At 44.7% G+C, this 286,499-nt stretch overlaps 1 protein-coding gene across 1 annotated transcript; it reads right to left on the bottom strand.

Annotated features, from left to right (window-relative positions):
• Positions 1-43,146: 43,146 nt before the first annotated feature.
• On the bottom strand, positions 43,147-165,629 carry LOC142599143 (microtubule-associated protein 1B-like). The gene is made up of 7 exons (XM_075738840.1): positions 165,320-165,629; positions 160,427-160,528; positions 82,542-82,624; positions 65,273-65,413; positions 48,105-54,339; positions 45,624-45,862; positions 43,147-44,903 (listed from the first exon to the last, which is right to left on the bottom strand). The coding sequence occupies exons 1-7, from the start codon at positions 165,498-165,500 to the stop codon at positions 44,748-44,750; spliced, it is 7,137 nt and encodes a 2,378-aa protein (XP_075594955.1). The 5' UTR covers positions 165,501-165,629; the 3' UTR covers positions 43,147-44,747.
• Between the last annotated feature and the right edge of the window lie 120,870 nt (positions 165,630-286,499).

Genomic DNA, 286,499 nt, shown 5'->3' with positions numbered 1-286,499 from the left:
GTGACAAAGCTTATAAAGTACTCCCACCACGCTGGGGAGGAATTTGCACTCTAGGACTGGTAACTGTGGATTTACACATTCTCCCTAAAACTATAAATGTTCCAATCTGGCATTGCACCTTTTTAACTCGTGTTAAAAGGACCAATAACCCACTAATAGAAAAACCCTCAGGATTTCACTCTTTTCTCCGATGGTTCATACCATCTTTAGGGGTGAGTGAACTGGAAAAAGCGATTTTAAACATATCAGGAGAAATTGAAAAATTGGCAAATTATACCGCTCATGGGTTAACAACCTTGCAAATTGAAATTGCAGAACTCTCAAAAATTACCCTACAAAATCGTATGGCCTTAGATATGATGTTAGCATCACAAGGCGGAGTTTGTACAATGCTAAATGTGAGTTCTTGCATGTATGTAGATCATTCCGGGGAATTACTGACTGACGTACAGAAAATCTGGGAGATTAGTTCTCAAATGCGACAAGTACAAAAAGACGATACATCTTGGGGTTTTACTGATACTGTGTCGTGGTTGACTTCCTGGGCTCCTGATTTATCTGTGTGGCTCAAAAAGGCGCTTGCTGTAGCAGCCTTAGTGATCATAGGGATTGTAAGTATAATAGTGATTTTTCAATGTTGCATAACCTGTTTTTCTAGTATAGTAGCAAAATTACAAGGAGCTTGGAGATATAAATAATTGCAGGGATGCAATGAAAACAAAAGGAGGGAATTGTAAAAATATAGAAGCTTAGCTATAAGAAAACTTATATTAACTAGAAAGCTGCTTAAGGCCTAGAACTGTTTTAAAGCCTATAATCGTGGGAAAGGGGTTTGTAATCAAGGTAATAGGTAATGAAGCTAACTGACCATGGCAAGGTACAATGCTGCTATGTTCCATGTACAGTCCCTACCCAACCGGACAATAGGTTCAGAGATATTAATCTTATGAAGTAAGTTGTTATGGATAGGTGCATCCACAGCGAGGATACTCCGCATGCCTGCAAGAAGAGGGTCATCCAGCGAACACAGGTGTGAGACCACTGACGACCACCAGAGACCCCTGAGGGCCACCGACTCAAATCACTGAGCATGTGTGACGGGGAGGAGAATATGGAAATGGATTCTAAGAAATGATTATCATAGGACTGCCTTTTCTCGGAAAGATGATGAATATGTATATTTTGATCCTACATAACCTGTGTGTTGGTAATCACCTGGGATGCACATTGGGTGGAGCTGTTTCCCCCATGCATCCAGCGCTGCAATAAAGCAAACCTAGGGTAACTCACGTCTGGTAGGTTTTCTTTAACATTCAGCCTTGAGAAGAGAAATCTCCAGAGAGATTGTAGCCTTATTGTAGCCTTTCAATACTTAAAGGGGACTTATAAGAAAGATGAGGACAGACTTTTTAGTAGGGTCTGTAGGGATAGGACAAGGGGTAATGGTTTTAAACTAAAAGAAGGTAGATTCAGACTAGATGTAAGGAAGAAATTTTTTACGATGAGAGTGGTGAAACACTGGAACAGGTTGCCCAGAGAGGTAGTAGATGCGCCATCCCTGGAAACATTCAAGGTCAGGTTGGATGGGTCTCTGAGCAACCTGACCCTAGTCAAAGATGTCCCTGCTCATTGCAGGGGGGATTTGGACTAGATGACCTTTAGAGGTCCCTACCAACCCAAACCATTCTATGATTCTATGGTTTACAAATAGTTCTAGATCGGGATCTAGAAACGGCACATCAGTTAAATCTCCTCAAGTCTCTAAATGGCACAGATGCAGGCAATGGATCCTTGAGCTACCAGATCTGGCTGCTCTGAATAATGTGCAATTGGACATTTTCATCCCCCAAGGCTTTGAGTTAACATCCCCGAGGCTACTCCTTTCTCTTCATGTACAAACAAGGCAAATGGCTTACCGTAGTCTGACAATCCCAGAGCAGGTGCAGCTTGCTTCAAAAGCTTGAATGTCTTTACCTTGTCTGTTGTCCAGTGAATGGGTTCTCCAGCATCTTGAGCAGCAATCTGCACCAGTGGTTTTGCCATTTCCTCAAAAATAGCTATCCAGGGTTGGCAGAATCCTACAGCTCCTAAAAAGACTCACATTTGGTTTTTAGTAATTGGTCGGGGAAGATTTTGAATGGCTTTAGTATGCTTCTCAGATAAATGCCACTCCTCTTGCTGGAGAATGTAACCCAGATATTTTACACTTCTCTTTTATAAAAAAATTGTAATTTACGTGGAGAAGCCCGATGTCCCTTCTCAGCTAAGGCAAACAGTAAGGTACAGGTGTCAACTATACAAGATTCCTTGGCTACTAATAAATCATCAACATATTGTATCAGAACCAGATCCATTTTTTTAAACACATCATCCTGCAAATCTTTTACTAAAATTTTAGTAAAAATAGTGGAGGACCCAGCGGGGGGAGGATTGCACCATAAGATTGAGAGGTCCTTTTGGATGGACATTCCCATTTTCAATGATCTAGTTGTCCACAATAATTCCAACAGCTTCCTGTTCCTCGAGGCGCATTGCTCCTAAAATTTTCTCCTCTGCTTCTGACTTGAAGACCTCCATATCCTCATCCCCTCATCCTAGGATTGCTATTCAATGTTGCTGTCAATAGACTAGCTTTCTGTTCCCGTTCTTTTCTTTTTTCTTTTTCTTTTTCTTTTTTTTTCTTTTTCTTTTTTTCTTTTTCTTTTTTTCTTTTTCTTTTTTTTCTTCTTCTTTTTTTTCTTCAGCTGTCTTTCATCTCTTCCATTAAACACAAACGTAGCAATGCTGACTATTTCATCTAAGGCTTTGCCCTGCCATCCAGGCATATCTTTAGAAAAATATTTTTTTAATATCAGGGGCTGACTGATCTACAAAGAAAGATACCATTAGAGTCCAATTTTCTTCATTTTCAGAGTTGACCTTTCCAATTAGTCTCACTTGTTTAACCAATTGGACATAATATTCAGAAGGATGTTCAGCATTTCCTTGCTGGCATTTTCAGACCTTAGCCCAGTTTACAGTCTTCCTTCCTGCCAGTTCCAAGTATTTTAATAATTGCCCTCTCATTCTTTGCAGCATATCTCTATTGACTGGTAAATTTAGGGAACCAACCGGAGTCATTGACTGGCCATGGGATTCTGCCCTGTGCTTCCCCAGGCCATCTGTGATTTGTTTCCCAGATTTTAATTTTTTTCATCAGGAGTAGAGACAGTCTCAAATAGTTGCTGCACATAGGGTTATAAATGTGAAAGATGCCATATATAATTTACATCACTTTCTCTGGATCATTCCACAGTCTGGGGACTTGTTCTTGCCCCAAAACCAAATCAGTGGGTGTCAATGGTATGTGGATTGTTCCCAAAGAAAGCTGGCTAGGTTCCAGTCCTGGCCCTATATTTTTTGTTGGAGAGTTGCTTACAAATCAGAAGCAGTAGCAATAACTGAAGTAGAAACAACAGTAAAAGCAGAAAGAAAAAGATAAGTAGGAAAAGCAAGTAGAGCTGAATGTGGAAGGTCCCTGATTTTCTCATTCAGCCAGAGATTTTACTCAGTTTCCAACTCAAAGGGGAAACTTGTCTCTGATATCTATAAAATCCAGAACGTAAAGAGATCTTATTTTTCCCATTCATTCAGAGATCCTTACTTATTCTCTGCTGTGGAGGGGAATTTTTGTATTTTATTTTTTAAACCTGATATACCAATAGTCTAGTAATTATCTCAGATATACCAATAGTCCATTTGTGATGGGAACCAATCTTCCAATTGCTGGCATAAATAGATCAACTTAATATCATTAAAAGAACCAGACTGTGGCCACGCTCAGTCACTTCTGGCCAAATTTCCTGATACAGGGCTCGGGCTTTTGATGACCCAGCCATCCCATCAATAAATTTCCAGTGTTGCAATAATTCATCTACTGGTGACTTCTTCACTATACTTTGTCCAACTCTCATTATTACAAAAAAAAAAATCACCTCCTTACTGCCAAATAAGATCCATGGTTCACTCTCCCTGTGCCCGAGTATCTCAAGGTGAACTCATCCACAAGCTGGCAGTGCACATTGTCAGGGTCCAGGTGGTAGTGAGGCATTGGATCAGGTAAGTCAGCTATGTCCCTTTGTGATCGCCAAACTGTTACGAAACTTTCACAACTGGCCTGTGCCATCCAGGAGAGAGACTAGGATGCTGTGTTGGTTTTGCGTGGCAAGGTTTTGGTAGCGGGGGGGGGCTACAGGGGTGGCTTCTGTGAGAAGCTGCTAGAAGCTACCCCTGTGTCTGATAGAGCCAATGCCAGCCGGCTCCAAGACGGACCCGCCGCTGGCCAAGGCCAAGCCAATCAGCGCCTCTGTGATAACATATTTAAGAATGAGAAAAAGCAGTTAGAGAGCGCTTTTTGCAGCCAGAGGAGTGAGAAGATGTAAGAACATCTGCAGACACCAAGGTCAGTGCAGAAGGAGGGGGAGGAGGGGCTCCAGGCACCGGAGCAAGATCCCCCTGCAGCCCGTGGTGAAGACCATGGTGAGGCAGGCTGTCCCCCTGTAGTCCATGGAGGAAGGATGAGGGGGTGTAGAGATTCCACCTGCAGCCCGTGGAGGACCCCACGCCGGAGCAGGTGGAGGCACCTGAAGGAGGCTGTGACCCCGTGGGAAGCCCATGCTGGAGCAAGCTCCTGGCCTGACCTGTGGCCCCGTGGAGAGAGGAGCCCACGCTGGAGCAGGTTTGCTGACAAAACTTGTGACCCCATGGGGGACCCATGCTGGAGCAGTCTGCTCCTGAAGGTCTGCACCCGGTGGGAGAGACCCACGCTGGAGCAGTTCATGAAGGACTGTAGCCCATGGGAAGGACTCACGTTGGAGAAGTTCATGAAGGACTGTCTCCCGTGAGAGGGACCCCACGCTGGAGGAGGGGAACGATGAGAGGAGTCCTCCCCCTGAGGATGAAGAAGTGGCAGAAACAATGTGTGATGAAATGACCGTAACCCCCATTCCCCGTCCCCCTGTGCCGCTGAGGAGGGGGCAGAGGTTTGAAGCCGGGAGTGAAGTTGAGCCCGGGAAGATGGGAGGGGTGGGGGGAGGTGTTTTAAGATTTGGTTTTATTTCTCATTCCTCTACTCTGTTTTGCTTGGTAATAAATAAGATGAATTCCCTCTCTAAGTTCGGTCTGTTTTGCTCGTGATGATAATTAGAGAATGATCTCTCCCTGTCCTTATCTCGACCCGTAAGTTTTTTTTCGTTGTACCTTTTCTCCCCTGTCTAATGAAAGAGGGGAGTGATAGAGTGGCTCTGGTGGGCACCTGGCCCTCAGCCAGGGTCAACCCACCACAGATGCAAAGTATAGAATTACAGGAGTAGTTCTTTATTCATGCACATGAGGTGTCCCATTCAAATCGGGGCACCCTGCATGCAGTTTTACACATGGTTCTTATACCTTTCAGGTACAACATGATTTGACCAACCACTACTTAACACACGCTACTGTTTTGCAAAGCAACTGTAATTCTATGGTGTCATCGTCCATCTGTTGACATTTCTTGATCTAGATGTCCCTGGAGTTGGTATTGCTACAGTTCCTTATCTCCGATGCCATATAAGTGGAGGGTTTCACAAAGGTGTTGGAGGGGCTGGGATGCTGGTGTGATCTGGGTAGTCCTGGGGTATCCTTTCCTCTTCAGGGTGGAGGCTGTCAGCTGTTGTCTTCCTCCTTGCATTGAGCTGGGGTCCTTTAGTCATGCTTAGTTAACCATGACTGTGCAGTATATAATGTAAACTAAATATATCTTAAGAAAGTTCATACAATTTCATACTATAAAAATTAATTGGTACGATGGTTAGGGAATGAGATTTTTCCTAACAGTCTTCTGTCTATTTATGTGTAAACAAAGCATTTCTTTTGTGCTTCTGTAAACTGCTTCTCCATTCATATAATGTTTTGAAATTTATAACATTTATCTAGGATTTTGCAACTATTTGATGATACTGTTTTTCTTTTTAACATAATAAAGTTGTTCCTTGTATCTTACTTGCAAAGGTACCTTAAATCCATCAAAAGGAAGAAGAGCATTTAGTGATATAGTGCTGGAGATGATTGAGAGCAATGGGCAGAAATGCTTGTTGTATCAGAAATTCAGCTTGTCATTTGTTATAATAACTGGCTGTCAAAAAAAAAAAAAAAGTAGGTAGGTCAGTAAAGGATAAACTAGATCCTAGCTGCCATATGGTTGATTGCTGTATATGATAGTCATTGTTAGAGACTTTGCAAAGCTGAGCTTTCTGTGCAGAAGAGTGGTTTTGAGCAATGCACTAGCTACTTTGAGACTACTGAATGGTGAATTCTGTCCCTTTGGTTGTTAGCAGAGGGTGGTTACCAGGGTCATATCCTGAGACTTCCTAAATGACTGTGTAGTATGTACTTCTACCAAAAATATCTCCTCTCCCAGATCTGGTCCTTTTACCAAGCATAAGGGTTAAGAAACAAATAAAACTGTAACATTGGGGTAGACAGAAATAAAAGTTGAATGTGGTGTAATCAGAAATCAAGATAGATATGAAAAACATTCTTTAAGTCTCCTGTTCAGCCTTGATGTTTGACTGCTTCTGTACTGTAGTTTCACCATATCTAAAAACTGATCATTTAGGTCTGTTTTGAGGCTGCATTCATCAGTGGTGTTAGAGCTCTGTGCAACTCCTGAACAAAAGATGCTGTGCAAGAAATATGCATTCATATGGAGGTATAATGAGCTTAATTTAGAAGAATAAATTTTAAAGCCAAAGCAATCAAGAGTTAAATTAGTTTCAACTCAAAGATTGGAGAAAGTCAATAAAAATTGAAGCAGAAGGACTGAACGTGGGCTTTTTTCAGGGATTCTGCAAACTGCTTCTTTTTTTGTGTAAGAGTATAGTTCTGCGTTAGACTATCCTCCATTATAGTTGACTCATCTAATTTTTTTAACCTGTCCTGTTGCTACTTTTGATAATTGATTTCTTATACTATATATGCTAGTTGAGTATTTTATTTTACCACAAAAGGAAAGTATTCCCTCTGGTTTTGCTTGAGTATAGGCAGTTAATGCATGAGGTATTTCCTATAGGACAGATATGATTATATGTGAAATTTTTAAAAGGATGCATACAAAGAAAGGTGTAGGCCCAGATGCAGGTAAAGAAGAGATAGAAAAATAAAGTTTCTTTCATGTTTAAAAGGAAATTACAATCAACAAAGATTTTTTTCAGAGCTGTTGACTTTGACACTGACACATGATCAATGCCTCTGGGTCCATTTAAAATGCAGAGGAATTTTCCCAAGGGCTGTGAAGAAGAAATTCATTGCAGTGACTACCACTAGGTAGGTTCCTTCCTTTCCTAGACTAGATCCTACAAATGGAATAATAGTATATGAAACCTTATTGATTTTAACTCTGAGGAAAGCAGAGTAACATATCTAAATGATCTATATTAGAAATAATGAAAGAATGGAGGCTGCTCAGTGTCCTGTTGTTAATTTCTCCACTTCCTTGCAATATGGCAGAAGACAGTATATGAATCTCTAACACATAAGAACAGAGAATAACATTATTGTACAAGAAGTTTTATTTAAGGAAATGGTTTTATATATGGAAATGCAAAATTAGTGAAGCAAAATGCAGGTGAAATTTAGAAAGTCTTGAAGAAATCTGGAGGCCTAAGAGATCATACAGTTCTGTGCACTGGATGTGTAGATCATAACAAAATACTTTCTCATTAGGTCAGACAATGTTGGAGAAAGAAAGGGACTCTTCCTCCTGTTTTACAGATGAGGGGGAAAGAAAAATAGTATATCGCACAAGGATAGCCTCTGGCAGTACCAGGAATTAAAAGCTAAGAATACAAGGTATGTGAAAGCAGCAATAGAGTGTATCACAACTTGATGACATCAAACAAATTTGAAAAGCCATGTAAAATAAATAAATAAAGAAGGGAAGCAATTGAGCTTTTCTGCAGTGTGGGAGGGCACCAATAGAAGTCAGTCAAGCTTGCTGTGATAGTAGAGCACTCCATAAAACACTCTCAGCATCTGATAAACTTTTCCATTCCTCAGTTTCTTTAACACAGCATGAGTACTTGATCACTGCTGCAAATAATCAGCAGTAGGGCCTTGTGCAGAAAATTAGTAAAGTAAAAATGTATTCTTAGCCCAATACGCTGACCAGTTTGTGAGCAAGAGAGAGTGTGCACTTGCTTGGCTAAAAATATTCTAACTGTTTTGTACTGAGTCTGTACACTCAATGTATCTCTTCCAAGTTATAATCAGAGAATCACAGAATGGTAGGGATTGGAAGGGACCTCAGGAGATCATCTAGTCCAACCCCCCCCCCGCTAAAGCAGGATCACCTAGAGCAGGTTGCACAGGATCACATCCAGGTGAGTTTTGAATATCTCCAGAGAAGGAGACTCCACCACCTCTCTGGGCAGCCTCTTCCAGTGCTCAGTCACCCTCAGAGTAAAGAAGTTTTTCCTCATATTCAGGTGGAACTTCCTGTGTCAGGACCAACACAGCTGATACAGGGAGTCAGGGGAGGGGGTCTTCAGCGGAGTTTCCCAGTGTATGAGGCATGCCTCACTGATGAGGCATTTCTAAATGCCAATGAAGCATGCAGCACTCCAGGGATGGCCTGTGCTGAGGCGCAATAAATTCTTAAGTGGTTGAAGTGAGGCATGAGTTAGAGAGGTTGGGAGACACCAGCTCACACAAGCTCCAAAGATTCAGACCCAGCTGTATTTTGATGTAATTCTGATACTTGTTGATGTCGTTGCTCATGGAGCAATATTGCTCTTTGAAGAGACAATACAATGTTATACAATCAGAAAGACAAAGTTAAAAAGTACTACAGTGTTTATAGCAATCTCAGTTGGCCTTCATAAATGTACAAAGCTATTATTTTATGGTATTCATCTTCTCAGGGGAAAAGCAGTAAGCTTTCTGGAAAGTGAGAAGTTTAAGATATGCATTTGTGAAAAGGTCAGATTTTCCCTTTTTACATGCTTAAGGTGTATCAAAGTTTTGTTTCTCTTTCTTACTTGAAAGGGCTAGCTAGAGCTCTTTGGAGAGCAATGATTGACTGCAAAGTCAAATACAGATATATTTATATTTGAGATCATGAAAGGCAGGGCTTCTGAAACGCAGTTTATTGATTATTGAATTGGTTTCTATGATAACAGAAAGTCATATTGTCACCTGGACCATTTATCATCCTTTAGGTTTCAGCATAGTCCAAATTGCTGGTACTTGAGAGACTGGACCATCCACAACTGGATCAGAGAGAGATTAAAATACGGTGCACAAGACAAAGCCTTATACACATTAAAAAAAAAGGTAAGTTTTTACAAGGAAAAGCCATGACTACATTTGATTAGCTTTTTGAGACAAGTGTGGCTTACCTGGAATTCCTATTGCAGCTAAGTCTGTAGACTGTGGTTTTAAGTTCAGATATTTCTTTGTCAAAACAAAAAATAAAGTTGGACTTAAATTTCAGCTAAAACTCTTTACAACTTTTACTTCCTCTTCTTTCCCAGGAAGCTTTTTGTTTCTAAACAGTGCTGGTGTCCAAAACATGCTAGATGCAGAAGAGACATAAAAACCTGATAGGCAGTGCCTCTCCTGGTCCCAAAAGCTCAGATAAAACATCAAAACAAATCCAGTACATCAAAAGTTATAAGGCATACATCACAGGAGCAGTGCTAATAAGCTCCTTGTGATGCACCAGTGTGCAATGCCACGGTTCTGATCTTTCTGATATCTGCAGCACTATGCTTGGGAAGATTTGAACACCAGATTTTCAGAGTGATTCTTTTCTTCTTCTCTTCAGGTTCAATATGGAATTTTCCAAGATAATTTTATGTTCAGTATTTTGTTGGATTTTTTTTATAAAGTAGAAGAAATATGAAGGTAAGAAACTGTACACCAATTTTGCATCCTCAGTTGTATGCTCTTAAATCTACAGAGCATTTTGTTGAATGAAAATCTTTTAGTCATATTTTCTTTGAAATCACTGTAAAAACACACCTTCTCCTTCCTTCTTTAAACCACTTTTCTGCATGTTTGTCATAGAATCATAGAATAGTTTGGGTTGGAAGTGACCTTTAAAGGTCATCTAGTCCACCCCCCCTGCAATGAGCAGGGACATCTTCAGCTAGATCAGGTTGCTCAGAAACCCATCCATCCTAACCTTGAATGTTTCCAGGGATGGGGAATCCACAACTTCTCTGGGCAACATGTTCCAGTGTTTCACCACAGTAATCGTAAAAAAAATTTCTTCCTTATGTCCAATCTAAATTTACCCTCTTTTAACTTTAAAAGCAATGTGTCCTATCACAGAATACCCTACTAAAAAGTCTGTCTGTTTATCAGAGAATAGTAGGGTTGGAAGGCACCTCTGGAGATCATCTAGTCCAACCCCCCTGCTAAAGCAGGATCACCTAGAGCAGGTTGCACAGATGGGATTAGAACATCTTCAGAGAAAGAGACTCCACAACCTCTCTGGGCAGCTTGTCCCAGTGCTCTGTCACTCTCAGAGTGAAGAAGTTTTTCCTCATATTGAGGTGGAACTTCCTATGTACCAGTGATCTGGAACTGCCTGTGATCCAATATGTGTCCGTTGCCCCTTGTCCTGTCACTGGGCACCATAGAGAAGAGTCTGGTCCCATCCTCTAGACATCCACCCTTTAGATATTTATAAGCATTAATAAGATCCCCTCTCAGTCTTCTCTAGGCTAAACAGACCCAGCTTTCTCAGCCTTTCCTCATAGGAGAGATGCTCCAGTCCCCTAATCATCCTTGTAGCCCTCCGCTGGACTCTCTCCAGTAGTCCCCTGTCTGTCTTGTACTGGGGAGCCCAGAACTGGACAAAGTACTGCAGATGTGGCCTCACCAGGGCAGAGTAGAGGGGGAGGATAACCTCCCTCGACCTGCTGGCCACACTCTTCTTAATGCACCCCAGGATACCATTGGCCTTCTTGGCCACAAGGGCACATTGCTGGCTCATGGAGAGCTTGTTGTCCACCAGGACTCCCAGGTCCTTCTCTGCAGAGCTGCTTCCCAGCAGGTCAACCCCTAACCTGTACTGGTGTTTCAGGTTATTCCTCCCTAGGTGGAGGACCCTACACTTGCCTTTGTTGAATTTCATTAGGTTCCTCTCCACCCAACTCTCTAGCCTGTCCACATCTTGCTGAATGGCAACGCAGCCTTCTGGTGTGTCAACCCACCTCACTGTCCACTCGTCCAACCCACACTTCCTAAGCTTGCCTGTGAGGATGTTATAGGAGATAGTGTCAAAAGCCTTGCTGAAGTCAAGGTAGACAACATCCACTGCTCTCCCTTCATCCAGCCAGTCATGCCATCATAGAAGGCTATCAGATTGGTCAGGCATCATTTCCCTATTGGTGAATCCATGTTGACCACTCCCAATAACCTTCTTCTCCTCCACATGCTTAGAGATGACCCCCAGAACGAGCTGTTCCATCACCTTTCCAGGGATGGAGGCGAGGCTGACTGGCCTGTAGTTTCCCAGGTCCTCCTTCTTGCCCTTTCTGAAGACCAGAGTGACACTGGCTTTCCTCCAGTCCTCAGGCACCTCTCCTGTTCTCCATGACCTTTCAAAGATGATGGAGAGTGGCATAGCAATAACATCTGCCAGCTCCCTCAGCACTTGTGGGTACATCCCATCAGGGCCCATGGATTTATGGGTGTCGAGTTTGCCTAAATGTTCTCCAACCCGATCCTCCTCAACCAAGGGAAGGTCTTTCTTTTGCAAGATTTTCTCTCCCCTACCTCCAGGGTCTGGGATTCGTGAGGGCCAGCCTTAGCAGTCAAGACTGAAGCAAAGGCGGCATTCAGTAACTCTGCCTTCTCTGTATCCTCCGTCACCAAGGCACCCACCTCATTCAGCAGCAGGCCCACATTTTCTCTGGTCTTCCTTTTGCTGCTGATGTACTTGAAAAAGCCCTTCTTGTTGTCCTTGACATCCCTTGCCAGATTTAATTCCAAGTGGGCCTTAGCCTTCCTTGTTGCATCCCTACACACTCTAACTACATTCCTATATTCCTCCCAAGTGGCCAGTCCCTTTTTCCACATTCCATAAACTTCCTTCCTCCCTTTGAGTTTCTCCAGGAGCTCCTTGCTCATCCATGCAGGTCTCCTGCCTCCTTTGCTTGATTTCTTACTCTTCGGGATGCACCAATCTTGAGCTCAGAGGAAGTGGTGCTTGAATATTGAACAGCTCTCTTGGGCCCCCCTACCTTCTGGAGCCCTAACCCATGGGATTCTCCCAAGCAGGTCTTTGAAGAGGCCAAAGTTAGCTCTCCTGAAGTCCAGGGTTGTAATCCTACTTATTGCTCTGCTCCTTCCATGCAGGATCCCGAACTCCACCATCTCATGGTCACTGCAGCCAAGGCTGCCCCCAACCTTCACATCCCCAACTAGTCCTTCTTTGTTTGTACAAGGTCCAGCAGCATCCCTCTCCTCGTGGGCTCCTCCACCACCTGTGTCAAAAAGTTTTCATCAGTGGTCTGCAGGAACCTCCTGGACTGTGCATGCCTGGCTGTGTTGCTTTTCCAGCAAATATCAGGGTGGTTCAAGTCCCCCATGAGAATCAGGGCCTGTGATTGTGAGGCTACTTCCATCTGTCTGCAGAAGGCCTCATTGACTTCCTCATCCTGATCAGGTGGCCTGTAGTAAACACCCACAACAGTGTCACCCATATTAGCCTGCCTCTTAATTCTTACACATCAGCTCTCAACTAGTTCTTCATCCACCCCTAGGTGGAGCTTGATACATTCCAGCTTTTTACTATTTTTTATACCAGTACCTGCCAACCAAGTCTGAACATACAGTAAGCTGACCACACTCAAGATGATACTCAGAGCATCCATTTTGAAGTGTTGTGGTGCAGCAAATGGGCATTTGGTCTTGAATATATTTTATTTCCCCTAATTTTACATAGAAAAATGAAATACTCCAGCTTTTTTCATTATTTTTACAACTGCATAAGAAAGGAGGAAAAAAGGCAACAAATTATGAAAGCCAACAAATAATTTATCACCCCTTTTAGTTGCTCCTTTCTCTGAAAGGGAAAGTGTGTCAGGATTTTCAGATGTGATGTATGGAAGGTTATAAAATGACATTTCACTTCAAAGAGAGCTCCATCAGTTAACACAAAATCTGTGTCACCTATTATATAGAATACTGTTAAGGTGAGCATTGCTCACTATTAGAGTTTGGTAATGGTAATGTTGCAGAACTATAAAGCATTTTCACTAGGAAAATCCCCATTACTTTTTCCGAAGGTGTGAGACAGGTTAGCTAGTGTCTTCTTGCAGACAGGCCCTTGGCCGTAGTTTAGGGTCCAGCAGCCTGATTAAATGTTTTTTAACTTTGAAAGCTGAATCTTGGGCAATCTGACTATGTTAGTCCTTAGTGTATATAGCACTGGTGATAGAGAATTTCCATTTTTCTGTTGCCGTAAACACTGTTGAAAGCCTGACTGGTTTTGGCTCTCCCCAGAAAGTTTCCTCCTTGACTGCCGCAAACAGTCAGTATGATTGCCACCTTCCACTGCAAAGGTGCTAACATTAATTCCTTGAAGTTCCTCCACCTCTTAGAGCCAAATGGGCTAGCTCCCAAAAGAATCTAGACCGTTAAAAGCCCTGTTTTTCCAGTTGCATCTAATTTTCCCATAATGTTCAACTGGAGTGTTGAATTTGGCAGGAAACAGCTTATCTCCTTGTATCCCTTTCCTGGGTCAGGCACATACCTTGCCTGGCTGTCAGGTGATGGCATTTTGTGTTGGATGATAATATGCAAATTCATGTAGCACCTAAATGGAGACACAAAAAAATGCCACACCTTGAAAAGACATCTTTAAATAATGCATTAAACCAGAAGGTCAAATCCTTGTGTTTTTTAAGACTCAGTGTACATCAGGGAAATTTTCAGAAGGCTTCTTCCTTTCACCAGGGGTATTTGTTCCAGGTCATAAGGTAATAAACAAGACACTTAAGTACCCTGCAACAAACCCCTTGTATTGGAGAGTCAAACTTCCTCCAATTTATTACCTTCTATATCTTCCTTTTCCCTATTTTCTTAGCAATGGGAATTGTTCAGCTCCTTTCACTTGCTGAGAAGAGACATTTATCCTTGATGTCTGTGCTTTCCTGGTCTTCAAAAATGTATTGTACTATCCCATACCAAAGCAAAATTCATACTACCCCTGTGGACTAATTGGGTCCCCTTCTTTAGCCATCACTGGTGGTTTGGCTCAGACAACTGCTACTTCTCTCTAGCTGGAGACACAGCTGTACTCTTAATCCTAGATCATTGCTAAATGAACATATAGTGGTCTTGGTGAGTTGCTGTTGTGGTTTAACCCTGACCGGCAACTAAGCACCACACAGTCGCTCGCTCACTCCCCCAGTGGGATGGGAGAGAGAATCGGAAGAGTCAAAGTGAGAAAACTCATGGCTTGAGATAAAGACAGTTTAATAAAGAAAGCAAAAGCCACACATGCAAGCAAAGCAAAACAAGGAATTCATTCACCACTTCCCATCAGCAGGCAGGTGTTCAGCCATCTCCAGGAATGCAGGGCTCCATCACATGTAACAGTTACTTGGGAAGACAAACGCCATCACTCCAAGTGCCCCCCCCACCCCCAGCCCCTTATATGCTGAGCATGACGTCATATGGTCTGGGATACCCCTTTTGTCAGTTGGGGTCAGCTGTCCTGTCTGTGTCCCCTCCCAACTTCTTGTGCACCCCCAGCCTACTCACTGGCAGGGCAGTGTGAGAAGCAGAAAAGGTCCTGACTCTGTGGAAGCACTGCTCAGCAATAACGAAAACATCTCTATGTTATCAACACTGTTTTCAGCACAAATCCAAAACATAGCCCCATACTAGCTTCTATGAAAAAAATTAACTCCATCATGGCCAAAACCAGCACAGTTGCATATGTTCTTTTCACAGTGCAGGTTTTGGACTCAGAGCAGCCACTAACAGCATATTCTTCTCTCAGCATTTTCCTATTCTAGTGAGGGATAGCAGAGCATGTATCTTAACACATACTTAAAAGAAAGGGCTGCTCTGGTACAGAAGCCACATAATTTTGTCTTCAGCAGTGTTAGCCTGAAGCAAGTATTAAGACACAGAGGACAGTGGTAGAGCTTGGCCAATGTAAATCAATGTAACCCTTTATTCTGAAAGAAACATGCTGATTGACTTTCTGCAAAAAATCTCAGCCACTGACATTTTATTGTCTTCTGGAAAGACAGGTGTTCTTCAGTGTAAGTATACTAGTCTTCAGGATATATATAGTGTAACTCTGAATACTATACATGTTTAATGATTCTTTATTAATAAGACATCATATGAAGACCACGTGCTGTCTTTGGCTGCTGATGTTTTATGTTTGTCAAGAATAACTTTGTTTACATTATTTGCAGTGGGAAGAGGAGAGAAATCTTGGAGCATCACTAGTGCTTAAAGGTCTAAAGCAAACAAGCACTGTGGGTTTTAGCTCTTAGATATATGGCTCTTAGCTCCTAGCTGTATGGCTATGCATTCCTTGGTAAGTTTTCATAGAATCATAGCATCATAGAATCATAGAATGGTTTGGGTTGGAAGGGACCTCAAAGATCATCTAGTTCCAACTCCCTTGCCATGGGCAGGGACACCCTCCACTAGACCACGTTGCCCAAAGCCCCATCCAACCTGGCCTTAAACACTTCCAGGGAGGGGACATCCACAACCTCTCTGGGAAACCTGTTCCAGTGCCTCACCACTCTCACAGTGAAGAATTTCTTCCTAACATCTAATCTAAATCGACCCTCCTTCAGCTTAAACCCATTACCCCTTGTCCTGTCACTACACTCCCTGATAAACAGTCCCTCTCCATCTTTCCTGGAGGCCCCCTTCAGGTACTGGAAGGCTGCAATTAGATCTCCCCGGAGCCTTCTCTTCTCCAGGCTGAACAAGCCCAACTCTCTCAGCCTGTCCTCATAGGAGAGGTGCTCCAGCCCTTTGATCATCTTCGTGGGCCTCCTCTGGACTCGCTCCAACAGCTCCATGTCTTTCTTCTACTGGGGACCCCAGAGCTGGATCTCACAAGAGCAGAGTAGAGGGGCAGAATCGCCTCCCTCGACCTGCTGGCCATGCTGGTTTTGATGCAGCCCAGGATACAGTTGGCTTTCTGGGCTGCAAGCACACATTGCCAGCTCATGTTGAGCTTTTCATCAATCAATACCCTCAAGTCCTTCTCCTCGGGGCTGCTGTCAATCCATTCCTCTCCCAGCCTGTAGTTGTGCTTGGGATTGCCCTGACCCACATGCAGGATCTTGCACTTGGCCTTAAACTTCATGCAGTTTGCATGGGCCCACCTCTCCAGCCTGTCAAGGTCCCTCTGGATGGCAACCCTTCCCTCCAGCGTGTCAACCGCACCACACAGTTTGGTGGTGTTTTACCTCCCTCACAGTCATCTTTTCCCTCTTGTCTTCAGTGGCTGAATTAAATTGGTGTATTTGCTTTATTAAAATATAAAAGCTAAGAAAAGTCTAAGGAAAAAAAGGCAGAAGTAGTAGAAGGAACAATTTCAGCATTGACTGAATGTGTTTTGAAAGGCTGGAGGGTTTGTACTGATTTGAACGGTATGCCCTCTATCACACAGCTTCAGAATCTCCTTTAGGGCTTCCTGCAGGTTTGGATTTGCAGCTGAAAGAAAGATGACATTATTACAGAAGAGTAGGGTGGGTTTGTTTGTGGACCAACAAATTTTCCTAAAACCAAAAGTACAGAGATCCATAAAACAAGTTTAAGGTTATGGACAATAGATTCCTTTTCTGTTTAAAATTTGTGAGCTTCTTAAAATAATCCTTAAACTCCAAGAAGTTCAGAGTCTAAAGCCTGAAAAACACTGCTTAGAACATTTACTACTCACTGTAAAATTAACGTTTCTGTTGTGAACAGCAGATAGTTCACATAGTATAGCATATCATAGAACTGCTAATGATATGCTGTATTATTTAAAGAGTAGTTAGACAAAGTACATCCAGAATTGCAGGGAAGAGGAATGGGGGATGGGGAAGAAGGGATAAGTAATTCTTGAATTTCCTCTAACCTTTAGAGGAATATAGTGCAGAGTTTTTGTCCTTCTCTGCAAAATTATTATTTACTTGAAAGTAATTTATTAATTTAGAATTTATCATTATGCAGTTGTTCCATTACTTCATTATATTTTATTCTAAAATTTATTCAGGGTAATAAAAAGTGGTCTTGTTCTTAAAATGTGGCCTAAAAATACAACATGTAGTGGCAGAGTTAGGATGCTGATTATGATTTATCATGACTGTAAGACAAAAATCTCATTTCCAGTCAAAAAGGGGGATAAATGTGAAAATTAATTTGAAAGCAGGATTTTCCATAGAGCTGTAGTTTGTTATCCAGTAGAGATACTGATACAAATAGGGACTTTGCTGTCCAGTTGGCATTCAGTTCGGGGTGGTTTTTTTTCATATAGATTGGTTGAGTAGTGGCTCTATTTCAGAAATGAACTTCACTGTTGTGTGTGAGCAGTAATACTTGTTCCATGACATTAACGTTCAGTAGATCAAAAGCTATTTACCATTATGTCTTGTATTCCACAGTCTTGCCAACACTAATGGAACTGACCTCTGAAAGAATAAAAGATGTCTACGGGCAGAGGGTGGCCTCGAGCACCTTAGCTATTTTAATTTAGCCATAGTCCATAAGCTTTGTCTGTGCACTTATATACCTTGCTTTTCCTAAGCTGTTCTCTTCCATATAAAGAAGAATAAGGTATGTTTCATAGTTTTGTGTTATTATAGCCAGAGGAGTGCAAATTAGATTGAGAACTTGGATATAACTCTTCAGCTAAACTGAAGTGGTATTATTTGTTACATTGACAATGACAAAATCAAGAGCTTAGAGTGACAATCATTGTAAATTATTACTCACCAACTGGAACGTGATGTACATTTCCTCTATAATGTAGAACAAGAGTTTCACGTTCTCTAGTATCACCCTCAAAAGAAAAGCCACATTGTCAATGGTGCTGCACATCACAGGTTCTGCTAAAGTCAGTGAAGACTTTGGTGCACAGAATGTCCTAAACTGAGAACCAAAATTTCATTTTGGCAGATCTCCAATATTTCCTCTCAGGAAGCTCCAGTAGAAATAGGAATACTGAGCTGTACAGTTAGCCAAAGCATGTGCTGTAAGTCCTGTACAGTCTGGCCATGACACATGTGTGAGTAGACCCTAAAGGCCGCAGAGGTGAGTCCAGACCCTGAAAGCTAAGGAGTCATTTGTCTGAGATCTTCAGACATCCTGTTCAGAGCTGCTGTTGCAACTGCCAGAAAACTAGAAAACCTGGCCACCTTTCCTCTTTAGAAAATAAGGTAATAACAATTCTGTCAGAGCAGCTTTGTAGAAGAGTATTTTGTTTTTACCACAGCAGCCAAGACATTTGCTGCCACTTCTAAAACAACAGAGCCAACCCATATGGATTCCACTAAGACTCAAGTGTTGAAGTACTAATCCTAAAGTATTGTTTTATTACAGGGAAAGTGGACTTGAATAAATGGCTGAGATCTGTATACAATTTAATGCCACTGATGTGGACACCTGGATACTTGAATAGAGCCTTGAAAGTGATGGAGAATGTGGCTTCATTGTCAGGAGACAGCAAAATCTGCAAACAAACTGTAAGTATTAAGGCTATAACCCACTCAACAGAGGGAATTTCATACAAGCCAAACTCCAGTAAAACCCATGAATTCTGTACTTTGCTAATCAGAAGATCACAGACCTTTACAGGCCCAGCAATACTTCAAAGGTCTTTGGAGGACAGTACAGGAAGTAATGTTTAGAACAGAACCACTGTTTCAGTTGATGAGCCAGTGATGATGTTTACTGGCACATCCTTGGGAATGATTGTCTACTATTGCCACAAATCATTTAAGTATGTTCCTAAGCCTCCTAGCTCTGTGTCATAGCAAGCACATGGCTATGGAGATGGGAAGACACCTTTATTTCCCAAGCCTTTGAAGTCACTCGGAGACATACTACTTAGCAGTGAGGATGAAACATCACATCCTGTTCTTCTCCCAGCTAATTCTGTGTATTCTGTGCCCTCTGAGGTGATATCATGTCCTGAGTGATACTGGTCCAAAGATGGTGCAGAGTGATTTCTAGAAGTGTTTAGTGCCCTCAGTTGGGGAGGATGGATGGATTTGGTCCATTTGCAAGGTCAGCACTGACTAAGGGACTTAGGGCTTAGGAGTGCTGTGAGGCTTCAGGCTGATCCTGGAACCAGCCAGCTTAGGTGAAGTAACTTAGGAAACCACCACCACGTGGGCTGGTGCATAGAAACAGCACTGAGGTCTCACCTCCCGTTCTTGGTACTCTTTCCTGAAGGGCTGTCTTGTGATGGGAGTCTCCCATTTGCTAGCATCACTACTAGGTTTGCAGTCTCTGCATTTTCCTTGACATACAAAGGCCAGGGCACTGCTCAGCAGGTTCTTCTATTGCTCCATGCTCAGAAACAGCTCTGTGTAATATTGGATATTGCAAGGAAGGAAGTGTCACATCTGAAACTCCCATCATTTTGAGTTATCTCTTCAGGTGTGTGGTTTCGGGGATTTCTTCCTTACTCCAAGTCTGAAGAACTCAGCCTAATACATTTGTGATTTTTTTTCTGCTTACAAACCCTAGACAAATTAAGGAACTCCTTAGCTTGCTCTGGGTTACAGATAAACATCCTAGTGCTGAAACAAGGTTATATCTGTCTATGGTACATCAAGTCTAAGGAAGGTCCTGTCAACAACCCAGAAGGTTGTTGCTGATTATTCATTATTGCTGCAATTGTCTCTAGAAATTCAGTAGTAGAGTCCAAAAAGCAATGACTGGTAGACCCACACAGATACTTCCCTGAAGAGATTTTTGGCCTGATTTGGATTTAGGTAGCAGTACATAAACAATACTGCAAGTCACATAAGTTTCACCAAACTGAGGACCAAGATCGGGCCTGGATGGTTTGTTATTATCAAAATAATTTTTCTCTAATGCATTTTTGTGACCCCAATGCAGAAAGGAAAACAAGGAAAATATGTTGGTCTATATCCTTATCTGGTATAAAGTAATTGCAGTGTATTAATTTGCAACATCTGACCTTTTCTACCTAAATGATCATTAAGATCTTACTATTAAAAATCCATACAAGATATTTTTAATTATTTTCTCAAACCAAAAGGCAATATTCCCAAGGGTGAAGGACTAAGAGCACTGACCAGGTCAATTCAGGCATTCCCTGGTGTGGTAGTGAGTTCCCTGACATTGAGCCAACAAGCCAGACTCCATCCTTAGCTCTAAGGTCTCACAAGAAAAGTCTGAAGATAAGGAAGGACATAGCCCTTGTGTGAAGTCTAGGCATCCAACAGTAATTTAGATATAAACAAGCCACGATTTTTGATTGTCTGGATGAGAAAAGGCGTTCTTAAGTCAGAATGCTATTTCAGCTAAGCCTGGAATAGCTCTCAGGCTCTTCTCTCAAATCCATTAGGCCAGCAGCAGCTAGTCTTCCCAGTTGAACCCCTGGACACCTACAGGTGTAGTTCACAGGGCAAAGATAGATGTTCACTAGAAATCCATGTAAGTCTGAGGGAAGGTGGCAGCTCTGAAGCAACCTGGTGATGTTGGCATTCACAGCCATTGTCCCAGCACATTATCTGTCCCTCGTGTGATGTAGCCCCAACACAGAATTTGCAGTTTGTTGCATTTCTTCTAGTTCAATTTCATACTGCTTAGGTTCAGTGCATAAACCCCCTTTTCAGCACATCCTTGGTAGTGGGTAGTAGGGAGAGTCTGAATGATCTATCCCAGTTATATTTAAACTGAACATCTAATCTGTAAGCATGAGAATAGTTGTCAGGTATTACGTTCCTTCCCCAGACCCCAACTGTATGGTCTCTTCATATTTCTCACTGATGCACTGTATACTTACTGACATCTCAAACAAAATAGAGATTAATACACATAAATATTGACAAGTTTGGGTTTAGTCCAGTAGCTTCAACACCATTGTTTTTGTTTTCATTCTTTATCATAAAATCAAAAAGTCGACAACACCAAATACCCAAGCCCCTCAGACCTGCATGCCTAGCATTTTAAAGAGCCTTTAATCTGCTATCTGTCCAGTTCAAACCTTCAAGGATCTGGCAAAACACAGCAAAGCCTTTGCAGTTGTGTTGGCTAAGGCAGGGAGAAGTGGAAAGGCCTCAGAGGGGACATCACAGTTTCCTGTGTGAGAACAAGAGCCTCAAGGCATGACCTGAGGGGCAGTGCCTTTGCAGATTATTGCAAGCGTGGGCTGGGGTAAGAGGAACACTATGGGCCAGCAGCACAGTGTGTAAGCTTCCAGTGATAACTGAGAGTGGAAGTCCAGATATCTGCGTGGCCCCAAAATTGCCATTTTGTTTGGAGGTGAATGATACCCACATCTTCTTTCCATCATCCTGCAATGCAAAACAATAGGCTTTATTCAAAGGCTCCATGAAATAAGCATGGGTATACCTTTCTTTAGGACACCTACTTTAAACATTTCTGCAAGTGCTTGGCTCAGTAAAACATTTTATTTAAAAGAAAAAATCAGGAAAATGTGTTGCTATCTGATGAATGAGCAAGGGTTAAAGAATCTGCCAGTGCTATGTCATCTTCCTCCCTCAGGAAACTCCTCCCTGGTTGTCTGTGTATCTGCACGTTTAAGACAGTTAATCAGCTTGTTAGTGAATCATGAAGCTAAAGAGTCCAGAAAGCCAGAAATAGTATGATTCATCTTAAGTGAATTAATATTTTTATGCTGCATGAAATCTAGATAAGTAAAATTCAAGAAAGAAATATTGCACAGTTTCTTAGTGAAACTCTACTTTTAGTTACATATTAGAATATCCCTGAAAAAGTATTACTTGCTTTAGTGCTATTGTACAGTCTGTGTAAGCATAGTCAAGCCTCAGATCACAGTAATTAACTGTTGGAGAAAAAAAAACCCCATGGGAGTTACTTAATATGCCATTAGTAAGAGAGCATTTAAAGTGATTTACATCTGTTGAGAGGGATGCTAATGCAGGCAGTGTGGAGCAAATTGTTCAATCATTTTGAGTTAAGACACAAACCCAAGGTGTTTAGATTATATTTCTTGTAGTTGACTGGTCAGCTGATCTTTTTTTATACCAGATAACTGAACTTGGAAAAATAAAGAAAATTTCAGTGCTTAATGAAAATGAAATTTCATTGTTTCAGTTTTATTGCTCAAAAAAAATTAGCATTTTAAGAAATGGTACCAGCTACCACAGTCAAAACACTTTGCTAGGATAAAATAATTGCCTAGCCTGTATAGCCCAGTTAATAGATTCAAACAACTATGTATTGATTGTTATTGGGAAGTATTTTGTGGATGATGATTGATTATTTTGTGACTGACTGGCTCTCTCCTTGCTTCCCACCAAATCTCTTTTTATGACAGGAGCTGTACTCTAAGCTGCATTCACTTGGCAAGGTTGAATCTGAAAGCCTGTTAACCCTGATCACCCAACTTGTCAAGGAAAAGCTGCCAGCATGTGAAGTGGAAGACGCTGCAAAACATGAGCAGAAGCTAAAGGAGTGGGAGCAAGAACAAGCACTTCTCACTGAGAGAGAAAGAGAGATAAGAGAAAAGGCTAAGCAGGAACTGGAAGCTAGGAAGCTAGCTAAAGCATCTGTTTAATACTGGAACTCAAAGATTACCATAATGGTATGCATTCTTCTGTCAGTGAACTGGAGTGCTCACCATTATTAATATTTCACTTAATCCTGCTGCAAGTGTGACTATATGTGACTATTTACTATATTCAAATTAAACTATTTCTATTTGTGGTGGTTTAACCTTGGCTAGATGCCAGGTGTCCACCAAGCCACTCTATCACTTCCCCTCTCAGCAGGACAGGGAGGGGAGAAAAATAAGATGGAAAAAACAACCCCAAAGATAAAGGTAGTTTAATACAGCAAAAGCAAAAGGCCGCACGCAGAAGCAAAGCAAAAGCAAAAGATTATTCTCTACTTCCCATCAGCAGGTGATTTCTGGCCACTTCCCAGGAAGCAGGGCTTCAGTACACGTAGCGGTTGCTCTGGAAGACAAACATCGCAATAACAAATGCCCCCACTTCCCCTCTCCTTTCTCTCAGCTTCTTATTGCTGAGCAGACATCATATGGTATGGAATATCCCTTTGGTCAGTTTGGGTCAGCTGTCCTGGCTATGTCCCCTCCTAATCTCTTGCCCACTCCCAGCCTACTGGTGAGGGGGGGAGAAATATTTGAGAGACAGCCTTGATGTGTGCTGGCACTGCTCAGTAGTAGCCAAAACACTGGTGTGTTATGACCACCTTGCTAGCTACCAATACACAGCACAGCACTATGAGGGCTGCTATGGGGAAAATTAACTCCATCTCAGCCAGACCCAATACACTATTTTACCTGTTTCCTTAAGGACATGTGGTTTAGAAATCATCATCCTGTATATGATATATTTTCCTCCTTCCGTCAACCAGGCAGGGGGTGGAATGGAGACAACACAAAGAAACAAAGGCATAAGAAGTAGCTTGCCTGCAATGAAAGGTGTAGAGGGTAGAAGAAACAAAAGAGGAGGGAAGAATGTCAAACAAAAGTTGTTTCAGTAGGAGTTTCTCACAGGAAAGAATGCCTTGGCTACTCTGAACTTCAGACACTCAGAAGATTTTTTTTTTTCCAACCCATTTGGAAAATTCAGGGTACTATACATGGAACTGGAAGCCTAACTTTTTTCTTTTAAAGAGTTTTAGCCTAGCACATTAGCATTTGCATAGGCACTCAGATATGCCTTCCCTATAAGGAAGTTAGGAATTTCTGACTTCGCTAGCGCTACTCTGCTCCAATTTTAAGGTCAATAGAGAAACATGCACAGTCACCTCGGCAAACACCAAGGAGCCTCATACTACAGTGTAGTTTCCTTTTATATTCTGGGCACAGTTTCATGGGGTTTTTGACCTAATTCCCTTCTTGCCTCAGCTGCGTACATGGTCCCATGCCTCATTCTTCAGGTTGGTAAAACAATATAGCTATGCACAGAGAGCACAAGAAAATGGCAAGGGAGGAAGGGATCATAGCATATTGGTTGTGAGATGAATCAGCATCCATCCCTGCTTACATTCCCTGTCACCACAGAATTCCATCAGATGCAGCCAACAACTTTCTACAGTTTCTGGCAGGGCAAGTTCCTTAAAAATAGGGAGATCCTAGCAACAGCCCTGCTGTATTGCAGCTTGTTATGGCAATGACAGTGTTGTCTCGTGCTTTACCACAGGGTCTGATAAGTGTTTCCAGTTTTATCATGCACCTGTCTAGTCTTACAGCTATAAAACTCACATCATAAACTCACTGTAAATGCAGTGAGAAGACACTGCAAATCTGTGAAGTGAACTTGTTTTAAGTGTAGGAAAGCATCTTATCCACATCCACCAAATACCTCTCTTATTCCCAGTGAATGCACTAACTGCCTGATTGCTCTGTCACATCCAAGAACATAGCAGTAAGGTCCTTCACTCCATCTTGTCAGCAAGTCCCATAGTTTCTCCCATATTGCAGTAAGAGAATAGTGTCTCTGGGTAAGTGGATGATTTTGTGGCTTGGTCTAACTAAACCAACAGTGGACTTTCCCAAGTAACTTTTTTCTCTCAAGTCTCCTGAAGTTTTTTCCTCTTTCTTAGTCTAAATGCCTTCTGATTGCTAGGAGAAGTCAGGGAGCCTTAAGGGAGAGTGGGAGGCCAAACAAACTCTTAACAATTTCCTTAAAACTGGTGGCTTCAAAGAGGTGATCACTCATAGTCCAGCCACAGGAGACTGAAGTGTCCCTCCCCTGCCCAGACATTTCAGGTTTTCTGTATCAGGACATGGGTTGTTCCTCCAAAGGTTCACAATTACTCCTGCATCCTCCTATTTCTTTCTCAGCTTCTTGCTACGGGCACCACCTCTTCTTCCTGGGATCTTGTCTACATCACCACAGTTTTAAGACCCTCCTTGCTGACACATGGCCTCTAGCCACTACAGCTGTTGATCCTGTCGCTTATGAGACACTGTTTGGCTAGGCCACAATGGGCACTGCCACATTTCTCTTTGTTAGCATCTATTTCTTGGCAGCACAAGAAGCCTGGTTCTGGCCCTACCTCCACTCTCCCTCACCTTTCTCAGTAGATATGCCAGACTGCTAATGCTAATTGAGCTCCAGCAAGCTACTGGCTAATGTACCCCCCACTCTCTCACAGAGCATGCTTCACTTCCCTCGCAACTAACCCCCCTTTCCATTTATTTAGGTGTAACTATTATAGAAATAGAAAAGAAATATAATCCTCCTCTAAACTCTGAGTAACCTGTTAATTACTATTACAGGTTGCCACCTTGTTTTATTCCAGGCATTGTGGGTTTGAATGCTCCAAGCCCAGCCTGAAGCTGAAACTCAAACACTGTAGATACAACCTTTCACCCAGGCGTAGGCTTTAAATGAACTGTGGAGAACATGTTTTGTGTAGTTTTGTCCTTCAGGAAAGATTTTCCTGCACCACAGGTAAACCAGATGATACTCTGCGTTCAGCTCGAATCTCCTCCCATCTGTCCCCCCTGCCCTTGGGGGAGGGGGGTTTCCCTGCCAAATGCTTTGCAGGCAGAAAAGCAGATTCCTGGGGCCAGATGAAGGACATCAAACCCAAGACCTGGAGCAGTGAATCTGGAACATTTGTAGCTTAAGGAGCCAAAAGTTTTTCCAAGCCCTCTCATATATCTGTCCTCTCAGTATCACCCTGAGCAAGAAAGCACTTCTGACACTTCAACCAGCTGGGCCAGCCCCACACCAGGGCCCCTCTTCCCTCTCCCTCATGCTCCAGCCAAGTATTTCTCCGTGGTCCAGCAGCCTCCATCTTGCCTGCTTCTCCCCACTCCAGGTCTCACCACCGTCTCACTCAATAGCAACCAGCTTCTGCCAAAACAGTGTTTTCTCACCTAGTAAATTCTCACATTTCCCACAAGCCTATCTGCACCTTCTTGAGCTCGCCAGCAATCCTCTTCACCAGTTTTCCCTGCTTCCCCTTTGACCTCCTCCTTGATCCTCTTCATGTTCCTCCCGTACATCATCTCACATTTATTTCTTCCCTCTCTCCAAGGAGGCCAATCATATCTTTTTGCCCCTCCGTCTCAGACAGCAACACACCCCCAGCTCTGCAGATTCAAGTACCCTGAGGTTTCAGGTCCCTGGACACAGCTCACTCTCGAGAGGTTGGAAACATGAATTAGCAACTGAAACTTGAGGGAGGGGGGGAAGGTACTCTTCTCCTACCTGCTACCTTTGAGCCAGGTCAATGGTGAGACAGACAAATTGTGAGACGGGGGAATTCAGAGACCAGTGCTGTTCAGGCATGTGCTCAGCTTCCCAAGGGAGACACAGATGGTAATGCACCACAAATGCAGCAGCATGAAAAATCAACAATCAACTAACTCAGTTCAATTTATCTTCTTTTCTCCTTCCCAGTCCAGGAAAAGTAAGATAGACTTGACTGTTCACCCCTTTGCATGAATAATGTTGTACACACAATGTGTTTTTCAGCTGCTTGCTGGAGTACTCTTAAAAAGGAGTTTGAACAACACTCATAGCAACACCTAGGAGTGAAACTGGGCCCCAGATAGTCAAAAGCCCTTCTGTCTGGATGTCTGTGGCTTTGCATGCACTCCTGTGATAACCATCACCTGATGTGAAGCAGCTGGCTGCATTTAGAAGGGGGACACAGAAGCCATACAGCAGCTTTTGATCTGCTGCTGCTTAAATGTTAGCTCTGATGCTAAGGGAAGAATGTGGATGTGTATATACATGCATATATATAAAAAAAAAAAAGACTTGTATGCACTACAAACACAAAAAGCTTCTGAGTTCATCCAGTCCTGTGCCCTGGTACTCATTCGATGCAAGCTAGAAGCAATGCATTTGCATGCACAGTCACTGAGTTGTGCATGCAAACAAGGTGACTACCAGTCTAAATAATACCTGCCTGCACTAACATTCATGGTACAAGCATTGCCAGACTTGCACATGCTTGGTGGTGTTAAGTTTCCCCAGGTGTGGGAGAGATCCTTCTTTCGACAATACTAGCCAAAAGAAACAGAAAGCAGTACAAATGCAAAGCCTGTTTGGTATGTTGGCATGAATTCAGCTGCTGTTAGGAGAAATATGAGCACTTTAAGGGTTAAAGCTCTTCTTTTTAATTCAAAAAGCAGCTTCCCAATTCAAATCCATGGCAGACTCCAAATACATTGCTGATTAGGTAAGCAAATGTGTAACTATTCCTCCCACAAGTGTCACTGGCAGAACACTTCCAGCAAAGCACTGAAGATCACTATCCATTATTCACAAGAAGAAAATTACACATTTATTGCCTTGCAGCTCAAATAAACATTGCCCAAAGCCTTGGGCAGATGGGCTGTATTTATGGTAACACCCAACCTTGTCACAATAAGGTTACTAGATGCACCTGGGCCTGGTCAGACACTGTGTTCTACACACAATGCTGGTATTGAGTCCCTTCCCACAGCTTTGAGCACCTGCTCCCTGCCCCTGTGGCCTGTCCCAGCTGCCTCCCTGCCTGTCCAGGCATCCTAAAACTGTCATCCTAAAACTGTGGGAACATGCCCATGACCTACCCCAGCTGCAGATGAAGGTTGACTGGTGTGAGGAGGTTTCTGACCTGAGCAGCCATTGCTGTGCCACAGAGACTGACAGAAGACAGCCCGGGGCACAGGTTAGCAAGTGTCCTCTCTTCCCCCACCTCCTCAGAAAGGTGGAGTCGTACTGACAAAACAGAGTTGCACCACTGACTTCAAGGGATGTAAGAACTGGTCCACTGAACAGCATCTGGTTCTGCATGTACTCTTGCTGGTTTTACAGGGGCTGTTTATGTAGAAACTACAACTGAACCTTGAAAAATGTATTCCTAGTAAATATTTGAGCACATTTTTGGAAAGTAAAGTTATATTTAACTTCCCAGATATATAATTATAGGAAATGATAATATGAGGACAAAGCTCTTCCACTATAGAAACTACTGACATAACTGCCAACCTGAACCTGGGATAGTGACTCTTTCAAAGTAAACCTTTTGAGAATAAAGTACAGGCCAAGAATTAGTCACAAAACATTAATTTAGGAGTAACTTAAGATAGTAAACGTGATAGAAAACTGTACAATCTACTCTGGGTCAATCTCCCATGGAAATATATACACCTTTCAGTAATTACAAAGTTATTACCTAACTCAGCTAGCAATTGCATAGTTGTGCTGGTTTTGGCTGAGATGGAGTTAATTTTCTTCATAGTAGCTAGTATGGGGCTATGTTTTGGATTTGTGCTGAAAACAGTGTTGATAACATAGAGATGTTTTCGTTATTGCTGAGCAGTGCTTCCACAGAGTCAGGACCTTTTCTACTTCTCACACTGCCCTGCCAGTGAGTAGGCTGGGGGTGCACAAGAAGTTGGGAGGGGACACAGACAGGACAGCTGACCCCAACTGACAAAAGGGGTATCCCAGACCATATGACATCATGCTCAGCATATAAGGGGCTGGGGGAAGAAGAAGGAAGGGGGGGAACATGTGGACTGATGGCGTTTGTCTTCCCAAGTAACTGTTACACGTGATGGAGCCCTGCATTCCTGGAGATGGCTGAACACCTGCCTGCTGATGGGAAGTGGTGAATGAATTCCTTGTTTTGCTTTGCTTGCGTGTGTGGCTTTTGCTTTCTTTATTAAACCGTCTTTATCTCAAGCCATGAGTTTTCTCACTTTCACTCTTCCGATTCTCTCCCCCATCCTGCTGGGGGAGAGTGAGCAAGCGGCTGCGTGATGCTTAGCTGCCGGCTGAGGTTAAACCATGACAATAGTACTAACTCTGTTGGTGCTTGTCCTGGTTCTGGCAAGGATAGAGTTAATTTCCCAAGGAGCCAGGACAGGTGAGCCAAGCTGGCCGGGGGCTATTCCATACCATGTGACATCATGCTCACCATAAAAGGGGGCCAGTCGGGCAGGGGCGGGTTCGGCGTGGCTCCGGGACGGGTCGAGCGTCCGGTCGGTCGTCGGATCGGTAAAATCGTTCTCTGTTATCACCCATTGTTACTATCTGTTATCAGCACTGTTGTTGATTGTTTTCCCTCTCCCTTGCTGTCCCAGGAAACTGCCCTTATCCCAACCCTCGAGGCTTTGCCGTTGTTTTTCCGTTCTCCTCCGCATCCCGCCGCGGGAGGGGTGAGCAAGCGGCGCGTGGCACTTAGTTACCGGCTGGGGCTAAACCACTTCAGTGCTCTTAAACCTTTCTGATAAACTCAAGTCCACCCAACCCAGTCTAAATGGCAGATGCCCCAGGCACAGAAATAGCATTAAAGCCCCATTGACAAGCACATTATATTATCAGGACAAAATTCAGCTTTCAATATATCTTGTTTATTGCAAATCATGATAATTCCTCCCTTAAATGAATTGGGAAAGAAATTTTCAAGCCTATTCTGCTCTGATACACATGGTAACTGCTGCTATAATTGCATCTTTGGAAATTGTAAACTCTTGCTGGAAATAGTGACTTGCACTTGGGGGGGGTGGGTGTCATATTAAGTATTTAAGTGGGTCAGTGGTTCAGTTTACCTTCAATGCTTTAAGCTATGAAAGCAACACAGCTGGGCTGAGATAATATGAGGTTTGTAAAAGCTCAGTTAAAATGAGTTTCTGGACCTTAATAGGTATACAGGACATAACCTCAGTATATATAGAAATCATTATGTATATTTAGCTTTTTTATATTAAGACATAAGTTCTGTCTATTTCACTTATCTTCTCTCTGTAATTCACAAGCACAGGTGATGGAATGAGCTGTAGTGTGATGTGTAAATCATGGCATATACAATCCTTTTGGCAGTGAAGCTGACAGCAGATACAGTCACACTCTGCCCCTGCCTTGCCAGGTATTCACATTGGGGCCAGTAACACTGGAGTTGTTGAACTGCAGAGAAGCAGCTACATCAAGTGGTAAGGATCCATGAGAACCAGCAAACAGAGCTCATGCAGACTACAGTGCCTGCTGATTTAGTTCTTTATTTTTATTCCCTTAAATATTCAGGAGGACTAATTTCATTTCTAGTGGAAGTAATGCTGAGCATGCAGCAAATCCTCCAGTAAGTTGAGGGCATTCAACTTTGCTCATGAGACGCTCAGCCTCTGGTGGGTGTAGGCTGAATCTGAGGGAAATCTGGGGGCTTCATGCTATCCTGAACTGGTCATGTCTGTGGGAGGTGGAGGTAGGGATCACAGCAGTAGGTGGTTGTCAAAAACTGTTCACTGAACAAGGGGCACAGGCAATGCTCATATAGCAGAAGCACCATGTGCCCAGAGACATCCTCTAGAAGTCAAGCTTTGATGTAACACAAGGAACGAGCTGGATCTATGAGGTATCACCATGACTATTATTCAAGAGATCCCTGGATATCTCTTTTCATCCCATCCTAAGAAACTATGAAAAGCTACAATTTCCTCCCAACCATAAAACACTAGAAATCAGTATTAAACAGCCTCTAGGTCTGGGATGCCACAAATTTGATCCCTCATTTTAGATAGACTCAAGAGGGTAATTTTTCTATACCATCTGAAATACTTTAAAAGCTGATTGAAATTGTTCATTAACAACACTAGTGGAAATAAAATTTCTCCTCCTCAGCAGCTGCATTGAGGAAAGGAGCTTTCATTTGGCCTCTGGAAGCAGCAAGCCAAATGCTACAAAGTTGGTCTACCCCTATTCACAGGTACCACGGGTGGTCCCACTAGTGCAAATCCAGAGCTTCACTCTGCAATTACAGATGAATAATTGAGGCTGAAACCTGACCTGGTCTGTTTTGCACAATCGTTTTAATATATTTTAAGTAGCATTGGTCTACTCTACCACAACATCTCAAAAAAACTTGAAGCAAACATATGCAGAATTATACTTGAGATATAAGATGTGCAGCAGTTGATTCCCCTCATCTAGTCTTCATTTCTCTGTACTTTGCCGCACTCAGCTCAATTCAAGCCAAGCATAGTATTTCTTATTAATGTCATTGGAAGTTGCAAATGAAACCTTAGAAGATGGAGATGGATAAGGGCCCACAGGACTGCTATCTGAGGACAAAGGAAATCCCACAGGGCCATTGCTTCTCCTGGGAGTGAGAACCTCTTGCTCCATGCTGCCCCAGTCTTTACCTGCTTTCACATAATTACCATCTCCTACTGGCTCACTGTTCGCCGAGGAGAAAAATGTAAGCCTTGACTGCTGCACCTCGCTACAGCAGGCATTGCAGTGTCAAGCAAAACTACAAAGACAGAAATTCTGCTCTTACAGCATCTCTTTAACAGGAGTAGAGGACAAGTCTGCTGTTTATAAAGTAAAAAACTGAACTGAGCCCAGCTTCTCCCAAATACTCCATCCCCTCTCACCAGGATTACTGGGCAATGGCGGTTGTGAAGGGTCCATGTCCACTGGAGACAAGTCAAGCAGTCTTGTTAAACTGTAACAACTCTGGAAAAGACCTCTTTTCCAAACCAAGGTGGGCTCAGTTTCATAGAATCATAGAGTCATTTAGGTTGGAAAAGACTCTTAAGATCATCAAGACCAACCCCAAACCTAACACTGCCAAGTCCACCACTAACTGATGTCCCTAAGCATCACCTCTACATGTCTTTTAAATACCTCCAGGGATGGTGACTCAACCACTTCCCTGGGCAGCCTGTTCCAGGGATTGACAACCCTTTCAGTGAAGAAATTTTTCCTAATATCCAATCTAAACCTCCCCTGGCACAACTTGAGGCTGTTTCCTCTTGTCCTATTGCTTGTTACTTGGGAGAAGAGACCAACACCCACCTCACTACAACCTCCTTTCAGGTAGTTGTAGACAGCAATAAGGTCTCCCCTCAGACTCCTTTTCTCTAAACAACCCCAGTTCCCTCAGTCACTCCTCATAAGACTTGCTCTCTAGACCCTTCACCAGCTTCATTGCCCTTCTTTGGACACACTCCAGCACCTCAATGTCTTTCTTGTAGTGAGGGGCCCAAAACTGAACACAGTACTCAAGGTGTGACCTCACCAGTGCCAAGTTCAGGGGGAAAATCACTTCCCTAGTCCTGCTGGCCACACACTATTTCTGACACAAGCCAGGATGCTGTTGGCCTTCTTGGCCACCTGGGCACACTGCTGGCTCATATTCAGCCATCTATGGACCAACACTCCCAGGTCCTTTTCCACCAGGCAGCTTTCCAGCCTGTCCTGGTTTTGACTAGGATAGAGTTAATTTTCACCAGAAGCTAGGAAGGGGAGACAGCCAGGACAGGTGACCCAAACTAGCCAAAGGAGTATTCCATACCATATGATGTCATGCTCAGCATAAAAATGGGCTAGTTGGGGAGGGGAGGCGTGGCTCTGGGACCAGCTCCAGGATGGTCTGAGTGTGTGGTCATGTCATATATGGTTGTTGGGTGAGAAATTGCATTGCGTATCATGCATTTTGTATATTCTAAGTACTGTTGTTATTTTCCTCTTCCTTTGCTGTCCCAGTAAACTGTCCTTATCCCAACCCATGAGTTTTTACCTTTGTCTTCTGATTCTCCTCCCCATACCACCAGCGGGGGGAGAGGAGTGAACGAGCGGCTGTGTGATGCTTAGCTGCTGGCTGGGGCTAAACCATGACACAGTCACTCTTCCTCAAGCCTGTAGAGTTGCATGGGGTTGTTGTGACCCAAGTGAAGGACCTGGCACTTACCCTTGATGAACCTCATACAATTACCCTCGGCCCATCAATCCACCCTGTCCAGATCCCTCTGTAGAGCCTTTCTACCCTCAAGCGGATCGACACTCCCACCCAACTTGGTGTCATCTACAAACTTACCATGGGTGCACTTGATCCCCTTGTCCAGATCATTGATAAAGATATTAAAGAGAACTGGCCCCAGTACTGAGCCCTGGGGAACACCACTTGTGACCAGATGCCAACTGGATGCAACGCCATTCACCACCACTCTTTGGGCCTGGCCATCCAGACAGCTTTTTTACCCAGCGAAGAGTACACCCGTCCAAGCCATAAGTAGCCAGTTTCTCCAGGAGAATGCTGTGGGAAGCAGTGTCAAGGGCTTTACTAAAGTCCAGGTAGACAACATCCACAGCCTTTCCCTCAATCACTAAGTGGGTCACCTTGTCATAGGAGGAGATCAGGTTAGCCAAGCAGGACCTGCCTTTCATGAATCCATGCTGACTGGGCCTGATCACCTGGGTGTCCTGTATGTGCCACGTGATGGCACTCAAGATGATCTGCTCCATAACCTTCCCCAGCACTGAGGTCAGACTGACAGGCCTGTAGTTCCCCGGTCAACTGGTACCTCCCCGGTTAGCCAGGACTGCTGATAAATGATAGAAAGTGGCTTGGTGAGCACTTCCACCAGCTCCCTCAGTCCTCTTGGGTGGATCCTATCTGGCCCCATAGATTTGTGTGTGTCTAAGTGGTGTAGCAGGTTGTTATCCATTTCCCCTTGCGTTATGGGGGCTTCATTCTGCTCCCTGTCCCTGTCTTCCAGCTCAGGGGGCTGGGTACCCAGAAAACAACTGGTCTTACTGCTAAAAACTGAGGCAAGAGAGGCATTAAGTACCTTGGCCTTTTCCTCACCCTTTGTCACTATGTTTCCCCCCACATCCAATAAAGGATGGAGATTCTCCTTAGTTCTCCTTTTGTAATGAATTTATTTATAGAAAAAAATTTTATTTTCTTCAGTTGCAGTAGCCATATTAAGTTCTAGCTGGGCTTTGGCCCTTCTAATTTTCCCCCTGCATAACCTCATGACATTCTTTACAGAGTTAGTTACCTGCCTCTTCTTCCAAAAGTGGTAAACTCTCCTTTTTTTCCTGAGTGCCAGCCAAAGCTGTCTGTTCAGCCAGGCTGGTCTTCTTCCCCACCAGCTCATATTTTGGCACATGGGGATGGCCTGCTCCTGCGCCTTTAAGATTTCCTTCTTGAACAATGTCCAGCCCTCCTGAACTCCTTTGACCTTCAGGACTGCCTCCCAAGGGAGTCTGCCAACCAGGCCCCTAAACAGGCCAAAGTCTGCCCTCCAGAAGTCCAAGGTAGCGGTTTTGCTAATCACATTCCTTAATTTGCCGATGTTGTGGTTTAACCCAGCAGGCAGCTAAAACAACCACACAGCTGTTCGCTCACTCCCCCCCTCCCAGTGGAATGGGGGAGAGAATTGAAAATGGAAAAGAAAGAAAAAATTAAAAACTCATGGGTTGAGATAAAGACAGTTTAATAAGACAGAAAAGGAAGAAAATAATAATAATAATACGTCTACACAAAACAAGTGATGAACAGCACAACTTCTCACCATCCAAAGCCAATGCTCTGCAAGACCCCGACCTGACCTGCCTCCCATCCCATCCCCCAGCTATATATGGAGCATGAGATTATATGGTATAGAATATCCCTTTGGTCAATTTGGGTCAGCTGTCCTGGCTGTGCCCCCTCCCAGCTTCTTGGGCACCCCCCACCTTTGCATTGGCAGGCCAGTATGAGAAGCTGAAAAGTCCTTGACTGCTTGTCATCATCTAAAAACATCATTGTGTTATTAACATTATTCTCATCCTAAATCCAAAACACAGCACTATACTAGCTGCTAGGAAGAAAATTAACTCTATCCCTGCCAAAACCAGGACAGCCAAGAATCAAAAAGTCTATAATTTCATGATCACTACGCCCAAGATGGCCTCCAACCATCACATCACCCACAAGTCCTTCTCTGTTTGCAAACAACAGGTCCAGCGGGGCACCTTCCCTAGTTGGCTCACTCACCAACTGTGTCAGGAAGTTATCATCTCCCACACACTCCAGGAACCTCCTGCACTGTTTCCTCTCCATTGTATTGTATTTCCAGCAGACATCTGTTAAGTTGAAGTCCCCCACGAGAACAAGGGCTAGCGATTGTGAGACTTCTCCCAGCTGCTTATAGAATATTTCGTCTGCCTCTTCATCCTGGTTGGATGGTCTATAACAGACTCCCACCATGACATCTGCCTTGTTGGCCTTTCCCCTGATTCTTACCCATCAACACTCAACCCTATTGTCACCATCATTAAGCTCTAAATAATCAAAACACTCCTTAACATACAGGGCCACCCCACTGCCTCTCCTTCCTTGCCTATCCCTTTTTGAAGTGTTTATAGCCATCCATTGCAGCACTCCAGTTGTGCAAGTCATCCCACCATGTTTCCATGATTGCAATTATATCATAGTTTTCCAGCTGCACAATGGCTTCCAGCTCCTCCTTCCAGCCCATCCTGTGTGAATTGGTGTTCAGTTGGGCTATTGATCCCGTCATCTTTTTGGGGGGGAAGCCCTAATTCCTGTATGACTGTTCTCAGGTGCTTCTTTGGTTTCTAAAACATCAATTACCCTTTCATCTTTGCTGCTGCATGGATCTCCATCCCCTAGCTCCACTGAGATGGCAGACCAAAGGACCTCACTAGCACACCACCCCTCAAACATTGACATGCCGCCCCCAGACTTATCTCTAGCGATCCTGGTTTGCTCCCTTTCCCCCTTCAAATCTGTTTTAAAGTTCCTTCAATGAGCCCTGCTAACTCCTGCCCAAAGATCCTTTTCCCCCTTTCAGACAGGTGCACCCTGTCTGTCACCAGCAGACCTGGTGTCATGTAGACTGACCCATGATCAAAAAAGCCAAAATTATTCTGGTGACACCAGGCTCAGAGCCAGGTATTGATCAGCTGAGTCTGCCTCTTTCTTCCCTCATCGTTCCCTGCAACTGGAAGGATAGAGGAAAACACTATTTGTGCTCTTGATCCCTTAACCGGTTGTCCCAAGGCCCTGAAGTCTCTCTTGATCGCCCTCAGACTTCTTATTGCAACTTCATCGCTGCCTACCTGAAAAATCAATAACGGATAATAATCTGAGGGCCATACCAGGGTAGGAAGTTTCCTCTTCACATGTTTAACCCAGGCCCCAGGGAGGCAGCAGACTTACTTCCCTAAGAAGTGGGTCCAATATGCATATTGGGCCTTCTCTTCCTCTCAAAAGAGAGTCTCATGACAATAACCCATCTTATTTTCTTTATGGTAGTGGTTTTGATGCAGAGCGTAGGCTCACTTAACCTTGGGTCCTCCAACCTAGACGAACTATCGTCCTTGTCATTGTTCAGTTCCACTTGCAGAGCCTCATACCTATTATGCAAGGGCACCTGGGAAGGTGGAATAGTCACAGAGGAGACGTGCTTGCTGCGCCAGGCAGTAACTTGTTGACATCGCCCCCTATCCCTTAAGTCACTGTGTTCAGCCAGGTGCAGAGAGGATAGGGAATCCTCCATATCATGTGTCCTGCCTGCCTGTTGGGCCTGTCCCAGGGAAGGTAGGGTACAGTTCCAGTAGTCTATCTCTCTCTCCCACTCCCTGATACTCCTCAAGCTACTCACCTCCTCCTGGAGCTCTGTCATTAAGTGGAGTAGTTCCTCTACCTGAGCACACCTCCCACAGGTGTGCTCACTGCTGCCACTGGCGTAAGAGTAGGGCACACCCTGCAGCCTGACACCTAAGTGGCAGTATGTTGCTGTTAGAGCTCTGTCTGGGAAGCTGCATCAGTCATGTCAGGTGCAGAGTTTAAAGTGGACATAGCCTTCTGCTGGGGGGATACCATTGCTCCCTAGTCAAGCTGGCAGAGCTACAGCACCCTTCCTGTGCGCTCTGCTGCGCAAACTGCCACGTCACACCATGCCACATCCTGTTTGTGGTGCTCCTAATTGCTAGGCTCCCTAGGGGCTTCTTTTATACATGTGGGAGGAGCTTGGCAAGCGTTTCTCCTGGCCCCGCCCAGGTCTCGTCAACCGTTGTAGCTGGAGCTGTGGGCTCCTGGTGGCTCGCTCTGCTTGCCCTGAGGTTTCCCTGGTTCAGGAAATCCCCCTGTGCACCTCACTAGAGCGGTCTGCCTTGGATCTGGCTGGCACTGGAGCTGCTCGCCTGGGTGACGTAGCTTTATTGGGTATCATCTCTGACACAGCCCCCTGAACGTGTACTTACTGAAAATGAGATGTTTTCTCATGCTGCTAAGGGATACAAAAATGAGAACAACAAAAAGAAGCCACATCATGGTACATCATGGTAATGTTTTACACCACAAGAGATAAAAGTAATCTTCACCATTGTGGTGGGTTGACCCTGGCTGGAGGCCAGGTGCCCACCAGAGCCACTCCATCACTCCCCCTCCTTAACTAGACAGGGGAGAAAAAGTATAACGAAAAGCTTATGGGTCAAGATAAGGACAGGGAGAGATCACTCACTAATTATTGTCATGGGCAAAACAGACTGAACTTAGAGAGGGAATTCATCTAATTTATTATCAAGCAAAACAGAGTAGAAAAATGAGAAATAAAATCAAATCTTAAAACACCTCCCCCCACCCCTCCCATCTTCCCGGGCTCAACTTCACTCCCAGTTTCAACCTACTCTCCCCTCAGCAGCACAGGGGGACGGGGAATGGGGTTACGGTCAGTTCATCACACATTGTTTCTGCTGCTTCTTCCTCCTCAGCGGGAGGACTCCTCTCATTGTTCCCCTGCTCCAGCATGGAGTCCCTCTCATGGGAGACAGTCCTTCACGAACTTCTCCAACGTGAGTCTCCTCCACGGGGTGCAGACCTTCAGGAGCAGACTGCTCCAGCGTGGGTCCCCCATAGGGTCACAAGTCCTGCCAGCAAACCTGCTCTGGCATGGGCTCCTCTCTCCACGGGGCCACAGGTCAGGCCAGGAGCTTGCTCCAGCGTGGGCTTCCCACAGGCCACAGCCTCCTTCAGGTGCCTCCACCTGCTACAGCATGGGGTCCTCCATGGGCTGCAGGTGGAATCTCTACACCCCCTCATCCTTCCTCCATGGGCTGCAGGGGGACAGCCTGCTTCATCATGGTCTTCACCATGGGCTGCAGGGGGATCTCTGCTCCGGTGCCTGGAGCACCTCCTCCCCCTCCTTCTGCACTGACCTTGGTGTCTGCAGAGTTTCTTACATCTTCTCACTCCTCTCTCTGGCTGCAAAAGCTCTCCCTAAGTTGTTTTTTCCCTTCTTAAATATGTTATCACAGAGGCACTGATTGGCTTGGCCTTGGCGAGCGGTGGGTCCGTCTTGGAGCCAGTTGGCATTGGCTCTGTCAGACACAGGGGAAGCTTCTAGCAGCTTCTCGCAGAAGCCACCCCTGTAGCCCCCCCCGCTACCAAAACCTTGCCATGCAAATCCAACACAAGCATTTATTTTTCAATTTCTAAATAAAGATTGGTTCTTATCTAGTATTTAATTAGTCATTGATCTTTTGAGAAAAAGTCCATATAATAGGTAATCATGACTGAAGGAAAGGGAAAACTTAGAAATACGTACATACACAAAGACAAGAAATGTCAACACCACTTTACCACTTTTGTATTTTATTGTGGAACTGAGTTTATTTCCTTTACATGAAATATCCTTGATGGAAGAGGGGACATTGCACACAAATATCATAAAAGCACTACATATTACTTTCACTGGAAGCTAATTTTCTACATTAGATATGACCGGATAGAAGTGATGCAGGATTATAAAAGACATAATACCATACACAGCTGCAAACTGACACAAACACCATTCAGAACAAGAGAGAGGAGGTGCTTCTCAGCCAGCAACAAGACTGTTTCTTTCCATAGTTTGGAAGATGATGGCTGCATGCAAATGCGTAAAAGCATCTTTCAGATTTCCTCTTTTACAATTGTGATTACAGCCCAGTCTTGAAGAGGTAGGTCTGCCATCTGGAGCTCCTAGCTAGTCTAGTGCAGAGAAGCTTTTTTTCCTTCTTTTTTATTTTCTTTTAATATTTTTATGCCATTGTTTTATTTAGTTACTTAATTTTTTAGATTTTTATTTGTAAAGTCACAACAAACTTTTTTTCTTTTTTGAATTTTAGATAGCAAACATTTTTAAACCAGGTGAATAATCTAATTGCATTCTAAGAAATGCTTACCCCTAGTTGCTTTTAGTGTTTTGTTCAATTAAGTGAAAAGATGAAAGCTTACAGTTTATAACAAGTGTAAACATTATACTTTTTCTTTTCTAATAAATCCAGATCAAGAAAATTACTATTTCTCTCAAAACATCATTACTGAGCAAGAACCCCTTGTGACAGATGAACAAAGAGAAGCATATGACAGAAATGTCCTAAACGCATAGTAAGTGCTCTTTGGAGCTGACTTGCTTGTGGTGGGAGGGATTGAAAATTCAATTGACAAATTGATTAAATCTTAGTAAATGAGGACCAGAACTCTCCTAAAATGCATAAGCTATTGTAGACAATTAAAAAACCCCATTTGTTTACACAGTTAGCTCCATTCACCACAATATGCAAGATAATAATAAAATAATCAAAAGTGAATTCTATGAAAGATGGGGTGAATAGCAGAGGTCAATGGAGTTAGGCCCACCACAGGCATGCAAGAGAGGCCCTGTCCAAGTTCAGGAGTTGAGTGTGATCTCAAGTTAATTCTTCATTGAATTTTATGAAGCAGTATAGTAATATCATCAAGATCATGACTGGGGATGCTGTTATGGGTAATACCATCATTTAAATGGAGTGTCCTTTACACTCAGATATTGAATCTTTATAATTAATCAATAACAAACCATGCTCCTAGAAATCTATGCTGATCAACACTACTCATCCTTAATGTACACAGTACATTTCGATGACTGCTACTAAACTAATTGTGTAGTATTATGATTAGCACAGTTAGATTAATTCCACAGGCAAGAAAGACATTAAGGGCAAGAGGAGCTAATGAAGGAGTTCATTGCTGTGTTACACCCAGGCATGTTTACCATTTAAAAGGGAATGGATGAAACAGGCATTACAATACCTCAGAATAGCCAGACTGGGGTTTTAATATTCTTGTAGCAGCAAAAAAATGAATGAACATTTTAAGATTGGCTGTAACTGCCTAATTATTATTATTTATAAAAAACCTCAAAAACAAATGCTTGAGTCATCACAAACTTACTTGGGGAGATTTAAGGTTTGATTCTAATTTCATCTACAGTAGGACCAAATGACTGTAACTTCCCTGATTGATTGTAGTGAAATTGCTCCTGATTCACAAGAGTAAGTGGCATAAGTGAGATTAGTCTCAGGACCACTGCTGTACTTAGATTTTCTACCAAAGCAGTAGTACAAACCATTTCAGATATTGTCAGAAAATCAGAAAATCTGTTCCTACCCACTCAAAAAGTTTGAAATCTGACCTACGTAAGAAAGTAGACAAAGCAGAATTGTAGAAATAGTACAACTATTCTGCCAAACATTTTGCCTAAACTTTGAAGACTATGTATTATTACAAAAGCAATTTTTAAATGAATGATTATGAGTCCAGCAAACATGCTTGTTTTCACAATACTTTTCCATCTGCCTTTTCTGCCATAGTCGTTCTGAGTTATTCTTAACGACTTAAAAGACATAGTCATAAATAAAACATCATTGCTAGAGATACGTAAAAGACATTAAAAATAAATCAAAAACCACAACAACTGACAATCAGGAATTCACAGCATTAAATAGGAGCCCACATTTAAAAGGCCCTAAAGCAGTATTAGAAAAAACCCTCATAAAAATTAGAAGTGCAAACATATACCTATTAAAAATATCATAACAATGTAAAATTGAAATAAATTATAACTAAAGAAAATAAAACAAGATCATAGTTCACTACATTTGTGAAACTTAATACCAGCCATAGTGTGAGTCATACAGACCAGCACATATCTTCTTTTTGGAGGCCTTTATACCTTCTTTAAATTCAGATTTGCAAACCTTCTACAATGTAACAAGATTTTTTTATTGGGATAAAAATTCTCAGACTAAAAAATCCAAACTGTCTTAAATGGAGGTGACAGAGGATACAGAGAAGGCGGAATTACTGAATGCCTTCTTTGCTTCAGTCTGCTAAGGCCAGCCCTCAGGAACTCAGACCCTGGAGGTAGGGGAGAGAAAGTCTGGAGAAAGGAAGACTTTCCCTTGATTGAGGAGGATCGGGTTAGAGAACACCTAGGCAAACTCAACACCCATAAATCTATGGGTCCTGATGGGATGTACCCACGAGTGCTGAGGGAGCTGGCAGATGTTATTGCTATGCCACTCTCCATCATCTTTGAAAGGTCATGGAGAACAGGAGAGGTGCCTGAGGACTGGAGGAAAGCCAATGTCACTCCGGTCTTCAGAAAGGGCAAGAAGGAGGACCCGGGAAACTACAGGCCAGTCAGCCTCGCCTCCATCCCTGGAAAGGTGATGGAACAGCTCGTTCTGGATGTCATCTCTAAGCATGTGGAGGAGAAGAAGGTTATTGGGAGTGGTCAACATGGATTCACCAATAGGGAAATGATGCCTGACCAATCTGATAGCCTTCTATGATGGCATGACTGGCTGGGTGGATGCAGGGAGAGCAGTGGATGTTGTCTACCTTGACTTCAGCAAGGCTTTTGACACTATCTCCTATAACATCCTCACAGGCAAGCTTAGGAAGTGTGGGTTAGATGAGTGGACAGTGAGGTGGGTTGAGAATTGGCTGAATGGCAGGGCCCAGAGGGTTGTGATAAGCAGAGTCTAGTTGGAGGAGCCTAATGAAATTCAACAAGGGCAAGTGTAGGGTCCTGCACCTAGGAAAGAATAACCCCAGGCACCAGTACAGGTCAGGGGTTGACCTGCTGGGAAGCAGCTCTGCAGAGAAGGACCTGGGAGTCCTGGTGGACGACAAGCTCTCCATGAGCCAGCAGTGTGCCCTTGTGGCCAAGAAGGCCAATGGTATCCTGGGGTGCATTAAGAAGGGCATGGCCAGCAGGTGGAGGGACATTATCCTCCCCCTCTACTCTGCCCTGGTGAGGCCACATCTGCAGTACTGTGTCCAGTTCTGGGCTCCCCAGTACAAGAAAGACAGGGAACTACTGGAGAGAGTCCAGCGGAGAGCTACAAGGATGATTAGGGGACTGGAGCATCTCTCTTAATGAGGAAAGGCTGAGAGAGCTGGTCCTGCTTAGCCTGGAGAAGAGAAGGCTGAGAGGGGATCTTATTAATGCTTATAAATATCTAAAGGGTGGGTGTCAAGAGGATGGGGCCAGACTCTTCTCTATGGTGCCCAGTGACAGGACAAGGGGCAATGGGCACAAAATGGAACACAGGAAGTTCCACCTGAACATGAGGAAAAACCTCTTTACTTTGAGGGTGACCGAGTACTGGAACCGATTGCTCGGAGAGGTTGTGGAGTCTCCTTCTCTGGAGATATTCAAAGCCTGCCTGGAAGCGATCCTGTGCAACCTGCTCTAGGTGATCCTGCTTGAGCAGGGGGGTTGGACTAGATGATCTCTAGAGGTGCCTTCCAATCCCTACTAATCTGTGAATCTGTGTAAATGACAGAACTGTTCTACATGCTTTTCTACTGCAAGTGGTCTAGAGAAAGGGAGGGGGAAAGGAATAGAGAGAGGAAGCACGAAATGAAGAGGAAAGGAGAAAGGAGAAAGGAGAAAGGGGAAAGGGGAAAGGGGAAAGGAAAGGGGAAAGGAAAGGGGAAAGGAAAGGGGAAAGGAAAGGGGAAAGGAAAGGGGAAAGGAAAGGGGAAAGGAAAGGGGAAAGGAAAGGGGAAAGGAAAAAGGAAAGGAAAAAGGAAAGGAAAGGGGAAAGGAAAAAGGAAAGGAAAAAGGAAAGGAAAAGGGAAGGGGAAAGGGAAGGGGAAAGGGAAGGGGAAAGGGAAGGGGAAAGGGAAGGGGAAAGGAAAGGAAAGAGGAAAGGAAAGAGGAAAGGAAAGAGGAAAGGAAAGAGGAAAGGAAAGAGGAAAAGGAAAGGGAAAAGGAAAGGAAAGGAAAGGGAAAAGGAAAGGAAAGGAAAGGAAAGGAAAGGGGCAAGGCAAGGGGGGGGACACTTATTTTAGCTTATTGTTTATTCTATCTTTTTTCAAGATCCTTTGTGAGGATTGATAATGTAGGTTACACCCTTGTGAATGTTAAGCAATCAACATTTCAAATCCCATTTTCTGTCATCATCAATAAGTTAATTTTACCACCAGGGTGCCCCTCCTCCCCTGCTCCCAAAAAGGTATTGGCAGTTAACTATTTTCAATAAATCTTATCTCGATATCCATTCTCACTAGAATCTTAAACATTATTAATTTATCTTACAGAACTACTAAAAAAATTGCCTTCACTTGAAAAATTTTTCTTTGCATTTTCCTGTAAATGAAAACTTTTGTTAAATATCTATTAAAAGTTCACACAGCAATAAAAAAAAAAAAGGTTTCTGTACATTTGTTCCCATATTTACTCTTAATTTAAACAAATAAAATAAGGTAAGATAAAGGAAGGTTGAATACTGTAGAGACTCGCAGGTAACCTTTTTCATCATCCTGACTGTTTCACTAAGTTTTGCAACTCTGATACCGGACACCACTTCAATCTTGCTTCCACAGTACAAAAGAAGCTTTCAGAAAAATGCTCATCTTGCCTTGTTGAGCTGTCTTGGTGCATCAACGAATTGTTCACAGAACTAACATACGTAATTCATAGCACCAAGATGTTTGACCAGTCAGATAGGTTTCTAGTACCACACATGCACACTCACACTTCTTTACTGGTATAACTATGATCCTACACAGATGTTTTATAAATTTGCTGTCTCAACATTAAAAAATAAATGCATCAAGTTTCTTTATACATTCAAGTCACTTTCTAAGGCAAATTGTCTACTGTATGTACTCCCAACTGCTTTGGTATTTTGCTTCAGTTAATTGACAGTGGACATGGGTGTTTAAGCATGTGGACTGGTCAGTTCTGACTGGAGTGAGTGGATTTTTACTGGGAGCATGCCTTAGACCAACAATTCTGCATGTTGAAAGAAAGGTTTTAGAATTCTGAATGGGGTTCAGACTACATGCATATTTGGCCTACGATTGTTATGGTATGTCAGTATGCAGAGTTCAAATTTAAGTGGAAAACTGCTAATGAGCATTTAGGTTGTACGTCCCTTCCTAGCCACATTCTGCTGCTTATTTTCCAACTAACTTAATTCTGTAAAGTAAGGACCTGTTTTGTGATAGCTCAGATGATTGATATAAATTTAAAACCTCCTTTTCATGTGAGTGCATAAACAGACTTCAGTAAGCGATACAGCTATTGCCATGAGACTACTGGAGATCTAATTAGTTATTACTTTCTCCTCCTACCCCTCTTTCTATTTCTCTCTCCTTGTGTTTCTTTAGAGGGCAAATGGCAGAAGTCAGTTGGGGTTGCTAGTACATGGTTTCCAAATGTTCAGCAGAGATGAAACTGGATCTGTATTTTCGCAGTAATTTGAACCCTACTATGGGAATACTGCTATTTCCCTTAGCAATCATTAAAGACTGAAAAATATTAGTGACTTGCATCACCGTGATATGGTATAGCATTTTGCAGGTATACGGTTCAGCAGTTGAAATAGATGGATTGAATTTTTAAAAAAGGTGTTTTCAAACTGAAGAATTTCTGGAAACAAAGTTAAATCTTGTGGTGCATGATCTCGTTCTTACAGTTCAATCTTGCATGCAGGAAAAGATTCATCTTGCATAACAACAGTGCTGCTGCTTGCCAAAACCATGATGTTGAGGTCCTGCTGTTTCTCATGGGTCTCTTGGTACCATTCCCTCATCACTTCTGAGTCATGGGTTGGGATTAAGGTCACCTGCAACACAAAACAGGAGAACTCCTGAGGAATGGACAACAGAAACAACTGATAAGAAGTGTTTGTAAGAAGTCCTGGCCAACAAGTATGATTCCCTTTTGGCAAGAGTGGATCTTTATGCAATAAATACTTAAATGGGTGGATAAAAGAAAATAAATAAACATGTACATAAAATAAAATGACTGTAAAGAAGCAGTTTATCAAAATGAAACCTTGGTTCTCTAAGCTGTTGAGATGCGACTTTCCAGAGAAGTAGCAGTCTGTACTCTGCACCAATAGCTCTTCAGATTATGGCCAAATATTTTGTTCACTTATTTATCATGTTGGAAAGGCACATGAAGTTTCCAAGTGTACATGATTACCATATAAACCATGAAACATTCACTTTTCTTTCCTACTTACAAACTGCAAGGTTTCCAAACTTGGATCATATATGGTATAGCAACAAGATGAAATAGCCAAATGGCCCTGTAAATCACTTCCCAACTGTTTTATTCTCTAGAGTTAGGTCAGAAGGGCCAGAAATGGGGGAGCAGATGGGTATGGTGCAGCTCTGTGCTTTACTTGGGTGTCCTCTCACATCACTGGTGAAACAAGGTGCCCAGGCTGGGAAGTCCTGTCCTGAGCAGCTGCCACCCACTCCAGAGGTGCTCTGGCTTCCTGCAGTTGCTTCCCAGAGAAGATTAAATTTCCAGGTAAAAATACTAGTGAAGAGCCTACCTGCATGTTAGTCTCCCACTGGGCCTTGCCCTCCAGCAGGGAGTCCAGAACAGCCCTGCTTGGCTCCTCAGCTGCAGAATCGTTCCCGCTCACCACGTAGTAGGATGATCGCACCCTCTTGAAAAAATCAACATTAACATTCTTGCTATTGCTGTGGTTGGGAATGTATACCAGATCCAAATACACCGGAGGTCCTGGAGGCACCACTGTAGATTTTGCTGACTTACTATTCCCAGGTCCTTTGGAAATCAAACAACAAAAGAATATATCACAGGCTGGTTAAAAACATGCATTTATTAATTACCATTATAACTGCTGAGATGATAGTCTTAAAATTGCTAGTGTTAGTTAAGCATTACATAGCTACAATTGTACTTCTGTGTCCTCTGAAACAATTATGGCATTACCCTCCTATATCAACACATTCCAGCTTTGTTGTATGCCAATTACAATTGTACTGGGAGGAAAAAAAATTGGAATAAAAGTAACTAACTATATAATACAATAAAAACTCACTACCACATAACCAACATTTGACTGAACCTTTCCCAATAATATACTACTATTATCCAACAATTACTACGCAGGGCTGTGATTACTGAATTACAATTCAATAAATGGCAGTATTATTTTGCAAGTTAAGAAGTATAGCTTTTTGAAAGTCTCAGGTATGCATGATTATAAAAGCTAGGGTCACACAGGAAGCCATGCAGAAGTGGTCTTACGATTTGGAGTATCAGCACATACCAAGTCATAGTAGCTGTTGATATGCTCAGACTGTCTTACAGGTGCATCAGGAAGCTACTACATGTGAGCATAAAGAGGGACAAAGAGGAACTTGGGAGAACAGGGAAACTTCCTAAAGCAATTACTTCAGGAAACTGAGAACAAGTGTGTGTTTACCTGCTGGATCCTTATTTGCATACACGAACTAGCCACTTATCAGAAAAAGTAGAGGGAAGCATGTTTTTGCTACTATACATAGTGTAGTATCTATTCTAAGAAGAGGTTCAGTCAAAAGGAAGTTCAAAGTTTAAACACTCACATTAAAAATACTACCAAAAAAAGCTGCTTTTGCTACATACTGGATCAGAGTGTGAACTGACAATCAGAATTCAATCAGTAATTGTATCCAGATGACCACCATTTATGTTTTATTGGCCTTCTCATGATGTTACAGAGCATGAAGTTTGGTAAACTAAATTATCTGAGCAATACACTCTATTTAGGAATCACATATTGTAAAGCCAGGAAAGTCCAATACAATTGTCTAGTGTGACCTGCCATTCATCATAGGGCAATATGCCAAATAAGCATCATAATATAAGATTTCCTGAATTAGAGAGTTTTAAACTATTTGGTATGTTACAAAATCTTTTATCATCTTTCATTATAAAAAATTGGTGATACATCTTTCTGAATTGTGGATACCAACATTGGATAAAATATTAGACATAACATTTTACACTTAAATGTCATTATCAAATAGAGCCTTGTCTTCAGCTCTAGCATATATCTGAGAAGTATGCTTCAAGGAAGAAGAATCTAATATAAAGCTAAAGTGCTGGAGAAATGTACAGCATGAGGAATTGTACTGCTGCTTTGAAAAGCATCTACTAACAGAGATGCAAACAATGGTCTAAGAAAGCAACAGTGGACCACTTAAAACGGGGAAGCTACAGATAGCTGAATGCTGGTTTGCTTGTACTGAATCCTAGACCTGCTCCTTGTAAAAAGCTTTCAATAGAACATCAGTCCTGACAACAGCAAAATCAAAGTATCCCCAAAACACTCTCTAACAAGATCTGCCAGAAACAACATATTAACACAACGCCTAATTCATATTTTATTACTACTTAGAATACACAACAGTCATTCAAAATAACATTAATTTTCTTTATGCTTATTCATCATTGATGGCATAAGACTTTAACTGAATTATGTGATATACATGCTTAGCTCACTGAAAGTGCTCTTACTACTGTTACAATTTTTAAATAAGTTTTTTAAAATTAATCCAGCAAAGTAATAAAAGCATCCAATGTCTGATAGTACTTTTGCTTCTCACAATATTAAATTGCATTATTTTATGTTAAGAGCATTGTGCCTACATGATTCTTACAATGAATAAAGTGGTTCACTTTACTACTGATTTCACTTCACCTACAAAAGTGGTACTTTTAATTCTATTAGTTGGTTAACAATTCAGACAGCTAGTATTAAGTTCTTTATATTTGATGTACTCTCTCTAATTCTTTACATCTGAGCAAACTGACACATCAAGTTACTCAGATTGCAAAAGTTAATTCAGTGAATTTCATTCATTTAAATGTGGCCTTAACACGCTAGATTTATATTTAAAACATGGACTTTCTTTTGGGGTTTGCTACAAACCACTTTCTCAGCTGATATAAAGGCAACCTAACTTCACTGCAACAACTAAGAAAATCTTAACATTAGGGAACTCCTATCTGTCTTTACCTGTGGTTGCAGTCTTTGCTGACTTGGATGTTGTTGTATTTGTTGCATTCTTGGTGTCCTTATCTTTCTCTTCCACTCGAGAGTTTATTTCTGGATTAGAGATACTTTTGGTTGCCTTCTCCACAGACTCCTTCTTTTTTGGAGAAGCTGTTTTGGAAATTTTGTCTAAAGATTCTTTTACAGCTGGTTTTGGTGAAGCCATTTGTTTTGATTTACCATCACTTTTTTTAACAGGAGAAGATGACTTGGTCTTAATGCCCTGCTTTTTTGTCTTTGTCTTTTCTTTGAGGTCCTTCTTCAAAGGTTTACCCAAATTCTGATCAATAGGCAAAGTCTCTGGATCAACCATGGAGACATCAGGGTGTCTAGGGGAAGGGTTGTGATCCTGCATCGGGACAGGTGGCGGGTCAATTTGTTTGTACATAATTGTCTTGTCTGTTGGAATGGTCTCTGACTCATCTTCTGAGTCAATGTTAGCATCTGCAGTGATGGAAGGGCATTCCTCAGTCTCGGGGGGAACATCTGAATCAGTCTGAGATGGAGCAGACTCGCTCACGGATGTGGGAGGGGTTTCATCACACTGCCGCCCTTGCTGCTTTCCCCCAGAAGGTGGCTGGGCTCCCCCAGATTGAGTTAATGGCTTCTCTTGATCTTGAGACTGTTCTTCACTTGCAAACCACTCAAGGGGATTTGGGTTGATAAATGAGGGTGAAAGTTCAGTTTTAGGATGTTTATATTCACAGGAGGACACAAGGCATAAGTCAACATCTTGACAGGATTCTGCTAACAATTTTTCTGCAGTAAAATGTACACTTGCTTCATAGGAATAGCTAGTAGCTTCAGATGACCTGGTGGTTTTCCCAGTTGTCTCAAATGAATAATCTGTGGCTTCAGGTGAGCTAGTGGCTTTCCCTGTTGTCTCATAGGAATAATCTGTGACTCCTGGTGACCTTGTGGTTTTCCCTTTCATCTTATAAGAATCATCTGTGGCCTCAGGTGACCTGGTAGCTTTCCCTGTTATCTCATAGGAATAATCTGTGGCCTGAGGTGATCTAGATTTTGCAGCTGCCTCATAGGAGTAGCTAATATCCTCTGGTGACCTAGTAGTTTTCTCTATGGCCTTGTAAGAATAACTAAGCTCTTCTGGTGATCTGCTACTTTTCTCTGCATCTTCTTTTTCTGGGCTGATTAAAGGTCCTGGACTGTGCTTTGTTAGAGGTTCCTGGTAACCAAATGCTTTGACAGAGGACATTTGCAGTGACAACAAAGATGTGTGACTAACTGACATTGCTTCTGTGATTGCAGGAGGTGAATCTGGAAAACTAGGAGAGTACAGAGGAGAAGATTCCTTTGGAGTTAATGGAGATAGGTCAGACTTTGGTGACAGCTTTTCTCCTAGGCTCTGCACCTTTTCTGAGGTAAAAGAAGAATGTACTGACATATCTCTGGGTGGAACAGCACATGAAAAAGTTTCTTCTGGCAGTGGCGAAGTTAACTGGGAAGGTGTATGAGCTGATGAAGTTGAGGATGAAGCTTCTATTTGAGAAACTGAAATAAGTTCTGAAATATTCTTCTCCTGAGAGTAAGATGACTGCTCCACAGGGGAAATCTTCCGTGCAAAAGTAGGCTCCTGTATATCTGAAGGGCTATAATCTATTTCTGTTGGTCCATTTTCAGATATATGGTGTATACTAGTGCCTACAGTAGGATAGTCTGGAGATTGCCTACTGAAGTCCATTGCTAAAGACTGCTCAGGGGACTCCTGACCAAATTCTACTGACATAGTTGACTGCTCAGGAGATCTGTGATCATGCACTGGGGTTCTTGATTTTGTGGTTTTAGGTGAGAAATCTGGTGGAGAAATTGACATGGGCCTTGGGCACTCTTCCTTAGATGGAGACATGTCTGCTTCCTGAAACATTGTTGGTGTTTGTACAACTGACACTGAAAGGGAATCATCAACTTCAGTAGAGTGGGGGGATCCAACCTCAGCATGCAAAGAAGGAGATACATCATCAGTAGTTGGTTCTGGAAATGAACTAGTAGCAACAGATGCTGTAGAGACAGAAGCTACTCCTTCTATATGGGAATAAGTGTCTTCTGCTACAACCTCATCAACTGGAGTTGCAGACTTGTCAGAAACAGTGCCTTCAGAAATTGACATTTTGGTGTCTTCTTTTAAGGAACCGAACTGACCGATATCTATTTGAGTAGGTGAGAGATCACCTGCTAACTTCCGCTCATCCAAGACCAGTGAAGACTGGGAGCTGCTGGGTTCTGTATCCTCCATTTTCCTTTCTAGGCTGAAGCTTTCCTTAATTACCATAAACTCCATGCTTTTTTCATCTTGTTTTTCTTGGAAAAGGCCCACAGAGCTGGCTTCAGAAGTTGGGCTCATCTGAACAGGTGATTTTTCTTTTTCAGGTTTCCCCTCAGAAAGACTTCCATAATCTCTGGTGGGAGACTTTACATCAGCACTCAAAAATGTATCATAAGTGGTCTCTGAACCTATCAGTGGTGGACTCCGTAGAGGAGAGAGAACCTTTTCAATAGGAGATTCTGAATCTGGCACAGGCTCATCCATAGGGCTTATTCTGGGTTTTGCATACTCATCTTTGACTTCACTGAGTTCAAAGCTAACAGGAGCTTCTGTTGACTTTTCACTGGTTTCAGAGGGAAGCTGACTGGATTTTTCATCAGTGGGAGACGGATAATAAGGTGTGTGGCCAGCACTACCAGCAGCAGGCTGTGAGGGAAATGCTACGTCTAATGTTTTATCTTCAGGGCTTGCACAGTGCTCTTCGGCAACTTCTTGATGTACATCAGACAATGTAGCAATGGGGACAGGCTCAGCTGAGACCTTGATCTCATTGGGAGTGAGCGAAAAGTTCACACTATGTTCACTCAGTGGTGTTTTGGCAATGGGTGATGGAGGGGACAAACTCTCAGCTGGACTCTTGACTGGACTATGTTTTCCACCATCTTCTGGATAGGGTTCTTTGATTTCTAATTTGGCAGTGCCTTGGATTTCACTTCCTTTTTGCCAATATACATTTTGGAATGCAGATATGCAGAATTTGTCTTCCTCTAATGAAGAAGGTGGTGAGATGGTGGAAGCTGAGGCATTATAGTCTTTACCTTCTGTGGCCTCTGTTTTGGATCCTTCTGATAATCCGTTAAAAGCATCTGGAAGTGGAGAAAGTTTAGGTCTAGCAAATTCTTGAGAGTACAGTGATGTCTCATACTTGGTAATGTTCATATACTCCTGAGAAGGTGACTTGCTTTCCTCATTGTTAGTTTCATCACTCATGACATCCCGGGGTGTAGACATTTCATCCATTGGAGTTGGTTCACTGGATATTTCGATGGTAGACTGTGTATAACCTGAAGTAGTAGTGAATTCCTCAGGTTGATCTTCTCTATCTTCTTCATCAGAAACAGTGGCTTCACTTTCTGAACCACCAGGTAATGTTTCATCATGGATAGAAGAGGCCGGTTCAACTGCTGGAGACTGAGGCCCTGAGCATTTTGTTGGTGTAATTATGAGTAAGCCATATTTATCTTCAACTTCACCAGCTTCTGCAGCTTTGTCTACCACAGCCATCACATAATCTTCTTCAGCTTCTATTTTTTCAGTCTCCTCTTCATCTCTGATGTCTTCTGCTTTGTCTTCCTCCTCTTCAGTCTCTTCAGTTTCTGCCTTTTCTACTGCTTCTTCCCTGTCTTCCTCAGCCTGTTCATCTGATACCTCATCATCTGCCTTTTCAATATATTTTTTGGCTTTAATGTTAGCATCTGCTTCAGCCATTATTTCTTCTGAACTCTCTTCCATTTGTCTTGTTTCTTCCATATATGGTTTTGTAGTGTCCAGTGGTGTCTTTTCTTCCTCATCTTCACCTTGTTCTTCAGCTTTTTCTGTCTCTGCCTTTTCCTCATAATCTCCTGCTTCATATGATTCTTCCAAGCCAGTTCCCTCATCTTCAAACTTTTCATTGTCATCAACCCTGTGCTTTTCTACAGGTTCCAATTCTTCGGGTGTTTGTTCACACTCACCCTCAGCCTCTGTGGTAGTTATGCCTTCATCAGAGGACTCAGCAGGTCCTTCACTATCTAATTTTTCTTTTTGGACTTCAAAGGCCTCTTTTTGTTCTGTGCCAGTGAGTTTCAGTTCATCCTCCATAAGTGCAACTTGAGGTTTTGTTTCTTTTATTTTTTCTATTTCTTCAGCTTTTAATTCCTCAAAATCCTTTGTTAAATCCTCTGGTGAAGACATAAGGGATCTCTCTGCTTCAAGTTCTTTTCCACTAGCTGTAATTTCTGCAGCTGCTACAATTGTGGCAGTGGCTCCAACTGCTACAAGGGCAGCTTGCCCTCCGCTGACTTTGATCTCCTTCAGAGTCTTCATTTTTCCTTTTTCCTTTGGCTTTCCAGCAGGTACTGCTTCTTTTCTAGCAGGTTCCTCCTTCTTTCGTGGTTTAGGCTTTGCTGCTGGCCCTTTGACTTCAGTCGAAGGAGCAGATGTCTTCTTTGTTTCCTTAGGAACCTTTTTGATGTCCTTTTTGGCTTCTTTTTCTTCCTTCTTAGTTTCCTTCTTCTCTTCTTTTTTACCTTCTTTTTTAGCTTCCTTTGGTGGAGCTTCTTTCTTTACTTCCTTCTTAGTTTCCTTCTCTTCCTTTTTAACCTCTTTTTTACGTTCTTGCTTGATCTCTTCTTTTTTGGGTTTTTCCTCTTTTTTGATGGGTGTTTTCTCCTCCTTTTTAGAAACCTCTTTCTTTGTTTTTTCTTTTTCCTCTTTCTTTTCTTCAGGTTTTACTTTGACTTCCCTTTTCACTGACTTCTCCTTTGCCACTTTTGGTTTTACATCTGTAGCTTGTTTTTCAGGAGTTTCAGATTTTATTAATTGCTCTTCTTTACTTGTTATGTCTTTTTCTGCCACGACAGGTTGGGTCTCCACTTTTGCTGGTTTCTCTTTTTTAACTGGAACTTTTTCTTTGGTTTCCAGTTTCTGAGGCTTTTCTGGTGCTGGACTAGGCTTTGCAGGCTCCAATGTTTCTTCTTTAGATTCCTTTCTGGCAGGCTTGCTTGGTGGTGTCTTTGCAGCAGGCTTCAGACTCTCCTTGCTATCTGTTCGTTGTTTCAACTTTGCTTGTTTCACAGCTGGACTAGCAATGTTCCCAGTTAGGTCTTTTTGTGTAACCATTGGTTGTTTAAGGAAGTCTAAGTGTTTGAGTTTTTCTAGTCCTTCTAGAATATTATATTCGGTGCTGTTTCCAGGAAACAGAACTCGGATTATTTTTTCTGCAGGATTAGCTGGATGCCACACAATCAGGGATGAGACAGAGGTGAAATAGGATAATGGAATGTCTAGTTCTTGGCCATTTGGTAGCAGGAATTCAGCTTTATCTTTGCTAGTACCACTCCACTGTTGCATAAAATATTGCATCTCTTTGCTATTTTTGACAGGATTAAGCACATACATCTCAAGTTTGCCAACTCCCATTTTCTGAAATAAAATGATGGGATCAATGGTATTTCCTACATTTCTGAAAAGAGGTTCTGGCTTCATAGACAATTTATTTAAATACTGGAGAGTAAAACAAGCTTCTTCTACACTCCTTCTTTTTACTCTAAAGTTAGGATCCAGCTTCTTCAGGTTCTCAGGTACATTAAGGAATACAACTCCTAAATCAGGTGAGATCAGATTTTTCATCCAGTCGCTGTTGGTAGTAGACCCTTGAGACTGTTCCTCTTCTAATTCAGCTATCTTTCGCTGAAGCATGCTATTGATTCCTGGCAGGTTATCATCTCCGATGTGAGTGAGTAGAATGGAATCTACCCTGTCCAAGTGCCGGATAAGTTTCCAAAAGCAAGATTTTCTTTCAGATCCTCCATTGATAAGCATGTTGAATCCGTTCACTGCAAACAATGCAGAGTCTCCTCTTCCACCCGGGAAAATATAACAGCAGGGTTTGGAGAGTTTCAAGAAGCCTCCTGAAGTTGGAGGTTCCAAAATGTCAAAGGGAGATGGCACTTCTACTGATTCTGACAGATACTCTGTGAATTCAGAGAGTCCTTCCATTTCGGGCAATATGGAAGCTGAGTTGAGTTTAATGTTAATAAAGTCTTGAAGGTTGTGTCTGTCAAGGTTGGAATTTTTCCAGTCTCCTTCCTCAGGGCAGAAAAGAGTTAAGTTGGCTTTGTTGGCAGGGTGCGTGGTGCTCAATAATTCACCAATCTAGGGTTGTAAAACAAAAACACAAGATGAATGTAAATTCATTTTTAATGACAATTAATGCCAGAACATAATATTTCATGATCAGATAGATAAAAACTTTTTCAATCACTTCTTCACTGTTGAGTACCTGTCTTAGAAGCTAAAGGAACCTGTTAGCACAGTTAGTTTACTACTGTATTTTTTTAAATACAAAGGAGCAGCTTATAAGGAAAGGTCCCTTCCTAACTGCCCAAAGGATGAAAGTACCCCAAGGTTCCCCCTTCCTTCCTCCCTCCTTTATAGGAGGACAGTACAAGCTTTTATATTTAGAGGGGATGAGGACTATGAGGCTAACACTGCCAGAACTGCCACTATATCTGCCATTGGCTCATGAGTCTCCCTGCTGCTCCTGCCCATCCAGTCTCCCTGCTGCCCCTGCCCATCCAGATGAGCCAGCCAAATATCTAAGGGAAACAGGACATCCTCATAACAGGCAGAAAATAACTGCAGCCTAGAGGAGGCCAGCAACCTCCCGGGGCAGCTGCCTTCCTCACCCTCTCCTCACACAGGATGTATTCCACAACACCATCATTACTACAGTTCTTTCTGCAGGCTGGCTCCTGACTCCCAGATTAGCATGACTGACTGCAGGACAGTTTTCCAGAACACTAAGAAATGATTTACTGCAGCAAAAATCCAAACAGTTGAGAATTATGTATTTGTGAGATTGTGAGGTACATATATTTATATATGTTATATTGTGCTGGTTTTGGCTGAGAGAGAGTTAAATTTCTTCATAGTAGCTAGCATGGGGCTATGTTTTGGATTTGTGCTGGAAACAGTGTTGATAACATAGAGATGTTTTGGTTATTGCTGAGCAGTGCTTTCACAGAGTCAAAGCCTTTTCTGCTTCTCATACTGCCCCACCAGCAAGTAGGCTGGAGGTGCACAAGAAGTTGGGAGGGGACACAGACAGGACAGCTGACCCCAACTGACAAAAGGGGTATCCCAGACCATATGACATCACACTCAGCAATAAAAGCTGGGGGAAGAAGGGAGGGGGAATGATTGGAGTGATGATGTTTGTCTTCCCAAGTAACTGTTACGCATGATGGAGCCCTGCTTTCCTGGAGATGGCTGAACACCTGCCTGCCAATGGGAAGTGGTGAATGAATTCCTTGTTTTGCTTTGCTTGTGTCTGCATTTTTGGCCCTATAGCATATCTCTTGATACTGCTCATCATAGCGTCTGATCCCATATGTGTTTCTTCATGCAACTTGTTAAGGAGGACTTCGATCATTTTAGCTGTAGTGAGAACTTGTTGGTTCGGGGTTATCCACCATCCTTCTGTATTCTTGGTACACTTCAGCTTTTCTGCCAGGTGATCTTTTTTCAAATATTGAGGAGGTTTAATGTCAATTCTTCTGCTAGGTATTAAGGCCCCGATAACCAGTTCATGTAAAAGGCAGCTCTTTTTGCAGCTAAGTCTGCCTTTCTGCTTCCTTGAACTACTTCTCCTTGTGCCTTTTGAAGAGCTCTGCAGTGGATTACTGCTACTTCCAGCCTGTCCAGATCCCTCTGTAGAGCCTTCCAATCCTCAAACAGATCGACACTCCCGCCCAATTTGGTGTCATCTGCAAAATTACTGAGGACACACTCAATCCCCTTGTCCAGATCATTGATAAAGATATTAAACAAGACTGGCCCCAAGACTGAGCCCTGGGGAACACCACTTGTGACCGGCCGCCAACTGGATTTAACTCCGTTCACAACTCTCTGGGCTCGGCCTTCCAGCCAGCTTTTTACCCAGTGAAGAATACATCTGTCTAAGCCATGAGCGTCCAGCTTCTCTAGGAGAATTCTGTGGGAGACAGTGTCAAAGGTTTTACTAAAGTCTGGGTAGACAACATCCACAGCCTTTCCCTCATCCACTAGGCAGGTCACCTGGTCATAGAAGGCGATCAGGTTGGTCAAGCAGGACCTGCCTTTCATGAACCCATGCTGGCTGGGCCCGATCCCCTGGTTGTCCTGCACCTGCCTGGTGAGCGCACTCAAGATGAACCGCTCCATAATCTTCCCTGGTACCAAGGTCAGGCTGACAGGCCTGTAGTTCCCCGGATCCTCCTTCTGGCCCTTCTTGTAGATGGGCATCACACTGACAAGCCTCCAGTCATCTGGGACCCCCCCTGTTAGCCAGGACTGTTGATAAATGATGGAGAGTGGCTTGGCAAGCTCCTCCGCCAGCTCCCTCAGTCCCTTTGGGTGGATCCCACCTGGCCCCTGTCCTGGTTTCAGCTGAGAGGGTTAATTTTCTTCATAGTAGCTAGTATGGGGCTATGTTTTGGATTTGTGCTGGAAGCAGTGTTGATAATGGAGAGATGTTTTTGTTCTATGGACCTGTTGTTGAGCAGTGTTTACGCGGGGCCAAGGCCTTTTCTGCTTCTCACACTGCCCTGCCAGCAGGATGGCTGGGGGTGCACAAGAAGTTGGGAGGAGACACAGACAGGACAGGTGACCCAAACTGACCAAAGGGATATTCCATACCATATGACGTCATGCTCAGTTTATAAGGAGCTTGGGGGAAGAGGGAGAGGGGGGGCGGTGGCGTTCGGAGTGATGGCGTTTGTCTTCCCAAGTAACCGTTACGCGTGACGGAGCCCTGCTTTCCTGGAGATGGCTGAACACCTGCCTGCCCATGGGAAGTGGTGAATGACTTCCTTGCTTTGCTTTGCTTGTGCACACGGCTTTTGCTTTACCTATTAAACTGTCTTTATCTCAACCCACAAGTTTTTTCACTTTTACCCTTCTGATTCTTTCTCCCATCCCACCAGGGGAGTGTGAGCAAGAGGCTGTGTGGTGCTTAGTTGCCAGCTGGGATTAAGCCTCAACAAATATATATAAAAATACATATTATATCATGTTATGCAATATATGATATATTTATAATGCTTTTTATATATATAGTTTTATAAATAAAAATATAAACTCAAGGCTAAAGAAAGAGCCAGAAAAAAGTGTTAAGGTTAAAAATGCTCTTGTCATTATTTGTATTTTAAACTCATGGATGACTGTGTTGGTTTTGTGTGGCAAGGTTTTGGTAGTGGGGGGGCTACAGGGGTGGCTTCTGTGAGAAGCTGCTAGAAGCTACCCCTGTGTCTGATAGAGCCAATGCCAGCCGGCTCCAAGACGGACCCGCTGCTGGCCAAGGCCAAGCCAATCAGTGCCTCTGTGATAACATATTTAAGAAAGAGAAAAAGAGTTAGAGAGCGCTTTTTGCAGCCAGAGGAGTGAGAAGATGTAAGAACATCTGCAGACACCAAGGTCAGTGCAGAAGGAGGGGGAGGAGGTGCTCCAGGCACCGGAGCAGAGATCCCCCTGCACCCTGTGGTGAAGACCATGGTGAGGCAGGCTGTCCCCCTGCAGCCCATGGAGGAAGGATGAGGGGGTGTAGAGGTTCCACCTGCAGCCCGTGGAGGACCCCACGCCAGAGCAGGTGGAGGCACCTGAAGGAGGCTGTGGCCCCGTGGGAAGCCCGTGCTGGAGCAAGCTCCTGGCCTGACCTGTTTGCTCCTGAAGGTCTGCACCCCATGGAAGAGACCCATGCTGGAGCAGTTCGTGAAGGACTGTAGCCCGTGAGAGGGACCCCACGCTGGAGCAGGGGAACGATGAGAGGAGTCCTCCCCCGAGGATGAAGAAGTGGCAGAAACAACATGTGATGAACTGACCGTAACCCCCATTCCCCGTCCCCCTGTGCCGCTGGGGGGGGCGGAGGTTTGAAGCCGGGAGTGAAGTTGAGCCCGGGAAGATGGGAGGGGTGGGGGGAGGTGTTTTTAAGATTTGATTTTATTTCTCATTCCTCTACTCTGTTTTGCTTAGTAATAAATTAGATGAATTTCCTCTCTAAGTTCAGTCTGTTTTGCTCGTGACGATAATTAGTGAATGGCCTCTCCCTGTCTTTATCTCGACCCATAAGTTTTTTCATTGTACTTTTTCTCCCCTGTCTAATGAATGAGGGGAGTGATAGAGTGGCTCTGGTGGGCACCTGGCCCTCAGTCAGGGTCAACCCACCACAACGACAAAATTGAAAATCTGGAATAATTTCATTAATTTTGACAGTGTTTGATAACACGCTAGTACCAAAAACAGCTACTGAAATAAAGGCACAGAAAAGAAAAAGTTCTATGCCATAGTATGAAGAGCTATTGTTCTGTTCCAATCTGAACGAAAAAGCAATATTTGGTGGATTGAGAACTGTCTGAATGGCAGGGCTCAGAGGATTGTGATAAGCAGTGCAGAGTCTAGTCGGAGGCCTGTATCTAGTGGTGTGCCCCAGGGGTCAGTACTGGGTCCAGTCTTATTCAACACATTCATCAATGACCTGGACAAGGGGACAGAGCGTACCCTCAGCAAATTCGCTGATGATACTAAGCTTGGAGGAGTGGCTAATACACGAGAAGGCTGTGCTGCCATTCAGCGAGATCTGGACAGGCTAGAGAACTGGGCGGAGAAGAACCTAATGAAATTCAACAAAGGCAAGTGTAGGGTCCTGCACCTAGGGAGGAATAACCCCAAGCACCAGTACAGGTTAGGGGTTGACCTGCTGGGAAGCAGCTCTGCAGAGAAGGACCTGGGAGTCCTGGTGGACAACAAGCTCTCCATGAGCCAGCAATGTGCCCTTGTGGCCAAGAAGGCCAATGGTATCCTGGGGTGCATTAAGAAGGGCGTGGCCAGCAGGTGGAGGGACGTTATCCTTCCCCTCTACTCTGCCCTGGTGAGGCCCCATCTGCAGTACTGTGTCCAGTTCTGGGCTCCCCAGTACAAGAAAGACAAGGAACTACTGGAGAGAGTCCAGCGGAGAGCTACAAGGATGATTAGGGGACTGAAGCATCTCTCTTAATGAGGAGAGGCTGAGAGAGCTGGGTCTGTTTAGCCTAGAGAAGACTGAGAGGGGATCTTATTAATGCTTATAAATATCTAAAGGGTGGATGTCAAGATGATGGGGCCAGGCTCTTCTCTATGGTGCCCAGTGACAGGACAAGGGGCAATGGGCACAAACTGGAATACAGGAAGTTCCACCTGAACATGAGGAAAAACTTCTTTACTCTGAGGGTGACAGAGCACTGGAACAGGTTGCCCAGAGAGGTTGTGGAGTCTCCTTCTCTGGAGATATTCAAAGCCTGCCGGAATGCCATCCTGTGCAACCTGCTCTAGGTGAACCTCCTTTAGCAGGGGGGTTGGATTAGATGATCTCCAGAGGTGTCTTCCAACCCCTACCATTCTGTGATTCTGTGATTTAGTGGTTCCTGCTTAGTACACAAACAAACATGAAAAATTATGATATATTTTATACCTTCTCCCAGTTCCACAGATACTTTCATTTGACTTTTTTTTTTTACAGGAAACTAGGTTCAATGTAGACCATTTCTGTTTTATTTGCTCTTAACAAAGAGACCATGAAATTATGTAAAATTTATAGAAGTAATTCAGACATAAAATGTCAGTGCAAAATATGCCCACACAGTATCATGCAAAATACTACAACCTTCTTTGCAGAGACTCAATTGTTAGTTCAAGCTATAGGAACAATTTTCATTAAGATGATATATATTAGGGTACAGCTGTATAATGTGAACATCTTGGACCACAAGCTGAATCAGCAGAAGAAATTGATATATAAAAAATTAATGATGTTTGATTGTAGTATATCTCTATGGGCCTCTGTGTGTGTATGTCTTGCTTGCTTTCTTTGTGTTACATAATTTATTTTCAGCATTTACCAAAAATAGAATGCAACAAAGATACAGTGGCTGTTATCTAAATGAAAATAATCCAACCAATATGTAAATAAAGCAGAAAATACATATTTTCTATCTTTCTTTGTTGACCTTTCTTTGTATTCAAACCATTTGATAGGAGTAGAAATAAATCTCACCCCTATGTCAGACATGGCTTTGTCTGAAAAAGAGCAAAGAAAAAAACCCAAAGCAAAACAAAATAAAAGGAGTAAAGGCAGAAAAGGATGAAAAGTAAGGAAAATATGAGAACCATTCCTGCTGTTTACTGTAGAAATGAGAAAAGAAGGGCAGCACAGACCTTAGGTCTGAAATATATTTAGGATCTCGAGCATACTTTTTTATGCAATGTCTCTGGTCAGGGTTGAAAACACATTATTAGGGAGACACAAGAGTAGTAAAAGATCACTTCTTCTGGAAGAATAAATCCAAGTCTGTTGCATACATAAGGAGGTAACTTGAGTACAGACCATTTCTCATGTAGGGCAAATTTTCTGGCTAGATAAAAAAATCATATGGTGATATACTGGGCTAAGAATATACTGGGCCAAGGTTTGGGGTTAGTCCTATCCAGTTTATATTATACCATATTTGGATTGCTGTTTCATACTTCTAAATTCTGACTTTCTTTGCTCCTAAAAGTTGGCACACATAATGCAAACAGTGTTAAGCCACTGGTAGCACAGGCCAATGAAATCTTGGAGAAAAATTATTCCAAACATAGATCATATCTGTTAGGAATAGTGAGTTCAGGAATGCCCTAGAAAAGGCTTTAATGGATTTGCATTTCAAATAGTGACACAAAGGATATTGACAGTTCCATTGCTTACGCTATTTGATAACACAGAGATGTAACTGCTCATTCTCTTCTCTGGATTCAAAATCACTCTGGGAGCAAATAAATGTATCTGTGAACCTGGGATACATCTGTTGAGGAATCCTCAAGTTTTAAAGGTGTTACAGCTGGTGAAGGCAAACAAGTTGGCTACTCAGAGAAAACATAAGATTGTTTCATACCCGGGACCACAAATGTAAAAAAGAAAGATTTTCCTCTGCTAGCTGTTGTTGCAGAGGCAGCGGAATGGGACACCTTCAATCTTCTGGCACAGGAGAAGTTGAAAACAGCACTTTTAGGCATTGCCTGCAAGGAGTTCAGCAAGCTAGAGATGGATTTCTGAATAGGACTTCATAAGCTTATCCATCAAAGAGTATTTACTTATTTGTAAACACATCCAATGACCATAGTTCAGGTTTGGTCCAGTGAAATAAAAACAGAGACCAGAAATACCAACTTTACCACAATACTTATCAAACCGTACATGCTTATGGGTCAGGACAGCACAGGAATACTTTATTCTAATCACTAGTTAACAAACCACTAACCACTTTTTTCTAGCCCTTTCTGAGAAAAGAAGAGAAGAGAAGAGAAGAGAAGAGAAAAGAGAAAAGAGTTGAATTGGAAGGGACCTACAAGGATCATCTGGTCCAACTACCTGACCAATTCAGGGCTCACCAAAAGTTAAAGCATGTTATTAAGGGCATTGTCCAAATGCCTCTTAAACACTGCCAGGCTTGGGGCATCGACCACCTCTCTAGGAAGCTTCTATTAGTGTTTGACCACCTTCTCAATAAAGAAATGCTTCCTAATGTCCAGTCTGAACCTCCCCTGATGCAGCTTTGAACCGTTCCCATGCATCCTGTAACTGGATCCCAGGGAGAGGAGAGCAGCATCTCCCTCTCCACTTCCCTCCACAGGAAGCTGTAGGGAGCAATGAGGTCACCCCTCAGCCTCCCTTTCTCCAAATTAGAGAAGCCCAGACTCCTTAGCTGCTCCTCATAGAACATGACTTCCAGCCCTTTTACGAGCTTTGTTGCTATGTCTCCACTGACTAGCAAAAAGGAAACACAAGCTTTCTTAGGTGTTGTGGGTTTCTGGAAAATGCACATTCCAAATTACAGTCTGATTCTAAGCCCTATCAGGTGATCTGGAGGAAGAACAATTTCAAATTGGGCCCTGAGCAACGACAAGCCTTTGAACAAATTAAACAAGACATTACTCATGCAGCAGATCTTTGGCCAGTCCAGGCAGGACCAGATGTAAAAAATGTGCTCTACACTGCAGACAGGGAGAATGGCCCTGCCTGGAGTCTCTGGCAGAAAGCACCAGGGGAGACTCGAGATCAACCCCTAGGGTTTTGGAGTCGGGGATACAGAGGATCCAAGATCTGCTATACTACAACTGAAAAAGAGATATTGGCACCATATGAAGGAGTTCGAGCTGTGGGCATGAATAGGAAACCCCAGTGGCCCAGGAATTCTGGAAGTGATCATGGACTGGCCAGAAGGGAAAGATTTTGGAATATCGTCAGAAGAGGAGGTGACATGCGCTGAAGAAGCCCCACTGTATAATAAACTGCCAAAAAATGAGAATCAATATGCCCTGTTCACTGATGGATCCTGTCGCATTGTGGGAAAGCATCGAAGGTGGAAGGCTGCTGTATGGAGTCCTACACAGCAAGTCACAGAAGCTGCGGAAGGAGAAGGTGAATTGAGCCAGTTTGCAGAGGTGAAAGCCATCCAGCTGGATTTAGACATTGCTGAAAGAGAAAAGTGGCCAACGCTGTACCTCTATACTGTCTCATGGATGGTGGCCAATACCCTGTGGGGGTGGTTACAGCAGTGGAAGCAGAGCAACTGGCAGCGCAAAGGCAAACCCATCTGGGCTGCCCCACTGTGGCAAGATATTGCTGCCCAGCTAGAGAAGCTAGTTGTGAAAGTACGTCATGTAGATGCCCACGTACCCAAGAGTCAGGCCACTGAGAAACATCAGAACAACCTGCAGGTGGATCAGGCCGCTAAGATTGAAGTGGCTCAGGTGGATCTGGACTGGCAGCATAAGGGAGCATTATTTATATCTCGCTGGACCCATGACACCTCAGGCCATCAAGGAAGAGATGCGACATATAGATGGGCCCGTGATCGAGGGGTGGACTTGAGCATGGAGGCCATCTCACAGATCATCCATGAATGTGAAACATGCGCATGAATTGAGCCCTGAGGAACACCGCTGGTGACTGGTCACCAGCCAGATGTAGCCCCATTCACTACAACCCTTTGAGCCCTGCCATTCAGCCAGTTCTTCAACCAGCACACTGTGAACCCACTTATCCCACAGTTGGACAAGTTGTCCAGAAGGATGCTGTGAGGGACAGTATCAAAAGTCTTACTAAAATCCAGAAAAACTACATCCACCGCCTTCCCTTCATCTACTAGGTGGATGACCTTATCGTAGAAGGATATCAAATTAGTTAGACTGGACTTTCCCTTTGTAAACTCATGTTGACTGTGCCTGATGATTGCATTGTTCTTTAAATGCCTTTCGATAGCATCCAGTATCATCTTCTCCATTTTTCCCGGAACTTGGGTTAGACTAACAGGTCTGTAGTTTCCTGGGTCTTCCCTCTCACCCTTCTTTTAAATAGGAATAACATTGGCTAGCTTCCAGTCAGTGGGGACCTCCCCAGACTCCCAAGACCCTTGGTAGATGATCGAGAGGGGTCCTACTGTAACATCCGCTAGCTCCTTCAGTACTCTGGGATGAATCCCATCAGGCCCCATGGACTTATGAACATTCAGTTGATACAGCCGATCCTTTACAATTTCAGTGTCTGCAAATGGAAAATCACTGTTCCTGCACTTATGGTTCTCTGACTCAGAGGACTGGGCGGCCCAAGGTCTATCAGTATTATTAAAGACTGAAATTTTTTCTAATCTTTTTTCCAATTTGTATACCACCTAAAAATTTCCCATTAATGAGACCCTTTAAAAAATGTCACATACAGAGACTGCAGTAGGGCAAATATGATATTTCTTTGCTTTTGTGAAATCTTTTAGAAGCAGTGGGACCCCAAGTTTTCGGAGACAATAAGCTGGAAACCAACACTTTAAAACAGCCATGCTGGCTGGCTGGTGAGCATGCTGCCAGTAGCAGAGACAAGCCAAGTGAGCTTTATTCAGAGACCATGGGAGTATGCCCTGCATGCCCACCACTGCAGCAATCCCTTGGCAGCTGTAACTCATAGCCAACCACCACTGCTCTGCTTTCCAGCCAATGGTTTGGCTTCCTAACTGTAATGGTAGGATTTTTCCCCTAGTTTTGCATGTAGTCAGTGTCACTAATTAGCCAGTGATGCAAGGAGCTCGGGTTTACAATTTCACAGAGAAGTAGCTGTGAACTGACAGTGACTTTGAGGTGTCATGCACATTTCAGAGAGCAGGAATCCAGTTCTTTCCCCAACTCTACAACCACATGTTGAACAAAGAGGCTTTGAGAAAAGGATCAAATGGATACAATGAGGTCACACTGGAGCTCATGCAAACTTTGCTTTTTCAGTGCTGAACTTTCAAATCTCACTCCACTGAAATGCTCTTAATTAATTTTGGAAACTAAATACCTAGGGATGCAGCCATATAGTTTATTTAAATATATATTTTATACAGCAGCCAAATTAAGTGTGACAGGTTGTTTACTATGGGTTCCTGCCCTATGGGAGCTTTCAGACACAGTACATTAAGCAAGACAGTAAAATAACAAGTCATGAAAGAAACAGCATTAAATATTGGTATACTTCATACTTATATTTTTGGTATGTAAAAATCACAAGATTTACAGATTTCACTAGCAAAATTTTAAACACTACAGTAAAGAAGCCAAGCAGGTAGGTGGTGCAAAAAGCTACAGCCATTCCAACAGATACCCTCTGTCTTATTTAATGTCACCTATTACTTAGCTGTCACCAGGCAAGAACCGGGTGTCAAATTCAATTTGACTGCTTTGTCTATGCACCTTAGATAAACAAGCTGTATATTTTAAACACAACACTATCTCCTTCCATTGTCAAAATGTTCCTCAGTTTTCTGTTTCTTGAAGTTACAATTTAATTCCCCAAATTAAAATGTAATTAATTCCTTTATTAAGCAATTTACATCAAAACTAAAGTAAATTAAACAAATGCCTTGAAAGAAAGCCTATAATGAAGAGTAAAGAGCATCAGCATTAACTAGCCAATGCTAACTCTAACAACACAAAGGGCCATTTTTAGTCTTCTAAAAACCTGTGCCATTACATGACAATAACATGGAAGACACTTTTATGAACACACCTCTTGATCCGTGAAGATCTCAATGAAGTTCTGGAAGGAGAAGGTCCCTGACTGAAGAATGAGTTCTCCTGTGTTTTCAAAGCACTGTCCAGTTAGTACAAGGAGCTTGTGTCTTGCAGCATCTGTGATCATTAAGCGCACCTAGAGTGAAGGAGAGAAAAACATCAGTAATGGGAGTTACCACATGTTTGTACCTTCCTCTGAGAACATACAGTTTACCTCATCTAATTTAAAACATATTTTGCACCAGAGTCTCCCAGGACTGTGGAAACATTTTCAAGTTATAGTGCTGTTTACAAAAGGCAAGAAGAAAAAAGCAAAAGGGAAAAAAGCAGGCACAAGAAGTGATTACAGAGAAAGTCTGATGAATAAATCAAACTAATGACATGGATGAAAAAAGAGCAAGGAGCAGAAGAGAACAAAATTTGAATGAAAAAAATAATATTTTCAATGTATATACATTTCTTGTATAACTCTTATTGAATTTTAATAGCACTGTGTCAGGACAGCCTTGAGCAACTGTGTGCCACATGCTAATGCAGGACAACTACATGTGTCAGACTGTTTTTGGAAGGCCGATCTTCTTTTCCCAGTGTACAGCGTTACTTGCCATTCAGTTGCAAAAATGTCACTAAAAAGTAACAGCCACAGATCACATGTGAAAGTGGCATTTTTAGACTGTCATTCTATTGTAACTTGGATCATCTACAAAGTTAAAGGATGTTTCTGTTTCACCATAATCATAATCAAGCACTCAGATACAGTCACATGTACCATTTACATCTCATGATGTCACTAACTATGGACATTATAACTTTTTTAAGTGTGCCAACCCAAGACCTTTTTCAAAACACAGTAATAAATTATGTAGCTGCCTGATGGGTCAAAGGAACTTGCTACTGAGAAATAAACTTCTACATTTTGAAATAACTGTTAACTATTTTAAACTAGATCCTCGTTAATTACTTGACTCTCACTATAGCTAGTAATAGTTCCAGTTTCCACCCCAGGAGAAGATTTACTTGCATGCTAAGAAAAATCCATATATTCAGTATACTTCTGTTGACTGAATTCAACTTAAATTGAAGAGCAAAACTAAACAAAACCTTTGAAAGATTCTGTACTGTCGAGTGAACTTTTTGCAAATGTGGTGGCCAGGTGTTCACCATGCCTCTCTCTCACTCCCCGCCCCCAGCAGGATAGGGGGGAGAAAGTAAGATAAAAAACTCATGGGTTGAGATACAAGCAGTTTTACAAAGAAAAGCAAAGGCCATGTGCGGAAGCAAAGGAAAGCAAAAAAAGATTGATTCTCTACTTCCTATCAGCAGGCAATGTCCAGCCACTTCCTGGGAAGCAGGGCCTCAGTAGGTGTAACGATTGCTTTGAAAGACAAGCACCTTAATAATGAATACCCTGCCTCCGCCTCCTTTCTCTTAGCTTTTATTGCTGAGCACAATGTCATATGGTATGGAATATGCCTTTGGTCAGTTTGGGTCAGCTGTCCTGGCTGTGTCCCCTCCCAGTCTCTTGACCATCCACATTCTACTGGCCTTTAGGGGGCCTTGATGCTGTGCCAGCTCTGCTCGGCAGTAGCCAAAACACTGGTTTGTTATTAACACCTTGCTAGCTGCCAATACAAAGCACAGCACTATGAGGGCTGCTATGGGGAAAGTTAACTCCATCTCAGCCAGACCCAATACAGCAAATATTTCAAAAGTCTTGTACAAAAGTGAAAAATCAATTCAAAGTAAGGTAAGGTATGAATTTCAAGTGCACTGATTCCTCTGTTCAGGAGGAATTAAGTTAAACCAGAATAGTGATTCCAGAAGAAGGCTATCCACATATTAAAGTAAATGAGCAGAGTCCATCTGGAACAACTGCACATGCAGATATTACATCCAATCTCCATCTCCACGCAGATAACATAATCACCTCAACTGTCCTAGCAAGCCATTCTTTCAAAACTATTGTCGTGGTTTATCTCCAGCCGCAGCTGAGCACCACGCGACCGCTCACTCACCCCTCCCTGGTGGGATGGGGAGGAGAATGTGAAGACAAAGGTAAATCTCGTGGGTTAGGATAAGGACAGTTTACTAGGAGAGCAAAGGGAGAGGGAAATAACAACAACAGTACTTATAAGAGATTATAAATAATGGGTGATAACACAAGGCAATTTACCAATCCAAGCCTACACTTAGACCACCTGGAGCCACGCCTAGCTGCCCCTCCCAGACTAGCTCCCTTTTATGATGAGCATGATGTCACATGGTATAGAATAGCCCTCTGGTCAGCTTTGCTCACCTATCCTAGAATAGAATCACGGAATGGTTTGGGTTAGAAGGGACCTTGAAAAGGGACCTTAAAGATCATCTAGTTCCAACCCCCTTGCTACGGGCAGGGACACCTTCCATTAGACCTGCAACCTGTTCCAGTACCTCACCACCCTCACAGTGAAGAATTTCTTTCTAACATCTAATCTAAATCGACCCTCCTTCAGCTTAAACCCATTACCCCTTGTCCTGTCACTACACTCCCTGATAAACAGTCCCTCTCCAGATTTCCTGTAGGCCCCCTTCAGGTACTGGTGAGCAGCAATTAGATCTCCCCAGAGCCGCCTTTTCTCCAGGCTGAATAATCCCAACTCTCTCAGCCTGTCCTCATAGGAGAGGTGCTCCAGCCCTCTGATCAGCTTTGTGGCCCTCCTCTGGACTCACTCCAACAGCTCAATGTCTCTCCTGTACTGGGGCCCCCAGAGCTGGACGCAGTACTCCAGGTGGGGTCTCACAAAAGAGGAGTAGAGGGGCAGGATCACCTCCCTCAACCTGCTGGCCATGCTGGTTTTGATGCAGCCCAGGACACGGTTGGCTTTCGGGGCTGCAAGCGCACACTGCCGGCTCATGTTGAGCTTTTCATCAATCAATACCCCCAAGTCCTTCTTCTCCTCAGGGCTGCTTTCAATCCATTCTCTGCCCAGCCTGTAGTTGTGCTTGGGATTGCGCCGACCCATGTGCAGGACCTTGCACTTGGCCTTGTTGAACTTCATGCGGTTTGCATGGGCCCACCTCTCCAGCCTCTCAAGGTCCCTCTGGATGGCATCCCTTCCCTCCAGCGTGTCGACCACACAGCTTGGTGTCATCAGCAAACTTGCTGAGGGTGCACTCGATCCCACTGTCCATGTCGCCAACAAAGATGCTGAACAGTGCCGGTCCCAGGACTGACCCCTGAGGAATGCCACTGGTCACTGGTCTCCACTTGGACATTGAGCCGTTGGCCACAACTCTTTGAGTGCGACCATCCAGCCAATTCCTTATCCACCGCGTGGTCCATCCATCGAATCCATGTCTCTCCAACTTAGAGGGAAGGATGCTGTGCGAGACAGTGTCAAATGCCTTGCACAAGTCCAGGTAGATGACGTCAGTTGCTCTTCCCTTATCCACCAACGCTGTAACGCCATCATAGAAGGCCACCAAGTTTGTCAGGCATGATTTGCCCCTAGTGAAGCCATGTTAGCTATCACCAGTCACGTCCTTATTTTCCATGTGCCTGAGCATAGTCCCCAGGAGGGTCTGCTCCATGATCTTGCCAGGCACGGAGGTGAGACTGACCGGCCTGTAGTTCCCTGGGTCTTCCTTTTTCCCCTTCTTAAAAATGGGGGTTATGTTCCCCCTCTTCCAGTCAGTGGGAACTTCGCCAGACTTCCAGGACTTCTCAAATATGATGGAGAGTGGCCTGGCCACTTCATCCGCCAGTTCCCTCAGGACCCACGGATGCATCTCATCAGGTCCCATGGACTTGTGCACCTTCAGGTTCATTCCTCCCAGTCCCTGCCTTTGCCTTCTGTGACCTGGCCAGTGTGGCTCAAGCATTTGCCAGTGAAGACTGAGGCAAAGAAGTCGTTGAGTACCTCAGCCTTCTCCATATCCTGGGTAACCAGGTCACCTGTTTCATTCCGGAGGGGACCCACATTTTCCCTCGTCCTCCTTTTATCACTAACATACCTATAGAAGCTTTTCTTGTTGTCCTTGACATCCCTGGCCAGACTAATTCCTATCGGGGCTTTGGCTTTCCTAACCTGATCCCCGGCTGCTCAGACAGTTTCTCTGTACTCCTCCCAGGCTACCTGCCCTTGCTTCCACCCTCTGAAGGCTTCCTTTTTTTGTTTGACTTTGCCCAGGAGCTCCTTCTTCATCCGTGGGGGCCTCTTGGTGGTTTTGCTTGACTTCCTCTTTGTTGGGATGCATCGCTCCTGAGCTTGGAGGAGGGGACCCTTGAATATTAGCCAGCTCTCTTGGGCCCCTCTTCCTTCCAGGGCTTTGTCCCATGGTATTCTACCAAGCAGGTCCCTGAAGAGGCCAAAGTCTGCTCTCCTGAAGCCCAGGGTAGTGAGCTTGCTGTGTGCCCTCCTTCACTGCCCTGAGGATCCTGAATTCCACCATTTCATGGTCACTGCAGCCAAGGCTGCCCTTGAGCTTGACATCCCCTACCAGGCCCTCCTTATTGGTGAGAAGAATGTCCAGCATGGCACCTCTCCTCGTGGGCTCCTCTATCACTTGGAGGAGAAAGTTGTCATCGACACATTCCAGGAACCTCCTGGATTGCTTGTTCCCTGCTGCGTTGTCCCTCCAACAGATGTTAGGGTGGTTGAAGTCCCCCATAAGGACCAGGGCTTGTGAGCGTGAGGCTGCTCCTATCTGCCTATAGAGGGCTTCATCTGCTCGGTCCCCCTGGTCAGGTGGCCTGTAGCAGACCCCCACTATGATGTCTCCTGCCCCAGCCCTCCCTTTAATCCTGACCCATAGGCTCTCAGTGGGCTCCTCATCCATCCCCAGGTGGAGCTCCATGCACTCCAGCTGGTCATTGACATAGAGGGCAACACCCCCTCCTCATCTGCCCTGCCTGTCCTTCCTAAAGAGCCTGTACTCTTCCATCCCAACACTCCAGTCATAGGAGCTATCCCACCACGTCTCTGTAATGCCAATAAGGTCATAGCCTTGCAGGCACACACACGTCTCCAGCTCCTCTTGTTTATTCCCCATGCTACGTGTGTTCGCGTAGAGGCATTTCAGTTGTGCCCCTGATGAGGCTGACTTACTGGCTGGGGTGTCTGGAATTCTTTTGATATATTCTCCCAGTGTTTCCCTGTTGGTTCCCATTGCGTCCGGAGCCCCTGGCTCGTCTCCTCTAGGCTTCGAGCGTGCTGCAGTGCATCCAGCACGTCTCTGAGCAGTAGGCCGAGGGCCCTCGCCAGCGCCCCGTCCCTCCAACCTGGGCACATCATCCCACAACATGTCACTGGGAAGCCTGATGTTATCCCCCTCCCCCTTCGAACCTTCCTGCCTCCTTGTGAAAATTAACTCTATCCTAGTCAAAACCAGGACATTAATAACCCCTTTTCTATACCATCTACGTCATGCCCAGATCATACACAGATATAATTCCCTTAGTCTATGGACTATCCCTCTAAAATGTCCGTTGAGTTCATTTAGTTCATGACTTTGAGCTCCATCTGTCATAACAGTCTCTCAGGGCAGGAGACATTGTGTGTGCTGTTAGATTGTTGCATGCTGCATCCAGAGCTTGCAGCTAGTGTATCTGGTGTGGTCCATGCTCATGGTCTGCGGGTTGAAGATGTGATTTTCAAGGAAGTTGCTGGGTGCCAGTTGCTGAAGTCAGTTCTAGTTCCATCATCACGGCACTTTTCTCAGTTTCATGAAAGTTCATCCTTCATTAATTTGGGTGATTCTTATGGTAATACCATTGATAGAGCATATAGCAATTGTATCAATAATGACATAAAATGGCAAGGTTATTTAGCAATTAACAACATAAAATTTCATTTATTGGCTATTCTCATCCAAACTCAAATGCCCTTGAGGTATACACTGGACTTCCCCATCCTTTCTCATTACCCACCAAGAGCACCCTGCTCCCTGAGCAAAAGGAATCCTGCCGATGGGCTTGCCTTTGTCTGAAGCAGGGATAACCCAAACTGTCTTCCCCAATATAGTCTTCATGCGCATTACGGGGACTTTATGCCCTTCTACAGTACGTGAAAGTTTTGACTGGGAAGGGCCAGCTTGATTGGTAGCCCCCCTAGAGTTAACAAACCAGGTGGCCTTTGCTAAATGTGTGTCCCAGTGTTTGAGGGTCCCACCACCCATTGCTCTCAGGGTAGTCTTTAGCAGTCCATTGTATCGTTCGATTTTCCCAGGGGCTGTTGCATGGTAGGGGATGTGATAGACCCACTCAATGCCATGTTCTTTGGCCCAGCTGTCTATGAGGTTGTTCCAAAAATGAGTCCCATTGTCTGACTCAATTCTTTCTGGGGTGCCATGTTGCCACAGGACTTGTTTTTCAAGACCCAGAATAGTGTTCTGGGCAGTGGCATGGGGCACAGGATATGTTTCCAGCCATCCAGTGGTTGCTTCCACCATTGTAAGAACATAACACTTGCCTTGGCGGGTTTGTGGGAGTGTGATGTAGTCGATTTGCCATGCTTCCCCATGTTTATATTTCAACCATCGTCCTCCATACCACAGAGGCTTTACCCGCTTGGCTTGCTTGATTGCAGCACATGTTTCACATTGATGGATGACCTGTGAGATGGCATCCATGCTCAAGTCCACCCCTCGATCATGGGCCCATCTATATGTCACATCTCTTCCTTGATGGCCTGAGGTGTCATGGGCCCAACGAGCTTTGCTGCCAGTCCAAATCCACCTGGGCCACTTCAATCTTGGCAGCCTGATCTACCTGCTGGTTGTTCTGATGTTCCTCAGTGGCCTGACTCTTGGGTACGTGGGCATCTACGTGACGTACCTTTACAACTAGCTTCTCTAGCCGGGCAGCAATATCTTGCCACAATGGGGCAGCCCAGATGGGTTTGCCTCTGTGTTGCCAGTTGCTCCGCTTCCACTGCTGTAACCACTCCCACAGGGCATTTCCCACCATCCATGAGTCAGTACAGAGGTACAGCGTTGGCCACTTTTCTCATTCAGCAATGTCTAAATACAGCTGGATGTCTTTCACCTCTGCAAACTGGCTCCATTCACCTTGTCCTTCAGCAGCTTCTGTGACTCGCTGTGTAGGACTCCATAGAGCAGCCTTCCACCTCCGATGCTTTCCTATGATGCGACAGGACCCATCAGTGAAGAGGGCATATGGCTTCTCATCTTCTGTCAGTTTATTATACGGTGGGGCCTCTTCACCACGTGTCACCTTGTCCTCTGGCAACATTCTGAAATCTTTGCCTTCTGGCCAGTCCATGATCACTTCCAGAATTCCTGGGCAATTGGGGTTTTCCTATTCGAGCCCGCTGTGTGATCAGCGCAACCCAATTACTCCACATAGCATCGGTCGCATGATGTGTAGAGGGGGCCCTCTCTTTGAACATCCAGCCCAGCACTGGTAGTCGGGGTGCCAAGAGGAGCTGTGCTTCAGTACCAATCCCTTCTGAAGCAGCTCGAACCCCTTCATAGGCTGCCAATATCTCTTTTTCTGTTGGGAGTGTAGCAGGCCTTGGATCCTCTATATCCCCGACTCCGAAACCCCAGGGGTCGAACTCGAGTCTCCCCTGGTGCTTTCTGCTAGAGACTCCAGGTAGGGCCATTCTCCCCAGCTGTGGTGTAGAGCACATGCATTACATCTGGTCCTGCCCGGACTGGCCCAAGAGCTACGGCATGAACAATTTCTTGTTTAATTTGTTCAAAGGCTTGTCATTGCTCAGGGTCCCATTTAAAATTGTTCTTTTTCTGGGTTACATGATAGAGAGGGCTTACTATCAGACTGTAATTCGGAATGTGCATTTGCCAGAAACCCACAACACCTAAGAAGGCCTGTGTCTCCTTTTTGTTGGTTGGTGGGGACATGGCTGCTCTTTTGTTGATAATATCCATAGGGATCTGACGCCGCCCATCATGCCACCTTATTCCTAAAAACTGGATTTCCTGCACAGGCCCCTTCACCTTACTTTGCTTTATGGTGAAGCCAGCCTGCAGCAGGATTTGGATTATTTTCTTCCCTTTCTCAGAAACTTCCTCTGCTGAGTTGCCCCATACAATGATGTCATCAATGTATTGCAGGTGCTCTGGGGCTTCACCCTTTTCCAGTGCAGTCTGGATCAGTCCATGGCAAATGGTGGGGCTGTGTTTCCACCCCTGGGGCAGTCGATTCCAGGTGTACTGGACGCCCCTCCAAGTGAAGGCAAACTGTGGCCTGCACTCCGCTGCCAAAGGGATCGAGAAAAATGCATTAGCTATATCAATTGTGGCGTACCACTTGGCTGCCTTTGACTCCAGTTCATATTGAAGTTCCAGCATGTCTGGCACGGCAGCACTCATCGGCGGTGTGACTTCATTCAGGCCACGACAGTCTACCGTCAGCCTCCACTCTCCATTGGACTTCCGCACTGGCCATATGGGACTGTTAAAGGGTGAGTGGGTTCTGCTGATCACTCCCTGACCCTCCAGTTCATGAATCAGCTAATGGATGGGAATCAGGGAGTCTCAGTTGCTGCAGTAATGCTGCCAGTGCACAGTTGTGGTAGCGATTGGCACCTGTTGCTCTTCGACCCTCAGCAATCCCACAACAGAAGGGTCCTCTGAGAGACCGGGCAGAGTAGACAACTGTTCAATTTCCTCCATCTCCAAGGCAGCTATACCAAAAGCCCAACAGTACCCTTTTGGGTCCTTGAAATACCCTCTCCGGAGGTAGTCTATGCCCAGGATGAATGGAGCCTCTGGCCCAGTCACAATGAGGTGCTTTTGCCACTCATTCCCAGTTAGACTCACTTCAGCCTCCAACAGAGTCAACTGTTGGGATCCCCCCGTCACTCCAGAAATATAGATGGGTTCTGCCTCTTCATAGCTTGATGGCATTAAAGTACACTGTGTACTGGTGTCATAGAATCATAGAATCATAGAATGGTTTGGGTTGGAAGGGACCTTAAAGATCATCTAGTTCCAACCACCCTGCTGCGGGCAGGGACACCCTCCACTAGACCTGCTGCTTGGCCTCCCTACCCTCTAATTCCAGGCTACTGGCCCCATTATGCCAGCATCAGAGCAGCCAGGTAATGATGTGCTCCCCTGGATGGCAGCTGAAATTTTTTCTCATATCTCACAGCTCACTCAGGGACAGGGATCAGGTTATTACCTCTGGTTCTGGCTCTTCTTCCTGTTCTTGTGATGGTCCTGGTTCATCATTATCCTTCACCAAACGAACTCATTTCTTTGTATATTTCTTCTTGTGTATAGGGGAAACTGATACCAGTATGGGTTGATCTTTTGGCTCATCTGCAGTGCCTGTCACTGCGGTTTGAGTAGCTGCAGTGTCTGTTGGGGGGGTTGGGGTAGCTGCAGTGCTGTTCGGTCTGTATTCCCTCTCTCCCTCTGGATGGCGCTGTCTACTATCAAGCAGTGTTTGGGAGATCACGGCCAGGGCCCAGCACAATGTAGTAAGTTGTGCCTCCTTGGAATAGGCACAGCATTTTCCTCTCAAATATTCTATCACTTTGTCAGGGTCCTGTAACTGTTCGGGAGTGAAGCTCCGAAACATTGCGGGTGAGAAGGTCTCTAGATACCTGCCCATACTCTCCCACATGCCATGCCAGCCCTGACTATTCAGCCTCGGGGAAGATCTCTGGGTGGTGTTCTTAAAACCCTTTTTTGTAACCCTGAACAGGACCTGAAACACATTCAGGAGACCTAGCAGTAGGAACATGCTAGCTTGAAAGTCTCAAGTGTATTCAAAATTCTCAGAAGCTGTTGTAACCAGCCAAAAGGGAAAAGGGAGACAAATTACCCCCTGCTGTCTCCCCCATCATTTGAGTTTGATTATTAAACAATTCTGAGAGATGTTGTCCAAGGTATGGGCATGACAGAAATGCCACATACAAATATCAGCTTAGGCTCATGACCACTGATGTTATCATAAGTCGATATCACACAGTAAAACAAAATGAGAATCTGAATCCCTCTCCCAGAGGTGATAAACAGCATGGCAGGGATTACATAGAGTAAGTATGGGTTTACATACCACAGCCACGTGACCAAACAAAACATCATTGTGACCAGCAACTGTTTAAATAACATTATAAATATTTATCACAACTTTGTTTTTAACATGCTCGGGTCAGATCTGTCATTATCACAACCCTTCGTGCGCCACATTGGGCGCCAAAAAGGACTGTCGTGGTTTAGCCCCAGTTGGCAGCTGAGCACCACGTGGCTGCTCGCTCACCCCTCCCCCAGCGGGATGGGGAGGAGAATGGGAAGACAAAGGCAAAGCCTCGAGGGTTGGGATAAGGACAGTTTACTGGGACAGCAAAGGGAGAGAGAAATTAGAACGGTACTTATAACAAAATATACACAATGGGTGATAACACAAGGCAATTTACTCACCTGACAACTGACTGACTGGACCCTCAGGACACACTCAGACCATTCGGGAGCCGCGCTGAGCCGCCCCTCCCTGACTAGTCCCCTTTTATGGTGAGCATGAGGTCACATGGTATGGTATAGCTCCCTGGCCAGCTTGGCTCACCTATCCTGTCTCCTTGTGAAAATTAACTCTATCCTAGCCAAAACGAGGACAATTGTTAAGCAATCAGTTCTTCTAAACAATTCCCGCTCATGCCAGGGAGACTGAGACAGGAAGGCTTCACCTAAATCTCTGCTGAACAACTCATGTTTTCAGTACAAGTGGAAAAGAGCCACTGAAGAGGATCTATGTGAAATAAGATCCCAACTCTACCACATCTTCATTCATTCCAGTGGCCTTGAATTTAGCAGCAGAAAGTTCCATTAATTAAATTGCACTAATAGATTATAAATTCAGCAATATCCTTGCTGGATCAAGTGTATTCATTTTTATTTCATACCATAAAGCCCTGGGGGTACAAGTAAAAAACATTGGTACCCAAATTATCTTTTCCTCCATTGTAACAGCTGGAGGAAAGGGGGCAGCCAGAAATAGATGTATAATGCATATCAACTCCTAGCTATGTGGCTGGTGGCGTCATGAGGGTTTTGGCTTTTACAACAACGGGACATACTTTGATGACTATAACCTGTTAGAGAGGGATGGGATTCACCTGTCTAGAAGAGGCAAGGGAATATTTGGAAGGAGGCCATCTGATCAGGAAAAGGAAGTTGACAAGGCCTTCTACAGATCACTAGAAGTAGCCTCATGATCACAGGCCCTGATTCTCATGGGGGACTTGAACCACCCTGATATTTGCTGGAAAAACAACACAGCCAGGCATGCACAGTCCAGGAGGTTCCTGCAGACCACTGATGAAAACTTTTTGACACAGGTGGTGGAGGACCCCACGAGGAGAGGGGTGCTGCTGGACCTTGTACAAACAAAGAAGGACTAGTTGGGGATGTGAAGGTTGGGGCAGCCTTGGCTGCAGTGACCATGAGATGGTGCAGTTTGGGATCCTGCATGGAAGGAGCAGGGCAATAACTAGGATTACAACCCTGGACTTTAGGAGAGCTAACTTTGGCCTCTTCAAAGACCTGCTTGGGAGAATCCCATGGGTTAGGGCTCCAGAAGGTAGGGGGGCCCAAGAGAGCTGGTCAATATTCAAGCACCACTTCCTCTGAGCTCAAGATCGATGCATCCCGAAGAGTAGGAAATCAAGCAAAGGAGGCAGGAGACCTGCATGGATGAGCAAGGAGCTCCTGGAAAAACTCAAAGGGAAGAAAGAACTTTACAGAATGTGAAAAAGGGACTGGCCACTTGGGAGGAATATAGGAATGTAGTCAGAGTGTGTAGGGATGCAACGAGGAAGGCTAAGGCCCACTTGCAATTAAATCTGGCAAGGGAAGTCAAGGACAACAAGGAGGGCTTTTTCAAATACATCAGCAGCCAAAGAAAGACTAGGGAAAATGTGGCCCCACTGCTAAATTAGGTGGGTGCCTTGGTGACAGAGGATACAGAGAAGGCAGAGTTACTGAATGCCGCCTTTGCTTCAGTCTTGACTGCTAAGGCTGGCCCTCAGGAATCCCAGACCCTGGAGGTAGGGGAAAGAAAATCTTGCAAAAGAAAGACCTTCCCTTGGTTGAGGAGGATCGGGTTGGAGAACATTTAGGCAAACTCGACACCCATAAATCCATGGGCCCTGATGGGATGTACCCACGAGTGCTGAGGGAGCTGGCAGATGTTATTGCTAGGCCACCCTCCATCATCTTTGAAAGGTCATGGAGAACAGGAGAGGTGCCTGAGGACTGGAGGAAAGCCAATGTCACTCCGGTCTTCAGAAAGGCCAAGAAGGAGGACCCAGGAAACTACAGGCCAGTCAGCCTCGCCTCCATCCCTGGAAAGGTGATGGAACAGCTCGTTCTGGGGGTCATCTCTAAGCATGTGGAGGAGAAGAAGGTTATTGGGAGTGGTCAACATGGATTCACCAATAGGGAAATGATGCCTGACCAATCTGATAGCCTTCTATGATGGCGTGACTGGCTGGCTGGATGCAGGGAGAGCAGTGGATGTTGTCTACCTTGACTTCAGCAGGGCTTTTTACACTGTCTCCCATAATAACCTCACAGGCAAGCTTAGGAAGTGTGGGTTGGATGAGTGGACAGTGAGAGGATTTGAGAACTGGCTGAATGGCAGGGCCCAGAGGGTTGTGATAAGTGATGCAGAGTCTAGTTGGAGGCCTGTAGCTAGTGGTGTGCCCCAGGGGTCAGTACTGGGTCCTGTCTTCTTCAACACATTCATCAATGACCTGGACGAGGGGACAGAGTGTATCCTCAGCAAGTTTGCTGATGATACAAAACTGGGAGGAGTGGCTAATACACGAGAAGGCTGTGCTGCCATTCAGCAAGATCTGGACAGCCTGGAGAGTTGGGCGGAGAGGAGCCTAATGAAATTCAACAAAGGCAAGTGTAGGGTCCTCCACCTAGGGAGGAATAACCCCATGCACCAGTACAGGTTAGGGGTTGACCTGCTGGGAAGCAGCTCTGCAGAGAAGGACCTGGGAGTCCTGGTGGACAACAAGCTCTCCATGAGCCAGCAATGTGGCCTTGTGGCCAAGAAGGCCAATGGTATCCTGGGGTGCATTAAGAAGGGCGTGGCCAGCAGGTCGAGGGACATTATCCTCCCCCTCTACTCTGCCCTGGTGAGGCCACATCTGCAGTACTGTGTCCAGTTCTGGGCTCCCCAGTTCAAGACAGACAGGGGACTACTGGAGAGAGTCCAGCGGAGGGCTACAAGGATGATTAGGGGACTGAAGCATCTCTCTTAATGAGGAAAGGCTGAGAGAGCTGGGTCTGTTTAGCCTAGAGAAGACTGAGAGGGGATCTTATTAATGCTTATAAATATCTAAAGGGTGGATGTCAAGATGATGGGGCCAGGCTCTTCTCTATGGTGCCCAGCGACAGGACAAGGGGCAATGGGCACAAACTGGAATACAGGAAGTTCCATCTGAATATGAGAAAAAAACTTCCTTACTGTGAGGGTGACCGAGCACTGGAACAGGTTGCCCAGAGAGACTGTGGAGTCTCCTTCTCTGGAGATATTCAAAACCTGCCTGGACGCAATCCTGTGCAACCTGCTCTAGGTGATCCTGCTTGAGCAGGGGGGTTGGACTAAATGATCTCCAGAGGTGCCTTCCAACCCCTATCGCTCTGTGAATCTGTAAAAAGTGCAGCTGCCTGGCTGATGTGTGGCTGAAATCTTGTCTGGTTTAGTTGTATTAAAACCATAAATGATCTGGCTTCCTCTCCTATTTTTTCTCACAGTGCTGGCAGCAGTTCTTGGCAGTCTGCCAACTTATGTATAAAGTTACTAAGTTTTCCAACAGCAGAGTTATTTCCTGACTTGTTAATCACTGATATCCAGTTGTCACATAATTCCCCTTCAATCTGTTTTTTTAATTGATGGTGAAATAGGTTCCGCAGAGCTAGAAAGCTATGACAGGAAATAAATAAATAAATGCTTGCAGATTACAGAACATAATGTATGATACATGTGAAAGAACTTCAAAAGACACATAAATTCTGTATCTGGGTATAATGAAGGCTTCCTGAGGGACTACAAGAATTTTGTCTGCTGATTTCAAGACCACTACATAAATACTGCAAGGTGATGATTCTGTTCAGCTTTACCCTTGGTTGAAGTCCCAAATTGTTTGAAGAAAGTGAACAGCAAGACTTGTTCTCAGTGAAAACAGAGTTAAAGCCAGAGTGTGAACTGAGACAAGAGTCCAAGCAGATCAGCAGTTACCAAGACTTATGGTACAGACACGGGAGTGTTAGAGCAATGGAGTGGGATCTTCTTAAGAAAGGAACTGCTCATGAGGTTTTCAGAAACTTGTTTTGTTTGGACTTCTCTCTTTTGGAACGTATTTGGGAATGTATCAAGCTCCACCTAGGGGTGGATGAAAAATGAGTCAAGAACTTATGGGTAAGAATTAAGGGGCAGGCTAATATGGGTGACACTGTTGTGGGTGTTTACTACAGGCCACCTGATCAGGATGAGGAAGTCAATGAGGCCTTCTACAGACAGATGGAAGTAGCCTCACAATCACAGGCCCTGGTCCTCATGGGGGACTTGAACCACCCTGATATTTGCTGGAAAAGCAACACAGCCAGGCACGCACAGTCCAGGAGGTTCCTGCAGAGCAGTGACGATAACATTTTGACACAGGTGGTGGAGGACCCCACGAGGAGAGGGGTGCTGCTGGACCTTGTACTAACAAACAAAGGACTGGTTGGGGATGTGAAGGTTGGGGGCAGCCTTGGCTGCAGTGACCATGAGATGGTGGAGTTCAGGATCCTGTGTGGAAGGAGCAGAGCAATAAGTAGGATTACAACCCTGGACTTCAGGAGAGCTAACTTTGGCCTCTTCAAAGACCTGCTTGGGAGAATCCCATGGGTTAGGGCTCCAGAAGGTAGGGGGGCCCAAGAGAGCTGGTCAATATTCAAGCACCACTTCCTCTGAGCTCAAGATCGGTGCATCCCGAAGAGTAAGAAATCAAGCAAAGGAGGCAGGAGACCTGCATGGATGAGCAAGGAGCTCCTGGAAAAACTCAAAGGGAAGAAGGAAGTTTACAGAATGTGGAAAAAGGGACTGGCCACTTGGGAGGAATATAAGAATGTAGTCAGAGTATGTAGGGATGTAAAGAGGAAGGCTAAGGCACACTTACGTTATCCTCCTCCTCTACTCTGCCCTGGTGAGGCCACATCTGGAGTACTGTGTCCAGTTCTGGGCTCCCCAGTTCAAGAAAGACAGGGAACTACTGGAGAGACTCCAGTGGCTACAAGGATGATGAGGGGACTGGAGCATCTCTCCTATGAGGAAAGGCTGAGAGAGCTGGGCCTGTTTAGCCTGGAGAAGAGAAAACTGAGAGGGGATCTGTTCAATAATTTTAAATATCTAAAGGGTGGATGTCAAGATGATGGGGCCAGATTCTTTTCAATGGTGCCCAGTGACAGGACAAGGGGCAATGGGCACAAACTGGAACACAGGAAGTTCCATTTCAGTATGAGGAAAAACTTCTTTACTCTGAGGGTGACAGAGCACTGGAACAGGTTGCCCAGAGAGGTTGTGGAGTCTCCTTCTCTGGAGATATTCAAAACCCACCTGGATGTGATCCTGTGCAACCTGCTGTAGGTGATCCTGCTTTAGCAGGGGGGTTGGACTAGATGATCTCCAGAGGTCCTTTCCAACCTCTACCGTTCTGTGATTCTGTGATTTGGCAGCTGACAGAACACAATAGGAGCTTTGGGCAGAACTATGCTCAGATCAGTATGACTATTAACAGCCAGATTAGCAGGAATTTATTTTAATATCTTTTGTCTTTGTTTTTCCTGAACTGATAGATTAGGGTTCCTCTTCTGGTGAAAGTCAGATCTCCATGGTATATCACTGTCTCCCCAGATGCAACCTGGAAATCTCTTGATATGTAGAACTAAGTTTTCTATTTGACATAATGGCAAAGTATCTCTATTCCAACCTCCAGTTTAATTCTTTTGCCTCTTTCTTATCATTTTGTTGGCTTTTGTCCAGTGAGAGTGTCACTTAGCCAGCCAAGGTAAATCTCAGTTTGTAACTTGGGGCTGTGATCAGTCTGGCAAGATGAAAGCGAAGAAAAGATTGCCTCTCACAGTCTAGCAAGGGGAAATTAACAGTAACCTAGTGAAACATCTTCCAGATCCACAGGAGTAAAGCCAGTGGTCAGAAGGCACTAATCAGCCTCAGGCTATGTCCTTCCATGTGATCATCCATCAAAGGAATGACAAGCAACAGTGACAGAAGCAATATTTCCCTACTTTTCGCAGTTTCTTCAACTCTTCCCCTCCCCCATCCTTTATAGCTTTTTACTATGAAAGCCTGAGCGTATTAAAGACAACCCTAAGAGCTGCTACTCAGCTGACACCCTTGTTCCTTAATAAGTACCTTTAATGCAATGTAAGAGATTTTTACACATAATTTTTAGTGCATGAGCTACCATTAACTAAGGTTACTTACTTTTTTAAACTTTTAAAACTTCAGAAATTTAAGTTATTTTGGTGTGTTTCCTCCTGTTTCTGTTTAATTTCACTTTAAGGTTGGTAACAAAATAGATTTTTCACAAAGTACTGCAAGCAGACCCACTTCATTTCCCAAAATAACTTGTACTATGTCAGTGCTTCCCAGCACTGGCTAGCAATGTAATTATCCCTATTTTTTAAAACCTTCAGTCTCACTTGCTAAATTTGTCGATTTTGTCTTTGAGCTACATGCTCAGTTCTTTGACTCTATTCTAGTGAGTTCATGAGGAATTGACAGTCCTCTTCTGGGGCATTCTCCAGAGTCCATTGATTATGTCACATGCTTTTTGAAGGATAGATCACATATAGATCAACCTAGAGTTACCACCACATAGATGGTAATTCTTCTTGAAGACCTAAATTTATCTCAGGGCACCTGGTTTCTTTTCAAGCACTTTTTCACATGTAAAATAGACATCCAGAGCTACCAAACAGTGGAGGAGCAGAAGAAAAGCAGATGCAGTTTTACCACAGCTACCTTCACTTCATCAAGAAGGGAAATTGGTGTGTAATGAGGAAATGAGTGCTGGGATAAGTGGTGTGTTTCTGTCCTATGCCTTTGACACTTTATCAGGAGTCCAGGAAAACAGGAAAAAAATCAAGGGATGTCTGATATTTTTGATGATATTTGCTCCTAATGTCCTTTCACCCACAGTCAGGAGCTGCTCTCAACCTGTCCACTTAATGGAGCTTTTCTGACACATCCAGTGAAGTATTTCTGACTGACTTACCTCAGTACTAACTGCTTCATCTGAGGCATTAATCAGGACTACAGTTTCTAAGACATCACTTCTGTGATGAAGAATCTTCTGACCTGTAAGCACAGAGAGAAAAAAACAGAAAAGTCATTAAATTCAACCAGCATGGTTTTAACCAGTGCTTTCCCTCAGCTAGTTATACATTCCACTTTGTGACAGCCCTCTGGTTACTCAGGGCAGCACACACCAGTCACAGAAACTACTGTGCTGGCTCATGTCTTCAGAAATACCCATGGCATGTGATCCTAAGGGGGAGAAACACCACTCCAGAAAATTTAAGGTAATGAAAACAAACCGGCAACAGCACTGGGGCCTGTTCCTTCCCCCTGGCAGGAGGAGTCCCTGTTACTCACCTTGGTCTTACTGAGCTGGTGCCTATCAGGGACTAGAGTAACCGTCACCAGCTGAGCATCTGGCCCTGGATTTTCATGGACATATCTATACCACAGATACAACTGAGGTTACACAGTCCTGTAACATGCCTAGATGGTTTTAAATGAGCTTTTCCAGGAAATATTGGTGGATTAGCCACAGCAGGAGGAAAGTCAGCATGGGCTGCAAATTTCCCCTGCAAGAAGCAAAGTGAATACTTGGACTGTATGCCAGCGCTGCCCATCATGGCTAATAAGTACAATTTGTGAAACAAACAAAGGAGCTGTCCTGGTTTTGGCTGGGATAGAGTCTATTTTCTTCCAAGTAGCTGGTATAGTGCTGTGTTTTGGATTTAGCATGAGAATAATGTTCATAACACACTGATATTTTAGTTATCACAGAATCACAGAATCACAGAATGGTAGGGGTTGGAAGGCATCTCTGGAGATCATCTAGTCCAACCCCCCCTGCTAAAGCAGGTTCACCTAGAGCGGGTTTGCACAGGATGGGTTTTGAATATCTCCAGAGAAGGAGACTCCACAACCTCTCTGGGCAACCTGTTCCAGTGCTCTGTCACCCTCACAGTAAAGAAGTTTTTCCTTATATTGAGACGGAACTTCCTCTGTTCCTCTCCGCGCAACTCCTTAGTCTGTCCAGGTCTCACTGAATGGCAGAACAGACTTCTGGTGTTATCAGCCACTCCTCCCAGTTTTGTATCGTCAGCAAACTTGCTGAGGGTACACTCTGTCCCCTCGTCCAGGTCATTGATTAATATGTTGAATAAGACATATAGCTATTGCTAAGCAGTGTTTACAATTAAATCAAGGACTTTTCAGCTTCCTATGTCCTGCCAGTGAGGAGGCATGAGCCTTCCACAGGAGGTGCACAAGAAGCTGGGAGGGGACACAGCCAGGAAAGCTGACCCAACCTGGCCAAAGGGATATCCCATACCATATGACATCATGCTCGGCATACAAACTGGGAGAAGTTGGCAGCAGAGGGCCAGGGGCTCGGGAACTAGCTGGGCATTGGTCAGCAGTTGGTGAGCAATTGCATTGTGCGTGACTTGTTTTGTATATTCTTTTATCACTACTATTATTCTCTTCCTTTTCTGTCCTATTAAATTGTTTTTATCTCAACCCAGGAGTTTTACTTTATTTCAATTCTCTCCCCCATCCAACTGGGCAGGGCGGAGTGAGTGAACGGCTGTGTGGTTGTTTTACCTGCCTGCCAGGTTAAACCACAGCAGGAGACCAGGGATGTCCCTGCTCCCCACCACCACCACCATCCTGCACAGCACACATGTGCTCCCTGTCACACACTGTGGGAGCGCTCTCAAGCCAGGCAGCACCCCACACAGACCACAGATCCATGGCCGTACCAAACGAACCAAGTGAAAGCTGGGACCCACCCTGCCAAAAGTCCCCCCTTCTACTAATATTGATCTGCTCAGCCTGGTGGCAGAATTACGTGAAGAAGTGGAAAGGTTAAGGAGCATCAGAGAGGCTAAGAGACTGGTGGAGCCAAGCTCTGCCCTCCCTGAGACAGAAACAGGGACAGCTAACAGACCAAAGCCAAAGTGAAGGGGACCCTGTATCCTCCCCTTTCCAGGCAGAAGGCAGCAGCCTCAAAGAGGGGAGTGAATGGAAACAAGTCCGCGCGCGGCACGGCAGACGGTGAACCTTCGCCTCCTCACCCACCTCGCCTTCCCATGTACCCCTGTGCAACAGGTACGAGGCTCTGGCTGTGGAAGGCCACTCAAAGGAGGATATGGATGACAGTCAAGCTACTCCAGAGGTAGCACCTAGGCCCAAAAGGCCCGCACCTTGTGTCGTGACCACCTCAACAAAGAAGAAAAGGAGAGTTATAGTTGTAGGGGACTCCCTTCTGAAGGGTACAGAGGGCCCGATATGCAGGGCAGGCCCTCCTCTCAGAGAAGTCTGCTGCCTCCCCGGGGCCTGTGTCAAGGACATCGCTAGGAAACTCCCCAGCCTGGTACAGCCCTCTGACTATTACCCGCTGCTGCTCCTCCATGTGGGTGGGGATGAAGCAGAGACACGCACCACAAAAGCGATCAAAAGGGACTTCAGGCTCTTGGGACAGTCACTGAAGGATTTGGCAGCACAGGTAATATTCTCCTCCCTCCTTCCAGTTAAGGGCAGCAATGGTGGGTGGAACAGGCGGACGCAGTCCATAAATGCATGGCTCCATGGCTGGTGTCAATGCCACAACTTTGGGTTCTTTGACAATGGGATGGCCTACACGGCACCGGGCCTGATGAACCCTGATGGGATTCACCTCTCTCAAAGGGGGAAGAGGATCTTTGCCCAGGAACTATCAGGGCTCATGGACAGAGCTTTAAACTAGGCTAGAATGGGGAGGGGGATAACATCGGGCTTGCCAGCGACATGTTGTGGGATGATGTGCCCAGGTTGGAGGGACGGGGCGCTGGCGAGGGCCCTCGGCCTACTGCTCAGAGATGTGCTGGATGCACTGCAGCACGCTCGAAGCCTAGAGGAGACGAGCCAGGGGCTCCGGACGCAATGGGAACCAACAGGGAAACACTGGGAGAATATATCAAAAGAATTCCAGACACCCCAGCCAGTAAGTCAGCCTCATCAGGGGCACAACTGAAATGCCTCTACGCGAACACACGTAGCATGGGGAATAAACAAGAGGAGCTGGAGACGTGTGTGTGCCTGCAAGGCTATGACCTTATTGGCATTACAGAGACGTGGTGGGATAGCTCCTATGACTGGAGTGTTGGGATGGAAGGGTACAGGGTCTTTAGGAAGGACAGGCAGGGCAGATGAGGAGGGGGTGTTGCCCTCTATGTCAATGACCAGCTGGAGTGCATGGAGCTCCACCTGGGGGTGGATGAGGAGCAAACTGAGAGCCTATGGGTCAGGATTAAAGGGAGTGCTGGGCAGGGGACATCATAGCAGGAGACTGCTGCAGGCCACCTGACCAGGGAGACCAATTGGATAAGACCCTCTATAGGCAGACAGGAGCAGCCTCATGCTCACAAGCCCTGGTCCTTATGAGGGACTTCGACTACCCTGATATCTGTTGGAGGGACAACGCAGCAGGGAACAAGCAATCCAGGAAGTTCCTGGAACGTGTCAATGACAACTTTCTCCTCCAAGTGATAGAGGAGCCCACGAGGAGAGGTGCCATGCTGGACCTTCTTCTCACCAACAAGGAGGGCCTGGTAGGGGATGTCAAGCTCAAGGGCAGCCTTGGCTGCAGTGACCACGAAATGGTGGAATTCAAGATCCTCAGGGCAGTGAAGGAGGGCACACAGCAAGCTCACTACCCTGGGCTTCAGGAGAGCAGACTTTGGCCTCTTCAGGGACCTGCTTGGTAGAATACCATGGGACAAAGCCCTGGAGGGAAGAGGGGCCCAAGACAGCTGGCTAATATTCAAGGGTCACCTCCTCCAAGCTCAGGAGCGATGCATCCCAACAAAGAGGAAGTCAAGCAAAACCACCAAGAGGCCCCCACGGATGAAGAAGGAGCTCCTGGGCAAAGTCAAACAAAAAAAAGAAGCCTACAGAGGGTGGAAGCAAGGGCAGGTAGCCTGGGAGGAATACAGAGAAACTGTCCAAGCAGCCAGGGATCAGGTTAGGAAAGCCAAAGCCCCGATAGGAATTAGTCTGGCCAGGGATGTCAAGGACAACAAGAAAAGCTTCTATAGGTATGTTAGTGATAAAAGGAGGACGAGGGAAAATGTGGGTCCCCTCCGGAATGAAACGGGTGACCTGGTTACCCAGGATATGGAGAAGGCTGAGGTACTCAATGACTTCTTTGCCTCAGTCTTCACTGGCAAATGCTTGAGCCACACTGGCCAGGTCACAGAAGGCAAAGGCAGGGACTGGGAGGAATGAACCTGAAGGTGCACAAGTCCATGGGACCTGATGAGATGCATCCGTGGGTCCTGAGGGAACTGGCGGATGAAGTGGCCAGGCCACTCTCCATCATATTTGAGAAGTCCTGGCAGTCTGGCGAAGTTCCCACTGACTGGAAGAGGGGGAACATAACCCCCATTTTTAAGAAGGGGAAAAAGGAAGACCCAGGGAACTACAGGCCGGTCAGTCTCACCTCTGTGCCTGGCAAGATCATGGAGCAGATCCTCCTGGAGACTATGCTCAGGCACATGGAAAATAAGGACGTGACTGGTGACAGCCAACGTGTCTTCGCTCAGGGCAAATCATGTCTGACAAACTTGGTGGCCTTCTATGATGGGGTTACAGCGTTGGTGGATAAGGGAAGAGCAACTGACGTCATCTACCTGGACTTGTGCAAGGCATTTGACACTGTCTCGCACAGCATCCTTCCCTCTAAGTTGGAGAGACATGGATTCGATGGATGGACCACGCGGTGGATAAGGAATTGGCTGGATGGTCGCACTCAAAGAGTTGTGGCCAACGGCTCAATGTCCAAGTGGAGACCAGTGACCAGTGGCATTCCTCAGGGGTCAGTCCTGGGACCGGCACTGTTCAGCATCTTTGTTGGCGACATGGACAGTGGGATCGAGTGCACCCTCAGCAAGTTTGCTGATGACACCAAGCTGTGTGGTCGACACGCTGGAGGGAAGGGATGCCATCCAGAGGGACCTTGAGAGGCTGGAGAGGTGGGCCCATGCAAACCGCATGAAGTTCAACAAGGCCAAGTGCAAGGTCCTGCACATGGGTCGGCGCAATCCCAAGCACAACTACAGGCTGGGCAGAGAATGGATTGAAAGCAGCCCTGAGGAGAAGAAGGACTTGGGGGTATTGATTGATGAAAAGCTCAACATGAGCCGGCAGTGTGCGCTTGCAGCCCAGAAAGCCAACCGTGTCCTGGGCTGCATCAAAACCAGCATGGCCAGCAGGTTGAGGGAGGTGATCCTGCCCCTCTACTCCTCTTTTGTGAGACCCCACCTGGAGTACTGCGTCCAGCTCTGGGGGCCCCAGTACAGGAGAGACATTGAGCTGTTGGAGTGAGTCCAGAGGAGGGCCACAAAGCTGATCAGAGGGCTGGAGCACCTTTCCTATGAGGACAGGCTGAGTTGGGGTTATTCAGCCTGGAGAAAAGGCGGCTCTGGGGAGATCTAATTGCGGCTCACCAGTACCTAAAGGGGGCCTCCAGGAAATCTGGAGAGGGACTGTTTATCAGGGAGTGTAGTGACAGCACAAGGGGTAATGGGTTTAAATTGAAGGAGGGTATATTTAGAATAGATGTTAGGAAGAAATTCTTTACTGTTAGAGTGGTGAGGCACTGGAACAGGTTGCCCAGGGAGGTTGTGGAGTCCCCCTCCCTGGAAGTGTTTAAGGCCAGGTTGGATGAGGCTTTGGGCAATGATGTGGTCTAGTGGAGGGTGTCCCTGCCCATGGCAGGGGGAATTGGAACTAGATGATCTTTAAGGTCCATTCCAACCCAAACCATTCTATGATTCTATGGTTCTATGATTGATTAACACCGAGACACTGTGAGAAATTCCCTGTCAGGATGGTCGAACAGTTGCTATGCTGCCCTGCTTCATCTTTCTCTTGCTTACAAGAACTATAGCAAGCAATGTTAGGAAAGAAGAGTGAACAAACATACAAAATACAGCTATCTCCTGAATGAATAACATGTGGTCAGTTTTGGAGCAGCCTCACAGTCCATTGGCTTTCATTCTTAGTAATTAGTCTGTTCTCTGTAGTTAATAGTGATCCGATTGGGAGTGAATGCCAGAAAAACACAATAGGACTCTTTTTTTTCCCCATGGTAATTAGCAAGTTCTTATCAGAGTCTCTTTCTGTAAGAAGTGCAGTGAGATTAATTAGCAGCTGTATTGTCATTCAAAAATCCAGGCTGGTAATTCATCCAAAAACCAGAAGAGCTGGCCCTTTTGAGCAATCTGTAACATTAATAAAATAGTTAATTACACTTAAAAGGAAGTACGATGGACACAGAACAAGTCACCTATTTGCCAACTTAGTGGTGAAAAGAGCTCTGCATTCCTGAAAACACAAGAGTGGTGTGGAGGCAGTCTGGGAGGCTGGATAGCCAGCCTTTCCCACACTGCCCTGGTCTCTGGGCCGGCTTGCTGCTGCCCCAAGCTCTTCCTCTGGCAGGCCCTCCCCCAGGCAAGGGGCCCCAGGAAGAATAAGAGCTTTTAATCAAATGATAGAAAGTGAAGGAGAAGGAAAAAAATAAGTTCTCAGGTAAAAATGAGACATGGCGTTGTAGTTTACTCTCTTGTGCATGAAAATGCCTAGAGACTTGTGGATAATAATATAATTCATTTGAAGAAACCTAGTTTTCTTAGAACATATTCTTTTTGCTGTACTTACTTGAAAGAAGGAGACAGGCTGTATATTACGAAAGGGAAGGAGGGCAAGTCTCCCTCTGCAGCATCCGTTTCTAGCATTACCCTTTGTAATTCAATTTAATAGCTCCACTTCCTTGCCTAACAGGAATGCATATATAAGACTACATTCAATAAAACATCCAGATGGTTCTGTTACCACAGACTCCTTCAGAAGATGCTCTGTGATCTGATATTTTAGTTATTCTGCAGGTTTCCTTCAAATGAAAACATTAGACAGTTTATTGAATCTAGTCTTTAGCATTGGAAAGGAAACAAAAGAAATTATCACCCTTCGGTTGCCAGAGAAATTTCACGCTTAATAGTTGATGACACAGAACACACAATTTGCTTCAGGCCAGATTAAGCCTTATATATGATTAGATATTAATACATTAAACATAGATAGAAAAGAAATGCAATTATCCACATGCAAAGTTAGACAAAGATGCATAGTGTCCACCTGACTCAAAGCATCGACTTTGAACTTTACTGAAGCTGCTCCAAGTCACATATCTGTGTAGCTGGGAGGGATTTGACCTGTGGAGTTGCAGCTCTCACTGACCAGCACTGATGGTGGTTACTTACATCCTATGTTCCCGTGGGTCAGATGAACCACCTCCAGTGGTTGCATGTTTTCACGCAACTTGAGATTGATTTCCAGAGGCAAGTATAGCAGTCTGCACCATGTACATGTGCCTGTTTAGAGCTGCATGTTTGACTGCCTCCCTCTTCGACTCCTTGGCATCAACAAGTGTTACTGCTTATCTTACAGGGTGGGGACCCAGCATTGGTGGGGTGTGAGTTACTACAAGGGTTCCAATCTCATGTAAAACTTCAGAAGGGTCTCTACTTGCTGGTATCAGTAACATGGTCCTATGTCAACTGCTTGAGAAACAAAAAACCCCAACTTATTTATTAAAACTGTTGACAATTTTTTAAGAGCAACACAGGCTTACTGCTCAGGTTGATACTCAGATGCTGAGCTGGAATGAAGGAAAGTCTTCCACGGGAAGGGTCTTATCAACCAGAAATGAAGTATCACAGCATGGGAGCAGAAAGCAGCAACAGCGTTTCACAAACTGACAAGAGACTGCGACTTATTAAACTACAGATGAAGTGGGAGAATCTGAGACTTGTGTAGAAGATCTGGGGTTGCTTTAAATTAACTCTACCAGATTTTTACAGCATATCTCTACACATTGGACAGAACATTTTTGTGACATGTCAGAGGAAGAAACTTCCAGGTTGCACAGAAGTGGTTGGATAGATGGATTTTTACCCACTTCTAGTTTCTGGAAAGTAGGTCAAAATCCTATCTCAAGACTTCTGGAAATAAATATTTATCCTGTTTGGAAGAAATCTAAGTATCTGCTCATCCTCAATTTTATTAAGTAAAGCTTCAAATTAAAAACAGATATGAATGCTGCTTGATTCAGAATCGGTCCAACAGAGAGAAAAATTAAACACCATGTGACAGTTGCTTAAAGGGTGATTTCCACATCATCCTAGTTCCCACGGCCATAGAATCCCATTGCTCATCTACTCAGCCAAATATTGATGACATTTATGGTAGAATTATTGGTGTCAGTAACATTTTCTAGAGAAGTGACTGAACAGGTTTCTAACTTACACAGTCGATCTTTTCAGGTCAATCCAGCAGCATGATCGTGGGACCCACTTTTTATGGTGATTATGTTGCAGTTAATTTTGTGCAAAACTGAAATGTAAATGAATAGCAAGGGAAAGCAAGCAAGCCCTGCTTCAAGTCTTGTTTAACCAAGGATCACTACTGACACACTTCTCCCTACTGGGTATGCCTGTGCAACACCAGCCCATGGGGATGTATGCTGTAGGCAACAAGCTACTCAACAGAGGGGTTCCCATCAGCACTTCCCACCACCCCGGATGGACACCAGCGCTCACTCGCCCCCCCATCAATGCCATTCCCACACAAATTAAATTCAGAATAACCTATCTGCAGATGAAGCAGATGATGTGGTGTGATGTGATGATTCTGGCAGAAAGGGTGAAGGGAGAATACCTTCTCACTGAAGATTGAAGGGGAAATTCAAACATCCTGCATGGTTTTCTAATGAAAGACTAGCATTGGCCCTAATAGCACAGCTGAGCTCTGAGGATGAATTTTCCACATAAACATGCAGTTTACACATTTCAGAAATCCCATCTGCTTTTGAGATCTCAATCCTTCTTTGCCAACGGGCCAATCTAGGTGTCTTGTCTAAGTCTCTACCAGATTGCCCTTCTTCCTCAAGGCTGCATGTCAGGATTTGGGAGGTAAGAATACATGTCCCTTTAAGGTAGATTAGATCATAATTGTCTATTATGGGGCTTTAGTGGGGATTTTTTTTTTTTTTTTGGTGGTGGTGGTGTTTGTTTTAGATCAGACCATTGTCAGAGATAACCTGCTGAGGCAAACGAGACCTCACATAAACAGCTAGGAGAGTCCTGAGGACTCCGTACATTTTTGAGTTCAATATTTTTGTTTCAACATGGTGCCACATTGAAGCTGTAACCGAATGGATAACCATGGTGATGGGAAGGGAACATTCTGAGCAGAACAGTATGGTGATGGTTGGGTGATTGTATTTCGTTTGATGTTGATAACCAATTTGTGGCTGCTAATTATGTCCATTGTATAGTCCTAACCTGACATGGACGATAGAATAGATAAAGCATATAGTTGGCAGTGGGTGCAAGTAATATTTTATTTTCTGTCAAAATCATGTCCTTTGACTGAACTTTGTTCATTATAATCTCATTATAATACCAAAACACACCTCCATTCTAAAAGCTACCCGCCTTTGAGGTATGACCACCCCTCACTGGGCATGCTCTTTGAATTTCTCTAAGTATATAGCTTTAAATCAAAGCGAGAAAACTCTTTACCAGTCACAATAAGGTAACTATGTGATGTAAATGTAATTTTGTAGTGATGTAAGTGTGATTTTGTAACCTAAGGGTATAAATGTATAAGGGATTAAAGGCTAGGTGTGCATGTTAGGAGGAGAGATCCCCCATGCACTCAGCGCTGAATAAACCAATGTTGGCTTTCTAAACTGCATTTCTGTTTGGAAAGTTTTTATTGCCGTTTGAGCGGTAAAAAAGCCATAAAAAGAAATGCACTGCAATGGGGGAATACTCCAGTATAGGAATCATGATTACATATGGTAGCCCTCCATGGTATCTCATACTAGATGGAGTTGCCTGAACAATGGTGTGTGATCAACAAATGGTTGAGCAGTGTTTTCTTTTAATTTTCAAATTTTTCCTCTTCCTTTCATAGCCCTAATGATGGGCATCCAAATTTTGTATATCTCTTATCAAGGACAACCCCCCCCTCGCTCCTCTCTCTCCCTACCCCAGCTTAACCTTGATGAATTGGTGTTGCTCCAAGCCTCCAATAAACTCTGGTAAGCATGAATTACACATTTTACTGGGATGTAACCTTAACTCTCAGTTGTATGGACCATACATAAATGCCACTGTCAACTTCTTCATTGTGGTTGTTGATTATTTTTTTTAATTATTTTTTATTTTTTCAGAAATATGTTCCAAACACACCTATCCCAGAATCTCAAAGCCCTCCAACTCCAAGCCTTCAGATTCAGTAAAGATGCTGTTGTTTTTCTGACTGGTGCCAAGGCCATTAGAACTTGTATGAATTGTCAATAGCTCACAGGAGAGCATAAGCACCAGCTCAGTAGTCAGGTAAATAAGTGAAGGCCTGTTCCACTGACCTCATTGCCCATTTTTCTTGTTTCAGCCTTTTGCCACTCTGAAGGCTGTGCCCATTTAGGGGAAGCTGCCACAGGGTTTCTGTTCTGCTGCACCCAGAGGAGCGAAGATATCCAGCTGTAGCCCCCGATGCAAGCAACTGCACATGGCCTTGCCGCTGCACACTTCCAGAGCATTACCAGTGGGATGGGGGACAGCAGGCAGAAGATTGGCTTTACCTGTGGTTGCCCTCCACAAATTACTTAATCCAGTGTTGGCTTCCACCTAAAACCCTGGGAAACTGCACAGTCTCCTAAACGGTGCTCTCAGGTAGGGCTTGCTTAGCTACAAGTCTGAGTGTGAAGAGACTTTTGTTAGGGGAATATCTGCAGCAATGACATATATACACAAGCAGTCTCATACCTATCCCATCCTCCTCCTGGCAAGCATGCTAAACCCTTCCCCTTGTCAGAGACACTGGTGCAGAGCTCACCCTGCTCCTCTCTGAACACAAGATGCATGCTGAATATGCATTTCTTAAACTGAGAGCACCCTTTAAGTTGCTAGGAAACAATGCAAACATCATAAGACCATGAGTGGTAAGGTTTTTCTGAATTGTTGAAATAAAAGCAAAATGGCTTTTTGCCTCTGTTTTGTAACGTATGATGTCCCGGCACTGCTGTTGGGTCCCCGCTGCCAAACACTGCTGAGTTCTAGAATTCACCCAGTCCCCTTTCGGCTTCTGGAACGCTTTGTACAAGCACCTAAGGATCCACTAAGGAGGACTGTGAGTTGCATGAGGAGTAAAGGTATGAAAAAAAGGACAGAAATGCTTTTAAAAGACTGAAAAATCAATAATGAAATGCATTAGGGGAGCATCAAAACGTCCATTCCCAACAGGCCTTTGTTTTTATTTTGGTGAGGGTTTGAAATGTGCTTGGCCTTCCAAAGGAAAGTTGGGGTCCTCCACAATAAACTTCTAATCTCAGGCAGTTTATAGTTTTCCATCACTGCTTTCCTGATACAGCTGCAGTGGCTTGCAAAGCATTTCACAGATGCCAAGCTGTGGTGGTGCAGCCCCCCCCCCCCCCAGACCACTTTGTGATCCCAACATTGTGTTCTTGTTTTGGTTACAAGTGCAGTGAGTTGGGATGATCAGGTGCTCCCTAACTGTACCTGAAACTCCTGCTGCCTGGACTGTAGCCTGATCTCATAGCCTGATCTGGAAGGTATCAGAATTATCTAACAAAAATTATGGCCCGAATGGAAAAAAAACACTAACCAAAGTCAATCATCACGTGATCCTATAAATAGTGATCCTACGTGAGACCCTTTGAGCTCTCTGGGATTGCAGTGGGCTGTGACCCAGTATCTCCCCCTGTGTTGGGACACCTCTCGGTAGATTTTTGCGAGGATTCAAAGATCGTCCATTGATAGATGCCGACGAAGGACTAGCATTCAAAGATCATCTGCTGACATATGCCAATGAAGGAAAAAGTGAGTAATTCACTGCAATTTGCGAAGAGAGAAAAATCTTGATCGTAGATTAACCTCTGTATCTCTGTGTGTGTTTATGTGTATGTGATTTGATTTAATTTAGAAAACTCTGTTGTCTCATGTGAACCTTGCCATTTTTGAATCTTTAACTAAGTCGCAAAATTTGATTATAACAAATTGTGTTGAATCACCTTTTTTAATTGGCTGATAATTGAGTGTCATTACATATCATACATGTTAATAAATCAATACATATCATACATGTTAATAAATCTTAAATTGCTGCTACCGCAAAATTGTGTAAAATCAATTTGCGATAAATTGATGTAATCGGCAGGATCCTAAATCACTATTTGTGACACAAGCCCCTGTGATTCGACCCTTTTGCCTGAAAGTCTGCAGACAAATGCCTTCATTTTCAATAAAGGTCATAAGTTAAAGGGAAGCAGGAGAGCACTAAAATGAAAACGTATGCTATATCTGAAACACTGGGACAGAAAGAATATAAAGCAGATACTGGTAATGCAATGTAAACATTGGATGGAACCCCGGTAACAAAGCTAGAAAAGCAACATTTCAGTTAGCACAACTCTGAAAGAAGAACTGGAACTATGGGAAAGAGTTTTAAGCTTGTCAGCCTCTGCTTTGCCCCACTGGTTTGAAATTGCAGCAGCAGAGGTTCTTGCTGAGAAAGGATGTTTCATCTCCACGCTGCCAGGGACAGTGAAAGGCATCACACACATATTTTTTTCTGTGGACATTTTGAACAGTGAGGCAAATCAGAAGGGAAGGTGTAGCAAGGACCTTTGTGAAAGTAAGGGTGAAATGATGTGGGGTAATAGGTAGTGAGCTGGAAATGGGCTTGCAGGCCATTCTGTGCAAAGCCAGGCCTGCTTTCATTTATTGGTGCTTTGTGCTGGAGGGACATTTCCCTGGGGAAATGTCACATGTGTGTGTGTGCACACGTGTGTGTGTGTGCACGCATGCGTGCGTGTGTCTGACTATGGCCTTGCTTTTCTTATTCAGCTTTCTCAGGAGTAGCCCACAGATGATTGATAGCTGAAAGCCCCTGGTGGAGATCCTGGTTAACAGCACCAATTTTGATTGGGGATGCTTACTTGCCAAGTTTAGAGTTTATTTAAAGTTTGTTCGAGAAGTTCTTTTCTGCTTATTAAGGGTTAGGCACTATGATGTGAGCATTTGGACTCAGTTGTAAAAGTTCAGTGTAGAATTATTAATTGTCCTTGGTTTGTAGAAAAATATTGGTAAATTTTCGATTTTACCTCTCCAAATGAATGGCAATTGTATCTGCTGTGTTTCAGTTGGGATTAGTGACACTTTGTGCTTTCATCCAAAATAAATCTGAAATAGCTTCACTCTCTGGGTGCTTAAATGATTGCACAATTTCAGTAGTGTCACTTATTGTTCATATTTTGGATGAAAACAGAGCCTCCCCCTTGAAGGAGAAATTGAAATTGTAACTGCTCAGCAGTGGTAGTTTGTGACTGAGGAATGATCTGGCACGGAGGACAAGAAGGCCCAACTGCAGAAGGTGTTAAACTGGCTGGAAGCAGGGATGCCAGAGACAGCAGGACTCCCGGCAAGGGAGTGAAGTTTCCCTTGGTGATGAGATAAGGAGAGCTGCAGCATTGTCTTGTAGCCATCCTGGAATGGGAGCGCTCAGGGGCTCAAGCTCAGGGGCCACCTTTGGGCAGCAGAGGTGCGCCAGGGGATGGACCCACTGGCCAGGCTGAGGTGCCCCATGCAACTGCTCATGGGATTGGTGCTGGTGCAAGTGGATATAAGGCATCAACTTGTGATGCATCTTTGGAGATTCTTTGTAGAACCAATTATGGTGGTAGTGTTGGAGATATGTGAGAAATAAAACAAAGGATGCTACTTAACCTCTGTAAATAGTTAATGAGGCCCATGCCTGAAAGAAGGAACAAGATGACACCATCAGACAAACAAAAGAAATACCAAGATAAGCACAAGAGGAATTCTACTACTGATAAAGTCAAAGAGCTATTTGAACCTGTGAGTGAACTATCCTAATTAGCATAGTAAAACCACACCTCAGGATGAGAAAAAGCCCCCTACTCACATAAACCCACCCCTCACTGAGCATACCTACCGTGTGATAACCGAGGTGTGCTAGCTTTGTGGAGTGACCACCTAGCACCCATCTCTGCACAGACATGAAATAAACAAATATCTCAGCTCTGTGTGTTATCAGCTCTTTGCACACTGGGTAAAAAACCCCATTTTGGGACAACATTTTGGTGACCCAGGTGGGACAGCCATAAGGCCTTGCCTGGATCAAGCAGGGAATTGGATCAGACAGGACTCCAGCACACACGGATCTGTTGATCAGGGACTCCTCCAGATTCTCTCCGAAGTTGGGATGACAAGCAACTCAAAGGTGCAACGTCAAACAGAGATATTTGTACAAGGGTGAATGGGGATTCCTGGACTGGTAAGTGTTCTATTTAATTACTTCCATGGAAAGTTATTGAGTCACACATAGATGCCGACAAGTGGTGCCTTAATTGACCGGTTGGGTCAGAGTTGAGTGCGCATTGACTACTGACCAGGGGGGTTGTAGTCATGGGTATTTAGGTATTTGGTTAAATGGCATCAAGCCAATCCACAATTCCTCCCTGTAGCCCTTTGGGGTGTATTTTGAAAAATTGGAATAAGTTTGGGGGAGAACAAATGACTCAAGAGAAAATGAAAAGATATTGTAATCAGTGGTGGCCAAATTATAAATTGGACAATGGTGAACAATGGCCACAAAATGGATCCCTAAGATATAGTACTATATTACATTTAATGTTATTTTGCCGCTGAATGGAAAAATGACATGAAGTCCTGTACGTTGATGAATTCATGTCTTTGTATGGAAAAACAGACTTTCAGAAAAATGTAAATTGGAGGGATATATGATTATGCCGTGTATGCCAGAAAAGGAGAGCATATGTGGTGATAATTGTTACAAGAGCAGATTTGTATGTTGGGGGGGGAGAATCAGAGGACGTACAATTACTGGTACCCACGGCCCCACCTCCATATGGTATAAAGGCAGAAAAGCCACCTGATGCTCCCAAAATGCAGTCGGGTAATGGAAATCTTAGTCCAGTTTCTAGTAGGACAAGGGGACATACTTAACCTATTATTCAAGCACCTCTGAGACAAGCAGTGAGGCCGGAGGGATTGCCAGTTTTTGTACATGTGCCGTTTACTACCTCTGATTTGTTGAACTGGGAACAATCTGTTGGTTCCTCTCAGGAAAACCCTGAAGGAATGTACCAGCTTCTGGAAACTATAATGTTGATGCATAATTCTAATAGAGGAGGAGGAAGGACTCAATTGAAACAATACCAACAGTTAATATTATATGGGGTTCAATATGGGATGACTAAACCAAAAATCTGTTTTAAGTTATATGAAGTGAGGCAGAGTCCAGATGAAAATCCATCAGCCTTCCATGAAAGGCTGTGCAAAGTAGCTAAGAGGTGGACAGATTTGAATTCGGATGAAGAGCAATACAGAGAATGTTTAACATGTTGTTTATTGGACAGTTGGCACAAGATATTAGAAAGAAACAACAGAAAGTTGATGGGGCAGGAGGAATGTCAGTTTCACGGTTGGTGGGGGTGGCGTGCAGGGTGTGTGGCAGTCGGGATGAGAAGGGGGAGCGGAGTGGTGTGGTGTTGCAGGCATCCCTATTGGCAGCTGCTATGGCACAGAATGCCATTGGGGGTAAAGGAAGAAGTAGAGGAAGAGGCAGAATGGGAAGGAGTAAGGGAAGAAGTGGAATGGGACAGGGAAAGAATCCACAGTGTAGACCACCTTTGGGACAATGTGTGACCTGTAGACAGGAGGGACACTGGAAGAACGAATGCCCAAACCGAAAGGGGACAGAGGAAAATGATCATATAGGAAATGCTAACATTATTATGCTAGAGGATTCAGACAATGAATGAAGGGGAGCGGGGCAAAACATTAAAGCCTCCTCAGCTGATCCCCTGGTTCCAGTTAAGCTGGGGAATGAGATCATAGATTTTTAATTGACAGTGGGGCCACTGATTCAGTAATCACCAGTTGTAAAGGACCTCTAAGTAATGTAACTATACCTATTGTTGGGGCAACGGGAAAGAAAACATTAAGGCCATTTTTGCAACCTATGAAATGTACAATTGGGGACACCAAATTAATTCATAAGTTTTCACATATGCCAGAATGCCCTCTTCCACTACTGGGACAGCATTTGCTATGCAAACTAAATGCACAAGTAACCTTTTCTGAGAATGCTGTACAGATCCATATCCCACCTGAAACAGCCTGGAGAGCCCAGATCTGCTTGCTGACAGATGAAACATTGAAAGAATCTGAAGAGAATATTCTAAATGCTGTACTAAACACAGTAATTCAATTGTATAGAGCTCAACAATTGTGATGATAAGGTCAAGAGCTTATGGGTAAGGATGAGGGGGAAGGCCAACAAGGCCTGCTGGGAGTCTGTTATAGACCACCCAACCAGGATGAAGAGGCAGATGAAGCATTCTACAAGCGGCTAGCAGAAGTCTCACAATTGCTAGCCCTTGTTCTCGTGGGGGACTTCAACTTACCAGACGTCTGCTGGAAATGCAACACAGCAGTCTAGGAGGTTCCTGGAGGGTGTGGAAGATAACTTCCTGACACAGCTGGCAAGTGAGCCTACCAGGGGAGGTGTCTTGCTTGACCTGCTGTTTACAAACAGAGAAGGACTGGTGGGAGATGTGGTGGTCGGAGGCCATCTTGGGCTTAGCGACCATGAAATGATAGAGTTTTTGATTCATGGCAAAGTAAGGAGGAGGGTCAGCAAAACCACTACCATGGACTTCTGGAGGGCAGACTTTGGCCTGCTCAGGACACTGGTTGAGAGGGTCCCTTGGGAGACAGTCCTGAAGGGCAAAGGGGTTCAGGAAGGCTGGGCATTCTTCAAGAAGGAAGTCTTAAAGGCACAGGAGCAGGCTGTCCCCGTGTGCCGTAAGATGAACCATTGGGGAAGACGACCGGCCTGGCTGAACAGGGAGCTTTTGCTGGGACTCAGGAAAAAAAGGAGAGTCTACCACTCTTGGAAGAAGGGGCAGGCAACTCAAGAAGAATACAGGGATCTCGATAGGTCATGCAGAGAAAAAATTAGAAAGACAAAAGCCCAGCTAGAACTCGATCTGGCCACTGTTGTAAGGGATAACAAAAAATGTTTTTACAAATACATGAACAACAAAAAGAGAGCTAAGGAGAATCTCCATCCTTTATTGGATGCAGAGGGGAACATGGCCACCAAGGATGAGGAAAAGGCTGAGGTACTTAACGCCTTCTTTACCTCAGTCTTTAGCAGTAAGACCAGTTGTCCCCAGGGCATTCAGCCCCCTGAGCTGGAAGACAGGGACCAAGAGCAGAATAAACCCCCCATAATCCAGGAGGAAGCAGTTAACAACCTGCTATGCCACCTGGACACTCACAAGTCTATGGGGCTGTCATAGTTTTACCCCAGCCGGCAGCTGAGCACCCCGCAGCCGCTCACTCACTCCCCCCCATCAGGATGGGGGAGAGAATTGGAAAAGTTAAAGTGAGAAAACTCCTGGGTTGAGATAAAGATAGTTTAATAGGTAAAGCAAAAGCCGCGCGCACAAGCAAAGCAAAGCAAGGAAGTCATTCACCACTTCCCATGGGCAGGCAGGTGTTCAGCCATCTCCAGGAAAGCAGGGCTCTGTCACGCGTAACGGTTACTTGGGAAGACAAACGCCATCACTCCGAACGCTGCTGCCCCCCCTCTCCCTCTTCCCCCAAGCTCCTTATAAACTGAGCATGACGTCATATGGTATGGAATATCCCTTTGGTCAGTTTGGGTCACCTGTCCTGTCTGTGTCTCCTCCCAACTTCTTGTGCACCCCCAGCCATCCTGCTGGCAGGGCAGTGTGAGAAGCAGAAAAGGCCTTGGCCCCGCGTAAACACTGCTCAACAATAGGTCCATAGAACAAAAACATCTCTCCATTATCAACACTGCTTCCAGCACAAATCCAAAACATAGCCCCATACTAGCTACTATGAAGAAAATTAACCCTCTCAGCTGAAACCAGGACAGGGGCCAGGTGGGATCCACCCAAAGGGACTGAGGGAGCTGGCGGAGGAGCTTGCCAAGCCACTCTCCATCATTTATCAACAGTCCTGGCTAACAGGGGGGGTCCCAGATGACTGGAGGCTTGTCAGTGTGATGCCCATCTACAAGAAGGGCCAGAAGGAGGATCCGGGGAACTACAGGCCTGTCAGCCTGACCTTGGTACCGGGGAAGATTATGGAGCGGTTCATCTTGAGTGCGCTCACCAGGCAGGTGCAGGACAACCAGGGGATCGGGCCCAGCCAGCATGGGTTCATGAAAGGCAGGTCCTGCTTGACCAACCTGATTGCCTTCTATGACCAGGTGACCTGCCTAGTGGATGAGGGAAAGGCTGTGGATGTTGTCTACCCAGACTTTAGTAAAACCTTTGACACTGTCTCCCACAGAATTCTCCTAGAGAAGCTGGATGCTCATGGCTTAGACAGATGTATTCTTCACTGGGTAAAAAGCTGGCTGGAAGGCCGAGCCCAGAGAGTTGTGAACGGAGTTAAATCCAGTTGGCGGCCGGTCACAAGTGGTGTTCCCCAGGGCTCAGTCTTGGGGCCAGTCTTGTTTAATATCTTTATCAATGATCTGGACAAGGGGATTGAGTGTGTCCTCAGTAATTTTGCAGATGACACCAAATTGGGCGGGAGTGTCGATCTGTTTGAGGATTGGAAGGCTCTACAGAGGGATCTGGACAGGCTGGAAGTAGCAGTAATACACTGCAGAGCTCTTCAAAAGGCACAAGGAGAAGTAGTTCAAGGAAGCAGAAAGGCAGACTTAGCTGCAAAAAGAGCTGCCTTTTACATGAACTGGTTATCGGGGCCTTAATACCTAGCAGAAGAATTGACATTAAACCTCCTCAATATTTGAAAAAAGATCACCTGGCAGAAAAGCTGAAGTGTACCAAGAATACAGAAGGATGGTGGATAACCCCGAACCAACAAGTTCTCACTACAGCTAAAATGATCGAAGTCCTCCTTAACAAGTTGCATGAAGAAACACATATGGGATCAGACGCTATGATGAGCAGTATCAAGAGATATGCTATAGGGCCAAAAATGCAGACGAATGCAGATATAATAGTAAAGAAATGTCAGACTTGCTGTGTGAACAACCCTAAAATTCAGAGGAAACCTCTGATGGGTGAAGTAAGAAGGGGAATAACCCCTGAGGAATACTGGCAGAGATTTCTCTGAATTACCAAAATGTGGACAATATAAGTATCTAGCTTGTTTTAGTGGATACATTTTCTGGATGGCCTGAGGCTTTCCCTTGTCGCAACAATAGAGCTAGGGAAGTAATTAGGATTTTACTGAAAGAAATAATCCCCAGGTTCAGAGTTCCTGAGAGTATATCATTGGACAATGGACCCCATTTTATTTCAGAGATAGTCCAAGGGGTATCTAAATTCCTCCGGACAAAGTGGGATCTGCATACCCCTTGGAGAACACAATCTAGTGGGAAGGTAGAAAAAATTAATTTCCAAATTATGCCAAGAAACTCAGCTTAAGTGGACAGATACCCTACCTATCGCCCTAATGAGAATCAGAACAACACCAAGGGTAAGGGATAGGGTTAGTCCCTTTGAGATTTTGTACGGAAAACCTTATCCTGTGAATGTCCTTGCAACACACGGTGATTAGATTCATGTAAAAGGAGAGGGGGAAACAGTGAGTTACCTGTTATCTCTTGCACGGGTTTTATCATCTGTACACAGATATCTTAACCAGCGAACCCCCATCCCTTGGATACACCAGTGCATGATTTCTGGCCTGGACATTTGGTTTACCTCCAGAATTGGAATGATGAACCATTAAAAGAAAAGTGGAAAGGACCATATATGATACTGCTAACCACATACACAGCTGTGAAGGTAAAAGGAATTGACTCGTGGATCCACTACACTCAAGTAAAGAAAGCCCCATCAGAAGGGCAGTGGGCTGCGGAACCGGCAGGAGACCTCAAATTGAGGCTTTCTAGGGTTTGATGAATTATACTTGGGGTTCAAAAGAAGCATATTTTGAGCTGGAGTGCTCTACTGGGTTTGCGTGGCAAGGTTTTGGTAGTGGCGGGGGGGGCTACAGGAGTGGCTTCTGTGAGAAGCTTCCCCTGTGTCTGATAGAGCCAATGCCAGCCAGCTCCAAGACGGACCCGCTGCTGGCCAAGGCCAAGCCAATCAGCACCTCTGTGATAACATATTTAAGAAGAAAAAAAAAAAACAGTTAGAGAGAGCTTTTGCAGCCAGAGAGAGGAGTGAGAAGATGTAAGAAACTCTGCAGACACCAAGGTCAGTGCAGAAGGAGGGGGAGGAGGGGCTCCAGGCGCCGGAGCAGAGATCCCCCTGCAGCCCTTGGTGAAGACCATGGTGAAGCAGGCTGTCCCCCTGCAGCCCATGGAGGGAGGATGAGGGGGTGTAGAGATTACACCTGCAGCCCGTGGAGGACCCCACGCCAGAGCAGGTGGAGGCACCTGAAGGAGGCTGTGGCCCCGTGGGAAGCCCATGCTGGAGGAAGCTCCTGGCAGGAACTGTGGAGAGGAGCCCACGCCAGAGCAGGTTTGCTAGCAGGACTTGTGACCCCGTGGGGGACCCATGGTGGAGCAGTCTGTTCCTGAAGGTCTGCACCCCATGGGAGAGACCCATGCTGGAGCAGTTTGTGAAGGACTGTAGCCCGTGGGAGAGACTCACATTGGAGAAGTTGGTGGAGGACTGTGTCCCGTGAGAGGGACCCCACGCTGGAGCAGGGGAACGATGAGAGGAGTCCTCCCCCTGAGGATGAAGAAGCGGCAGAAACAACGTGTGATGAACTGACCATAACCCCCACTCCCTGTCCCCCTGTGCCGCTGAGGGGAGAATAGGTTGAAACCGGGAGTGAAGTTGAGCCCAGGACGATGGGAGGGGTGGGGGGAGGTGGTTTAAGATTTGATTTTCTTTCTCATTGCTCTACTCTCTTTTGCTTGGTAATAAATTAGATGAATTTCCTCTCTCAGTTCAATCTTTTTTGCCCGTGACGATAATTAGTGAGTGATCTCTCCCTGTCCTTATCTCGACCCACAAGCATTTTGTTATACTTTTTCTCCCCTGTCTAGAGAAGGAGGGGAGTGACAGAGCGGCTCTGATGGGCACCTGGCCTCCAGAGAGGGTCAACCCACCACAAGTGCACACAGGGATTGATTTTACTTTATTGTGTAATACTACTGCTATTTCATAGAATCATAGAATGGTTTGGGTTGGAAGGGACCTCAAAGATCATCTAGCTCCAACAGACCCTGCCATGGGCAGGGACACCCTCCACTAGACCACGTTGCCCAAAGCCTCATCCAACCTGGCCTTGAACACTTCCAGGGATGGGGCATCCACAACCTCTCTGGGCAACCTGTTCCAGTGCCTCACTACCCTCACAGTAAAGAATTTCTTTCTAACATCTAATCTAAATCCACCCTCCTTCAGCTTAAACCCATTACCCCTTGTCCTGTCACTACACTCCCTGATAAATGGTCCCTCTCCAGCTTTCCTGGAGGCCCCCTTCAGGTACTGGAAAGCCGCAATTAGATCTCCCCGGAGCCTTCTCTTCTCCAGGCTGAACAATCCCAACTCTCTCAGCCTGTCCTCATAGGAGAGGTGCTCCAGCCCTCTGATCAGCTTCGTGGCCCTCCTCTGGACTCGCTCCAACATCTCAATGTCTTTCCTGTACAGGGGCCCCCAGAGCTGGATGCAGTACTCCAGGTGGGGGTCTCACAGGAGCAGAGTAGAGGGGCAGAATCACCTCCCTCGACCTGCTTGTCATGCTGTTTTTGATGCAGCCCAGGATATGGTTGGCTTTCTGGGCTGCAAGTGTGCATTACTGGCTCATGTTGAGCTTTTCATCAATCAACATTTCCTATCGTTTTAGGGTACATTTGTAAACATACCAGTCTTTTGAATGTTGAAAAGGCAATAGGAAAAACAATTATCCTTTGCTTAAAAATGAAGGTATATAATCAGGAATTCCGGGAACAGTTACTGAAGAATCCATGGGAAGGAAATACACATTTTGAAATACAAAAACCAATGAAAATCGCAAATAAAACTGATTGTTGGGTTTCTACGTGCTTCCCTGGGACCTTGAAGAAAGGGATACCTTTAATTGGAATCCCTATATCTGCTAATGTAACCTGTACAAATCTGTGGGTAAATACCTCTTTGAATATCAGCAAGGAAATGGAGGACCAAGAATGGGAAATGTATATTCCAAACACATGAGAAAATTATTTTATTTATGTACAAAGGTGTAATCCACCAAAAGGAACTGATGAACTTGATTGTAAACTAGGGAATACCTTCATAGGGAACTACATGCAGTTTAACCAAACCATAGATGTAATGGCCCCAATTATTAATAAAAAGCCCTCCTCATGGCCTGTCCCAGAAGGATGAGGATGGTATTGGATATGTGGGGAAAAGGCTAGGAAAGAATTACCCTCAGATTGGTCAAGAATTTGCACTTTAGGGGCCATTATTCCAAACATAACTATCATGGATAGGCTAAAGTCTGGACTATGGGTACGGTCATATATGAGGAGACATAAGAGAAATAACCCTCTGATTGAGAGACCCACAGCCTTTCATTTGTTTGCCTGCTGGTTTATACCCTGGTTAGGAGTAATTTAATTAGAAAAAGTCATAATAGATATATCGGCAGTAATAGAAAAGACTGTTGACGAGACTATGGGTGCAACATCAGCCATACAGGAAGTTGTTACTCAGCTGGCAGAGATTTCTTTGCAGGACAGGATGGCTCTGAATATGCTCCAAGCCTCAAAGGGGGGAGTGTGTTCAGTCCTAAACAGCAGTTGTTCTGTTTATGTAGAATAAAGTGGAAGAATATCAAATGATTTGAATGAGATTTGGAAGCAAACTAAAATTTTGCATGAAATACAGAAGGATGTCACTTCCCTTGGTTTCACAGAAACATGGAAATGGTTAACTTCCTGGATACCCGATTTGAGCCTATGGATAATGAAATTGATTAGTGTACTAATTATCAGACTGTTGATCTTTGTATGTATATATATAATAATACAATGTGTTTGGAGATGCTGTTCTGTCTTGGGAAAACAAAGTTATGAGACAGTGAGACGAATATAAGGAAAAGCTTAAAGCTCTCCCTTCTATAAGTCTCAAAGGGGGGAACTGATGACTAATTGTTTAAGGACGTAATTAACATATTGTTTATTTTAGGATGAAGTGTACTAAGATAAGGTATAGCAGAGGGACCTTTAACAGGGGAACATTTGTCAAAACAAGAGGATGTACATCCTTGTGAGTCCACAACATTGGCAAATGTTTTGAAATGTCACCAAATTCCTCAAACTGGTGTCCTTAAAGTAAACTGTCTCAATATAATGTGAAAACCACACCTCCGGTGATGAATATATACACCCACCCCCACATAAAGACCCTTACTCACCGAGTATGTGCAGTAAATTTAAGAAATACTGTATCTTTAAATCAAAGTGAGAAAAGAACTAACCAATTGTAGTTAGGAAGGTATGGCTGATAGGTGGAACTAACATTCTGAACTGTATAAATTTGCAATGTGATTATAACCAGATGTGCTAGCTTTGTGGAGTGACCACCTAGGACCCATCTCTGCACAGCAATGAAATAAATAGCTCTGTGTGTTATCAGCTCTTTGCACACTAGGTAAAGAACCCCGTTTTGGGACAACAGATCTGAGAAAACTTTACAGGTCTGGGCAGGAAATAGGAGTCGTCTTGTTACTGCATCCAGTGTGCAAGAGCTGCCTGGGCAGTATCTTCTCTGAAGCTCTACAATATGAATGCCCTTACCTTGGAAAAAGCTGCAGCACCAGGCTTAACATCTTCCCTTTTCAGTAATTAGTTTTCCCAGCTTGCCCTGAGAAGCTATTTATCTGTTGATTTTAATTCATGCAACTAGGGCCTCCATTTCCCTGATTAGTTGATTTTGTAGTGCTCAGGTGCTCCCCTCAGATGATGAGCTCGAATGGATGATAACGTTTCATTACAAATCCACCATGACTTGCAATTTCCTGTTTTCTTGTATTGCTTCTGAGGGTTGTGCTGATGATTGTTTAAATGCCCTCTTATTAGCAAATGTCCTCTTGTGTTGAGCAAGCAAACATCAGCTTTATTAAACAAAATTTCTTCAACAGATTTTGGCAATCAGAAAGTCAGTAGAAAGCATAGACAGCAAAAAAGCAAGTTAAAAAGCTCATTTAGCAGATTTGGAATATGAAAACTGAGGTGTAAATCGTTAAAAAAATGGGGAGGTTTGGTTAATTTTGAAAGTCCCTGATTAGTCACAATGGTTTTAGAATCATAGAATCATAGTATTGTTTTGGTTGGAAAAGATCTTTAAGATCATCAAATCCAACCGTTAATTTAGCACTGCCAAGTCCAACCACTAAACCATGTCCCTAAGCACCACAACTGCATGTCTTTTAAATACCTCCAGGGATGGTGACTCAACCACTTCCCTGGGCAGCCTGTTCCAGTGATTGACAACCCTTTCGGTAAAGAAATTTTTTCTAATATCCAATTTAAACCTCCCCTAGTGCAACTTAAGACCATTTCCTCTTGTCCTATCACTTGTTACTTGGGAGAAGAGACCAACACCCACCTCGCTACAACCTCCTTTCAGGTAGTTGTAGAGAGCAATAAGGTCTCCCCTCAGCCTCCTCTTCTCCCAGTTCCTTCAGCCACTCCTCATAAGACTTGTGCTCCAGTCCCTTTACTAGCTTCATTGCCTTTCTTTGGGCACGCTCCAGCAGCTCAATGCCCTTCTTGTACTGAGGGGCCCAAACCTGAACACAGTACTCAAGGTGTGGCCTCACCAGTGCTGAGTACAGGGGGACAATCACTTCCCTAGTCCTGCTGGCCACACACTATTTCTGACACAAGCCAGGATGCTGTTGGCCTTCTTGGCCACCTGGGCACACTGCTGGCTCACGTTCAACCAGCTATCAAGTAATACCCCCAGGTCCTTTTCCATTAGGCAGCTTTCCAGCTGCTCTTCCCCAAGCCTGTAGCGTTGCATGGGGTTGTTGTGACCCAAGTGCAGGACCCGGTTACTTAGAATTGTTGAATCTCATATAGTTGTCCTTGGCCCATCGATCCAGCATGTTCAGGTCCCTCTGCAGAGCCTTCCTACCTTCAAGGAGATCAACACTCCTGCGCAACTTGGTGTCATCTACAAACTTACCGAGGGTGCACTCGATCCCCTCGTCCAGATCATTGATAAAGATATTAAAGGGAACTGGCCCCAGTACTGAGCCCTGGGGAACACCGCTTGTGACCAGACACCAACTGGATGCAACTCCATTCGCCACCACTCTTTGGGCCCAGCCATCCAGCCAATTTTTTTACCCAGTGAAGCGTACGCCTGTCCAAGTCATGAGCAGCCAGTTTCTCCAGGAGAATGCTGTGGGAGACAGTGTCAAAGGCTTTACTAAAGTCCAGGTAGACAACATCCACAGCCTTTCCCTCAACCACTGAGTGGATCACCTTGTCATAGGAGGAGATCAGGTTAGTCAAGCAGGACCTGCCTTTCATGAACCCATGCTGACTGGGCCTGATCACCTGGGTGTCCTGTACGTGCCACGTGATGGCACTCAAGATGATCTGTTCCATAACCTTCCCCGGCACCGAGGTCAGACTGATAGCCCTGTAGTTTCCTGGATCTTCCTTCCAGCCCTTCTTGTGGATGGACGTCACATTTGGTAACCTCCAGTCAACTGGGACCTCCCCTGTTAACCAGGACTACTGCTGATAAATGGTGGACAGTGGCTTGGTGAGCACTTCCGCCATCTCCTTCAGTTCCCTTGGGTGGATCCCATCTGGCCCCATAGCCTTGTGTGTGTCTAAGTGGTGTAGCAGGTTGCTATCCATTATGGGGGCTTCATTCTGCTCCTCATCCCTGTCTTCCAGATCAGGGGGCTGGGTACCCAGAGAACAACTGGTCCTACCATTAAAGACTGAGGCAAAGAAGGCATTAAGTACCTCATCCTTTGTCACTGTGTTTCCCCCCATATCCATTAAGGATGGAGATTCTCCTTAGTCCTCCTTTTGTTGTTAATATATTTATAGAAACATTTTTTGTTGTCTTTTATGGCAGTAACCAGGTTAGGTTCTAGTTGGGCTTTGACTCTTCTAATTTTCTCCCTGCATAGCCTAACGACATCCTTGTAGTCCTCCTGCGTTTCTTGCCCCTTCTTCCAAAGCTCATAAACTCTCCTTTTTTTCCTGAGTTCCAGCCAAAGCTCTCTGTTAAGCCAGACCGGTCTTCTTCCCCACTGGCCCGTGCTCACATTTTGTGCTCGCATTGTCCCTACAGTAAGCATGCAAAGTAATAGATAGAGGTTGGAAAAGACAGTGTAAACATTATCTAAGGCTGTTAAAAAAATGCATCTTGGAAGTGTCTAGTTAGGTAAAAGAAAAGGGGGAAGAGAGGAAAACAGCACTGAGAGAAAGTGAAACATGTATTGATCAAAGTGAAAAGCAACCGTAGCAAGACAGAAGAAAGCAGCAGAGATGGGGAAGGTGACATTTACAAACCCAAAACGTGAGGTGCTTCTGCAGGCAGAGGACATCTAGGAGGCTGCTGGAGTAGGAGAGGGTATCCCTGCAGTCTATCACAAAGTTCACCTACATATTTATATGCAAGCAATGGACTCTGCTCATCTCCTGTTGTTAAGCCATGAGCAGGGGGCCTGGCTCCCACGGCTTATCCAAAAAACCATGTAGGTCTGTGCGGGATTGTGTCCTCTGTAGTCTTTCAGACCTTGGTATTTTTTCCCCACCCTGGCTTTTAAAGATTTTTTTTTGGCATGGAGGAATACCTTGGGGAAAGAATAGTGTCAGGGGAAGGACATCCTTAATTGCTTATAGCTAACACAAAAAAAAGGAGGCAACATGTTTCTGGCCTCATAACTTGTGGGACCCTTGTCAAGCCAAAAGGGTGCTATGGAGCATAAATTAGCAGTCAAAAATATAGATGGGGCCAATTCTGAAATGTAATAAGCATATGGGGCTTGAATTATTCAGCTGTATGTTTTGCCTTCAAAAATCATAGCAAAGCATCATGTTTGCTTACAAAAAACCTAAAACTATGAGAGAAGGAACAGAGAGCTGAGATATGATGTGCTCTTGAAGTCAATTCACTTTTGCTGCCAATCAGTCCATGTGATTGGAAGCAAGTCTGGGCTACCAAATTTGTCATTTGCAGGGCTGGGACACTCTAATATGTCTATGACTCTTCCTGCTCATAAAAATTCCCCAACAAGACGATGACTGTTTCAGACCTGAGCTAACATCAAACACGACCCTTTTGAAACTTTAAGCATCTTTTCTTTTTCATTGTAAAGAACTTTAAATTATTGTTTCTCAATGCTGTGTTATGCCAGTACCTGCTGGGTGGCATTAACAGATGGCACAGCTTGCAAGGCTTTATAAGGAAACTTCACACAAGACATGAATAGGCAGTGAAGTTTGCAGTTGGATAGGTTCATCGCTTGGCACTTGCAAATAGTTCCAATGCCTACAGCCCCCTAAGCTGTCTGTGTATTGTGGAAGAATTTCTGGACACTGAGGGGAGAAAAATCCTTCTAGATGAACCATAAATCATCCATTTCTAGAGTTCTTTCTTCAACTCTGAGAAGAAATTTTTAACAGACAAATACAGTCACCGAGGAAGACATTTTTCCCAGCTGGGCAACGTTGTGTTTGAGAAGCAGGAATGTGCAATCATTTTTCTCGAAGTTTCTGTCTGGGTGGATGAAGGGAGAGCAGTGGATGTTGTCTACCTTGACTTCAGCAAGGCTTTTGGCACTGTCTCCCATAATAACCTCATAGGCAAGCTTAGGAAGTGTGGGTTGGATGAGTAGACAGTGAGGTGGGTAGAGAACTGGCTGAATGGCAGGGCCCAGAGGGTTGTGATAAGTGATGCAGAGTCTAGTTGGAGGCCTGTAGCTAGTGGTGTGCCCCAGGGGTCAGTACTGGGTCCTGTCTTCTTCAACACATTCATCAATGACCTGGACGAGGGGACAGAGTGTATTCTCAGCAAGTTTGCTGATGATACAAAACTGGGAGGAGTGGCTGACACACCAGAAGGCTGTGCTGCCATTCAGCAACACCTGGACAGGCTAGAGAACTGGGTGGAAAGGAACCTAATGAAATTCAACAAGGGCAAGTGTAGGGTCCTGCACCTAGGGAGTAATAACCCCAAGCACCAGTACAGGTTAGGGGTTGACCTGGTGGGAAGTAGCTCTGCAGAGAAGGACCTGAGGAGTCCTGGTGAACAACAAGTTATCCATGAGCCAGCAATGTGCCCTTGTGGCCAAGAAGGCCAATGGTATCCTGGGGTGCATTAAGAAGGGCGTGGCCAGCAGGTGGAGGGACATTATCCTCCCCCTCTACTCTGCCCTGGTGAGGCCACATCTGGAGTTCTGTGTCCAGTTCTGGGCTCCCCAGTTCAAGAAAGACAGGGAACTACTGGAGAGAGTCCAGCGGAGAGCTACAAGGATGATTAGGGGACTGGAGCATCTCTCGTTTGAGGAAAGGCTGAGAGAGCTGGTCCTGTTTAGCCTGGAGAAGAGAAGACTGAGAGGGGATCTTCATTAAAGCTTATGAATATCTAAAGGATGGATGTTTAGAGGAAGGGGCCAGACTCTTCTCTGTGGTGCCCAGCGACAGGACAAGGGGCAATGGGCACAAACTGGAATACAGGAAGTTCCATCTGAATATGAGGAAAAACTTCTTTACTCTGAGGGTGACCGAGCACTGGAACAGGTTGCCGAGAGAGGCTGTGGAGTCTCCTTCTCTGGAGATATTCAAAACTTGCCTGGACGCATTCCTGTGCAACCTGCTCTAGGTGATCCTGCTTTAGCAGGGCTGTTGGACTAGATGATCTCTAGAGGTCCCTTCCAACCCCTACCATTCTGTGATTCTGTGATTCTGGGTATACATGGCAGGAAAGGCCTGGTGTATTTTAATTCCTACTCAGGAAAATACTCTATTGATATCCACAAATAGTCACACCTTAAAAGCTTTAGTTCCTGCTGCCTTTACATCCATGGTAAGCAAGAGCTGGATGACTGAAAAGTATTACCAGCTAAGGATTTCATATATGTGAGTATATGGGGGGCTTGGAGGAGAGGTGGGAGAAGACAGGTGGGATTTTACGTTCGATTTCTATGCATCCATGCACTAAAGCTCAAGGCATGGGCAAGTCAGGCACTCTTACATTTAATTAATTTGGTAGAAGAAAATATGCATTTAGTATGGAAGTAATAAATAGGCAGAGGCACACGACAAAGATCTTTACCACTGAACAAGATGTCAGATGGAGCACAGTCTTTGAGCTGCTAAGAATCTGAAAGACAGTACCAGGGTTTGTCAACCACTATGCTGGAAAGCAATAACTGATCAAGAATCGTCTCAACTACATCTGTTTCAGATATACCATGCCTGATGAAGGTTATTGGAAGGTTATCATATACCTTGCACATCATCCATTTAAAGCAAACAATAGTGAAATCACCCTGGATTGGGTCTGGCTGGGATGGAATTAACTTTCCCCATAGCAGCCCTCATAGTGCTGTGCTTTGTATTGGTAGCTAGCAAGGTGTTGATAACACACCAGTGTTTTGGCTACTACTGAGCAGTGCTCGCACAACATCAAGGCTGTCTCTCCAATCCCCCCCACCCCCAAATGCTAGCAGGCTGGGAGTGGGCAAGAGGGGAGAGAGCCAGGACAGCTGACTCAAACTGACCAAAGGGATATTCCATACCACATGATGTCATGCTCAGCAATAAAAGCTAAGAGAAAGGAGGAGGAGGGGAGGGCATTCGTTATTAAGGGGTTTGTCTTCTGGAGCAACCGCTACATGTACCAAGGCCCTACTTCCCAGGAAGTTGTTACACATCATCTGCTGATGGGAAGTAGAGAATAAATCCTTTGTTTTTGTTTCCTTTGATTCCACACGCAGCCTTGGCTTTTCTTTATTAAACTGCCTGTATCTTGACCCATGAGTTTTTTTCATCTTATTTTCTTCCCCCTGTCCTGCTGAGGAGGGGAATGATAGAGTGACTTGGTGGGCACCTGGCGGCCAGCCAAGGTTAACCCACCACAAACCCTTACATTTTAAATAACTTCAAACTGCTTGTTTTTTCACCTTATTTTTCTAGTGAGGATTTCAAATTTGACCTCCAAAAAAGACGTGTTAACCTTGTGTTCCGCATGGCTGTTCATAGGGGTATTTGGAGTTCTAGATGATTGGTCATCCAACGGTTGCTATTTCTTATTCTAACTGAATAAATCTATTTTTCTTTGTTTTCAACACAAAGATCAATGGACATAAATAATGTCAAATAATGCTGTAATCATGACCAGCCCCCAAACCTCCTCACTGTCAACCTGGAGGCACTACATTGCAACAATGATTCCAGAGCAAGGAGAAAGGATCAAGATCCCCCTTTACAGCAGATTATCAATTATCTGAAGAAATGTTGCATAAATTATATGGAGCGCTCCATCCCCTTCAGCTTCTCCATTGAGATGGGGCCACCAGAGCACTTTAAGTTTTCTGCTGACCTAAACTGCAAGCTGGAGAAATAGTTAAGTTTACAGCATTAAGCAAGGTAGTGGGTTTTACACAGTTGCAAAAGCAAATTCTGAAGTTGTAAAAATTTGGAGTTCTCTATCTGCAAATGAGAAGAAAATTATTTGCAGACTTGATGGAGAAATGGCTGCATAATGTCCAGACACTGGACTATGAGAGCAGAACTTCAGAAAGCCCCTTCCAGGCACGCTCTGAAAGCCCTGCAGATGATGCCAGAGTGTGCAAAGACTAATCAGTCAGTCTTATAACTAGCTAACATGATGGGGAGTGTATAACACAGGCATAACTCCATTTATGTCAGAGAAGATAGATTCACTGCCTCCAGGGCTCAATTCAACCCAATGACTTCTTAAATTCAAGCTGGGTACAAGGAAGGAAAAATATTTTTTTCCAGCAAGAACTCATATATATGTACAAATATCAGAGTACTTTACACATTTTTGGGTGAAAATTATATCCATACCTGCTAGGATGCTGAGTTGCTTTGACAGTTGTGAACAAAATGTCAGCTCTACTAACATTGCTGAGCCCTCTGATGGTGACAAAGATTTGGAAGAGTGACACTGACTGGAAAGTGCTAGTTTTCGTTGTAATTATTTAAACCTGTTTGCTCTGAACACAGTGTTCAGATTCATATCTAACGTAACATGCTTTTTATAGAGAATTATGTGTTGTCTCTGCAAAGTTAGGTTAATTTTTCTTGCATCTGATCTGCTGGAACACTGAACTGTGTTGTGACTCTGCAGGAAGTGTAAATCCCTCTCCCTACATAAATGGAATTCATATTCAAGTTTCATACAGTTCAGCTGCAGCCTGGTGATAGTTAAATGTTTTTCCTACTCACATCTGACTTGCAACAATTTATTAACTACAAGTCCTGAGAGGTAATGTTCTGCAGCATAGTGTATTTTAGGATTTTTAAGCTCACGCTTATTTAATGAAATAAGACTAGTTGTACATAATTTCATTTTAGTTCTTGGATAAGTCCTTATCTGTCACATCTCATTTGAGTTTATACTTCCAGGTAATACCAGAGCCCTGAAAACAGGTTAGACAGATGATGATTTAACTGCAAGATTCAGCCTCCAGTTACTGTACATGAACCCAGTCTACCAATCCTTGCTCAGGTCTCTTGAACAGCAGTGTGGGACAGCAAGCTGAACCATTTGCACTAATATTCATAGCTGGATTCATATCTTCTGCCTCAAACTTTAATACTTGCAGAACTGAGCTGTGCCAGGAGCTGCTGCAAGAACTACCTCCATCTCAGTCACAGGGGACTCCACAATTCTGTGACCCATTCTCATTGAAATCTCCTGAAGTAAATTCAAGGCATTAAATAATATTTTCGCACAGACTGTTGATCAACACACTAATTGTATCAAATTTTCACACTAAATATTGATTTCTTGCACCATTTGCCAACTTCATGTGACATCTAATTTGCTGTGAAACTACAGCCATTTATCAAGTGGAAGTAAACTGTTGGCCTTTCACTCCCATCTGTTAATGTCAGGGGCAAATTTCTACCCTCAACTTTCATTCCTCACCTTCAGAAACAGTATTTTTCACATATTTTTTCATGTTTTATAATTTCATGGCTCTATGAATGACTGCTAAAGCACTAAAAATCTCTTCTGAACAAAGTTGTACTACAAAAAGTACTCTTGAAAAAAAAGTTGAAGTAAATCAGTCTAAAGCACAACAATAAAAGTTCATATATTACATTTTTACTGCCTACGAAAATGGGTTTATCTGCCAAAAAGGGGATATGCCACTGAAATTAAAACAAGTCCCCTAGGGATTTCATTATTGATTTCACTGAGATTCTGGACAGCAGTGAAATTTAAAATTAAGATTGTTGAAGACCTCAATAAAATCAGAATCAAAGAGAACAAGAATATACCTCCTGTTTATATACTGTACTCGCAACAGTAGTGGAATCCAATGCTCCTGATAAATGGGTTCACCCTTGACTTTGCTTAAGGAAAAATATATCCAGTAGTCAGTTAACAGTACCAATCTGTTCAATGAGTTCAGCTGCAAGTTATTGCTATCCAGCATTAAAATTCGCTACTGACAGGCAAAAAGACAAGCTTCTTCTTGAAGAAAGCAGTTTTTCTTTGTAATTTTTTTAATCAATATTTTTGTCAAAGAACATTTAAGTATTTTAAGGAACAATTGAAGACAAAGAGGTTGCTCAGCGGGTGTGTGACTGTAATTATTGGAATACTACTTTGATTAGGAAACCAAACATTCCTTATCATCCTAGGATAACCAATTATTCCCAATACCTAAGTTTTCATATTTCTGGGGGAACTACCCAATATCCCAACCAGTTGCTGCAGAGATAGCGGGTTTCTGGCAGCAATCTTTGCTTTCTCATTTGATACCTAATTGTTGCTGTAGTCAGGCATGGCTGACTCTGAACTCTGACACTTCTATTCTTTCATTGACCTGAGTCATTCACAATCCACATGGTGGATAAAGCTCAAATCCCAGAAGCCTTGTCTACCACTATTTGGCAGCATTGTAAATTCAGTGAGAAGATGGCAAGCAAAGGATGTAAATCCGAACTGGCACAGCTAGAATTACACTTTTCAAACATATGAGTGCGGCTTTATGACCCTACTCCAAGAAATGAACTCCTGTAATTATAGGAAGGGAAAAAAAAGTGTTTAGAGAGCAGAGCAATTTCATATCTAGGCAGAGAGGGAAGAGTGATATCTGTTTACAAGAGGACCACGCAATGTCTCTAGTCACGAGAACTTCCTTGTTCAATAGCATGGCTGTAGTCAGTATGGCTTTGAGAAGCCAACACCCCATCCCATCCCAAGTGTCTGACATGGGCTTTCACTAATAATTCATTTACCTTAAGTCACCATCTCCCTGAAGAATCACCCTTCCAACCTTGAAATGAGAGGTTTCAGAGACAACTAGAAGACTATAGCACTCACCAACATGGAACTCTTCATATGCATCTTTATGTCTTATTCTTCAATTGTTTTACCCTTAAAGCCTTTTTATATACATTGCATAGTCTTTTCCATTATTTTCAAGACAATAGGTAGCACTTATTAATGCTCCATATAAACAAAACTTAGGATTTTCCTCCAAAATATTCACAGTTCAGAGTGGCTTCCTGAAATGTACATTTTAATCTTGTTTAGGAATATTTCCACACATTGGTTTTGTAGATTAGAATTCTAGAGACACTGAGATCTCTGAACAACTACTTTCATGATGAATTTTACCTTTAGAACACATCTGATAGGTGTGAAAGGATTTTAACTCCATAAAATAGAGATAAGTAAACAATTTCCAAGGTCATACAGAAACAGAACCCTGAATCTTTAGAAGCCAGAGTGCTTTAGCTATACAATCCTTTTGGTTCTGCTAGGTACATCGCTATGTTGTGCATTAGAAAATAATGAATACTTAAAAAGCTATGCATAATGGATTATTTTTTATGGAAGGACTGCCTAAGTCACCTTTAACTACTTTCCACACCTGAAATTCCATAAACCACTCTCCTGGCTATTAAAATATCTATATTATTTAAGAAATAATAATTTTATCACTCCAGACCTTGAAACTCTAGCTATAAATGGCAACAGAAAACAGAAACTAGCACCCACTGGAGTTAGTGAGATACTTGTCCAGGACTATCCAGCATAAACAAATCAATTTAATCTTTTCTTCCCTTAGTTTTTGTATTTCATAAATTTGAGGCAGACAAGTAGTCAAATGTGAGATTCTCTGTAAGTAGTTGTCTTGAGTTACACACCTCTATTACAGGTAATAATCTAAAAAAGCTGTTAACAGCAAGTTAATAAATTAATGGCACATATACTATGGTCAGCCCTATATTTTTAGGCTGTAATCCTTCCACTTGTAACCGTAGGATAGGGGCCGTGAAATAGAAACTATAGAATCAGGTTGAGATAATTAGTTTGTAACCAAGGTAATAGGTAATGAAGCTAGCTAACCATGGCAAGTGGCAAGGTGACCGTGGCAAGATACAATGCTGCTATGTTCCTTGTACAGTCCCTACCCAACTGGACAATAGGCCCGGGAATATCAATCTTATGAAGTAAGGACAGGTGCAGATGTACCTGCACAACAAGGGTACTGCGCATGCCTGCATGAAGGGGGTCACCCAGCGAACACGAGTGCAAGACCACTGACGACCACCAGAGACCCCTGAGGACCACCAACTCAAATCACTGAGCATGCGTGACGGGGAGGAGAATATGGAAATGAATTCTAAGAAATGATTATCATAGAATCACCTTTTCTCGAAAAGATAATGAATATGTATATTTTGATTCTATATAACCTGTATGTTGGCGATTACCTGGTATGCACGTTGGGTGGAGCTATCCCCCGTGCATCCAGCGCTGCAATAAAGAATGCCTGCCTTTTAACACTACATTGGTGTTACGAGGTTTATTCCCGGATTTCGGTGACACACTGTCTCACGTTAATCTCTCTCTTGCCCTTAAATCTTAAATGCATAGAAAATGGCAAGGGCAGCTCTACAATACACTGCAGAACTGATCTGGGGTTCTGGAGTTTTAGTTTTCAGCTGCACAGCACATTCCCCTAGTACTGCATAGATACTGGCAGCCAACATGCATCACAATAGGAGATAGCAGTTATGCAGACCTGACTCATCAGTCCTGAAGGTCACTGCAAATCCTCCTCTGAGCCTGCATTTGGGAGTATTACTAAGCAGGTAAAAGAAAGAGAACCACGCAATATCAAGGCTAAAGGCAGGGTCCTGCACTTGAGTCACAACAACCCCATGCAACACTACAGGCTTGGGGAAGAGTGACTGTAAAGCTGTGTGGGATGCCGGACTTGTCTGGGCTTGTTGGTGCCGAATGCAGGGTCACTGTGAGTCAGCAGAAAGTCCTCCAACTTGAGGAGAGCACAGATTGAGCAACTTGCTTATCTTGTACTGATAAGCACCAGACTTGAACAAAGGCAAGGGATGAGCAACTTGATCATCTTAACAGATGTGTCATCTGATGGTCTCCTGCTCAATCAACTGAGTGATGCCTGGGGTGAGGGGGAGCCTTCACAGCCCAACCTTACTTCAGTAAAGCTAAACAAACCACTGCACCTCTGTACTGAATGCCTTTGTTCTCCGCTACTCTCTCCTGATCAACAGCTCAACAAGCCTTGTTAAGGGCCAATCGACACACAATACCTGACTTAGTCCCACCTGGCCAAAAGTATAAATCTGGCATTTAGAATCCTCTTTTCTGAGGACGAGAACTCCAACTATCCGGATGGGTCGACGGGCCTGGACCTCTCTCCTCCCCAAGCAGGGACGCCTCTTTGGTAAGACTTGCGCCGCCGATTATGTCGGATGTTACCCCGGGAAAACTATCATTAACAAAAGCACTGAACTATTAACTTGAGCTCAACATTTTTGCAGTAAGTGTATTTATCAACGGCAATTCCGAACTTTTTATATCTGTCGCCTCAATAAATTACCTTTTTTTCTTTTCAACTTTGCGAAACTGTTTCAGTGAAAGTCCTTAGTGGGGCTCTGACAGGCAAACGTTGACTCTGATAAGTGGCTACACACATAATCCTTTAGACATAAACCATCGACCAAGTCTGGGACTAAGACTGGACCTAGCCGCACCTAGGCTCCTCTCTGAGAAGGAGTTTAGAAAGCAAGGGGATCCTTTCTGAACCTTGTGACTCAATGGGAGTGACATCTTGCATCGAATTTAAAAGTTAATCATGACTCTGTAGTTAAGAATGTTACAGATAGTTTTCCATAGTTAAGGATGTTACAGATAGTTTTGCAGATAGTTGCTAGGTACTGCTAAGGGTGACTATTGTGTGGTCCTGCCCCTGTTTTAGTTGATGCTTATACAAACAATGTATCAATTAAGAAGGGATTGTCAAGAGGTAGAAGCGTAACTGATTAATTGTTAGTTTGATCAGCAGACCCTGAAGAACCATTTGGAATTACCAAAAGTATTGGGAAACTAGGGGAAAGGTAATTCTGGCAAGGGGATCTGCGACTACCGACCCATGAGCCCCCTACCCAAATTATGCCACCTACTCAAAAGACAAAGGCGGAGAAAAGAATGCATTCTAGTTTGCATACTAGGCGAAGAAACATGAACCAATCGTAACTGGGAATGTACTCCCTTGTAACATTTGTGTATAAATATGACAAAAAAGCCGGCATTAGGTGTGCTTGATTTGATGGAAATCCACTGAGCACCCAGGCCTGAATAAAAAGCAATATCTCTATGTGTGAGAATTGGCTTATTGCACACTGGGCAACGAATTCGCTTTTTGGATAACAGGAGGGCCTCTCTCAGCCACCCATCAGACTTGTACCCTTTTACATGACAAGCTGCCCAGCAGAAAAGGACCTAGGGGGGTACTGGTTACAGCTGGCTGAATATGAGCCAGCAGTGTGCCCAGGTGGCCAAGAAGGCCAACAGCATCCTGGCTTGTGTCAGAAATAGTGTGTGGCCAGCAGGACTAGGGAAGTGATTGTCCCCCTGTACTCAGCACTGGTGAGGCTGCACCTCGAGTACTGCATTCAGTTTTGGGCCCCTCACTACAAGAAAGACATTGAGGTGCTGGAGTGTGTCCAAAGAAGGGCAATGAAGCTGGTGAAAGGTCTAGAGAACAGGACTTATGCTTATGAAGAGCAGCTGAGGGAACAGGGATTGTTTAGTCTGGAGAAAAGGAGGCTCAGGGGAGACCTTATTGCTCTCTACAGCTACCACAAAGGAGGTTGTAGCCAGGTGGGTGTCAGTCTCTTTTCCCAGGTAACAAGTGATAGGACAAGAGGAAACAGCCTCAAGTTGTGCCAGGGGAGGTTTAGATTGGATATTAGGAAAAACTTCTTCACTGAAAGGGTTATCAGTCACTGGAACAGGCTGCCCACGGAAGTGGTTGAGTCACCATTCCTGGAGGTATTAAAAAGAGGTGTAGATGTGGCACTTAGGGATGTGGTTTAGTGGTGGACTTGGCAGTGTTAGGTTTACAGTTGGACTTGATGATCTTAAGGGTCTTTTATAACCTAAATGATTCTATGATTCTATGATCAACCTCTTCCAGAAACAATCTTCAGTCTAGAAAGAAGGAAATTTCTTCTTTTACCACCAGAAAACATCTCAGACCCAGAAACTGAAATAATACCGAGCAGAACAGTCCATTTCCCAGTATAATTTCTTTGCAATAGTCCCAACAATGTGATATTTTAACTTTGCTCAGTTTTTCAGAAAAGGAATCTCTCTTTCAGATCCCAATTTGGTGTTAATTGTCAAATAGCCAAACACGATCTTATTTGGAAAAAATACTACTTCTTTCTCAATACCTCGGTGGCTCATTACCTCCCATTCCAGTGTTTACAGAACAGCACCATATACCATAATTCACAGGAATGGTTAGAAGTGTAAGTGTTCTTTTGTTATATCAAGTGCCTGGTATATTCACAACATTACAGGGAAAACAATTTACCAGGTTGTTAAAGATATTAAATAAATTTGTGTATCAAAGGAAAAGTGCTTGGGACTTTTTCCAAGGGCTGCTGTTTATGGAAAAGAAACATCAGGTTTATTTTAATGACTTCTTATAACAAGCATGAAAGTGCCAATCTGCATTAAATAACACAGTGTCTAACTCAAATCCAAGTGAACTCCATAGGAAAATTGCCACTGAGCTCAATGAGGACTGGAAAAGATTCTCAGATTATAAACATGTGCTGTTGAAAAACAAGACAGGAAATGTCAGCATTATTCTTTTCCTTAATGGAAATGTCCTATTCTAGTAGCAAAAGCTTTCCTGGTCTGAAAGAGCAGAGCAATTGTTCCACCCGAAGGCAAGAGATCTTGATTAGCGAGGAGAGAGACTCACTTGAAAGGCACAAAACACCATCTTCTGATTATTTAATGGATATGTGAAATTCTCCACCATGATAGTTTTATAAAAATTGCAAATGTAATATGAAATCAATTGCCTCTGCATACAATGCAGGCAAGTACTATTACTTCATTGCAGGTTTAAAAAATAAGAAAATGAGAAGGTGCATCTGCCAGCTAGATGTTTCGGCACAAATTGAACATTTCTGGAATTAAAACAAGCCATAAATTGGTTCCTCCAGTCTTTGTCCTTAAATTAAAAACCCATTTGCCAACCTGATGCACTCTCTAGAGAGAGAGGTGTGCTGCTTACCAGGGACTCAGATCAGGGATGTCACCGAGAGGCTACCAAGCCTCCTACAGTCCACTGACTATTATTCGCTGCTGTTGTTTCACGTGGGCTCCAGTGATACAGCCAGGAGCACTCTGAGGAGTATCAAGAAGGATTACGGAGTCCTAGGACTCTGGAGCGCAGGCAGTTTTCTCATCAATCCTCCCGGTCAAAGGGAAGGAGCATGAAAGGGCCAGTTGAAGCTGGCGAATCAACAAATGGTTTCAGGACTGGTGCCACAGCCAGGGGGTTGGCTACTTAGACCATGGGACTCACTTTGAGAAACCTGGTCTACTGGGGGCTGATGGGGTCCATCTGTCAGAGAAGGGGAAGAGCATCTTCAGTCATAGGCTTGCCAAGCTGGTGAAGAGGGCTTTAAACTAAAGTTGCCAGGGGACGGGAATGTCAATCCATCACACTCCTACCAGTTTGATGCCGGTGCCAGGAATAGATGCCCAGAGCCTGGAGAAGGATCACAGGTCAGGAGGAGAACACCTGAAGTGCAGCACAAAGGAATTCCAGCCAGTAATTCAGCTTCATCAGGAGTCCAACTTAAATGCCTCTGTGCAAACACACGTAGCATGGGGAATAAACAAGAGGACTTGGAGACGTGCACACGCCTGCAGGGCTGTGATCTTATTGGCATCACAGAAAGATGGTGGGATGGCTCCTATGACTGGAGTGTTGGGATGCAAGGATACAGGCTTTTCAGGAAGGACAGGCAGGGGAGACGAGGAGAGGGTGTTGCCCTCTATGTCAATGACCAGCTGGAGGGCATGGAGCTCCACCTGAGGATGGATGAGGAGCCCACCAAGAGCTTATGGGTCAGGATCAAAGGGAGGGCAGGGGACACTATAGTGGGGGTCTGCTACAGGCCACCTGACCAGGGAGACCAAGCGGATGAGGCCTTCTATAGACAGATAGGAGCAGCCTCATGTTCACAAGCCCTGGTCCTCATGGGAGACTTCGACCACCCCAATATCTGTTGGAGGGACAACACAGCAGTGCACAAGCAATCCAGGAGGTTCCTGGAATGCATTGATGATAACTTCCTTCTCCAAGTGATAGAGGAGCCCATGAGGAGAGGTGCCATGCAAGCTCACTACCCTGGACTTCAGGAGAGCAGACTTTGGCCTCTTCAGAGACTTGCTTGATAGAGTGCCATGGGACAAAGCCCTGGAGGGAAGAGAGGCCTAAGAGAGCTGGTTAGTATTCAAGGATCACCTCCTCCAAGCTCAGGAGAGATGCATCCCAACAAAGAGGAAGTCAGGCAAAAATTCCCGGAGTCCTGCATGGATGAACAAGGAGCTCCTGGGCAAACTCAAACATAAAAAGGAAGCCTAGGGAGGGTGGAAGCAAGGGCAGGTATCCTGGGAGGAATACAGAGAAACTGTCCGAGCAGCCAGGGATCAGGTTAGGAAAGCTAAAGCCTTGATAGAATTAAATCTGGCCAGGGATGTCAAAGACTACAGGAAAAGCTTCTATAGGTACATCAGTGATAAAAGGAGGATGAGGGAAAATGTGGGCACTCTCTGGAAGGAAACAGGACACCTGGTCACCCAGGATATGGAGGAGGCTGAGGTACTCAACGACTTCTTTGCCTCAGTCTTCACTGACAAGTGCTCAAGTCATACCGCCCAACTTGCCGAAGTCAAAGGCAGGGACTGGGAGAATGAAGAACTGCCCACTGTAGGAGAAGATCAGGTTCAAGACCATCTAAGGAACCTGAAGGTGCACAAGTCCATGGGACCTGATGAGATGCTCTGAGGGTCCTGAGGGATCTGGCAAATGAAGTTGCTAAGTCGTTATCCATCATATTTGAGAAGTCAACTCATCATATATCCAGTCGACTGGAAAAGGGGAAACATAACCCCCAATTTTAAAGAAGGAAAAACAGGAAGACCTTGAAAGATTAAACAAGAAGACTACAGGCCAGTCAGTCTCACCTCCGTGCCTGGCAAGATCATGGAGCAGATCCTCCTGGAGACTATGCTCAGGCACATGGAAAATGAGGACAACATGGCTTCACTAAGGGCAAATCATGCCTGACAAATATGATGGCCTTCTATGAGTGTTTGGTGGCCTTCTATGAGCATTACAGCGTTGGTGGATAAGGGAAGAGCAAGTGACATCAGCTACCTGGACTTGTGCAAGGCATTTGACACTGTCCCGCACAACATCCTTGTCTCTAAATTGGAGAGACATGGATTCGATGGATGGACCACTCGGTGGATAAGGAATTGGCTGGATGGTCACACTCAAAGAGTTGCGGTCAATGGCTCCATGTCCAAGTGGAGACCAGTGATGAATGGCATTCCTCAGGGGTCGGTACTGGGACCAGCACTGTTCAACATCTTTGTTGGCGACATGGACATTGGGATCGAGTGCACCCTCAGCAAGTTTGCCGACGACACCAAGCTGTGTGGTGTGGTCGACACGCTGGAGGGAAGGGATGCCATCCAGAGGGACCTTGACAAGCTGGAGAGGTAGGCCCATGCAAACCACATGAAGTTCAACAAGGCCAAGTGCAAGGTCCTGCACATGGGTCGGCGCAATCCCAAGCACAACTATAGGCTGGGCGAGGAATGGATTGAAAGCAGCCCTGAGGAGAAGGACTTGGGGGTATTGATTGATGAGAAGCTCAACATGAGCCGGCAGTGTGCGCTCGCAGCCCAGAAAGCCAACCGTGTCCTGGGCTGCATCACAAGAAGTGTGACCAGCAGGTCGAGGGAGGTGATCCTGCCCCTCTGCTCTGGTGAGACCCCACCTGGAGTACTGCATCCAGCTCTGGGGGCCCCAGTACAGGAGAGACATGGAGCTGTTGGAGCAAGTCCAGAGGAGGGCCACAAAGCTGATCAGAGGGCTGGAGCACCTCTCCTATGAGGACAGGCTGAGAGAGTTGGGCTTGTTCAGCCTGGAGAAGAGAAGGCTCCAGGGAGATCTAATTGCGGCTCACCAGTACCTGAAGGGGGCCTACAGGAAAGCTGGTGAGGGACTGTTTATCAGGGAGTGTAGTGACAGGACAAGGGGTAATGGGTTTAAGCTGAAGGAGGGTCGATTTAGATGAGATGTTGGGAAGAAATTCTTTACTGTGAGGGTGTTGAGGCACTGGAACAGGTTGCCCAGAGAGGTTATGGATGCCCCATCCCTGGAAGTGTTCAAGGCCAGGTTGGATGGGGCTTTGGGCAATGTGGTCTAGTGGAGGGTGTCCCTGCCCATGGCAGGGGGCTTGGAACTAGATGATCTTTGAGGTCCCTTCCAACCCAAACCATTCTATGATTCTATGATTCTAATTTTCACAAGGAGCCACGATAGGTGAGCCATGCTGGCCATTGGGCTATTCCATACCATGTGACGTCATGCTCACCATAAAAGGGGCTAGTTGGGCAGGGGCAGCTCGGAGTAGCTCTCAGACTGAGTGGGGACTGAGTGTCCGGTTGGTCATTGGATGGGTAAAAAGTGCCCTGTGTTATCATCCATTGTGTATATTCCGTTATAAGTGCTGATGTTGTTTTCCTCTCCCTTTGCTGTCCCAGTAAACTGTCCTTATCCCAACCCACGAGGTTTACCTTTGTCTTCCCATTCTCCTCCCCATCCCACCAGGGGGAGGGGTGAGCGAGCAGCCATGTGGTGGTCAGCTGCCAGCTGGGGCTAAACCATGTCAACTACTAATATCATTTGTGGCTGTGTTTGCTTCTTAAATCAACCATAGGTGAGCGCTTGGTGCCTTGTAACTGGAACCTTGCTTCCACAACACATGCATGGACCAGTCTCTGCTTAGAAGATTAAGCTATAAGCTGCTATTGTAACCGTAGGATAGGGGCCGTGAAATAGAAACTATAGAATCAGGTTGAGATAATTAGTTTGTAACCAAGGTAATAGGTAATGAAGCTAGCTAACCATGGCAAGTGGCAAGGTGACCGTGGCAAGATACAATGCTGCTATGTTCCTTGTACAGTCCCTACCCAACCGGACAATAGGCCCGGGAATATCAATCTTATGAAGTAAGGACAGGTGCAGATGTACCTGCACAACAAGGGTACTGCGCATGCCTGCATGAAGGGGGTCACCCAGCGAACACGAGTGCAAGACCACTGACGACCACCAGAGACCCCTGAGGACCACCAACTCAAATCACTGAGCATGCGTGACGGGGAGGAGAATATGGAAATGAATTCTAAGAAATGATTATCATAGAATCACCTTTTCTCGAAAAGATAATGAATATGTATATTTTGATTCTATATAACCTGTATGTTGGCGATTACCTGGTATGCACGTTGGGTGGAGCTATCCCCCGTGCATCCAGCGCTGCAATAAAGAATGCCTGCCTTTTAACACTACATTGGTGTTACGAGGTTTATTCCCGGATTTCGGTGACAGTTTCTGGCACCCCAGATGGGACACTGCTTCTGAACCTCGACGGATCCGTGGGATCGCAGGACCTCCAGCCGGCACCGGGGAATTCTCGGGGAGAACCTCCGATCCCCGGACCGAAGAGCTCTGAGCAAGACCCCTGGGAGAGGTAAAGGCATTCTTATTTGATTTGGATATTCAAGGAGCCCCGTGGACGGGAGGCCTGCTCGTAAGGCGCGGTGAAAGCTGCGCAAAGTTGGGCAAGGGAGACGTCTCAGGTAAAAGTCTCTGCTAGGCGAAAGCCTGTGGAGCAGGGCCCAGAGGGGAGGGGAAGCCTCCAAGGTTGAGATTTCTCTTACCACCGTGGTGGGACAGGCCCACACCAAGAGAAATCCCTGAGGGAGCTCTAACACGGGTTAGGGCCCCTCTGACTAGTGCTTGTGATAGTGCACAATCACAACCACTGAGTCCTTGGGAGATGGGTACTTTTCCGAGTAAAAAATCAATCCCACGAAAAACACCACTGGGATGCATTCTGGAACACTGGAAGGATTTAGGAAATATTGATCCTTTGACTCGGAAACAGTTAATTGAATATTGTAATCACTGGTGGCCACTGTATACTTTAGAAAATGGGGAAAAGTGGCCGAAAAATGGGACGTTGCAGTATAATACAATTTTGCAACTAATGTTATTTTGTAAAAGAGAAGGTAAATGGAATGACATGGCATATGTGGATTTGTTTTTCACACTGCGAAATCATCCGGAATGGCAAAAGCAATGTGAATTGGTTTCACCTAGTTCTGCGATAATGGCGTTAAAGGGGCAGGAACCTGATAGGAATTTGGAAAAGGTTGCTCAGCTTGTGATATTGGTAAACGGTGTTTTAAATGTGAATTTGAAGATGATGATGTTGAATGATTGGTTGCACCTCGCAGAAGGTTAGGAAATGATCGAGGGGATCAAAATCTGGGGGCCAATAATGCTTCCGTCCCTCCTGTGGAAGGGGAGGCGGAAGGATTCAGCCCAATTGCTGGGAGGACAAGGGGAAGAGGGGGAGGAGACGGATTAGCTCCCCTCCAGGCCCCTCTTCGACAGGCAGTTGGTAATGAGGGTCTGGTAATGGTAAAAGTTCCCTTCTCAATAACTGATTTAAGACCAGGGAAAGAAACTGCAGGCACTTATCGAGATGATCTTGAAAGAATTGCCAAAGTAGTTGAAACAATAATCAGAACCCAGAACCCCGATTGGGAGGATTTCAAAGTAGTATTGAATACTTTGTTGGAAGACACTGAAAAGAAAATGGTACTAAATACGGCCAGAAAACAAGTGGAAGGAGCTCATGCTAATGGGATTATACAAGGGACAGTGGATCAGAATTTTCCATCCACAAATCCTGAGTGGGACCCTAATCAACTGGGACCCAGAGGGATGTTTAGATATCAGAAGTGGATTTTATTTGGTGTTAGACATGCAATGCCAAAAGCAATTAATTGGTCTAAATTATATGAAGTAAGAAAGACAAGAACTAAACAAATCCCCTTCAGCCTTTATGGATAGACTGAAGGTGACTGCGAGAAAATATACTAATTTGGACCCAGAGAAAAAAAAAAAACAAACCAAACAAACAAAACCACAAGCAAGCAAACAAAAAAACACCACAGAAGAAGCTATACAATTGGCCTCTATATTTATGGGACAATCAGCCCTAGAAAAAACTCCAGAAACTGGAAGGGGCTGAGTCCAGAGACTTAGGTAAAATGCTTGAAGTAGCCTGGACTGTGTATAACAACAGAGAAAAAGAAAAAGAAGTCAGACAAATGTAAAGGGATGGAAAATTCTGGCAATCTTGACCGAGAATAATAAACATGTAAAGCAAAACTCAGCTATAAATCAGCAGAGGGTGTTGGTGCGACGGGGCAAAAAGAAAACTGGCCTTTCTTGAACCTGTTAAAATTTAAGCTGGGAAAACAGTAGGTAACACATCAATTTTTGTACATGCCCAAATGTCCGTTGCCTTTATTAGGACAAGATTTATTAAGCAAATTAGATGCACAAATAATTTTTAAAGATGGAGAAATCAGATTGCTAATACCAGAATCAAAGCCATAGAGGCGAGAGTGTTTATGTTACAGGATTCCTCCAAGGAGGAACAGATTTCAGAAGCGGTGGACAATGCAGTTACCCCCCTGGTATGGACAAGTTCCAGGACGATCCAAACTGGCAGAACCGGTAAAGGTGACTTTAAAACCTGGAGCCAAGCCGGTAAGACAAAAACAGTATCCTATTAAGTGGGAGGCTCAGAAGGGATTAGAGGAATTAATTACAAAATTTTTAGAATATGGGCTGTTAGTAGAATGTGAATCAGAATACAATACTCCCATATTACCAGTAAGGAAATCAGGAGGTAAGGAATACCGATTAGTTCAGGACTTAAGGGCCATAAATCAGATAGTTCAAGATATACACCCAGTAGTGGCCAATCCATATACCTTGTTGACATCTCTGAGGGAGGAACATAAATGGTTTACTGTGCTGGATTTAAAGGATGCCTTCTTTTGCATACCTCTGGATACGAAAAGTCAAGGCATATTTGCCTTTGAATGGGAAAGTCCTGCTACAGGACGAAAAACACAACTAACGTGGACTGTACTTCCACAAGGATTTAAAAATAGCCCTACAATATTTGGAAACCAATTGGCAAAAGAGTTGGAAATATGGAAGAAACAAAATCAAGGAGAAGGTGTATTATTACAGTATGTGGATGACATCCTGATAGCAGCAGAAAGTAAAGACACATGTTTTGAAATGACTATCAGTTTATTGAACTTCCTGGGCCAGGGAGGATATAGAGTCTCCAGAAACAAGGCCCAGATAGGAAAAGAAGCAGTGATTTATTTGGGATTCGAGATATCTCAAGGACAGAGACAATTGGGAAATGAAAGAAAAGAAGCCATTTGTCAGATCCCCGAACCTAACAGCCCAAAGGAACTGAGAACCTTTTTGGGAATGATTGGGTGGTGCCGACTCTGGATTCTAAATTATGGACTGTATGTGAAACCCCTATATGAGGCTCTGAAAGAATCTAAAGACCAATACCTGACTTGGACACCTGAATGCCATAAATCATTTAAAGAACTTAAAAAGGCATTAATGATGGCCCCTGCATTGGGTTTGCCTGATCTGACTAAACCTTTTGAGCTATTTGTACACGAAAGGCAACATCTGGCCCTTGGAGTGCTGGCGCAACAGCTGGGATCCTGGAAGTGACCGGTGGGGTACTTCTCCAAACAACTTGACACCGTGAGTAAAAGATGGCCGGGATGTTTGTGTGCCGTGGCAGCAATGGTGCTGCTGATTCAGGAAGCCTGAAAATTGACTATGGGCCAAAAGATAGTGGTATATGTACCGCATATGGTAATAACTGTCTTAGAACAAAAGGGGGGTCATTGGTTATCCCCTAGCAGAATGTTGAAATACCAGGTTGTCCTATTGGAGCAAGATGATGTGGAATTAAAAACCACAGCAATCGTGAATCCAGCAATGTTCCTGTCAACAGAAAATTCTACTGAGAAATTGGAACATGACTGTCTGTTAACTATTGAACAAGTTTATTCCAGCAGACCGGACCTGAGGGACGAACCCCTGAAGAATCCTGATCTGGAACTGTTTACGGATGGAAGCAGTTTTGTGCAAGCAGGAAAGCGAATGGCCGGGTATGCTGTTGTCACCATTGACAAGATATTGGAGTCGGGAACACTACCTGCAAATACATCAGCACAGAAAGCAGAATTGGTGGCGCTAAAGCAGGCCTTACGAATGGCTGAAGGGAAAAGAGTAAACATATGGACTGATTCCAAATATGCATTTGGTGTGATCCACGCCCATGGAGCCATATGGAAAGAAAGAGGACTGTTAACAGCCCAAGGATCACCTATAAGACATAAAGAGGAAATCCTTCAGCTCCTACAAGACGTGCAAAAACCGAAGGAAGTGGCCGTAATGCATTGCAGAGCTCATCAATTTGGTCAGACGGCTGTCAATATAGGTAATCGGTTGGCGGATAAAGCTGCAAAAGAGGCTGCAGAACAAGGTATCCTTGCACTAGTACCAGTAAAACAGGTAAAAATTCCAAACGTAAGAGTAAGATATAGCAAACTAGGTGAACAATTGGCAGAGCACTTAAAAGCATCTCAGAATATGGAAGGATGGTGGGTAACATGAGAAAATCGGGTAATAGTAACTCCACAAGTTATGTTGGAACTTGCAAAAGAGAAACATGAGCAGACACACTGGGGCATAGATGCTATGGTTACAAGTTTAAGAACATCTGTAATATGTCTAGAATAGGAAAATATGAGTGGAAGTATTGAAAAGTTATTATTTCAAAACTTCCAAAGGGGGGAAATGTAACCGTAGGATAGGGGCCGTGAAATAGAAACTATAGAATCAGGTTGAGATAATTAGTTTGTAACCAAGGTAATAGGTAATGAAGCTAGCTAACCATGGCAAGTGGCAAGGTGACCGTGGCAAGATACAATGCTGCTATGTTCCTTGTACAGTCCCTACCCAACTGGACAATAGGCCCGGGAATATCAATCTTATGAAGTAAGGACAGGTGCAGATGTACCTGCACAACAAGGGTACTGCGCATGCCTGCATGAAGGGGGTCACCCAGCGAACACGAGTGCAAGACCACTGACGACCACCAGAGACCCCTGAGGACCACCAACTCAAATCACTGAGCATGCGTGACGGGGAGGAGAATATGGAAATGAATTCTAAGAAATGATTATCATAGAATCACCTTTTCTCGAAAAGATAATGAATATGTATATTTTGATTCTATATAACCTGTATGTTGGCGATTACCTGGTATGCACGTTGGGTGGAGCTATCCCCCGTGCATCCAGCGCTGCAATAAAGAATGCCTGCCTTTTAACACTACATTGGTGTTACGAGGTTTATTCCCGGATTTCGGTGACACCATGAATCTGTTCTCCTAACACTTTCTTCCCCACTGAGAACAACATGTGTTTTTATTTTCAGTTTGAATATTTGTAACTAAACAATAGAGCATTTTTAATTCGTTTTTAACTACACAGATGCTTTAATTTTTTTTTTCAAGAATGATGGATCCAAATATGAAGGTGTTTAGTTATGAATGAATATATTGTGATGTTTTTCAGTGCAATCTTAACACAGGCTGGTCTTCTTGAGTTACCATATGATCAGCTTCACCTAGTACTTTCCAAAAGTAAAATTGCTGCAGGGCTGACTTTAAGTCCTCTTCAAGACAGCAATCTGAGAAAATAAAGACATCTGTAAAGGAGAAATGAGAACACTAAAAACCATATGAGATGTCTCTTTTGCCAGTCAGTATTGTCTTGTCTATAGAGGCTGTCCATACTATTCTTAAATATATATGGAGATATTTTAACTAGGTTAGCAGTAAAATCAAACGTAACCAAGACTATTGGTGCTAAGGATGACCATTGCATAGTCCTACTCTTGTGTTAATTAATGTTTATCTAAAAAATGTACTAATTAAGATGTGATTGTCAAGAATTAGAAGCATAAATGATAAATTGTTAGTTTGACCAACAAGCCTTGAAGAATCGTTGAATTGCCAAAGAAGGAAATTAGGGGAAAGGTAATTCCAACAGGGGGAGATTGCGACCACCGACCCATGGATCACCCACCCTAATTACACCACCGACTCAAAAGAAAGAACTACTAGGCATGTGCACTAATTTACATAGGAGGTGAAGGTTTATCAACCAATCATATAATGATAAATAATACCTATGTATTAGAAAGATGAATATGTTAATTTTTACGTATAAATAACCACAGATTTGGAGCTTTGAGGTGCTGTCTTGGGACAGACACCCATATCTGTGCAAATATGCAATAAAATACCTCTGCTCTGTGTGTGTATTGGCATGTTGCACACCGGGTAAACGCACCCCCAGTTTTGGGACAACAGGTTGACTTAGTGCATACCAATTAAATCAGCAGTCATGCTGACTTACACCACCTATTGACCTAGGCCACAAATCACAGTTTTACTTGAACAGAAAGGCCACCAATTACTAATCAACCATTTTCAGGCACCAACTGAGTAACTAAAGCAGATTTCATCACACAAAGTTCATCATGTTGTGGAAAAAAAAAATAAATAATTACCATTGACAACCCCTGTTTATCTTTCTGAAATCTAGAGATTTAGACAATTTAAACTTAAGAGACTGATTCACACTAGGCTAAGGACTAGAATTAATTCCTCTGTCTTGCATCCAGTTGTGACGCTTTAGAGTACAAGCAGGAAGAATGGTGATCACCAACTTTTAAAACAAATTTCATCTTTCTAATTACTTTTGGCAATTGACACCAAGTAGTCTCCAGCAATGGATTGCCAAGATAAAACTTTATAGCTAATTAAAGAGGAAGATGCATTTACAACTGTGTCAAAACTGAAATCTAGAGATGTGTTGGCAGATTATTAAAAGAGCTGATGTATTGATATGGACATAGAGAAAAGAGGGCTCCAATTAAAGTGGAAACATTGAAGAAATAAATGTACGGTATTTTTATTTTGCATGTTTTAAACATGTGTTGTATCCATATTCCATCTGGGGATTTCATAATGATTCACAATGATAATTTATCTAAAGTGGTAGCTCTTGAGCAATACTGGGTAGATCCTAGAGATGTAAAGGTTCTGTTTAAATCAGGGGATCTAGAACAGTTTGGATTCTTATAGAGAGTCAGCCCATGTTCTCATTTATAAAGGTGGTCCCTCCATGTCTCTGGCTCTTCTCCCCAAGGGGCTCCAGGTTTTGCCATTATCTCTGTGCACTGACTGTCCCTGGAAACATGCTCCAGGAATCCTCAAGTCTGGAGGCTCTTAGCTGTAGCCCCAAAGGTCACACTGTTGAGATTATCTTCATGCTGTGTTTCCCCAGATAAAGCAAATGGGGGATGAGAGTCAGAAAACTTGGGAGTTTTTTAAAAGAAGGTGATTGATATGCAGAAAATCCAAATAACAGGGGGGGGGAAAAAATCTCAGCTCTCACATTGATGAGAACAAGGGAGTGTGGTAAATACACTAGAGTAAGGACAGTTTTATTGAAATTTTGTAAGTATAAATCATTTATCAATAACAAACATCTGCATTTTGATCTAGCTAGTCTCAAAATATACTGTAGGGTTTCCCCAAAAAAGTTCTGCAGAATCTAGAGCTGTAAAAATGGGAATTTTATAGCATTTGGCAAAACTCCCTAAGGATATTCATAAGCTTTAATAGTGTTCCCTTGGACAGGCGCACACACAAAAGGAGACCCATTCCAAGATGACTTGAAGAAAACCACTAGAAAAATCAAGAGAAAAACATTTTCCCAATTCAGACATAATGGTATAGTGCTGTGTGTTGCCTAAGAACAGATATCTACAGAGTAAATGAAGAAAATCATGTCCAAAAGTTCAATAGCATTAAGACACTCAAGTGCTGTACAAATTCAGACTAAATGTGCATCTTAAGCCACATCTGCCTTACAGCAAACAGTATGTACTAGGTCCGGCACATGTGGCACAAAGCAAGGCAACATCACCTTTGCACAAAGGGAAAGATTTCACTTTGTTCTAATAAGAAAAAAAGAATTCTATATTACTTGCATTTCCTAACTAAAGGTAACTTCTGGAGACCTCCTCTTCAAAGAACAGCCAGTTTGCTGTTTGGTTTTTTGTTTTGTTTTGTGGGGTTTTTTTCACCAACTGATATGGCTCTCTCATTCCACTTGTAGCCCACACAGTGATGCAGGATGTGCGCCGTATACCACACTCCTCATTATCACACAGTCCAATCTAAACTGATGAAGACCTCACTCAATCCTTAGAAATGTGTACCTTCCTCATTTGAAACAGAACTGGCACAGCTCAACACTGAAATAGCCTTTGAGACTGTTTTATAAGCACCTGGAAAAAACAAATACCCAGTGATTATAAAAAGAGCTGTTGGTTCCCCACACAAGCCTAGTAGTGTGGTCTAAATCCCATATGCTGCTACTCAATTTTTAATAGGTCATTGGGCAAAATTTCATTAATTTTTAATGAATGCTTAAGAATTGTGGGATGCCGGACTTGTCCAGGCTTGTTGGTGCCGAATGCAGGGCCATTATGACCCAGCAGAAGGGGCCCTGGGGGAGTCCAGCTTGGGCGAGAGCAGGGATTGAGCAACTTGCTTATCTTGCACTGATAAGCACTGGACCTGAACAGGGGCAGGAGATGAGCAATTTGTTCATCTTAACAAGATGCAGTGCCTGATGGGTCTGCTCCTTAATCAACTAAGTGACGCCTGGGGTGAGGGGGAGCCTTCACAGCTTGACAGTTACTTTGGTAAAACTAAACAGACCAACGCTCCTCTGTACTGAACGCCTTTGTTCTCCGCCACTTCCCCCCCACCAGCCCCGATCAACTGCACAACAAGCCTTGTTAAGGGCCAATCAACACACAATACCTGACTTAGTCCCACCTGGCCAAAAGTATAAATCTGGCATTTAGAATCCTCTTTTCTGAGGACGAGAACTCCAACTATCCGGATGGGTCGACGGGCCTGGACCTCTCTCCTCCCCAAGCAGGGACGCCTCTTTGGTAAGACTTGCGCCTCCGATTATGTCGGATGTTACCCCGGGAAAACTATCATTAACAAAAGCACTGAACTATTAACTTGAGCTCAAAATTATCGCAGTTAGTGCATTTATCAACGGCAATTCCGAACTTTTATATCTGTCGCCTCAATAAATTACCTTTTTTTCTTTTCAACTTTGTGAAACTGTTTCAGTGAAAGTCCTTAGTGGGGCTCTGACAGGCAAACGTTGACTCTGATAAGTGGCTACACACATAATCCTTTAGACATAAACCATCGACCAAGTCTGGGACTAAGACTGGACCTAGCCGCACCTAGGCTCCTCTCTGAGAAGGAGTTTAGAAAGCAAGGGGGTCCTTTCTGAACCTCGTGACTCAACGGGAGGGCCTCCCTCAGCCACATATCAGACTTGTACCCTTTCACGTGACAGAATGAACTGGATATGACTGCTGATAGGCATGGGGTAACTGATTGTATCTTTACATACAGAGGTTATTTATTCTTTTCATATAGCTAAGAAAGATAAAAAGAAAAACATATATCTTTGTAGCTATCCCTACCGATGAGGAATGCACTGTTGGGAACATTCACCACTTATCCTAAAGCTGCTCATATGCATCCAGTTAAAGGAGAGAACCAGAAGACGACTCATTTACTGATCTGCTAGGCTTGAGGGTTTTAGAAACAAATCAAGGTCCTCACGGAGAGCAGATATCCAGACACAAGAGGGCCTTGTCACAACCTCTGGATAGTTCACACTGGGAATCCACAGGGAGATTAGATCCCAGTTTTAGGACCAATCCTCTCAGGGCTGTGATGATGGGCACTGGGCTTAGCTGTGTGCAAGCATCAGAGAGATTTGCTGAGGTCAGTAAACTTGCTTCCCCATCACTTCCAGGAAAATGCTGGTGGGTCAGAGCCATGCATTCCAGTGCTTTAAGTAATGACCAACAGCATAGGAATAAATTGGATTCAGATTTCAAAACAATGTCTCTGGCCCCCTCCCTAGCATCCCTTATTTCCCAACTTGAAGGCCTCAGCAAGATACTAGGATTTCCAAAAGGTCTTCCTTGCTCTGTTTTCCCCAGATATTGTGAGACAATACACAGGCTAGAGGCCAATCAAATTCTAAGCACAGATATTGTCTGGTATGAATATTAGACCCTGATAATAAAATATCATATGTTCAACAGTAAAACCATTATAATGATAGTTACAATTGATGGAAATATTTTCTCTTTCACATGCCAAAGAATAAAAATATAATCAAAGAATCCCAAGAAAATTGGCACATTTGTTTACAAACTGTTTTGGTTGCTATAAAATTAAAAACACAAGCTCTTTGGCACAGCTCTTGTATATAGATTTAAACTATTTGCTGTTTGTGAATATTAAATCTTGATATGCAACTGTAAACACATCTCTGCTGTTCCCTCACATCAGAGCATGTGGACTTATATTTTAGAGATGTATCATCAAACCACGACATGTTTGTTGTTATTTTAATATATTTATAAAATATCCCCTGCCACTCTCCCTTGAATGCTGTAAATTGCGTTCATTATCTCCTATGGGATACTGAGAATTCAGTTGGCATTACAATATTTCATTTAATGCATGAAACTCTCAGAAACACTTTATAACATTTAACTATGTCAGACCAGACAGTCCTTAAAAATATTAAGGGCTTGTTTATATCATAGAATGGTTTGGGTTGGAAGGAACCTCAAAGATCATCTAATTCCAACCCTCCCTGCCATGGGCAGGGACACCCTCCACTAGACCAGGTTGCCCAAAGCCTCATCCAACATGGCTCTGAACACTTCCAGGGATGGGGCCTCCACAACCTCTCTGGGCAACCTGTTCCAGTGCCTCACCACCCTCACAGTGAAGAATTTTTTCCTAATATCTAATCTAAATCGACCCTCCTTCAGCTTAAACCCATTACCCCTTGGCTTAACTGTGAGCTTTTGAGTCTGCTCAAAACCAAGAGAGAAGTGTACCAGAGATGGAAAAGTAGACGAATACCTGTTGAGAACTACAAGGACATTGCCAGGGTGCACAGAGATGCAGTTAGAAAAGCAAAAGGTCAGCTCAAATTGAAATTGGCCAGAGATGTCAAAAACTACAAGAAGGAGTTCTTCAGCTATGTAAACAACAAGCAGAAGCAGAAGGACAATATTGGCCTACTGTTAAACAGGAGAGGTGAATTAGTCACCAACAATGCTGAAAAGGCAGAGGTTCTCAACACTTTCTTCACCTCTGTCTTTACCAGCACTGTTGGGCCCCAGGCCTTGGGAACAAGAATCCAGGTTGATGCAAACACAGACCCACCATCAGTGAAGGAAGAGTTGGGATGTGAACTATTACAGGAGCTTGACCCCTACAAATCGATGAGGCCTGACAACATCCACCTAAGGGTGTTAAGAGAGCTGGCTGACATCGTTGCGAGGCTGCTCTCCGTAATCTTTGAGAAGTCGTGGAAATCGGGAGACATCCCAGAAGACTGGAAGAAGGCTAATGTCACTCCCATCTATAAGAAGGGCTTAAAGGAGGATCCAGGAAATTATAGGCCCATCAGCCTTACTTGAGTCCCTGGGAAAGTTATGGAATGAATCCTCCTGGGGGCTATCACAAGTCAAATGAAGCATGTGACTGGGAAAAGCCAGCATGGATTCACCAAGGGCAAATCGTGCTTGACAAACCTGATCACCTTCTACAACAAAGTAACCTGCTCGGTTGATGTGGGGCAAGCGGTGCACATTGTCTACCTGGATTTCTCCAAGGCTTTCGATACAGTTTCCCACAGCCTTCTCTTAGAGAAGCTGATGTGTTATGGTCTAGACAAGTTGTCTGTGCAGTGAGTGAGGAACTAGCTGACAGGCCACACCCAGAGGGTGGTGGTAAATAGCTCCTTTTCAAACTGGCAACCTGGCACAAGTGGGGTCCCACAGGGATCAATACTGGGCCCAATGTCATTTAATATATTCATAAGTGATCTGGATGATGAGATCAAGTGTACCCTGATGAATTTTGCCGACAATACCAAACTGAGTGGGGAAGTGGACACTTCGGAAGGGACATCCACCCTTCAGGAAGACCTGGATAGGCTGGAAGAGTGGGATAACAAAAACCTTGTGAAGTTCAACAAAGACAAATGTAAAGTCTTGCAAAATGGGAAAATATAATCCAGGAGTGCAGCACAGGCTGAGATATACCCAGCTGGGGAGCAGCTCTGTGGAAAGGGACCTGGGGGTCCCTTGAGCTTGTTGTCCTCCTGGAAACTATGCTCAGGCACATGGAAAATAAGGAGGTGATTGGTGACAGCCAACATGGCTTCACTAAGGGCAAATCATGCCTGACAAACTTGGTGGCCTTCTATGATGGGGTTACAGCATTGGTGGATAAGGGAAGGGCAACTGATGTCATCTACCTGGCCTTGTGCAAGGCATTTGACACTGTCCCGCACGACATCCTTCCCTCTAAATTGGAGAGACATGGATTCGATGGATGGACCACTCGGTGGATAAGGAATTGGCTGGATGGTCGCACTCAAAGAGTTGTGGTCAACGGCTCAATATCCAAGTGGAGATCAGTGATGAGTGGCATTCCTCTGGGGTCGATACTGGGACCAGCACTGTTCAACATCTTTGTTGGCGACATGGACAGTGGGATCGAGTGCACCCTCAGCAAGTTTGCCGACGACACCAAGCTGTGTGGTGTGGTCGACATGCTGGAGGGAAGGGATGCCATCCAGAGGGACCTTGACAGGCTGGAGAGGTAGGCCCATGCAAACCACATGAAGTTCAACAAGGCCAAGTGCAAGGTCCTGCATGTGGGTCGGCGCAATCCCAAGCACGACTATAGGCTGGGCGAGGAATGGATTGAAAGCAGCCCTGAGGAGAAGAAGGACTTGGGGGTATTGATTGATGAAAAGCTCAACATGAGCCGGCAGTGTGCGCTTGCAGCCCAGAAAGCCAACCGTGTCCTGGGCTGCATCAAAACCAGCATGACCAGCAGGTTGAGGGAGGTGATCCCGCCCCTCTACTCCTCTTTTGTGAGACCCCACCTGGAGTACTGCATCCAGCTCTGGGGGCCCCAGTACAGGAGAGACATGGAGCTGTTGGAGCGAGTCCAGAGGAGGGCCACGAAGCTGATCAGAGGGCTGGAGCACCTCTCCTATGAGGACAGGCTGAGAGAGTTGGGATTGTTCAGCCTGGAGAAAATGAGGCTCTGGGGAGATCTTATAGCAGCCTTCCAGTACCTGAAGGGGGCCTACAGGAAAGCTGGAGAGGGACTGTTTGTCAGGGAGTGTAGTGACAGGACAAGGGGTAATGGGTTTAAGCTGAAGGAGGGTCGATTTAGATTAGATGTTAGGAAGAAATTCTTTACTGTGAGGGTAGTGAGGCACTGGAACAGGTTGCCCAGAGAGGTTGTGGAGGCCCCACCCCTGGAAGTGTTCAAGGCCAGGTTGGATGGGGCTTTGGGCAACCTGGTCTAGTGGAAGGTGTCCCTGCCCGTAACAGGGGGTTTGGAACTAGATGATCTTTGAGGTCCCTTCCAACCCAAAACATTCTATGATTCTATGATCTTTGCAAAGCAGTGGCAGAATCGGGGTTACTATTCTGCCTTCCACTCTGGGAGGACGCACTTGCATCTGTGGTGACTCAGACAGAAACCCAAGGTCCTGTCCACAAAGCATCTCTTGGCATCTTGCAGAATAGTTTGTGTGTCACAACCAAATTCCTACCTAGAAGTAGTTTGTATTCCACCTACTAGTATCTCCTCGGCTAATATATTTATATATTTGCCAGTTTTTGTGATAATTTTCTGGGTGCTGTTAATAAAGTTGACACACATTTTGCTCCACAGCTGCGCTTCAAAAAAGGAAACATCTGTTTACTGTTTGTATTTCTGTTTGTAAAGTTAATGAAAATTTTGGAAATGTATTTTATAAATTACTGTGCACAGGGTCTTCATTCCAGTTCTGGCTATTATGCATGATTTGTAATAAAAATAACAAAAGTACTATGGAATATAAAATGTTGTTCTTATGTACAGACATAATTCAACCATCTATATTTCTCATGTACCATCTATCACAGATGCTGGAAACAGAAGAAACATCCTAAGTTACAGGGTAAGGGCTGATCCAACTGTTCATCAGACAACAGAACTTTTTCCACTGACTTCAGTGGGAGTTGGATAAGCTAATTAGAGAGATGGAGTCATTAAAAATAAGTCTAGAAAATATGTTTTACAAGATAAAAATAAAGTTTTTTTTCACACTGTCAAAAATATTTTAACTTGCTCATTGGCAATCCCAAGGAAACTTTGCGTTGACAGATTTTCAATGATTTAATACATTCACCATGCACTGCAACCTGAATTTTCCCATGGCTTCAAGAGTAAGTTTACTGTGGGTTGGTTCTTGGTTTAATATTGTGAACTCAGACATAAATTATTCATCCTCAATCATATAGAATCATACATTTATAGAGTATCTCAAGTTGGAAGGGACCCATAACGATCATCAAGTCCAACTGCCTGCCTCTCGCAGGACTACCTTCTTGAACTCTGACAGACTTGGTGCCATGACCACTTCCCTGAGGAGCCTGTTCCAGTGACTGACCACCCTCTCATTGAAGAATTGTTTCCTAATGTCCGATCTAAACTTCCCCTGACACAGCTTCATTCCATTTCCTAGTGTTCTGTTGCTGGTCACCAGAGAGAGGAGATCAGCACCCCCCCCTCTGTTGCCCCCTTTGAGGAAGTTGTAGATGGCGATGAGGTCACCCCTCAGCCTTCTCTTCTTCAAGCTGAACAAGCCAAGTGACCTCAGCTGCTCCTCATAAGTCTTGGCCTTGAGACCTTTCACCATCTTGGTCACCCTCCTCTGGACACACTCTAATGGTTTGATGTCCTTCTTATATTGAGGCACCCAAAACTGCACACAGTACTTGAGGTGGGGTTGCACCAGTGCAGTATACAGTGGGACCATCACCTCCCTTGACCAGCTAGCTATGCTGTACTTGATGCACCCCAGGACACAGTTGGCTCTTTTGGCTGCCAGGGCACACTGTTGACTCATATTCAACTTGCCATCAACCCAAACCCCCAGACCTCTTTCTGGGGGGCTGTTCTCCAAGGTCTCATCCCCCAATTTGTACGTATACCCAGGATTACCTCGCTCCAGGTGCAGAATCCAGCAATTGCTCTTGTTAAATTTCATACGGTTGGTGATTGCCCAGCTCTCTAGTCTATCCAAATCTCTCTGTAAGGCCTCTCTACCCTCGAGGGAATCCACAGCTCCTCCTAGTTTAGTATCATCGACAAACTTACTTAACATACATTCAATTCCTGTGTCCAGATCATTTATAAAAACATTAAAGAGCACTGGCCCTAAAATTGAGCCCTGGGGGACCCCACTGGTGACTGGCCGCCAGCCTGATGTAACCCCATTTACTCTTTGAGCCTGACCCGTCAGCCAATTGCTCACCCAAAGTATTATGGACTTGTCTAGCTGTGTGCTGGATGTTTTGCCCAGAAGGATACTGTGAGAGACAGTATCAAAAGCTTTGCTAAAATCCAAAAAATCCCCACATCTACTGGCTTCCCTTGGTCAACTAGATGGGTGACCTTGTCATAAAAGGAAATTAAGTTGGTTAAGCAGGACTTTCCCCTCATGAACCCATGCTGGCTATGATCAATGACTGCATTGTCTCTCGAGTGTTTTTCAATAACTCCCAGAATGATCTTCTCCATATTTTTACCAGGCACTGACGTGAGACTGACAGGCCTGTAATTACCAGGGTCTTCCTTCCTACCCTTCTTGAAAATTGAGACAACATTTGCCAGCTTCCAGTTGACTGGGACCTCTCCAGATTCCCAAGACCGTTGAAAACAATGGAGAGAGGTCCCGCAATGACATCGACCAGCTTTTTCAGTACCCTGGGATGAATCCCATTGGACCTCATAGATTTATGCACATCCAGCTGGAGAAGCAAGTCTCGAACAACTTCAGGGTCATCTGGGAGTTTATCATCCCCTCAGTCATGGTCTTCCAACACAGTGCTATGGGGTTCCCAGGGCCCATCATTGGTGTTAAAGAGAGAGGTGAAGAAGGCATTAAACATCTCTGCTTTTCTATTTCATTATTTGTGAGGTGACCAACCTCATTAAGCAATGGACCAATGTTATCTCTGATCCTCCTTTTGCTGTTAACATATTTTGAAAAGATCTTTTTGTTGTTCTTCAGTGTTGGCCAGCTTGAACTCTAATCAAGCTTTGGCTGCATGAATTTTCTCCCTACAGTGGTGAACAGCATCTCTATAGTCCTCCCGTATCGCCTGTCCTTGCTTGCAATGTCCATACACTTTCCTTTTCCACCTAAGCTCTAGAAGAAGATTCCTGATCAGCCAAGCCGGCCTTCTGACCTGCTTGCTTGACTTCCGACACTTTGGAATTGCCTGCTCCTGCACTCTTAAGAGATGGCTCTTAAAAAGTCACCAGCATTCATGGTCCCCAATACCTTCAAAAGCAGATTCCCAGAGAACCTTACTAACTAGCTCCTTCAGCTGCCCGAAGTCTGTTCTCCCCATATCCAGGGTCAACATTTTGCTGGCAGTTTTTCTCCTATCACCAACGATTTGAAACTCAACTACTTTGTGGTCACCGTGACCAAGGAAGCTACCAATCACCACTCCGCTCACGAGTCCCTCTCTGTTCACAAACAACAAATCTAGGAGGGCACCTTTCCTAGCCGGCTCCCTTAGTACCTGCACCAAGAAGTTATCTTCGACGTGCTTCAAGAATTTCCTGGACCTGTTTGTGTCTGCTGTATGATGTTCCCAGTTGATGTCTGGGAAGTTAAAATCACCCATAAGGACAAGGGCAGCTGATCTAGAGATATCTCTTAAATCCTTGTCAAATAATTCATCGGTGTCATCATCCTGACTGGGTGGTTGATAGTAGACTCACATAACAACATCCGCTTTATTTGCTTTCCCCTTCATCCTTACCCAGAGGCTCTCAACTGTGTCATCGCCAACTGTAAGCGCCATACAATCCAACCCCTCCCTTACATACAGCACCACTCCCCTACCTCGCCTGCCCTGCCTATTCCTCCTGAAGAGCCTATAACCATCTGTCACAACATATCAGTCACAAGACTCATCCCACCAGGTTTCACCTATGCCAATGATGTCATATCTCTGGGACTGAGCCAAAGCTTCTAGCTCCTCTTGTTTATTCCTCATGCTGCGCGCATTAGTATAAAGACATTTCAAATGTGCTTCAGTGTACTCAACACATTGTGGAGCAGACTAAAGGACCTCGCTAGCACACCATCTCTCAAACATTGGTGTGCTGCCCCCAGGCTTATCTCTAGCAAGCCTGGTTTTATCCCTTTCCCCCTTCAAAACCAGTTTAAAACTCTTTCAATGAGCCCTGCTAACTAACTCTTGTGCAAAGATCCTTTTCTGCCTTTGAGAAAGATGTACCCTGTCCGTTGCCCACAGGTCTGGTGTCATGTAGACCGACCTGTGATCAAAAACCCCAAAATTCTGCTGGTGACACCGGTCTTGGAGCCAGGTATTGATCTGCTGGGTCTTCCTGTATCTTCCCTCATCATTCCCTGCAACTGGAAGGACAGAGAAAAACACCACTTGTGCTCCTTATCCCTTAACCAGTCATCCCAAGGCCCTGAAGTCTCTTTTGATCCCATCTGCAAGTTACATGGAAATAGCCCCCATCTCAGATTCCACCTAATGTAGATTGGCATAGCAACAGTGAATTTACAGTTATTCTGTGTTTAGCATGCACTTAGCAATAGGCCTAAGAAATTCTACTCAAGAACGTCTTTAGTAACTGAGCAGCTCCTGTGGACTGTGTTTTGCAACATATGCGTGCAGCAGCAATCCCAGCATAAACTCTCTGGTTCATCTATCAGAGGACTAAGAGCTGTAGCAAATAATATAAAGAAAAATTAGTATTTCAGTATAATGCTTAAAAACAACACAAAAGATCTTATTTTTTTGTTTAATTAAAGCCATGTCTTGTTTTGTTTTTCCATCTGACCTTAACAAATGTGAAGAGAAGAGGCTCTCTTTTGTCTGGCTGTTACTAATAGGTGAAACCTGATTTAAAGAAACAGGCACATTTAACATATTTTGCACAGGGTTGAGATAGAACAGAATAGAATGGAATAGAAAAGTTCCGTTGGAAGGGACCTACAAGGATCATCTAGTCCAACTGCCTGACCACTTCAGGGATGACAAAAAGTTAAAGCATGTTATTAAGGGCATTGTCCAAATGCCTCTTAAACACTGACAGGCTTGGGGCACCGACCACCTCTCTAGGAAGCCTGTTCCAGTGTTTGACCACCCTCTCGGTAAAGAAATCTTTCCTAATGTCAAGCCTGAACCTCCCCTGATGCAGCTTTGAACTGTTCCCATGCGTCCTGTCACTGGATATCAGGGAGAAGAGCTCAGCACCTCCCTCTCCACTTGCTCTCCTCAGGAAGCTGTAGAGAGCAGTGAGGTCACCCCTCAGCCTCCTTTTCTCCACACTAGACAAACCCAGAGTCCTTTTAGCCACTCCTCATAGGATATGCCTTTCAGCCCTTCCATCAGCTGTGTTGCCCTCCTCTGGATGCATTTGAGTGCCTTAACATCCTTTATAAATTTTGGGGCCCAGAACTGCACACAGTACTCAAGGTGAGGCCACACCAACACTAAATACAGTGGGATAATCACCTCTCTTGACCGACTGGTTATACTGCGTTTGATGCACTCCAGGATGTGTTTTGCCCTCTTGGCTGCAAGAGCACACCACTGACTCATATTGAGCCTACCATCAAAATACAAAAATAGATAAGAAAAAGAGATCCAATATCCTTCTGACAGTTTAAGCTTTCCTTTCAGTTTATATACTTGCATCTTGCAATGGAGCACACAATGATTCAAATCCTTGGACAATGATATCTGTTATATTTCTAAACTGGGAACAGCCTGAAGGTAGCATTTTCCAAATAATTTGAAACTGAAACATACTTTCACCCATTAGCATGCATTTGGCTTGCGAGATCAAACATTGGCACGACTATTACTTCTAAAGTTAAACAAGTGAGATTTAGATTTCTCATAGAAATTATATCTTGGATTAAGAATATATTCATAAGTATAATTCTGAGGGACAATAAAACAAATGGATGAAATCACTGGAAATGTTAGTAATTTTTAAGGAAACAAAATGTCAGTTTTCATTCTGCTATTTTCCTACATTATGTATCTTTGCTATTACCATTACTATGAGAAAGTTATCTGCACTGTTGATTAGTTTTCCAAAAAAGGCACTTAAGAAAAGACCTTGGACAACATTTAAGACTGGAGATAGTTAAAAATACTTCTCAGTGTTTCTGTACTTTCCATGTGCTTTTGGACAATGAAAATGTATAATTTTGTCTAATTGTAGTTATTGTCAGTATCTGTTCTTTTATGTACTAAAGCAGGGCTACAAAGTCCAAGATACTAACACTGCAAGGGACTTCAGAAATGCAAACACATTTTATCTGTAGCATAAATAAAACATAATTTACCATCAGCAACATGGGCCTGATTGTCACCATGAGTTTAGCCAGAAGAAAAGACCCTCTGGGGCATGAAATATCTTCTTGTACAGAAGAGAGTACTGTTCAGCTATCTCTAGGATAACACATGCCACTATTTCAGGTCTAGCATAGTTCTGGATGTGTTCAGGGATGTGCGAGGACACATTGCTCCTGGTCCCAACCAGACCACAGGGACAATCTGTGAAGGAAGCAACAGAGCCTCCAGCTGGAGCGCACATTTTCCACGCAGTCAATGCTTCACATGGGCAGCTGTCAGCAGAAGATCAAGGATGACCACTCAAGGAGGAGCGGAGAGGACCTTACAGTTAGTAAGACACAACAAGGCCTCCAAAGACTTGAGTTTCTGATCATGGATCTTTCACTACCTCTGAAAAGGACTTTTAGGTTACAAGAGAATAACATTTTAGTACATCAGAGTGCAAGTACTTTGAAAAGGAATAGAAATCTGATCTTCCATCCTGTTTGAAGACATGTAAAAACAAATCCCCCAAAAATTAGGGACTGTGCAAACATTTTTGAATTGGAAGGTCTGAAATATATTACGATGTAAAAGTTTCCCTTTCCATTAATACAGTTTTTAATCACCTATTCAAAGTAGCATTCATTTAAGTGTTCTTTTAAAACAAGGCTTGAGTTTCTTGTACTGTTATCTTGTGTTCACTGTGCATCATATTATTGCATGATTCTTCTAAAAAAAACTGGCTACCTTTTATAAAATACATCAAATAATAGTTTTAGTAAGACTTGCATGTAGATCTATCACAAGCTGCAATCTCTACTTTCTGTGTGGAGTAGAGAATGAGTGTAAGACAATGTCTGAATCCATGGTAATATATGCAAAGTCATCTAATCTGGGAAAGGAAGTTCACAGAACCAGATATAACCATAATGTAATTTTCTGACAAAAAATTCTTTTCCTTCATTTCCTCCTGGGATCTGGGTATATTTCTACTCAGAAGACATCTGACAGTATAAGATCCTTTGTAGTATACCTGTCACAGGAATGGCCCAGCAGTATAGATACAAATAAGACATTTTCAGCATTTTTTTTCATAAGCTGCTGGTTTTGAGTGGTTTATAATTTGACTATTGTAATTTACTTCCCTTAGAAAAAAGCACGCAAAGAAAAAAGTCTATTGTACTATTTTTAAATGAGTAATGAAAGTTCACAAAAACATTGGGTGGTAGCTACATTTCTAGTGCCCAAATTGTTTTTGTTTCTTCTACAAATAAAGAAAAAAAACCCCTCTCATTTAAAATTATCTACAGCTTAAAAATTTCCTGTGAATCATCTAGTTCTGGCCTTTATAATAATATGGTGGTCTTTTCCTTTATGAAAACTATATATTTCCTATACTGACAGGCTTAGAGTCTAACTAGATGGGAAACTCGCAAAGGAAGTGGAGCAACATTAAGAAACATATGAGAAAGTTCAAGGAAGTGTTGAAAAAGGGTAACACAGACCACACTGCAGACTGGGGATCCTTCTCCATGGAAGAGGAAATTGGTTGGCAGCTGCCAGGAAAAGGATCTGACAGTCTGGAAGTATCAATGGTTTCCAAGAAGACAAGCACACACTGTGGGCCCCTGGGGTCCCAGACTCCTGCATCCAGAACAAGGTCATACCTGGATGCTCTGTAGGGGGAATCAACTCCCTTTTATGCCTTCATTTCTATTAGCATGCACTATGCTGTGGTCCATATGGGCCCTAAGATCAGCGCAGTTATCAATAGATATAATGGCTTGCAGCAGCACTTATTAGTCATATTTGATAATACATGGATTATACTGAGTTCCTCTGATATTAATGACAGCCTTTTCTCAGCCTTTTTTCTACAGAAATTCAGAATGGAAATCTATTGAAATGAGACACAAAGGGAAGGCTTGGCTTTCCATCTCTTATGTTTCATTAAAGAGGAAGGGAAAGAAAAATGAATACTAAAAAAATTTTTCAAAGCATCTTGTGTCAACTTTGGCATTTACATTGTTTATGCAAATTATATAAACAGCTATCTGTATTGGGTTTGCATGGCAAGGTTTTGGTAGCGGGGGTGCTACAGGGGTGGCTTCTGTGAGAAGCTGCTAGAAGCTTCCCCCATGTCAGATAGAGCCAATGCCAGCCTGCTCCAAGATGGACCCGCCACTGGCTAAGGCCGAGCCAATCAGTGACAGTGGTAGCACCTCTGAGATAACAGAGTTAAGAAGGAAAAAAAGAAAAAAACACTAGGAGCAATTACAGTCAGAGAGAAGTGAGAATATATGAGAGAAATAACTTTGCAGACACCAAGGTCATTGAAGAAGGAGGGGGAGGAGGTGCTCCGGGCACCGGAGCAGAGATTCCCCTGCAGCCCATGGAAAAGACCATGGTGAGGCAGGCTGTCCCCCTGCAGCCCATGGAGGTTGATGGGGGAGCAGATATCCACCCTGCAGCCCATGGAGGACCCCACGCCAGAGCAGGTGAATGCACCCAAAGGAGGCTGTGACCTCGTGGGAAGCCCACGCTGGAGCAAGCTCCTGGCAGGACCTGTGGACCCATGGAGAGAGAAACCTGTGCTGGAGCAGGTTTGCTGGCAGGACTTGTGACCCCGTGGGGGACCCACGCTGGAGCAGTCTGCTCCTGAAGGACTGCACCCCGTGGAAGGGACACACGATGGAGAAGTTCATTAAGAACTGTAGTGTGTGGGAAGGACTTAAGCTGGAGAAGTTCAGAAACAATTGTCTCCTGTGGGAGGGACCCCATGATGGAGCAGGGAAAGAGTGTGAGGAGTCCTCCCCCTGAGGAGGAAGGAGTGGCAGAGACAACATGGGATGAACTGACCGCAACCTCCATTTCCTTGTCCCCCTGCACTGCATGGGGAGAGGTGGTAGAGAAGTCTGGAATGAAGTTGAGCCTGGGAAGAAGGGAGGGGTGGGGGGAAGGTGTTTTAAGATTTGAGTTTATTTCTCATTACTCAACTCTGATTTGATTGGTAATAAATATAATTAATTTTCCTGATTTAAGTCTGTTTTGCCAGTGATGTTAATTGGTTAATGATCTCTCCCTGTCCTTATCTCAACACACAAGCCTTTTGTTATATTCTCTCTCCCCTGTGCAGCTGAGGAGGGGGAGTGATAGAGCACCTTTGGTGGGCACCTGGCGTCCAGTCAGGGTCAACCCACCAGACTAACTATTTATGTAGAGTAAGCATTCCTTCGCAAGATTAGTATCAGCATGTATGGTCTCCCACTTGGGGACTTATTACCTATTTCTGCATTTTATTAATTTGTTAACAAATGTATATTTCTTCGTAATTAAACTGACCATTTAAAGTTCTGGAATCCCATGGATTAGGGCTCTAGAAGGTAGGGGGGCCCAAGAGAGCTGGTCAATATTCAAGCACCACTTCCTCTGAGCTCAGGATTGGTGCATCCCAAAGAGTAGGAAATCAAGCAAAGGAGGCAGGAGACCTGCATGGATGAGCAAGGAGCTCCTGGAAAGGGAAGGAAGAAGTTTATGAAATGTGGAAAAAGGGACTGGCCACTTGGGAGGAATATAGGAATGTAGTCAGAGTGTGTAGGGATGCAACAAGGAAGGCTAAGGCCCACTTGGAATTAAATCTGGCAAGGGATGTTAAGGACAAGAAGGGCTTTTTCAAATACATCAGCAGCAAAAGGAAGACTAGGGAAAATGTGGGCCTGCTGCTGAATGAGGTGGGTGCCCTGGTGATGGAGGATACAGAGAAGGTGGAATTACTGAATGCCGCCTTTGCTTCAGTCTTTACTGCTAAGGCCAGTCATCAGGAATCCCAGACCATGGAGGTAGGAGGGAAAGTCTGGAGAAAGGAAGACCTTCCCTTGATTGAGGAGAATAGGGTTAGAGAACACCTAGGCAAACTCGACAACCACAAATCTATGGGCCCTGATGGGATGCACCCATGAGTGCTGAGGGAGCTGGCAGATGTTATTGCTAGGCTGCTCTCCATCATCTTTGAAAGGTCATGGAGAACAGGAGAGGTGCCTGAGGACTGGAAGAAAGCCAATATCACTCTGGTCTTCAGAAAGGGAAGAAGGAGGACCCAGGGAACTACAGGCCAGTCAGCCTCACCTCCATCCCTGGAAAAGTGATGGAACAGCTCATTCTGGAAGTCATCAATAAGTATGTGGAGGAAAAGTTTATCGGGATTCAAGTCAACATGGATTCACCAAGGGGAAATCCTGCCTGACCAGTCTGATAGCCTTCTACGATGGCACGACTGGCTGGGTGGATGAAGGGAGAGCAGTAGATGTTATCTACCTCGACTTCAGCAAGGCTTTTGACACCGTCTTTCATAACATCCTCACAGGCAAGCTTAGGAAGTGTGGGTTGGATGAGTAGACAGTGAGGTGGGATGAGAACTGGCTGAATGGCAGGGCTCAGAGGGTTGTGATAAGCAGCGCAGAGTCTAGTTGGAGGCCTGTAGCTAGTGGTGTGCCCCAAGGGTCAGTACTGGGTCCTGTCTTCTTCAACACATTCATCAATGACCTGGACGAGGGGACAGAGTGTATTCTCAGCAAGTTTGCTGATGATACAAAGCTGAGAGGAGTGGCCGATACATTAGAAGGCTGTGCTGCCATTCAGCGAGACCTGGACAGGCTGGAGAGTTGGGTGGAGAGGAACCTAATGAAATTCAACAAGGGCAAGTGTAGGGTCCTGCACCTAGGGAAGAACAACCCCAGGCACCAGTACAGGTTAGGGGTTGACCTGGTGGGAAGCAGCTCTGCAGAGAAGGACCTGAGGAGTCCTGGTGGACAACAAGCTCTCCATGAGCCAGCAATGTGCCCTTGTGGCCAAGAAGGCCAATGGTATCCTGGGGTGCATTAAGAAGGGCGTGGCCAGCAGGTCAAGGGAGGTTATCCTCCCCCTCTACTCTGCCCTGGTGAGGCCCCATCTGCAGTACTGTGTCCAGTTCTGGGCTCCCCAGTTCAAGACAGACAAGGAACTACTGGAGAGAGTCCAGCGGAGGGCTACAAGGATGATTAGGGGACTGAAGCATCTCTCTTAATGAGGAGAGGCTGAGAGAGCTGGTCCTGTTTAGCCTGGAGAAGAGAAGACTGAGAGGGGATCTTCATTAAAGCTTATGAATATCTAAAGGGTGGATGTTTAGATGATGGGGCCAGGCTCTTCTCTATGGTGCCCAGTGACAGGACAAGGGGCAATGGGCACAAACTGGAACACAGGAAGTTCCATCTGAATATGAGAAAAAACTTCTTTACTCTGAGGGTGACCGAGCACTGGAACAGGTTGCCGAGAGAGGTTGTGGAGTCTCCTTCTCTGGAGATATTCAAAACTCACCTGGATGTGATCCTGTGCAACCTGCTCTAGGTGATCCTGCTTTAGCAGGGGGGTTGGACTAGATGATCTCCAAAGGTCCTTTCCAACCCTTACCATTCCTTGATTCTGTGATTCTGTGACAATTAAATGAGCAATTTTCATGTGAATGCCTCCAGGCATTATTAAGATTCACAGTACTAAGTATCATGCTGTTTCATAATAAATTGATCTGAACAAGATATTAAATACCTACTGCCTTTATAGTGGAGAAAACATTTTGCATTGCCAATGTTTCTGAAACATGATGGCTGAACTTATTTTTTCCCTAAATACATAGGCACAGGTTAAATGCTCCAGCCGTTTTCCAGTAGTAGCATACATCCTCCTATACTTTGGCAACAGGCAAAATAACCCTCATTAAATTAATCAGTGTCTTCTGCTACTGCATGTGCTCATTATCAACCCTATAACATTGTATGTTCTGACGATATATCCTTAAAGGCAATAATTGTAGGCATTGGTTCATTAGCAAGTATGATCAATATGGGTTATCAAAAGCATTTTTCATGCATAACAAATAGAATAAATTACTAAAACAATAAAAGAAGTATCTAAGATCTACATGATGTAATATTTCATTAGCATAATTAGAAGCAGATTTATAATTATTTTTCCATCTTCTTTTGTCTAAAGGAGACCAGAGTTACTCTGCTGGTGCTTGCAGAAAGCTTGTGCCCTGGCTGGCAAAATGTCAGGTGAAATTAGAGTATGCAATGCAGAAAACGTTACTCTAGATGTGATATACTTCCTTTAGAAATCTTGCTGATTACACACAGACTGTGTAATTATAGTCACTCATGAATTATACTTGATTAGAATGACAAAGTGTCAGCATTGGAGAGAAATTTAACCCACCCAGTATTAAATGAATACAACTCAAGTACACTTTTAGGATCATCATCAGTTGAAAAAACCAACACGAGGGGATGCTTAAGGTACTGTATTGGGTTTGTGTGGCAAGGTTTTGGTTTTGATTTGATTTGATTTCTCATTTTTCTACTCTGTTTTGCTTGGTAATAAATTAGATGATTTCCTCTAAGTTGAGTCTGTTTTGCCCGTGATGATAATTGGCGAGTGATCTCTCCCTGTCCTTACCTCGACCCACAAGCCTTTCGTTATACCTTCTCACCCCTGTCTAGTTAAGGAGGGGGAGTGACAGAGTGGCTCTGGTGGGCACCTGGCCTCCAGCCAGGGTCAACCCACCACAGGTACATAATACATAATATAGTTTTATTTTTTCCTCACAGATTAACTCAGTATTTAAAGTATTTTCTCTTCTTTGGGAAGAGAAATTCTGTGAGTTTTAATATTTTCTGTTGACAGAGAAATGTAAAGGTTGCCATTAGATTTCCACTGGAAGCTTCCACTGTCTTACCTTACAGTTGCATTCTTTTTCTTTTTTTCACATGAACCACGAGACATTTTAAGTCTGGCACACTTAATTTTCTAAGGGAATTACACTAAAAGGAGAACTCTTATTAGATGTTAACCAACTGACCTATGCCTGATGATAGTTCTAACTAGTACAAATGCACAAGAAGATTCTTTCTTAACTTAAGAAAAAAGTACTTACCTACGGAGAACAGGATTAATAAATAATGTTGGGGCTGATCCTGCCTTCATTGGGATCAAGAACAAAATTCTGAATAATTTCCAACAGAAGCAATTTCAGATACAAGACTTTACTTGCTAGAAATTCATTTATATTTGAAGACTCCAGCAAAGAAAAGGCAGGTTCATGCATGCCAGACTAGTCAAATAAACCGTATTTGCCAGTTTGGGCATACTTTTTAACTTGGTGATTGTGGTCCTTACCGCATTTTTTCAGATGGCTACATTTCTAAAAAGTTACATTACTGTGTAGTTCATAAGACATGTAACCTGAAAAGTGCAAATTTTAAAATATGAATATATATAATATATAATATATAATACATAATATATAATATATAGTATTATAAATATATATGTAAAATAAAGTAATATATAAGGAATATACATAATATGAGCAGCAAACTCATCCAAACTGCACAAAACTTAGAAAGGAAAATGTTTGCTTTCTATACAAATTATATAATATCTTCTTATTAGTTGACATCAGAAAGTCTTTCACCTTGCCTTTCTCTGTTGAAAACTTTTTTATTTATGGCTTCTATTTTAGGTCCTTTGTGAATCCTCACAAATGAGCAGATTTTGCATACTGTTCCAACATGCTCCCTCACAGGAAAACCGCTTTCCTTGCACAGAACACTAAAATTAATTTGGGGAAAAAAAATCAGGAAAAAAAAAGATCAGTAATGACCTGATCATGCAAATTCTCCTCATATGACATTTACTGGACAGTCACTGTAAACCTGGCTACTCACATGAGTGTTTAGAAGACTGGACCGCTTCACACCCACCTTTCACTTCAAATTTGGATAACCAGGATAAATTTATGGAATTAAGCTATCGAAAGTTCTTCTCAGCATAACAGTTGTATATTCCTCTACAGCTGCATATTTCTGTTTGGGCTTGATCGTTTTTAGCCAATGTTTTGACCCATTTTACTTCCCCTCTTATGCTGCTGCAAGGAACAGGAAGCAGTCTCTGAACACAACTCCTTCCATCAAACCTACATATCAGATTAGAATAGCAAGGCATAGGAACATAGCAGAAAGCAGTGAGAATACATGGTCTGTCAGTGTTAATTCTTTTTAATTTTCTGCTTCACACCAGAGAGGATTTTTCCTAAATGGCTCTAGGGACTCTGAATGAGCAAACCTGTCTAACAGAACAGACATTTACTTGAAAGAATCTTTGTAATAAATATTGATCTATCATATCGGTAGATCATTCTGGAGACACAGCAATCACTCCTTGCCTAATTAAACTGTGCTAATATGAAAATGCAGGCCAAACCCATAAGGCACAACAGATCTGCCAGAGTGTGAAAATGCCTGGAAGTCACAGGCCTCTTGGAAAAGAGGCGTTCAAACTCTGTCTGCATGCTAATGAACTACACCAGATCATAATCCATACAGATGGAATTTAAATTCTCTTCCACAACTTCATCCTTAAAGTCTTCTAATTAACCCTCTGCCATGAGATAAGCAGCCGTGCAGAGGCAGGGATGGCATAGCAGAGGTGCCAAAGGGAAAGACTACTCCTTGCCATTTCTCTTCCCCCAGGATTTGAAGGTTGTGTCAGTCACAAAGCCAAGCTCTGAGGGGTAATCAAAATGTCATTTATTTCATCTCCCCATGGCATTTTAACTTTTACCCTGTAAGCATTTCTGGATTTAGGATTGGCAAAAAGGTTTTAGTAATCATAAAGCACACATTTCCACAGACACATGGCAGCACTTAAAACCATTTCAGTTCCACTTGACATGAAACTTTGTTAGAGATGGGAGAGAATATTTCACCAGCTTGGCTTATGCTGTGTACAAACACTCAGCTTCCTGCAGGGGTTTAGGTCTAATGGAAGTCAGCTGACTTATAACAGTCATGGTTTAGCCCCAGCCAGCAGCTAAGCACCACCCAGCCGCTTGCTCACTCCCCTCTGGGGAGATGGAGGAGAAAATCAGAAGAGTGAAAGTGAGAAAACTCATGGGTTGAGATAAAGACAGTTTAATAGGTAAAGCAAAAGCCACACGCAAAAGCAAAGCAAGACAAGGAATTCATTGACCACATCCCATCGACAGGCAGGTGTTCAGCCATCTCCAGGAAAGCAGGGCTCCATCATGCATAACGGTTACTTGGGAAGACAAACGCCACCACTCTGAACATCGCTGCGCAAGAGCCCCAGCTGCCGCGCTAGGCCTCCAGCTCCCCCGCCTCTCAGCCCACCTCCCAGTTATAAATGGAACACGACATCGTATGGTTTGGAATATCTCTTTGGTCAGTTTGGGTCAGCTGCCCTGGCTGTGTCCCCTCCCAGCTTCTTGGGTGCCCTCCGCCTTCATGATGGCAGGGCAATACGAGAAGCCAAAAAGTCCTTGACTACTTGGCAACAACTAAAAAAATCAGCGTGCTCTCAACATTATTCTCATTCTAAATCAAAAACACAGCACCACACCAGCTGCCAGAAAGAAAATTAACTCTCCCTGCTGAAACCAGGACACTCGCCACCAAAAACTAGGAAGAAAACCATCCGAGAGAATTGCTGGGATTTATTTCAAGTGGTGCCACAGCAATTCAGCAGAGCATGGTGTGTCAGCCAGGGCGTGGCATGGCAGTTTGCACAGCAGTTTGCACAGGAGGGCGTGCAGGGAGGGCACCTCGTCAAAGGAGGGGCATTCCACTGGCTGAGTGGGAGACTTGAAGAACACATAACCCAGCAGCCGGGCACCGTTCTGTGACAGGTCAAGGGCACCCATCCTACCTGACCCTCAAGGCAGAATGGTGGGCACTCATCTGAGAGCAAAGGTTGCAGCTCCAGCTGGGAGGTCTACACCATCTATCCCAGCAGTGGCTGATGCCTCCACCCAGATGGAGCTACTGAAGGGAGAGGCTGCAGTACAGACCTCCAACTGCAGGAAGTGCCTAGATCTTTCTCCCGGGGTAGGAATAGGGGGCAGATGTGCCCGCAAAAGGTGTGCCCAGGTGGAGGACCTCCTGCAGCAGGTGGCTGAGATGCAGGAGGCGGTGAGAAGGCTGAGTGACATCAGGGAGGCTGAGAAAGAGTTAGATAGCTGGTTCCAAGCGCAGTCTGAGGTGGACCCACAGCTCAGAGCCAAAAAGACAAAACCTCCCCCACCGACACGTGCAGAAGGGAGGGGGGGCCAATAATGCGGAAGAATGAAAGCTTGCGATGGCAAGGACTGGCAGGAGGAAGAGACTTCCCCTGAAGTCTGAGGTGCCCTTGCAGAACCACTTCACCACTCTGCAGACTGATGAGGAATGACCCACCGCATCAGGAGAGATGCTGGAGCTGAGTAAGGCAGCCTGATCTGCTCCCTGTATAACAACCAGTGCAACTAAGAAAAGGCGACAGGGGATAGTAGTAGTAGACTCTCTTCTGAGAGGTAGAGAGGGACCCATTTGCCAACCTGATGCACTCTCTAGAGAGAGAGGTGTGCTGCTTACCAGGGACTCAGATCAGGGATGTCACCGAGAGGCTACCAAGCCTCCTACAGTCCACTGACTATTATTCGCTGCTGTTGTTTCACGTGGGCTCCAGTGATACAGCCAGGAGCACTCTGAGGAGTATCAAGAAGGATTACGGAGTCCTAGGACTCTGGAGCGCAGGCAGTTTTCTCATCAATCCTCCCGGTCAAAGGGAAGGAGCATGAAAGGGCCAGTTGAAGCTGGCGAATCAACAAATGGTTTCAGGACTGGTGCCACAGCCAGGGGGTTGGCTACTTAGACCATGGGACTCACTTTGAGAAACCTGGTCTACTGGGGGCTGATGGGGTCCATCTGTCAGAGAAGGGGAAGAGCATCTTCAGTCATAGGCTTGCCAAGCTGGTGAAGAGGGCTTTAAACTAAAGTTGCCAGGGGACGGGAATGTCAATCCATCACACTCCTACCAGTTTGATGCCGGTGCCAGGAATAGATGCCCAGAGCCTGGAGAAGGATCACAGGTCAGGAGGAGAACACCTGAAGTGCAGCACAAAGGAATTCCAGCCAGTAATTCAGCTTCATCAGGAGTCCAACTTAAATGCCTCTGTGCAAACACACGTAGCATGGGGAATAAACAAGAGGACTTGGAGACGTGCACACGCCTGCAGGGCTGTGATCTTATTGGCATCACAGAAAGATGGTGGGATGGCTCCTATGACTGGAGTGTTGGGATGCAAGGATACAGGCTTTTCAGGAAGGACAGGCAGGGGAGACGAGGAGAGGGTGTTGCCCTCTATGTCAATGACCAGCTGGAGGGCATGGAGCTCCACCTGAGGATGGATGAGGAGCCCACCAAGAGCTTATGGGTCAGGATCAAAGGGAGGGCAGGGGACACTATAGTGGGGGTCTGCTACAGGCCACCTGACCAGGGAGACCAAGCGGATGAGGCCTTCTATAGACAGATAGGAGCAGCCTCATGTTCACAAGCCCTGGTCCTCATGGGAGACTTCGACCACCCCAATATCTGTTGGAGGGACAACACAGCAGTGCACAAGCAATCCAGGAGGTTCCTGGAATGCATTGATGATAACTTCCTTCTCCAAGTGATAGAGGAGCCCATGAGGAGAGGTGCCGTGCTGGACCTTCTTCTCACCAATAAGGAGGGCCTGGTAGGGGATGTGAAGCTCAAGGGCAGCCTTGGCTGCAGTGACCACGAAATGGTGGAATTCAAGATCCTCAGGGCAGCGAGGAGGGCGCACAGCAAGCTCACTACCTTGGACTTCAGGAGGGCAGACTTTGGTCTCTTCAGGGATCAGCTCGATACTGGAACAGGCTCCCCAGGGAAGTGGTCACAGCACCAAGCTTGACTGAGTTCAAGAAGCATCTGGATAACGCTCTCAGTCATGTGATCTGATTGGGCTGGTCCTGTGTGGGGCCAGGAGTTGGACTCGATAATCCTTATGGGTCCCTTCCAACTCAGGATATTCTATGATTCTATGATAGAGGACCATGGGACAAAGCCCTGGAGGGAAGAGGGGCCCAAGAGAGCTGGCTAGTATTCAAGGGTCACCTCCTCCAAGCTCAGGAGAGATGCATCCCAACAAAGAGGAAGTCAGGCAAAAATTCCCGGAGGCCTGCATGGATGAACAAGGAGATCCCGGAGAAAGTGAAACATAAAAAGGAAGCCTAGGGAGGGTGGAAGCAAGGGCAGGTATCCTGGGAGGAATACAGAGAAACTGTCCAAGCAGCCAGGGATCAGGTTAGGAAAGCTAAAGCCTTGATAGAATTAAATCTGGCCAGGGATGTCAAAGACTACAAGAAAAGTTTCTATAGGTATGTTAGTGATAAAAGGAGGACGAGGGAAAATGTGGGTCCCCTCCGGAATGAAACGGGTGACCTGGTTACCCAGGATATGGAGAAGGCTGAGGTACTCAACGACTTCTTTGCCTCAGTCTTCACCGGCAAATGCTTGAGCCACACTGCCCAGGTCACAGAAGGCAAAGGCAGGGACTGGGAGAATGCAGAACCACCCACTGTAGGAGATCAGGTTCAAGACCATCTAAGGAACCTGAAGGTGCACAAGTCCATGGGACCTGATGAGATGCATCCACAGGTCTTGAGGGAACTGGCGGATGAAGTGGCCAGGCCACTCGCCATCATATTTGAGAAGTCCTGGCAGTCTGGCAAAGTTCCCACTGACTGGAAAAGGGGAAACATAGCCCCCATTTTTAAGAAGGGTAAAAAGGAAGATGCGAGGAACTATAGACCGGTCAGTCTCACCTCTGTGCCTGGCAAGATCACGGAGCAGATCCTCCTGGAAACTGTGCTCAGGCACAGGGAAAATAAGGAGGTGATTGGTGACAGCCAACATGGCTTCACTAGGGGCAAATTGTGCCTGACAAACTTGGTGGCCTTCTATGATGGCGTTACAGCGTTGGTGGATAAGGGAAGAGTGACAGATGTCATCTACCGGGACTTGTGCAAAGCATTTGACACTGTCCTGCACAACATCCTTGTCCCCAAATTGGAGAGATGGATGGACCACTCGGTGGATAAGGAATTGGCTGGATGGTCGCACTCAAAGCGTTGTGATCAATGGCTCCATGTCCAGGTGGAGATCAGTGACGAGCAGCATTCCTCGGGAGTCGATATTAGGACAGGCACTGTTTAACATCTTTGTTGGGGACATGGACAGTGGGATTGAGTGCACCCTCAGCACCTTTGGTGACAACACCAAGCCGTGTGACACAGAAGAGGGACCTGGACAGGCTTGAGAGGTGGGCCTGTGCGAACCTCATGAAGTTCAACAAGGCCAAGTGCAAGGTACTGCACCTGGGTCAGGGCAATCCCAAGCACAAATACAGGCTGGGTGGAGAATGGATTGAGAGTAGCCCTGAGGAGAAGGACTTGGGGGTGTTGGTTAATGAAAAGCTCAACATCAGCCAGCAATGCATGCTTGCAGCCCAGAAAGCCAACCATGTCCTGGGCTGCGTCAAAAACAGCATGGCCAGCAGATTGAGGGAGGTGGTCCTGCCCCTCTACTTGGCTCTTGTGAGACCCCACCTGGAGTACTGCATCCAGCTCTGGGGGCCCCTGTACAGGAAAGACATTGAGATGTTGGAGAGAGTCCAGAGGAGGGCCATGAAGCTGATCAGAGGGCTGGAGCACCTCTCCTATGAGGACAGGCTGAGAGAGTTGGGGTTGTTCAGCCTGGAGAAGAGAAGGCTCCAGGGAGATCTTACAGCAGCCTTCCAGTACCTAAAGGGTGCCTCCAGGAAAGCTGGAGAGGGACTGTTTATGAGGGAGTGTAGTGACAGGACAAGGGGTAATGGGTTTAAGCTGAAAGAGGGTCGATTTATAATAATGTTAGGAAGAATTTTTTCTTCCTAACATTGTAGATGCCCCCTCCCTGGAAGTGTTTAAGGCCAGGTTGGATGAGGCTTTGGAGGTCTAGTGGAGGGTGTCCCTGCCCATGGCAGGGGGGGTTGGAACTAGATGATCTTTTAGGTCCCTTCCAACCGAAACCATTCTATGATTCTAGGCCTGAGTTTACTTCTATGTAATTCAGTAACTACATGCCTTGACTCTAAATCTTCACACTGAATATTCTTATATTGGTTCTGCTGTTTTACAGACTGGTAGAAGAATCATAGAGGTATATTTTTTTTCTGAAATCTGACAATGTTTTACTCTCTATAGATATGGGAAGATATGGCAAAATCTGCTATAAGCTATGCTGCAAGAGGAAGTATTTGTTTACACAAGACATTTTGGTACATTATTCAAGACCATCAGGTCAATGCTGTCATGCTAGGAAGATGTCAGGATCTCTTTGTCAACACTGTATAGCAACTGATCCTAGGAATGTGATGCAGTAGTATGATACATTATTTCATAGCCCTTTTCACCATACTTAAGAGATGTTCCTGAAGCCGGAATTTATAACATTCATCAATACTAGGTTGTACGAGTCAATGTGCACATGGCCACAATAATTTCACCAATGAAAACAACCTGTACTCCTTGGAGAAGGCTATATATTTTTATATGAAAACTAAGATTAATTTCACACATACTCACTCAGCATTTGTGTTAATGTAATGAGATGTTAGAAAATTTACCAAACACTTGATTCCCATATACTCAGAATAAAATCCAATTTTACACTTCACAAAATTGTTGGGATTTTTTATTTATTTTATGAATCCTCTAAAGGAAGGAGAGGCTTGAAGAAAAGGCAGCAGAAGAGAAGAGAAGTCTCATAAGTCCTGTAAAATTCTAATTTCTTCATACAAGCCACAGTAAGTTCCTGTGAGTCAAGGGACCCTCCACCCCTCAGCTTTTTCATACCAAGAAAGAGAAAAGTCCAAGCCCTTTGGGGATAAGCATGGGGCTTGAGCCACACTCTTACAACAGCTGTGACACCATTTCTGGCTTTATCAAACTGTAGAGTTAACCTTTCAGGTTATTTTCTGTATGTGCTCTACCTACCACAGTGAGGAACAGCTTCAGTCTCCAGGACTACTAGATTGGTGCTACATGAACAAACTGTTCAGTCAAAAAGTGAGTTTCACTTAACTTTAATGGGGCCCTAAAACTAACATTTACTGCCAAAGTAATCATGGTGAGATACATGAAGCTAACCTAAAAGGCTGATTATTTTAAAGTTTCAGACATTTCCTGTTGTCAGAAAGTTAAAACAAATTATAATTTTCAAGCCATATTTTAAAAGAAAGAAAAATGTATTCATTGTAAAGAATCACAAATCAAAGTGGGACATCCAGTACCTGAGTGTATTTATTAATTCTGCTCTTAAAACAACATACAAAACAAAACTTTGTCAAATACTTCCAAAAACTCACCTCGAATTTCAGGAGAGAATCGAGCTGAGTGGCGAGACACAAAAAGTTTCAGTTCTTGATCCAAGTTGCATTCAATCAAGTTTGTGTCCCATGATCGGATTCCTAAAATTCAAAATATAAAACACATCTAGCTTGATATATGAGCACTGGAAGTTTTGATTATTTCTCCATTTACATTCATGCTATTTGTATATTTCTAAATTCCAAAAAGAGCCTCTCTTCCTTTCAAGCCACACAGCTATCCTTTGCAAAGTACTAAGTGTTCAGAAGCAGCACTCAACAGGGATCACTCACAAGCAAGAGGAAATCTGCCTTTCCAAAAGGTAGCAATCCTTTAAGGCCCCTGCTTTAGGACTGCTGGTTCCCACATCCTAGTAGTCACATTACAAGAAGTTATCGATGTCCCGGAATTGACTTTAAAATATCAATACACTGATTTATAAAACTGAAAAGAGTGGAGTGAATCACTCAGGGAATACATTAGCCCATTGTATTTGTCCCTTTGAGAAAAAAGACAGCATCACCTAGCATGTTGTAAATTAATATTTGAATACAAAAGTATTCAATTGCTTACTTCTTCATTCAAAAGCTTTGAAACATCTCATATTTTAAATTAAAATTTAAGTGATCTTTTATTTATGAAATATCAAAATTCTAGTTTTGAGATTTTAAAATGCTATGCTTGATCTTTTTTCTTTTAAAAAAATAAATGTTACATCTCTATTCCCTACCAGTTTTCCCCCCAGCTACTTAGAAAGGGAGACACTTGACACATATATGATCATAAAATCTATTATTCCAAAATATATTTTTAGGGATTGAAATTTGACCAGGAAAAAAAAAAATCACTGCAGCCAAAAGACAAATTTATAGTTTTCTACCATAAGATTTTGATGACTAAATTTAAAAAAGAAAAGCACAAAATCACAACAAATTAACAGGACAACATGTTTTAATATTTTTCTATAGTTTTCTTGTTTTATTTTGAAAATAATGAGCAGGCAGTCGCACTACTGGTAAGTCCAGGCACTGCTGTGATTTTGAACACCAACATCAGAGTGATTTCTGGTTTTTTTCCTAAAGGAATATTGTTAGACTTACACAAATTAGCTGGCAAATGCAGAAGGGACTGCAGGTGCAGAAGTGTCTAATGGCCCCTCCCCACATGCCTGACCATATCTTTGCATGAAATTGTTGAGTTAAATCACTTTGGGATGGAGGAGATGCCTGAAGAGGTGTGTGGCCAACCCCTTACCATGAGACTAGCACTAACACTTCTGCTGGTAACTTTGTCAGGATTTCAGGTTGCAAACTTTACTGTCAGTGCTGCCTTTCATGCTTTATTCTTTTTCAAGGCAGCAGAAATGTCAAGCCTTGTGCTGGCAGAAGTCATGCTGTAGGGCTGAAGGATGAGGAGGAGAAAGAGGGGGAAAAGCAGAGAAATGAGATTTGTGCTGTTGGTCTCCCATTGCAGCTCTGGGTAGGTTCTCCATGCAAATATGAACATTTGCATTTCAAGAGCCTGAAGCCTCTTCAGGGAGAATTCATCCAGGGCTTTTCCTTGTCAGCATCCCAGTCAAGGTAGGAGCATGCTTCTTACTGGGATATGCTACCAGCTATTAAGTAGTTGCCATTTGAAACTAAATAAATTTGGAAATACAGTATTGCCTGTGTTTCATAACCACTCCAGAGAAAAATAACTGAAGTATAACCAGCCACCTCCACTTCCTGAATTATGCATCATTGTTCAGAGGCATAAGCAGTGAGTCTCTTCTGTAAGTCACCTTATTTTCATTTCTCAAAATTATCTTGGCCATATGGTGCATTTTTGGAGTGTAGTTTTGGCAAACAAATACAGCTCAACAGGCTTTAATGTTTTCCAGGTGTTGGAATATTTGAGAACAAGAAAGTAAAGATGATATAATATCATGCATGTACAGTGCATATGAAAACTATGACTAGTAAACTGACATTGATCACAAAGCTGAAGTACATTGAATGAATGCTGAACTTCAAAAAGCTAGAAGATAAACAGCTCGCTGGCCTCTGACAGCAAGGTTGTGTGGGGAGACTACAAAGCTTTCCGGAGGTCAATTAAGCAATATGGACTATGATTCAGCAATGCTGCTAATGATAGGGCATGTCCACCATCCATCCCTAGTTGCTTTTGTCATGAATCCAAATTTGCAGTAGGGATAAGATTCTGATTAGGCATAGTCAGACTGCTGAGCCAGGCAATGTCCAAAATACAGGACTCAATGTGAAATAAATAACAACAACAAAAAAAAAATGCCTAGGCATACCATGCACACAGTAGTCCTAGAAGCTGAAGTTGGGATTTCGATAGAATATCCCAAATTCAGCATTCTGGATGCAAAAATTATGCGTATACATTATAAAGTAGTATAATGTATTATATACATTATATAACCAAATCAGGTTTGGGTAGAACGGAGGTCATTCTAGAACTAAAATCCAAAGTCAATTCAATGATGTATATCATTAACAGCACGGAAGTAACTACTGGAAGTATGGCTGAACTGGAGCTATTTCTTTTTGCAGGCTTAGGAGTGCAATGCCACTAGACACAGGACTTGTCAAACAGCAGGCAGGGCACACCCAGTGGCATCTGCCAAATCAGTGGCAAAATCTTGAAGCTTTCTCTTCACTCCCTCCTTCTTTTTTGGTGGACAGTGGGTTGGAGGATTGCCCCTTAGCAAAGTGACATCCTAAATGTAATGAAAATGCAGCTTGCCACACCATTCCCTCTTCATGATATATTAAGAAATGATTCTGCATTCCACCAGGTTGCGTAGCATCACACCACTGATGTGTTATCAGCAGATGTTTTCTTTGACACATTGTGCTACGTTTCAGCACATGAATCCACACTTTTCAGTGATGATACTTAGGAGATGTACCAGAGAAGACAGTGAGGCAGACTTATCAAGAACCCTAAATGCATTTAAGGCTCTGTTGAGAATAAAGGTTGAAGGAAGTCATTTTTTTTTCAGACTACAGCATACTTTCTAATGAGAAAGAGATTAGCCAAGCCCATACTTGCCTCATACAGATAGAGCTTCAGACTCCCAGCATACTCATTCAGAACAATGCACCTCAAAATTTGATCAAGGTTTTTTCCTAGCAGGCAAAATCCCAATCAGATTGTCTGACACCAGGAGCAGTGAGGTGACTTCTAATCCAAAATGATGAATAAAAAGGCCAAAGCATTCCCTCTGAACATCTAAAACTGTAAGTGGGTGTTATGCTTAGTGGCAAGAGGTAGCAGCAACGGAGCTATGCAGCAGCAACTGTACAGTAGAAGCTTCAAGAAGAGACTGAAGAGCATTTCTTCAAAGTAAGGATGACATCAAATGTCTTGAGGGCATAAGTTTTATCCATTTGCTCTATAAATTTTAATAATTTAATTAATTGCAGCCAATTTATTTCTGATACAACCAAAAATTAGGTAGTATTAGGAAAGTACAATGCTGAAGAGGCTCTTAATGACAAAGCATCTGCCTCAGTAGTTCTCCCTAGGAGACAATGGTAGCAATAAAGATGAACAGGTCACAGTGAAGCTGGTTAGCTGTGATGAGGCAGCTCTTTACCACAGTCATGAAAAAAGAATCAAGAGAAATAGCCAACTAAAGCAACAATAGTTGAGAAAACAACAATAGAGACAAATGAAGTCCTAGCTAGACTGCTGAACCACACCTACATGGCAAGGCTGCTACCAATTCCCCTTTTCAAGGTCTCTTTCTCCCTTCTAACAATGGCAAGTTTCTGATATTTCTGCTTTCACCAGCCCAGAACAAAAGTGTTACAAAATCATGTATCAATTGAGTTTAACAAACTATAGGGTCCAGCAATCATTTTCTTTGTGCTTCATACCACTATTATGGCAACGGGGCTTTTTTCCTCTCTCCATGTACACTACAATCTATTGTATCAGAAACCACATTGAGAACTTATAAAACTGTCATTTCACTTGCGATACTTTCCTGTATTGCTGTCTTAAGAAAAGGACAAATAAACAGTGAGTCATAGCATCCCATAGCTGGACAATAATGAGGCTGATCACTCAGGTATTAGCCTTATTACCCATATCTTTTTCTTTATTGAAATATATATGTGCATATAAAGCTTAGGTCCTGAAAAATTCTCTAGCCAACAGAAAAGTCTCGTTGCCGAAAGTTAGACACAATAGGCACAGCTGCATTCCTGCTCAGGGAGTCTTTGCCACTGAGAAGGAAAACGCCCCGAATCCCGATGGTTTGGTTTCGCAGTGGGGGACAGGGGTTTGCTGGGGAATCGAGGGAACCGTCGAACAGCCGCTCGGCATCCCGGCCGCCCCAGCCCCAGCCGCGGGATTTTTTCGGCGGCGCGGTCGCCCTTTGTCCGCTCCAGGCTGCCATAGGGACTGCAGTGCGGACTGCGCCACGCCCACCCGCCGCTGTCTCCGGGCAGACGGGCTCGGCGGCGCTGCGGGCGCTCGGTTCCTGCCGCAGCCCCAGCCCCTCCGCCCCAACAATGGTGAGGAGGGGGCTTGCCCCCTTCCCCCGCTGCTAGCGGCTGGACAGACGCTCCTGGGGATGGACAGCGGGGCGCTGTACGCGCCGAGCCGACTGCGGATCTTTGTGAGGACGGCAGCAGTGTGTGTGTCGCCCCGAGCATGAGCAAGGGGCGGCCGGCCCCCCCGCCCCGCCGCCCGAGCCGAGGCAGCGCCCCTGCTCGCCCCGCGCGGAAGGGGAAGAAAACGGGGAGCGGCTGCCTGCCCTCCGCGGCGCCCCGCCGTGCCGGGGGGCCCCGCCGCGGCCGCTTCTGAGGGGAAGGCGTCGGTGGGGTGGGGGCTCCGGGGGGCTGCGGTGGCCCCGCTCCCCGCTGCCTCACCTCGCTCGATGTTGGCGATAGCCCGCCGCAGGTGCTCCTCGGTCACCAGCTCGCCGATGACCACCAGCAGGTAAAATTTGCTGTCCAGGAAGCGGTGCGAGAGGCTGGGCGAGAGGGAGGTGGTGTTGGGGATGCTACAGGAGGGCTCCGAGTCCACTTCCACCACCACAACGGTGGCCATCGCGGGCGCCCCGCTCCACCCCGCGGCTCTGGGGCGCTGGGGGGAGAAGGGCCGCACGGCGGCGGCTCCGCAGGAGGCAGGGAATGAGGCGGGCAGGGAGGCGGCGGCGCTTTTATACGGAGACAGTGCAGGGCAGGGACCTGGCGAGGAGGAGGAGGAGAAGGGGGAGGGGGAGCCGGCGCATCCCCGCACCGCCACTTTTCCAGCATCCACAGCTGATGTCATCTGCGGCAAATCCTCCCCGCGGCGGCCCCCGGAAGCAGGAGGACGCGGGGTGCGAACAATGCCCCGAGGGGCCGCCGCGAGGACGGCCTCGAGGTGCGCCCCGGCCCGCTTTGTGACCCCTCTGCCCGTCCTGCCCCGGCCGGCGCAGGTCCCGCGTCCCTCACACACACACCCATCCCCTGTGCCCTCCTGCTGTCTTCCCCTGCTGGTTTGGTCATCCCATGTCCCTTGTCCCTCAGGGCCTCTCTGCTGGCTTGGCCATCTCCTGCTCCCCTAGGCCCTCCCAGCGTCTTAGCCTTGAAGCATGGTGGCTATGCCATGAGGAGCTGCAGGTGATGCCTTGGCAGACCTGGGGAGCTCATCTGAGAAAGCCAGCATCAGGGCTCCAGCTGCACGCCTGATGCTGGATTAAAAAAGCAGCTCCACTGTCCAAGGCCAAGAGTCCAGTCTCCTGCATCTCACTGTAGAGCTGCAGCAAAATTTGAGCCATATTCCCCCCGCTCCCCTGCAACTGGCAATCTAAATATTCTTGTTACTGTTTTTTTTTTAATTTGAAAGTAGTTCACTTAATAAGATACTTCAAACATAGGTTTTCTGCACATATTCAAGGCCCATGGATATATGACTTACCCCAGAAAAGCACTGTTTCTGGACAAGCTGCTAAAACCCGTACTCTGAAGGCTCTAGAAGTTCAAAGGGCTTTGGGTAACTAATTTTGACTGGGCTCAAGCAACTCCAGGGAGCAATGGTATCAGAAAACATCTACAATTACTAAAACAAAGGCTTGATTCCTCTTGATCACCACGTAAAAGTTAGACATCTGCTCCCTGATACTCAGAGACCCACTCAAGAGATAGATTTAATCACCTCCTAAAAGTGTTTTATCCTCCCCTAAAATGGGAGATAAATCAGCCTCTCTAAGATGTTCCTCTCACTTTACAGACAGAAGCCAGGCGCTGGTTTACACTAAGCATCTTGTTTCTATGGCTAAAGTGATGTGGGAGATATCTCACTGTGACCTAGGAAAGGATATAAACTTTTATAGCCTTTTTTTTAAGATAACCTCTGGTCTCTGACTGAGAAGACACTTCTGTGTGCAAGCTCCTTCCAGTACTGACTGATCAAATTCCCTGCCTGCTCCTCAGAAACACAGAGTACTTGCCTGGATGAACCAATACATCAGTCCTGTTTTCTTAGAATATGTACTTTGTTTCAGGTCACGCTGGACTCATTCTAATTAACACATCTTATTTGCCTAGAGGAACCCACAAAGATTGAAACCTTGTTGTTGTAGGTACTGGTAAATATTATGTTATATAATGATATATCTGCTTATAGCACCTAATGTTTTTAATATGAATACTTCTGCATAAATACAGCAATGAGAGCCTTGACTAATATGGTGTGATGTGTTTTGATGTTGCATCCAAAGTAGACTATTTTTCTGAGCTGCCATTACACTGAAGATTGTAGACTGCGAACAAGCATTTTTACAGCCAGGTCAGGTGGCCGAGATGACACAGTGATAAAGAGTAGTGGTGCTCATTCTTCACTGGAGATGATGCTGCTAATAGAACAAATGCAATGGCATAGATGCAGAACTAGTAGCAGTTCTGAAGATGGTGAGGTATTCATGGGTACAATGTTGCTTTTCAGGTACCCCCATTTGTCTGAGCCCAGCTATGACTTTGGTGTTTCTTTGCTGAGCCTGGCAGTTTCCATGAGATAGTGTAGAAACCTAGAAGTAATTAGAAATAATGTCCACTCCTCTAGCCATGTCTTATATGACCCCTGCCATGATAGTCTGTATTCTAATTATAGATACGCTCAAGACTTGCCACATGGTGCCCACTGGAGGAAGCTAGCTTCTGGCTTCTCCCACTGCAATACATAGCTTTGGGATATGCCTTTCTTTCAATCACCAACAAGAGTATCTGGTGTCTGGAGTGTGGAAGGGGCTTTCCAAGGGGACTTACTAACTGGTTGCAGAATACACTGGTAGTGGTTCCCGGACATGAAGGTAAAACAATTACTTGCCTCACAAGCACAGCAGGTTAAATGCATTAATCTGAGAAATGCATGCCAGTATACAAAATGCATTATATATGCTTTTTAGCACTTCCTTATTTTAAGAATAAAAAATACATAACTGGAAAATTGCCTGTGGATTTGAAAAGTAAAAGGTGAAATGAATGTATTGTGTCAAAAAAGAAAACGCTTACATACAGGTAGGTAATACAGATATACTTGAAATAGACTACTGAGGTAGTCCTCTATTCTATATTACTCTGTAAAAGAATATGCAGCTAGAACATGATATGACAAAAGGTGAACTGTTACAATCAAACTGTATTGTGATGGGAAATGTTTCACACATTAAAACCCTAAGGACAAGAGGGTGCCTTTGGAAGAAAATTGTCTTGTTCTAAACTCTTTAAGGGACACAGACCTCTGCCCTCATGTATTCACAAGCATACGCTGCTTCATCGAACCATAAAATCATAGAATGGTTTAGGTGGGAAGGGACCTCAAAGATCATCTAGTTCCAACCCCCCTGCCATGGGCAGGGACACCCTCCACTAGACCACGTTGCCCAAAGCCTCATCCAACCTGGCCTTGAGCACTTCCAGGGATATGGCTGCCACAGCCTCTCTAGGCAACCTGTGCCAGTGCCTCACCACTCTCACAGTAAAGAATTTCTTCCTAATATCTAATCTAAATCGACCCTCCTTCAGCTTAAACCCATTACCCCTTGTCCTGTCACTACACTCCCTGATAAACAGTCCCTCACCAGCTTTCCTGGAGGCCCCCTTCAGGTACTGGAAGGCTGCTACAAGGTCTCCCTGGAGCCTTCTCTTCTCCAGGCTGAACAACCCCAACTCTCTCAGCCTGTCCTCATAGGAGAGGTGCTCCAGCCCTCTGATCAGCTTCGTGGCCCTCCTCTGGACTCTCTCCAACAGCTCCATTGTCTTTCCTGTACAGGGGCCCCCAGAGCTGGATGCAGTACTCCAGGTGGGGGTCTCACCAGAGCGGAGTAGAGGGGCAGAATCACCTCCCTCGACCTGCTGGTTGAACTTCTGGTTTTGATGCAGCCCAGGACACGGTTGGCTTTCTGGGCTGCAAGCATGCATTGCTGGCTCATTGCTGTGGTTTATCCCCAGCTGGCAGCTGAGCGCCACGTGCTGCTTGCTCACCCCTCCCCCAGCGGGATGGGGAGGAGAATGGGAAAAACAATGGCAAAGCCTCGAGGGTTGGGATAAGGGCAGTTTACTGGGACAGCAAGGGAGAGGGAAAACAATCAACAACAGTGCTGATAACAGATATTCACAATGGGTGATAACAGAGAGCAATTTACTGATCTGAGGACAGAGGACCGACTGACCGACCAGACACTCAACCTGTCCAGGAGCCACAGCGAACACGCTCCTGCCTGACTAACCCCCTTTTATGGTGAGCATGACGTCACATGGTATGGAATAGCCCCCTGGCCAGCTTGGCTCACCTGTCCTGGCTCTGCTTCCACTGCTGTAACCACCCCCACAGGGCATTGGCCACCATCCATGACTCAGTATAGAGGTATAGCATTGGCCACTTTCCTCTTTCAGCAATATCTAAAGCCAGCTGGATGGCTTTCACCTCTGCAAACTGGCTCGATTCACCTTCTCCTTCAGCAGCTTCTGCAACTTGCCGTGTAGGACTCCATAGAGCAGCCTTCCACCTCCGATGCTTTCCTATGATGCGACAGGACCCATCAGTGAAGAGGGCATATGGCTTCTCATCTTCTGTCAGTTTATTATACGGTGGGGCCTCTTCACCACGTGTCACCTTGTCCTCTGGCAACATTCTGAAATCTTTCCCTTCTGGCCAGTCTGTGATCACTTCCAGAATTCCTCGATGATTGGGGCTTCCTATTCTAGCCCACTGTGTAATCAGTGCGACCCACTTACTCAACATAGCATCGGTTGCATGATGTGTAGAAGGAGCCCTCTCTTTGAACATCCAGCCCAGTACTGGTAGTCGGGGTGCCAGGAGGAGCTCTGCTTCAGTGCCAATCAACTCTGAAGCAGCTCAAACCCCTTCATAGGCTGCCAATATCTCCTTTTCCATTGGAGTGTAGTGGGCCTCGGATCCTCTGTATCCCCGACTCCAAAACCCCAGGGGTCGGCCTCGAGTCTCCCCTGGTGCTTTCTGCCAGAGACTCCAGGTAGGGCCATTCTCCCCGGCTGCGGTGCAGAGCACATTTTTCACATCTGGTCCTGCCCAGACTGGCCCAAGAGCTACGGCATGCACTGTTTCTTCTTTGATTTGTTCAAAAGCTTGTCATTGCTCAGGGCCCCATTTGAAATCATTCTTCTTCCGGGTTACGTGGTAGAGAGGGCTTACTATCAGACTATAATTTGGAATGTGCATTCTCCAGAAACCCACCACACCTAAGAAGGCCTGTGTCTCCTTTTTGTTGGTTGGTGGGGACATGGCTGCTATTTTGTTGATAATATCCATTGGGATCTGTGGGCAGCTGTGCGTTGTCCAGATCATAATAAACCATCTCCCGCTCAGCTAATTCCCTCAGATATTGGATACCTCTCTCCATGGTGCTCCACTTGCCTGGCCGACATATGACATCTTTGCTGAAAGGATACCTTTCCCTCACACTTGACAGGAGTCGCCTCCAGAGGCTGAGGGCCTGTGCCTTCTTCCCAATTGCCTTGTCAATGCCCCCTTCCCTAGACAAGGATCCTAGCTGCTTGGCCTCCCTGCCCTCCAGTTCCAGGCTACTGGCCCCATTATCCCAGCAGCGGAGCAGCCAGGTAGTGATGTGCTCCCCTGGAAGGCGGCTGAAATCTTTCCGCATATTTCGCAGCTCACTCAGGGACAGGGATCCAGTTATTACCTCTGGTTCTGGCTCTTTTTGTTCTCATGATGGTCCCAGTTCATCATCATCTTTCACTAAGCGAACCGATTTCCTTGTGTATTTCTTTTTGTGTATAGGGGTGACTGATACTGGTATGGGTTGATCTTTTGGCTCGGCTACAGTGCCTGTTGCAGAGGCTTGGGTAGCTGCAGTGCCTGAGGGTGCGCTCTCTATCTCTGGATGGTGCTGTCTACTATCAAGCAGTGTTTGATAGATTGTGGCCAGGGCCCAGCACATCGCAGGAAGTTGTGTCTCCTTAGAATCCCCACAGCATTTTCCTTTCAAATATTCCACCTTTTTATGAGGGTCTTGCAGTTGTTCGGGAGTGAAGCTCCAAACCATTGGGGGTGAAAGGGTCTCTAGATACCCACCCATATTCTCCCACATGCCATGCCAGCCCTGACCATTCAGCCTTGGGGAAGATCCCTGGGTGGTATTCTTAAAACAATTTTTGCTAACCCTGAACAGGACTTGGAAATCATGCAGGAGACCTAGCAATAGGAACATACTGGCCTGAACATTCCAAGGGTATTCAAAATTCTCAAAAATTGTTGTAACCAACCAAAAGGGAAAAGGGGAGGTGAAAGAGTGGGAGAAGGTATCCCCCCTGTCTTCCCCATAGATTGGGTCCAATTATTAATCAGTTCTGAAAGATATTGACCAAGGTATGGGCATGACCGAAATGCTACATACACATACCAGCTCAGACTCATGACTGTCAATGATATCTTATCATAAGTCATTATCACACAATACAACAACATGAGAACACGAACCCCTCTCCCAGAGGTGATAAACAGCGTCGCAGGGATTGCATAGAGTAAACACGGGTTTACAAACCAGAGCCATGTGACCAAACAGAACATCATTATGACCAGTGACTGTTTCAATAACATTATAAATGTTTATAACAACTTTGTTTTAACACACTTGGGTCAGACTTGTTGTTATCACAACCCCTTGATCCCCACGTTGGGTGCCAAAAGGACTGACGTGGTTTAGCCCCATCTGGCAGCTGAGCACCACGCACCGCTGGCTCACCCCTCCCCCAGCGGGATGGGGAGGAGAATGGGAAAAACAAGGGCAAAGCCTTGAGGATTGGGATGAGGGCAGTTTACTGGGACAGCAAGGGAGAGGGAAAACAATCAACAACAGTACTGATAACAAATATTCACAATGGGTGATAACAGAGACCAATTTACCGATCCCAGGACCAACCGCATGACATCACATAGTATGGAATAGACCCCAGCCAGCTTGGCTCACCTGTCCTGGCTCCTTGTGAAATTAACTGTGTCCTTGCCAGAACCAGGACACTCATGTTGAGCTTTTCATTAACCAACACCCCCAAGTCCTTCTCCTCAGGGCTACTCTCCATCCATTCTCCACCCAGCCTGTATTTGCGCTTGGGATTGCCCTGACCCAGGTGCAGTACCTTGCACTTGGCCTTGTTGAACTTCATGAGGTTCGCACAGGCCCACCTCTCAAGCCTGTCCAGGTCCCTCTTCTGTGCCACACGGCTTGGTGTTGTCACCAAAGGTGCTGAGGGTGCACTCAATCCCACTGTCCATGTCCCCAACAAAGATGTTAAACAGTGCCTGTCCTAATATCGACTCCCGAGGAATGCTGCTCGTCACTGATCTCCACCTGGACATGGAGCCATTGATCACAACGCTTTGAGTGTGACCATCCAGCCAATTCCTTATCCACCGAGTGGTCCATCCATCTCTCCAATTTGGGGACAAGGATGTTGTGCAGGACAGTGTCAAATGCTTTGCACAAGTCCCGGTAGATGACATCTGTCACTCTTCCCTTATCCACCAACGCTGTAACGCCATCATAGAAGGCCACCAAGTTTGTCAGGCACAATTTGCCCCTAGTGAAGCCATGTTGGCTGTCACCAATCACCTCCTTATTTTCCCTGTGCCTGAGCACAGTTTCCAGGAGGATCTGCTCCGTGATCTTGCCAGGCACAGAGGTGAGACTGACCGGTCTATAGTTCCTCGCATCTTCCTTTTTACCCTTCTTAAAAATGGGGGCTATGTTTCCCCTTTTCCAGTCAGTGGGAACTTTGCCAGACTGCCAGGACTTCTCAAATATGATGGAGAGTGGCCTGGCCACTTCATCCGCCAGTTCCCTCAAGACCTGTGGATGCATCTCATCAGGTCCCATGGACTTGTGCACCTTCAGGTTCCTTAGATGGTCTTGAACCTGATCTCCTACAGTGGGTGGTTCTGCATTCTCCCAGTCCCTGCCTTTGCCTTCTGTGACCTGGGCAGTGTGGCTCAAGCATTTGCCGGTGAAGACTGAGGCAAAGAAGTCGTTGAGTACCTCAGCCTTCTCCATATCCTGGGTAACCAGGTCACCCATTTCATTCTGGAGGGGACCCACATTTTCCCTCGTCCTCCTTTTATCACTAACATACCTATAGAAACTTTTCTTGTAGTCTTTGACATCCCTGGCCAGATTTAATTCTATCAAGGCTTTAGCTTTCCTAACCTGATCCCTGGCTGCTTGGACAGTTTCTCTGTATTCCTCCCAGGATACCTGCCCTTGCTTCCACCCTCCCTAGGCTTCCTTTTTATGTTTCACTTTCTCCGGGATCTCCTTGTTCATCCATGCAGGCCTCCGGGAATTTTTGCCTGACTTCCTCTTTGTTGGGATGCATCTCTCCTGAGCTTGGAGGAGGTGACCCTTGAATACTAGCCAGCTCTCTTGGGCCCCTCTTCCCTCCAGGGCTTTGTCCCATGGTCCTCTATCATAGAATCATAGAATATCCTGAGTTGGAAGGGACCCATAAGGATTATCGAGTCCAACTCCTGGCCCCACACAGGACCAGCCCAATCAGATCACATGACTGAGAGCGTTATCCAGATGCTTCTTGAACTCAGTCAAGCTTGGTGCTGTGACCACTTCCCTGGGGAGCCTGTTCCAGTATCGAGCTGATCCCTGAAGAGACCAAAGTCTGCCCTCCTGAAGTCCAAGGTAGTGAGCTTGCTGTGCGCCCTCCTCGCTGCCCTGAGGATCTTGAATTCCACCATTTCGTGGTCACTGCAGCCAAGGCTGCCCTTGAGCTTCACATCCCCTACCAGGCCCTCCTTATTGGTGAGAAGAAGGTCCAGCACGGCACCTCTCCTCATGGGCTCCTCTATCACTTGGAGAAGGAAGTTATCATCAATGCATTCCAGGAACCTCCTGGATTGCTTGTGCACTGCTGTGTTGTCCCTCCAACAGATATTGGGGTGGTCGAAGTCTCCCATGAGGACCAGGGCTTGTGAACATGAGGCTGCTCCTATCTGTCTATAGAAGGCCTCATCCGCTTGGTCTCCCTGGTCAGGTGGCCTGTAGCAGACCCCCACTATAGTGTCCCCTGCCCTCCCTTTGATCCTGACCCATAAGCTCTTGGTGGGCTCCTCATCCATCCTCAGGTGGAGCTCCATGCCCTCCAGCTGGTCATTGACATAGAGGGCAACACCCTCTCCTCGTCTCCCCTGCCTGTCCTTCCTGAAAAGCCTGTATCCTTGCATCCCAACACTCCAGTCATAGGAGCCATCCCACCATCTTTCTGTGATGCCAATAAGATCACAGCCCTGCAGGCGTGTGCACGTCTCCAAGTCCTCTTGTTTATTCCCCATGCTCTGTGCGTTTGCATAGAGGCATTTCATTTGTGCCCCCGATGAGGCTGACTTACTGGCTGAAGTGGCTGGAATTCGTTTGATGTATTCTCCCAGTGTTTCCCTGTTGGTTCCTGTTGCATCTGGAGCCCCTGGCTCATCTCCTCTAGGCTTCAAGCATGCTGCAGTGTGTCCAGCACGTCTCTGAGCAACAGGCTGAGAGCCCTCGCTGGCACCCTGTCCCTCCAGCTTTGGTTTGTCATCCCACAGCTTGTCACAGGCAAGCCTGATATTATCCCCCTCCCCCTTCGAGCCTAGTTTAAAGCTCTGTCAATGAGCCCCGCTAGTTCCTGGGCAAAGACCCTTTTTCCCTTTTGAGAGAGGTGAATCCCATCAGAGTTCATCAAGCCTGGTGCTGTGTAGGCCATCCCACTGTCAAATAACCCAAAGTTGTGGCAGTGACACCAGCCATGGAGCCATGTGTTTATGGACTGTGTCCATCTGTTCTTCCCAGTGTCGCTGCCCACAACTGGAAGGAAGGAAGAAAAAATAACCTGCGCTCCAGATTCCTTCAGTAACCTTCCAAAGACCCTGAAGTCTCTTTTGATTGCTTTTGCATTACGCTTCACAGCTTCATCCCCACCCACATGGAGGAGAAGTAGTGGGTAGTAGTCAGAGGGCCACACCAGGCTGGGGAGTTTCCTCGTAATGTCTTTAACACAGACCCCAGGGAGACAGCAGATTTCTCTAACAGGAAAATCTGCCCTGCATATTGGACCCTCTGTACTTCTCAGAAGAGAGTTCCCTACAACTATAACCCTCCTTTTCTTCTTTGTGGAGGTGGTCATGATACAGGATGTGGGCCTTTCTGGCCTTGATGACACCTCTGGCGTAGCTCAACTGTCATCCATGTCCTCCTTTGACTGGTCTTCCATAGTCAGAGCCTCATACCTGTTGTACAGGTATGTCCTCATCTGAGATGGAAGTCAGACAAGAAAAGATGCTTTAACCTCATGGATGTGTCTCTGAGAAAGGCGCAAGTTCCCAGCTCCATGGCCAGTGTTCACGCTATAACTTGCCCTGTTGGAGTCTGTCGTGGTTTAGCCCCAGCCAGCAGCTGAGCACCACGTAGCTGCTCGCTCAACCCTCCCCATGGCGGGATGGGGAGGAGAATGGGAAGATAAAGGTAAAACTCGTGGATTGAGATAAGGACAGTTTACTGGGACAGCAAAGGGAGAGGGAAATAACAACAGTACTTAGGATATACAAAACTGGTGATACACAATGTAGATTGCTCACCCAACACACTTAAACCATCCTGGAGCCAATCTGGAGCTGCCCCTCCCCAACTAGCCCACTAGTCTGCTTTTATGCTGAGCATGACATTATATGGTATGGAATACCCCTTTGGCTAGTTTGGGTTACCTGTCCTGGCTGTGTCCCGTCCAGCTTCTGGTGAAGATTAACTCTATCCTAGTTGAAACCAGGACAGAGTCTCACTTTAGTAGTTTTGTTTGTCATCATCTTTCTGTATCTGGAAACCCGTTTTTACTCTGCTGGGTGAAATGTGGAGATGTGTGGTATAAAGCTGACTCAGTGTCATGTGACCCTCAATGTTTGAAAGTGATACTAGCTTCCTAGCTGCAGCTAAATCATATAGATATGCCACTTCAGTAGAAAAATAGCAAAACGCATGTGGACTATGGAATATGTCTTTCTGTTTTAAAAAGACAATGATTGATACCCACTGCTGTCTGGCTTTTTGCTTTGGTTTGGTTTTGTTCCTTTAGTATGTTTAGTAACAAATTGATATCCCACAATTGAATATAGTCAAACATTACACATAGAGCTGTATTTTTTTTCCGGATTTGGTATTGGTATTTTTTTAAAGTAAACAGGCAATTTTAAATAAAGCACTTGAAGCCTAAAACTAGAACATACTTCCTGATGGTGCATGCCATTTGTTACCCACTAATATTCAGGTTTTGTTCAAGTCCTGTCTTCAAGTTTTAAATGAGGTTTCAGTGACGCACAAACCTTTAGGCTGGACCTTTGTCCAAGGCAAGATGTCACACCTAGCATAAAAGAAATATATCCATGTGCATTACTTCAGACCAATTTAAGAATTTTAACGAATGTGAAGTGGTTCAGAAGTCTCTTACATAGTCTCTCTTCACTGAGCAAAATGTTAATCTGAAGACTGCACAATGAATCATAAAGTGGGTTCATGAAGTGGGTAGGTTTTCATAAGGAGAGGCAATAAGACATAACATATTTGAGATGAAGCTTTGCCAGACTACACCAGAGATTACAGAATCACAGCATGGTTGAGGTTGGAAGGAACCTCTGGAGGTCATCTTGTCCAACCCCCCTGCTCAAGCAGGGCCACCTAGAGCCAGTTGCCCAGGACCATGTCCAGATGGCTTTTGAACATCTCCAAGGAGGGAGACTCCACCACCTCTCTGGGCAACCTGTGCCAGTGCTTGATCACCCTCACAGTGAAAAAGTGTTTCCTGATGCATGATGAAGTCAAGAATATGCCACCAATATTATAGCAAATAATACCCATAACATTGTGTACCTCACCTGATGTCTTCCCAGTGTGACCTATTGTCACTCTCAATACTCCTGCTCCTTCATATGTGACCCTACACTCCTCATTTCCTGCAGTCAGTGACGTGATTAGTCAGGAGCCCTTCATGTCCCTGCAAGAACCAGGATGTGTGGTTCATAAAGACAAATCCTCTTGCCTTCTCCCATTTTTTTAGATGAGGAGGCATCCTCATCCCTAACAGAAGCATCCTCAAGCTGACACTGCTGGAGGAGTTTCTCCTGCAGCAGTGATATAGCAAAATCCAGGGGCATGAGAGTGCTGTACCTGAGTGAGCAGTGAGGACTCAGACTGAAAGACGTTTTAAGAGGGGAAATACTTTACTTTTTAAGATGGCAAACTTTATGTTTAACTACATGCTAAATAAAAATTACTTAGCTGACATTCATTTCAAATATTTTAAATTATATTACTTTGATTTTAATGGCTATTTTTTGAACAACAAAAGCAAGAATTTTTTTATTTGCTTGTGGTGAAATATCCATTTCATTTGGTATTTCTGCTGTTTCCCACTCCTCCCACTTTTCCCATAGAAAAGGAGTTAAATATTTTTAAAAAAGTGAGGAAAGCAACACTATTGCTTTTAAAAATAACATTTTCTCTCACTTTCAACTTTCTCTCTTGAAGTGAGATAAAAATAACACCAAGTAACGTTTTACTTTAATTTCCAATGGAAAAAGTTAAATTTTTTTTTTTCAGAGTAATTTTCACCTTTTTGTTCAGTGGAAAAAGAAGTTAGAAGTAAAAAAAGGAGGAAAGTGGAAAAATACTTTATTTCACTTTAGTGAGAATGAAATGAGAAAAAAAAAGGAATTTCCTCTTGCCTATTAATTAAAAGACAAATTATAAATGAATGATTTTGAATAAATTTATCCTGAAATTTGTTATGAAAAACAGTTTTACATGAAAATAAAATAATTTCTTCTCTGCTGTTGGAGAGAAAATAGAGCAGTTTTAAGTAATTAGATCCTGTTTGCTAATTGGGATGACACTTAAAAATCAGTGATAAATGATAATAAAGTCATTGAAAGCAATGATATCCATTGTACCTGGATGTATAATTAAATCATCATCAACAAAACTAATGGCAAAAGAGTGTGAAACAGCATCAGGCAGTAGTTTTGAGTTTCCTTTGAGCAGTTTTGAACCCTTCTGAACAAGAGAGAGAATAATGGTCTGTTGATATGGGATATAGTCTGGGTTTAAGGCAGTGGGTTCTGCTGGGTTTTAATTGTTGTTGAAGGACTATAAGTTACAGAATTATATTTGGCTTCTAGGGACACAATATAATTTCTCTTCTATCACACCAGCCTGAGGAGCACTTCTGTGCAGATGCTCAACGTATGCTTCCTTTCAAGCCAGTTTTAGAGCTCCCTCAACTTAAGAGGGAGATGAATCAAGCCATGGGTTTTGAATGGCTACATTTACACTATCATCTGCTTAATTTTGGGGGCCGCTGAAAGCTGAGAGTTCCTGCAAGGTCATGTTGGCCACCATACAGCCTACATTCAGCCTGGGCACAGGCTGCTTGAAACCCATCTGCCCTTGCAGCACATCCTATCAGTGGCCCCAATGGAAGACCATCAGCTGTCTTGTATGTCAGGTGTTAGTCTTGTAACTCACTGCAGGCACAGAGGAGAAAAATATCTATGAGCTCTCGATCACACACTACTGTATACTAGCTACTTGGGTGGCAAAAGCACATGGAGGTGCTTTAGAGCAAAGGGCGTTTTTTTGGTTTATTGGTTTATGCATGCAAACTACATTCCTGCAAGGGTCTTGATGTGGCCTTTCATTCTAGTTCTCTTTCAGTGACTCTGGATTTCACCTAAAGATGTGTAGTAAGTTACAATGAAATGTGACCTATTCCTATGAGAATAATTTGTGACTGATATTGCCTAAACAGGTTTTAGTCATTCTACAAATGTACCCTTTAGTCTTACTGCCACAATAATTCAGTTCTTTAACCATTTCAACTACAAAAAAAACCTCGTACTTTTTCCATAGAACTTTATATGCTTGCAGAATAAAGAGGAGGAATGGTTAACTTACTTTTACATGTCTCTCAAAACAAAACACCAGAGTTGTTCATTCAGACCACCTACAAGACTGGCCATCTGCTTCCTTTCCATCTTCTTGCACTTTCTACTGTAGCTTAATAGCAACATTACTATCAGTACAATTTTGCAGCATCATTTTGGCTTGGTTTTGGCTTCCATTTGGTTTCTGTCTATTTATATGTCTTTTCCATGCACTCCTATAGGCTCGTACAAAGTAAAGATGATTTAAAGATGTTTTTCCTCTGTTCTTTTCTTTCTTTCTTTCTTTCTTTCTTTCTTTCTTTCTTTCTTTCTTTCTTTCTTTCTACTTTATCTGCTCTTTAATTTAATAAGTCATTCCTAGTCATCATTATTTTGCAGTAAGTTGGGATTTGCTGACTAAGGGTCACACTGCAGAATTTAGTCAATGGCCTGAGTAGAAGGTGTGCAGCAGGGCTGCCCAGAGAGAGCAGAAAGCAGAGCTGGTCCTGCCACAGCAGTGCCCCAGGAGCCCTTGTGGAGCTGGAACCATGCCAGGGGACAGGCAAGGGTCCTCCACAATTTCTCCCTAAGAATTGTGAATGGAATTTGGAAAGTAATTGCATAAATAAAGGATGGGAAGCTGTAGAAAGATATTTGGACAGATGTAGTAGGAATCTAAACAAACATTAAAGCTGATCACTTCTCTTCCCATGCTCTCTCCTCAGGAGAATCAGTGTCCCATATGCGAGATGGGAATTCATCATTTGGGGAAAAAAAGGGGAGTGAGTTGATTCTGGCACAATTCCCATTCTGCCTCAACCCTGAAAAATCCAAGGGACTGCACAAAAGGTAAATCAAGGTGAGCACTGGCCAAAAGAGTCACTTCATCCCCTCAGAAAAACAGAATGATTTCTTGCAGCAGCAGTCATCTGCTTTCCCCATGGAGCAGAGCACTGGCCATGCAGTCAGCACCTCTGTGAGCTCCTGACTCTCAGGATCCCTGCAACAGCTCTCATTTTTCCCTCTGGGCACTTATGAAAGGTGACCAGTATGGGCTGCACTCATTAACTGCCTCCAGGATTTTAAGACTGATCAAACAGGTCCTTATGATTTTTATGCAATTTCAGCTTTTATCAAATGTATGGACTGTCTTGTGGAGATGCAGATTACCACACTGAGAATTTAAACCTATTGACAACAGGCTAGATTTTCTGAGTTGCCTTCCACGGCCCCTGAGAGGGCACCTACAGATTTCCATGAACCTACAGACCAGACTAAAAAACCCTACTGTAATCAATGGGACTGTTTGTCCAAAACAGGAGCACAGCATCACATCACAGGATTGCTATACAGTGTTCTGCTCTTCAGCTTCTTTTCAAGCAGTGCCAACGTACTCTGGCTCCAAGTCTGAAAGCTGATGGGATGCTCTCATGAGTAAGCATTTTCCAGACTGAGTGTACTGTTATCTCTCTGAACTCCACTCCTTTGGGGAGAAATTTCTCAAGATTGCTTGCAGACCCCTGCCTCCCTCTCTCTGCATCATGCCACTGATGACTTGGCCTGTCCATCCACTATTGAACCAGCAACAAGTGTGCAAGGACTAATCAGGAGCATCTAACCTATCTCCAACTTGACATTACCTTGCTGTCTGACTAGGGGTAACCACTAAAAGTTTCATTCCATAAGAATTGTTTTCCAGTGGCTTCTAGACAAATTTCCATTTAAAAGCTTTTTTTAGGGTTTGGGTTTGTTTTGTTATTTTTTTCCTGAGCATGAGCAAGAAAACGTACTCTAGAATCTAATAAACACTGAAAGGCAAGCTAGGTTATTATGGGTTGATGCATCTAAAGTGATATTTTGCACTGAGAATTTAATTAACAGTTCTTTTGATGATAAATAAACCAGAATAAAATCCAGCTCATCTTCCAAGAGCTGAATTTGTTCTCTACTGCTAATGGCAGTAAAAATTAATAAAATCTTATTTTAGTGAGTAAAGTAAGCTTAGGTGATTCTGAAGGAATAAGAGGAACCAATCTGTCAAGGGAAACAATATATTTTATGTTTGTCACATAAATATATTTATATTAAGTCACATAAATGTATTTATATTAAATCACATATTTGACCTTCATTATTCTCCTGTTTTCTCATTTATAAACTGCAGTTAGTAATACCTGAAGGGGGCCTACAAGAAAGCTGGAGAGGGATTGTTTACAAGGGCATGTAGTGATAGGACAAGGGGGAACGGCTTTAAGCTGAGGGAGGGTAGATTTACATTAGATATTAGGAAAAAAAATGTTCTCTATGAGGGTGGTGAGGCGCTGGAACAGGTTACCCAGAGAAGTTGTGGATGTCCCCTCCCTGGAAGTGTTCAAGGCCAGGTTGGATGGGGCTTTGGGCACCCTGGCCTAGTGGAAGGTGTCCCTGCCCATGGCAGGGGGGATAGAACTGGATGATCTTTGAGGTCCCTTCCAACCCAAACCATTCTATGATTCTATGATAGTACTTGCTCAGCTTTGGAAAGCTGTTTGAAATTGTGGTGGGTTGATCCTGTCTGGGGGCCAGGTGCCCACCAGAGCTGCTCTATCACGCCCCTCGTTCACTAGACAGGGGAGAAAAAGTATAACGAAAAGCTTATGGGTCAAGATAAGGACAGGGAGAGATCATTCACTAATTATCGTCACGAGCAAAACAGACTGAACTTAGAGAGGAAATTCATCTAATTTATTACTAAGCAAAACAGAGTAGAGGAATGAGAAATAAAACCAAATCTTAAACCACCTCCCCCCACCCCTCCCATCTTCCCGGGCTCAACTTCACTCCTGGCTTCAACCTCTGCCCCCTCCTCAGTGGCACAGGGGGACAGGGAATGGGGGTCATGGTCAGTTCATCACACGTTGTTTCTGCCGCTTCTTCCTCCTCAGGGGGAGGACTCCTCTCATCGTTCCCCTGCTCCAACATGGAGTCCCTTTCATGGGAGACAGTCCTTCACGAACTTCTCCAACGTGAGTCTCTCTCCCACGGGCTACAGTCCTTCACGAACTGCTCCAGCATGGGTCTCTCCCACGGGGTGCAGACCTTCAGGAACAGACTGCTCCAGCATGGGTCCCCCACGGGGTCACAAGTCCTGCCAGCAAACCTGCTCTGGCGTGGGGTCCTCTCTCCACAGGTCCTCAGGGCCTGCCAGGAGCTTGCTCCAGCGTGGGCTTCCCACGGGGCCACAGCCTCCTTCAGGTGCCTCCACCTGCTCCAGAGTGGGGTCCTCCACAGGCTGCAGGTGGAATCTCTACACCCCCTCATCCTTCCTCCATGGACTGCAGGGGGACAGCCTGCCTCACCATGGTCTTCACCACAGGCTGCGGGGGAATCTCTGCTCCGGTGCCTGGAGCCCCTCCTCCCCCTCCTTCTTCACTGACCTTGGTGTCTGCAGATGTTCTTACATCTTCTCACTCCTCTCTCCGGCTGAAAAAGCGCGCGCTCTCACTGTTTTTTTTCCCCTTCTTAAATATGTTATCACAGAGGCACTGATTGGCTTGGCCTTGGCCAGCGGTGGGTCCATCTTGTAGCTGGCTGGCATTGGCTCTATCAGACACAGGGGAAGCTTCTAGCAGCTTCTCACAGAAGCCACCCCTGTAGCCCCCCCCCGCTACCAAAACCTTGCCACACAAACCCAACACAGAAATACATAGGAAAAAAAGTAGATATAAAAAGGTTTAATCATTTTTCAAATTATAGGGCATATTTGGCCATGTTCTGCCAGAAGATATTCAGTTCTTGGAGAACAGCAAAACCAGAGGTATTTCTTCTCTGGATTTTTGTTTGCATTTGTTTTCTTCTGCTCAGTTTCCTACATGTATATTTTGCTTTTTAGGAATTTTCTCCTAACTAATGTTACTCAGTTGGGTTTATTTTACCTTAAGCATTTATGCTCTTAGTGTCATTGATTTAATATGCAAATGAGTGAAGGTGAGATTGCATAACATGAGAGGATGATCATTCTCTTTTTGCTTTCCTTTTTGCTGTCTCCTAGCCTGAGTGGTCTGTTCATCTACTCTCCAGATGATAGATAAATTTTAAGCATGCTGTGATAATATTAACAAAAGGAGTTTATAGTATCTCAGAGAATTTAAGATCCATGCACACTGCAGAAGTCTACTGTAAACAGATTATTTTTTTTCCTAGAAAAAATATAAGAGACTGAAAAGTTTACTGTGTTGGGTAATAGTGTATCCAGTACAATATAGTAGTATAGCTCTCTTTGTATTTGTGATACAATGCCTCTGGCTTAGTATAACCTCATTATGCAGTACACTGAGTTTACTGAAATTCTCAAAGCTGATAACAATAATTAAGCAATAAGACATGACAAGTAGTATTTTGTTATGCAATCCCAGAATGCCTAGGTGAGTTGTTAGGCACACCTACAACTGCTTTGAACCACCTGGAAGAATTATTTTTATACATAACATGGATACTGGTAGGGAATGACCTGATTTGCTTGCAGCTATGCAGTTATCTCATCCTAACCACCATGATAAGACCTCATCTGCTTAGTAACTAGACTGATATTGACTTAAGTAATAATGATCAGGAGTGAACATTGCTGCTGGTTTAATGACTGACAGGGATAAACACATGGCCCAAAGCATAGCAATAGGCCATTAGTCCCCAAGCAGAGCCCTGAAATGCAGCTGTGGGTGTTATTGTAAACTGAGACTGCAAGTATTTCCGCTTTGGATGAAGTGCCAGAATATGGTAACATCCTTGGGTAAGTGTAGGGTATGCCTAGGGAACAAGATGTGCATGAGCCACATGATTTAAACACATGCTCAACATTTCATAGGGGTTGTAATAATGTCTAAGTTGCTCTGAATAGCTTCTAGTCTTCTTGTTTGAAATAATATATTTGCATTCAATTGACTTAACCTGTCCTAAAAGATTACATTTCCAGAAAATGGTATATCCTTAATACGAACACTAAATCCTCTTATATCAATTATTTCCATGATTTTCAAATTTGTTTGTGCACCTCTCCAAGCTTTAGCTCACACTGGGTCTAATCTGTGGCCTAATGAAGTCACTGCAAAAATCTGACTTGTTTTAATGGGACGAGAATTGAGGCCTGGTTGTTTTACAGCTTCACCATACTAGCAGATTAAAATTTGTAGCCTTTATCTAGTCCAGACCACGATAACTGCATCTCTTGTCTTCACTACAGCCTTAATGATGTAATGGTCTGTCCCTGTGCATTATTACTTACTACTATCCACAGTGCATACATGTGCATTGGATAATGATCACATTAGAATCATAGAATCATAGAATCTTTAAGGTTGGAAAAGACCTCTAAGATCATCAAGTCCAACTGTCGACCCAACACCACCATGCCTACTAAACCATGTCCCGAAGTGCCACGTCTACACATTTTTTGAATACCTCCAGGGATGGTGACTCCACCACCTCTCTGGGCAGCCTGTTCCAATGCCTGACCACTCTTTCGATGAAGAATTTTTTTCTAATATCCAATCTAAACCTCCCCTGACGCAACTTGAGACCATTTCCTCTTGTCCTTTCGCTAGTTACTTGGGAGAAGAGACCAACACCCACCTCACTACAACCTCCTTTGTGGTAGCTGTAGAGAGCAATAAGGTCTCCCCTGAGCCTCCCCTTCTCCAGGCTAAACAACCCCAGTTCCCTCAGCCACTCCTCATAAGACTTGTGCTCCAGTCCCTTGACCAGCTTCGTTGCCCTTCTCTGGACACACTCCAGCACCTCAATGACTTTCTTGTAGTGAGGGGCCCAAACCTGAACACAGTACTCGAGGTGCGGCCTCACCAGAGCCGAGTACAGAGGGACAATCACTTCCCTAGTCCTGCTGGCCACACTATTCCTGATACAAGCCAGGATGCCGTTGGCCTTCTTGGCCACCTGGGCACACTGCTGGTTCGTGTTCAGCCGGCTGTCAACCAGCACCCCCAGGTCCTTTTCTGCTGGGCAGCTTTCCAGCCACTCTTCCTCTCTTCCTCAAGTCTGTAGTGTTGCATGGGGTTGTGACTGAAGTGCAGGACCCAGCACTGAGCCTTGTTGAATTTCATACAATTGGCTTTGGCCCATCAATCCAGCCTGTCCAGATCCCTCAGCAGAGCCTTCCTACCCTCAAGCAGATCAACACTCCCACCCAATTTGGTGTCATCTGCAAACTTACTGAAGAATGCACTCAATCCCCTCATCCAGATCATTGATAAAGATATTAAAGAGAACTGGCCCCAAGACTGAGCCCTGGGGAACACCACTTGTGACCGGCCGCCAACTGGATTTAACTCCGTTCACAACTCTCTGGGCTCGGCCTTCCAGCCAGCTTTTTACCCAGTGAAGAGTACATCTGTCTAAGCCATGAGCGTCCAGCTTCTCTAGGAGAATTCTGTGGGAGATAGTGTCAAAGGCTTCCAGCCCTTCTTGTAGATGGGTGTCACATTGGCAAGCCTCCAGTCATCTGGGACCTCCCCTGTTAGCTAGGACTGCTGATAAATGATGGAGACTGGCTTGGCAAGCTCCTCCAGCAGCTCCTTCAGTACTCTCATGTGGATCCCATCCAGCCCCATAGACTTGTGAGTGTCCAGGTGGCATAGCAGGTCGTTAACTGCTTCCTCCTGGATTATGGGGGGTTTATTCTGCTCTCCGTCCCTGTCTTCCAGCTCAGGGGGCTGAATGCCCTGGGGACAACTGGTCCGACTATTAAAGACTGAGGCCAAGAAGGCATTAAGTACCTCAGCCTTTTCCCCATCCTTGGTGGCCATGTTCCCCTCTGCATCCAATAAAGGATGGAGATTGTCCTTAGCTCTCTTTTTGGTTTTAATATATTTGTAAAAACATTTTTTGTTATCCCTTACAACAGTGGCCAATGTGTTGGGTTTGCATGGCAAGGTTTTGGTAGCAGGGGGGGCTACAGGGATGGCTTCTGTCAGAAGCTGCTAGAAGCTTCCCCTGTGTCTGATAGAGCCAATGCCAGCCGGCTCCAAGACAGACCCACCACTGGCCTGGCCAAGGCCAAGCCAATCAGTGCCTCTGTGATAACATATTTAAGAAGGGAAAAAAACAGTTAGAGGGAGCTTTTGCAGCCAGAGAGAGGAGTGAGAAGATGTAAGAAACTCTGCAGACACCAAGGTCAGTGAAGAAGGAGGGGGAGGAGGGGCTCCAGGCGCCAGAGCAGAGATCCCCCTGCAGCCTGTGGTGAAGACCATGGTGAAGCAGGCTGTCCCCCTGCAGTCCATGGAGGAAGGATGAGGGGGTGTAGAGATTCCACCTGCAGCCCGTGGAGGATCCCACACTGGAGCAGGTGGAGGCACCTGAAGGAGGCTGTGGCCCCGTGGGAAGCCCACGCTGGAGCAAGCTCCTGGCAGGACCTGTGGACCTGTGGAGAGAGGAGCCCAAGCCAGAGCAAGTTTGCTGGCAGGACTTGTGACCCCATGGGGGACCCCACGCTGGAGCAGTCTGCTCCTGAAGGTCTGCACCCCGTGGGAGAGACCCATGCTGGAGCAGTTCATGAAGGACTGTAGCCCGTGGGAGACTCACATTGGAGAAGTTCGTGAAGGACTGTCTCCCATGAGAGGGACCCCATGCTGGAGCAGGGGAACGATGAGAGGAGTCTTCCCCCTGAGGATGAAGAAGCGGCAGAAACACCATGTGATGAACTGACCATAACCCCCATTCCCCGTCCCCCTGTGCCGCTGAGGAGGGGGCGGAGTTTGAAGCCTGGAGTGAAGTTGAGCCTGGGAAGAAGGGAGGGTTGGAGGGAGGTATTTTAAGATTTTGCCTTTCTCATTTTATCTCTGCATGACCTAACAAGATCCCTGTATTCTTCTTGAGTTGCCTGCCCCTTCTTCCAAGAGTGGTAGACTCTCCTTTTTTTCCTGAGTCCCAGCAAAAGCTCCCTGTTCAGCCAGGCCGGTCGTCTTCCCCAGCGGTTCGTCTTACGGCACACGGGGACAGCCTGCTCCTGTGCCTTTAAGACTTCCTTCTTGAAGAATGCCCAGCCTTCCTGAACCCCTTTGCCCTTCAGGACTGTCTCCCAAGGGACCCTCTCAACCAGTGTCCTGAGCAGGCCAAAGTCTGCCCTCCAGAAGTCCATGGTAGTGGTTTTGCTGACCCTCCTCCTTACTTTGCCATGAATCAAAAACTCTATCATTTCATGGTCGCTAAGCCCAAGATGGCCTCCGACCACCACATCTCCCACATTAGAATTTCCCAACAATAACAAATAAATGCTAGGTTTGAAAATTGCACTGTGAATATCTGGAACAGTCATTGTCTCTAAGAAAAACACCAAACTTGGGTTTCCAGGTTAGGAAGGAAATCTCTGTCTGCTCCCTTTTTTATCAGGAGAGGACAAGATGGCGTTCAGAGCAGGAGCCTAACTGGGATGCTGTAAACAGCACTCTGCAGGAGTGCTGCTTTTCCTCTGCTCATTGTAATGAGGACTGAGGAAGATGAACCTTTCAATTCAGGCCATTAGATTACATGTCTAAAAAAATAACTGTGGTAGCTTAAGCTTATATTGTTAAAATTTTATATTGTGTATGGAAAGTGACTGAGTTAGCAAAAGAAGCTAAAGTAGGTTTGAGTGCTCAGCTGATGACAAGTCAAAAGGGCATTGTTTCTTAGAAGATACTGAATATCCATCATTGTTGGTGTGTAAAGGTGGAGTATGAAGCCCTGCTGAAGTGAATGAATGCTTTGTCACTTGTTCAGTGGACTCATTGCTGAGTTTCATCTAAACTTAAATGCCCAAATAAAATGGCATCTAACAAAATGACTGGAGATGAACTCCTTGATTTTGCTTCTTGAAATATTCATTGACCACCAGGCTGCACAGAGGGAAAAAAACATTGATGTATACTTTAGATGAAAGCAAGCTCATTTACTTTGCCTTTTTTCCTCTGCCTCCGTATCATATTGGTAGATGCTGACCCATAATCATAATATTGATTTGGGTTTGTTCTCACCAAATATCACCTCGTTCTCTATCAACACTGTGGTGGGTTAACCTTGGCTAAATGCCAGGTGTCCACCAAGCCGCTCTATCACTCTGCTCTTCAGCAGGACAGGGATGGGAGAAAAATAAAATAAAAAAAAAAAAACCACCCTTGTGGTCAAGATAAAGGCAATTTAACAAAGCAAAAGACTGCATGCAGAAGCAAAGGAAAAAAACCCAAAGATTTTTTCTCTACTTCCTATCAGCAGGCGATGTCTGGCCGTTTCCCAGGAAGTAGGGCTTCATTATGCATAGCGGTTGCTCCAGAAGACAAATGTCGTAAATAACAAATGCCCTCCACTTCCTCCTCCTTTCCCTCAGCTTCTTATTGCTGAACAGACGTCATATGGTATGGAATATTCCTTTGGTAAGTTTGGGTCAGGTGTCCCGTCTTTGTCCCCTCCCAAGATCTTGCCCACCCCCAGCCTACTGCTGAGGAGGGGAGAAATGTTGGAGAGACAGCCTCGATGTGTGCCAGCACTGCTCAGTAGTAGCCAAAACACTGGTGCATTATCAACACCTTGCTAGCTACCAAGACACAGCACAGCACTATGAGGGCTGCTGTGGGGAAAGTTAACTCCATCTCAGCCAGACTCAATGCAAACACATACAGGTCACAGCCATTTTCTTATGCAGGTCATTCTATAAAAGGTTTGTTTTCTTTCAAATCACGGCTAATGTCATCGCGGGACCTCTCTCCATTATTTTCAATGGTCTTGGGAATCTGGAGAGGTCCCAGTCAACTGGAAGCTGGCAAATGTTGTCTCAATTTTCAAGAAGGGTAGGAAGGAAGACCCTGGTAATTACAGGCCTGTCAGTCTCACGTCAGTGCCTGGTAAAAATATGGAGAAGATCATTCTGGGAGTTATTGAAAAACACTCGAGAGACAATGCAGTCATTGATCATAGCCAGCATGGGTTCATGAGGGGAAAGTCCTGCTTAACCAACTTAATTTCCTTTTATGACAAGGTCACCCATCTAGTTGACCAAGGGAAGCCAGTAGATGTGGGGATTTTTGGATTTTAGCAAAGCTTTTGATACTGTCTCTCACAGTATCCTTCTGGGCAAAACATCCAGCACACAGCTAGACAAGTCCATGATACTTTGGGTGAGCAATTGGCTGACGGGTCAGGCTCAAAGAGTAAATGGGGTTACATCAGGCTGGCAGCCAGTCACCAGTGGGGTCCCCCAGGGCTCAATTTTAGGGCCAGTGCTCTTTAATGTTTTTATAAATGATCTGGACGCAGGAATTGAATGTATGTTAAGTAAGTTTGTCGATGATACTAAACTAGGAGGAGCTGTGGATTCCCTCGAGGGTAGAGAGGCCTTACAGAGAGATTTGGATAGACTAGAGAGCTGGGCAATCACCAACCGTATGAAATTTAACAAGAGCAATTGCTGGATTCTGCACCTGGAGCGAGGTAATCCTGGGTATACGTACAAATTGGGGGATGAGACCTTGGAGAACAGCCCCCCAGAAAGAGGTCTGGGGGTTTGGGTTGATGGCAAGTTGAATATGAGTCAACAGTGTGCCCTGGCAGCCAAAAGAGCCAACTGTGTCCTGGGGTGCATCAAGTACAGCATAGCTAGCTGGTCAAGGGAGGTGATGGTCCCACTGTATACTGCACTGGTGCAACCCCACCTCAAGTACTGTGTGCAGTTTTGGGTGCCTCAATATAAGAAGGACATCAAACCATTAGAGTGTGTCCAGAGGAGGGTGACCAAGATGGTGAAAGGTCTCAAGGCCAAGACTTATGAGGAGCAGCTGAGGTCACTTGGCTTGTTCAGCTTGAAGAAGAGAAGGCTGAGGGGTGACCTCATCGCCATCTACAACTTCCTCAAAGGGGGCAACAGAGGGAGAGGTGCTGATCACAGAATCACAGAATGGTAGGGGTTAGAAGGGACCTCAGGAGATCATCTAGTTCAACCCCAATGCTAAAGTAGGATCACCTAGAGCAGGTTGCACAGGATCACATCCAGGTGAGTTTTGAATATCTCCAGAGAAGGAGACTCCACAACCTCTCTCGGCAGCCTCTTCCAGTGCTTGGTCACCCTCAAAGTGAAGAAGTTTTTCCTGATACTGAAATGGAACTTCCTGTGTTCCAGTTTGTGCCCATTGCCCCTTGTCCTGTCACTGGGCACCATAGAGAAGAGTCTGTCCCCATCATCTTGACATCCACCCTTTAGATATTTATAAGCATTGAGAAGATCCCCTCTCAGTCTTCTCTCCTCCAGGCTAAACAGGCCCAGCTCTCTCAGCCTTTCCTCATCATCTTCCCTTAATCATCTTTGTAGCCCTCTGCTGGACTCTCTCCAGTAGTTCCCTGTCTTTCTTGAACTGGGGAGCCCAGAACTGGACACAGTACTGCAGATGGGGCCTCACCAGGGCAGAGTAGAGGGGAAGGATAACGTCCCTCAACCTGCTGGCTACGCCCTTCTTAATGTGCCCCAGGATACCATTGGCCTTCTTGGCCACAAGGGCACACTGCTGGCTCATGGAGAGCTTGTTGTCCACCAGGACTCCCAGGTCCTTCTCTGCAGCGCTGCTTCCCACCAGGTCAACCCCTAACCTGTACTGGTGCTTGGGGTTATTCTTCCCTAGGTGCAGGACCCTACACTTGCCCTTGTTGAATTTCATTAGGTTCTTCTCCGCCCAGTTCTCTAGCCTGTCCAGGTGTTGCTGAATGGCAGCGCAGCCTTCTGGTTTATCAGCCACTCCTCTCAGTTTTATATTGTTGGCCAACTTGCTGAGGGTACACTCTGTCCCCTCATTCAGGCCATTGATTAATATGTTGAATAAGACTGGACCCAGTGCTGACCCTTGGGGCACATCGCTAGCTAGATATCCCCTCTCTGGTGACCAGTGATAGGAGACGAGGAAATGGAATGAAGCTGTGTCAGGGGAAGTTCAGATTGGACGTTAGGAAATGGTTCGTCACTGAGAGGGTGGTGAATCACTGGAACAGAATCCCCAGGGAAGTGCTCATGGCACCAAGCCTGTCGGAGTTCAAGGAGCACCTGGACGACACTCTTAGTGATATGATTTAGTGTTACATAGTCCTGCGAGGAGGGAGTTGGACTTGATGATCCTTATGGTTCCCTTACAACTTGAGATATTCTGTTGTTCTATGATTCTATGAAATAAGTTTCACTGGTATCAAAACTGAAATTTAATTAAATAATGGAAGGTACCTTAAATGTGCAAAGAATGACTGAATAATTCATTAGTGCATTAATATCTCTTCAATAAAAATTCTTTCCATCAGACATACCAGCAATGCAGTTTACTTCTTCCTGTTTTCAAGGTGGAATCTGCACCACCACTCTGTTATCTTTATGCTGCATAGGACAACCAGAGTAGCAAGAAAGGTTACTTAAGACTTATTTGCAGTTTGAGCGGTCAGGGAGTTGAACTGAACTCTACAAGGGTTCCCCTGCCCTCTTCCACATTGACTATAATGGAAGGTGGGAAAGATGAGTCTTCTAACTGAGATCTCTGACATAAATGCCTACAGTGAATATGTACTGAGCAGTATGCAAATTATGCTGGATTTCTAAAAATCCTTGCCTTTGAGCATGAAAGGCAAAGTTATCCCAGTCCCAGAAGAAGAGGAGATTGTGCCATGTGTTTTTACTTTCTCAATGAAAAAAGCTTCATGGGACTTTACTAAGCTTTCAGCTCTCTCCAATCTGTACAATGAACTAGTGAGTAACAGTACAAAATCTTTAATAATGCCATTATTCAGATGCTTACAAGTACTGTCCAATAAGGTATTTGAAGGAAAAGTTGATTTTTTGTTCTTAATAAGTCAAGGGCCTATAAGCAGTTTTTCCTTGAGTGTTGCCTCTGGAACATCATTTTGTACTACTTTTTCTACACTTCAGAATGCAAATTCAGTAAATGCATTAACACAAAATTCTATGGACCAGTTACAAACAATCAATTATAAATAAGGTTTATTTTCTTTAAAAATATTTCTAACTAAAATTGGAATGAATATGTTTTATAAATTAACAGTGTTCATGATTAAGCAAATAGCTGCAACTCAGCTGCTTCTATCTACAATGTTATCCCTTCAGAAACCCCATCATGCTGTTTTCTCATTTTTATGCTAAGTGCTTAATGAGAGCACTGATCATCCTTACCCAGGAGGCCTGACTGGGTCCAGTATTAATGTTATTCCCTTTGTGAGTCTGTGGCTGATGGTGAATATGGTAGATTCTTAAAACGATGTATTAATCAACCTGATGATAGGAACAGAGCAGAATATAAGAGAAGAGCAAAGCATCTAGATAAGCTAATTCCTGAGACAGCTTCCAAACAACAAATTTGCAAATTAGTCACTTTTTACCTAGCAAGGTTTTGTCGTGTTTTTTTTCTGCTCCTTACCCTGCAGTTCACCACCTATTTGCTGAACCTCACAGTAGGTCAAGCCAAACCCTTTGGATCAGCTGTTCGCCAAGTCATCTTCGAACAAATTCCCAAGATTTTGTGGGAAGGTCTTTCACCCACAGGGCATCATTTTACTTTGTTATTTCTTTCCTGACAGTCCTGCTGGTTTGTCCTAATATAGTTACATATTTCAAGGTCACAATATGACATTAATAAATTTTAGACTACATGTACAAAGTTTAACTCATATCCACTCTCAGGCTAATAGAGTTGTGTTCAGGCACAGCCACAAACATCCAAGCAGTATGGCTGTATTTCCTGGGAATATTTCACCTACTTTTTGTATGGTTTTGGGTTCCAGGCACAGTGTCCCCAGCTCTTTCCAGCCCTGGGCCCACAGTGCCAGATGGGGCCAGCCTTGCTGATCAGCCTGGTGACCTACAGGTCTGCGCACACACTCCTTGATGACATGGGAGCCAGCAGCTTTGTGAAGAGATGGCTCTTGACTGCAACCTCAGCTTGTCACCTGCTCCTGTGCTCTGAGCCTCATGCACAGGAGGAGGAAAATGATGAGCATCTGCAAATGCAAGTATGTGTGTGGACACTCACGGACATGTGTGTGCTGGGAGGTTTCACTGTGCTTTCATGTCAGTAAAAATGACCATGTTTTCTGAAAATAAATGGATGCAAGTCAGATCTGCGTCAAACTCTGGAAGCATAAGAGCAGAGATTTTGAAAGATGAGCTCCTAAAGCTAGAGATCCATATCTGTATTTAAAGTACAATTTAATTTAAAGTGGAGTTTCCCCACTGGCTTCCTATAGGCAAAGGAATATTACTGGAGACACCTATTTAAAAAAAAATCCTGGCTGTACATATGCAAACATTTATTTCAGTTATAGACACTGAAAGCAGAGAAGACCATAGATCTAATATATCCCACTGCTAACACAGTTGTCTCCCTGCATTATATTCTCTAATCTTTTTTGTTCTTGGAATCTTGTAAATCTGTTATTCAGGTCTAAATGAACACAGCACTAAGTAATGGATCAATAATAGGCATGCCATAGATCCACAGAGGAATGTATAGTAAATGAAGATAATTCCCACATAAAATGTAGAGAAATATAAATCCCCACTCATTACACAATACAATGCAACTGAAATGCAGAACAACATTTGAACCTTCCCAACACTTGCTGGGTCATATATTCAACCCAAGCATCAGAGCATTTTTGCAGTTGTCCTCCATTTGATATATGTATATCCTTCCTGATGTTTAACCCATAATAAAATAAAATAACATAGCAAAGTACTTAGTTGCTGACTGAAGCCCTGGTCTTCTAACATGTTCTCTGATTAACTGTCTGTGTGGACAATCACTGACAAATCTCTGCAGGGCCATGACCATGAAGGAAGCTGTATTGCGGTTTTGTGGCAAGGTATTTGGTAGTGGGGGAAGGGGACAGGGGATGGGAAGGGGGCTGCAGGGGTGCCTTCTGTGAGAAGACACCAGAAGCTGCCCCCACGTTGGATGGAGTCAGTTCCAGACAGCTCCAAGATGGACCTGCCACTGGCCAAAGATGAGCCCATCAGCAATGGTGGTAGCACCTCTGTGATAACATATTTAAGAAGGGGTAGAAACTTCTGTGCAACAGCAGCTGGGAGAGAGAAATGAGAATATGTGAGAGAAACAACTCTGCAGACACCAAGGTCATTGAAGAAGGAGGAGGAGGAGGTGCTCCGGGCGCAGGAGCAGAGATTCCCCTTCAGCCTATGGAGAAGACCATGGAGAGGCAGAATGTCCCCCTGCAGCCCATGGAGGTTGACGGTGGAGCAGATATCCACCCTGCAGCCCATGGAGGACCCCACACTGGAGCAGTGGATGTGCCCTGAAGGAGGCTGTGACCCCATGGAGAGCCTGTGCTGGAGCAAGCTCCTGGCAGGACTTGTGGAGAGGAGCCCACACAGGAGCAGGTTTACTGGCAGGACTTGTGACCCCATGGGGGACCCACGCTGGAGCAGTTCGTGAAGGACTGTCTCCTGTGGGTAGGACCCCACGCTGGAGCAGGGGAAGAGCATGAGGAGGAAGGAGTGGCAGAGACAAAGCATTATGGACTGACTGCAGCCCCCATTCCCCGTCCCCCTGCGCCACTCAGGGGGAGGAGGTAGAGAATTTGGGAGTGAAGTTGAGCCTGGGAAGAGGGAGGGGTGGAGGGAAAGTGGTTTTAGATGTGTTCTTATTTCTCATTTTCCTGCTCTGTTTAATTACCAATAAATTAAATTAATGCTCCCCAAGTCAAGTCTGTTTTGCCCATGACGGTAATTGGTGAATGATCTCTCCCTGTCCTTATCATGACCTATGAGCCTTTCATTGTATTTTCTCCCCCTGTGCAGTTGAGGAGGAGGAGTGATAGAACAGCTTGGTGGGCACCTGATGGCCAACCAAGGTCAAGTCACCACAGAAGCATCAGTGAATAGTGAAGGAACGGGTTTGTGTCCATCTGTTTTGTGCACCTGCAGTGTTTTGGGAATCTGACTCAACTGTCTTCAAGATATTAATAAGAACTTCACACTACAACTGTACTGTGAGCAGAGATAATGAATAGTATGCTTGGTTCCTGCTAGTAGCAATGCTTTCCCTATGATTTTATTCCTTAGTTTGATGTGGTTTTCTAAATCTGAATTGCATGATACATTTTGTTCTAGTAAAACAATTTTAAGTAGCAAAATGCAGAGGAAATATCACTGAAAAAATTAATTTTATAAAGGAAATTCCTTTTTTTCACTGCTTTAAACTTATATGTACTTTGCTTTTATCAGTGATGGATTTCTATTTCTAAGTGTATATAAAAATTATAAACAAGGCATACCTTCTAGTGGAAGGTGTCCCTGCCCATGGCAGGGGGCTTGGAACTAGATGATCTTTGAGGTCCCTTCCAACCCAAACCATTCTATGATTCTATGATTCTACGATACGCTTTTCAGCACCTTCAGTCTTCAGATAACACACTGTGAAAGCTGGAAAACTTTTTAAAATTTGTAACTTAAAAGCATCTCACATGCAAGCAAAATATTGTTTCCAAACATGAAGTTAACTGAAGCTTAAATATAGTAAAATATTGTTTCTATCTTTAGAGACAAAATTGCTAATTTTTTTAGTCCATTATTACATCCATATACAGTATTTGTTAACCATAAGCATTATCCCAATATTTTATGTATAAGGTTTATTGACTTGCTTTCCCACCAACTCATTAAATTGATTTTTTTTTTTTAGAAGAACCACATTGTCTGAAAAACAAGCTCACTACTTGCTTTAAATTTTTCTTCTCATATGATCAGCTCCTCGGATAGGAATTATTCTATTTGTAGAGTGCCACACAGGATAGCAGATTGCAGCTCAAGGAAGTAAATGGACAAACAGATTGATTGCAGATGCATTACCATACTCAGCAGAGTATTAGATAAAGTTCCTGTCTTATGAAATTAAAACCAGTGTATTTACCACATTGGGAATAAGTTCTGTCCTCTCACTCCAGATCATGAGATTTTTTTCAATATTTTGAGATTTTAAAAAAGAAAATTTAATTTTTTTTAATTTGCCTTTTGAAATTAATAAGTCTTGTTTCCAAGCTTTTCTCAGAAAACATGCAAGCTAGAAACTGTTGTTAAATGAAAGCAGAGTGTCTCATATTCACAGGATTCCAGGAGCAGGCACTTTCCTTTAAAAAAAAATACCTAAATATTCTAAGAAGCATGATTTCAGTCCCTGTTTGCATCTTAAACTAAGTGCGTGCTGCAGACAGAGAATTGTGAGCCCATACACAGGTTGGGGGAGTACAGTATTAACCTGTCATTTAAATCAATGTCATGAAGGAAAAAATTCAAGCAGAGCTGACATTCTACTTTGAGAAATCAGGAACCTGCAAAATTTCTGTGTAAAGATTAATGAGAGCACCTGAATGTATATTTACATGTCATATAAACCCTCCATCTTAGAGAAAACACTTAGCAGAAATCTTTTGGCAGAGTTTATTCATGTAAGATGCTGACTGCAGTAAAACCTCGAATGGCACAGGGCATTGTCTCTATAGTAACACTGTCACCAGAAGCTTGGGAACTGTGTTTCCAAGAGCAAAGCCTTTTGCTTCCCTGGCAGCTTAGAAAAAAACGTGTCCTGTGACTATACTGCTGCCAGCCCAACATGGCTTCTGCTTCTTGTTATCAAAATGTTGTCACACATGAAAGGTGTTTGACACGGTTACGATTTAGTCAATTCAGAATTTACTAATAGTATGTGTTGGTTTTGCGTGGCAAGGTTTTGGTAGCGGGGGGGCTACAGGGGTGGCTTCTGTGAGAAGCTGCTAGAAGCTTCCCCTGTGTCTGATAGAGCCAATGCCAGCCGGCTCCAAGACGGACCCGCCGCTGGCCAAGGCCAAGCCAATCAGCGCCTCTGTGATAACATATTTAAGAAAGACAAAAACAGTTAGAGAGAGCTTTTGCAGCCAGAGAGAGGAGTGAGAAGATGTAAGAACATCTGCAGACACCAAGGTCAGTGAAGAAGGAGGGGGAGGAGGTGCTCCAGGCGCCGGAGCAAGATTCCCCTGCAGCCCGTGGTGAAGACCATGGTGAAGCAGGCTGTCCCCCTGCAGCCCATGGAGGGAGGATGAGGGGGTGTAGCGATTCCACCTGCAGCCCGTGGAGGACCCCACGCCGGAGCAGGTGGAGACACCTGAAGGAGGCTGTGGCCCCGTGGGAAGCCCGCGCTGGAGCAAGCTCCTGGCAGGACCTGTGGATCCGTGGAGAGAGGAGCCCACGTCAGAGCAGGTTTGCTGGCAGGACTTGTGACCCCGTGGGGGACCCCACGCTGGAGCAGTTTGCTCCCGAAGGTCTGCACCCCGTGGAGGAGACTCACGTTGGAGAAGGCCGTGAAGGACTGTCTCCCGTGAGAGGGACCCCACGCTGGAGCGGGGGAACAATGAGTCCTCCCCCTGAGGATGAAGAAGCGGCAGAAACACCGCGTGATGAACTGACCGTAACCCCCACTCCCCGTCCCCCTGTGCCGCTGAAGGGGGGTGGAGGTTGAAGCCAGGAGTGAAGTTGAGCCCGGGAAGATGGGAGGGGTGGGGGGAGGTGTTTTAAGATTTTGGTTTTATTTCTCATTCCTCTGCTCTGTTTTGCTTAGTAATAAATAAGATGAATTCCCTCTCTAAGTTCGGTCTGGTTTGCTCGTGATGATAATTAGAGAATGATCTCTCCCTGTCCTTATCTCGACCCGTAAGTTTTACCTTTTCTCCCCTGTCTAATGAAAGAGGGGAGTGATAGAGCGGCTCTGGTGGGCACCTGGCCCTCAGCCAGGGTCAACCCACCACATAGTATAAGGTAAATCAAAGGTTAAATTTTAGCAGCACTTAATGATTGACTAATTTTAAAGATTTACAAGTAATTTAGTAAAATATATTAGGATCAAACAGCGACTTAAATACAGATTCGAAGATGACAAGATCCACACTAACTTACTATAAGGTATCTTAAATCAAAGTGTATAGATAGGTAGATATATATATTATATATAGATAAAACATAAGACAAACAAATATTTGGGCCCAGTGATATATGCCACCCACACTTGTAATGGCAAATGTGTGTATGTGGTGAGGGACTGTTTATCAGGGAGTGTAGTGACAGGACAAGGGGTAATGGGTTTAAGCTGAAGGAGGGTCGATTTAGATTAGATGTTAGGAAGAAATTCTTTACTGTGAGGGTGGTGAGGCACTGGAACAGGTTGCCCAGGGAGGTTGTGGAGGCCCCATCCCTGGAAGTGTTTAAGGCCAGGTTGGATGGGGCTTTGGGCAATGTGGTCTAGTGGAGGGTGTCCCTGCCCATGGCAGAGGGGTTGGAACTAGATGATCTTTGAGGTCTCTTCCAACCCAAAGCATTCTATGATTCTATGATTCTATTTTATATAAGTAGACAGATGTATGAAGGAAGCTAGCGTATAGTTAGGATTTCCCTCTTCAAGTTTAGGGTAAATACTCACAATGCATCAGCATTCCTCAACGGGTGATAGTTGAGACTCAAGAAGGCTGGCTTCACCCTGGCAGATGATTCTTGCAAAGTTCATGCCTGAGAGGTGTCTCAGCTTAGGTGGGATACTGGTCACAGCCTGCTGCGATCCAGGAGAGCTCTAAAGGGTCTCACTTAGAATCGCTATTTATAGGGTCCAAGATAGTTGACTTTTGTCAGGTACTTTTCCACTTTGGCCCAGCTTGGATGGTGAAATATTCTGGTACTTTCCACCAGTTGCACAGACTCAGAACTTTTCTGGTGTCTCCCTGTTTTGGGCTATGGCCCATGTACAGGTGTACCAGGCTGTCAGGAGGTGATCAGTTATCACTATTGTTCCCAAGTAATGGAGCAACAAGAATGTTATGGCTCGAGCACAGATGTACCAGTTCATTACCAAGGGAGCAAGAACCAGACGCATTAAGGGGGTGCCTTGACACTCTGGTCTGCTGCTCAGATATGCAGCCCAGAGCAGAGGGGGGGAGAGATTGTGCCAAGTACCAAGCAGCTCAAGAGAAAGGGGGGGTTGCACCACCACCAACGTTCAGCATGCAGTGTAACACTGGAGAGCACAGACAAACACAGCAAACCCTGCTTTAAGTTTTAATTTGCTATTGTAAGCCCAATGGAAAATGCTATCCATGGAGTCTTCCATAAAGTATAAAGAGGGAAAGGAGTGAAAAAAAGAAGAGAAATGAAGTTTTTCCCACTGTGCTACTCTCCTTGGTGGCATCATGGGCTCAAAAGCTGGTTTAAAGCCAGAGCTTCTGTGGCTGCAGAAGACAAACACAGTCTGTATCACCAGGCTCTGAAGAAATTTCCAGTTTGATCACTCAGAAGCAAGCTGCCCTGAAAGGTGCTATACCATCAGCAACTGATGCCAAAAGTGCTCCTTCTCTGGAAGTTTCAGGCTTTTAGCTTTAGGATCCCATCCAACTTGAGGTCCAGCAGTGATGATAAAGCAAAGGTTGCAATCGGCTAATCTACACAGAGAGTAATCTCCTCAATGTAGGCAAGAAGGTTGCTTGTCTCAAACAGTAGCACTTAAGATTTCCTTTGTATTGTTTACTTTTTTTTACATTTTATCTGGACCAGTGAAATGGGGGACCTTGAGGCTTCTCACATGTATCTTGCTATGAAAATAGGTTGGTATTTAAGTCCTTGTACAAAACAAGGGGCTATATATTACAATATTTTCATCCTTCACCTCCCAAAAACATTACAATATTTTCACCTCTTTCTGCTGCAGTGCTTTCAGTCCTCAGTCTTCATTAGTCCTAACTCCTATCTGAAGGCAATGCTGGAGGATGGCTGAACTCCCTCACACAGCACAGGGAGTTGTGCCAGAACAGATTGCAAGGAGAGTGATGCAACACAACTCAGTTCCCTCCTTCTCTCCTCAAGATAGAAACTGCTTTGGAAAAAGCAAGCTTCCCCAGTAGGCATGCTCAGAAACCACCTACCATCTACTAATTACTGTCAGCATCCATTTATGGCCTGAAAGGTGAAACAAGAAGTCAAGCTTCAGCCTTTCTCTGGGGTACAATAGAGTGAATCACTGTTTTTGTAGTCTTGAAAAACATATTTGATAAATTACAGATTACCATTGTCTCCTAGTCCCTTTAACTGCGCTATATTTATCAAGCAGGAACCAACTTAAAATCCACCTACATACAAAAATCACATATCCATTCCTGTGAAATGAGCTGTTATGGTTAATGCATTTAGGTGAATCCTAGGTGATAATTAAATTCCCAATATCCTGTACTTTACATGAAAAAAAGACTTTGCCATGACTTACAGATTTTTTCCTGCAAGAGCCAATTTCTTCAGCCCTTTCTCTTGACTTTTTCAAATGTCATATTGTGGTGGGTTGACCCTGTCTGGGGGCCAGGTGCCCACCAGAGCTGCTCTATCACTCCCCTCCTTCTCTAGACAGGGGAGAAAAAGTATAACGAAATGCTTGTGGGTCGAGATAAGGACAGGGAGAGATCATTCTCTAATTATCATCACGAGCAAAACAGACCGAACTTAAAGAGGGAATTCATCTTATTTATTACTAAGCAAAACAGAGCAGAGGAATGAGAAATAAAACCAAATCTTAAAACACCTCCCCCCACCCCTCCCATCTTCCCGGGCTCAACTTCACTCCCGGCTTCAACCTCCACCCCCTCCTCAGCGGCACAGAAGGACGGGGAATGGGGGTCACAGTCAGTTCATCACACATTGTTTCTGCCGCTTCTTCCTCCTCAGGGGGAGGACTCCTCTCATCGTTCCCCTGCTCCAACATGGAGTCCCTCTCATGGGAGACAGTCCTTCACGAACTTCTCCAACGTGAGTCTCTCCCACAGGCTACAGTCCTTCATGAACTGCTCCAGCGTGGGTCTCTTCCATGGGGAGCAGACCTTCAGGAGCAGACTGCTCCAGCGTGGGGTCCCCCATGGGGTCTCAAGTCCGGCCAGCAAACCTGCCCTGGTGTGGGGTCCTCTCTCCACAGGTCCACAGGTCCTGCCAGGAGCTTGCTCCAGCGTGGGCTTCCCACGGGGCCACAGCCTCCTTCAGGTGCCTCCACCTGCTCCAGTGTGGGATCCTCCACGGGCTGCAGGTGGAATCTCTACACCCCCTCATCCTTCCTCCATGGGCTGCAGGGGGACAGCCTGCTTCACCATGGTCTTCACCATGGGCTGCAGGGGGATCTCTGCTCCGACGCCTGGAGCACCTCCTCCCCCTCCTTCTGCACTGACCTTGGTGTCTGCAGAGTTTCTTACATCTTCTCACTCCTCTCTCTGGCTTCAAAAGCTCTCTCTAACTTGTTTTTTTCCCTTCTTAAATATGTTATCACAGAGGCACTGATTGGCTTGGCCTTGGCCAGCGGTGGGTCTGTCTTGGAGTCGGCTGGCATTGGCTCTATCAGACACAAGGGAAGCTTCTAGCAGCTTCTCGCAGAAGCCACCCCTGTAGCTCCCCCCGCTACGAAAACCTTGCCACGCAATCCCAACACTGTTCTGTTAGTTTAATTCACCACTGGTAAAAAACTCTGAGAAGTGCTACAACAGTGGTAAATTTTATCACTTCCACTAGTGTGTTGAAGAGATCTGAGAGTAGACAAGTAGCCCCCTGGTTACTCCTGAATGCAGCAGAGTGTCAAGTTGACAAAACAGAGGCAAGGGTAACTTTAAGGGTAAGGTCACCAGTAAGTGTGAGAACAGAAATACCACATTCATAGCAATGCAGAAACCTTAAAAGCCAATTAGCTGAAATTTTGAGGAAAGACTAAAGATTACCAGATTAAAATACATTTTTAAATTCTTCCTTTTTTTTTTCCATCTTCACAGCTCACATATACTTTTAATTTGAATGGCTTTATTTAGATTATTGCATCTAGCACAGAAAGAAAGAATCATTATAACATCTCCTTGACTAAGCACATAGCCTATACAACTCACATAGCAATATTATTGCTTTTGAACTACCTCACATGGAACACCCCCAAGATGGGATGTGAACCTCACTTTATACCTAAGGAGGCACTACACACCTTTGAAACTGCATAGTTTCATATGCTACTAAGCAGTAATAAAGAATATTCCAGATGAAGTCATAGATTACAGGCAATCCCCCAACAGGCTAAACAGTCTCAAATCTATGCACCTCCAAAATAAATAAGTATGTAAAACCCCAAACCCATCATTTAGGAATATCCTATCTATTTTGAGGCCAAATATCTGTCTTTGGTAATGCTCCTGTAGCTTCTTGAATGTAATGGATAACCAAGGGCCACATTCTGCCAAAATGAATGTGGGAATGAGAACAGACATAAAGAGGCATACAGGCTCTTTTTTCTATTGTCATGGGTACTTTCATTCCCAAAAAAGAATGAATAATATCTTTAACTATGATCTCTGATCCTGGATTGTTTCAGTTACTGGGTCTTATTTTTTCCTAATAAAAACATAGCAACCACTTTGATGAATCAACTTTTGGCTAAGAATCAACTTTAGTCAAATAATAGCTTTGAGTTTCTGAAACACAGATCTTGCAGGCTGAGGTAAGTACAATTATAGACAAGGACCAGACCTATCCTCAGGTCCATTAGTGAAAATAAAAGCAATGCCATGGTGATCAATGGAATTATTTTGCTTCAGATGAAAATGATTTGGCAGGGACATTGCAAGGGACATAAACTGAAGTGTTTCTTATGAGATAAATGATCAGAATGGTTTGTATATTTTTAAATGCATGTTTGTTCACTTCTATTTTCCAGTGTAATACCCAAAATATACCTTTCTAACCACTTGCCCAAGCATAGTATTTGGTAATCAGGATACATGATATACAAAACAGCGATTCAGTAGTCTACGTCTCACTGCTGGCACCTGAAACTGGAAAATACAGTAGCAATATAAATACAGAAGAAATATTCTATTCCTTCTTCTGCCAACATTGCATTTACCAAACAAGAGGCATATGTTAGGGGTATCATTTTGCCTTCATTTACACCCATCTTATTAATTTTTCCCTCTCTTCCACTGATCCAAGCAAAAAAATAGTGGAATATGCCAGAGATGGCTGAGCTAAAATATGGTTTAAGGCTGTCTGCATGCTTGATATGTGAGTACAACAGAAATCAACATTTGAAAAAAAAAGGGGCATAAAGTTAGCTTTGCATAAATATAGGCCTTTAACACAAAACAATGGTCTAAGATTCTACAAGACTTTTTTTGACAGCTCCCCTTTAATTTGCAACCTGAGTGATGCTTGGGCTGTTGGATATATATCATCAGTATAACCCTGAAAATGACTATCCAGACCATTTTGATCTTGTCCTCAATCAGCTTAATGATATTCCAGGAGGCTGATGATGGGGTTTCTTATGATTATGGCATGTCACTCCTTGCAATTTTGATTTTTATACCCTGCAGTCATAAGCTTCTGATCCAAGGTCCTGTAAAGGAACATTTCCATACTCCTGCCTTTATAAGTCCCTTTTTTTCTTTCCTTTTAAGATAGAATCATGGTTTTGGCATTGTCATTTCACTTGCATTTTTGTGCGTAATTTAGCAGTTTCTTGCATATGTGTACTGGAATTGATACATGTGTTGCTGTCAATTCACACAACAACTCACAGATGTGGTGAAGGCTCACTATTTGTTAATTTTTAATGATCACTTTGAACCACAATGAGACCTTATTATTTGTGCTTCGTCCTTATTTCTTTAATCATTACCTTATGGACTTTGTTTTCCTTCACTCGAAAATTGCCCATTAATACAGTTTCTTCGGTGGTATGATTCCTTGTTCAGTACCAATGTAGCAGTGTCTTTCACTTGATTTGCCAAAACTCAGACATCTTCATTTCACTGGGGTTCACATTCTTGCATCAGCTGGAAATGCTGGAAACGCAGTAATAAAAAAAGTTAGTTGCACACAGAGATCTTGCTATAAATAAGAGATATCCTTTGGCTGTCAATATCGAAAACCATATCGTGTTTTACTGATAAATGGTGGTTACCTTTCATATTTAATGCATGTGAGATTAAAAAAAAAGTTGTTTTTTTAGTGCTATAACTTGCAAAAGGAAAAAAACTACAAAGGAGTGGTGCTTTCTTTCAAAGCACAGACACATGATTTGTATCACAGTAGTGACACTGATTCACAGCAGCTATAGTTTCTGTGCCACGCTTCTGGATTAAAGTAATGGAAAATAAATGAAAACGTGGGGTTCCAAAATATTGGCCAGAGCTTTCAGTTATTCATTTATGTACAAAAACCGGGAGACTGGTTGGCATTTGGATGCACCAAAACGAAACACCAGGAACAGAATTACAGAGCAGTCTTTTTTTTCTGTCAGGAAAAAACATTGCCAATGTCTTATTGTCCAGAGCCAATTACATCAGTGTGACACCGGGCATTGCTTTCAAAAGACATTGCACTGATCTATACTAATTGATTAAACCCATCTCTTGAGCAGACATTATTTAATTGAGTACACAGACAAATTTTACTAGTAGTCGGGTCAGAAAGTTCATTGAGGAATCATAATGGCTAGATTTGATCCTAATATTTACATTGCTTGTCAAATGCTTATACATGAAATAAGAAACAGTGCAATTTCCACTTTGTGATGCTATTCTGAGGTTACTTTGAGCTGCCAGAACTAGTTCATCAAGGTTTAGGATACAGGGAAGAGAAAATCCATCTGCCAGGATTTTAAAAAAGGGGTCCCAAGGGCTCTGAAGTGACTTAGAAATTTCTGAAGAGCCAATTAATTCCTATTCTTCAGAATTTAAGGGTGTCAGACAATCATAGAATCACATAAAAATTTAGGTTGGAAAAAACCCTTAAGATCATCAAGTCCAACCTTAAATCTAACACTACCAAGCCCACCACTAAAACACATCTTTAAGTGTCATGTCTACCACCTCTTTTAAATACCTCCAGGGATAGTGACTCAACCACTTCCCTGGGCAGCCTGTTCCAGTGCTTTATAACCATTTCGGTAAAGAATTTTTTCCTAATATCCAATCTAAACCTCCCCTGGCACGACCTGAAGCCATTTCCTCTTGTCCTATCACTTGTTACTCGGAAGAAGAGACTGATACCCACCTTGCTACAACCTCCTCTCAGGTAGTTTAAGATAAGTTGATAAGGAGGGGCCAATACACCAAAAGGCTGCGCTGCCATTCAGCGAGATCTGGACAGGCTAGAGAACTGGGCGGAGAAGAACCTAATGAAATTCAACAAGGGCAAGTGTAGGGTCCTGCACCTAGGGAAGAATAACCCCAAGCACCAGTACAGGTTAGGGGTTGACCTGGTGGGAAGCAGCGCTGCAGAGAAGGACCTGGGAGTCCTGGTGGACAACAAGCTCTCCATGAGCCAGCAATGTGCCCCTGTGGCCAAGAAGGCCAATGGTATCCTGGGGCACATTAAGAAGGGCGTAGCCAGCAGGTTGAGGGACGTTATCCTTCCCCTCTACTCTGCCCTGGTGAGGCCCCATCTGCAGTACTGTGTCCAGTTCTGGGCTCCCCAGTTCAAGAAAGACAGGGAACTACTGGAGAGAGTCCAGCAGAGGGCTACAAAGATGATTAAGGGAAGATGATGAGGAAAGGCTGAGAGAGCTGGGCCTGTTTAGCCTGGAGGAGAGAAGACTGAGAGGGGATCTTCTCAATGCTTATAAATATCTAAAGGGTGGATGTCAAGATGATGGGGACAGACTCTTCTCTATGGTGCCCAGTGACAGGACAAGGGGCAATGGGCACAAACTGGAACACAGGAAGTTCCATTTCAGTATCAGGAAAAACTTCTTCACTTTGAGGGTGACCAAGCACTGGAAGAGGCTGCCGAGAGAGGTTGTGGAGTCTCCTTCTCTGGAGATATTCAAAACTCACCTGGATGTGATCCTGTGCAACCTGCTCTAGGTGATCCTGCTCTAGTAGGGGGGTTGAACTAGATGATCTCCTGAGGTCCCTTCTAACCCCTACCATTCTGTGATTCTGTGATTCTGTGGTTGCATAACCATCCCTGGAGGTATTTAAAATCATAGAATCATAGAATCATAGAATGGTTTGAGTTGGAAGGGACCTTAAAGATCATCTAGTTCCAACCTCTGCTGCGGGCAGGGACACCCTCCACTAGACCAGGTTGCCCAAAGCCCCATCCAACCTGGTCTTAAACACTTCCAGGGATGTGTAGATGTGGTGCTTAGGGACATGGTTTAGTGGTTGGACTTGGCAGTGCTAAATTAACGGTTGGATTTGATGATCTTAAAGATCTTTTCCAACCAAAACAATACTATGATTCTATGATTCTAAAACCATTTGTGACTAATCAGGGACTTTCAAAATTAACCAAACCTCCCCATTTTTTAAACGATTTACACCTCAGTTTTCATATTCCAAATCTGCTAAATGAGCTTTTTAACTTGCTTTTTTGCTGTCTATGCTTTCTACTGACTTTCTGATTGCCAAAATCTGTTGAAGAAATTTTGTTTAATAAAGCTGATGTTTGCTTGCTCAACACAAGAGGACATTTGCTAATAAGAGGGCATTTAAACAATCATCAGCACAACCCTCAGAAGCAATACAAGAAAACAGGAAATTGCAAGTCATGGTGGATTTGTAATGAAACGTTATCATCCATTCGAGCTCATCATCTGAGGGGAGCACCTGAGCACTACAAAATCAACTAATCAGGGAAATGGAGACCCTAGTTGCATGAATTAAAATCAACAGATAAATAGCTTCTCAGGGCAAGCTGGGAAAACTAATTACTGAAAAGGGAAGATGTTAAGCCTGGTGCTGCAGCCTTTTCCAAGGTAAGGGCATTCATATTGTAGAGCTTCAGAGAAGATACTGCCCAGGCAGCTCTTGCACGCTGTCTGGATGCAGTAACAAGACGACTCCTATTTCCTGCCCAGACCTGCCCTTTTCTCAGATCCTCCATTTCTCTTTTCAAAATCATTGTATTTAACTCTGTATATTCTGGGCTCTTTGTCCATCAATGCATTTAGTGTCATCTACCAGAATCTCTGGAGACTCTTAGATTTGCTCTCTTTATATTGTTGGTGAGTCTTAAAATTGAAGATGAAGTATCCTACAGTATCTCTAGAGTACATATCTCCACATATCCTACAGTATCTCTCACAAAGACTCATTAAACAATAGCAGCAGGATTTGAATCCCAACATGCCTAAAGTTGCTTGATAACAAAATTTCTGAGTTTCCATTTCTAATATTTCTTGGGACACTGCCAACTGCCTCAGAGTCCTTGGCCATTTGCCATGACCCTGAAAGGGGAACTGCAACAAAAATCAGTGGGAGATTAGCATAACAGTGACAGACTTGACATGTTGCATCTCTAATACTGAATTTGCTTCAAGGGTCACAGGATTTAATGACTGTTCATATCAACCCCCTTTGGCCATGTAATAGTATATTCCATGACTGACTGTCATGGTTTAGCCCCAGCCGGCAGCTGAGCATCACTCAGTGGCTGACTCACCCTTACCCCCCCCCCTGCCAGGATGGGGAGGAGATTCGGAAGACAAAGGCAAAACTTGTGGGTTGGGATCAGGACAGTTTACTGGGACAGCAAAGGAAGAGGAAAATAACAACAACAGTACTTAGAATATACAAAATGGGTGATAACACAAGCAATTCACCAACCCTGCGACCGACCAGACACTCAACCCACACTCAGACCGTCCAGGAGCCAGAAAGTCCTGGAGCCGTGCCGCCCATCCCCTTTTATGCGTCATATGGTATGGAATACACCTTCGGCTAGTTTGGGTCACCTCTCCTGGCTGTGTCCCGTCCCAGCTTCTGGTGAAAATTAACTCTATCCTAGCCGAACCCAGGGCATTACCCACCCCTTATTCTATACCATCTATGTCATGCCCAGATCCTATACTTCCCAATTAATCACCACCACTTTCCCTGTCTTTGAGAGAGAGAGAGAGAGAGATACACACAGAGAGGTACCATTCCCTTAGTCTATGGGCCATCCCTCTAAAATGTCTGTTGAGTTCATTTAGTCCATGGCTTTGGGCTCCATCTGTCATGACAGTCTCTCAGGGCAGGAGACATGGTGTGTGCTGTTGGATTGTTGCATGCTGCATCTGGAGCTTGCGGCTGGTGTATCTGGTGTGGTCCATGCTTGTGGTCTGCAGGTTGAAGATGCTGATTTTCAAGGAAGTTGCTGGGCCCTGGTTGCTGAGGTCAGTTCTAGTTCCATCATCGCAGCACTTTGCTTGGTTTCATGAGAGTTCATCCTTTGTTAATTTGGGTGATTCTTATGGTAATACCATTGATATAGCATATAGCAATTGTAGCAATGATAATGTACAATGACAGGGTTATTTAGCAATTAACATCATACAATTTAATTTATTGGCTATTCTCACCCAAAATCAGATCTCCTTGAGGTACACATTGGATATGTCCATCCTTGTGCATCACCTACCAAGTGCACCCATGGTCATGACGCTCACCACAGGACAGGACCAGAGTCCATGACCGTGGCTGGCAAAGTCTGTAGTGATACAGAATCGTGTAGGGATAAAAATAAAAAAAAATAATAAAAAAATACCCAGGAATTAAGCTTGTTTCAGTTATTTAAGACAAGGTTTTTGGCTAAAAAACAGTAAAGAGAATTTTAAACCAGAACTAACCCACACTCCCTCCTTGATTGGCACCTCATCAGTTCTTTCATCTGGTGAAGATTAGCATCTTCATCAGTGCTTTGAATTTCTTTCTTTCCTCAGGAGTACATAGCAAGATTTTCCTCATTAAAAGAAACAAGAAAGGTCAGTCACAAATATGAAGAAAACCTGACATCCACACAATTGGTGCCTTCACTTCAGAGATGGACGCAGAGCTCCATGTTTGTGGGGCTGTGCTAGCAGAGCCAGGAAGAGCGCAGAGCAGCAACAAGCCTTTTGGCTTTCTGGAAACGATGACAGTCCACTCTATCAGCTCCTCACCCTGCAGCATCTTTTCCTCCTGGAGCCGTTTAATATCTCCAGCAGGCTGGTGAGGCCATCAGGACTGAAGCTCTGCAGCCAGCTGATGGGGTTGCTGCTCAGCAACACCTGCACAGACTCCAAAGAGCCAAGCAGCTATATCATGCCATAATTCAGCAGACCAGATGAGCTTGCCTCTGTGCTGCCAGTGGCTCTGCTTTCATTGCTGTAACCACCCCACAAGGCATTGACCACCATCCATGAGTCAATACAGAGGTAGAGCGTTGGCCACTTTTCTTCTTCGGCAATGTCTAGAGCTAGCTGGATGGCTTTCACCTCTGCAAACTGGCTCGATTCACCTTGTCCTTCAGCAGCTTCTGAAACTCGCCGTGTAGGACTCCATACAGCAGCCTTCCACCTCCGATGCTTTCCCACAATGCGACAGGATCCATCAGTGAACAGGGCATATTGCTTCTCATTTTCTGGTAGTTTATTATACAGTGGGGCTTCTTCAGTACGTGTCACCTCCTCCTCTGCCGACATTCTGAAATCTTTGCCTTCTGGCCAGTCCATGATCACTTCCAGAATTCCTGGGCGACTGCGGTTTCCTATTCGAGCCCACTGTGCGATCAGTGCAACCCACTTAGTCCACGTAGCATTGGTTGCATGATGTGTAGAGGGGACCCTCTCTTTGAACATCCAGCCCAGCACTGGCAGTCGGGGTGCCAGGAGGAGCTCTGCTTCAGTGCCAGTCACCTCCAAAGCAGATTGAACCCCTTCATATGCTGCCAATATCTCTTTTTCAGTTGGAGCGTAGCGAGCCTCAGATCCTCTGTATCCCCGACTCCAAAACCCCAGGGGTCGACCTCAAGTATCCCCTGGTGCTTTCTGCCAGAGAACTCCAGGTAGGGCCATTCTCCCCAGCTGCAGTGTAGAGCACATTTTTAATGTCTGGTCCTGCCTGGACTGGCCCAAGGGTTAGTGCATGGACTATTTCATGTTTAATTTGTTCAAAGGCTTGTCGTTGCTCAGGGCCCCATTTGAAATCATTCTTCTTACGTATTACGTGACAGAGGGGGCTTACAATGAGACTGTAATTTGGAATATGCATTCACCAGGAAACCCACAATGCCTAAGAAAGCCTGTGTTCCTTTATCCTAGTCAGTGGAGACATAGCTGTTAATGTTGTTCATCACATCCATTGGGATCTGACAATGCCCATCATGCCACCTTATTCCTAAAAAATGGATCTCCTGTGTGGGTCCCTTCACCCTATGTCGCTTTATGGTGAAACCAGCTTTCAGAAGGATTTGGACTATGTTCTTCCTTTTCTCAGAGACGACTTCTGCTGTGTTGCCCCATACAATGATGTCATCAATGTATTGCAGGTGTTCTCGAGCTTCACCCTGTTCCAATGCACTCTGGATCAGTCCATGGCAAATGGTGGGGCTGTTTTTCCACCTCTGGGGCAGTCGATTCCAGGTGTACTGGACGCCCCTCCAAGTGAAGGCAAACTGTGGCCTGCACTCTGCTGCCAAAGGGACTGAGAAAAATGCATTAGCTATATCAATTGTGGCATACCACTTGGCTGCCTTTGACTCCAGTTCATGTTGAAGTTCCAGCATGTCCAGTACTGCAGCACTCAGTGGTGGCGTGACTTTATTCAGGCCACGGTAATCTATTGTCAGCCTCCGCTCTCCATTGGACTTCTGCACTAGCCAAATGGTATTATTAAAGGGTGAGCGGGTTCTGCTGATCACTCCTTGGCTCTCCAGTTGACGAATTAGCTTGTGGATAGGAACCAGGGAGTCTCCGTTGGTGCGGTATTGCCACTGGTGCACTGCTGTGGTATCTATTGGAACCCATTGTTCTTCAACCCTGAGCAACCCCATAACAGAAGGGTCCTCTGAGAGACCGGGCAAAGTAGATGTGGTGGGTTGACCCTGGCTGAGGGCCAGGTGCCCACCAGAGCCGCTCTAGCACTCCCCTCCTTCATTAGACAGGGGAGAAAAAGCATAATGAAAAGCTTTTGCGTCGAGATAAGGACAAGGAGAGATCATTCACTAATTATCATCACGAGCAAAACAGACTGAACTTAGAGAGGAAATTCATCTAATTTATTACTAAGCAAAACAGAGTAGAGGAATGAGAAATAAAACCAAATCTTAAAACACCTCCCCCCACCCCTCCCATATTCCCGGGCTCAACTTCACTCCCGGCTTCAACTTCCGCCCCATCCTCAGCAGCACAGGGGGACGGGGAATGGGGGTTATGGTCAGTTCATCACACGTTGTTTCTGCCGCTTCTTCACCCTCAGGGGGAGGACTCCTCTCATCGTTCCCCTGCTCCAGCATGGAGTCCCTCTCATGGGAGACAGTCCTCCACCAACTTCTCCAACGTGAGTCTCTCCCACGGGCTACAGTCCTTCACGAACTGCTCCAGCGTGGGCCTCTCCCACCGGGTGCAGACCTTCAGGAGCAGACTGCTCCAGCATGGGGTCCCCCACGGGGTCTCAAGTCCTGCCAGCAAACCTGCCCTGGCGTGGGGTCCTCTCTCCACGGGTCCACAGGTCCTGCCAGGAGCTTGCTCCAGCTCCCCTTTATCCCAGCATCGGAGCAGCCAGGTAATAATATGCTCCCCTGAAAGGCAGCTGAAAGCTTTCCGCATATCTTGTAGCTCACTCAGGGACAGGGATCGGGTGATTACCTCTGGTTCTGGCTCTTCTGCCTGTTCTCGTGATGGTCCCAGTTCATTGTAATCCCTTACTAAGCAAGGTGATTTTTTTTTTGTGTATTTCTTCTTGTGTATAGGGGTGACTGGTACCTGCACAAGTTGTTTTTTTGGTTCACCTGCAGTCTCTGTCATGGGAGTTTGAGTAGTGTCAGTGTCTGTCACCAGGGTTTGAGTAGCCAAAGTTCCTGTTGTGCGGATTGGGCTAGTCACCGTGCTTGTTGTGGGGGTTGGGGTAGCTGCAGTGCCTGTTGTGGGGGTTGGGGTAGCTGCAGTGCTGGTCGGTCTGTTTTCCCTCTCTTCCACCTGATGGTGCTGCCTACTGTCAAGCAGTGTTTGGTAGATAGTGGCCAGGGCCCAGCACAGGGTGATAAGTTGTGCCTCCTTGGAATAGCCACAGCATTTTCCTTTCAAATATTCTATCACTTTATCAGAGTCCTGTAGTTGTTCGGGGCTGAAATTCCAAAGCATTGGGGGTGAGAAGTTCTCTAGATACCTGCCCACACTCTCCCACATGCCGTACCAGCCCTGACTATTCAGCCTCGGGGAGGATCTCTGGGTGGTATCCTTAAAACAATTTTTGCTAACCCTGAACAAGGTTTGAAACACATTCAGAAGACATAATAATAGGAACATGCTGGCTTGAACATCCCAAGGGTATTCAAAATTCTCAAAAGCTGCTGTGACTAGCCTGAAGGGAAAAGTGGAGGTGAAAGTGTGGGAGAAAGTATGCCCCCCCCATGTTCCCCATAGATTGGGTGCGATTATTAATCAATTCAAAGAGATGTCATCTGAGGTACGGGCATGACAGCAAAGCCCCATACAAATACCAACTTAAGCTCATGACCATTGATGTTATCATATCATAGGTTGATGTCGCACAGTACAGCAAAATGAGAATCCGGACCCCTCTCCCAGAGGTGATAAACAGCATTGCAAGGAATATGTACAGCAAGTAAGGGTTTAGATACCACAGCCACGTGACCAAACAAAACACTATCGTGACCAGCAGCTGTTTAAAATAATACAATAAATACTTATAACAACTTTGTTTCAACGCACTTGGGTCAAATTTGCCATTATCTCAACCCTTTGTGCCCCATGTTGGGCACCAAAAAGGACTGTCGTGGTTTAACCCCAGCCAGCAGCTGAGCACCATGCGGCTGCTCACTCACACCCCCCTCCCCTGATGGGATGGGGAGGAGAATGGGAAAAACAAAGGCAAAACCTCGTGGATTGGGATAAGGACAGTTTACTGGGACAGCAAAGGGAGAGGGAAATAACAACAGTACTTAACAGCATACACAAAACTGGTGATACGCAATGCAGTTTCTCACCCAACGACTGTACGCTCAGACCATCCCGAAGCTGGACTGTCCCCACGCCACATGTCCTGGAGCTGCACTGCCCCTCCCTGACTAGCCCCCCTTTCATGCTGAGCATGACGTCACATGGTATGGAATACCCCCTTTGACTAGTTTGGGTCACCTGTCCTGGCTGTGTCCCACCTCAGCTTCTGGTGAAGATTAACTCTATCCTAGCTGAACCCAGGACAGAGAGACAGATTGGAAACACTGGCAAAGAAGGACGGCAAACAACCACACTGATTTAGGAGGTAACTGAAAAATAACACCAAAAATAAAAGCTAAGATGGAAGATCCTCTTCACTAGTATACATGAAAGATTCAATCCTGCTTGAGAAACTCAGGCCTGTTGCCCTTGTCTCACAGCCGCATGAACTCTCAGATTGAAAAAGCAAAATTGAACCCTTGAATTCTGCTTCCAAGACATCCCATCAAGGCACTGCAGATACATTATTACTCTGAAGCAAAAATTGTATCTACTTTGTATCCAGGAATTGTATTCAGCTGCATTCCAAGTGTTAAAATCCAATTCCAAAACTACCACCTGGAAGATCAGAGTGAGCCTTGCAGGAACAGCAAACCTCACCCCTAGGAAGCCTCTCTATCAGGGACATCTATTGGGGAGAGGCAGAAGGATCAGTCTGCCATACACCTGCACTGAGGACTGTAGAGCAACAAGCAGAAAACACATGTGAGTTAGCTTTTAAATAAGGAGGGGAAATATTTTGTGCATTTAAAGTCTGAAGCTCAGTGGTATGGCTCATAGGTTCAAATATCAGAGAATCACAGAAGTGTTGGCTGGGATAGCACCCTGGAGATCTCTCCTCTGACCTCCTGCTTGAAGCAGGACCTTCTCCAGCTCTCCGACAGGTTTCTGGGTCTTTGCCTAGCCAAGCCTCCAAGGATGCAGACCCCTCTGTGGGCCACCCATGCCAGTGCTACGCCACTCCTTAATGAAGAGGGTGCCAAATCTGAGCCTCCCAAGCTGCAATACTGCAGTCTTGTCTCACTGGCTTCCACTGCCCGGAGAATCTCAGCCCCACCACCTTGGCAGTCACCCCTTGCACAGCTGCAGGCAACTCTGAGACTGCACTTTAGCCTCTTCCTTACAAACTGGGCAAGCCTGGCTCCCTCAGCCTCTCTGTGTGCCTTAGGATCTGAACATTTCAGAGGGTCTCTGCTGGACTTTCACCAGGTTCCTTACATATCTCTTGAACAGAGGGCTAAACCCCCTGGACAGCATCCCAGGTGCAGCTTCACCCAGGGACACAGACAGGGAGGTAATAACTCCCTGTGGTGCGCTGGCCGTGCTCCTCCTTAAATGGCTCAGTATGTGGTGCGACTTCGTCGTGGGGAGGACATGCTGTGTGTTTAGTGCCCACTGGAAAGCATAGTAGGAAAAACCTGAGAGAAAGGAAGATATTTAGCAGGAAGAAGAGTTATTTTCATGTAAGCAGTATTTGCTGACAAGCAGATTTTCTGATGCTGTTATCTATTTTCTCCCCAAAGTTTACCAGACACAGGACAAAGACAACAAACTGCCTTTATGGAAGTGATTAGGAGTGTGGAAATGTACACAGGTGTGAGAATTGCACATAAGAGGTTAAAACCACAGGTGTCCACTTATCTCTTATACAATCATTGTGGATGGAGATCCGCAAGGTCAGCACGAGAAGCAGCTGAAGGAGGGAGTCTTATGGCAGCAAGATGGCCCTGTTTTGGCTAGAGAATGCGGCATAAAGAGATAAATGGTTTCTATACAGAATCCTGAAGGCCACGGTGCCCGGAGTGAGACCTGTTGCTTCATTGTTTGTGAAATATTAAAGTTGACATCCCTAAGTATGATAACGAGCTAAAAGAAGTACATGCTAAACATATATGACTATAGCACTCGACTCTCCACCCAAATCATGTTAAATGTCACCCCAGGGAGGGAAACAGCTAAGACTGGGGTATAAAGGATATTGAGGAAGTTATCCCTGTGGGGGGAGAGAAGAAACTGAAGACCCTGAAGAGGCAGTCGACGGGCTGTGCTCCTTCTCCTCCACCCAAGATAGGGACACCTTCTTGGTAAGCATTGCAATTTCACCTTTTTAGTGAAGAATACCCAGGAAAGCATTTTGCTGGCATTATAATCATATATTAGTCTATTGCAGTAAGTGCATTTATCAATAGCAATTCCAAACTCTTTATATCTGTTGCTTTAATAAACTTTCTATCTGTTTCAACTTTGTGAAACTGTCTCAGTGAAAGTCCTTTGGGGGCTCTGACAGGCATACGTTGACTCTGATAAGTGGCTACACACATAATCCTTTAGACATAAACCATTGACCAAGTCTGGGACTAAGACTGGACCTAGCCACACCTAGGCTCCTCTCTGAGAAGGAGTTCAGAAAGCAAGGAGGTCCTTTCTGAACCTCGTGACTCAACGGGAGGGCCTCCGTCAGCCACACATCAGACTCGCACCCTTTACACGACAAGAGGTCTCTAAGACTTGTGAGAATCACAGCTAAAACCATTCACAACTGTCTGTCATATGTTTAAATCATCATGGAGTATGCATTGACATGACTTCTTGTGTTGGGTTTGCATGGCAAGGTTTTGGTAGCAGGGGAGGGAGAGCTACAGGGGTGGCTTCTGTGAGAAGCTGCTAGAAGCTTCCCCTGTGTCTGATAGAGCCAATGCCAGCTGGCTCCAAGAAAGACCCGCCCCTGGCCAAGGCCAAGCCAATCAGTGCTTGTGAGAGAAGTGAGAAGATGTAAGAAACTCTGCAGACACCAAGGTCAGTGCAGAAGGAAGGGGAGGAGGGGCTCCAGGCACCAGAGCAGAGATCCCCCTGCAGCCTGTGGTGAAGACCATGGTGAAGCAGGCTGTCCCCCTGCAGTCCATGGAGGAAGGATGAGGGGGTGTAGAGATTCCACCTGCAGCCTGTGGAGGACCCCATGCTGGAGCAGGTGGAGGCACCTGAAGGAGGCTGTGGCCCATGGGAAGCCCATGCTGGAGCAAGCTCCTGGCAGGACCTGTGACCCTGTGGGGGACCCATGCTGGAGCAGTCTGCTCCTGAAGGTCTGCACCCCATGGGAGAGACCCACGCTGGAGCAGTTCATGAAGGACTGTAGCCCATGGGAGAGAGACTCACCTTGGAGAAGTTGGTGGAGGACTGTCTCCCATGAGAGGGACTCCATGCTGGAGCAGGGGAACGATGAGAGGAGTCCTCCCCCTGAGGATGAAGAAGCGGCAGAAACAACGTGTGATGAACTGACCATGACCCCCATTCCCTGTCCCCCTGTGCTGCTGAGGATGGGGCGGAAGTTGAAGCCAGGAGTGAAGTTGAGCCCGGGAAGATGGGAGGGGTGGGGGGAGGTGTTTTAAGATTTGATTTTATTTCTCATTCCTCTACTCTGTTTTGCTTAGTAATAAATTAGATGAATTTCCTCTCTCAGTTCAGTCTGTTTTGCTTGTGATGATAATTAGTGAGTGATCTCTCCCTGTCCTTATCTCGACCCACAAGCTTTTCATTATGCTTTTTCTCCCCTGTCTAGAGAAGGAGGGGAGTGATAGAGCGGCTCTGGTGGGCACCTGGCCCTCAGCCAGGGTCAACCCACCACACTTCTAAAACACCGAATCGTTCAGCTAGACAGTGCTCAGAGGACTCCAACAAGAGCACGGGAGTCCCAGTCCACAGCTGAAGCACAAATGCCACCTACAGTTGTTTTTAAAGATTTGGTATGGAAACATTATTTATATATTTCCCTAATGAACAATCCCTAACTGGTGAATAACTTCAATCACAGAGACTGGAAGCTTTGGAGAAGATGAAGATTCCTATGATAATTGTGCAATTCCCATGCGTTGCTGATTGACGTTTGTGGTCGCCTGATAGAAACAGCAGCCCTGATTGATGTACAAATGCTATTCAAATGAGATTAAATCACAGTATTTGTGTTTATGGAATACCTCAGCACCACCAGCAAGTTATAAGACATTAGATAGTATTTTTCAGGTGTGCACTTGTGCTAGGTGTTATGAGTTGTGCACACACTCCCACTGGAGAAAAACCTCATCAAAAAGCAATTCATAAAGACAGAAAAAAACCACTTCATTCCTCAGTCCAACAGAATGTGAGCATGTCCAAATTGAATTCTCTGTATTTAATCTGATATTACCTGCCTGAAATGAAAAGCTGTTGGGTAATTCTTTGAGCAAGCATATGTGTGTGTGTGTGTGCATGTGCATATCTGAACATACACTATATACATGTACATGTCAAGTTTATCAGTCCACCAGAAATGTTTTCAGTGCAGAAAGAAAGGTGTTTCCACTTGAAACCCTCATCTTCAAGTGTTTGCAGCTTTCTGAATTAAATGTAATATTCAGGATGAATATTTCATATTCAGAGTCTCATCTCACTGGTTTCATTTTCCCCTGACATGTCAGTAATATTTCACATAGTTCAGAAAATGAGTTTGCACCATTTAAATAGGTTCTTCAGATTTTTTTTCCTGTTGACCTCAGCTAAATTTAGATTGCAACTTCCTTTCCAAAAGACCAACGTACCTTGAACAGTGAGGATGAGTTAGGGCTTATCAATGCTTCTATAAGAAAAAGGCAAAACTTGTGGGTTGGGATAAAGACAGTTTACTGGAACAGCAAAGGAGAGGGAAATAACAACAACAGTACTTATAACAGAATATACAAAGCGAGTGACACACAAGGCAATTTCTCACCCAACGACTGCCACTCAGACTGTCCTGCAGCTGCCCGGAGCCTCACTGCCCCTTCCCGACTAGCCTCCTTTTATGATAAGCGTGACGTCACATGGTATGGAATACCCCCTTTGACTAGTTTGGGCCACCTGTCCTTACTGTGTCCCATCTCACCTTCTGGTGAAAATTAACTCTATCCTAGCTGAACCCAGGACAGAAGGCTACAAGAGATTCCCTAAAATCAGTGCTTATTAAAGAAATCTATTTGTTCCTAAGGAACGGACACTGAAAAACATGAGAGAAAAGAAAATTGGGGCAGCAATGAGGAAGGAATACCCACAAGTCACAGCCAGCACTCAGGGGCTTCCACTGTTGCCTGTTATGGGAAATAGGGAAACATCTAATGCCTACATGGATTTGCTTCACGAGTGGCACACCAAAAGCTGCTTGCAAAAGGTGGCAAGCCCAGCAGGCTGAATCCTGGTTCTCCGCTGCATGGAAGAAAGGGATCATTTGCTTGAATTAAGTGTATGTTTAGGGCAGAATAAAATGTCTTGGGGTTTTTAAAAATGGTTTTAGGCCAGTGTTTTTGTGACTCAAGTGAAATACGCAAATGCATTTCAAATTTTGTGATTGTGGTATGGTGAAAAAATATTGTAGAGCTTTCCACTTTCTCTAAAAGAGAGTTCCACAAAGGCACTCAGTATTTTTGTAAAACCTTGTGGTGGGTTTAATTGGCTAGCTGCCAGGTGCCCAGCAAGCTGCTCTATCACTCCCCCTCCTCAACAGGACAGAGGGAGAAAATACAATGGAAAAGCTCGTGGATCGGGATAAAGACAGGGAGATCACTCAGCAATTACTGTCACAGGCAAAACAAACTCGACTTGGGGAACACTAATTTAATATAAAATAACTAAGAACAAATCTAAAACCACCTTCCCCCCATCCCTCCCTTCTTCCCAGGCTCAACTTCACTCCAGACTTCTCTACCACCTCTCCCCAAGCGGTGCAGGGGGACAAGGAATAGGGGTTGTGGTCAGTTCATTACACGTTGTCTCTGTACTCCTTCTTCCTCATGTTCTTCCCCTGCTCCAGTGTGGGGTTCCACCCACAGGAGACAGTCCTTCACAAACTTCTCCAATGTGGGTCCTTCCTAAGGGCTGTAGTTCTTCATGAACTACTCCAGCATGGGTCTCTTCCACAGGGTGCAGTCCTTCAGGTACAGACTGCTCCAGTGTGAGTCCCCCACGGGGTGATAAGTCTTGCCAGAAAACCTGCTCCAGTATGGGTTCCTCTCTCCACGGGTCCACAGGTCCTGCCAGGAGCTTGCTCCAGCACGAGCTTTCCATGGGGTCTCAGCCTCCTTCAGGTGCCTCCACCTGCTCCGGCGTGGGGTCCTCCATGGGCTGCAGGTGGAATCTCTGCTCCCCCATCATCCTTCCTCCATGGGCTGCAGGGGTATATCCATTGATTGACAGTTGGACTTGATGATCTTAGAGGTTTTTTTTCCAACCTCAAAGATTCTGTGTGATTCTGTGATTCTCTGCTCCAGTACCTGGAGCACCTCCTCCTCCTCCTTCTTCCCTGACCTTGGTGTCTGCAGAGTTGTTTCTCTCACATATTCTCACTCCTCTCTCCCAGCTGCTGTTGTGCAGCAGTTTCTACCCCTTCTTAAATATGTTATCACAGAGGCGCTACCAACATCATGGATTGGCTCAGCTTTGGCCAGCAGCAGGTCTGTCTTAGAGCCAGCTGTAACTGGCTCTGTCCAACATGGGGGCAGCTTCTGGTATCTTCTCACAGAAGCCACCCTTGCAGCCCCGCCCCAGTTCTGAAACCTTGCCACTAAAACCTTGCCATGTAACCAAAAAACATACCTTCATCCTAAATTCATAATATTTTCATGTTAGAAGATGCAATGTGCTAGTGCAAAGGAAGTTGTTGGTCTGTTCTCAGGGTCATTTATGTATCAGGTGTGGACTCTGTATCATGCTTGTTACCTCTCAGAAATCATAATTTTACCAATATATATGGATAATCATGGTCTTGTAGCTCCTATGACAGGCATCATGTTGTCAGGCCAGGGAGTAACTTGCTGATTAAAGAGCAGTGGTGTGTAGTGTCTCATACAGCCCGACCATGCATTGCCAAGCCTATCCCTGGAAGTGTTTAAGGCAGGTTGGATGAGGCCTTGGGCAACCTGGTCTAGTGGAGGGTTCCCCTGCCCGTGGCAGTGGGGTTAGAACTAGATGATCTTTGAGATCCCTTCCAACCCAAACCATTCTATGATTGTATGATTCTAATTAATAGCATTTACAAAGTCTTTATACCCCTGGATGATTAGGAGTGAAGCAAAGATGGAGGGAAATCCCTGATAAGCACCCAAGATTTCTATTGCCTAGATAGATTAATTAGAGGGACTTGCAGCCATATCTCAAATGCTTATTCTAAAGTTATGTATGATTGGACAGAGGAAGAGCAAACCTGTCCAGAATTGACAGTATCATTCAGAAGGTGAAATGTTGCTATGTACTCTAAATTTGCAAGTTAAGCTGATGGAATGTAGACTTGAAACAGTTAAATAACAGACTGTTAAACACATTTTGAATTTGAGCTGGAATTGTGATTTATGTTTTATTTTACTAATGCTCTTTTATTGCTAGACTTACAACTAGAAGCTTGAATCTTTGTTTTATCAAATAGAATAGAATATTTTCATTTGGAAGGGACCTACAAGGATCATCTAGAGGTCACTGCCTGTTCACTTCAGGGCTGACAAAAAGTTAAAGCATGTTATTAAGGGCATTGTCCAAGTGCCTCAAACACTACCAGGCTTGGGGCATTGACCACCTCTCTAGGAAATCTGTTCCAGAGTTTGACCACTCTCTTGGTAAAAAAATGCTTCCTAATGTCAAGTCTGAACCTCCCCTGATGCAGCTTTGAACTGTTCCCACATGTCCTGTCACTGGATCCTAGGGAGAAGAGCTCAGCACCCCCTCTCCACTTCCCCTCCTCAGGAAGCTGTACGGAGCAATGAGGTCACCCCTCAGCCTTCTTTTCTCCAAACTAGACAAACCCAAAGTCCTTAGTCATAGGACTTCCAGCCCTTTCACCAGCCTTGTTGCCCTCCTCTGGACACATTCAAGGACTTTCACATCCTTCTTAAATTTTGGGGCCCAGAACTAGACACAGTACTCAAGGTGAGGCTGCACCAATGCTAAATACAGTGGGATAATCACCTCTTTTGACTAGCAAAGAATCACGACTCCCATCTGGGGTTCCTGGAGAAAGGTGTTCCAAGGTGCAAGGGGCACATTTAGCATACACTGCCTCTATGAGGACAGTGAAGCTACATGATCCTTGAAATACTTTTAGTGGATGCAAGGGCTGGGACCTGAGACCTGGTACGGAGCAAAGGACTAGAGTGGGAATATTTGCAGGTGCTGACTTTCAGGCAGGTTTTCCCTCAGACAAGCGTCCACCTTGCTAGAACCAAATGGCCAAGACACACACCATGACTCCAGGAAAGAATTGAAACATCGCATCTGGGCTTTGATTCCTCTATAATGAATGAAAGATTCTCTCTGGTCTAGTCTAAACATATGCATAAGTATATCAGTAAAACACAGATGATGAAAGTGGGTGTAATCTCCTTAACACAAATGAGATATGCCCTTCTCTGTGCAAAGCCAAACATAGCTGGTACGCTGCAGTTATGTAGGGTTTACCTCAAAGTGGGGGGAGAGAGAGAGAGCACGTGTGAGAACTATCAGTGAAAAAAAAAATCAGACACTTTGTCAGAGTCCAAGAAATCATAGCCCAATTTAACAGAATGAAGTACGCCTAACAAGATACCAGAAGAATACTTAAAAATAAAAAGCCAAATAAATAGTACCATGTTTCACAAGGTCAAAGATAGCATAAACCTTGTTTTCTTTTTATAGTAAAGGATATTTCTGAATAACACCCTGTTATCTGCCTGCTATACCTATACACACTCAGACCAGTGATCATGAAGCTATTTTCCTATGTATTGCCTTGCATGGCAAGGTTTTGGTAGCAGGGGGAGTGTGGTTTAGCCCCAGCTGCAGCTGAGCACCTCGAGGCCGCTCACTCACCCCTCCCCCCCCAGCGGGATGGGGAGAAGAATGGGGAGACAGAGGCAAAGCTCGTGGATTGGGATAAAGACAGTTTAATGGGACAGCAAAGGGAGAGGGAAACAACAACAGTACTTAACAGAATATACACAACTGGTGATACACAATGCAGTTTCTCACCCAACGACTGTACAACTCAGACTGCACGCTCAGACCCATCCCAAAGCTGGACTGTCCCTGAGCCATGCGCCCTGGAGCCATGCCGCCCCTCCCCGACTAGCCCCCCTTTTATGCTGAGCATGATGTCATATGGTATGGAATACTCCCTTTGGCTAGTTTGGGTCACCTCTCCTGGCTGTGTCCCGTCCCAGCTTCTGGTGAAAATTAACTCTATCCTAGCCGAACCCAGGGCATTATCCACCCCTTATTCTATACCATCTATGTCATGCCCAGATCCTACACTTCCCAATTAATCACCACCACTTTCCCTGTCTTTGAGAGAGAGAGAGAGAGAGATACACACAGAGAGGTACCATTCCCTTAGTCTATGGGCCATCCCTCTAAAATGTCCGTTGAGTTCATTTAGTCCATGGCTTTGGGCTCCATCTGTCATGACAGTCTCTCAGGGCAGGAGACATGGTGTGTGCTGTTGGATTGTTGCATGCTGCATCTGGAGCTTGCGGCTGGTGTATCTGGTGTGGTCCATGCTTGTGGTCTGCAGGTTGAAGATGCTGATTTTCAAGGAAGTTGCTGGGCCCTGGTTGCTGAGGTCAGTTCTAGTTCCATCATCGCAGCACTTTGCTTGGTTTCATGAGAGTTCATCCTTTGTTAATTTGGGTGATTCTTATGGTAATACCATTGATATAGCATATAGCAATTGTAGCAATGATAATGTACAATGACAGGGTTATTTAGCAATTAACATCATACAATTTAATTTATTGGCTATTCTCACCCAAAATCAGATCTCCTTGAGGTACACATTGGATATGTCCATCCTTGTGCATCACCTACCAAGTGCACCCATGGTCATGACGCTCACCACAGGACAGGACCAGAGTCCATGACCGTGGCTGGCAAAGTCTGTAGTGATACAGAATCGTGTAGGGATAAAAATAAAAAAAAATAATAAAAAAATACCCAGGAATTAAGCTTGTTTCAGTTATTTAAGACAAGGTTTTTGGCTAAAAAACAGTAAAGAGAATTTTAAACCAGAACTAACCCACACTCCCTCCTTGATTGGCACCTCATCAGTTCTTTCATCTGGTGAAGATTAGCATCTTCATCAGTGCTTTGAATTTCTTTCTTTCCTCAGGAGTACATAGCAAGATTTTCCTCATTAAAAGAAACAAGAAAGGTCAGTCACAAATATGAAGAAAACCTGACATCCACACAATTGGTGCCTTCACTTCAGAGATGGACGCAGAGCTCCATGTTTGTGGGGCTGTGCTAGCAGAGCCAGGAAGAGCGCAGAGCAGCAACAAGCCTTTTGGCTTTCTGGAAACGATGACAGTCCACTCTATCAGCTCCTCACCCTGCAGCATCTTTTCCTCCTGGAGCCGTTTAATATCTCCAGCAGGCTGGTGAGGCCATCAGGACTGAAGCTCTGCAGCCAGCTGATGGGGTTGCTGCTCAGCAACACCTGCACAGACTCCAAAGAGCCAAGCAGCTATATCATGCCATAATTCAGCAGACCAGATGAGCTTGCCTCTGTGCTGCCAGTGGCTCTGCTTTCATTGCTGTAACCACCCCACAAGGCATTGACCACCATCCATGAGTCAATACAGAGGTAGAGCGTTGGCCACTTTTCTTCTTCGGCAATGTCTAGAGCTAGCTGGATGGCTTTCACCTCTGCAAACTGGCTCGATTCACCTTGTCCTTCAGCAGCTTCTGAAACTCGCCGTGTAGGACTCCATACAGCAGCCTTCCACCTCCGATGCTTTCCCACAATGCGACAGGATCCATCAGTGAACAGGGCATATTGCTTCTCATTTTCTGGTAGTTTATTATACAGTGGGGCTTCTTCAGTACGTGTCACCTCCTCCTCTGCCGACATTCTGAAATCTTTGCCTTCTGGCCAGTCCATGATCACTTCCAGAATTCCTGGGCGACTGCGGTTTCCTATTCGAGCCCACTGTGCGATCAGTGCAACCCACTTAGTCCACGTAGCATTGGTTGCATGATGTGTAGAGGGGACCCTCTCTTTGAACATCCAGCCCAGCACTGGCAGTCGGGGTGCCAGGAGGAGCTCTGCTTCAGTGCCAGTCACCTCCAAAGCAGATTGAACCCCTTCATATGCTGCCAATATCTCTTTTTCAGTTGGAGCGTAGCGAGCCTCAGATCCTCTGTATCCCCGACTCCAAAACCCCAGGGGTCGACCTCAAGTATCCCCTGGTGCTTTCTGCCAGAGAACTCCAGGTAGGGCCATTCTCCCCAGCTGCAGTGTAGAGCACATTTTTAATGTCTGGTCCTGCCTGGACTGGCCCAAGGGTTAGTGCATGGACTATTTCATGTTTAATTTGTTCAAAGGCTTGTCGTTGCTCAGGGCCCCATTTGAAATCATTCTTCTTACGTATTACGTGACAGAGGGGGCTTACAATGAGACTGTAATTTGGAATATGCATTCACCAGGAAACCCACAATGCCTAAGAAAGCCTGTGTTCCTTTATCCTAGTCAGTGGAGACATAGCTGTTAATGTTGTTCATCACATCCATTGGGATCTGACAATGCCCATCATGCCACCTTATTCCTAAAAAATGGATCTCCTGTGTGGGTCCCTTCACCCTATGTCGCTTTATGGTGAAACCAGCTTTCAGAAGGATTTGGACTATGTTCTTCCTTTTCTCAGAGACGACTTCTGCTGTGTTGCCCCATACAATGATGTCATCAATGTATTGCAGGTGTTCTCGAGCTTCACCCTGTTCCAATGCACTCTGGATCAGTCCATGGCAAATGGTGGGGCTGTGTTTCCTGGTTGATACCATGTGTACTGTACATCCCTTCCAAGTGAAGGCAAACTGTGGCCTGCACTCTGCTGCCAAAGGGACTGAGAAAAATGCATTCATGATATCAATTGTGGCATACCACTTGGTTGCCTTTGTTCATACTGAAGTTCCAGCATGTCCAGTACGGCAACACTCAGTGGTGGCGTGACTTTATTCAGGCCACGGTAATCTATTGTCAGCCTCCGCTCTCCATTGGACTTCTGCACTAGCCAAATGGTATTATTAAAGGGTGAGCGGGTTCTGCTGATCACTCCCTGGCTCTCCAGTTGATGAATCAGCTTATGGATGGGAATCAAGGAGTCTCGGTTGGTGTGGTATTGCCATCGGTGCACAGTTGTGGTAGCGACTGGCACTTGCTGTTCTTTGAGCAAGGATCCTCTGAGACACTGGGTAAAGTAGACAACTGTTCAATTTCCTCCGTCTCCGAGGCAGCTATACCAAAAGCCCATCTGTACCATTTTTGGTTCTTGAAGTATCCTCTCTGGAGGTAGTCTATGCCCAGGATTCATGGAGCCTCTGGGCCAGTCACAATGGGGTGCTTTTCCCAGTCATTCCCAGTTAGACTCACTTCAGCCTCCAGCAGAGACAACTGTTGGGATCCCCCCATCACTCCAGAAATACAGATGGGTTCTGCCTCTTCATACCTCGATGGCATTAAAGTACACTGTGCACCAGTGTCCACTAGAGCCTTGTACTCTTGTGGATCTGACGTGCCAGGCCATTGGATCCAAACAGTCCATTAAACCGGGTTGTCCCTCTCCTCCACATGGCTGGAGGCAGGGCCCCTCTAATCCTGCTCATCATATTCGCTACTCACTTCTTGCAAAAAGGACTTAGAGGTCCCTTCAAAAGGATCACACATATGAGTAGGATTTCCAGTCGATCTGGAGGGCTGCCCACTGGAAACTGGAGTGGCATTTTTCCTGGAAGAATCCCCTTTTGTCTATTGTTTTGCCTTGCAGCTCACATACTCGTGCCCATAGGGTCGAGGTAGGTTTTCCATCCCACTTCCTCATGTCCTCTCTGTGGTCATGCAGGTAAAACCACAGGGTGGCTCATGGTGTGTACCCTCAGTACCCTCTCTCTAGAGCAGAGGAACACTCACTCCTAATAGCTGAAATACTGGTCTGTATAGTTGGGGAGTAGGACATATCCTCTTTGAGTTGCCGGGACAGTTTCTCCACAGCTGAGATGAGGGAGGAAGAGAGACTTTCTTCGTATTGCCGAAGTTGGCCAGCCACTTCATCCACTGTTGGTGGCTGTTTGCCTTTCCAGTCCATTACAGCCAGTGTGTTGGCATACGACAGTGGTGCACTCAGTATAAACTTCCACCACATGGGTCAGATAGATACATTGGATTTCATCAGGATCTGTGGGTAACTGCGTGTTGTCTGGGTCATAATAAACCATCTCCCACATGGCTAATTCCCTCAGCTATTGGATACCTCTCTCCATGGTGGTCTACTTGCTTGGATGACATACAACATGTTCACTGAAGTGATACCTTTCCCTCATGCTTGACAGAAGTCGCCTCCAGATGCTGAGGGCTTGTGTCTTTTTCCCAATCAACTTGTCAATGCCCCCTTCCCTCGGTGGGATGGGGAGGAGAATGGGCAGACAAAGGTAAAACTCGTGGGTTGTGGTAAGGACAGTTTACTGGGACAGCAAAGGGAGAGGGAAATAAGAACAGTACTTAGAACATACAAAACAGGTGATACACAATGCAGTTTCTTACCCAAAGACCGTAGAACCAGATTGTACGGTCAGACCCATCCTAAAGCCGGACTGTTCGAGTCACATGTCTAGGAACTTTGCTGCCCCTCCCCAACTAGCCCCCTTTTATGCTGAGCATGACATCAAATGGTATGGAATACCCCCTTTGACTAGTTTGGGTCACTTGTCCTGGCTGTGTTCCAGCCCAGTTTCTGGTAAAAATTAACTCTATCCCAGCCGAACCCAGGACAGGGGACTACAGGGGTGAGTTTTGTGAGAAGCTGCTAGAAGCTTCTTCCATGTCTGACAGAGCCAATGCCAGCTGGCTCCAAGACAGACCCGCCGCTGGCCAAGGCCAAGCCAATCAGTGACGGTGGTAGCACCTCTAGGATAACATATTTAAGAAGAAAAAAAACCCAAAAAAACCAAAAACAGGAGGAACTGCAGCCAGAGAGAGGAGTGAGAATATGTCAGAGGAACAACTCCCGACAGTGAAGAAGGAGGGGGATGAATTGCTCCAGGCATTGGAGCGGAGATTCCCCTGCAGCCCATGGAAAAGACCATGGTGAGACAGGCTGTGCCCCTGCAGCCCATGGAGGTTGATGGTGGAGCAGATATCCACCTGCAGCCTGTGGAGGACTCACGGGAGCAGGTGGATGCACCCAAAGGATGCTGTGATCCCCATGGGAAGTCTGTGCTGGAGCAGGCTCCTGGCAGGACCTGTGGACCCGTGGAGAGAGGAGCCCACGCCAGAGCAGGTTAGCTGGCAGTACCTGTGACCCTGTGAGGACCTGCACTGGAGCAGTCTCTTCCTGAAAGAGTGCACCCCATGGGAGAGACCCACGCTGGAGCAGTTCATGAAGAACTGTAGCCTGTGGGAAGGACTCACGTTGGAGAAGTTTGTGGAGGACTGTCTCCCATAAGAGGGACCCCATGCTGGAGCAGGGGAAGCGTTTGAGGGGTCCTCCCTCTGAGGAGGAAGAAGCGGCAGAAACAACGTGTGATGAACTAACCGCAACCTCCATTCCCCGTCCCCCTGTGCTGCTTGGGGGAAGTAGGTAGAGAAAACTGGGAGTAAAGTTGAGCCTGGGAAGAAGGGAGGGGTGGGGGGAAGGTGTTTTTAAGATTTGGGTTTATTTCTCATTACTCTGTTTTGATAGGTTATGAATTAAATTAATTTTCTCAAGTTGAGTCTGTTTTGCCCGTGATGGTAATTGGTGAGTGATCTCTCCCTGTCTTTATCTCGACCCACAAGCCTTTTGTTATATTTTCTCTCCCCTGTGCAGTTGAGGAGGAGGACAGAGTGGCTTTGGTGGGCACCTGGTGTCAACCAAGGTCAGCCCACCACAGTTCATTTTGGAAAATCAGTGTAGCACATGTGTGGCCCTGGACATCTAAGGGCATCACAGACCTGTTATTGCTCAATCTCTGGTGGCTGAATGCCACTTGTCCCTCTATGAAGTTGGATGCTGACTCAGCAGGTGACTTTTCATTAAGTCATCCCTGTATGAATTCTCACTCGTAAATGAGGAAGTGGATCTATATGACCAGAATTTTGATGCGAGACAAATTGCTAGTGGTGTTATTACGGTGGTTGGTCTCTCTACACAGCCCAGTATGAGACCAAGCATGACACATCACTTACAGATCCAGTACAATAAAATGTAAATAATTGCAAGCTTTTTGATATTATCCTGTCTTTTTTTAGCAATAATAATTAATTCATTTGTATCTTAAAAGTGTCTTGCTCCATATCATCAGTCATTTCCATAGTTTTGCTTATTAACCTTGAGAGATCTGTTTTGCATATGCTTTTTCCCTGTTGTGTTATTGTATTTATGCTGTGGGAGTTTTCCTCTCTCATACTCATCATTTTCCATATCACATTTGGAAATCACCATGCCTACTGCCTCCAGGAGCCATAGTTAGCAATAATAGATAACATGATTGTACCGTTCAGTATTTTAATTAGTATTAGGATTCAAGACCTGCAGTTTCTTCCTTCTTCTTACTGAGTGTACACTTGCTGTCTCTGGAGAATTCAACCTGCCTCCCCGGGGGCTGCAGAGCATCACAGCCCTGATGCCAAGGTGACATCTGACATAGGTAACATTCTTCATGAGACCAGACTGGACGCTAATTCATTAACCTCACTTTATATTCTATGGTCTGTTAAAAAAAACCAAAAACTTTTTAAAAGGTTTATTATTCTGCTTACAAAATGTCATCACTTAAAAAAAAAACAACTTCTAGGTTTTGTGGGAGAGCTTTTCCAGGATAAAAAATTTATTTCAGACTAAAAATTTGTCACCTATGATCTGTAGACAGATATTTCCTTCATTCACCATTGTGATTTGATTTACTGGGACTGTTCCTGCTCCTATTTCAGTCACCAAAATCAGCTGCCTAAACAAATAAGGATGGGCTCAATCCCTGAAAGTTTATTTTAAAGCTTTTTCTTTTCTAGGCTATTTTTGTCATTCTTTTCATCCCTCATTGACTGATTCAGTTGTGTGTTTCTTTAAACAGAAATGTTAAACTGTTTTAGTACTTCGCTAATACCCTTTCTCCGAATGGGTTTCTTTTGCTGAAACTTTTCTAGTTCTTCAAGACTGTCTCCAAAAAACATGAAGGAACAATATTGAAGAAGGTAAATTGTGGAGACAGTGGATAGGAGGCTTAGACTAAAAATGGTTTCAAAATAAATGCTGTTAGGAAATTGATTGTTCCTCACACTTTGTAATTAGCACTTTGCTAACCTTTGGGAAAAACAGACCCAGAACATGGCAACATTCAGCTTCCAAAGGAAGAAATAGAAGGTATTAACGATTTTCTTAAAATGTCTCATTTACATTTTGACTTTCTTTCTGTGGTGGGTTGACCTTGGCTGGAGGCCAAGTGTCCACCAAGCCACTCTATCAGTCCCCTCATCAGCAAGACCATGCACGCAGCATGAGCAACAAACAGGAGCTGGAAGCCATTGTGCAGCAGGAATACTATGATATAGTTGCCATCACAGAAACATGGTGAGATGTCTCGCACAACTGGAGTGCTGCAATGGATGGCTACAAACTCTTCAGAAGAGATAGGCAAGGAAGGAGAGGCAGTGGGGTGGCCCTGTATGTTAAGGAGTGTTTTGATTATTTAGAGCTTAATGATGGTGACAATAGGGTTGAGTGTTGATGGGTAAGAATCAAGGGGAAGGCCAATAAGACAGATATCATGGTGGGAGTCTGTTATAGACCACCCAACCAGGATGAAGAGGCAGATGAAATATTCTATAAGTAGCTGGGAGAAGTGTCATGATCGGTAGCCCTTGTTCTCGTGGGGGACTTCAACTTAACAGATGTCTGCTGGAAATGCAACACAGCAGAGAGGAAACAGTGCAGGAGGTTCCTGGAGTGTGTGGGAGATAACTTCCTGACACAGTTGGTGAGTGAGCCAACAAGGGCCTGTTGTCTGTGAACAGAGAAGGACTTGTGGCTGATGTGATGGTTGGAGGTCATCTTGGACATAGTGATCATGAAATGATAGTTTTCGATTCTTGAAGAAGAAAGGAGAAGGGTCAGCAGAACTGCCACCTTGGACTTCCAGAGGGCAGATATTGGCCTGTTTAGGGACCAGGTTGGCAGAGTCCCTTGGGAGACAGTCCTGAAGGTCAAAGGAGTCCAGGAAGGCTGGACATTCTTCAAGAAGGAAATCTTAAAAGAGCAGGAGTGGGCCGTCCTCATGTGCCGAAAGACAGGCTGGTGGGGAAGAAGATGAACTTGGTTGAACAGAGAGCTTTGGCTGGAACTCAGGTAATAAAGGAGAGTTTATGTCCTTTGGAAGAAGGGGCAGGCAGCTCAGGAGGACTATAAGGAGGTCATTAGGCTATGCAAGGAGAAAATTAGAAGGGCCAAAGCCCAACTAGAACTTATGTTAGCTACTGTCGTAAAAGACAATAAAAAATATTTCTATAAATACGTTAACAACAAAAGGAGGATTAAGGAAAATCTCCATCCTTTGTTGGATGCAGGGGGAAACATAGTGACAAAGGATGAGGAAAAGGCTGAGGTACTTAATGCCTTCTTTGCCTCAGTCTTTATCAGTAAGACCAGTTGTTCTCGGAGTACCCAGCCCCCTGAGCTGGAAGACAGGGATGGGGAGCAGAATGAAGCCCCCATAATGCAAGGGGAAATGGATAACAACCTGTTACACCACTTAGACGCACACCAGTCTATGGGGCTGGATGTGATCCACCCAAGGTGGCTGAGGAAGCTGGCAGAAGTGCTCATCAAGCCACTCTCCATCATTTATCAGCAGTCCTGCAGCTAACCAGGGAAGTCCCAGTTGACTGGAGGTTAGCCAATGTGATGCCCATCTACCAGAAGGGCCGGAAGCAGGATCTGGGGACCTACAGGTCTGTCAGCCTGACCTCGGTACCAGGGAAGGTTATGGAGCAGATCATCTTGAGTGCCATCATGTGGCACGTACAGGACAACCAGGTGATCAGGCCCAGTCAGCATGGGTTCAGGAAAGGCAGGTCCTCCTTGACTAACCTGATCTCCTCCTATGACAAGTTGACCCACTTAGTGGATGAGGGAAAGGCTGTGGATGTTGTCCACCTGGACTTTAGTAAAGCCTTTGACACTGTCTCCCACAGCATTCTCCTGGAGAAACTGGCTTGGACGGGTGTACTCTTTGCTGGATAAAAAAAGCTGTCTGGATGGCCAGGCCCAGAGAGTTGGTGGTGAATGAAGTTAAATCCAGTTGCCGCTCAGTCACAAATGGTGTTCCCCAGGGCTCAGTACTGGGGCCAGTTCTCTTTAATATCTTTATCAATGATCTGGATGAGGGGATTGAGTGCATTCTTCAGTAAGTTTGCAGATGACACCAAATTGGGTGGGAGTGTTGATCTGCTTGAGGGTAGGAAGGCTCTGCTGAGGGATCTGGACAGGCTGGATTGATGGGCCAAAGCCAATTGTATGAAATTCAACAAGGCTCAGTGCTGGGTCCTGCACTTCAGTCACAACCCCATGCAACACTACAGACTTGAGGAAGAGAGGAAGAGTGGCTGGAAAGCTGCCCAGCAGAAAAGGACCTGGGGGTGCTGGTTGACAGCCGGCTGAACACGAACCAGCAGTGTGCCCAGGTGGCCAAGAAGGCCAACGGCATCCTGGCTTGTATCAGGAATAGTGTGGCCAGCAGGACTAGGGAAGTGATTGTCCCTCTGTACTCGGCTCTGGTGAGGCCGCACCTCGAGTACTGTGTTCAGGTTTGGGCCCCTCACTACAAGAAAGTCATTGAGGTGCTGGAGTGTGTCCAGAGAAGGGCAACGAAGCTGGTCAAGGGACTGGAGCACAAGTCTTATGAGGAGTGGCTGAGGGAACTGGGGTTGTTCAGCCTGGAGAAGAGGAGGCTGAGGGGAGACCTTATTGCTCTCTACAGCTACCACAAAGGAGGTTGTAGTGAGGTGGGTGTTGGTCTCTTCTCCCAAGTAACTAGCGAAAGGACAAGAGGAAATGGTCTCCAGTTGCATTGGGGGAGATTTAGATTGGATATTAGAAAGAATTTCTTCATCAAAAGAGTGGTCAGGCATTGGAACAGGCTGCCCAGAGAGGTGGTGGAGTCACCATCCCTGGAGATGTTCAAAAAATGTGTAGACGTGGCACTTCGGGACATGGTTTAGTAGACATGGTGGTGTTGGGTCGACAGTTGGACTTGATGATCTTAGAGGTCTTTTCCATCCTTAAGATTCTATGATTCTATGCCTGTGTGGTGGGTTGACCTTGGCTGTCCTACAGATGCCCTCCCAGCCACTCTCTCACTCTCCCTCCTCAACTGGACAGGAGGACAAAATATGAAAAGCTCATAGGTAGAGATAAGGACAGGGAGATCACTCACTAATTACCAATCGTCATAGGCAAAACTGACTCAACTTGGGGAATTTAATTTAATTTATTGCCAACCTAATCAGAGTAGGATAATTAGATATAAAAACAAATCTAAACCCACCTTTCTCCTACCCCTCCCTTCTTCCCAGGCTCAACTCCACTCATTTGTTCCCATTATGTCTGCATCAAAGTGCTTAGAAACAGGAGATGTTGGAAGATGTGTGACCATTCCTAGAGAATGCTTCCTGTGTTCACCTTTGCAGAAGGTAGTTTTCAGAAGCTTTTACAGTTCCAGTAATCTAGCATTTACAGATGGGTACCACTGGTACCTTAATGCGTTCACCTCCTAACAACATTCCTCGGTATTTCTTCATTTATTTGTTCAAATATTAATCAGTGTAATGACTGCATTGGTGAATCTCTGTAGTCTTTTATTTACTCTACCTAGATTTCTTTCACGTAGAAGATTGGCAATACTCCCGAAAGATACAAAAGTCATGAAGAACTGATTTCCACTGTGACACTAGAAGTTGTCCATTTAAGTTGTAAAGCAAGAAAGTCTGGCACATGGATGACATCAGATGAGACTGTTTACAATAAGTGCTTCAGTTTGGAGCTTTAATAGGAGAGAAATAGACCATCATGGGAATGCAAAACTGTGATAAACACAAACTGAATTTAATTTTTGTAACAGTGGGGCTTCAATAATGCAATATTTTTGCCAGGAATGGCTATTCTACCAGCAGTGCAACAACTACTATGTAGCTTCCTAAGAGATGAGTGGAGTATTTTACCCTCCTTAGCTCAATTCCTTCTGCGAGTACTGTGTTCTTCTTCCACCCTTTCCCTACTTTGCAATTATTTCCACAGATAACCTTATATTTGTTTGCATGTAGCCTTTAAATACATATTGGTAACTCAAAGAAAAAACATCACAGTGATGCTGTAAAGTTAACTACAGATTAGAAACTTACAGACCAAATAGCAAGGACACTATAGCATCAAATATTGACACTGTATCACAGAGCCTGTAATAACCAGAGTAAAAAACAGATGATTGATAAGTTGGAAAATGCAGAATTGTTGTCCACTGGGGCATGAACTAGTTACTACTACAATTATAGTTACTACAATAATGAGAATATCTTTGTAGGGATTTTCGAAGATCTAATGTAATTCAATCATTACAAGCTTTCAGAGGCAAAAATGACTGGTAGTTGGCTCAGATAGCAAACATGTCAGAGCAAATATAAAAATAAAAGACCCCAAAGCAAAAAACAAAGCTCTGCTGAGATTTACTACTGCTACCAAAGATTCCTGTTGTGCAATGGACACAAGGGAAAGGATGTGGACACTTCCAGCACGCTCCCATCACCTGTTGTGCTCCAGTTTCACTGCTGCATCCCAGTCTGGAAGAGGTGGCTGAGGAGTGAGCAAAGGCATCATTCCTTATCTGCTTTTTGAAGATCTGGAAATTTTCCTCTGCCAGATCCTCCTAGCAGCTGCATGATGGCACTGCTGCTAGGATTTGGGCCAAGGCACCCAGATGCTCGGCGGAGATGGAGGTGGAGGGCAGCCCTGGCCCTGCTGCACTCTGGGACATCAACTGCTTGGCAGGAACAGAGGCTGCGGGGAGTGAAGACAAAGGAGAAGCAGCTGATCCTGATGGGAGGCTCCTGCCATCAAAACATCTAGGGCACAGTGTGAGGTCCTAGTAATAAGACAGTTATTATCTATCTACATGTGATTATTTTGTTATTTACAGAGCGTGAAGGTCTGCTTCCTGTCCCAACCTGACCTTTATTTCCCGTAACCCTGCTCAAGCAATAACCACCAGTGGCAGTGGTAATGGATGTGTCTGGTCATGATTGCTGCATCTGAATCAAAGTGGATTTGGAGGAGACAGATAACACCACAATAGCCAAGGGCTAATTTGAGCAATGCACCCACCTAACCACAGTGCTGGTTGATGTCCAACTCAAGCCAAGTTTGGAAGAAACTAACATCTGTGGTCGGTATGCAAATATGACTATTAGTCAATCATCTTACCCTCATAAATAGTGAGCAGCCCAAGAGCCCTTTGAGCTCTCCTGCACAGCAGCAGACTGCATGCCAAGATCTCCCCTTGAGTAGGGACACCTCTCAAGGTTACTCCTCGAGGTTGAGAGAATTCTTATTGCGTCAGATACTCGGTAAGTGAATTAAGATTAAGCATGCTGAAACTTTGAAAATCTTAGCTAAGTGATATAAAGGATTGATTGTGCACATATAATCCTTTAGACATAAACCATTGATCAAGTCTGGGACTAGGATTGGATCCAGCCACACCTAGACTCCTCTCTGAGAAGATGTTTAGAAAGCAAGGGGGTCCTTTCTGAATCTGATGACTCAACGAGAGGGTGTCCCTGACACTTTTGTCTGACCCTGTCCTCTGCGGAGTAAATAATCAAGTGTACCTTGCCATCAGATCTTGTTAAACCACTGTTGCATTTACCATTGACCTTTGTTAACTCACTGTTTATATCAATAAAATATATTGTTGCTTCTCTCTTACGAGTGAAGTGCATGACTTCATCTGCAACACAGGGAAAAGCAGGCAATGCAGTTTTCTGCTTTAAGAGAAAGAATATAGTCTTTTATTCAACCATTTATCTCATCTTTCCATTTTTTTCTGACTGCCAACTGTAAGGGACTACATGAAGTCAGGATTTACACCAATAAAGAGGATAGCAGATCCACACTGGACTGTCTGCATTTTTTTGTTTGCCTTCTGAAAGCAAATACTGACATATGTAACAGCAGGAAAGCTCACCACTGACACCAGCATACAAAGGACATGTACTTTGAATACTGCTGTGAAATAAAGCAGCATTATCAGAAACAGAAACATATTTCAGTTATATAGTTCTCACCTCAATCTCAAAACTTCTCAAACATTGTCATGATGGAGCTTTTTGAAGCTGGTTTCTCTATCCCACTATGAAACAATGAATTTTGTAGTTGCAGGTCTCTGTCTCTGGACTTTGGATAACTTCAAGGACGTGTTTGGATCTGGACTCCACCTTCTGATTCACCTCCAACTGGATATGTGTGAAACATATCATATTTGGTCTGAATTTCAGCAAAAACATTCACAAGTTTTTGCACAACTCAGATAAGTTTAATGTGCAGTGTTCTGTGTATGCGGTAGTAAAAATAATCAGCAACTCCTTTTTTAAACCTACTCACTCAGCCAGTAAATGTCACTGCAAAAGATATCCCAAGCTTGACACAAAAATAAAATTAATTAACAAGTGAAATCTCATCAAGGTGTGCTAACCCCTGATGGTGCTTGGGACTAAGGCTGTAAAAACACCGGCAGTACATGCCCTCTGTGCAGAAAGGGCAGAAGCACCTGTGCTCCCCAAAGGCTGCTTCACCACCCTGCTGAGCACACTCCCTGCCTAGACAATGGAGGTGATGCTTAACATAAAGAGTGATCATTTCTCAAGCATGCATATAGGGGCACCACATGGGTGACTGAAACACTCTGTAGTAGGTGACCAAGACAGGACTGCGCTAGGATTTATATTTTTTCCTGCAATTGGAACTATTAAAATTTTATTTGAGAAACACAAAAGGATGGTATTTGAAAGTTCATTTGTTAATGTGTATTGGGTCTGACTGAGATGGAGTTAACTTTCCCCATAGCAGCCCTCATAGTGCTGTGCTGTGTCTTGGTAGCTAGCAAGGTGTTGTTAACACACCAGTGTTTTGGCTACTACTGAGCAGGGCTGGCACACATCAAGGCTGTCTCTCCAACATTTCTCCCCTCCTCAGTAGTAGGCTGGGGGTGGGCAAGATCTTGGGAGGGGACACAGCCAGGACAGCTGACCCAAACTGACCGAAGGGATATTCCATACCATATGACGTCTGCTCAGCAATAAGAAGCTGAGAGATAGGGGGAGGAAGTGGAGGCATTTGTTTTTACAATGTTTGTCTTCCGGAGCAACCGCTACGCATACTGAAGCCCTGCTTCCTGGGGAGTGGCCAGAAATCACCTGCTGATGGGAAGTTGAGAATAATCTTTTGCTTTTGCTTTGCTTCTGCGTGCGGCCTTTTGCTTTTGCTGTATTAAACTGCCTTTATCTCGACCCATGAGTTTGGGGTTGTTTTTTCGATCTTATTTTTCTCCCCTCCCTGTCCTGCTAAAGAGAGGAGTGATAGAGCGGCTTGGTGGACACCTGACATCCAGCCAAGGTTAAACTGCAACAGTCCTTTTTGGTGCTCAACGTGGGACTCGACAACGGCAGTTTTATATTAAGTGTGTGTATTGGGTCTGGCTGAGATGGAGTTAATTCTCCCCACAGCAGCCCTCATGGTGCTGCGCTGTGTATTGGTAGCTAGCAAACTGTTGATAACACACCAGTGTTTTGGCTACTACTGAGCAGTGCCAGCACACATCAAGGCTGTCTCTCCAACATTTCTTTTTCCCCAGAAGCAGGCTGGGAGTGGGCAAGATCTTGGGAGGGGACACAGCTAGGACAGCTGACCCAAACTGACCAAAGGGATATTCCATACCATATGACGTCTGCTCAGCAATAAGAAACTGAGAATAGGGGGAGGAACAGGGCGAGGGCATTCGTTGTTTTTTTTTTTTACAATGTTTGTCTTCCAGAGTAAGGGGCACGCTTACTGAAGCCCTACTTCCCAGGAAGTGGCCGGACATCGCCTGCTGATGGGAAGTAGAGAATAATCTTTGCTTTTTGCTTTGCTTCCGCGCGTGGCTTTTTTGCTTTAGCTACATTAAACTGCCTTTATCTCGACCCAGGAGTTTGGGGTTTTTTTTCTCCATCTTCCTTTCTCCCCTCCCTGCCTTGCTGAGGAGGGGAGTGATGGAGCGGCTCTGGTGGGCACCTGGCTCCCAGCCAGGGTCAACCCACCACAGTGTGCTATAGCTATAGTAGTTATTAAGTGGCAAGCTCCTGTGCACGTCAAGGACTTTGTTGGCTGCACTGCTTTTCCCTTTATTTTTCTAAGCTTAGGAACATGTTAATACAAAAAATGGCTCTGTGCCAAGCCCTGGCACTGATGTTATTGCTCTGCTGGGGGAGCTATCTTGTGGAGATGATGGGGGAATACATCTCTCTCTCTCTACCTGGTTTTGACGTGGATGGTTTCATTATGCAGGCTCCCAAGGTCCTTGTTCACCCTTATGTGAGCTGTTTAATACTACTAATTAATACTGTGGGCACATTATGGGGTTTGTGGAATTTGGTCTCGTCCTGGTTTAAGGGAAGACAACTTTTGGGTGAGACGATACTGAAATGTGCCCTGAGACGGCTGGTCCCTGGGTGGCAGGGTGTGTGGAAGGATTTGGGCAGGTTCCTAGGATGGTTATCACCCCCTATAGCCTGGGACTTCACACCTGAACAGGCAAGCAATCCCAGCAAATTGACACGCCACCTGATAGAAGGGTGCCTTGCCTACCCCAATGAAAACCAACAGCTTCTAGCACTGTACTGGGGCCTGGCCTGGGCCTATCGAGCCACAGTGCAGTACTCTCAGAGGACTGTGGTTGAGGAAGGCACCCAAACTACATCTGAGGACAACATAGGTGAGATAGGGACCCAAACAACAACTACAGTAATTGCCCCAGTAGTAAAAAAGAAACAGTGGACCAGGAGGTCAACGGGTCCATATCATCGATTAGTAAGGGAAGAAGAAGAAGAGGAGGAAAGGTTTGAGCAGGAAGCTGGTCCTTCAGCAAAGAAGCAGGAGGAAGGAGTGAGAGAAATCAGACAAGAAGCAGAAACTACCCAGTCCCTGACCTCATCAGAACTTCCAGATGTGCAGAAAGATTGCAGCCTCCAGTCAGGTGAGCAGATATTGCTGCCTGGCTGCTCTGATGCTGGGATAATGGGGCTGACAGTCAGCAATATGAAGGCAGGGAAGCCCAACAGCTGGGATCCCTTGCTAGAAACTGGGGAACTGAGAAAGGAATTGGAAAAGAGGCAGCAATTTGCAGTCTCTGAAGACGGCTCCTCTCAAGTGTGAGGGCAAGATCCCCACTGAAGGAAGATCTTGTGAACTCCCCAGAGGAAAGTGGACCACCGCAGATGAAGGCATCCAGTACCTGAGAGAATTAGCGGTGTTGGAAGTCATCTATAGTGATCTAGATGATGAGGAGGTCTCCAAAGATCCAGAGGATGTCCTGTGCATGCGGGCCACATGAAGGAAGCTGATTCAAAGTGCCCCAGCATCATATTCTAACAGCTTGGAAGCGATGTATTGCCCAGATATGGACACACCAACTGTGGAGAAGGTGTCTTCCTGACTCCAAAACTTTGAAGGAAATCTCTGTACCTCCTCATCCCTATGGCCCAGCATGTTGGCCAAGAATTGTCTGTATCGGAGGCTGAAGTGAACTTAACAGGGGACAAGGGGGAGAAGCATCCCATTGTGACCGGCTCAGAGGCCCCTTGTATCCTTGGCACAGACTACCTCAGGAGAAGGTACTCCAAGGACCCAAAGGGGTACTGATGGGCTTTTGGTGTAGCCACTGTGAACATAGAGAAGATCAAACAGTTATCTACCCTGCCTGGTCTCTCAGAAGATCCCTTCATTGTGGGATTGCTGCAAGTTGAAGAACAACAGGTGTCAATTGCTACCAGGACAGTGCACTGGCAGCAATATTGCACCAACCGAAACTCCCTGGCTTCCTTCCATGAGCTGATTCATCAACTGGAGAACCAGGGAGTCATCAGCAAGACTCATTCACCTTTTCATAGTCCCATATGGCCAGTGCAAAAGTCTGATGGACGGTGGAGGTTCACAGTAGACTATCATGGCCTGAAGGAAGTGACGCCGCCACTGAGTGCTGCTGTACCAGACATGGTTAGAGCTCCAATATGAACTGGAGTCAAAGGCAGCCAAGTGGTATTCTACAATGGACATCGCCAATGCATTCTTCTCAATTCCTTTGGCAGCCGAATGCAGGCCACAGTTTGCTTTCACTTGGAGGGGTGTCCAATACACTTGGAATTGACTGTCCCAGGGGTGGAAGCACAGCCCTACCATTTGTCATGGACTAATCCAAACTGCACTGGAAAAGGATGATGCCCCTGAACATCTACAATGCATCAATGACAACATTGTGTGGGGCAACAAGGCAGAAGAAGTGTTTGAGAAGGGAAAAAGAGTAATTCAGATTCTTCTGAAAGCTGGTTTCACCATAAAGAAAAGCAAGGTCAAGGGACCTGCACAGGAGATCCAGTTTTTGGGAATAAAATGGCAGGATGGAAGCCGTCATGTGCCTATGGATGTGGTCAACAAGATAGCAACTATGTCTCCACCAGCTAACAAGAAGGAAACACAAGCCTTCCTGGGCCTTGTGGGGAAGGCATATTCCAGGTTATAGTCAGCTTGTGAGCCCTCTCTATTGAGTAACCTGAAAGAAGAAATATTTTGAGTGGGGCCTTGAGCAACAACAAGCCTTTGAGCATATCAAACAGGAAATAGCTCGTGCAGTAGCTCTTGGGCCTGTCTGGACAGGACCAGCTGTACAAAATGTACTCTACACTGCAGCTGGGGAGCATGGTCTCACCTGCAGCCTCTGGCAGAAAAAAGCAGGAGAAAAACAAGGCTGACCATTAGGGTTTTGGAGCCGGGGGTATCGAGGATCAGAAGCCCACTACACCCTGACAGAAAAAGAGAAGCTAACAGCATATGAGGGGATTCGAGCAGCTTCAGAAGTTGTTGGTACAGAAGCATCTCTCCTCTTGGCACCGCAATTGCCCGTGCTACACTGGATGTTCAAAGGAAACATTCCCTCTACACATCATGCAACCAGCACTACATGGATGAAGTGGGTAGCATTGATCACGCAATGAGCTTGACTGGGGAAACCCAACCACTCAGAAATCCTGGAAGAGATTATGGAGTTGTTTTTTCCATCTTATTTTTCTCCCCTCCCTGTCCTGCTGAGGAGGGGGAGTGATAGAGTGGCTTGATGGACACCTGGCATCCAGGCAAGATTAAACCACCACATAATGTCATTGAGATAAGATAATTCAATGTACCATATAATTTTCTACAAAAATAAGCTGAAAGGGATAAAGCAAAAAAACAACTATTTGAATTTGTGAAAGAAGACAAAGCAAAACCATTTGTGCAGGGAAGAACTGCAGGCAGCATTTAAAATGGCAAAGCAGTCTTAGTGTCTGAGAGCATTTAATTTCAATTAATGACTGTCCTGGTTCTGGCTAGGATAGAGTTAGTTTTCACAAGGAGCCAGGACAGGTGAGCCAAGCTGGCCAGGGGGCTATTCCATACCATGTGACATCATGCTCACCATAAAAGGGGGCTAGTCGAGGAGGGGCGGGTTTGGCACAGCTCTGGGACGGTCAGAGTGTGGGCTTAGTGTCCGGTCGGTTGGGGGATCGGTAAATTGCTTTCTGTTATCACCCATTGTGAATATTCCGTTATCAGTACTGCTGTTGTTTCCCTCTCCCTTGCTGTCCCAGTAAACTGTCCTTATCCCAACCCACGAAGTTTTGCCTTTGTTGTTCCCATTCTCCTCCCCTTCCAACCGGGGGAGGTGTGAGCGAGCGGCCACGTGGTGCTCAGCTGCTGGCTGGGGATAAACCATGTCAAATTTTTACTTCTGCAGTTCTTTTACTGTGTCGTAGTTTAACCCTGACCAGCAACCAGCAGGATGGGGGAGAGAATCGGAAGAGTCAAAGTGAGAAAACTCATGGCTTGAGATAAAGACAGTTTAATAGGTAAAGCAAAAGCCATGCGCGCAAGCAAAGCAAAACAAGTTATTTATTCACTACTTCCAATCAGCAGGCAGGTGCTCAGTCATCTCCAGGAAAGCAGGGCTCCATCACGCATAACGGTTACTTGGGAAGACAAATGCTATCACTCCGAATGTCGCCTCCGCCTTCCTCCTTCTTCCCCCAGCCCCTTATATGCTGAGCATGACATCATATGACCCCTTTGGTCAGTTTGGGTCAGCTGTCCTGTCTGTGTCCCCTCCCAACTTCTTGTGAATCCCCGGTCTACTCACTGGCAGGGCAGTGTGAGAAGCAGAAAAGGCCTTGACTCTGTGGAAGCACTGCTCAGCAATAACGAAAACATCTCTGTATTATCAACACTGTTTTCATCACAAATTCAAAACATAGCCTCATACTAGCTACTGTGAAGAAGATTAACTCTATCCCAGACAAAACCAGCACATAGTGCTATAAAGAAGTAGTCACTCTATCAGCTTTGAAATTTCAGGTCTTTGACACATCTGCTAATATCCAGACCCACACATTTCCATTATTTTGATGCTTGTGTTTTAAAATAGCATAGCTAAGAAAACCTTCCATCACCACTATTTGATTTATTATGGATGTAGTACAAGGAATGAAAAGAACAGCATACTATGGACACAGGACTGGGCTCCCCCATTACAAATCCCTTAGAAACTACCTAAAGGAATATAATGAATTTGCATTAATAGAATGACACTTTGATATTCTCTAGTAAATGTGTGTCTCAAGAACTTTGGTTAGTCATTTTGGATGCTTATGTAAAGCTGCTTCTCTCTGCCACTGCTCAAAAAATAGGCTTGTATTTTAATCAAATATCACATTTTCTTAATTTCTGGCAATACAGAAATACTGGAGCTTTATTTCCTTGGTACATTCTATCATCTTTGCATTGTAACAAGATGATATAGTATAAATTCTTGGAGAAAGACTTTGTAAATAAAAGCAGCAATCCTTTTTCAAATTTTTATATGTAGTTCAAATGATGGAAATTAAGAAGTACTTTTGAACATTTTACATCCCTCACTGAAAATACTTTTTTAATGAGAAAAAATGCTAGGTCACAGTTTTAGATTTATGACCTCGGTTCAATATGACACCTTGGCACAAGACTAACTTTAAATATGTGAGTAGCCCTATAAATTGAATTATTTTCATTTCTAGATTAGATATGCACATAGATAATGAGTTCAAGTTAAGATTACCAAAGAAATTAAATCAGTCACCCATCCAATCCCCATATGAGTTAGAAAATTTCCACTTTTCTTGTAATTCTAAAACTTATTCTTAACTTATGAATAAACTCTAATGCCAATGTACTAAAGTGATCCAAAAATTGTAAAAGAAGACAGATCATCAAGTGTTATCCATTTCCATTTTCTTTCATTGCCTGAAAATATCATTTTACCTTAAAAAAATAATTCAAAACAGAAACATTTTACCCCAGCTCTATCAAGAAAAAATGAAAATTCTAGGGTGAAAATTTGTAACTATGTCCTTGGTCATGCTTTGCCATTTGGCAGTTAGTGATAGATGATCTGTACACAATGGATGTTTTTTTCCTTGAACATGAGCTTCCTGTTAGGTTTTCATTAACCTAGGTATTACAGTTTTTCCAAACATCTTTGTTTCTGAAAGGGGATTAGTTATATGAGGAGCTACATTAGAAATCTTGCATTACAGATCTTTTATTCTATGCATTTCATAAAGATTTCAGGAAGAGATATATATTTTTCTCATATTTGTTCCATATTTCATGCTATGCATAAGCAACACAGCTGTCCTGGTTTCACCTGAGAGGATTGATTTTCTTCATAGTAGCTAGTGTGGGGATACGTTTTGGATTTGTGCTGGAGACAGCATTGATAATATAGAGATGTTTTTGTTCTATGGACCTGTTGTTGAGCAGTGTTTACGCGGGGCCAAGGCCTTTTCTGCTTCCTGCACTGCCCTGCCAGCGGGATGGCTGGGGGTGGACAAGAAGTTGGGAGGAGACACAGACAGGACAGGTGACCCAAACTGACCAAGGGGATATTCCATACCATATGACGTCATGCTCAGTTTATAAGGAGCTTGGGGGAAGAGGGGGGGGGGCGGCGGCGGCGGCGTTTGGAGCAATGGCGTTTGTCTTCCCAAGTAACCGTTACACATGACGGAGCCCTGCTTTCCTGGAGATGGCTGAACACCTGCCTGCCCATGGGAAGCGGTGAATGAATTCCTTGCTTTGCTTGTGCGCGTGGCTTTTGCTTTCCCTATTAAACTGTCTTTATCTCAACCCACGAGTTTTCTCACTTTAACTTTTCCAATTCTCTTCCCCATCCTGATGCAGGGGGAGTGAACGAGCGGCTGCGTGGTGCTCAGCTGCCGGCTGGGGTAAAACCACGACAACAGCCACATCTAAAAATTGACTAACCTCAAAATCCTGCATTTAACTGAAAGAATAAGTATTCAAAGGTCAGCTAGCTACAATCTATACTGAAATGGATTCAAAACAGTGACACTTGCTGGAAAAAGTAATAGAAGATTGATGTCCCTAGTATTAGCATATCAAGGAGATAAAGTCATAGATCATCATCATCTGTCAGATGCTTACATTGGAAAGATATTTGGGTCCAAGTAAGCAAATGCAGAATCTTCCTTCTAGACTGTTTTTGTTGTTACTTAATATTGATACAGCATTAACTCTTGGATGTAGCTCTTGGAATAATGGAGGTGATACAGTAATATACAGAAAACATAGCCAAGAATTTACACTCCTAAGGCTAATTTTATGGTATGTATGATAGAAAAGGTTTCTGACCTAATGCACATTTGCTTGTGGATTCTCTGTCTTATGCCTCTCTATAAAAAGGGGAGGGGAAAGCTAAGATTCCTGTCTGACTTTTATTTATAAACATCTTCATCATCACAGGTCTGTCCATTTTTTTAACTGATTGTAGGTTAATGTTTGACTGTTTGGTTGCTAAACTGGCTACCTGTCTTTATGAAACCCATAATGCTCTGTCTCGCCATCATCATTCTGCAGACCCTGCCAAGCTGATTCCCATGGCCTGATCTATGACCCAGCAAACAGAGGCAGATCCTGCCTCTAGCCCACATTACTGGTGGTCAGTGTTGGCCACAAGCATGCCTCATTCTGCTCAATAACTCGTAACTTGCTTTCTCCATTGGGTTGCAGGGCAGATGGGCATCAGTTAGCGAGAGGGAGTGAGCAATGGAGTGGGAAATCAAGCAAAAGCCTGGGAGAAAAAATTAGCTTGAAGGTCAATGTTTATTATCGTTGCTGCTGTTGCCAACAAACCTAATGCACGGACTTAGGTTAGATTAAATGAACAGAATACAAATTGAAAAACTAAAACATTCCCAGAAAACCAGAATTCACAGAAAGGGATACATACTCCATGAGCACTGGTCATTCTCATTTATTCATGAAAATATTCATCCTCCAGAAGATACCTACCCACTCATTACATGCTGCCATCATGTCATGCACCCCAGGACTCTACTCCTTCAGATAAACCTGCAGTGCTTTTAATAACTAATCATTCCACAGCATACTCCAACCGTAACAGGGTGAAGACTGTGCACAAGTAAAGAGAGATGATGAAAGACAGCAAGGCCCCCAGCAGAACCCCAGCAGAACCACAGCAAGAAAAAAGCAAGAGGTATGTCAGATGAGGGCAAATATGCCAAGTTGCACCAGAACAGCAAAGGAAGGGTGATTATGGACTCAGAGCAACAGGGCGGTGAAAATGAGATAGTGCTGCCTGTAAAAATATAGAAGCTTAGCTATAAGAAAACTTATATTAACTAGAAAGCTGCTTATGGCCTAGAACTGTTTTAAAGCCTATAATCGTGGGAAAGGGGTTTGTAATCAAGGTAATAGCTAACTGACCATGGCAATGTACAATGCTGCTACGTTCCTTGTACAGTCCCTACCCAACCGGACAATAGGCCCGGGAATATTAATCTTATGAAGTAAGTTGTAAGGGACAAGTGTATCCACAGCAAGGATACTGCGCGTGCCTGCAAGAAGAGGGTCATCCAGCGGACACGGGTGCGAGACCACTGACGACCACCAGAGACCCCTGAGGACCACCAACTCAAATCACTGAGCATGCATGATGGGGAGGAGAATATGGAAATGGATTCCAAGAAATGATTATCATAGGAATGCCTTTTCTCAGAAAAATAATGAATATGTATATTTTGATTCTATATAACCTGTATGTTGGTGATCACCTGGCATGCACGTTTGGTGGAGCTATTTCCCCCGTGCATCCAGCGCTGCAATAAAGCATACCTAGGGTAACTCACGTCTGGTAGAATTTTTCTTTAACAGATGGCGACCCAGATGGGACCCTAGGACGCAAGAGGAAGGAGCACCAGTTAATTCTCTGGACAAACCCGTGACCAATGCTCATTGCCGGCAAAATTGGTGAGTTCACCTAAGAGACTTGGACACGGGTGTTTCCAGACGATACTGGGAGTACTCTTGTGTTTAAACTTGCTAAAAGATTTGGTAAGAGGAAAAGAAGTAAGAAATGGGAAATACGCCCAGTGTTGAAAGGGGGACGCCCCTTGCTGAGGTTTTGGAAAATTGGAATAAGGTTTATGGGGCACAGACTTTGCAAAAGAAAAGACTGATTGTGTTGTGTCAGGAGGAATGGCCATTCCTAACTTGAACTCGAGGGGGAGGACCTCCTTTTTGGAGGCCTATTTGGCCTCCCAAAGGAACTTTTAAGCCCCATAAGTTAAAGTTTTTAAGGACCATTTTAGAAGATACTGCAAGTCAAAATATTGATTATTGGTATATTTGGTATGATTGGTCTTGTCAAAGACGTAAGCCATCTAAACCACGGGTAAGCCCACTTCCCTCTGCCCCCGAGGCCGAGGAAACTGACCTTCCCCAAGCAGGGATGTTTCCCATGAAATTGGATTACATCCCAAATCCCAGAGCAGGACCAGGAGCTCCTCCTGAAGTTCCTGCAGTGACTGCTGTGATGCGCCACGAACCTTGGAAACAAGGTGATTTGATTATGTGGCAAAGCAAAATGCCAAGATTAAGAGACGATGCGGAAAAATGTGCACAAATGCTATCTGGAATAGTCACTGATTACACACCTAATTGGAGTGACATGAAAACTTTGCTGAGAGAACTATTCCAGATGGATGAGCGAGATAAAATTTTTCAAAAGGACCGAGAAATTGCTCAGAGAGGTCAAGGATTAAATCCCTGGCCCACTGAGGACCCTAATTGGAATTTAGCCACAACCGATGGAATGCAAGCTTATCGGGCAGCCATCGGACAATTACTGGAGGCCATACGGCAATGTGGCGAAAGAGTTACAAATTGGACAAAGGTCCTTGAATGCAGACAAAAACCTGATGAACACCCCAGCGATTATTGGATAAGACTGAAAACTACCTTGTTGAAATATGGGGGAATGACTAGAGAAAATTTTCAAGAACCATTGGCTATTAGTGTATTTGTGGAGCAGTCTTCTCCTGATATAAATAAGTATTTTAAAAAGCACATGCCCGGGTGGCAAGGGGAAACCCTGACTAAAATACTGAGTATTGCTGCATTTGTTTTTGATGGTAGAGATGAAGAAAAACAAAAGAGGGAGAACGAGAGAAATAAACAGGAAAGAAAACGAGAGCAACAGGAAAAAGAGAGAGAAATTAGTTTGTTGGCTGCAGCAATTACACAGAATTATCAATCAAGAGGAAGGGGCAGAGGAATTTCAAGGGGAACGCCAAGAGGAAGGGGATGTGGGGGAAGGGCTCCCTTTCTTTCTTCTCTTAACCAATCTAATCCTAATACTTTAGAGTGTTTTTATTGTGGGAATATAGGACGTATCCAGCGAGAGTGCCCACTCCGCCCAGTAAGTGCTGGACGAGGATCAAATCCACCATATCCGCCGCACCCTCACTCACAATAGAAAATTAATGAGCTGAACTCCATGCTTACCGAAGGATTGCGAAAATGTCGAATGAAGGAGTGAAGGTAAATGAGTATGGACAAATTACTGCAAAGGTAAACGGACTTTTTGTTGAATTTTTAGTAGACACAGGAGCAACTTTGTCCCTTTTGAATTACGCACTCCCACAAACATTGATTTCTAAAGAGAAGGTACTTATCAGAGGGGTTGTTGGACAAGAAATAAAATATATTTCAACCCCACTTCCAATTATCATTGCAGAGAAAATGGTATGGGGAAGATTTGTGCTATCTCCAAATTCACCTGTGTCTTTGCTAGGACGTGATCTTTTGCAGGAATTTGGTACTCAAATACTCCTTGCTCTGGCTGGAATCAAATTAATAATCATGGGATCAGAAACTGTGCAAATTCCACAAGAAGAAGAATCGGCTTTTAAAATCCCAAAAGGACTTGAAGCAGTTCCCCGGGAACTATGGAGCAGCTCTGGTGATGATATAGGATTATTGTTATCTGCAGAACCGGTAATAATTAAAACAAAAGGAGGGTCACCTCCATCAATTAAACAGTACCCGACTGCAGATGAGGCTATCCCAAGTATTCAAAAACAGATTGCAGTTTTCTTAGAAAAAGGAATACTCAAGGAATGCCAAAGTCCATATAATACTCCAATCTTGCCAGTAAGTAAACATCGATTAGATAAGGATGGAGATCCAGAATACAGATTTGTTCAAGATCTCCGTGCAGTAAATGAGCATCTAATTTCCCCACACCCTGTTGTCCCTGACCCGAGTTTAATTCTTACCCAAATACCTGTATGGGCACAATATTTTACTGTTTTGGATTTAACAGGAGCATTTTTCAGTATACCCATTGCTGAAGAAAGTCAATTGATTTTTGCCTTCACTTGGCAAGGAAAACATTTGACTTGGACATGCTTGCCACAAGGGTTCACTAGTTCACCAACCATTTTTTTCTCAAATTCTCAGAAACGATCTAAGAGACTTAAAATTTTCTGGGGGTTCTGTCTTGATTCAATATGTTGATGATTTGTTACTAGCAAGCCATACGGCTGAAGATTGTATGCGGGATACTGAATATCTGTGCATCCAACTTGCAAAAAAGGGTCACCGTGCATCTCTATCCAAACTGCAACTCTGTCAACAACAGGTAAAGTATCTGGGGTTTATTCTTAAACCAGGGAGGAGAGAAGTAGATCCAGAACGGGTAAGAGCTATACAAGAAATTCCCAGACCAGTAACAAAGAAACAATTAAGGGGATTTTTAGGACAAGTAGGATATTGTAGGCCATGGATTCCTGGATTCAGTGAAATAGCGAAACCTCTTAATGAGGCAACGAAAAATGAGGAAGTGGAACCAATAGCTTGGGGTCCTGAACAAGAAAAAGCCTTTCGTGCATTAAAGGAAGCATTAATGCAAGCTCCAGCTTTGGGGCTTCCAGACTATTCTAAGCCCTTGAAACTTTATTGCACAGAAAACAAAGGAACAGCAAATGGAGTTTTAGTTCAAACTTTAGGGCCACATGAAAGACCTATAGCCTATTATTCTTGCACATTAGATTCAGTAGCAAGAGGACCTCCGTTTTGCATAAGAGCTGTGGCTACTGCTGCTGAGTTAGTAGAAAAAAGCCGGAACATAGTCTTGGGACATCCCCTAGTAGTCTGTGTGCCACATGAAGCTGAAATATTATTGAAACAGTATGCCGAGAAAGCACTCTTTCCACAAAGAGCGCATAAATATGAACTAATACTTTTGCTTGCTGACAATTTAAGATTGGAAAGATGTAACACTTTGAATCCTGCCACCTTAATGCCACTGCCCACGGATGGAGAAAAGGATGAACATGATTGTGAACAGGTGATCAAAATGACGAGCAAACCACGAGACGACCTACGAGATCAGCCTTTGGATAACCCAGATATGAACTTGTTTACCGACGGCTCCTCCTATTATGAAGAAGGATGGAAATGTACTGGGTTTGCTGTTACCACAGAAACTAAGGTATTGTTAGCAGGACCTTTGCCTCCCACTCTAGGTGCTCAGGGCGCAGAGATCGTCGCCCTCACGAAAGCTGCACAATATGCAATCGGCATACGGGTTAATTTGTATACTGACTCTAAGTATGCGTTTGGAGTTTGTCATGCTACAGGTATGCTGTAGAAAGAAAGGGGATTTCTCACATCAGCAGGTAAAACGATCGCCCATGGACAACAGATTAAAGAACTTTTGGAGGCGATCCAATTACCATCTGAACTAGCAGTAATATATATTAAGGCACAAACCAACCAAGAGAATCAATTGGCAAAAGGGAATGAGCTCATGGACCAGGCTGCAAAAGCGGCAGCCCGACAAGTCATCTTTGTAATGACACTGACCCATCAAGGAGAGCTCGACCGGGAATTGCCAGACACGCAAAAGCTGTATGAGGAACTTCCTGAGGAAGACAGCCAGCTCTGGGAGAAGCTGGGAGCTGAGCAGCAGAATGGACAATGGACTCTAGGGGGGAAACCATTACTCCCAAAAAGGTATTTAATACCAATCGCGTGATGGCACCATGAGAAAACCCATGGTGGACCTGAGAATATAGCTTTGAGAGTACAGAGACTGTGGGCAGCACCATGCTGCTATTAAGAGAGTTTGCGAAGGGTGTCGACTGTGCAAACAGTATGCCTCTTTGAAAATCAAGGCACCAGCAGGAAAGCGACCTCCAGCAACATATCCTTTTCAAAAACTACAAATTGACTACGCGGAGATGCCTAGGGCTATGGGATATGCTTATTTACTTGTGATTATTGATCAGCTTTCAGGCTGGGTGGAGGCTTTCCCAACTCGAAAGAACGACTCAAAAGCGGTGGTTAAAGCTCTGTTAAAAGAGATAATACCTAGATATGGAGTTCCTGAAATAATTGACTCGGACAGGGGAGCACATTTCTCTGCCGCAATTTTAGTGCAAATTTGTCATTCATTAAATATCAAGATGCAATTGCACACACCTTATCATCCACAATCGTCAGGACAAGTAGAAAGGATGAATAGGACGATCAAAGACAAATTAGTTAAGACCTGTAAACAAACTGGCTTGAAGTGGCCAGAAGCATTAAATTTAGTACTTTGGGACATTAGAAACACACTGAGGCAACCAGTAGGTGTATCTCCAGCAGAAGTTTTATTTGGGAGAATTTTAGCAGTACCTGGAACTTATATTCCAGCAAAAAACCAAGCCTTTTGGATGGAGATGAACAGGTAACTCAGTATTTATTGTATTTGCAAAATTCTTTTATGCAATTATGAAATCATGCTTATTGGTATCAAGGGATAACACCTGAAATTCAGGTACATAATATTCAACCAGGAGATAACGTGTATATAAAGAGTTTTAAACGGAAAAATAGATTTGAGCCCAAATGGGAAGGACCTTACATGGTGTTATTAACCTCCTTTTATGCTGTAAAGGTACAAGGAAAAGAGATGTGGATCCATCACTCACATGTGCTTAAAGATTCCGCGACAGAATGAAAATCAACGCGCTGCTGTATTTGCTGATTTGTTTTCTCTTGAGTAAGACTGATACCTTGTGGACAAAGTTCATCCTGCGATACCGAGATGTAATTACAAAAGGAACCATAATACAATATAGTAATACTAGTCTCTGGGTGCAAACCTTTTGTAAAGTTTGGGGTACTAAGAATGCAAAAGGGGAAAATATTGTAGCGGGTAGAAATACTGAGATTGTATGGAATCCTTTTTTAATCCTAATGTTTTTCTAGAATTTTGTGTTGGATTTGTGATGGGAGATCCTGAGAATGGAACGGAATCATCAAGAAGTTATACATGGAATATGTATCCCTATCACACATATATATATGAGCCGCAAACAGGAACAGGAACCTGGTGTGTCAACCATCACTTATGGGTAATGACAGAGGGTAAACATAATGATTGGTGTTGTATCAATTTGAATCTGACGAGTCCATCCTTTTTTGTAATGTATTACATTATCAAAGATGGGTTTAGGAATTTTCCGGTAGCACATGATTATGAATTTCCATGGGGTTTTCAAACTGGCATTTCTAATACTGACAAAATAATGACCAAATCTAGATTAAGTAAACGAAGTTTAGTTGGAAATGAAGAAGAAACTTTTTGGTTAAATAACACTCACGTTTCTTTCATGAAGTCCTTTGCGAAGAATTTGAATTATACTGAATGTTGGCTTTGTGCATCTTTACCAAAATCTGTAGGTCGAGGGTTTGATTTAATTGGTATTCCAATTCCGAAGGATTCAGTTTGGGAAAAGTTTTGGAGAAATACCTCTATAATGACTAAATATGAGGAGCAAATATTAACCATCAGAATTCCTCCTTTAGACAAATATCATAACGTCCTCTGTGTAGAGACATGTTACCCCCCAGAGAACTGGACTTGGCAGTTTTGTCTTAATCACACTTTTGTGGGAAATTGGACTAAATGCAACACAACTAATCATATTAAATCTCGCTTGAGCTGGGCTTGGAGTGGACCAAAGGCACTGGGAGTATTTTGGTTATGTGGTGACAAAGCTTATAAAGTACTCCCACCACGCTGGGGAGGAATTTGCACTCTAGGATTGGTAACTGTGGATTTACACATTCTCCCTAAAACTATAAATGTTCCAATCTGGCATTGCACCTTTTTAACTCGTATTAAAAGGACCGATAACCCACTAATAGAAAAACCCTCAGGATTTCACTCTTTTCTCCGATGGTTCATACCATTTTTAGGGGTGTGTGAACTGGAAAAAGCAATTTTAAACATATCGGGGGAAATTGAAAAATTGGCAAATTATACCGCTCATGGGTTAACAACCTTGCAAATTGAAATTGCAGAACTCTCAAAAATTACCCTACAAAATCGTATGGCCTTAGATATGATGTTAGCATCACAAGGCGGAGTTTGTACAATGCTAAATGTGAGTTCTTGCATGTATGTAGATCATTCAGGGGAATTACTGACTGACGTACATAAAATCTGGGAGATTAGTTCTCAAATGCGACAAGTACAAAAAGACGATACATCTTGGGGTTTTACTGATACTGTGTCGTGGTTGACTTCCTGGGCTCCTGATTTATCTGTGTGGCTCATAAAGGCGCTTGCTGTAGCAGCCTTAGTGATCATAGGGATTGTAATTATAATAGTGATTTTTCAATGTTGCATAACCTGTTTTTCTAGTATAGTAGCAAAATTACAAGGAGCTTGGAGATATAAATAATTGCAGGGATGCAATGAAAACAAAAGGAGGGAATTGTAAAAATATAGAAGCTTAGCTATAAGAAAACTTATATTAACTAGAAAGCTGCTTATGGCCTAGAACTGTTTTAAAGACTATAATCGTGGGAAAGGGGTTTGTAATCAAGGTAATAGCTAACTGACCATGGCAATGTACAATGCTGCTACGTTCCTTGTACAGTCCCTACCCAACTGGACAATAGGCCCGGGAATATTAATCTTATGAAGTAAGTTGTAAGGGACAAGTGTATCCACAGCAAGGATACTGCGCGTGCCTGCAAGAAGAGGGTCATCCAGCGAACACGGGTGCGAGACCACTGACGACCACCAGAGACCCCTGAGGACCACCAACTCAAATCACTGAGCATGCGTGATGGGGAGGAGAATATGGAAATGGATTCCAAGAAATGATTATCATAGGAATGCCTTTTCTCAGAAAAATAATGAATATGTATATTTTGATTCTATATAACCTGTATGTTGGTGATCACCTGGGATGCACGTTTGGTGGAGCTATCCCCCCCGTGCATCCAGCGCTGCAATAAAGCATACCTAGGGTAACTCACGTCTGGTAGAATTTTTCTTTAACACTGCCTAAGGGCATGGGGAAGGACCCAGTTTGGCCAGGTGGAAAAGAGAAGGGTCAGGTGTGGTGTGTTGACCCTGGCTGGGGGCCAGGTGCCCACCAGAGCTGCTCTATCACTCCCCTCCTTCACTAGACAGGGGAGAAAAGGTATAACGAAAAACTCATGGGTCGAGATAAGGACAGGGAGAGATCATTCACTAATTATCGTCACAAGCAAAACAGACCAAACTGAGAGAGGGAATTCATCTAATTTATTACCAAGCAAAACAGAGTAGAGGAATGAGAAATAAAATCAAATCTTAAAACACCTCCCCCCACCCCTCCCATCTTCCCGGGCTCAACTTCACTCCCAGCTTCAACCTACTTCCCCCTCCTCAGCAGCAGAGGGGGACGGGGAATGGGGGTTACGGTCAGTTCATCACACGGTGTTTCTGCCACTTCTTCATCCTCAGGGGGAGGGCTCCTCTCATCGTTCCCCTGCTCCAACGTGGAGTCCCTCCCACAGGAGACAGTCCTTCACGACCTTCTCCAAGGTGAGTCTCTCTCCCACGGACTACAGTCCTTCACGAACTGCTCCAACATGGAGTCCCTCCCACGGGAGACAGTCCTTCACGACCTTCTCCAACGTGAGTCCCTCCCACAGGATACAGTCCTTCACGAACTGCTCCAGCATGGGTCTCTTCCATGGGGTGCAGACCTTCAGGAGCAAACTGCTCCAGCGTGGGTCCCCCATGGGGTCACAAGTCCTTCCAGCAAACCTGCTCTGGCGTGGGCTCCTCTCTCCACGGGGCCACAGGTCCTGCCAGGAGCTTGCTCCAGCACGGGCTTCCCATGGGGCCACAGCCTCCTTCAGGTGCCTCCACCTGCTCTGGCGTGGGGTCCTCCACAGGCTGCAGGTGGAATCTCTACACCCCCTCATCCTCCCTCCATGGGCTGCAGGGGGACAGCCTGCTTCACCATGGTCTTCACCACGGGCTGCAGGGGGATCTCTGCTCCGGCACCTGGAGCACCTCCTCCCCCTCCTTCTGCACTGACCTTGGTGTCTGCAGAGTTTCTTACATCTTCTCACTCCTCCAGCTGCAAAAGCTCTCTCTAACTGTTTTTTCCCTTCTTAAATATGTTATCACAGAGGCGCTGATTGGCTTGGCCTTGGCCAGTGGTGGGTCCGTCTTGGAGCCGGCTGGCATTGGCTCTATCAGACACAGGGGAAACTTCTAGCAGCTTCTCACAGAAGCCACCCCTGTAGACGCCCCCCCCCCGCTACCAAAACCTTGCCATGCAAACCCAACACATCAGGAAAGCATAAAGGGTAAGGAGAGGGAAGTAAGAGAGCATTTTGTGGCACTGTAGTGTCTTCCTGCAGTCGCAGTTGCACAGCAAAATTTTCTCTCATTTGTCTGTTTTCAGCCTTTGAGAGAAGTGGGAATTTTAAAAGCATGGACTTTGTAAAGATGAAACATTAAGTTGCTAAGTGCCCAGCACTAAGCCCACTTGCGTGGTAGGGTGGTCTCCAGTGCCTTTGTTGCACTGAAGACTACACCAGTGCTTTTCAGTGGCAGCTTGTTCATTATGGCAGTCACTCTGATGCACCTTACCTCTAGTCTATGACCAATATTTATTAGAAAAGACTCATTTAAAAACTGGAGAAGGGTAGGTAATGTGTAATGGATTTAATATTGGTCCCAACATGCCTGGAGATTACAAATCACATGCTAGTTTATGAAAAGACTAACAGGTAGAGCCTGAGATAAGAGTAAATTAGAGCAAATAGTTTTAGAAGCAAATGTCAAATCACAAAATCTGTTTGGCCTCCCAAACCACAAAAAATTGGAATATGATCTAAATGCTGCTTTGCTCTAACACATCTTTGTAACTGGAAGATTATTATGCTGTCAATGCAAGAAAATAGCAAGATGTCAAATTCAGGGCTTTGAGCTAGTTTTCTGATACATTGTTGAAACAGTGAGGAAACCTTCCCCAATGTGAGTCCATGAAAAGTATTGTCTTGTACCTATTACTTTGTTCTATTAAACCAAATGTCCAAAAATAATATAATTCCATATTGTCCATTTTAAACATAACGAGCCAAATTTTCAGGTGAAATCAAAGGGTCATTTGCAAAAAAATTCACAACAATTACATGTCTAATTTTTGTTTGGTTACCTTGACAGCACCTACATAGCAGGTAATTTCTCTTCCAGATGGGCAATTATTTATCACACATAAAGAAGCACAACTGATTTCAGAAAGACTGTAGCTCTTAGGGATTTGGTGCCTTTCTGTTATCTGCAAAAAGCAGGTGTGGATCTCTCAGGGATCAGGCACAATACTCAGCAATTGAAAACGTTGGCCATGGTGGGAGCCCCAAGACACTGACACTGATCAAATGGGGACCTGACGCAGCGCAGCACTGCTTGGGAGTGAAGCTAAAGGGAAAGCACTGCAGGGGTGTGTGGTGTATGATAGGCACGGACTCTGTAGGGTGCAAATACAGAATCAACTTTATTACAGAATTTTCTGATTATATAGTATTTCTTGTTAAAAGGGGAGGCTCTTTTATTCCCCAGTCATCACCCGATTCGTGTTCCCCGCAAGATCTGTTATTCTGTTTTTCTCTTGCACCTGGCAGGCACCTGGCTGTCTGTTCTCAGCTCCTTATCTCCTGGATTCGGCCAGTCACATGTTATTTACAAGCTACTGAAGAATGCAAGGCCTGTTTTGTGCATATCTTTTCTTTGAACCGCTGTTTTTCGCTGCTTTAGCGCACGGGTCGAAATCGCACATTTCCCATGCCGTCTTTATTCGCTAAAGCGTTGTTCTCCACATCTCCCCCTTTTTTGTTTATGACAACCCCGTTGAGCAACAGTGTGTCCATAACACGTGCCTCTATCTTCTGCACTCATCAGATAGCTGACCATAGAATCTGTAAAAACCACCAAGAACAAGAAAAACAACACAGTGCCTATGCCATTTGAAAATTTAAACCACTAAACCAAGTTTTCGGATTTAGCCATGATAGGTCATTTTTTAATGTGTTGAATACACTTTGAGTCATTAGTTCCCGTAATTTTTTAATTTGGTTCCTCAATTGATCATGTAAAGATTGAATATTGTGTTGAAGAGATAAATCAAATGTCCTTGTAAATGTTGTTTCATAATTCCAATCATGCTGAGTGTCATTCCATAGAAGAGGCATGACACACAAGGCCTTATATTTATGTTAGTCGAGATAGATAAGACTTATTTTATAAATCGCTAAAAGTTATACAACTCCTAAAGTCTGGTGAAGACAGAGTAATACAAAAAGATCCATTACATGATAGAATAGTAGCATTGGAGGTTAGAGCAAAAGATAAGGATGGGTTGTGCAGACCATGATTTCTGCTTCAGACAAAAGCGTTACATTAGCCTTAGTTGCATTCTCCGTCATTAGTACTTGATATAACTGTTGCTTAAAAAAGGAAAGGCCCATCTGCCAAATATTTGAATGAGCTGGGAAAAAAGATAAATCTGATGTGTTAAAACTATCATTATAATACATCTGCAATTCTATAAGCCACCATATCTTACTTGTGAGGTTGATCAGTCCCAGATGCAACATCATCTTGGTGTTTCTTATCGTCCTGTTCATCTTCAGTATGCATTTTCACTTGTGCTGGCTTTACATACCTTGCAGGGATCCAATAGGGACCTGAGGGAAGAGAAACACAAGCATATCCCCGTCCCCAGGTAAGCAAGGGGACCGGTCCTTCCCATTGACCAGATTCCAAATTTTTATAAAACACCTGAGGCTTCATGGTAGAGGATTCCTCAATTCTAAAATGTCTATCTACTGTGGAACTATATTGCTTAGATCCAGATAGATTAAGAAAATTTAAAACATAAGTAGCTTTGTCTAGTATTTCCTGTGGTGTTGTCCCTACTGGATTCCCCCTTTTTTGTTTATCACTAATAGATTTCAAAGAACGGTGGGCATGTTCTATTATTGCTTGACCAGTAGGGGAACATGGAATTCCAGTAATATGTTCAACTCCCCAATCCTGTAAGAATAACAGAAAACGTCGAGAAACACAAGCTGGGCCATTGTCTGTTTTAACTTTCCGTGGGACCCCCACGGTCGCAAAACATCTTAAAAAATGCTTCACAACGTCTCTGGCACGTTCTCCGGAATGGGCAGTGGCTACCAGAAAACCAGAGAAGGTGTCAATAGAAACATGAACATACTTAAGGCGTCCAAAAGAAGAAATATGTGTGATGTCTGATTGCCACAAATCATTAGCATTTAAATCTCTGGGATTAGTCCCTGGCAAAACTGGCAAAGGGGACAAGCGCTGACAATCCGAGCGTGCTCGAATTATATCTTGAGCTTGTGCGGTAGTTAAAGAGAAGTGCTTTCGTAATGAGTGTGCGTTTTGGTGGAAAAATTCATGAGCTAATTTTGCCTGATCAAAACATTGAGGAAAAACCGCAGCCACTGTAAGTTGGTCTGCTATAGTATTACCTTCGGCAAGGGGTCCTGGTAAGTTAGTGTGAGAACGAATATGGACAATGAAATAAGAACGCTGTCTTATTTTTAAAAGTTGGGCTAGCTTTAACAATACATCAAACAACTGTTTGTTGTCTACCTCTCGTATAAAAGCAGATTCTAAGCAAGCGCTGAACAATACCTGTAACATATGCAGAATCTGCAACGATATTAAGAGGTTCCTTAGAAAATAACTCAAAGGCACGGACTGCTGCAGCTAACTCTACAATCTGCGTCGATCCAGATAAGTGAGAAACATCTGAGGCCCACTCCTCGCAGTTTGCGTGACGCCATACAACTGCAGCCTTACCTGTTTTGCCAGAACCATCGATAAACACAGTACGAGCATTGTGTAGAGGAACAGAACTCAACAAAGACCGCGGTTGAAGAGGTAAACAGTGCAGAGAACCTAATAAACGATGGCGTGGCAAAGAATACAAAACAACATTAGTATAATCAGCCAATGCAGCCTGAAAAGTCAAACTATTACACAATACAACATGAAATTCTTCTTTGGTTAATGGTAGATGAAGGAAGGTAGGATCTTGTCCTGTCAATTGTTGACATTTCAAACGACCCTGCGAAAGAAGTCTAGCAATCATTTCTAGGGCAGTGGTCAACGTTTTTGCAAAAGAATGTGGCAAAAATAACCACTCCAAAATGCGTAAAGCATGCTCTTCCTTCCGCACCTTCTCGTCCCACTGACCTAGGAGAGCATATGGTTGAAAGGAATGATAAATGATGAACAATCGAACTGGCAATTGCAAAGAAATTTGATGAGCAAACGTAAAATTAATTTTATCTATCACTGTCTGCAGCGCCGACTGGGCTGCTTCTGTCAATTGTCTAGGAGAAGTTAGTTCAGGATTCCCCTTCAACAACGAAAACAAGGGTGACAGTTCATGTGTCATTATTCCCAACAGTGGTCGAAGCCAGTTAATTGTCCCCAACAACTTCTGTAAGTCATTTAGAGTACTCACTGTAGTAGCAAGTCATATAGACTGTGGATATACATGCGAATCAAGAAGTTTCCAGCCGAGATACCTCCATGGAGGGAGTGATTGTACCTTTTCCGTTGCAATTTGGAGACCGTATCGCCGAAGCTCAGCTACTAAACTGTGGAAAACTTGGGAAAGAGATGATTCAGTTTCCACAGCCAACAAAATATCGTCCATGTAATGATATAACATGATTGCATCATATGTTTTGCATTCAAAGTTTTTACTTGATTACGAATAGGATCAATGGCTTGCCTGCAGTCCGTGTTTGCATTCTCAATAGCAAGCTGAAACAATAACAATTTTACTGCTTCAGAAGAGTCTATCTGTCTCTGTATAGCAGTTTGTAAACAATCCAAAAATTGTATGTACGACTCCTGAGGTCCCTGACGAATGGAAGCAAATGACGACTCTCGCTTGCCGAAATCCGGCACCCGTCGGAGTGCCCTCAAGGCTAACCCTGTGGCTTGGGCAAGAACATTCCGCGATAGTCCAGCCTGTGCTATCCCGGTAGCATAATGCCCTTCTCCCATTAATTCGTCAAGACCAATAGCAGTTCCTGCCGTTAAATTGTTCATCACCTGAACTTGCACCAGCTCACGGTATTCCAAAAATCACACAGAGTACTGTGCTGCAGACAACACAAGACGTAGGATGGATTTCCAATCTAAGGGTGTCAGTACGTAAGATTCTCCTATAACCTGTAACAAGTTCATTGTGAACGATGCCTGCAAACCATACTCCTTTATCAATTTGCAGACCTCCTTTATTACATCATATGGTAAACAAACATATTCGGGGGGTCTATTCGGTTGATACAACACAGGCATGGCTTGAAGAAGCGATATGTCCCCTCTTTTTAGTGCCTCTGTCCGGCACTCGTCAAGTAGTCCACACAAGATTTTAAACTGAACAGTTCCTTATAATGGGTAACTTGGGGGGGTGGGGGTGCAGAAGGGGGTGGATGCGCACCGAGTGGGGGGGGAGGGTGGGTGTCAGGGATATCCATGAGAGAGTCTTTTGTCTCTGTTGTCGCAAAATCTCTTCTGCCGTGGGGGCAGAAGCAGCCATCGCTTTTACAGGAGTAAGCGGGGGATATAAATCTGGCTCTCGTTCGGGGTCAACGGGACCTGGATCAAAAGGATCCCCAGGGTCTGCTCTGCCCTCCGACAGCGGAGGTTCAGTCACCACCTCAGCATAGTCTAACTCCAACTCAGGATCTATTAATTCAAACGAACGAGATTCTTTTTTCATATTTGTCTCAGCGGGTGGTAATACGGAGTTATTCACTTTCTGCAATACCTGTTCAGCAGGTAGCAGAGTCCTGAGAGCAGTATAAACCACACGCCAAGTAATCAATATATCATCGGGGAGCTCCAACTGCAAAAGCTGCTTAGCTTGCAGCTCCTCTCCAACCTTATGCCATTGAGTGAGATCATATGAGCCTTTAACAGGGAACCACGGACAATAGTCCCAAATCCATACAAGCAACCTCACCAAATGCAGCAGAGCGACCTTAAAGCCTAGTTCTCGTAAAATACGTTGTAAATTCTCTGTATGCAACTTCTGTTCTCGAGTCGCTGACTGTCCCATAATAAAAAAATGACAGTCTAAAAAACTTCCCCGCGGCTGCTCACCTGTTTCGTCCAGCGACCGGTGATGAATATGAGCGCTCGATGCAGTGCAGTTTCCTCCGTCCAGCTATGCAGGGGTACACCACCGGTAATTATCCGCACTGCTTTTCCTTCTCTTTTCCAAGTCCTTCTACTTTTCAAGACCCGATTCGGGTGCCATTTGTGGTGTATGATAGGCACGGACTCCGTAGGGTGCAAGTACAGAATCAACTTTATTACAAAATTTTCTGATTATATAGTATTTCTTGTTAAAAGGGGAGGCTCTTATATTCCCCAATCATCACCCGATTCGTGTTCCCCGCAAGATCTGTTATTCTGTTTTTCTCTTGCACCTGGCGGGCGCCTGGCTGTCTGTTCTCAGCTCCTTATCTCCTGGATTCGGCCAGTCACATGTTATTTACGAGCTACCGAAGAATGCAAGGTCTGTTTTGTGCATATCTTTTCTTTGAACCGCTGTTTTTCGCTGCTTTAGCGCACGGGTCGAAATCGCACATTTCCCACGCCATCTTTATTCGCTAAAGTGTTGTTCTCCATATGGGTGGATAATAAAACTTGTGCTGATTAACATATACATATGCAATGTCCTGTTTTGATCATTAGAAAACTTGCTGATGTAATGCAGGTCCTGTTGTCAGAATTCTGAGATCGGACACATCTGTCACATTGGAGACTGTGTAAAAGTAGGTGCAGATGGGGGGGGGAGCAAAATAACCTGGGTTACCATGACAAAGTCTTCTCGCACCCTACATTTTCTGATAACTAGAAGTAAAAGGCACACTAAAAAAAAGTCTCCCTATTCACAGAATCATAGGAACATAGAATGGTTTGGGTTGGAAGGGACCTCAAAGATCATCTAGTTCCAACCCCCCCTGCCATTGGCAGGGACACCCTCCACTAGACCAGGTTGCCCAAAGCCTCATCCAACCTGGCCTTGAACACTTCCAGGGAGGGGGACTCCACAACCTCTCTGGGCAACCTGTTCCAGTGCCTCACCACTCTCCCAGTAAAGAATTTCTTTCTAACATCTAATCTAAATCGACCCTCCTTCAGCTTAAACCCATTACCCCTTGTCCTGTCACTACACTCCCTGACAAACAGTCCCTCACCATCTTTCCTGGAGGCTCCCTTCAGGTACTGGAAGGCCACAATTAGATCTCCCCGGAGCCTTCTTTTCTCCAGGCTGAACAACCCCAACTCTCTCAGCCTGTCCTCATAGGAGAGGTGCTCCAGCCCTCTGATCAGCTTTGTGGCCCTCCTCTGGACTCGCTCCAACAGCTCCATGTCTCCTGTACTGGGGCCCCCAGAGCTGGATGCAGTACTCCAGGTGGAGTCTCACAAGCATAGAGTAGAGGGGCAGAATCACCTCCCTCAACCTGCTGGTCACATCTCTTTTGATGCAGCCCAGGACACCGTTGGCTTTCTGGGCTGCAAGCGCACACTGCCGGCTCATGCTGAGCTTTTCATTAACCAACATCCCCAAGTCCTTCTCTCAATCCATTCTTCGCCCAGCCTGTAGTTGTGCTTGGGATTGCACCGACCCACGTGCAGGACCTTGCACTTGGCCTTGTTGAACTTCATGCGGTTCACACGGGCCCACCTCTCCAGCCTGTCAAGGTCCCTCTGGATGACATCCCTTCCCTCCAGCGTGTCGACCACACTACACAGCTTGGTGTCATCAGCAAACTTGCTGAGGGTGCACTCGATCCCACTGTCCATGTCGCCGACAAAGATGTTGAACAGTGCCGGTCCCAATACTGACCCCTGAGGAATGCCGCTCGTCACTGATCTCCACTTGGACATTGAGCCATTGGCCACAACACTTTGAGTGTGACCATCCAGTCAATTCCTTATCCGCCGAGTGGTCCATCCATCGAATCCATGTCTCTCCAATTTAGACACAAGGATGTCGTGCGGGACAGTGTCAAATGCCTTGCACAAGTCCAGGTAGATGACGTCAGTTGCTCTTCCCTTATCCACCGACACTGTAACCCCATCATAGAAGGCCACCAAATTTGTTAGGCGCGATTTGCCCTTAGTGAAGCCGTGTTGGCTGTCACCAATCACCTCCTTATTTTCCATGTGCCTGAGCATAGTCTCCAGGAGGATCTGCTCCATGATCTGACTGGCCTGTAGTTCCCTGGGTCTTCCTTTTTTCCCTTCTTAAAAATGGGGGTTATGTTCCCCCTCTTCCAGTCGGTGGGAACTTCACCAGACTGCCAGGACTTCTCAAAGATGATGGAGAGTGGCCTGGCCACTTCATCTGCCAGTTCCCTCAGGACCCACGGATGCATCTCATCAGGTCCCATGGACTTGTGCACCTTCAGGTTCCTTAGATATTCTTGAACTTGATCTTGACCTACAGTGGGCTTTTCTTCATTCTCCCAGTCCTTGCCTTTGCTTTCTGTGACTTGGCAGTGTGGCTTTTGTGTTTGACTTTGTCCAGGAGCTCCTTGTTCATCCATGGGGGCCTCTTGGTGTTTTTGCCTGACTTCCTCTTTGTTGGGATGCATCTCTCCTGAGCTTGGAGGAGGTGATCCTTGAATACTAACTAGTTGTCTTGCGCTCCTCTTCCCTCCAGGGCTTTGTCCCATGGTATTCTACCAAGCAGATCCCTGAAGAGGCCAAAGTCTGCTCTCCAGGGTAGTGAGCTTGCTGTGTGCCCTCCTCGCTGCCCTGAGGATCCTGAATTCCACCATTTCATGGTCACTGCAGCCAAGGCTGCCCTTGAGCTTCACATCCCCTACCAGGCCCTCCTTGTTGGTGAAAACAAGGTCCAGCATGCACCTCTCCTCGTGGGCTCCTCTGTCACTTGGAGGAGAAAGTTCTCATCAACACATTCCAGGAACTTCCTGGATTGCTTGTGCCCTGCTGTGTTGCCCCTCCAGCAGATGTCAGGGTGGTTGAAGTCCCCCATAAGGACCAGGGCTTGTGAGCGTGAGGCTGCTCCTATCTGTCTATAGAGGGCCTCATCTGCTTGGTCCCCCCTGGTCAGGTGGCCTGTAGCAGACTCCTGCTATGATGTCCCCTGCCCCAGTGCTCCCTGTAATCCTGACCCATAGGCTCTCAGTTGGCTCCTCATCCATCCCCAGGTGGAGCTCCATGCACTCCAGCTGGTCATTGACATAGAGGGCAACACCCCCTCCATGTCTGCCTGTCCTTCCTAAAGAGCCTGTATCCTTGCATCCCAGCACTCCAGTCATAGGAACCATCCCACCATCTTTCTGTGATGCCAATAAGATCATAGCCCTGCAGGCACACACATGTCTCCAGCTCCTCTTGTTTATTCCCCATGCTATGTGCATTTGCATAGAGGCATTTCAGTTGTGCCCCCAATGAGGCTGACAGTGGCTGGAGTGACTGGAATTCCTTTGATGTATTTTACCAGTGTTTCCCTATTGGTTGCTGTTACCTCAGGAGCCCCTGGCTCGTCTCCTCTAGACTTCAAGCATGCTGCTGTGTGTCCAGCACATCTCTGAGCAACAGGCTGAGAGCCCTCACTGGCACCCCATCTCTCCAACTTTGGCTTGTCATCCCACGACTTGTCGCAGGCAAGCCTGATATTATCCCCCTCCCCCTTCGAGCCTAGTTTAAAGCTCTCTCAGTGAGCCCAGCTAGCTCCTGGGCAAAGACCCTTTTTCCCTTTTGAGAGAGGTGAATCCCATCAGAGTTCATCAAGCCTGGTGCCGTGTAGGCCATCCCACTGCCAAGAAACCCAAAATTGTGGTGGTGACACCAGCCACAGAGCCATGTGTTTATGGACTGTGTCCATGTGTTCCTCCCAACTGGAAGGAGGGAGGAAAAAATAACCTGTGCTCCAGATTCCTTCAGTAACCTTCCCAAGACCCTGAAGTCTCTTTTGATTGCTTTTGGATTATCTATCACAGCTTCATCCCCACCCACATGGAGGAGAAGTAGTGGGTAGTAGTCAGAGGGCCACACCAGGCTGGGGGGAATGCTTTCTTTACTATTGTTGCATAAGAGGGTACGAGTCTGATGTGTGGCTGAGGGAGGCCCTCCCGTTGAGTCACGAGGTTCAGAAAGGACCCCCCTTGCTTTCTAAACTCCTTCTCAGAGAGGAGCCTAGGTGCGACTAGGTCCAGTCTTAGTCCCAGACTTGGTCAACGGTTTATGTCTAAAGGATTATGTGTGTAGCCACTTATCATCAGAGTCAATGTCTGCCTGTCAGAGCCCCACCAAGGACTTTCACTGAGAGAGTTTCGCAAAGTTGAAAAGATGGGTAATTTATTGAGGCAACAGATATAAAAGTTCGGAATTGCTGTTGATAAATACACTTACTGCAAAAATGTTGAGCTCAGATTAATAGTTCAGCACTTTTGTTAATGATGATTTTCCTGGGGTAACATCCAACATACTTGGAGGCACAAGTCTTACCAAAGAGGCGTCCCTGCTTGGGGAGGAGAGAGGTCCAGGCCCGTTGACCCGTCCTGATAGTTGGCATTCTCGTCCTCAAAAAAGAGGATTCTAAATGCCAGATTTATACTTTTGGTGAGGTGGGACTAAGTCAAGTATTGTGTGCAGATTGGTCTTTAACATGTGTGTGTTGGGGGGGCGAGTGGAGAGTAGCAGAGAACAAAGGCATTCAGTACAGAGGTGCAGTGGTTTGTTTAGCTTTACTGAAGTAAGGTTGGGCTGTGAAGGCTCCCCCTCACCCAAGGGGTCACTCAGTTGATCAAGCAGGAGACCATCAGGTGACACATCTGTTAAGATGATCAAGTTGCTCATCCCTTGCCTTTGTTCAAGTCTGGTGCTTATCAGTACAAGATAAGCAAGTTGCTCAGTCTGCACTCTCACTCAAGTCTGACCCCTGGGCCCTTTCTGCTGACTCATAGTGACCCTGTATTCATCACCAACAAGCCCGGACAAGTCCGGCATCCCACAACTATTAAATCCATATATGACTTTATCATTTCTATTGTCTTCTGAAATCAGCTTTGACTCTGGCATTTCCTACCAGACATTAATTTGAATAAGAGTTTAATTCAATAAAATTTAGTTTCTCAGAAACTCTACTGAAATTACTGCCAGCTCCATCATTCTCATCTATATGCTTCTATGCAGATCTTTCTTTTTTCCCTGAAGGAGTTTCTGCAATTTTGCTTGATACCCATTCATCAGAGTGGTATTGGGCCTTTAAAAAAACCTGTAAATAATGCTGCATATTGTTGAGCAACATCTTCTAGTGTAATCGTGGGATAGAAACCGTGGGATAGAGGCTGTGAGACAGAAACTATAGAATGATTAGTTTGGAATAATTAGTTTGTAACCAAGGTAATAGGTAATGAAGCTAACTGACCATGGCAATGTACAAGGCTGCTATGTTCCATGTACAGTCCTTACCCAACCGGACAATAGGTTTGGGAATATTAATCTTATGAAGTAAGTTGTCATGGACAGGTGCATCCACAGCAAGGATACTGCGCATGCCCACAAGAAGAGGGTCATCCAGCAAACACGGGTGCACGACCACTGACGACCACCAGAGACCCCTTGAGGACCACCGACTCAAATCACTGAGCATGCGTGACGGGGAGGAGAATATGGAAACGGATTCCAAGAAATGATTATCATAGGACTGCCTTTTCTGAGAAAAACGATGAATATGTATATTTTGATCCTACATAACCTGTGTGTTGGTGATTACCTGGCATGCATGTTGGGTGGAGCTGTTTCCCCCGTGCATCCAGCGCTGCAATAAAGAATGCCTGCCTTTTAACACTACATTGGTGTTACGAGGTTTATTCCCGGATTTCGGTGATACTAGTACAATAATTCCATTAGCCCTGCAACTACTGCTGCAGATGCAGCACACACACTCTCACATCAAGCAATGCTTTCTTAAAAAGCTGTGAGGACATGTGGGGATGGTGAGATAAGGGAGGCATGAACTTTGTTCCCACACAAGTAAACTTAAAATAAACAGGGTGATTAAGAATAGTTTACACATATCACAATGATGAGAGGAAGAACCAAGGACAGAATCCCTGACGCAGTAGGAAACATCTTACAAGACAAACTAACCTTGCGGTCTGGAAAAGGATCAGGGAGAGTACTGCGCCTGCGTAAGGGAAGAAGGTCGAAAGATTATGAAGGGGATGATATTTACTTCATCATCAGAGACCCCTGCCCACCCTGACTAGAGGACACTACGCATGCGCCAGGAGGAGGAGTCGGGGAAAAGCTAATTTTAATACGGGACGGGAATGTATCATGAATATGTATAAGTATATTATGAAATCTTGTAATTATGCAATCATATAAGCGTATAAATTCAGAGCAAATCACTGGGCTAGGTGCGCACGATTTTGGTGGGATGACCCCCCACGCTGCCCAGCGCTGAATAAACATACCTACTTTACAACTTTCCCAGTTGTGGAGTCTGGTCTCCGCACGTCATTTTGGCGAGCCAGCCAGGAGACACTCTGCTCGGCTGCGGGATCGACTGCGGAGCGGACGCCCCTAGGCGCGCCCCGAGTACTTTCCTCAGAGGAGCCTCCACTCCCAGCCGCTCACCGCAGGAGTAGACAACAACTTCCTGAAGCTGCAGATAAATGGTATGTTTAACGAGGGGGCCAGTAAGTCGTAGGGGAGGCCCACGCTTGGCCGGGGCTGCTGGTAAATTGCGCAGAGACATCTGGCGTACAGCATAGTCCCTGTATGGGAGGAGGAGGGTACCCTAAGGAAAGGGGGGATTCGCTGACCAATAGAGCGGCCGCTAGCAATCTTGGGAGTAGATCGAGTGAATCTGAGGTTATCGCTGCATCCCGGCATCGGGAGCCAGGACGGACCTGCTAATGACTGTATGAAAAGCAGAAGGGTAAGCGAGCCTCAAAGTGTGCAGCTGCTGAAGGGATAACAACTAGAGCGTGAACTGTATGATTTATCTATATGGGAAAAAGGAAAAAGAAATTATTAGGATGGACAATACCCAGGGGGGGCATTCTAAAAAAGAGTCCCCTAGGCTGTATACTCCCTCACTGGAAGGAAATTGCTGGGACTGGAGGCACAGAGAGCAGGAAGACCCTTATTAAGTACTGTAATCAGTGGTGGACGCTGTACAAACTAGAAGATGAAGGCAAATGGCCGTTGAATGGGTCAATTGATTATAACACTATCTTGCAATTAATGCTGTTTTTAAGAAGGGAAGGAAAATGGGATGAAGTATCATATGCAGTGTGGTGGGTTGACCCTGGCTGGGGGCCAGGTGCCCACCAGAGCCACTCCATCACTTGCCTCCTCAGCAAGGCAGGGAGGGGAGAAAGGAAGATGGAGAAAAAAACAATCCAAAACTCGTGGGTCGAGGTAAAGGCAGTTTAATGTAGCTAAAGCAAAAAAGCCGCGCGCGGAAGCAAAGCAAAAAGCAAAGATTATTCTCTACTTCCCATCAGCAGGCGATGTCCGGCCACTTCCTGGGAAGTAGGGCTTCAGTAAGCGTGCCCCTTACTCCGGAAGGCAAACATTGTAAAAAAAAAAACCAACGAATGCCCCCGCCCTGTTCCTCCCCCTATTCTCAGTTTCTTATTGCTGAGCATGACGTCATATGGTATGGAATATCCCTTTGGTCAGTTTGGGTCAGCTGTCCTAGCTGTGTCCCCTCCCAAGATCTTGCCCACCCCCAGCCTGCTGCTGGGGAAAAAGAAATGTTGGAGAGACAGACTTGATGTGTGCTGGCACTGCTCAGTAGTAGCCAAAACACTGGTGTGTTATCAACAGTTTGCTAGCTACCAATACACAGCACAGCACCATGAGGGCTGCTGTGGGGAGAATTAACTCCATCTCAGCCAGACCCAGTACAATCTCCACCCCTTATTCCATACCATTTGTGTCGTGCTCACGCTCCACACACTTTAATACATATATATATAACCGTTTCATTGTATTTACTTCTTATTAACTACTATTTCCAGCCCTTTAACAGATAGATGTTATTCTCCCATTCCATGAGCTTCCTCTGCTCCTCCAGATGTTCATGAACCGGCTATGACTTGGGCCCAATCTGTCAGGATGGGCGTTCAGGTTCAGTTGTTGGGCACCAACACCGGCTTGCTTTGGGCTGTTGTTGCATTCATCTGGCTCCTTGTGAAACTTGCTCTTCATTGGTTTGGGTCATTCCTTCTACATTACTTCCTAGAAGGTATAACTCACACTACAGATTATTTTACCCCAAGGTTAAATCTCCTTGAGGCACACACCGGGTCTCCCCATCTTTTCGCATTACCCACCAAGTACACCCAGGTCCCTGAGCGAAGACAATCCCAGGAATGGGTTTGCCTTTTCCCATGGGAGGAGCAATCCACACTGCCTTCTCCAGCCACTTTCCCATGTGTACTACAGGGACCTTGTCTCCTCCCACAGTATGTAGGGGTTTTGTTTGGGCAGGACCAGGACGGTTAGCAGATCCTCTGGTATTAATCAGCCAAGTGGCTTCTGCTAAATTTGTATCCCAGTGCTTCCATGCCCCATTACCTAATGCCCTCAACATAGTCTTTAACAGTCCATTATATCTCTCAATCTTTCCAGAGGCTTGTGGGTGATAGGGGATGTGATACACCCACTCAATGCCGTGTTTCTTTGCCCAAGAGCTTATGACGTTATTTCGAAAATGAGTCCCATTGTCTGATTCAATCCTTTCTGGGGTACCATGTCGCCATAAAATTTGCCTTTCAAGGCCTAGGATGGTGTTTCGGGCAGTGGCATGGTTTACAGGATATGTCTCTAGCCAGCCAGTAGTTGCTTCCACCATGGTGAGTATGTAGCGCTTGCCTTGGCATGTTCGTGGCAGTGGCCCAATATAGTCAATCTGCCAGGCCTCGCCATATCAAAAACCCAGCCACCGCCCTCTGTTCCAGGGAGATTTTACTCGTGTCGCTCGCTTGATTGCAGCACATATTTCACATTCATGAGTGACTTGTGTGATGGCCTCCATGGTCAGGTCCACCCCTCGATCACGAGCCCACCTGTATGTTGCATCTCTCCCTAGATGTCCTGATGTTTCATGGGCCCATCGAGCTACAAATAGCTCACCCTTACACTCCCAGTCCAGGTCCACTTGAGCTACTTCAATTTTGGCAGCCTTGTCTACCTGTTCATTGTTTTCATGTTCTTCAGTGGCATGGCTTTTGGGTATGTGAGCATCCACATGATGTACCTTCACAGCCATGTTTTCTACGCGGGCAGCGATGTCCTGCCACAATGCAGCAGCCCAGATGGGTTTACCCCTGCGCTGCCAATTGGTCTTCTTCCACTGCTGTAGCCACCCCCATAGGGCATTTGCCACCATCCAGGAGTCAGTATAGAGGTAGAGTACTGGCCACTTTTCTCATTCAGCAATCTTTAGGGCTAACTGAATGGCTTTCACTTCTGCGAACTGACTTGACTCACCTTCTCCTTCAGTGGCCTCAACGACTTGTCGTGTGGGACTCCATACAGCAGCTTTCCACTTCCGATGGTTTCCTACCACACGACAGGATCCATCAGTAAACAGAGCATAACGCCTTTCGTCTTCTGGTAACTCATTATATGGTGGTGCCTCTTGGGCACGAACTACCTCCTCAGGCAGTGCTCCAAAATCTCTACCTTCTGGCCAGTCCATAATCTCTTCCAATTACTATCCTTATCTCGATTTTCTTGTGCCCCACGTTGGGCGCCAAAAAGACTGTGGTGGGTTGACTCTGGCTGAGGGCCAGGTGCCCACCAGAGCCGCTCTATCACTCCCCTCTTTCATTAGACAGGGGAGAAAAGGTACAATGAAAGAAAACTTACGGGTCGAGATAAGGACAGGGAGAGATCATTCTCTAATTATCATCACGAGCAAAACAGACCAAACTTAGAGAGGGAATTCATCTTATTTATTACTAAGCAAAACAGAGCAGAGGAATGAGAAATAAAACCAAAATCTTAAAACACCTCCCCCCACCCCTCCCATCTTCCCGGGCTCAACTTCACTCCCGGCTTCAACCTCCGCCCCCCTCAGCGGCACAGGGGGATGGGGAGTGGGGGTTACGGTCAGTTCATCATGCGGTGTTTCTGCCGCTTCTTCATCCTCAGGGGAAGGACTCATCGTTCCCCCGCTCCAGCGTGGGGTCCCTCTCACGGGAGACAGTCCTTCATGGCCTTCTCCAACGTGAGTCTCCTCCACGGGGTGCAGACCTTCAGGAGCAAACTGCTCCAGCGTGGGTCCCCCACGGGGTCACAAGTCCTGTCAGCAAACCTGCTCTGGCGTGGGCTCCTCTCTCCACGGATCCACAGGTCCTGCCAGGAGCTTGCTCCAGCACGGGCTTCCCACGGGGTCACAGCCTCCTTCAGGTGTCTCCACCTGCTCCGGCGTGGGGTCCTCCACAGGCTCCAGGTGGAATCTCTACACCCCCTCATCCTCCCTCCATGGGCTGCTGCAGGGGGACAGCCTGCTTCACCATGGTCTTCACCACGGGCTGCAGGGGGATCTTGCTCCGGCGCCTGGAGCACCCCCTCCCCCTCCTTCTTCACTGACCTTGGTGTCTGCAGATGTTCTTACATCTTCTCACTCCTCTCTCTGGCTGCAAAAGCCCTCTCTAACTGTTTTTCTTTTTCTTAAATATGTTATCACAGAGGCGCTGATTGGCTTGGCCTTGGCCAGCGGCGGGTCTGTCTTAGAGCTGGCTGGCATTGGCTCTATCAGACACAGGGGAAGCTTCTAGCAGCTTCTCACAGAAGCCACCCCTGTAGACCCCCCCGCTACCAAAACCTTGCCACGCAAAACCAACACATGCAGATATGTTTTTCACCCTCCGAAATCATCCGGAGTGGCAAAGGGACTGTGGGATGGTGCCACCACAGGACCCTATGGTACTTGCCCTTGAACGAGAAAGTAACAAGGAACTTAAGGGCAAGCTGAAGTGGTGCTGCTCGGCATGTAGTATTGGGCAAAGATGTACAAATGTAAACAAAAATCGCCATGCACTAGAACAAGATCTAACCGATTTGTTTAAGCCTCCCCCTCGACCACAGGAACAGGATGTAGACTCAGATGGAACTTCCACTGCCCCGAACAGCCCTATATCCTCCCGCACTAGGCAGAAGTCCGCTCCAACAGCCCTGCAGGCACCTCTCCGGGAAGCGGTGGGACCTGATGGCGGGACAATGCTAATCAAGGTACCTTTTTCCACGATCGATTTAGAGGCATGGAAAAGCGTTGCTAAGGATTACAGGAACGATCCAGTAAGTGTGACCAAACATTTTCAGTTTATTGTAAAGCAACACAACCCCGATTGGAATGACATACAATTATTGTTAGAATGTATGACCGAGATGGAAAAACAATTGATTTTAAAAACTGCAGGGGATCTGGCTGAGGACCATTATAAAGTCTCGGGAGGAGACGTTAAAGAATACCTCCCCCTTCAGGACCCAAAGTGGGATGCGAATAGGTCTGCCCATATGGAGAAATTGCGGGCATATCAGGGATGGATTGCAAAAGGAATGGAAAGAGCCATTCCCAAGACCATAAATTGGTCAGCACTATATGCAATTAAGCAAGGGCCTTCCGAGTCACCATCCAAATTCCTGGATCGACTGAGGGACGTAATGCGCCGTAATACACCGCTGGACCCTGGGTCAGAGGTAGGAATACAACAACTAGTCTCCCTATTTCTGGGCCAGTCTGCAGGGAATATTAGGTGAAAGCTCCAAAAGCTGCGTCCCACAGAGGGCAGGAACCTGGAAGTATTGTTGGATGAGGCATGGAGAGTGTTCAGCAATAGAGAGGAAGATTACAAACGGGGACAGAGAAGGGTGGTAGCAATTGTCAGGGAAGAAGAAAAAAGAAAACCCAGACAAGGACCGCCTCGATTAGGGATTAATGTGCGTTATGCAAAAGATTTGGTCACTGGAAGAATGAGCGTCCAGAAAGGCAGGGAAATAAGGGGAAGGGACGAAGCAATCGGAAAAGAAGGATAGTGGCCCATGTGAAGGAGGACTGACGGGGACCTGGGGAATCTACCCTAGCGGATCCACTGGTTATAATGAAGCTAGGGAAAGAACAAAAGAAGATAGAATTTCTGATCGACACAGGGGCGACATATTCGGTTTTAAACCAAGCTTTGATGCCCCTGGGAAACGACTATATCATGGTAAAAAGGGCAGCTGGCCAAAGTGAAAAGGCATATTTTTGTGAGCCTCTGAGATATAAACTGGGAAAACAGTGGGGCATTCACAAATTTCTGTATATGCCCAACTCCCCAAAGGCGCTTTTGGGAAGATATTTATTGGAGCAATTGGGTGCAATAATTAAATTCGAAAAGGGAGAGATTACTCTGGAGGTAAATGATCAATAGTATATCCAAATAATGAGTTTATCACTAGCTAGTGTTCCCACAGAAGGAAAAATCGGGGAGGAGATCACAAATCAGGTATACCCCGGGGTATGGGCCACTAATGTACCCGGAAGAGCAAAGAATGCCCCACCTGTTGAGGTCAGGCTCAAAGAAGGAAGGCAGCCAGTAAGAATCAAGCAATATCCCCTGAGGAAAGAGGACAAGGAAGGAATCCGGCCAGTGATAGAAAATTTTCTACAACTAGGATTACTAAAGGAATGTGAGTCCGACTTTAACACTCCCATATTACCTGTCCGTAAGCCCAACAGATCATACCGGGTAGTCCAGGACTTACGGGTTGTAAATAAGATAACTGAAGACCTCTACCCGGTAGTGGCGAATCCATATACCTTGCTAACTGTGCTGACCCCTGAGCTAACCTGGTTTACTGTTTTAGACTTGAAAGATGCCTTCTTTTGCCTCCCTCTCCATAAAGCCAGCCAGAAAATATTTGCATTTGAATGGGAAAATCCTAAAAGTGGTCGTAAAACTCAGCTTACTTGGACGGTGTTACCACAAGGGTTCAAAAACAGCCCTACTATATTTGGTAATCAACTCGCAAAAGACCTTGAGTCTTGGGAAGCCCCGCCTGAGGAAGGGAAACTGTTGCAATATGTAGATGACATCCGGATTGCTACCAAGACAAAGGACGCTTGTATGACCTGGACGGTGAGTATGCTAAATTTTTGGGGCTCCAGGGATACCGAGTATCCAAGAAAAAGGCCCAAGTAATGCAGCGCAAAGTGATTTATCTGGGCTATGAAATTAGTGCTGGACAAAGGACTTTGGGACAGGCCCAAAAAGAGACAATATGCCAAACCCCAAGACCACAAACAGTGAAAGAGTTACGAACTTTCCTGGGGATGACTGGGTGGTGCCGACTATGGATCTATAATTATGGACTGCTTGTTAAACCCCTGTACGCGCTAACAACCACTGAGCAGAAACCCCTTAAATGGAGCAAAGAGGCCATACAGGCCTTTGAGCTGCTAAAGAAGGCCCTGATGTTGGCCCCAGCCTTCGGACTCCCAGATGTGAGTAAACCATTTTTCCTTTTTTCCCACGAGAAGCAGGGGATTGCCCTAGGAATATTAGCGCAAGATCTGGGCCCGTATCGACGAGCAGTTGCCTACTTTTCCAAGCAATTAGATGCAACTGCAAAGGGCTGGCCTGGATGCTTGTGAGCGGTCGCGGCTGTAGTACTAAACATCCAGGAAGCCCGAAAATTCACCCTGGGCCAGAAAATGACTGTGTTGGTGTCCCATACAGTATCTGCAGTACTGGAAGCAAAAGGTGGACACTGGCTTTCCCCACAAAGATTCTTGAAATATCAGGCCATAATGGTAGAACAAGATGATGTGGAGATTGTAGTCACTAAAATTATCAATCCAGCCTCTTTCCTCAGTGGAAACACAGGAGAACCAGTGCATCATGACTGTCTGGAGACCATCGAGGCAACATATTCGAGCCGCTCGGACCTGAGAGACAATCCTATGGAAAACATGGAAAACTGGTTCACGGATAGAAGCAGCTGTGTCCTAAGTGGTAAAAGACATGCCGGATATGCCATTACCACCAGCCAGGAAGTAATAGAGTCAAGGCCCTTGCCCATGAATACCTCTGTGCAGAAGGCAGAAATAATTGCTCTGACCCTGTCGCGTGAAAGGGTACAAGTCTGATGTATGGCTGAGGGAGGCCCTCCCGTTGAGTCACGAGGTTCAGAAAGGACCCCCTTGCTTTCTAAACTCCTTCTCAGAGAGGAGCCTAGGTGCGGCTAGGTCCAGTCTTAGTCCCAGACTTGGTCAACGGTTTATGTCTAAAGGGTTACGTGTGTAGCCACTTATCAGAGTCAACGTTTGCCTGTCAGAGCCCCACTAAGGACTTGCACTGAAACAGCTTTGCAAAGTTGAAAAGAAAAAAAGGTAATTTATTGAGGCGACAGATATAAAAGTTCGGAATTGCCGTTGATAAATGCACTAACTGCAACAATTTTGAGCTCAAGTTAATAGTTCAGCGCTTTTGTTAATGATAGTTTTCCCAGGGTAACATCCGACATAATCGGAGGTGCAAGTCTTACCAAAGAGGCGTCCCTGCTTGGGGAGGAGAGAGGTCCAGGCCCGTCGACCCGTCCGGATAGTTGGAGTTCTCGTCCTCAGAAAAGAGGATTCTAAATGCCAGATTTATACTTTTGGCGAGGTGGGACTAAGTCAGGTATTGTGTGTCGATTGGCCCTTAACAAGGCTTGTTGTGCAGTTGATCGGGGCTGGTGGGGGGGAAGTGGCGGAGAACAAAGGCATTCAGTGTAGAGGAGCGGTGGTCTGTTTAGTTTTACCAAAGTAACGTCAAGCTGTGAAGGCTTCCCCTCACCCCAGGCGTCACTTAGTTGACTAAGGAGTAGACCCGTCAGGCGCTGCATCTTGTTAAGATGAACAAATTGCTCATCTCCTGCCCCTGTTCAGGTCCAGTGCTTATCAGCGCAAGATAAGCAAGTTGCTCAATCCCTGCTCTCGCCCAAGCTGGACTCCCCCAGGGCCCCTTCTGCTGGGTCATAATGGCCCTGCATTCAGCACCAACAAGCCTGGACAAGTCCGGCATCCCACAATAGGTAATGAAGCTAACTGACCATGGCAATGTACAAGGCTGCTACGTTCCATGTACAGTCCCTACCCAACCGGACAATAGGCCCGGGAATATTAATCTTATGAAGTAAGTTGTTATGGACAGGTGCATCCACAGCAAGGATACTGCGCATGCCTGCAAGAAGAGGGTCATCCAGCGAACACCGGTGTGTGACCACTGACGACCACCAGGGACCCCTTGAGGACCACCGACTCAAATCACTGAGCATGCGTGACAGGGAGGAGAATATGGAAATGGATTCCAAGAAATGATTTTCATAGGAATGCCTTTTCTTGGAAAAATAATGAATATGTATATTTTGATCCTACATAACCTGTGTGTTGGTAATCACCGGCATGCACGTTCGGTGGAGCTGTTTCCCCTGTGCATCCAGCGCTTCAACAAAGCAAACCTAGGGTAACTCACGTCTGGTAGATTTCTTTTACAAATGACGACCCAGATGGGACCCTAGGACGCAAGAGGAAGGAGCACCAGTTAATTCTCTGGACAAATCCGTGACCAACGCTCATTGCTGGCAAAATAGGTGAGTTCACCTAAGAGACTTGGACACGGGTGTTTCCAGACGATACTGGGAGTACTCTTGTGTTTAAACTTGCTGAAAGATTTGGTAAGAGGAAAAGAAGTAAGAAATGGGAAATACACACAGTGTTGAAAGGGGGACGCCCCTTGCTGAGGTTTTGGAAAACTGGAATAAGGTTTATGGGGCACAGACTTTGCAAAAGAAAAGGCTGATTGTGTTGTGTCAGGAGGAATGGCCATTCCTAACTTGAACTCGAGGGGGAGGACCTATGGGTATTTGGCCTCCCAAAGGAACTTTTAAGCCCCATAAGTTAAAGTTTTTAAGGACCATTTTAGAAGATACTGCAAGTCAAAGTATTGATTATTGGTATATTTGGTATGATTGGTCTTGTCAAAGACGTAAGCCATCTAAACCACGGGTAAGCCCACTTCCCTCTGCCCCTGAGGCCGAGGAAACTGACCTTCCCCAAGCAGGGATGTTTCCCATGAAATTGGATTACATCCCAAATCCCAGAGCAGGACCAGGAGCTCCTCCTGAAGTTCCTGCAGTGACTGCTGTGATGCGCCACGAACCTTGGAAACAAGGTTGACTTGATTACGTGGCAAAGCAAAATGCCAAGATTAAGAGACGATGCAGAAAAATGTGCGCAAATGCTATCTGGAATAGTCACTGATTACACACCTAATTGGAGTGACATGAAAACTTTGTTGAGAGAACTATTCCAGATGGGTGAGCGAGATAAAATTTTTCAAAAGGACCGAGAAATTGCTCAGAGAGGTCAAGGATTAAATCCCTGGCCCACTTAGGACCCCAATTGGAATTTAGCCACAACTGATGGAAAAAAACTGATGGAAAGGGCTCCCTTTCCTCCTTTCCTTAACCAATCTAATCCTAATACTTTAGAGTGCTTTTATTGTGGGAATATAGGACATATCCAGCGAGAGTGCCCACTCCGCCCAGTAAGTGCTGGACGAGGATCAAATCCACCATATCCGCCGCACCCTCACTCACAATAGAAAATTAATGAGCTGAACTCCATGCTTGCCGAAGGACTGCGAAAATGTCGAATGAAGGAGTGAAGGTAAATGAGTATGGACAAATTACTGCAAAGGTAAACGGACTTTTTGTTGAATTTTTAGTAGACACAGGAGCAACCTTGTCCCTTTTGACTTATGCACTCCCACAAACATTGATTTCTAAAGAGAAGGTACTTATCAGAGGGGTTGTTGGACAAGAAATAAAATATATTTCAACCCCACTTCCAATTATCATTGCAGAGAAAATGGTATGGGGAAGATTTGTGCTATCTCCAAATTCACCTGTGTCTTTGCTAGGACGTGATCTTTTGCAGGAATTTGGTACTCAAATACTCCTTGCTCTGGCTGGAATCAAATTAATAATCATGGGATCAGAAACTGTGTAAATTCCACAAGAAGAAGAATCGGCTTTTAAAATCCCAAAAGGACTTGAAGCAGTTCCCCGGGAACTATGGAGCAGCTCTGGTGATGATATAGGATTATTGTTATCTGCAGAACCGGTAATAATTAAAACAAAAGGAGGGCCACCTCCATCAATTAAGCAGTACCCGACTGCAGATGAGGCTATCCCAAGTATTCAAAAACAGATTGCAGTTTTCTTAGAAAAAGGAATACTCAAGGAATGCCAAAGTCCATATAATACTCCAATCTTGCCAGTAAGTAAACATCGATTAGATAAAGATGGGGATCCAGAATATAGATTTGTTCAAGATCTCCGTGCAGTAAATGAACATGTAATTTCCCCACACCCTGTTGTCCCTGACCCGAGTTTAATTCTTACCCAAATACCTGTATGGGCACAATATTTTACTGTTTTGGATTTAACAGGAGCATTTTTCAGTATACCCATTGCTGAAGAAAGTCAATTGATTTTTGCCTTCACTTGGCAAGGGAAACAGTTGACTTGGACATGCTTGCCACAAGGGTTCACTAGTTCACCAACCATTTTTTTCTCAAATTCTCAGAAACGATCTAAGAGACTTAAAATTTCCTGGGGGTTCTGTCTTGATTCAATATGTTGATGATTTGTTACTAGCAAGCCATACGGCTGAAGATTGTATGCGGGATACTCAATATCTGTGCATCCAACTTGCAAAAAAGGGTCACCGTGCATCTCTATCCAAACTGCAACTCTGTCAACAACAGGTAAAGTATCTGGGGTTTATTCTTAAACCAGGGAGGAGAGAAGTAGATCCAGAATGGGTAAGAGCTATACAAGAAATTCCCAGACCAGTAACAAAGAAACAATTAAGGGGATTTTTAGGACAAGTGAGATTTTGTAGGCCATGGATTCCTGGATTCAGTGAAATAGCGAAACCTCTTAATGAGGCAATGAAAAATGAGGAAGTGGATCCAATAGCTTGGGGTCCTGAACTGATACCTGTGAATATTGAAATATTAAGATCAATTCAAGCAATTAGAGCCATTGCTCAATAGATGTAACCAAACAAAAGGGAAACCATTGTAACTTAGAAAATAATTAGCTGTAAGATAAGAAGCTCTGGAACAATCTCATTCTAAACAGCTCGGCCTTGGAAGAACAGATGCGCAAAGATAAGAAAGTTACAAGGTGATCACAAAACCACCCTTGAGGGATAAGGTATATGTGATACCAGGACTGAGTCTGAAGACCTCCAACGACCACCTGGAGGTGCCAACAAACATGCGTGACAGACATTAGCATATGCTAACGAATTCCCGGAAAATCCATGAATGTGATAAGCACTACTCAGAAATATAATGAATATGTATATTAACATGGTATAAATACTTGCTAGTTTTGTCTTTTGGGTGTGCACATTAGGTGGAGTTATCCCCCGTGCAGCCAGCGCTGCAATAAAGAATGCCTGTTTTCTAAAACTTCAAAATAAGTCTTAGAGACTGAATTATTTTGCCGCTTTCCGGTAACAGATTTTGACGACCCAGGTGGGACACTGCTCTTGAACATCGGTGGATCCGAGGGATCGCAGGACCTCCGGCCGCACCAAGGGATTCTCGGGGAGAACCTCCATTCCCTGGACCAAAGAGTTCTGAGCAAGGACTATCAATAAGGTAAAGGCATTCTTTCAGTATTATTTTCTGTTGCCTGCCCGTCAGTCGTAGCGAAAGCTGCGCAGGGTTGGGCTGTATCCCTGGGGCAAAGGGAAAGTACCCTTTGATTGAAACTGAAGGATAAGTCTCCTTCCTGAAACCGAGGCTCAGAAGTTTCTCTGTTGAATGTTGAATACGGCCGTGATTGTAACTGTGTTTTTTGTGTGTTTGTTGTTACAGTGTTTGTAAGTGTGTATTATTGTTGTAAAAAGCTGGGGTTAAATTGTTTTGTGCCCTGTTTTTAAAAAAAAGGGAACTGGAACTTCTAAAAGGGAATTGATCTTAAAGAAATCCCCTCTTGGGTGCATTTTATTAAATTGGAAGCAAATAGCAGGACCCCCAGGAGGAGTCGCAAAGAAAGATGATCTAATCAAATATTGTAATCAGTGGTGGCCATTGTATAGACTGAATGATGGAGAAAAGTGACCGGTTAATGGGACTTTTATGATACCCTGTTGCAATTGTTGTTATTCTTAAGACGGGAAGGAAAATGGGATGAAGATCCCCATGTTGATTTATTCTCTGCTTTACGAGATCATCCTGAATGGAGCAGGGAATGTAAATTAATACTGAGAGATCCTTTGGTTCTGACCTTGGAAAAAGATAATCAGAAATTCTCTAAGCGTTGTTGTTCGGCGTGTAGTATCAGTAAATGGTGCGTTAAATACGGAGGACCGGACGAGGAGGATGTTTCTCATGAAGGGGAATCTGTTGCTGGAAGTGAGGAATTCAGTGCTATTGCAGGGAGAACGAGGGGAGGATTGGGAGGTCGAGTTGTGCAAGCTCTGCTGCGACAGGCAGTAGGGGCAGAGGGACCAGTGACCGTTCAAGTACCCTTCTCAGTGACCGATTTATGCTCGTGGAAAAAGCTGGCAGGTATTTATAGGGAAGATCCTGAAAAGGAGGGAGATGCCTTGCAGTTAGCATTTATCTTTTGTGGAACAGGCATCTCCGGATATTCGAAAGTTACAAAAGCTAAAGGGAGAGTATTCGAGGAATTTGAGCAAGTTGTTGAAAAGGGCTGGGAAAGTGTATAATAACTGAGAAGTGGTTAAAGAAAGAGAATCAGGAAAGGAAAATAGTTGTTGATCCTGGGAGAGGAGCTCCCAGAGGTAGAGGGGGAATGGGAAGAGGAGTGTCTGCTTGGTTGGGTCCAAATTAGTGTGCAATTTGCAGACAGGAGGGACACTAGAAAGTCAACTGTCCTTCCTGACAGGGAATGGAAGAGGCTGACTCTGTTTTGGCAGCAATAAATACGGTTAACGCTGAGGAATGAAGGGGACCGGAGGAGTCTTTCCCAGCAGAACCTCTGGTTAAAATACGACTGGGGGAGGATCAAACTGAAACAGAACTTTTAGTAGACACTGGAGCTGCTTATTCAGTTTTAAATGAAAGAGAGTTTGAACTTAGTAATAAAAGAATCAGAGTTGTTGGTGCGACTGGTAATGCTGAAACTAGACCATTCTTTAAACCTCTGACGTTTAAAATTGGAAAATGGTGGGTGACACATAAATTTCGGTATTTGCTGGGGGCTCCAAAACCCTTACTGGGGTGAGATCTGTTGGAAAAATTGGAAGCGGAAATACGATTCAAAGATGGGGAGGTCGAGGTGTTAATTCCTGAATCTAAACGTGTACGAGCATCTGTGCTCCTATTGCAGGAAGATAAAATTTTAGAAACTGGCATTCCAACGGAAGTGGAAAATGCAGTGATACCCCTTGTATGGGCTGGAGAAGTCCCTGGTAAAGCTAAGAACGCCGAACCAGTAAAGATTGAACTCAAAGCAGGAATGAAGCCGGTAAGGCAAAAACAATATCCTTTGAAACTAGAGGCTAGAATCGGGCTAAAAACAAGAGTGGTTCACAGTTGTAGATTTGAAAGATGCCTTTTTCTGCATACCTCTCGAGCGAGAAAGTCAAAATATATTTGCCTTTGAGTGGGAAGACCCATAAACGGGTCGCAAATCACAGTACACTTGGACAGTGTTGCCACAGGGATTTAAAAATAGTCCTACAATATTTGGAAATCAATTAGCCAAAGAATTGGAAACCTGGAAAAGAAAACATAAAACAGGGACTGTGTTGCAGTATGTTGATGATATTTTAATTGCAACTGTAACCCAGGAAGAATGCTTACGAGTAACCATTGATCTTTTGAATTCTCTGGGATTAAACGGTTACCGAGTTTCAAAAGAAAAGGCTCAAATCGCACAAGAATCTGTTCAATACTTGGGATTTGAACTTTTAAAAGGACAAAGAAGATTGAGCACAGAGAGAAAAGAAGCTATCTGTCAACTCCCAGAGCCCCAGAATGCACACGAACTGCGAACCTTCCTTGGAATAGTGGGGTGGTGCAGGCTGTGGATCGCCAATTATGGACTCACTGTGAAACCTTTATATGAACTACTGAGAAATTCACCACCTGAACATTTGGAATGGGACGACAGTACCAGAAATGTGTTCAAACAACTAAAAAGAACTCTGATGAAAGCACCAGCTTTAGGACTCCCGGCTCTAACCGAAACCTTTGAATTGTTTGTTCAAGCTGTAGCTCTGGGGGTGCTCTCTCAGATGTTGGGAGGCAACAGACGTGCTGTGGCCTATTTCTCCAAGCAATTGGACAGTACCAGCAAAGGATGGCCAGGATGTCTGAGAGCTGTGGCTGCTACTGTGCTGCTAATTCAAGAAGCCCGGAAACTGACACTGGGACAGAAGATTGACTGTTTTTGTACCACACATGGTACTCACTGTCCTGGACCAGAAAGGTGGGCACTGGCTGTCTCCAAGCCGAATGTTGAAGTATCAAGTGGCGCTTCTCGAACAAGATGATGCTGTTTTGAAATCCACTGCAGTAGTAAACCCGGCAGTTTTCCTGTCATCCTGACAACTGGAAGAAGAGGAACCCACACATGACTGTTTACAGACCATTGAGGAAGTGTATTCCAGTCGACCTGACTTGAAGGACTCTCCTCTGGAAAATCCAGACTGGGAGCTATATACAGACAGGAGCAGCTTTGTAAAAAAAAAGAGATCCGGATGTCAGGGTATGCTGTGACAGCAGTGGATACTGTTGTAGAAGCAAAAGCTCTGCAACCAAAAACAGCAGCCCAGAAAGCAGAATCGATTGCACTAACAAGAGCCTTAGAACTAAGTGAAGGAAAAGCGAGTGAATATATGGACCGATTCCAAGTATGCATTTGGAGTATTACACGCACATGGAGCAATTTGGAAAGAAAGGGGACTGTTGTCATCTCAAGGGACCGGAATTAAGCATGTGGAGCAGATTTTAAAATTACTTGAAAGTGTACAGAAACCAAGAGAAGTGGCTATCATGCTTTGTAAAGCTCACCAAACCAGACGAACCCCACAAGAAAGAGGCAATCAATTGGCTGATGTGACCGCTCGTAAGGTTGCAGAAAAGGGTAAAGGGATATTGGCAATAATACCTGAAAAGAAGATAGAATTAGGAGAATTCCCTAACTAGGATAGTCGGGATAAGAATTTCATTGAAACACTGAAAGCTGAAATACAGGAAAATGGATGGGCTGTTACTCCTACGGGGCAGGTAATTCTAACCCCAGTTTTGAGGCATGAAATATTGAAGAAAGAACATAATAGTGTTCATTGGGGAACTGAAAATTTATTGAAACATCTACAAAAATCAGTGGTGAGTCGTAATATGGTGGAAATTATAAAGTCCGTAGTTGAAAGGTGTGAAACATGCCTTAGGAATAATCCAAAGACACAGAATAAAATTCAGTTTGGATCAACAAAAACAGGAAATATTCCAGGAGAACACTGGCAGACAGATTTCACTGAATTACCAAGAAAAGGAAGGTTGAGATATCTATTAGTATTGATGGATACTTTTACAGGATGGCCTGAAGCCTTCCCATGTCGCACCAACAAAGCCAGGGAAGTTGTTAAGAGCTTGCTTAAAGAAATAATACCACGATTTGGTGTCCCTTTAGGGATTTCTTTGGATAGGGGACCACATTTTGTTGCAAACATTGTCTGACAAGTAAGTAGAATATTACAAATAACATGGGAACTGCATGCCCCCTATCATCCACAATCTAGTGGACGGGTAGAGTGCATGAATCAAACCTTAAAACTACAATTGAGTAAAATTTGCCAAAAACCTCAATGATCTGGATACAGGCACTTCCACTTGCTCTATGGAGACATACATTGATGAGAGTGGAAGGATATCTGAAGATTTAAAAATCATACATGACCAAGCAACAATATTACATGAAGTTACTAAAGATAATACCTCTTTTGGGTTTGAAGAGATTTGGAATACTCTTACTTCCTGGCTACCTAATTGGTCGTGGTTGAAAAAGCTATTTTTAATAGTGATTTTTATTATAGTGGTTTGTATTCTTGCCTGCATAATGATTCAATGCTGTCACTGCTGTACTAACCTCTGTTCAAGATACAATAAGTTTGTATAGTGAGAAATTGTAGCGTGTAAGCTACAAATCCTCAAAAAGAAAAGAAGGGATTGATACCTGTGAATACTGAAATATTAAGATCAATTCAAGCAATTAGAGCCATTGCTCAATAGATGTAACCAAACAAAAGGGAAACCATTGTAACTTAGAAAACAATTAGCTGTAAGATAAGCAGCTCTGGAACAATCTCATTCTAAACAGCTCGGCCTTGGAAGAACAGATGCGCAAAGATAAGAAAGTTACAAGGTGATCACAAAACCACCCTTGAGGGATAAGGTAAGCACTACTCAGAAATATACTGAATATGTATATTAACATAGTATAAATACTCGCTAGTTTTGTCTTTTGGGTGTGCAAGTTAAGTGGAGTTATCCCCCGTGCAGCCAGCGCTGCAATAAAGAATGCCTGCTTTCTAAAACTTCAAAATAAGTCTTAGAGAGTGAATTATTTTGTCGCTTTACAGTAACATAACGAGAAAGAGCCTTTCGTGCATTAAAAGGAGCATTAAAGCAAGCTTCAGCTTTGGGGCTTCCAGACTATTCTAAGCCCTTGAAACTTTATTGCACAAAAAACAAAGGAACAGCAAATGGAGTTTTAGTTCAAACTTTAGGGCCACATGAAAGACCTATAGCCTATTATTCTTGCACATTAGATTCAGTAGCAAGAGGACCTCCGTTTTGCATAAGAGCTGTGGCTACCGCTGCTGAGTTAGTAGAAAAAAAGCCGGAACATAGTCTTGGGACATCCCCTAGTAGTCTGTGTGCCACATGAAGCTGAAATATTATTGAAACAGTATGCCGAGAAAGCACTTTCTCCACAAAGAGCGCATAAATATGAACTAATACTTTTGCTTGCTGACAATTTAAGATTGGAAAGATGTAATACCTTGAATCCTGCCACCTTAATGCCACTGCCCACGGATGGAGAAAAGGATGAACATGATTGTGAACAGGTGATCAAAATGACGAGCAAACCATGAGATCAACCTTTAGATAACCCAGATATGAACCTGTTTACCGACGGCTCCTCCTATTATGAAGAAGGATGGAAAAGTACTGGGTTTGCTGTTACCACGGAAACTAAGGTATTGTTAGCAGGACCTTTGCCTCCCACTCTAGGTGCTCAGGGCGCAGAGATCGTCGCCCTCACGAAAGCCGCACAATATGCGATCGGAATACGGGTTAATTTGTATACTGACTCTAAGTATGCATTTAGAGTTTGTCATGCTACAGGAATGCTGTGGAAAGAAAGGGGGTTTCTCACATCAACAGGTAAACCGATCGCCCATGGACAACAGATTAAAGAACTTTTGGAGGCGATTCAATTACCATCCGAACTAGCAGTGATATATATTAAGGCACAAACCAAGAGAATCAATTGGCAAAAGGGAATGAGCTCGTGGACCAGGCTGCAAAAGCGGCAGCCTGACAAGTCATCTTTGCAACGACACTGACACATCAAGAAGAACTTGACCTGGAATTACCAGACATGCAGAAACTTTATGAGGAACTTCCCGAAGAAGACAGCCGGCTCTGGGAGAAGCTGGGAGCTGAACAGCAGAATGGACAATGGACTCTAGGGGGGAAACCATTACTCCCAAAAGAAAAACCCATGGTGGACCTGAAAATACAGCCTTGAGAGTACAGAGATTGTGGGCAGCACCGGGGATTTACACTGCTATTAACAGAGTTTGCGAAGGGTGTCGACTGTGCAAAGAGTATGCCTCTCTGAAAATCAAGGCACCAGCAGGAAAGCGACCTCCAGCAACATATCCTTTCCAAAAACTACAGATTGACTACGCGGAGATGCCTAGGGCTATGGGATATGCTTATTTACTTGTGATTATTGATCAGCTTTCAGGCTGGGTGGAGGCTTTCCCAACGTGAAAGAACGACTCAAAAGCGGTGGTTAAAGCTCTGTTAAAAGAGATAATACCTAAGTATGGAGTTCCTGAAATAATTGACTCAGATGAAGAAGCACATTTCTCTGCTGCAATTTTAGTGCAAATTTGTCATTCATTAAATATCAAGATGCAATTGCACACACCTTATCACCCACAATCATCAGGGCAAGTAGAAAGGATGAACGGGACGATCAAAGACAAATTAGTTAAAACCTGTAAACAAACTGGCTTGAAGTGGCCAGAAGCGCTAAATTTAGTACTTTGGGACATTAGAAACACACCGAGGCAACCAGTAGGTGTATCTCCAGCAGAAATTTTATTTAGGAGAGTTTTAGCAGTACCTGGAACTTATATTCCAGTGAAAACGAGCCTTTTGGATGGTGATGAACAGGTAACTCAATATTTGTTGTACTTGCAAAATTTTTTTCTTATGCAATTGCCAAATCGTGCTTATTGGTATCAAGGGATTGTATGTATAATAGTGGTTTTTCAATGTTGTATAACCTGCTTTTCTAGTATAATAGCAAAATTGCAAGGAGCTTGGAGTTATAAATAATTGCAGGGATGCAATAAAAACAAAAGGAGGGAATTGTAGAAAATATAGAAGCTTATCTATGAGAAAAGTTATGTTAACTAGAAAGCTGCTTAAGGCCTCGAACTGTTTCAAAGCCTATAATCGTGGGAAAGGAGTTTGTAACCAAGGTAATAGGTAATGAAGCTAACTGGCCATGGCAATGTACAAGGCTGCTACGTTCCATGTACAGTCCCTACCCAACCGGACAATAGGCCCGGGAATATTAATCTTATGAAGTAAGTTGTCATGGACAGGTGCATCCACAGCAAGGATACTGCGCATGCCTGCAAGAAGAGGGTCATCCAGCGGACACGGGTGTGCGACCACTGACGACCACCAGGGACCCCTTGAGGACCACCGACTCAAATCACTGAGCATGCGTGACAGGGAGGAGAATATGGAAATGGATTCCAAGAAATGATTTTCATAGGACTGCCTTTTCTTGGAAAAATAATGAATATGTATATTTTGATTCTATATAACCTGTGTGTTGGTAATCACCGGCATGCACGTTGGGTGGAGCTGTTTCCCCCGTGCATCCAGCGCTGCAATAAAGCAAACCTAGGGTAACTCACGTCTGGTAGATTTCTTTTACAACATGGAAGGTTTGACTGGGCAGGGCCAGCTCGATTGGTAGATCCTCTAGTGTTGACTAACCAGATGACATTTGCTAAATGTGTATCCCAGTGTTTGAGGTTCCCACCACCCATTGCCCTCAGGGTAGTCTTTCACAGTCCAGTGTATCATTTAATTTTCCCAGAGGCTGGTGCATGATAGGGGATGTGATACACCCACTCAATGCCATGCTCTTTGGC

The sequence above is a fragment of the Balearica regulorum genome, chromosome W, assembly GCF_011004875.1.
Source record: "Balearica regulorum gibbericeps isolate bBalReg1 chromosome W, bBalReg1.pri, whole genome shotgun sequence".
NCBI lineage: Eukaryota > Metazoa > Chordata > Aves > Gruiformes > Gruidae > Balearica > Balearica regulorum.
This window is presented reverse-complemented; position numbering and strand designations above follow the sequence as displayed.

Bases quoted from the DNA above. Each gene is read 5' to 3' on its own strand.
- LOC142599143 (XM_075738840.1), bottom strand. From the start codon at position 165,500: ATGGCCACCGTTGTGGTGGTGGAAGTGGACTCGGAGCCCTCCTGTAGC. The intron at 65,414-82,541 runs GTAAGTCAGTCA...CCTTCACTCTAG, and splicing joins ATGAAGCAGTTAGTACTGAG to GTGCGCTTAATGATCACAGA. The intron at 44,904-45,623 runs GTAGGCTCTTCA...TTTGTGTTGCAG, and splicing joins AGTGGGAGACTAACATGCAG to GTGACCTTAATCCCAACCCA.